The 288,358-nt window shown below is 46.4% G+C and overlaps 2 protein-coding genes across 3 annotated transcripts; one reads left to right on the forward strand and one right to left on the reverse strand.

The window, feature by feature from the left end:
* Nucleotides 1-8,466: 8,466 nt before the first annotated feature.
* Nucleotides 8,467-88,272, reverse strand: PSMG2 (proteasome assembly chaperone 2). The gene is made up of 7 exons (XM_063923424.1): nucleotides 88,164-88,272; nucleotides 87,465-87,636; nucleotides 54,654-54,712; nucleotides 48,300-48,418; nucleotides 47,889-48,062; nucleotides 11,284-11,404; nucleotides 8,467-9,608 (listed from the first exon to the last, which is right to left on the reverse strand). The coding sequence occupies exons 1-7, from the start codon at nucleotides 88,218-88,220 to the stop codon at nucleotides 9,525-9,527; spliced, it is 786 nt and encodes a 261-aa protein (XP_063779494.1). The 5' UTR covers nucleotides 88,221-88,272; the 3' UTR covers nucleotides 8,467-9,524.
* On the forward strand, nucleotides 88,264-166,508 carry CEP76 (centrosomal protein 76). Of its 2 annotated transcripts, none has more exons than XM_063923422.1 (12): nucleotides 88,264-88,754; nucleotides 89,890-90,045; nucleotides 108,143-108,224; nucleotides 111,314-111,538; nucleotides 112,825-113,010; nucleotides 125,860-125,957; nucleotides 151,764-151,892; nucleotides 159,745-159,933; nucleotides 162,568-162,734; nucleotides 163,410-163,743; nucleotides 164,522-164,739; nucleotides 166,197-166,508. In XM_063923422.1, exons 1-12 carry the CDS (start codon nucleotides 88,677-88,679, stop codon nucleotides 166,333-166,335), a joined length of 2,001 nt encoding a protein of 666 aa, XP_063779492.1. In that variant the 5' UTR covers nucleotides 88,264-88,676; the 3' UTR covers nucleotides 166,336-166,508. The 2 variants fall into 2 exon arrangements, with proteins under 2 accessions (XP_063779492.1, XP_063779493.1); XM_063923423.1 differs by having other exon boundaries at nucleotides 88,264-88,739.
* Nucleotides 166,509-288,358: the final 121,850 nt, after the last annotated feature.

Genomic DNA, 288,358 nt, shown 5'->3' on the forward strand with positions numbered 1-288,358 from the left:
ATCTGTTAGACTGAAAGGACTGAACAGACGGCCCCGGGTAGGAACGCCTAGTCGGCGAGGCCCTAGAGGGAAGAACCGTGGATTTCCCAGCAGTGACTTTGGAAATCCACGTATCCAACTCAACCCCAAAGAGCCATTCCCCAGAAAAGAGGAGAGATTCCACACTACGCTTGGATTCTGCGTCCGCTATCCTCTGACGCAACCACAAAGCCCTGGGCGCCAACACTGCCATGGAAGAAGTCCTAGCATTAATATTCCCCATCTCCTAGAGCGAGTCACACAGGACACGTGTAGTGTACTGAATGTGCTTGAGGAGAGTCATCATAGTGACCAGAGGCATAGCCCTGGAGAGGCCCTCCTGAATTTGAGTTGCCCACGTATGAAATAAAAATGAGAGATGGGGGGCTGTGTAACATCTGCCCTAGCAGCTAAGTCTGCAACAGCCTGATGTAGTAACTGAGTTTTCTGAACATTAGCAGTCAGTTATGACGACATATCAGACAGTTTTAAGAGCCCCTAGCCAGGAGGGCTCTGGACCCTCTCCCCCAGCCCCTTCACTGATTTGTGAAGATTGGCTGCATTGTTCACATGAAACAGAATCAGGAGGTAAGGGAGAGAATCTAGTGTGTCATACACTACAGAGTTTGTGTTTACCCATGTATACAGTAATCACAATGACATACACATAATGTAATACTGATCAAGCCTGCCCTTACTGTATGTGAGAGGAGACACACAGAGAAAGACCCCAGCACACCTCTATCTGCACAGCCCCAGTGAGGCTGACAGCCAACTATATCACAGTGAACATACCTCCCAACTTTCACCTGCAGCAAAGCGAGACACATGCACGACAAAGCTGCGTACGCTCCCGAAAAAAGGACGTGGCCTATGAAAAGGGGCATCGCTTCGTGGGAGGACCCGCGATCGTGAGCCACACCCTGTGTTCGTCACTGAGGAGACATGCCCAGCGCTCCATGAGCTGCTGGCATGCCCTCTCCTCCTGTCTCCACTGAATAGACACTGTGCGCATGCACACAGCGCATAGTCACCGCTGCTCTGCCTAGCAGAGCAGCGATGACTGGAGCCTCCCAACTGCCCCCCCCCCACCCCCACCGTGTGACACTGCGACCTGCGGGTGGAACAGCGGGACAGTCCCCAAAAAACGGGACTGTCCCGTGAAAATCGGGACAGTTGGGGAGGTGTGCAGTGAAACACTAGTCATTTCTGTCCTGTAGAGGACACAGATTATGTACAATAGTGGCTCGGGATCCAGTCTGAAGATCGACACTGTCTAGGTCGACAATGTTTAGGTCGACAGTCACTAGGTTGACAGGGTTGGAAGGTCGACAGGGTTTCTAGGTCGACAGGTCAAAAGGTCGACATGAGTTGTTTTTTTTAAATTTCTTTATTTGAACTTCTTCATACTTAACGATCCACGTGGACTACAATTGGAGCGAAGCGAGGCACCTTGAGGGGACACACTGCACTAATTCAGCCTCCCGGTCACTGTACGCAGAAAACACCACCAAAACAAAACCTCATGTTGACCTTTTGACCTAGAAACCCAGTCGACCTTCCGACTGTCGACCTAAATATTGTCGATCTAATGATCTACACCCTAGCGGCTCTCCCCCCTTTACCAGTATTCCAGCGTGTCTTGGGAGCAGGGAAGAGCTGTGTGTGCTGGTTGCTCCGCCAAAACCCCCTCCATCACCTTCAGGCATATGTTATGTGTGTGCGGCGTGCTGCGATTGCGACAGGCAAGGTGCAGTGCCCAGCTGAACAAACAACCTCTCAGAACAGTGGTTCTGCACCTCGCAAGGCCGGTGACCACCCCGCCCCTAACTCCCACTGTGCAGGTATGCTGTTGCCCAAACAGCATACCGAAAATAATACAAGTTTAAAAGAAATTGTAGAAAACTCTCTGGAGCTGCAGAGATGTGCATCCTCTCCTGAAGGCACTTTTTTTCCAAACTGCCTGTGGGAGGGGGAATAGAGGGGAGGAGCCAGCACACCCAGTGAAGAAACTTTAAGTGCACCGGCTCCTTTGGACCCTGTCTATACCCCATCGTACTAAGTCTCCCCAATATCCCTTATGGATGCTAGAGCAAGGTTTCTTTTTAGAAATCGTTTTTGGACTTAATCATCCTCCCTTTCACAAGTTGATGTCTAGCTTCCACATTCATTATACTGAACTAATAGAGGCAGTTTTACATATTAAGTATTTGAGATAGTATTGGTGATCTAGACAGGTATAGAGGTCAGAGACAGTTTGCAGGCAGGAATTAGGTGTATGCAATATTAGGGAGGCACATAACGCAGACACAGGTAGAACAGAATAGGGTATGCTTACATGGACATTTTCTGTCATCATAAAGAAATCCATTTTATCTGTAGTCCATCTTTTTCTTTCCTACCAGTTTATATATGTTATGTTCCAGCCAAACTGATCAATTATGCTAGTTTTTGTGATCATATCACAGTAATTAACCACTTAACTGACAATTTGTTTTCCCAAAAACTGCTCCGAAATGGATTTTTTTTAATGAGTGAATTAGGTGAAGGACATGAATTTAATCGTATCCAAAATGATTTTAATTAAAAAAAAAAGATTTTTTTTAAAAATAATATATTTCCAAACATCGAAACATTGTGACCATCGGAAATATTGCGGCTTCCATGTTAAAAGCCGGGACAGCCTCCAGGTACACAGGTGGGGCTTGGTTAATGACTCCACACTCACTAACTAAACCCAAACATATCAGTTTTCATAACACCTATGTAAAGTAAGCTGGGAAGAGTCTTTAATCCAGCTAGGTCCACACATGTACAAACATACGAATGGTTAGCATTACTGCCTCACGGCACTGAGGTCATGGGTTTGATTCCCACAAATTGTGTGGAGTTTGTATATCCTCCCCGTACTTGCGTGGGTTTCCTCCGGGTACTCCGGTTTCCTCTCACAATCCAAAAATATACTGGTAGGTTAATTGGATCCCAACAAAAAAATGTAAACCTAGCGTGAATGTGTATGCGTGTACATGTGGTAGGGAATATAGATTGTAAGCTCCATTGGGGCAGGGACTGACGTGAATGGCTAAACATTCTCTGTAAAGCGCTGCGGAATATATGGGCACTATATAATTAACTGGTAATAAATTAAATAAATAAAATAATAATACTTGAGATGAGATTCTTCTTACGATGGAAAGTCCAGATGAACATGCTGATTGATTGATTGATTGATGCATACATACTAATCTATCATGCAATATGTTATCCTCATCTTTTGAAACCATCTGCTGGAAAGGTTGTGACTGCAGCAGCAGCAGCAGAAGTATTGGACAGAATGATTTATGGTATGTATAAACTTTCACGTTTGATCCAACAAAGTACCATCGCATCTGTTGAATATGATGACGCCATAAAACCAGATCATTCAATGCCATCTGTTTTCATCAGATAAAACATGATTGTAGACGTGTGCACACACTTACAATATCTCAGGACTGGTTCAGCCAATAGAGCATCTGATGATTGTATAGGTGTGTATCAAGCTTTAGTGATATGATAGTTCCCATTCACATCTACAGATATAAGTATTAAGTAAGTACCGGGATCTGCAAATGTGCTATAGTCTTATCATAAAAGAGCAAAGTCACACCCATTTCCCAAGCAAGAAGCTACAGCGGTCTAAAGTGTTATTGCACTTTTATACGCTTATCTGGCATAGCGGGAATGAATGAGACACTGTTCCCTTGCCACCTACAGTTTCTGCTGTAAACACTGTAATTAAGACAAGAGTACAGCATTTTCATGTTATGCTGAGTTAATGTTTCCTTTCAGTTTTCAGGGTTGAAAAACACATTCTAAAAAAAAAAAGTTTGCTCAGTGATGTTCAAAGTAATCTGACTTCTTTTAAATTGAATAATGATAATCTATTACCAGCCAATAAAATATCAGCTGTGTATACAGAGTTACGTTCTATACCTGATAAAACTGATGTGTTTGAACTATGATTTTACAGAACGTAGGTATTTAATATAGTAGGGAGTACTTTTTCATCATGAATAGAATACAGATGTGTCCTCCTGCACTGTTGCTGCTGTCACTCCAAACAGCCTCTCTCGGCAGCCCAGCTTGCGTCCGGCATCTTTTTCGCTCAAAGGTGCATCTAATTTGCAATGTGACAAAACCGCTTCACGAGACTGATATGCAACACTTTCACAGCTGTGTGAGAAGGAGGCTAAATCTTCAAACAAAGTTCTACAATGTAGCAGCTTATGCAAGGAGCACTCTATCATTTTACTTTTAGGAGGCTGCCTAAAGGAGTGATAATTGCTAGAATTAAATGCATAAAGTGGAGTAATATGTATGATATCTTGGAATGATACAATTGTTTCACTTGGAATAGGGTGTGTCAATTTAATGAAACTGTATCCACTGTGCATAGCTGTGCTATTACTAATTACCGAATCTCCTGTCTGCTGCGAGATTTCAGTGTAATGACCACCAAATCAGCGAGGTACGGACCTGTATCGACCGCCCAAGTCCGTGATTTAGAGGACTGTGTGAATCTGTTCCCTGAGCAGAGGCTTTGGAAAGGTCTGGAGTCAAGACTGCCGTACTGTAGTGTCTCAAAAGACGCCACCATCTTCCCGAGAAGCCGTACTCATAGATGTAAGGACACCGTTTGGTTTCTTAATACCTGATCCACCAGCTTCCTTATGTCCTGGATCTCGTTCTCTGGTACAGACCTCCTCACTTGTAATGAGTTCAATATGAGACCTAGAGACTGAATATCCTGCGTCGGTCTCAGGTTCGATTTCTTAAAGGCGACAATCCAGCCGTGTTGAATAAGAAATTGATGAGCCATCTGAGCATCTCAGATCAGCTGTTCATGCAAAGGGGCCATGATCAGCAGATCTCCAGGTAAGGTACAAACGTAGTACCAAACGCTCTCAAACCTGCGACCATTATTTACCTTGAACTGGTAGTGATTTTTCTCCAGTGCAAAACGCAAGTAGGCTTGGTGAGGGGTCCAAATTGGAACATGAAGGTATGCATCCTTTATGTCCATAGACACCCTGAACTCTTCTTTGTTATAACCGACTGGATTGATTTCATTTTGAATCTAGAAACTGGATTAAAACTGTTAAACTGAGGATTGGTCTGACCGACCCGTCCTGCTTTGGTACGGCCAAAAGATTTGAATAAAACCTTGTTTGTCCTCGAGAAACCAGGACTGGCAGAATTACCCTTGTGTGGTATGCTTTCTCCTTCTGAGGGCACCGAGGCAACTTTGTGGTAAAGAACTGACTGTGATGACGCTTGAAAATGTATCTAACCACCTGTGCACCCACCAGGGGAACCCCAGGTGGTCTGGGAGACCGTATGCCCCTGTTCTGTCAGCCAGCTTGAGGTCTTGCATTTTGGTTTCTGGGAACAATCTCTACCTCTTGACTCGAAAGGACTGTGATCCAAATGAATTACCACTCGACCTGAGTAACCTATTCTATCCTGTGGAGAGGTACTCGTCTGTTTGGTATGTGAAATCCACTTGTCAAAGTCAGGGCCAACTAACCTTTCTCCCCCAGAGAAAAGCCTCTACAACTTTCTTGGAGTCAGAGTCCATCTGTCATTCACCGAGTTCCATAATCCTTCTATACGATAAGGCCGACATCGTTGTGTGACGCTATTTTGCTAGCATCCTTTGAAGCTTGGCGCATATATGTAGCCGACTCTCGGATATGCTCCGCTAGGTGAGCAATGTCCTTCTGGCTATTCTTCTTTCAAAAGCCTGTACAATATATCCAGTCCATGCTACTATGGCCTTGTTTACCCAAGCACTGATATTGTAGGCCCGTGATGCACCTGCCGTCCAAATTAGTTTCAAGTAATTTACCTTCCATTGGTATAGGTAAAATAGCTTATGATAGGCTTACTGAGATAGTGTAAGACCTGCACTTTACCAACTGAACTAGGCAGTCTGCCCTGGAACGTGAAAGCATTTATCGGGCTGCTTCCATGCTACCCCCATCTGAGCTGGAGGAATTGGAAAAACTGGCGACAGCAGTATCTTGTTTTTTATTTAATTTTTTTTCTAATTCGAATAAATCAAACCTCCCTTGTTCCTTCATTTCTTACTCTTTGAAATTGAGGACTTCAATTACCAAAACCTTTCCCCTCCTCCTGTAGGATGTGGAGGGGTCTCATAACCGCCTTACGGACCTTTTTTTTATAAACTGCCTGTGTAGGTGGGGTTAATTTGATCTGAAAATTCCTCCATCTTCTTGGAAAAAGATCCCACAGCTCCTTTTGAATGCTGTTTGTGGGATTCCGCCATCTGAAAATATCTGCCAGGGCATGTTCCCATAAACCAGATGGAGTACCGCTCTCGGGTTGAGCATCTTTGTCATTTACAACATGGATCACACACCCCAGAGCCTTTAACGTTCATATTACATTTTGTGCAAACGTAATCTGTTCTAGAGTTCTAGGCTGGTGCTTTAAACTGGAACAGCACGAACACTCACTGGTACTTTCACCCTTTAAATTAGGAAGAGAAAAACCGTATGGATGGTGGAAGCAAAGGTAAACTTTACCTGGCTGGGCTATCTAAATATATATATTGCTAAAAACAAAACAAAAATTTTTAACAAAAAATATAAAAGTTTACACCAGCCTTCTTACAACCCTCGCACACCCAACTGTGATTCAGTTTTGATGATCGGGGTTGATCTTCAGTCGCTTCTCTTTATTTTCTCAGGATCTTTTAAAAGTCCGTGAAAATATAAAGCATAAAATGCATAATTAAAATATTGGAGGATCCTTTGCAGCAGAGACAACTATTCACCAGAAGAGGAAGCAATTACCCGTTCTATCAGTAGAGGGAGCAAATCATCTATTTTAAATAAGATCCCTCCCTCTGTTGTGACTGGCCACAATATCATGTCCCCACTAAGAGGGGAGTGTTCTGTTCACATTTAGATTCGGCGCCTTTTATTTCTTGAAAAATGTCAGCCATTGAAAAATTTTAGAAACATCACTTAAAACTCCACCGGCGTTCTGGCCGCTGGAGCCCCCTTACTGTCCCAGCGCTCGTTGGTTAAGTTGCTCCCCGGCTGTAAACGCTGGAGCCCCCGGTCGGTGCTGCTCTGCCGTGACCTCGCAGCGCGTCCCAGTGAGACGCCTTTGCCGTGAGTCACCCCCCGCCGCAAATGTAATACTCTCCCCCGGCCTCCTGACACCAGCCTTCTTATGTTCTAATGCGCTCCTCTACTGAGCGTGGATCTGATTACCGGGGGGCTGGAGGTCTCCTGCGCCGCTGTGCTGAGCGCTCTATCACCTCGTGCGCCCTCGGAGGGAGTAGTGGATGGCTGCGGCTTGGGAGGCTAGAATCTCTATGTGCTGGCGGTGGGAGGGGGCAAGCAGGGGACACCCCCCGCTGTCTGAACGCTGCTGCCGTGTCTCTGCATAAGCTGGGAGCCGGGAGTAATAATCTTAGCACCAGTTTTTTTTTTTTTTTTTATCCCTAACCTCTTTCTGAAAGGAAGGACATCAGTGTTACGGAGGCGAGGGGCAGGACTGCAGTTATTAGAGAAATGTGCAGACTGCAGGATTTTTAAACTAGGGCCCTTTTGTACAACCAGTACTCACTCTGCCCCATTACACCATGGAACCCTGACTTGCTTTGCTGCTCCTGTAGAGAGATGCAGGTCCCATTTATTGGGGACCATTGTCTCTCCAGTCTTAAGACTTTTGTCCCCCTTTTAATTAGGTTGACTCAGTCTAATTTTTTTTTTTTAAATGGAGCAGGAGCTCCTATCTGTACTTGCACCTCCTAGGCACAATTTTTCAAACTGAGGGAGGAGGGATGTGAAGGGGGAGGAGCCGGCTGTGCAGACAATGCTAATTTTTAGATTGTGCCACACCTCCGGTTGCAAGCTTCACACCCCTACTGTATAAGACTCCAGTGTCCCCTAGTGGATGAAAGAGAAAGACTCAACGCACGTCACTGGTGTATACATACCCAGGTGTGTGGCACGTGAACTTACTGCAAGCATAACAAGCTCTTCTTTTGTCTTCCATGGGTGTTTCCTGTATCAGCACCACTGTGGACAATGTGCGTTATGGGAATGTACTTAGTAGCCACTCACAGGGGCTACCCCAAGTCACTTTAATTTAAAAAACAAAACAAAAAACCAGCATTGCAATCTCAAGGTAACCTGATAGTACGTGGGGCATATTTACAGTACAATTTTGGATAGATGTGCACTTGTATAACTACATGTTTGTCACAGCACTGGGAGTTCCGTAGTCAATGCTCTTGGCCATGACCAACTGTCAATTGTTTTTGCTGATAAAGCTCTAGTTCCTGTTCTCATGGGTCTTCACTTTGAGGAGGGTTCTGGTTACAAATTTGCATAATTGCTGTGTGATTAAAATCACTTTAACCAGGAATTGCACAATCAAAAATATTTTATTTTGCTCTCTTACCAGATGGAAGTGCGCTGACCAGACAGCACAGTATAAAATGTGCTGCTTCAGTTAGGAGTCAGGATTGAAACCACAGAAAGACAAACACAGCCATTTCTTCCTCATCCACCATCCATCCACATAGATTACGTGGTTTCATTAAATAAAAAGTTACATTCCAGGAACAAAGGCCTGTTTTCCTTCCCGCAACTCGTTTACTTAAGTCAGGAATAGTCCACTGTGACAGAAACTTCATTAATGAAGTAGAGTGGTTAAAGTTGCCCATCTTTGGTATAGGTGGCAGGGGCGCCGGAATGTGATGTGGTTGGGGAGGCGTACATAAAAATACATTTTGGTGCTCCCATCCACGCTTAAACTCAACCCCCCAGTTGGGAGCTCTTACCCCCAGATCACCTGACTTCAATATTCCGGCGCAGCAGCATGCTGCCCTGTGTCCTGTCCTAGCCAGATTTCACAGATGCATTACCTGGAGGAGGCAAGGCCATGCTGAGCCTGCTGGGACATCCCCGCCTCCTCCCTGTAATACTTATGTGAAGAGCCGGCTGGACAGGTACGCTGCAGCGCTGGAGTTTTGAAGTCAGAGTCTCTGCGATGATCTGGGAGTTAGCACTTCCCCACCCCAGCGCCTCTGACATGCTGCCCCCCCCCCCCTCCCTATTCAGAAGCCTCTGATAGGTGGCGACAGGTGCCTGAAGCTTGTTATTGGGTGTAGAAACTGAACACCTTTTATAATACATGCCTTCCAGCGACTTTCACTAAGTAGCTTGCTTCTGTAATTTTCTAGCAGTATCTGTATATCAGTCTTACATAGCTGGTTGTGGTCATTGCTGCTAAACACATTACATTACCCTACATGGCTGCTATACATTCCTTGCTGCACCTTACCACACAAGGATAAAGCTTAGTAATCAGCCAAAAAAAAAACATGACTGGAAACCAAAACCTCCTTTGGCCTTTCCTCTACGACATATGCCCATGTTTAAGTGTTTATAAAGTCCATTCAAACCACCAGCTGTGCCCCATTAGAAAAGCATAGGTGGCAGACCGCTGCCAAAGAGTAACCTCCACGAACTTGGCATCTTCCAGGGAGGGGCGATATCATCAGTCTGTAAACAAGCAATAATGAGTTGGTTAATTGGGGTTATTATGGACAAAGTCGTGTTTTTTTTCGTGCACAGCAATAATAATAATAAGCTCAATCAATTGTGATTAAACAGCAGCAGTACAGAGATAACAATATAAAACAGTCAAAAAGTAAAACAATCTATGCTGTCAATTCAATTCAGCGCGGATCGAATAGCGCTGGGAATTAGCTCCCGGTGCTATTCAATTCTGGGCACTGTCATGTTGGGGTTAGGCTGGTTCTCAGGCTAAACAGGGTGATAACGGACATATGGACAAAATTTGCAATCCTTTTGCTAGCATGCTGACCGCCGCCCCCCCCGCCCCCCTCTTCAACAAGCAGTAATTGCGATCGCATAGCAATTTCTGCTTGTTAGCATCCTCTATTTTTAGCAGAAATAGAGGACACCTCCTGCCAGCGCAAGAGGCATCCTCTATAGGCAGGATGCCATAGCTGCGCCCGCAGGAGGCTTGCCATGTTCCTGATTGCAGCAGCTGCGTGTGACGTCACGCAGCCGCCACGATCACCCCCCCGTTCGCGCCGCAATTCCGTTCCGTATCTGCCCTGGAAATGGAGCGTTGCGTTATGTCCTGACGAATGGAGTCAATTTTGGATGTGAAGTAGGTGGCAAAGTCAAGAGCAGTAAGTGAAGAGGGGAGTTGAGGTAGTGGTGGGCAGAGGAGCGAGTTGAACGTGGCAAAGAGGCGCCGGGGGTTTGAGGATTGGGAGGAGATGAGGTTTTTGAAGTAAGACTGTTTAGAGAGGGTGAGGGCAGCAAAGTAGGATGAGAGCATACATTTGTAGTGGAGGAAGTCAGCCTTAGTGCGTGATTTAATCCAGCGGTACGTGAGCATTTTTTCAGATATCTGGTGCATTTGGTGTGCCAGGGGTGAGGTGTCGATCTGCGAGGGTGAATAGTTGTTGGTGGAGCGACAGAGTCAAGAGCAGAGGTAAGGGATGCATTGTATAGGGAAGTAGCTTGTTCAGGGCAGGAAAGAATAGGAGAGAGAAGAGAGTCAAACAGGGAAGATAGGGAAGTGGTGTCAATAGCCTCAATGTTACGCTTTGTGATGGTAGTCTTAGGTGGTAAAGATGGAGAAGCAGATAGAGATAGGTTAATAAAAGTGAGCAGGTGATGGTCAGAGAGGGGGAACAGGGAGTTGGAGAAATCAGAAAGATCACAGCGGTGAGTGAAGACTAGATCCAGTAAGCTTCCACTCACATGGGAGGGGGAGGAGGTCCACTGGGAGAGACCAAGAGAAGAGGTGAGGTTAAGGCAGGCATGTCCAAACTGCGGCCCTCCAGCTGTTGAGAAACTACACATCCCAGCATGCCCTGACACAGCTTTTGCATTCTCTGACAGCAAAACTGTGTCAGGGAATGCTGGGACATGCCTGGGTTAAGGAGTTTAGAGGCAGGTGATTATATTTAAAATAAACAAGTTAGACTGAGGTATAGAGAATGCACCTTTAAATCCATATGAAATGGCTAATCAAAGCCAACAAAGACATATCAACAGAATTTATTACAGTGAAAAGACTAGCAGGAAATCTATAGCATACTGAATAAATGTGAATGTCGCTGTCATTTGAAGTTAAGATGACCAATTTGGAAAAAAAAATAATCACACACTGGCTTTAGGGTGTAAAGCTACTTACTGCGGATTCACGCAAATGAAGCCATTTGTTGAGGTGATCGAGAAGGGCAAAAGCATCAGGAATGTTGTCACCTTCTGAACAGAACTTTAAAACAACAGCCATGTGAATGTCTTCTGAGCAGCTGGGAGGAGAGGAAACATATTGCTAATAGCAAGTACCGATTTGTAGCAGTATTCATACACTGATGCTATGGGTTCCATCAGAAACACTTTCCTCATTTCTATATCAAAATGTAAAGCAGCAGGATACTAGGGGTTGCAATTAAATAAATAAGTAAATTTTCTAGACTTCCTTACTTTATATGTATTTATTTAATCACCTCTTGGCAGCTTCGTCTGTTCTATAAAGATTTATTTTGACATTGCTCAAAGGATAAAAGTAGTAGCATTTCTTAATGGTCAAATAATGTAGTTGCACTTGATTTAGCGGCAATCCCGATTTAGCAACACTTGACTAAAATGAAGGAATATGGAAGCTAGAATTTAAGTATTCCTTTTTCACATCTTGCGTATAAGTGTGTTATAACCTGGTGTCCGGTTATGTTTATATTTGTCATATATATTGTCAAAGTCGAAAAATATCGTTATTCTCATCGCCTTGTACTAACCCCAATGCTCATGCCCGCTGCGCGTACATTCAGTCTGCTGTACGTGCACATGTCCGCAAAGTGCGTACGCTCGCCCCGGCGAGTACGCGCGGTATATGCGTATTTACGGTAGAGTTTATGAGCTTGTAGCGGGCGATTCGTTTATAGTATATTTAACCCACATAGCATGTTTTGTAGGTAATATTCCCTTTAATAATATCTATAAGTATGATTCGTGTAACTGGTTCATGAACAAAGGAATTCCTCTTTGCATGATACGAAGGGTCAGACAGGGTCTGGGCGGTGGTGTTTCGTACCTAACCGAAGAGTATTTTATTAGAAACATTCCGGTGTTGGTTAGGAAGAGATCGGTCGCTCCAGCGTATAGTTATATGTAAAAGTAGTTTATGGACTTTAAAAGTATTTGCTGTTTTATTACACATGTGGTGTGAGTCCTGAGAATCCCTCCCAGCTGAGCATTTTGGAATAGTCACAACCCACCTGTTCAAACTAACCTATGACCTTTTGTTATAATGCGAAGACAGGTTTCTGTGTCCAATGAACAATAAGATTGTAGGGCCCTTAGTAGTGTACTGTACTTAGTGTATATAAGGCAGCCAGTCTGGGCCAGCTCAGTCTACTCTCCACAAAGGTTTTCATCATTGACTAACTAGAGAGCTGGTTTCCAGGACTGCGCAGCGATCATTCCCCAGTGTGTAAGTTTTTCTCTGTGACCAACTTAATCTCTGTCTGTATTTGCCATACTCTCTCTCTCACTGTTATTGTTTAGGATTAAGACGCTATTGTATATTTATGTCCAGTTATTCTGTTTAGATATTGATGTTAGTTTGTAGTGTATAAGCTGTTAACTGTATTTTCCCTTTTTACATAGCTAAATCTCGTTAGTAAAGGTGTTGGAACCTCAGCAAGGAGTCTGTGTTTCTCTAGCTAGTATAAAGGGTTTCTGAGTATACCAATCACTCAAACAGCTTGCTTAAATATCCAGGTTAACCAGTGGTATATCATTACAGTGTTACAATACTAAGGTTTACAGTGTAAGCATATTCTATTTAAAGTTTATAAAAGTACTGTCTGTGTGTGCGCTCGCTGTGTGTATTCCGTACACCCAGCGCAGTGTGTGTACGTTACTTGCGTACCACGTGTGAGGTCTTCATACGCAAATAGCGTATGAAGTGCGTAGCACGTGCACGTGGTTTAGCGGCCACTACGGCTACACGGTATTAGTATATAGCTAATGTTAAAAGGTAGATAACGGACTATATATATATATATATATATATATATATATATATATATATATATATATATATATATATATATATATACACACACACACACACATATATATAAATACACACACAGTCACCTCTCCTCTGCCTTGGTCACTGCTTCCCATGCACGAGTTCAGGATTTTGCCCGTGCTGCACCCCTTCAGTGGAACGCGCTCCCCCGCTCAATTAGACTCTCCCCGACCTTGCAAAGCTTCAAACGGGGCACTGAAAACTGTCAAAGTCAGAAAAATATCTCTGTGCACACGGCCATATTTGCACCTCATTCATGTCCGCGCTGCGCAGGCGTACGCTCTCCCGTACGTGCACATACTCACAGCCGCGGGCACCCGCAGGCGCACGGTATGCGTATTTACGGTAGAGTTTATGTAATCATAGCGTGCGACTCAATCGTTACATATTTTCATTAATAATATATTTTATAGATCATGGTCCCTTTGATAGATTCTGAAAGTTTGGTTAATATAGAATGTCCCTGAACGGAGGAATCCCTCTTTGTATTGTGCGAAGGGTCTAACAGGAGTCATACAGTGGTGTTTGGTACCCATCGGAAGAGTATTTAAATAGCAATATTCCGGTGTTGGTTTGGAGCGGATTAATCGCTCGTGCGAATAGTTATGGACATAAGAAGTTATGTCCATTTATTATTATTTGTTCTTACTTAGTCATGCACCTGAACAGTACAGGTATCAGTGGGTCTCAAATGGCTCTTTGACCTCAGAGATCCCCCAAACAATAGTTTGCATGTTGGGAGGGCCTCATATCTTTACATGCATAAGGTAAGCACCGGAATAGTAATTGAAGATCAATTGTACTCCAAATCAGTATCTTTCCCGCAGACGGAGTACAATAGCCTTTAATTACACTGAGCTTTGAGACTCAATGAGGAGGGCCAACACCTGTGTTTACAAATGGGGCTGGATTTGTATACAGGAGAATGAGGGCTGAGATGTCATTGTCTCAACTGAAAGTGGACATCATGAATATAGAACAGAACCCAGACAGGATTCTGTTTTGTATTCGCCAAACAATAGCTCTCCAGAAGACAGGAGTGTGTTAGTTATCACCCATTGTTTTGCATAACCAAGACCACATACAGCCCACCTGTATGAATCAACCTATGACCTTTGTTATAATGCGAAGCCGAATTCCTGCGTCCAATGGACAATGAGATTGTAGGGACCATTAGATTGCATTGTGTGAGTAGCATAAAAGACGGGCCTGTGGCATCCAGCTTGCACTTCTCATCAAACGGTTCTCATTGCTGATAATCGGGAAGCTGGCTGTCCAGAAAGCGCTTGCGATCGTTACCCTTGTGCGTAAGTCTCTCCGTGATCATATTGTCTTACTGTGAGCCATTTCTCTCATCTCTCATCTCTCTCTCTCTACTCTCTCTCTCGTATTTTCCCTTGATTAGATTGAGTTGTATTGTATTTATAGTGTAGTTATTTGGTTAGGAAGTCTCTGTTATATTGTAGTGTATCATTTGTACTGTGATTCCTTTTTGCAAGTATATTAGTTATAATACATATAGTAGGCTTTGGACCCTAAACAAGTATCTGTGTATTTCTTATAGTGTTAAGTGTTCACTTGAGCCTCGGTGACTCTCAAGCAGCTTTGTATTTAATCAGGTTACACCAGGTTGCACTTACACCCTGTCTCAACACTAAGGTATACTGTGTATTTCATTGTTAAAAATATAGATATAAAGGTATAGTGTTGTGAGCGTCTGCGCCGCTGGTGACCTCCTCGTGGTCTCGAGCGTCTGCTACGCCATAGCGAATCATTACGTTTGTCTATAGCCAATAGCGTGCCTGCCTGTGATCATTTACTCGTGAGTGAACGTGACGCCTGAGCGTCTCGATCACGGCTAAGCGATCGATACGCAAATAGCGTACCTTTACGGTACTTCTTACGCATTCAGCGTACAGTGTTCTTAGACCTCATAAAGGGTTGTTTATACGACAAAAGAATTTAGCATTGTCAATTGGGGGACTCGTCCTGTCCTTCACATATCTCTGCTAGGTAATATCAGCAGACATTATCCATCAGCAAAGGGCGGGATCATATTCCTTGCAGTGCTGATTGGATAAGCGTCTGTTTCGCTTAGTAAAGGGTGCTGAGGGAATCCGGGACCGGAGGTAAGAACAGTACGCTATTGTCTTTGAAAATCTGGTTTTTATTTCAATTTGGTGCCAACTACACACTCAGGCCTAGAATAACTTTAGGAGTTTTGAATGATGACTTTCTTTGTGACAAGAGGCCGCATGGTCTGTCCACCATTTTGTGTGACCCTCATGGAGGTGGAAGGGGGAGGAGCAGCGGCCATTTTGGGAAGGTCAAATTTTTTTTTTCTGAGCGGCTGGTTTTCAGTTGACTCAGGAAACAATCAGCCATCCACTGTCAAAAAGAAATCATCATTTAATGAGTTTTTTTTTTAATGCATTTATTTAATCTATATCATAGTCAATCATAGGTAATAGTGATTGGTACTTATATGTAATATCTATATGCGTGTGCTTACATCAATGTATGTTATTAGATTAAATTTAGAATTGCATTTTCATCTGTGTAAGTTTCACATCTCACCTTCCTGTTTGCCATTTGCATTGATAACGTGCTAAGAAAGATTTGTTGCTACTCGGTAGTTAAAGTGTAAAAGTAATACATTTAAGGGGTAATTTGTAAAGCACGCACACAGTCTCGCCTAAGAATACAAGGGAGATTTGGGTGGTGTATAGTGAATGATTACACTTAAAGATCATTCACATTGATAAACGTGTAGTGTGTTACTGTGAACGTACTTGGTCTGTGTACAAGTGTGCTTACAAGGACAGAGCGTACGCAATCCAAAGGCAGACGCACGCAGCGTACATTATGCAACGGAGCGTCCGGTTACGCCCACGTAGCTCAAGTCACGATAAGTTGAAATAACGCAAAGGCGATAAGTAACGCACAGCGGTAGATAACGCGACGCGGTAAATAACGCAAATCTATTTTTGGAAAATCTGAAATTTAGTTTAATAGATCCTGCTCCTAATTGGTAACACAGCTGGGCTAAAGAAAAAAATTTCTGCGCAGAAATAGATATATAAATGAAAGTGTACATGTGTTGAGTGAGTGTGTTTTTGTATACAAGTTTATACAACTTAGAGGTTGAACCAAAAGAAATCGGGTAGGACATACGTGTAAGTGACATACACGGTGGCTAGGGAGGCATCCCTGGTTAAACATAATATTTGAGCATTAGAGTATAGCGGACCAGTACAAGACCAGGAGGTCAGACCAGGAGGTCGTACAGACAAGACCAGGAGGTCATAAGGAGACAAAGAGGTCCGCTATAAAGGTAAGAGGCACAACCCCGGGGGTTGGTGCAGAACCCATATAGGCCATAAGCTCTTGCTGAAGGAATCGCGGCCGGAAACATCGATTCCACTGATCTCTCAGTACATAACAGGTAGTGCTTATGTACTGAACGATTGTACCGCACGTAATTGTGTGCAGTAGTTAGTAATCTGACCTAATACCATTAGAGTAAAGTGGTCACAAACGCTATTTGTACATTCTGACGTGATTTGTGTAATTTTTTATTTTTTAAGGGAAGTTCGCTGGTCACTCAGGAACTATCTAACAACCCCACCTTTACTGGAAAGAGTAAGTGTCCTGCGGGTAACCCTCATATGTTCCAGTAAACAGAAGGTTCTTTCTGGTAGGGCCCTGTATCGAGTACGCCAGCACCATGTCGGTGTGATCAGGTCGTATTGGTCGAGGTGGGCGAGTGAGTGGGGTACTCGGTAAACCGCCACCGCCGGCCTATTTTGAATAATTTGGTTTGCTGTAAGGGTTCGCTGAAGACCGTGATATAAAGATCAAAGGAGTAGTAAGCAACACCTGCAGATTATGGGGGCCAATTGTTCAGGTAGGGGGCGATCAACCTCGGTTCGGGTTGATTCAGAGAACCGACCAGTTGGGTCGGTAAGGTACATCATGTGTGAGAAATATGGAAGTCACACAGAGGTTTTATGTGATGAATGGGAGAGAATGACTGTACGAGACAGGGAGAAATTCCCAAGAATAGGTAGCTTCAGTCCAGAAGTGTTACAAAATTTAAGGAGGAGGATATGTCTCATAAAACCAACAAAGAGACGAAGTAAACAATAAGATTTTACTTACCGATAAATCTATTTCTCGGAGTCCGTAGTGGATGCTGGGGTTCCTGAAAGGACCATGGGGAATAGTGGCTCCGCAGGAGACAGGGCACAAAAAGTAAAGCTTTTCCAGATCAGGTGGTGTGCACTGGCACCTCCCCCTATGACCCTCCTCCAGACTCCAGTTAGGTACTGTGCCCGGACGAGCGTACACAATAAGGGAGGATTTTGAATCCCGGGTAAGACTCATACCAGCCACACCAATCACACCGTACAACTTGTGATCTAAACCCAGTTAACAGTATGATAACAGCGGAGCCTCTGAAAGATGGCTTCCTTCAACAATAACCCGAATTTGTTAACAATAACTATGTACAATTATTGCAGATAATCCGCACTTGGGATGGGCCCCCAGCATCCACTACGGACTCCGAGAAATAGATTTATCGGTAAGTAAAATCTTATTTTCTCTATCGTCCTAGTGGATGCTGGGGTTCCTGAAAGGACCATGGGGATTATACCAAAGCTCCCAAACGGGCGGGAGAGTGCGGATGACTCTGCAGCACCGAATGAGAGAACTCCAGGTCCTCCTTAGCCAGAGTATCAAATTTGTAAAATTTTACAAACGTGTTCTCCCCTGACCACGTAGCTGCTCGGCCAAGTTGTAATGCCGAGACCCCTCGGGCAGCCGCCCAAGATGAGCCCACCTTCCTTGTGGAGTGGGCCTTTACAGATTTAGGCTGTGGCAGGCCTGCCACAGAATGTGCAAGTTGGATTGTGCTACAGATCCAACGAGCAATCGTCTGCTTAGACGCAGGAGCACCCATCTTGTTGGGTGCATACAATATAAACAACGAGTCAGATTTTCTGACTCCAGCTGTCCTTGCAATATATATTTTTAATGCTCTGACAACGTCCAGTAACTTGGAGTCCTCCAAGTCACTTGTAGCCGCAGGCACTACAATAGGCTGGTTCAGATGAAATGCTGACACCACCTTAGGGAGAAAATGCGGACGAGTCCGCAGTTCTGCCCTGTCCGAATGGAAAATCAGATATGGGCTTTTGTAAGATAAAGCTGCCAGTTCTGACACTCTCCTGGCCGAAGCCAGGGCTAGAAGCATGGTCACTTTCCATGTGAGATATTTCAAATCCACCTTTTTTAGTGGTTCAAACCAATGAGATTTTAGAAAATCCAAAACCACATTGAGATCCCACGGTGCCACTGGAGGCACCACAGGAGGCTGTATATGCAGCACTCCCTTAACAAAGGTCTGGACTTCAAGGACTGAAGCCAATTCTTTTTGAAAGAAAATCGACAGGGCCGAAATTTGAACCTTAATAGATCCCAATTTGAGACCCATAGACAATCCTGATTGCAGGAAATGTAGGAATCGACCCAGTTGAAATTCCTCCGTCGGAGCACTCCGATCTTCGCACCACGCAACATATTTTCGCCAAATTCGGTGATAATGTTGCACGGTTACTTCCTTCCGTGCTTTAATCAAAGTAGGAATGACTTCTTCCGGCATGCCTTTTTCCTTTAGGATCCGGCGTTCAACCGCCATGCCGTCAAACGCAGCCGCGGTAAGTCTTGAAACAGACAGGGACCCTGCTGAAGCAAGTCCCTCCTTAGAGGTAGAGGCCACGGATCTTCCGTGATCATCTCTTGAAGTTCCGGGTACCAAGTCCTTCTTGGCCAATCCGGAACCACTAGTATCGTTCTTACGCCTCTTTGCCGTATAATTCTCAATACTTTTGGTATGAGAGGCAGAGGAGGAAACACATACACCGACTGGTACACCCAAGGCGTTACCAGCGCGTCCACAGCTATTGCCTGCGGATCTCTTGACCTGGCGCAATACCTGTCCAGTTTTTTGTTGAGGCGAGACGCCATCATGTCCACCATTGGTCTTTCCCAACGGGTTACCAGCATGTGGAAGACTTCTGGATGAAGTCCCCACTCTCCCGGGTGAAGATCGTGTCTGCTGAGGAAGTCTGCTTCCCAGTTGTCCACTCCCGGGATGAACACTGCTGACAGTGCTATCACATGATTCTCTGCCCAGCGAAGAATCCTTGCAGCTTCTGCCATTGCACTCCTGCTTCTTGTGCCGCCCTGTCTGTTCACATGGGCGACTGCCGTGATGTTGTCCGACTGGATCAACACCGGTTTTCCCTGAAGCAGAGGTTCTGCCTGGCTTAGAGCATTGTAGATTGCTCTTAGTTCCAGAATGTTTATGTGAAGAGACGTTTCCAGGCTCGTCCATACTCCCTGGAAGTTTCTTCCTTGTGTGACTGCTCCCCAGCCTCTCAGGCTGGCGTCCGTGGTCACCAGGATCCAATCCTGTATGCCGAATCTGCGGCCCTCCAATAGATGAGCACTCTGCAACCACCACAGAAGAGACACCCTTGTCCTTGGAGACAGGGTTATCCGCAGGTGCATCTGAAGATGCGACCCTGACCATTTGTCCAACAGATCCCTTTGGAAAATTCTTGCGTGGAATCTGCCGAATGGAATTGCTTCGTAAGAAGCCACCATTTTTCCCAGGACTCTTGTGCATTGATGTACAGACACCTTTCCTGGTTTTAGGAGGTTCCTGACAAGCTCGGATAACTCCTTGGCTTTTTCCTCCGGGAGAAAAACCTTTTTCTGAACCGTGTCCAGAATCATCCCTAGGAACAGCAGACGAGTTGTCGGCATTAACTGGGATTTTGGAATATTCAGAATCCACCCGTGCTGTTTTAGCACTTCTTGAGACAGTGCTAATCCCATCTCTAGCTGTTCTCTGGACCTTGCTCTTATTAGGAGATCGTCCAAGTATGGGATAATTAATATGCCTTTTCTTCGAAGAAGAATCATCATCTCGGCCATTACCTTTGTAAAGACCCGAGGTGCCGTGGACAATCCGAACGGCAGCGTCTGAAACTGATAGTGACAGTTTTGTACAACGAACCTGAGGTACCCCTGGTGTGAGGGGTAAATTGGAACGTGGAGATACGCATCCTTGATGTCCAAGGATACCATAAAATCCCCCTCTTCCAGGTTCGCTATCACTGCTCTGAGTGACTCCATTTTGAACTTGAACTTCTTTATGTACAGGTTCAAGGACTTCAGATTTAGAATAGGCCTTACCGAGCCATCCGGCTTCGGTACCACAAAAAGAGTGGAATAATACCCCTTCCCTTGTTGTAGAAGAGGTACCTTGACTATCACCTGCTGAGAGTACAGCTTGTGAATGGCTTCCAAAACCGTCTCCCTTTCGGAGGGGGACGTTGGTAAAGCAGACTTCAGGAAACGGCGAGGTGGATCTGTCTCTAATTCCAACCTGTACCCCTGAGATATTATCTGCAGGATCCAGGGATCTACTTGCGAGTGAGCCCACTGCGCGCTGTAATTTTTGAGACGACCGCCCACCGTCCCCGAGTCCGCTTGAGAAGCCCCAGCGTCATGCTGAGGCTTTTGTAGAAGCCGGGGAGGGCTTCTGTTCCTGGGAAGGAGCTGCCTGTTGCTGTCTCTTCCCTCGACCTCTGCCTCGTGGCAGATATGAATAGCCCTTTGCTCTCTTGTTTTTAAAGGAACGAAAGGGCTGCGGTTGAAAAGTCGGTGCCTTTTTCTGTTGGGGAGTGACTTGAGGTAGAAAGGTGGATTTCCCGGCTGTAGCCGTGGCCACCAAATCTGATAGACCGACTCCAAATAACTCCTCCCCTTTATACGGCAAAACTTCCATATGCCGTTTTGAATCCGCATCGCCTGTCCACTGTCGCGTCCATAAAGCTCTTCTGGCCGAAATGGACATAGCACTTACCCGTGATGCCAGTGTGCAGATATCCCTCTGTGCATCACGCATATAAAGAAATGCATCCTTTATTTGTTCTAACGACAGTAAAATATTGTCCCTGTCCAGGGTATCAATATTTTCAATCAGGGACTCTGACCAAACTATCCCAGCACTGCACATCCAGGCAGTCGCTATAGCTGGTCGTAGTATAACACCTGCATGTGTGTATATACTTTTTTGGATATTTTCCATCCTCCTATCTGATGGATCTTTAAGTGCGGCCGTCTCAGGAGAGGGTAACGCCACTTGTTTAGATAAGCGTGTTAGCGCCTTGTCCACCCTAGGAGATGTTTCCCAGCGCTCCCTAACCTCTGGCGGGAAAGGGTATAATGCCAATAATTTCTTTGAAATTATCAGCCTTTTATCAGGAGCAAGCCACGCTTCATTACACACGTCATTTAATTCTTCTGATTCAGGAAAAACTATAGGTAGTTTTTTCACACCCCACATAATACCCTGTTTAGTGGTACCTGTAGTATCAGCTAAATGTAACGCCTCCTTCATTGCCAAAATCATATAACGTGTGGCCCTACTGGAAAATACGGTTGATTCGTCACCGTCACCACTGGAGTCAGTGCCTGTGTCTGGGTCTGTGTCGACCGACTGAGGCAAAGGGCGTTTTACAGCCCCTGACGGTGTTTGAGTCGCCTGGACAGGCACTAATTGATTGTCCGGCCGTCTCATGTCGTCAAACGACTGCTTTAGCGTGTTGACACTATCCCGTAGTTCCATAAATAAAGGCATCCATTCTGGTGTCGACTCCCTAGGGAGTGACATCCTCATATTTGGCAATTGCTCCGCCTCCACACCAATATCGACCTCATACATGTCGACACACACGTACCGACACACAGCAGACACACAGGGAATGCTCCTAACGAAGACAGGACCCACTAGCCCTTTGGGGAGACAGAGGGAGAGTTTGCCAGCACACACCAAAAGCGCTATATATATAACAGGGATAGCCTTATAATAAGTGCTCCCTTATAGCTGCTTTATATATATAAAAATATCGCCATAAATTTGCCCCCCCTCTCTGTTTTACCCTGTTTCTGTAGTGCAGTGCAGGGGAGAGACCTGGGAGCCGTCCTGACCAGCGGAGCTGTGAGAGGAAATGGCGCCGTGTGCTGAGGAGATAGGCCCCGCCCCTTTTTTGGCGGGCTCGTCTCCCGCTATTTAGTGAATCCAGGCAGGGGTTAAATATCTCCATATAGCCTCTGGGGGCTATATGTGAGGTATTTTTAGCCTTTATATAGGTTACATTTGCCTCCCAGGGCGCCCCCCCCCAGCGCCCTGCACCCTCAGTGACTGCGTGTGAAGTGTGCTGAGAGGAAAATGGCGCACAGCTGCAGTGCTGTGCGCTACCTTTAGAAGACTGCAGGAGTCTTCAGCCGCCGATTTTGGACCTCTTCTGACTTCAGCATCTGCAAGGGGGCCGGCGGCGCGGCTCCGGTGACCATCCAGGCTGTACCTGTGATCGTCCCTCTGGAGCTGATGTCCAGTAGCCAAGAAGCCAATCCATCCTGCACGCAGGTGAGTTCACTTCTTCTCCCCTCAGTCCCTCGTTGCAGTGATCCTGTTGCCAGCAGGACTCACTGTAAAATAAAAAACCTAAGCTAAACTTTTTCTAAGCAGCTCTTTAGGAGAGCCACCTAGATTGCACCCTTCTCGGCCGGGCACAAAAATCTAACTGGAGTCTGGAGGAGGGTCATAGGGGGAGGAGCCAGTGCACACCACCTGATCTGGAAAAGCTTTACTTTTTGTGCCCTGTCTCCTGCGGAGCCGCTATTCCCCATGGTCCTTTCAGGAACCCCAGCATCCACTAGGACGATAGAGAAATTATGATTATTTGCAGTTAGGGCAACAGGAAGGTGAATTACAAAGAGATTCAATTGACTTTTCTGACTCTTATCTTGAGGGGAGAGACATGGCATCAGGAGAGGAGTTGATTGCGGAGAGAAAAGCACAAGGGTGAACAATAAAAACGCTCTTAGCAACTGTAGTATAGATTATAAGAATAAGTGTAATAAATGTAACAATGATTATTGTAATACTGTTGAATGTACAACTATTAACCTATGCAAGTTGCACCCCATGTCGAACTTCCCCCAGGAATACACTCATGAAAGTGAGCCCAGAACAATGTCGGCACCTCTTCCAGAAGCCATCCTACAAGACATCCAGGTGGACACGATCAAATCGGTAAAGGCAATAATCAAACCCCCTAACGGAGGGTCAGGTGAGGTCATGTCCACAGGTACGTACAAAGTTTTATATCACGCACAAACAAATGTACCCCATATTGTAAGACCAAAACAAGGTGATGTAATTGAGTTTAGTCCTGTCAGGGTGATCACAGTCCCCAATGGGAAGACTGACGATCAGGGAACCATTCCCGTCAAGGACAGTGCAATGCGCCATCCCTGGTCCCGGACAGAATTGAGATCAATCATGTCTGATTACCCAGATCCTAGGAAAGATCTAACTGTATGATCAAAGATTCACAGAAGGTATATCAACTCCCTAGACAACGACATTATCATGGTATCCAAGGAATCAGGTAGGTACAGGGAAAGCGGTTGATGGTGATGAGCATCCAAGCGTTTGAGGAGGCATCAAATCAGCCAAGACCCCAGTTCACTGACACTTGGAGAAAGCCAAGGATCTGTTACCATTGTAGAAGAGAAGGGCATTATGCTAGCAACTGTAACAGCCCACATAAAGTTAGACCCCCTAGACCAAGAAATGAGCAAAGTAAGGACACACCAAATTATAATCAGAGATCCGACAGGAAGAATTCTGGCCCACACTCATGATATGTAGTCAGGAAAGGTGAACATTAGAACTGATGGTAAGCCTGAGGTAACGGTTAATAAATTGGGAGGTCATTCACTGAAAGACACAGGAATGACCAGGTGAAAAGTTGTAAATGTATTTGTGAAAAATGTTTTTTTTTCTCTCTCTCTCTATCCCCATCTCTGACGAGTAGTGGTAAGAATTCACACATTGCCTATCCACTTGGTCCTTGCAGAAGTCTACCAAACCCCAGCATGACCTCCGCCACAATGTATTTCTGGCCAGATACAGACAGTGGAGTAATGCAGGTGCTGGTGGGGAGGGACTGCTCAAGGAGACCATTAGACACATAGATATGACAGCCTAATAAGTCTGACAATGTTTTTCTAATGCTAACAATGTTTTCTTAATGTTGACAATGTTTAAAAATGCTTTGTTTCTCTTTTCTTATTGATGGTTATTGTCGAGTTATGTAATGTATATATGCACATGAATTGTTCTCTATCTCTTTTGTTTTTTTTTGTTGTTGTTGTCTCTCTCTTCCCACTCATGTTTCCATGGTTTAAAGATGCTATGTCACCCCTCAGTTGGACCAATGGTAATGCCAGATTTTTGCTCCTTACAGAAAGATCGCCGGTTAGGAAGGAATATTGCATCACCAGAATGTTCGTTTGGAAGACTGAGAGACAGCACCTTTGAGAGGACAGCAGAACAAGAAGAACAACAAGACGAGAGAACTTATTATCGTAACAAGTTCTCTCCCCCTCAAACTGTTTTCTTATACCCCCTTTACAAATTTCTTCTTTTCTCCTCCTGTAAGATGGACTTGCCCCAAGAGACTGTGATATGGATTTTCCTGTTGACCATGATGTTGACCAGAACAGTCTGTTTCGGTGAGAGTACCAGTGAGGTCGAGAAAGGATCCAGAAAGGTCCTGATGGCTGAGACGGAGGTGTAAATTTCCAATAGCAACCCAATCACCAAGCAAAGGCGAGTACCGGGCACGATCTAACAACCATGTTATCTGTAAACATTTTCTTTGAAGGATTGTTAGCTGAAGAAAACTGTATCTGTAGGCTTTGTAACAACTTGGTTGAGGATGGGTGCATAAAGAAATGCCAATCCAGTTTTAATATCCATATGGACCGGCATCCATTGAGTGATTATCACTCCTTAGTGGGTAATGTATTAAACAAAACAGATTGTTGGGTATGCTCTCAAGTACCTCAGGGTCATAGCAAATCAGGGCTAGTACCATTTCCTTTAACGATAGGGGAGGTACTTGAGTTAAATGGTGGGAGACCGGTGGACCGGAGGTTTAATATCTCCAGCCCTCCTAGCTTGAAGCTCCACCAGTACCATGTGGATAGGTCCCTGTTATGTTTTAACATCTCCAATCCCAGAAAGCCGGGAAATTGGGAAGTGTCATGGAGTAACCACACCATGACCTTTTCACACAGAGCAGATAGAATGCCTACAGATACAGAGCTTGTACGCCACATAGCTAGTAGAGGAAAATCTTTCAGGTATAGATATACCTTAGGAAATAGGATTACTAGAGTTGGAGAAGTATCACCAGGATACTGTGCACATATCGTACAGCCTGATACGTGCATTAAGCAGATGGAAGAATTAGGGTCAGGAGATTTCACCTGGAAGGTATGTAATATGGTAATGTCCTACTCCGTCCCATATGTTCTCCCCGATGATGCTTATTTCATATGCGGGAGAAAGGCGTACAAGTGGCTTGCCCCAAACTCTGAAGGATTGTGTTATATTGGAAAAGTATTGCCTGAAGTGATGACTGTAACTCATGATAAAATGAAAGACATACACCGTGGTGCCCAAGCTCCTTATACTCACACTCATTACGAGCACCGAGTTAAAAGACAACTGTCAGAAAGGTTAGAGCATCCGGCCTCTGACCTAATCCATGAATCCACCGGGATTCAGGTTCTGGTAGCGTTAGATTTCACTCGCACCGCTAGAGGAGTGATGAATTATAGATACATTTCCGCACTCGCCAATTTGTTAGATAATATCACTGAAATGTATGATGACACGTTTAGATACACTGGAAGAGAACTCCAAGCTTATAAAACAGAACTGGTACAGCATAGAATTGTTCTTAATTACCTCACAGCAGTGACAGGCGGATATTGTGTTACATTGGCAACACAGTACGGCGTGAAGTGTTGCACGTACATCACGAATAGCACCGAGGATCCGGTAGAGGTCATAGACCAAAAAATGGACGATATTCTCCAATTAAAATGGGAATTTCGCCGAAAACACAATCTCACTCTTACTGCTGTTGGTAATGAGCTGACTGGTTGGGTGTCATGGTTGAACCCGCGAAATTGGTTCTCCGGTTTGGGAGACTGGGCTCAAGGAGTCATAATGGATGTTGGAAAGTTTCTCCTATGTATTTTAGGTGTCGTTATATCGATTGGATTGATATTTAGATGCGGGCAGGCTTTAATAAAGTGCAAACAAAGTACAAGAGTGATGAGTTTGAGGAGTGAGGAAACTGTAATTAACCTGGATTTGATTTATGACCCAATGATAGAAACCAGGATGTGATGAAAATGCGATTATACGGTCCGTTTCTTTCACCTGTTTTTCTGCTTTTCTCCAAGATAAAAAGACCCCCTTGGACGAGGAAGTTGACGAGACGCTATACAGACAACGGATGGACCAAAGAAAGAGTTTTTGACCACTTGAGAAATGGACACTTGATGAACTTTGCCATGGATCCCCAGTTTCCCTAGTATTTTTAAACTCACGCTAGCCCAACATTTTTTGTAAATCTGATGGCACTGACAAAGCTTGTTGCTCATGCCTAAGGAGCAAAACAGCGCAAAGAAGACGACTTTCAACTGATACCGAACAAAACTTCGACGACAGATGTACATTTACCTGACATAGAATATCATTGCATTTTCCATAAGTGTTCTTCATCTTCATCTCTACAACCCTCAGGTAATAACACACATAGTATAGGGAATACAGGCACAGATATCAGCAATCACATATTCCCCCATTCATGTATCATCAACTAAAATGTGCTCCCCATTTTGTTCAAAAAACCGAAAAGAGCTCGGTAAAGTTTGACAGCCCATCCACAGACCTGTACCACGGGATAAGAAGGAATTCAAATGTATACTTCGCAATACCTCGAAGCTTGATTTACAACACGTACGGCACGATGATACATGACCCCCCAAACATGGACTCATACACACACGCTTCTGCTATCTCACTAGGTCATACCCTCTTCACACCTACTCCTCTCTCCTCCCCTGCCCAACCATGGAAATGAATTAACCCCTGACCTATATTTTTCTCCTTTTGAAATGTTTTAGAAGGTGGCAGTTATTATTGACTGCCAAAGGGTAGACTGTCAAAGTCAGAAAAATATCTCTGTGCACACGGCCATATTTGCACCTCATTCATGTCCGCGCTGCGCAGGCGTACGCTCTCCCGTACGTGCACATACTCACAGCCGCGGGCACCCGCAGGCGCACGGTATGCGTATTTACGGTAGAGTTTATGTAATCATAGCGTGCGACTCAATCGTTACATATTTTCATTAATAATGTATTTTATAGATCATGGTCCCTTTGATAGATTCTGAAAGTTTGGTTAATATAGAATGTCCCTGAACGGAGGAATCCCTCTTTGTATTGTGCGAAGGGTCTAACAGGAGTCATACAGTGGTGTTTGGTACCCATCGGAAGAGTATTTAAATAGCAATATTCCGGTGTTGGTTTGGAGCGGATTAATCGCTCGTGCGAATAGTTATGGACATAAGAAGTTATGTCCATTTATTATTATTTGTTCTTACTTAGTCATGCACCTGAACAGTACAGGTATCAGTGGGTCTCAAATGGCTCTTTGACCTCAGAGATCCCCCAAACAATAGTTTGCATGTTGGGAGGGCCTCATATCTTTACATGCATAAGGTAAGCACCGGAATAGTAATTGAAGATCAATTGTACTCCAAATCAGTATCTTTCCCGCAGACGGAGTACAATAGCCTTTAATTACACTGAGCTTTGAGACTCAATGAGGAGGGCCAACACCTGTGTTTACAAATGGGGCTGGATTTGTATACAGGAGAATGAGGGCTGAGATGTCATTGTCTCAACTGAAAGTGGACATCATGAATATAGAACAGAACCCAGACAGGATTCTGTTTTGTATTCGCCAAACAATAGCTCTCCAGAAGACAGGAATGTGTTAGTTATCACCCATTGTTTTGCATAACCAAGACCACATACAGCCCACCTGTGTGAATCAACCTATGACCTTTGTTATAATGCGAAGCCGAATTCCTGCGTCCAATGGACAATGAGATTGTAGGGACCATTAGATTGCATTGTGTGAGTAGCATAAAAGACGGGCCTGTGGCATCCAGCTTGCACTTCTCATCAAACGGTTCTCATTGCTGATAATCGGGAAGCTGGCTGTCCAGAAAGCGCTTGCGATCGTTACCCTTGTGCGTAAGTCTCTCCGTGATCATATTGTCTTACTGTGAGCCATTTCTCTCATCTCTCTCTCTCTCTCTCTCTCTCTCTCTACTCTCTCTCTCGTATTTTCCCTTGATTAGATTGAGTTGTATTGTATTTATAGTGTAGTTATTTGGTTAGGAAGTCTCTGTTATATTGTAGTGTATCATTTGTACTGTGATTCCTTTTTGCAAGTATATTAGTTATAATACATATAGTAGGCTTTGGACCCTAAACAAGTATCTGTGTATTTCTTATAGTGTTAAGTGTTCACTTGAGCGTCGGTGACTCTCAAGCAGCTTTGTATTTAATCAGGTTACACCAGGTTGCACTTACACCCTGTCTCAACACTAAGGTATACTGTGTATTTCATTGTTAAAAATATAGATATAAAGGTATAGTGTTGTGAGCGTCTGCGCCGCTGGTGACCTCCTCGTGGTCTCGAGCGTCTGCTACGCCATAGCGAATCATTACGTTTGTCTATAGCCAATAGCGTGCCTGCCTGTGATCATTTACTCGTGAGTGAACGTGACGCCTGAGCGTCTCGATCACGGCTAAGCGATCGATACGCAAATAGCGTACCTTTACGGTACTTCTTACGCATTCAGCGTACAGTGTTCTTAGACCTCATAAAGGGTTGTTTATACGACAAAAGAATTTAGCATTGTCAAAACCCACCTATTTATCAAAGCGTACCCCTCCAATGCATAACCTAGTCCTTAGGCTGCTCCTCCATCCCCCTGCCACACGCCTTGAACATCTCTGCTTTGCTTGCATACTGCCATCAGGCTTCCTCCTGCTTGATTCCACCTCATGTCATCTGTCTGTCACCCATCCCCACTAGATTGTTAGCTCTTCAGAGCAGGGCCCTCTTTCCGATTGTTGTCTAAGCCCCCTTCTCGACACATTTCAGTCAGCGACCATCTTTACCTGCTTTTTCTCCTACTGGTAAAGGCTCCTCTCTATCCATGGCCGCCAGCCCCAAGTAGTACAATGATTACTCCCTTGCTACTTACATCTAAGCTGTATTATGTTTTGAGAACTGTGTTGCTCTTTGTTACCTGTACTCCATTTTTGTTATTTAATTACTGTTATGCTAAGTTTTGTCTCCCCGTACTGTCCTTTGTTCGGCGCTGCGTAACATTTGTGGCGCCCTATAAATAAAATGTAATAATAATAATAATAGCGGCAAGCATCGAAGGGACATCGACAAGATGTATTAACATCTTGTCTGCCAAAGCCTCCGGCGATGTCCCCCGATCAAATAGCCCTACAGCTCAGTGCTGAAGCGCGGTGTCTCCCTGTCCCAGCCAGCTCCTCTGTGCATATGCGAGATCCCCAGCGCAGTCAGGAGTTGGCACCCGCCACAGGCAGGGACAGCTCTGTTCCTGCTGTGGTCTATGGGCATCGCCACAAAATCGACAGACACAGGAGTCAGAATGGAGTGATGCTGACCGTTCATACACTGCCCACACATATCGGCCTGCTATCTTATAGACAGGGGCGCACCACAGCCTTCTTACATGAAGAAGTGGTATAGTGCACATAACAAGCCTAATTCAGGTTGGATCCCAGCATGCGATCCAACCGTAATTTCTGAGAAAAAGACGCGGACGCATGCGCAGCACCCTCATATTCTGCGCCAGCAGGAGGCTTCCTCTATTTCTGCTAACAAGCAGAAATTGCGATGTGATCGTAATTTCTGCTTGTTAAAGGGGGTAAGGCTCTGGTCAGCATGCCAGTTGGCCTTGCTCAGCGATGGGTGGCCCCCAGCATGCGCTCCAATTAGCAGAATTTGTTATCCTTACTGAATTAGGCCCAACGTGTGCTGATACTGCTTCTCCCCCATATCGCACCTTCATTCATTTACCCCTAAGAGTATTACAATTTAGACAGAAAGAAAAACACCTGGCGCCAATCAAGTAATCAATGCAATAAACCGATTGCCTGCTGCCTTCAGATTGAGGGAATACTCAACCCTCCACAAGGCGATATCTTTACAAACAAGAGAAAGCGCTGGTAAACAGTCTATTTCAAATATAAATTTATTCTATATATAAAGAACAATAACAGCACCACCAGCCTGTGACAATAACATTTCTAAAAATTGCCTTAAATCAATCTGCTTTGAGCCCAGATTTATGCTTTTTGAATGCTTGGAAAGCTGTACATATTTGTGAAGCTATTACCCTACAGATTCATTGAAGTATCTGTGAGCTGAATCTGGGGTCAAAGCACATTAATTCAAGGCAATTTTTAGAAATTTTGTCGTTACTGGCCGGTGTTCTAGTTATTATTGTTCTTTATATATGGAATAAATTTCTATTTGAAATAGGATTTTGGTTACCTATCGGTAAATCCTTTTCTTGTAGTCCATAGAGGATGCTGGGGTCCACATTAGTACCATGGGGTATAGACAAGTCCACCAGGAGCCATTGGCACTTTAAGAGTTTGAGAGTGTGGGCTGGCTCCTCCCTCTATGCCCCTGCCACCAGACTCCGTCTGGAAACTGTGTCCAAGGAGACGGACATCTTCGAGAGAAGGATTATACACAGATAGTGGAGAGATTCATACCAGCTCACACATACAAGGCACATCAAGCCAACTAGCTTGAAACGCAGCAACCGCTGAAACATTACGTACCGAGAACAATGCAGTACTCAACTAAAACGAAGTTGTACTGAACCAAATGACGATAGCAGGAAAACGAAGTGCTGGCCAAGCATCCTCTACGGACTACGAGAAAAGGATTTACCGGTAGGTAACCAAAATCCTATTTTCTCTTACGTCCTAGAGCAGGCATTTTCAACAACGGTCCTCAAGGCACACCAACAATGCAGGTTTTAGTGATATCCAGGCTGCAGCACAGATGGTTAAATCAAAATAACTGAGCTACTAATTAAGTCACCTGTGCTGGAGCCTGGATATCACTAAAACCTGCACTGTTGGTGTGCCTTGAGGACCGTGGTTGGGAATGCCTGTCCTAGAGGGTGCTGGGGTTCACATTAGTACCATGGGGATGTACCAAAGCTCCCAGAACGGGAGGGAGAGCGCGGAGGCTCCTGCAGAACTGATTGACCAAACTTCAGGTCCTCAGCGGCCAAAGTATCGAACTTGTAGAACTTTGCAAACGTGTTCGACCCAGACCAAGTAGCCGCTCGGCAAGGCTGTAAAGCCGAGACACCCCAGGCAGCCGCCCAGGAAGAACCCACCTTACGAGTAGTGTGGGCCTTAACAGACGTAGGACACGGCAAGCCTGCCGTAGTATACGCATGCTGGATAGTGAACCTGATCCAGCGAGAGATTGTCTGCTTAGAAGCAGGACACCCAAGTTTCTTGGGATCATACAGGACAAAGAGTCCGATTTCCTGTGACAAGAAGTCCTCTTCACATAGATATTCAGAGCCCTTACAACATCCAAGGACTTTGATGAAATTGAGGAGTCAGTAGCAACTGGCACCACAATAGGTTGGTTAATATGAAATGCCGACACAACCTTTGGAAGAAACTGATGACGTGTCCGAAGTTCAGCCCTATCTTCATGGAGATTAAGTATGGGCTTCTACAGGACAAAGCCCCCAACTCCGACACACATCTAGCAGAAGTTAAGGCCAACAAAGTGACAGCCTTCCACGTGAGAAACTTGACCTCAACCTCCTGTAGAGGCTCAAACCAGTCCGACTGAAGGAACTGCAACACCACGTTAAGATCACAGGGCACCGTAGCCGGCACAAAGGGAGGTTGGATGTGCACAACTCCCTTCAAAAAAGTCTGAACCTCAGGGAGGGCAGCCAACCGTTTCTGGAAGAAAATGGATAGGGCCGAAAATTGGACCTTTATGGATCCCAACTTGAGGCCCATATCCACACCTGCTTGCAGGAAGAGGAGAAAACTTCCCAGTTGAAACTCTACCGTAGGTAACTTCTTGGACTCACACCAAGATACATATTTTTTCCAAATACGATGGTAATGTTTAGACGTAACTCCTTTCCTAGCCTGTATCAGGGTAGGAATAACCTTGTTCGGAATGCCCTTTCCGAGCTAGTATCTGGCGTTCAACCGCTATGCCGTCAAACGCAGCTGCGGTAAGTCTTAATAGGCGAACGGCCCCTGCTGCAGCAGGTCCTCCCGAAGAGGAAGAGGCCTCGGCTCTTCTAGCAGTAGATCCAGAAGATCCGCGTACCAAGACCTTCTTGGCCAGTCTGGTGCAATGAGGATCGCTTGAACCCTTGTTCTCCTTATGAGCTTTAGCACTCTTGGAATGAGTGGGAGTGGTTAAAACACGTACACTGACTGGAAAACACACGGAGTCACCAGGGAGTCCACCGCCACTGCTTGCGGGTCCCTCGACCTGGAACAATATCGCCGAAGCTTCTTGTTGAGACTAGAGGCCAACATGTCTATTTGAGGTACACCCCAAAGATCTGTTACCTCAGTGAACACCCCCGGATGGAGTCCCCACTCTCCTGGATGGAGATCGTTTCTGCTGAGGAAGTCCACTTCCCAGTTGTCTGTCCCGGAATGAAGATTGCCGACAGCACCAACGCAAGTTTTTCTGCCCAGAGGATGATTCTTGTTACCTCTGACATAACAGCTCTGCTCTTCATTCCGCCCTGTCGTTTGATGTAAGCCACTGCCGTTACATTGTCCGACTGCACTTGAATGGCCCGATTTCTCAGAAGATGGGCCACTTGGAGAAGACCATTGTAAATGGCTCTTAGTTCTAGACTGTTTATCAGCAGGCCGGCTTCCAGACTTGACCACCTTCTTTGGAAGGTGGTGACTGCGCCCCAGCCTCGGAGACTTGCATCTTTGGTTATAAGGATCCAGTGTTGAATCCCGAACCTGCGGCCTTCCAGAAGGTGAGGCAGTTGCTACCACCAGAGGAGCGAAATCCTGGCCTTTGGTGACAGACGTATCCTCTGGTGCATATGTAGATGGCATCCGGACCACCTGTCCAGGAGATCCAGTTGGAAGGACAGAGCATGAAACCTCCCATACTCTAGAGCCTCGTAAGAGGCCACCATCTTTCCCAGAAGGCGAACGCACTGATGAACAGACACCCGTGTTGGCTTTAGGATCTCCCGGAACATTGTTTGTATCACCAACGCTTTTTACTCTGGAAGAAACACCCTCTGCACTTCCGTGTCGAGGATTATTCCCAGAAATGACATCCTCCTGGTTGCTTCCAAATTTGATTTTGGAAGATTCAGGATCCAAGCGTGTTCCCTGAGCAGGTGGGTCGTGAGAATGATGGACTGTAACATCTTCTCCTTGGACGGTGCCTTTACCAGCAGATCGTCTAGATATGGAATTATGTTCACCCCCTGTCTGCGGAGGAGAACCATCATTTCCACCATCACCTTGGTGAATACCCTCGGTGCTGTGGAGAGGCCAAATGGCAGAGCCTGGAACTGATAGTGACAGTCCCACAGTGCGAATTGGAGAGAAGCCTGATGCGGCGGCCAAATTAGAATGTGTAGGTACACATCCTTGCTATCCAGGGATACCAGGAAATCCCCCTCTTCCAGACTTGATATCACCGCCCTTAGAGACTCCATTTTGAACTTGAACTCCTTCAGAAAGGGATTTAGCGATTTTAGATTCAGAATGGGCCTTGGTTTCGGTACCACGAAAAGGAACGAACAGTAACCTTTGTTTTGCATATGAAGAGGGACCGGTACAATAACCTGTGCCTCCACCAACTTCTGGACGGCTGCCTGCAGGACAGCCCTGTCTGCCAGCAAAGCTGGCAAGCCTGATTTGAAGAATCGGTGAGGAAGGAGATCTTGAAATTCCAGTCTGTACCCCTGGGACACGATATCTTGTACCCAGGGATCCAGGCCGGATGACACCCAGACGTGACAGAAATGCCAGAGTCTCGCTCCCACCGGCCCCACCTCCGGGGCGTGCAGTCCACCGTCATGCGGAGGACTTTGGCGTACCTGAAGCAGGTTTCTGTTCCTGGCAACCCGCCGTAGCAAATTTCTTGGATTTGGGCCGGCCTCCCATAAAGAAGGTGTTGGACGGTCTGGCCTTTCAAGGCTTGGCAGCTCGAAAGGGCTGTGATGACGTTAAAGAAAAGGGTTTCTTCGTAGCAGGTGCAGCTGAGGGAAGAAAAGGCAATTTACCCACTGTAGCCGTGGAGATCCACGCATTTAAATCTTCCCCAAAGAGAGCCTGACCTGTGTAGGGTAAGGTCTTCACACTCCTCCTGGATTCCACATCGGCAGACCACTGGCGCAGCCACAGTCCTCGACGAGCTGAGACAGACATAAAAGAAATTCCTGCAGCCATGGAACCAAGGTCTTTCATGGATTTTACCAGAAATCCTGCTGAATCCTGAATATTACGCAAAAACAATTCAACATCAGATTTATCCATAGTATCCAAATCTTCAAGTAATGTGCCTGACCACTTTACTATAGCTTTGGCAATGAAAGCACTGGCAATAGTGGGACATAATATAGCCTCTGAAGCCGTGTACATGGATTTGAGAGTATTATCAATTTTACGATTAGCCGGCTCTTTCAAGGCGGTGGATCCTGGAACAGGTAAAACCACCTATTTTGAGAGTCTGGATACAGACGCATCAACAATGGGCGGGTTTTCCCATTTTTTTCTATCCTCCAAATGGCCACCAGGACCCTTTTAGGGATCTGGAATTTTTTCTCAGGGTTTTCCCATGCTTTTTCAAAAACAGCATTTAATTCTTTTGACGCAGGGAAGGTAGCGAGGCTTTCTTATTTTCAGTGAAGTAAGCCTCCTCAACCTGCACAAGTGTTGTATCAGTAATATTCAACACATCCCTAATGGCCTCTATCATCAACTGCACCCCTTTTGCAAGAGATGCTGCCCCCCTCAACACATCCCCACCACCGTCCTCAATGTCAGAATCGGTATCCGTGTCATCTTGCATAATCTGTGCAAGAGCATGTTTTTGGAAAATATACAGCGGGGGACCCTGAGGTAACAGAACTGGGCCAGACTGCCATAGAGTTCTGTAAAGCCCGAGTTGCAGACTCATTCTGTGCAACCCCAGTAGAAATCTGAGAAATCATAGATTTGATAGAGGATAACCACTCAGGCTCCCTTGCTGGTATCTGTGCTAAAACAGTGCAATCCTGTTGGAATGGGATCATCCTGAGAGGACAAATCCTCTGCAGCATATGACACAGAGTCCCTGGACATAGCTTAATGGAGACCACAGACACTCCACACACACACAGGGGAGGGCAGACAGAGTTTCACCCCAAGAATGGCAAGAGAGACGCAGAGATTGGAGCCAACCCACACACAGCACTTTTTAAGTAAAGGGAGACCCCCAACCAGCGCTGACTGTGCACCTTAATAGGTTACACAGCCTGTATACAGCCCCCCCCCCTTCTACAACCCCCTGGTACCGTGAGATAGCGCTGGAGTTGTTCTGGAGGGACTTGCTCTTCACTGACAGCGTTGTGCAGGAAGGAAAATGGCGCTGAACGCTGCTGGGTCCGCTCTGAGAAGCTCCGCCCCCAAAATGGCGCTGTCTTCCCGCTCTTCATAGGATTATACTGGCCTGAGGAAGTATGCTGGCAGAGATCCTGGGACTCCGACAGGCTGTGTGACCAGTGTAGGGTGTAGGCGCTGGCACAGGGCGTCCCTCACAGTGCCGCACTATGTACCACTGAGCCCCGGAGCGCAGTTAGTACTGTGCTCCATACCCTGTTGCCGCCATCTTCACACCGGCCCCCCGCTTGTTAGGGGGGTCGGTGACTCACTCGCACTGATCTTCTGGCTCTGTAAGGGGGTGGCGGCATGCTGCTGGGGTGAGCGATCCCCTGTGGCGGGTAACGATCGATCCCCTCAGGAGCTTAGTGTCCTGTCAGCGGAGATAGTGGCTCAGACCCCGCAGGGCGGACACTACTCTCCTCCTCCCCCCCCCCCCCCCCCCCCCCCCCTTCCCTCTTAGTCCCATGAAGCAGGGAGGCTGTTGTCAGCAGCCTCCCTGTAAGATAATAAACTCTGGAAAAAAAAAATTCTAAAAAGCTCTGTAGAGCTCCTCTAGCTGTGACCGGCTCCTCCGGGCACATTTTCTAAACTGAGTCTGGTAGGAGGGGCATAGAGGGAGGAGCCAGCCCACACTCTCAAACTCTTAAAGTGCCAATGGCTCCTGGTGGGCCAGTCTATACCCCATGGTACTAATGTGGACCTCAGCATCCTCTAGGACGTAAGAGAAAGACTGCTTGCCAGCGCTTTCTCTTGTTTTGTTTAAGATATTACAATTTAATACTTCACCTAGAAATGTACCTTTTTTTTTATTTTTTTTATTTCATTGCAGCCCCTCTTTACATTTTGATTTACAGCAGATATGACTGTATATGAGTAAAGTATTTCAGGAGCAACTGTTGCTGTTTATGAGTCATGAAAAAATGATAAAGACATTTCCACATTCAAAGTCTATCATTCTCCAACTATAAAGCCTGGTGGGAAACCCCTCTTCACTACAGACGGCTTCCTCAGTCCTGTTGTGAACCCAATTCTCAACATCTGTGCTTGTCACATTCAAACATTATTATTATATTGCTATGCAGCACTCACAGAAATTATACCTTGTTTTTTTCAGACATTGATACCATTGATCAATTTGCTCTAGAACATCAAATAAAAATTAACCAAAATAGCCAAAAGGTGCTTTCCCATTGACATTTCAAGAGAGTGACCGAAAAGACAAAGGGGTAAATTTACTAAAATGGAAGTTCTAGTTAAGATGGATGTTGCCTATAGCAACCAATCAGATTCCAAGTATTATATTCTAGAATGTGCTAGATAAATGAGAAGTAGAATCTGATTGGTTGCTATGGGCAACATCCCATCTTAAGTAAATTTACCCCAATGTGATTTATTTTATTCATATACAACACAAAAATCTTTGCGTTCCCTACTTAGGCATTAATCCATCTTTCCTCTAGATGCTGCTATGGCATTTGACTCGAGTGGGCGTTCTTGTGGGAAACAACGTGCAGTTTTGGCATTGGTCCTAATTATATGTGCAATTACTTTACTCAGCCCCTGTAGCTAGGATTTCTGTAAATGGCTATGTTTCTCAGCTGCGCCCATACTTAATTACTTACTGTATCTCTCCAGAGACCCGCATTAGCGCTGCTGCAGCAGAAGTCACCCCGAAAATGGCACAGCAACTGGTGATCTGCACATGTGCAGTAGATGTAAGCCACCAGGAACATACTGTGTGCCATGTTCCCAGAGACCTGCACATGTGCAGTAGAGCGGATGGTGCCCTCATGCGAGTGTGCACATGAGCCGCTCCTCTCTTAAACCGCCTGTGTACAGGATTTGGATAAAGTGCAATAAAAACAGTTTAGTTGTGAACCACTATTATAAAATTATTATTCACCAAAACCAAGGACTGCTAGGCACTGTAAGTTGACTGATACATTTGTATATCCTTACTGAAATATGATATATTGTATCTGAGGTCTTTGATAATAGGGCCACCATATAGCTATACGTAGGAGATATTTGCAATTGTATATTGTATGTGGGGTCTGTATGATCAGTAAATGTCATTGGAGCAGTATCATGGCTGTTGAGCATAGAATGACTCTAAAATGAAAAGAAAAGAAAAAAGAAAAAAAAAAAAAACACAAGGGCTCACAGTTTAAGTTACACTTTTCCAAATCCTGTACACTATACTTATCTGTATTTTAAGACTTCATTGTTTGGTTTTAATGTGTTTACTGTTGTATATTTATTATACTACTTCATTAGTGCACTGTAAACAGACACCCTTTTTCTCTTCTAAAATTTCAAGTCTCTCTTGTGTCTGTGGTATCACCACTTGCAAACAGATGTGATGACTCTTATAGGCCCTACACACGGGGCGATATGACTGAAAGATATGAACAATCTCGTTCATTAATGAACGAGATACCGTTCATATCTTTCAGTGTGGAGGCACAAGCGATGAACGATGCGCGTCCCCGCGCTCGTTCATCGCTGGTGCCCCGTCGCTTGTTCATGCAGGCCAATATTGACAATCTCATCCATATTTGCCTGCACTGCTATGGAGCCCCGTCACTGCTCCCCGCCGCCGTGTCACCTGTATCCACCGTCGGGCAGCTCGGCGGCGGATCGCACAGTGAGTAGGGCCCATTACATCAATCATACTGATTTAATAATTAAAGAGGTTTATACATGATTCTCATCAATCAATATGACCAATGCATTACTGCAGGTTCCTTATACCTTCAAAATTGCAACCAGCAGGATGTTATGTTTAGGTTTTACACCAAAATCTAAACATGTTGTCATTTTAAATTAGATATCTCGATTTAAAAATGTACCATGTGAAGGAATAATATAGTACCTCAACAAGGTATAACACCTACGAGGTGACCCAATTTTATTTAATACAAGTTAGGGGAGATCTGGACTTTAGATCCCCCCATATACATGGAAGAAAATATTAACTGTTTAGTGATAACCACACAATAACTTCTAAGTAATAACTATCATTTGAAAGAGGAAACTCCTGTTTTAAACAAGGGTGTCCCTACACAAGTTCATTCCAGTAAGGGGCCCCACAGAAACAGTGCAGTAATATTTCCGTAGCACAGGGTGATATTGGCCGGATTCGGATGTGGTTGGAAGGTGCATCGCTGTAGCTTACTTGCAAGCAGCAGCGATGCACAGATAACGGTAATGCAGCAGGAGGCGTCTGGTGTAAGTATACGATGGTGCATGCATTGTGATCCAGTGCATCATCGGAACACCTGCGTGACCCATGAAGTCACACAAGCCTAGTGTTCATTCTAGCACCCTGCACCTTTGAAAATCCATGCAGTTCCTCTTTCCTGCCTGGAGTGTCGCTCTCTGCTGTGGTGCTTCTCAGCACACTCTGATCTGTAATGTAGCCCATACACTTGTGAGATATGGCATACAATCCTTCGATTTCGACCGCATCTGTGAGAAAGCGAAGGATTGTATGCAAATTTAAAGGTACCATGCGGCAACGGCGTGATACGCGGGCACGCCGCTCGAATATCGCGTCTCGTGATAGGGGAGATTTTTTTTTGGGGGGGGGGGGGGGGGGGGTTTGGCTAGTTTAATTCTAGAATATGAACGTATGCGGTAGCATTACAATTTCCCTTTACGAAACTTAAGCATCCAAGCAGGAAGCTCCATCCTGGCACCAACCAAAACGAGATGTATCTGACAGACAAATTATTATTACTCATTAACAGTTTCTTATATAGCGCAGCAAATTCCATTGCGCTTTACAACTGGACAAATGGTGAGCATGAACTGTCAATACAGAGTTTCTAATGCTACCGAGTCCAATGGCTGTGAGCAGATGGTTGGCATGATATGTGTGGATTTATCTTGGAAACCCAACCCCTGAAAACAAATTTTTTCATATATATTTCTGTGTACAAATGTATCACTATTTTTAGAATACTGTTTCATTTTCAGCATTAGAAGGGGTTCTATATAGTAAAAGTGGTGCTATACAGTAAAAGTGGTTGCCGGCATGTTCCTTACCCAATGAGGTGTTTATGGCAAATTCACCAACATAATTAACCAGATAAGTTTCTTTAAAGAAATTATAACTGTACCCTTATGTTGTAGTGGACATTATGGAAGTGATTGTGTGACACTCTGAACTGGACCCCCTTAATTTGGACTACAAAGGGTATGCATTGTAGGCAACTGTTGGACTGGATAAGACATGAGTAAGGTCCCCTAATTTTCCCCTTGCTGAGCTTCGATTACTACCCATCCTGTTAATGCTGAAGGGATTAACACTCCCTGTGGAGAGTGGAGCTGCTGCTGAGGAGAAACGCTGTGAGAGCCACCAGCCTGCCCAGTACTGACAGAAACTGCGGGGAAAGGTCTCAGGTGATAGAGGGGAGTGGGTGAGGCCACTGACAGCAGGTTACCTCTGACGCACAGACACTCCAGCTAATGAAGGAAGGAAGAAAAGAAAGAAAAAGAAAGAAAAAGAAAGAAAGAAAAAGAAAGAAAGAAAAAGAAAGAAAAAGAAAGAAAGAAAAAGAAAGAAAGTAAAAGAAAGAAAGAAAAAGAAAGAAAGAAAAAATAAGAATTTACTCACTGGTAATTCTATTTCTCGTAGTCCGTAGTGGATGCTGGGAACTCCGTAAGGACCATGGGGAATAGCGGGCTCTGAAGGAGGCTGGGCACTCTAGAAAGATTTATGACTACCTGGTGTGCACTGGCTCCTCCCACTATGACCCTCCTCCAAGCCTCAGTTAGGACACTGTGCCCGGACGAGCAGACATAATAAGGAAGGATTTAGAATCCCGGGTAAGACTCTTACCAGCCACACCAATCACACCGTACAACTCGTGATACTATATCCAGTTTGACAGTATGAAAACAACTGAGCCTCTCAACAGATGGCTCAACAATAACCCTGTAGTTAACAATAACTATTTACAAGTATTGCAGACAATCCGCACTTGGGATGGGCGCCCAGCATCCACTACGGACTACGAGAAATAGAATTACCGGTGAGTAAATTCTTATTTTCTCTGACGTCCTAGTGGATGCTGGGAACTCCGTAAGGACCATGGGGATTATACCAAAGCTCCCAAACGGGCGGGAGAGTGCGGATGACTCTGTAGCACCGAATGAGAGAACTCCAGGTCCTCCTCAGCCAGGGTATCAAATTTGTAGAATTTTGCAAACGTGTTTGCCCCTGACCAAGTAGCTGCTCGGCAAAGTTGTAAAGCCAAGACCCCTAGGGCAGCCGCCCAAGATGAGCCCACCTTCCTTGTGGAATGGGCATTTACAGATTTTGGCTGTGGTATGCCTGCCACAGAATGTGCAAGCTGAACTGTACTACAAATCCAGCGAGCAATAGACTGCTTAGAAGCAGGAGCACCCAGCTTGTTGGGTGCATACAGGATAAACAGCGAGTCAGATTTTCTATCTCCAGCCGTCCTGGAAACATATTTTCAGGGCCCTGACAACGTCTAGCAACTTGGAGTCCTCCAATTCACTAGTAGCCGCAGGCACCACAATAGGCTGGTTCAGGTGAAACGCTGACACCACCTTAGGGAGAAATTGGGGACGAGTCCTCAACTCTGCCCTATCCATATGGAAAATCAGATAAGGGCTTTTACATGATAAAGCCGCCAATTCTGACACTCGCCTGGCTGAAGCCAAGGCTAATAACATGACCACTTTCCACGTGAGATATTTCAGATCCACGGTTTTTAGTGGCTCAAACCAATGTGATTTTAAGAAACTCAACATCACGTTGAGATCCCAAGGTGCCACAGGAGGCACAAACGGGGGCTGAATATGCAGCACTCCTTTCACAAATGTCTGAACTTCAGGTACTGAAGCTAGTTCTTTTTGAAAGAAAATCGACAGAGCCGAGATCTGTACTTTAATGGAGCCTAGTTTTAGGCCCATATCCACTCCTGCTTGCAGGAAATGCAGAAATCGACCTAGTTGAAATTCCTCTGTTGGGGCCTTATTGGCCTCGCACCATGCAACATATTTCCGCCATATGCGGTGATAATGCGTTGCCGTAATATCTTTCCTGGCCTTAATAAGCGTAGGAATGACTTCTTCCGGAATACCCTTTTCCTTTAGGATCCGGTGTTCAACCGCCATGCCATCAAACGCAGCCGCGGTAAGTCTTGGAACAGACAGGGCCCCTGCTGTATCAGGTCCTGTCTGAGCGGTAGAGGCCACGGGTCCTGAGAGCATCTCTTGAAGTTCCGGGTACCACGCTAGTCTTGGCCAATCCGGAACCACGAGAATTGTGTTTACTCCTCGCTTTCTTATTATTCTCAATACCTTTGGAATGAGAGGCAGAGGAGGGAACACATAAACTGACTGGTACACCCACGGTGTCACTAGAGCGTCCACAGCTATCGCCTGAGGGTCCCTTGACCTGGCGCAATATCTTTTTAACTTTTTGTTGAGACGGGACGCCATCATGTCCACCTGTGGTTTTTCCCAACGGTTTACCAGCATCTGGAAGACTTCTGGGTGAAGTCCCCACTCTCCCGGGTGGAGGTCGTGTCTGCTGAGGAAGTCTGCTTCCCAGTTGTCCACTCCCGGAATGAACACTGCTGACAGTGCTAGTACATGATTCTCCGCCCATCGGAGAATTCTTGTGGCTTCTGCCATCGCCATCCTGCTTCTTGTGCCGCCCTGTCGATTTACATGGGCGACTGCCGTGATGTTGTATGACTGGATCAGCACCGGCTGGTGTAGGAGCAGGGATCTTGCTTGACTTAGGGCATTGTAGATGGCCCTTAGTTCCAGAATATTTATGTGAAGGGAAGTCTCCTGACTCGACCATAGTCCTTGGAAGTTTCTTCCCTGTATGACTGCCCCCCAGCCTCGAAGGCTGGCATCCGTGGTCACCAGGACCCAGTCCTGTATTCCGAACCTGCGGCCCTCTAGAAGATGGGCACTCTGCAGCCACCACAGTAGAGACACCCTGGTTCTTGGAGACAGGGTTATTAAGCGATGCATCTGAAGATGCGATCCTGACCACTGGTCCAACAGGTCCCACTGAAATATTCTGGCATGGAACCTGCCGAAGGGAATTGCTTCGTAAGAAGCCACCATCTTTCCCAGGACCCGTGTGCAGCGATGCACTGATACCTGTTTTGGTTTCAGGAGGTCTCTGACTAGAGATGACAACTCCCTGGCTTTCTCCTCCGGGAGAAACACTTTCTTCTGGACTGTATCCAGAATCATACCCAGGAACAGTAGCCGTGTCGTCGGAACCAGCTGTGACTTTGGGATATTCAGAATCCAGCCGTGCTGGTGCAGCACCTCCTGAGATAGTGCTACTCCCACCAACAACTGTTCCTTGGACCTCGCTTTTATTAGGAGATCGTCCAAGTACGGGATAATTAAAACTCCCTTTCTTCGAAGGAGTATCATCATTTCCGCCATAACCTTGGTAAATACCCTCGGTGCCGTGGACAGTCCAAACGGCAGCGTCTGGAATTGGTAATGGCAATCCTGTACCACAAATCTGAGGTACTCCTGGTGAGGATGGTAAATGGGGACATGCAAGTAAGCATCCTTGATGTCCAGGGATACCATGTAATCCCCCTCGTCCAGGCTTGCAATAACCGCCCTGAGCGATTCCATCTTGAACTTGAATTTCTTTATGTACGTGTTCAAGGATTTCAAATTTAGAATGGGTTTCACCGAACCGTCCGGTTTCGGTACCACAAATAGTGTGGAATAATAACCCCGGCCTTGTTGAAGTAGGGGTACCTTGATTATCACCTGCTGGGAATACAGCTTGTGAATTGCCGCTAGCACCGCCTCCCTGTCTGAGGGAGCAATCGGCAAGGCAGATTTTAGGAACCGGTGGGGTGGGGACGCCTCGAATTCCAGCTTGTACCCCTGAGATACTATTTGCAGGATCCAGGGATCCACCTGTGAGCGAGCCCACTGATCGCTGAAATTTTTGAGGCAACCCCCCACCGTACCTGGCTCCGCCTGTGGAGCCCCACCGTCATGCGGCGGACTTGGAAGAAGAAGCGGGGGGAGGACTTTTGCTCCTGGGAACCTGCTGTTTGTTGCAGCCTTTTTCCCCTACCTCTGCCTCTGGACAGAAAGGACCCGCCTTTTCCACGCCTGTTTTTCTGGGTCCGAAAGGACTGAACCTGATAAAACGGCGCCTTCTTAGGCTGTGAGGGGACATGGGGTAAAAATGCTGACTTCCCAGACGTTGCTGTGGAAACTAGGTCCGAGAGACCATCCCCAAATAATTCCTCACCCTTATATGGCAACACTTCCATGTGCTTTTTTGAATCTGCATCTCCTGTCCACTGGCGAGTCCATAAGCCTCTCCTAGCAGAAATGGACAATGCACTTACTTTAGATGCCAGTCGGCAGATTTCCCTCTGTGCATCTCTCATATATAAGACTGAGTCTTTTATATGGTCTATGGTTAACAGAATCGTGTCTCTGTCTAATGTGTCAATATTTTCTGACAGTTTATCTGACCACGCAGCGGCAGCACTGCACATCCAAGCTGACGCAATAGCTGGCCTAAGTATAATGCCTGTGTGTGTATATACAGACTTCAGGATCGCCTCCTGCTTTCTATCAGCAGGTTCCTTGAGGGCGGCCGTATCCGGAGACGGTAGTGCCACCTTTTTAGACAAACGTGTGAGCGCTTTATCCACTCTAGGGGGTGTTTCCCAACGTGACCTATCCTCTGGCGGGAAAGGGAACGCCATTAGTACCTTCTTAGGAATTACCAATTTTTTATCAGGGAAAACCCACGCTTCTTCACACACTTCATTTAATTCATCTGATGGGGGAAAAACTACGGGTAGTTTTTTCTCTCCAAACATAATACCCTTTTTAGTGGTACCTGTAGTTATATCAGAAATGTGTAACACCTCTTTCATTGCCTCAATCATGCAGTGAATGGCCTTAGTGGGCATCAGGTTACAGTGTCGACATCTGGGTCTGCTTGAGGTAGCGGGCGTTTTAGAGCCCCTGACGACCCATGCGACGCCTGGGTAGGCACGAGCTGAGAAGTCGGCTGTCCCACATTTGGCATGTCGTCAATTTTCTTATGTAAGGAGTCTATACGTGCACTCATTACTTTCCATAAGCCCATCCACTCAGGTGTCTGCCCCGCAGGGGGTGACATCCCTTCTAAAGGCATCTGCTCCGCCTCCACATCATTATCCTCATCAAACATGTCGACACAGCCGTACCGACACACCGCACACACACAAGGAATGCTCCGAATGAGGACAGGACCCACAAAAGCCCTTTGGGGGGACAGAGTGAGAGTATGCCAGCACACACCAGAGCGCTATATAATGCAGGGACTAACTGAGTTATGTCCCCTATGGCTGCTTTTTCTATATAATATATACTGCGCCTAAATTTAGTGCCCCCCCTCTCTGTTTTTACCCTGTTCTGTAGTGTAGACTGCAGGGGAGAGCCAGGGAGCTTCCTTCCAGCGGATCTGTGAAGGAGAAATGGCGCCAGTGTGCTGTGAGAGATAGCCCCGCCCCTTTTCCGCAGACTATTCTCCCGCTTTTTTCCATATTCTGGCAGGGGTATTTTCCACATATATAGCCTCTGGGACTATATATTGTGGAGTTTTTGCCAGCCAAGGTGTTATTATTGCTTCTCAGGGCCCCCCCCCCCCCAGCGCCCTGCACCCTCAGTGACCGGAGTATGAAGTGTGTATGAGGAGCAATGGCGCACAGCTGCAGTGCTGTGCGCTACCTTGGTGAAGACTGAGGTCTTCTGCCGCCGTTTTTCCGGACCTCTTCTTGCTTCTGGCTCTGTAAGGGGGACGGCGGCGCGGCTCCGGGACCGAACACCAAGGACTGGGCCTGCGGTCGATCCCTCTGGAGCTAATGGTGTCCAGTAGCCTAAGAAGCCCAATCCGGCTGCAAGCAGGCGAGTTCGCTTTTTCTCCCCTTAGTCCCTCGCTGCAGTGAGCCTGTTGCCAGCAGGTCTCACTGAAAATAAAAAACCTAAACTATACTTTCTTTCTAAGGGCTCAGGAGAGCCCCTAGTGTGCATCCAACCTCGGCCGGGCACAAAATCTAACTGAGACTTGGAGGAGGGTCATAGTGGGAGGAGCCAGCGCACACCAGGTAGTCATAAATCTTTCTAGAGTGCCCAGCCTCCTTCGGAGCCCGCTATTCCCCATGGTCCTTACGGAGTTCCCAGCATCCACTAGGACGTCAGAGAAAGAAAGAAGGAACACACACACACACACACACACACACACTCTTCCTTTTACTGGGCAGGCACAGCTATTAAGAGTACTGGACAGTATTAAATATTGTACCTTTCAACAAAGGAGTCCATTTAATGACCAGCACGATCCTTTTTGGATATAAATTTACCTCAGGCAAGGCAGGCGCCAAGTAGCAAAAGAAACTCTAAACTGCCTTAGTGAACAGGGCGACAGGAAAGAGCGGACCCCTTGTGTATTTTAGACACTCCACAGCTTGCATCAGCCAGCTTTATTATACATTGCCTGCAATCTGTCACCCCTGCATAAGGAAAGTATGGTGCTTAAACTCATTACTGCTTCTGAACTGCTCAATTATCTACATGTCTGCATGCTTCCATCGTGCATTTACTTGCTCGCTCATGCTTAATGATCCCTGCTTGAACTTGCATGATACTGTTTACCCACTTGCTTACTTACTTGCTTTCTACGACGACAGATTACACCTAAATATCAGCTTATGCATGTTTCTCTTATTGACTGAGCACTGTCAGGAATCTGTAAGGCATGCATGTCCAAACTGCGGCCCTCCAGCTGTTGTGAAACTACATATCCCAGGATGCCCTGACACAGTTTTGCTGTCAGAGAATGCTAAAGCTGTGTCAGGGCATGCTGGGATGTGTAGTTTCTCAACAGCTGGAGGGCCGCAGTTTGGACATGCCTGCTGTAAGCCATTTTTTTTCCCCACTGAACTGCTAACCTGATAAATGTTACATTTGCTGCCTGATCTTTAGCATTACTTAACTGTGCTAAATCTTGCTATTGACTGCGATTAATCCGCCTCACCTCCTAGCTTTGAGACTTTAATTTGCAGGGTGTTCTGGTAAGAAAGAGACTTAAAGGGACTCTATGCTACTTCAGGCCAGCTACGAACTGAGTAGATGCTCGAGTAAAGCATATTTATAGTGACAACTAGGATTATCCTGTCACCGTGTGTTCATGTTCAAGAAGTACAGGTCATAAATACATTTAAAGTAAATGAGGGTATTATATTAGTACACTGTGACCTTTCATCCATATTACTACTGTGTTTATATTGGGAATACTATTGCTGGCTTCCATTGTTTTCATTATATTGTGAAGCGCATTTGCCTGTTAACCCCTTGATTCTAGAGTGGTGACAAGTTTTCCCGAATAATAAACTATATGTCACCGCCCTAACGTGTGGTGACTTTTGTGTTGGGGCTCTAGGCTTGGGGTTCCTCGTCCCTCTGCCTAGGTTTCCAACAGTGAGATCCGGTTCAAGAGGATCCCGGGCGAAGAATCCAGGTACGTCAACAGACACCTGCACTTGCACTGACCTTCCCACCTATACTTACCGGTTACAACTGTTCCAAGAAATTTACACTATTACCATTTAGCAGAAAGACTTTCCCCATGAGGCTAAATTGGCACCAGAATAGCGGAGGTTGTTAGTCTTTTTTCTAGATCAATACAATTACAGTCTATAAAAGGTTCAACTTGAAATTGCGTCTCTCACATATGTAAGAGTAAGATGAATCAATAAGGAGAAAACTGTACAAGAACATGCATGATTTGAGGAGTCATTTAGTAGAGAGTCTTGTGTAAAGAAAGGACATATTTTTAAAAGTTATAATGCAATCTTCAATTTATAAAAGAGAAAAAAGGTACATACCAGTCCTCAAACATCTGCTTTGTAAATCCTCCCCCAGGGATAGAGGTCTTTTTAGATTCATCATTTATCCCTGGATATAGAGACACCTTCTCCATTTCCTTCCATTCTAACTCCTTCATCACATCAGCCACCGATGTCTGCAAACCCGGAGTGACCAAGTAACGGAAAGGACTCCTGCAGATGGCAGATTACATCTTATCAGCAGATAGGGACATCACTTGCTAAAAAAAAAAAAAATATTCTTTCTTTCTTGACATCTCATGGCTAACTAGACATAAACTAGAGTATTTTACTTTCTGGTTATTAAAGACAGCAACATGACAATAGGAAAATGAACTAAGAAAATCATATGTATATAATAGCGGAGGAAAAATTCTATCTTCATCTGTTTGCTGCAGCCTAAACACATACCCAAAGAGCTGCTGGTCATCCCGGTGATAGGCATAGCTGCTAGATAGAAGAACCACTTTGGCAAATCCACACTTCTTAATCCAGCATGTTAAGGCTTGGCGGAAAGCTCTTGATTTTTTCTGCAGACAGATAAGACATGAGTACCATGGAAAATAAGATTTTACACTTACCGGTAAATCAATTTCTCGTAGTCCGTAGAGGATGCTGGGACTCCGTAAGGACCATGGGGAATAGACGGGCTCCGCTGGAGGCATGGTCACTTTAAGAAAGACTTTGGGTGTGCACTGGCTCCTCCCTCTATGCCCCTCCTCCAGACCCCAGTTAGAGAAACTGTGCCCAGAGGAGATGGACAGTACGAGGAAAGGATTTTTGGGTATCCCAGGGCAAGATTCATACCAGCCACACCAATCACACCGTATAACTTGTGATAACTACCCAGTTAATAGTATGAACAAACAACATAGACTCGGTCTAAACCGATGAAACAATAAAACATAACCCTTATGTAAGCAATAACTATATACAATTTTTAGGAAGAAGTCCGCACTTGGGACGGGCTCCCAGCATCCTCTACGGACTACGAGAAATAGATTTACCGGTAAGTGTAAAATCTTATTTTCTCTAACGTCCTAGAGGATGCTGGGACTCCGTAAGGACCATGGGGATTATACCAAAGCTCCCAAACGGGCGGGAGAGTGCGAATGACTCTGCAGCACCGATTGAGCAAACAGGAGGTCCTCCTCAGCCAGGGTATCAAATTTATAGAACTTTGCAAAGGTGTTTGACCCCGACCAAGTAGCTGCTCGGCACAACTGTAATGCCGAGACCCCTCGGGCAGCCGCCCAAGACGAGCCCACCTTCCTAGTGGAATGGGCCTTAACAGATTTAGGCAATCCTGCCGTAGAATGCGCCTGCTGAATCGTGTTACAGATCCAGCGAGCAATAGTCTGCTTTGAAGCAGGCGCGCCAACTTTGTTGGCTGCATACAGAACAAACAGCGCTTCAGTTTTCCTAACCCTCGCTGTTCTGGCCACATAAATCTTCAAAGCCCTGACCACATCAAGGGACTCTGAATCCTCCAAGTCCCGTGTAGCCACAGGCACGACAATAGGTTGATTCATATGAAAAGAAGAGACCACTTTAGGCAGAAATTGAGGACGAGTCCTCAATTCTGACCTATCCACGTGGAAAACCAGATAGGGGCTTTTATGTGACAAAGCCGCTAATTCCGAAACACGCCTCGCAGAAGCCAAGGCCAACAACATGACCACTTTCCAAGTGAGATATTTCAACTCCACTGTTGTGAGTGGTTCAAACCAAGGTGACTTGAGGAACTTTAATACCACATTAAGATCCCACGGCACCACCGGAGGTACAAAAGGAGGCTGAATATGCAGCACCCCCTTCACGAATGTCTGTACTTCAGGAAGAGAAGCCAATTCCTTTTGAAAGAAAATGGATAAGGCCGAAATTTGGACCTTTATGGACCCTAATTTTAGGCCCAAAGTCACTCCTGTTTGCAGGAAGTGAAGCAGACGACCCAAATGGAACTCCTCCGTAGGAGCCGTCCTGGCCTCACACCAAGAAACATATTTTCGCCATATACGGTGATAATGTTTCAATGTCACGTCCTTCCTAGCCTTGATCTGGGTAGGAATGACCTCCTCCGGAATACCTTTTTCCGCTAGGATCCGGCGTTCAACCGCCATGCCGTCAAACGCAGCCGCGTTAAGTCTTGGAACAGACAGGGCCCCTGCTGCAGCAGGTCCTGCCTTAGAGGAAGAGGCCACGGATCTTCTGTGAGCAACTCTTGCAGATCCGGATACCAAGTCCTTCGTGGCCAATCTGGAACAATGAGGATTGTTCTTACTCTTCTTGGTCTTATTATTCTCAACACCTTGGGTATGAGAGGTAGAGGAGGGAACACATAGACCGATCCGAACACCCAAGGTGTCACTAGAGCGTCCACCGCTACCGCCTGAGGGTCTCTTGACCTGGCGCAATACCGCTTTAGCGTTTTGTTGAGACGGGACGCCATCATGTCTATCTGAGGCAGTCCCCACCGACCCACGAACTGTGCGAAGACTTCTTGATGAAGTCCCCACTCTCCCGGATGCAGGTCGTGCCTGCTGAGGAAGTCCGCTTCCCAGTTGTCCACCACCAGGATGAATACAGCTGATAGGGCGCTTACATGGCCTTCCGCCCAGCAAAGAATCCTGGTCGCTTCTGCCATGGCCGCTCTGCTCCTTGTGCCGCCTTGGCGGTTTACATGAGCCACTGCTGTGGCATTGTCTGACTGAATCAGAACCGGTTTGTCCCGAAGCAATGCCTCCGCCTGGCGTAGGGCGTTGTATATGGCCCTCAACTCCAGGACGTTGATGTGGAGACAAGTCTCTAGATTCGACCAGAGACCTTGGAAATTTCTTCCCAGTGTGACTGCTCCCCAACCTCGGAGGCTTGCGTCCGTGGTCACCAGGATCCAGTCCTGAATTCCGAACCTGCGGCCTTCTAGGAGGTGAGCACTGTGCAGCCACCACAGGAGAGATACCCTGGCTCTGGGAGACAGGGTGATCCTCTGATGCATTTGTAAATGGGACCCGGACCATTTGTCCAGTAGATCCCATTGAAAGGTCCTTGCATGGAACCTTCCCGAAGGGGATGGCCTCGTACGATGCCACCATCTTCCCCAGGACACGCGTGCAGTCATGCACTGAAACCTTTTTTAGCTTTAATAGGTTCCTGACCAGGGCTATGAGCTCCTGAGCCTTTTCCATCGGAAGAAAAACCTTTTTCTGGTCTGTGTCTAGAATCAGACCCAGAAAGGTCAGGCGCGTTGTAGGGACTAGCTGGGACTTCGGTATATTGAGAATCCAGCCGTGCCCCTGCAACATCCTCACCGACAGCGACACGCTGTCCAGCAACTTCTCCCGAGATCTCGCCTTTATGAGGAGATCGTCCAAGTATGGAATAATTGTGACCCCCTGCTTGCGCAGGAGCACCATCATTTCCGCCATTACCTTGGTGAAAATTCTCGGGGCTGTGGAAAGCCCAAACGGCAACATCTGAAATTGGTAATGACAGTCCTGTACTGCAAATCTCAGGAACGCCTGGTGAGGGAAAATCGGAACATGAAGGTATGCATCCTTTATGTCCAGGGACACCATCCAATCCCCCCCCCCTCCAGGCTGGCGATGACCGCTCTGAGCGATTCCATCTTGAACTTGAACTTTTTCAAGTACAAGTTCAGGGATTTTAGATTCAAAATGGGCCTGACCGAACCGTTCGGTTTCGGGACCACAAACAGGGTTGAGTAATACCCCTTTCCTTGCTGGAGAAGAAGAACTTTGACTATCACCTGTTGAAGATACAATTTTTGAATTGCAGTCAACACTAACTCCCTCTCTGACGGGGAAGCTGGCAGAGCCGATTTGAAAAACCAGCGAGGAGGCACGTCTTCGAATTCCAGTCTGTATCCCTGAGAAACAATCTCTATAGCCCAGGGATCCACCTGTGAGTGAACCCAGACCTGGCTGAAAAATCGAAGACGTGCCACCACTTGAGCCGACTCCCCCCGAGAAGCCCCAGCGTCATGCGGTGGACTTTGCAGATGTAGGGGAGGACTTCTGCTCCTGGGAACTAGCTGCATGCAGCTTTTTTCCCTTGCCTTTTCCTCTGGCAAGGAAGGACGATCCCCGTACCTTCTTGCTTTTATTGGAACGAAAGGACTGCATTTGATAATGAGGTGCCTTTTTAGTATGCTGTGGGGGGACATAAGGTAAGAAATTCGATTTACCGGCCGTAGCAGTAGAGACAAGGTCCGAGAGACCTTCTCCAAACAACTCCTCCCCCTTGTAAGGCAACGACTCCATATGCCTCTTTGAGTCGGCATCCCCCGTCCACTGTCGGGTCCACAGGAGTCGCCTAGCAGAAATAGACATAGCATTTATTCTGGTGCCACCTTCTTGGATAAGCGTGTCAGCGCCTTGTCTACCTTCGGCGAAGATTCCCATCGTATCCTGTCCTTTTGTGGAAAGGGATACGCCATAAGAATCCTTTTGGGAACTTGTAGTCTCCTATCTGGAGATTCCCAAGCCTTTTAGCACAAGTCGCTTAGTTCAAATGAGGACGGAAAAGTGACAGGCTTTTTCCCTTTATACATGTGTACCCTCGTGTCAGGGACAGGGGGTTCCTCAGTGATATGCAAAACCTCTTTAATGGCAATAATCATGTAACGAATACCTTTCGCCACCTTTGGCTGTAATTTTGCATCCTCATAGTCGACACTAGAGTCAGTATCTGTGTCGGTATCTGTGTCAGTGATCTGGGATATGGTGCGTTTTTGAGACCCCGAAGGTCCTGGTGCCACAGGGACAGGCATGGTCTGACTACCTGACTGATCCCTAGCTTCAGCCTTGTCTAATCGTTTATGCAGTAAATTTACATTTGCATTCAAGACATTCCACATATCCACCCAGTCCGGTGTCGGCTTTGCCGACGGCGACCTGACCATCATGCACTCCCCCTCCTCCTTAGGTGACCCTTCCTCGTCAAACATGTCGACACACACGTACCGACACTTCACACACACAGGGAATCTCTTTTCTGAAGACAGGTTCCCCCTGAGGCCCCTTGGAGAAACAGAGAGAGAGAGTATGCCAGCACACACCCCAGCGCTATATAACCCTGGAGAAAAACACAGACTGTTTACCCAGTAGCGCTGCTTAATGTATAAACGGCAAAAATGTGCCCCCCCCTCTACTTTAAAACCCCCTTTCACCATGTGTCAAGCAGGGGAGAATCCGGGGAGCTTCCTCTCAGCGGTGCTGTGGAGAGAAAATGGCGCTGGTGAGTGCTGAGGGAGAAGCCCCGCCCCCTCGGCGGCGGGCTTCTGTCCCGCTCAAACTTACTAAAAAATGGCGGGGGCTCTTTTATATACATGTACAGTGCCCACCTGTACATGTATATAGACTTTTGCCATAGGAGAGGTGTTTTATTGCTGCCCAGGGCGCCCCCCCTGCGCCCTGCACCCTTACAGTGACCGGAGTGTGTGAGGTGTATGGGAGCAATGACGCACAGCTGCGGTGCTGTGCGTTACCTCAGTGAAGCACCGAAGGCTTCTGCCGCCTGAGACGTCTTCTGTTTTCGTTTCTTCTGGCTCTGTGAGAACGGCGGCGCGGCTCTGGGGTGAACGCCCAGGACGAACCTGTGTTCACTCCCTCTGGAGCTAATGGTGTCCAGTAGCCGAGGAAGCAGAGCCTATCATTTAAGTAGGTCTGCTCCTCTCTCCTCAGTCCCTCGATGCAGGGAGCCTGTTGCCAGCAGTGCTCCCTGAAAAAGAGAAAAAAATCCTAACAAAAATGCTTTCTAAGCAGGAAACTCAGGAGAGCTCCCTGCAGTGCACCCATTCTCCTCTGGGCACAGTCTAAAACTGGGGTCTGGAGGAGGGGCATAGAGGGAGGGGCATAGGGGGAGGAGCCAGTGCACACCCAGAGTCCAAAGTCTTTCTTAATGTGCCCATGCCTCCTGCGGAGCCAGTCTATTCCCCATGGTCCTTACGGAGTCCCAGCATCCTCTAGGACGTTAGAGAAAATAAATTATTGTGCACTTAGAACTGGCTGGAAATAATCACTTCTCAGACACAAACGCATTATTTAACACATGTAATCCATACTTGCCAGATCTCTCTGAATGTCAGGGAGACTCCCTGAAATCGTAGAAATCTCCCAAACTCCCTGAACAGTCTATCAATCCCCCTGATTGCACTTTACTCTCATTATGTAGCAGTTATGTACTTGGAAAAAAAAAAAAAAAAAATCGAAAAAAAAATATCAGAGTGACATACATGCAAATGGGGTCATCAGTAGCATTTCCTTGCATTGGTTATAAAGGCACAATGCCCTATGCCTACATGATTTTACAAATAGGGTTTCTCTTATCCACTTATATGGAACCACATGCGAGTAGAGCATAATACGTGAAAAAGTCCTGAAATGTATCAGTGTCTTTTTCAGTCAACGAGTCGACGTTACTGAGCAACGATGTAACACTGCTCAGGTGCAGCACTACACGTCCACTTTACCACCCCACTCATAGGTGTTGCGATCAACCTGCAATGCTTTTTGAACAGTAGGCAAATACGATGTAATAAATTACCAATATAAGTTGTAGAGCATAAATACGATAGGTTACTTTACAAAGGCTTTAGTAAATCATCTGAGGTTATTTAGAAAAAAAAAAATCATAGCTTATAAATTACGATTATTCTTTCACTGTAAATGGTGTGTTGTAAGAATTACATTTATGGTTCAGGTTAATAAATGTACACTAAACAAATACATCTGGAAATCTGTTTACCTTAATGAGCGACGATCTGATCTGAAGAACAGTAAGACCTCTGGAGGGCAATGCATACACTAGATAATAAAGATAATACATAGTTTCAAATAAATGTGTACAAACGTAAAAACGACCATGGGGTATATGCAATTGCGGTCGAATTCCCGAAAATGTCGAACGGGACATTTTCGCCAAGAAAAAAAAATAAAAAAATCGACAATGCAATTCAGTACTTTTCGTCAAAAAAACGGACTTTCCAAATTCGACTTTTGGAAATTCGACATTTCTGCAATGGTACAAATGCGGCATTTCGACAAAAGTATATTCAATTGAAGATTGTAAATTCGACAACAGTGCTTTTAAACAGTAAATTCGTCATTTTCAATCCGCCTCACTTTGCTGGCGGAATCTAATAAAAAAATTTAAAAACATGTTTTTTTTAGTGTTTTTTTTTATTGGTAATAGCATATCTATTTATATTAGAAGGGATTAGGTACTTGGTTTGTCTATTTAGGAGGCACAAGTATTTTTTATATATATTTTTTCTTTATGGAATGGGTTAAAAATCAGAAAAATAAAATACGTGGGATCCCCCCTCCTAAGCATAACCAGCCTCGGACTCTTTGAGCCGGTCCTGGTTGTAAAAATACGGGGGGGGGGGGGGGGGGGGGGATGACAGGGGATCCCCCGTATTTTTAGAACCAGCACCGGGCTCTGCGTCCGGTCCTGGTGCCAAAAATACGGGGGACAAAAAGCGTAGGGGTCCCCTGTATTTTTGGAACCAGCATCGGGCTCCACTAGCTGGGGAGATAATGCCACAGCCGGGGGACACTTTGATATCGGTCCCTGCGGCCGTGCCATTAAAACCCCAACTAGTCACCCCTGGTCGGGGTACCCTGGAGGAGTGGGGACCCCTTCAATCAAGAGGTCCTCCCTCTCCAGCCACCCAAAGGCCAGGGGTGAAGCCCGAGGCTGTCCCCCCCATCCATGGGCTGTGGATGGGAGGCTGATAGCCTTTTGTGAAATGAAAGAATATTGTTTTTTGCAGCAGAACTACAAGTCCCAGCAAGCCTCCACCGTAAGCTGGTACTTGGAGAACCACAAGTACCAGCATGAGGGGGGAAACGGGCCCAAATAAAATAAACCCAAATAAAAACAGGACACGCACACCTTGAAAGTACAACTTTATTACATACATGTCGATACACACACACATACTTACCTATGTTGACACGAAGTTCGGTCCACTTGTCCAAGTAGAATCCACGGGGTGTACCTGAAAATAAAATTATACTCACCTAAATCCAGTGTCCAGTGATATTTGTAATCCACGTACTTGGCAAAATAAAAAAACGCATTTACCCGATCCACACGGACTGAAAGGGGTCCCATGTTTACACATGGGACCCCTTTCCCCGATTGCCGAGACCCCCTGTGACTCCTGTCACAGAAGGTCCCTTCAGGCAATCAGGTAGCGCCACGTCCTGGCACTCTCCTGATTCCCTAGGCTGACCGCGGGTGACCTCACCGCTGACCGCAAAGTTCTTACCATTGAAGATAATGGAGGGGGCTGTGCGATGCGCGTCTGACAGCTCTGACGCGCATACAGCCAATCAGAAGAGTGCCACGACGTGGCGCTCCCTGACTGGCTGAAGGGACCTTCTGTGACAGCAGTCACGGGGGGGGTCTCTGCATTCGGGGAAAGGGGTCACATGTGTAAACATGGGACCCCTTTCAGTCCGTGTGGATTGGGTAAATGCGTTTTTTTGTTTTGCCAAGTACGTGGATTACAAATATCACTGGACACTGGATTTAGGTGAGTATTAAGTTTATTTTCAGGTACCCCGGATTCGTCGACATTGGAGACGTGGCAGTCGGCGTGTCAACATAGGTAAGTATGTATGTGTCGGCATGTGTGAAATAAAGTTTTATTTTCACGGTGTGCGTGTCCTGTTTTATTTGGGTATTTTTTTTGCAGAACTACAGGTACCAGCGGGTCCGTTTCCCCCCGCATTCTGGTACTTGTGGTTCTCCAAGTAAAAGCTTGCGGGGGAGGCTTGCTGGGACTTGTAGTTCTGCTACAAAAAAACAATATTCTTTCATTTTTACACATGGCTATCAGCCCCCCATCCGCAGCCCTTGGATGGGGGGGGGGCAGCCTCGGGCTTCACCCCTGGCCCTTGGGTGGCTGGGGGGGGACGACCCCTTGATTGAAGGGGTCCCCACTCCTCCAGGGTACCCCGGCCAGGGGTGACTAGTTGGGTATTTAATGCCACGGCCGCAGGGAGCGGTATAAAAGTGTCCCCCGGCTGTAACATTATCTGTCCAGCTAGTGGAGCCCGGTGCTGGTACAAAAAATACGGGGGACCCCTACTCTTTTTGTCCCCCGTATTTTTTGCACCAGGACCAGGCGCAGACCCCGATGCTGGTTGTTAAAATACGGGGGGTCCCCTGTCATTTTTTTCCCCGTATTTTGGCAACCAGGACCGGCTCAAAGAGCCCGAGGCTGGTTATGCTTAGGAGGGGGGACCCCACGTAATTTCTTTCCGTTTTTTAAAAAAAAATTTAAAAATCTAATCAAAATCCGTCAATTGGCCCGTTTTTCGACAGTGGGACTGTCGAATCCGTTTTTTATTGAATATGTCGAATTCCGGCACCCGCCGGCCGGAATTCGATGGTCGAATTGTGTCGAATTAAAAAACGGGTGAAAAATTGCCGCAATTCGCCCGGAATTGCATATACCCCATGTGTCCAAACAGAGCAATGTCTGTGTGCTTAGCACTAATGGTAAACATAATGGAAGTTAAAAAAATAAGAATTTACTCACCGGTAATTCTATTTCTCGTAGTCCGTAGTGGATGCTGGGTACTCCGTAAGGACCATGGGGAATAGACGGGCTCCGCAGGAGACTGGGCACTCTTAAAAGAAAGATTAGGTACTACATCTGGTGTGCACTGGCTCCTCCCTCTATGCCCCTCCTCCAGACCTCAGTTAGGGAAACTGTGCCCGGAAGAGCTGACATTACTAGGAAAGGATTTGGAATCCAGGGTAAGACTCATACCAGCCACACCAATCACACCGTACAACTTGTGATAACTATACCCAGTTAACAGTATGAACAACAACTGAGCCTCATTCAACAGATGGCTCAGAACAATAACCCTATAGTTAAACAATAACTATATACAAGTATTGCAGAAAGTCCGCACTTGGGACGGGCTCCCAGCATCCACTACGGACTACGAGAAATAGAATTACCGGTGAGTAAATTCTTATTTTCTCTGACGTCCTAGTGGATGCTGGGTACTCCGTAAGGACCATGGGGATTATACCAAAGCTCCCAAACGGGCGGGAAAGTGCGGATGACTCTGCAGCACCGAATGAGCAAACTCAAGGTCCTCCTCAGCCAGGGTATCAAACTTGTAGAATTTTGCAAAAGTGTTTGATCCCAACCAAGTAGCAGCTCGGCAAAGTTGTAAAGCCGAGACCCCTCGGGCAGCCGCCCAAGAAGAGCCCACCTTCCTCGTGGTATGGGCTTTTACTGATTTAGGATGCGGCAGTCCAGCCGCAGAATGTGCAAGTTGAATCGTGCTACAGATCCAGCGAGCAATAGTCTGCTTAGAAGCAGGAGCACCCAGCTTGTTGGGTTGCATGCAGGATAAACAGCGAGTCAGTTTTTCTGACTCTAGCCATCCTGGAAACATAGATTTTTAGGGCCCGGACTACGTCCAGCAACTTGGAATCCTCCAAGTCCCGAGTAGCCGCAGGCACCACAATAGGTTGGTTCAAATGAAACGCTGATACCACCTTTGGGAGAAATTGGGGACGAGTCCTCAATTCTGCCCTGTCCATATGGAAGATCAGATAAGGGCTTTTACATGACAAAGCCGCCAATTCTGACACACGCCTAGCCGAAGCCAAGACCAAAAGCATGACCACTTTCCACGTGAGATACTTCAACTCCACGGTCTGAAGTGGCTCAAACCAATGTGATTTTAGGAAATCCAACACTACGTTGAGATCCCAAGGTGCCACTGGAGGCACAAAAGGGGGCTGGATATGCAGCACTCCCTTAACAAACGTCTGAACTTCAGGCAGTGAAGCCAGTTCTTTTTGGAAAAAAAATAGACAGGGACGAAATCTGGACTTTAATGGTTCCCGATTTTAGGCCCATAGTCACTCCTGACTGTAGGAAGTGCAGAAATCGACCCAGCTGAAATTCCTCTGTTGGGGCCTTCATGGCCTCACACCAAGCAACATATTTTCGCCATATGCGGTGATAATGTTTTGCTGTCACATCCTTCCTAGCTTTTATCAGCGTAGGAATGACTTCAACCGGAATGCCCTTTTCCATTAGGATCCGGCGTTCAACCGCCATGCCGTCAAACGCAGCCGCGGTAAGTCTTGGAACAGACAGGGCCCCTGCTGTAGCAGGTCCTGTCGGAGCGGCAGAGGCCAAGGGTCCTCTGAGATCATTTCTTGTAGTTCCGGGTACCAAGTTCTTCTTGGCCAATCCGGAACGATGAGTATAGTTCTTACTCCTCTCTTTCTTATTATCCTCAGTACCTTTGGTATGAGAGGAAGAGGAGGGAACACATAAACCGACTGGTACACCCACGGTGTCACTAGAGCGTCCACAGCTATCGCCTGAGGGTCCCTTGACCTGGCGCAATATCTTTTTAGCTTTTTGTTGAGGCGGGACGCCATCATGTCCACCTGTGGCCTTTCCCAACGATTTACAATCAGCTGGAAGACTTCTGGATGAAGTCCCCACTCTCCCGGGTGGAGGTCGTGCCTGCTTCCCAGTTGTCCACTCCCGGAATGAACACCGCTGACAGTGCTATCACGTGATTCTCCGCCCATCGGAGAATCCTTGTGGCTTCTGCCATCGCCATCCTGCTTCTTGTGCCGCCCTGTCGGTTTACATGGGCGACCGCCGTGATGTTGTCTGACTGAATCAGCACCGGCTGGTTTTGAAGCAGGGGTTCTGCTTGACTTAGGGCAAATGGCCCTTAGTTCCAGAATATTTATGTGTAGGGAAGTCTCCTGACTCGACCATTGTCCTTGGAAGTTTCTTCCCTGAGTGACTGCCCCCCAACCTCGGAGGCTTGCATCCGTGGTCACCAGAACCCAGTCCTGAATGCCGAATCTGCGGCCCTCGAGAAGATGAGCACTCTGCAGCCACCACAGCAGAGACACCCTGGCCCTCGGGGACAGGGTGATCAACCGATGCATCTGAAGATGCAATCCGGACCACTTGTCTAACAGATCCCACTGAAAGATCCTTGCATGGAACCTGCCGAAGGGAATTGCTTCGTAAGAAGCTACCATCTTTCCCAGGACTCGCGTGCAGTGATGCACCGACACCTGTTTTGGTTTCAGGAGGTCTCTGACCAGAGATGACAACTCCTTGGCCTTCTCCTCCGGGAGAAACACCTTCTTCTGTTCTGTGTCCAGAATCATGCCCAAGAACAGCAGACGCGTCGTAGGAACCAGCTGCGACTTTGGGATATTCAGAATCCAGCCGTGCTGTTGTAGCACTTCCTGAGATAGTGCTACTCCGACCAACAACTGCTCCTTGGACCTTGCCTTTATCAGGAGATCGTCCAAGTACGGGATAATTATCACTCCCTTCTTTCGAAGGAGTATCATCATTTCGGCCATTACCGTGGTAAATACCCTCGGTGCCGTGGACAGACCAAACGGCAACGTCTGGAATTGGTAATGGCAGTCCTGTACCACAAACCGGAGGTACTCCTGGTGAGGTGGGTAAATGGGGACATGTAGGTAAGCATCCTTGATGTCCAGTGATACCATAAAATCCCCCTCTTCCAGGCTTGCAATAACCGCCCTGAGCGATTCCAATTTGAACTTCCTTATATAAGTGTTCAAGGATTTCAAATTTAGAATGGGTCTTACCGAACCGTCTGGTTTCGGTACCACAAACATTGTGGAATAGTAACCCCGTCCCTGTTGAAGGAGGGGAACTTTGATTATCACCTGCTGGAGGTATAGCTTGTGAATTGCCGCCAGTACTACCTCCCTTTCCTTGGGAGTAGCTGGCAAGGCTAATTTGAGGTAACGGCGAGGGGGAGACGTCTCAAACTCCAGCTTGTATCCCTGAGATACCACTTGTAGAACCCAGAGATCCACCTGTGAGCAAACCCACTGGTCGCTGAAGTTCCGGAGACGGGCCCCACCGCACCTGACTCCACCTGTGGAGCCCCAGCGTCATGCGGTGGACTTAGTGGAAGCAGGGGAGGATTTTTGTTCCTGGGAACTGGCTGTCTGGTGCAGCTTTTTCCCTCTACCCCTGCCTCTGGGCAGAAAGGACGCGCCTCTGACCCGCTTGCCTTTCTGGGGCCGAAAGGACTGTACTTGATAATACGGTGCTTTCTTAGGCTGTGAGGGAACCTGAGGTAAAAAAGTCGACTTCCCAGTTGCTGTGGATACGAGGTCCGAGAGACCGTCCCCAAACAATTCCTCACCCTTATAAGGCAAAACCTCCATGTGCCTTTTAGAATCAGCATCACCTGTCCACTGCAGAGTCCATAATACTCTCCTGGCAGAAATGGACATTGCATTAATTCTAGATGCCAGCCGGCAAATGTCCCTCTGTGCATCCCTCATATATAAGACTACTGTCGGGTCCGGGTGTTTTTGTGAATCCGTTAACCTGGAACCAACCACAGGGGTAGGTGCTGGGGTATGAAGAAAACAGGGAGGACGAAGGAAGTTCCGTTTCATATATTTATTAAAGTAACAGTTCAGTAAGGAGTTAAATGACTAGTTGTTAATCATCATTATACTGAAGTATTGCAGGAATGACAGAAATAATATGCAAGAGAAAACTCAGAAATAAATAAAAGAAATGTTCATGGAAACATATGCAAAAACAAGCTGAAGAATAAATGTTGAATTGTCCAAATAAAAACAGGCTTTGATGCTGAACTGCAGATTGTGTTTAACTGGTTAATGCAGACATGGAGAATTAACTGTAAGAATTTGCAATGGAGTTTTAAGAGTTAACTGAGAGACTGAAGAATTATCCTTGTAATGACAACATAGAAAAAGTACTGAATTGGGTTACTTGCGGGTTCCGGAGATCACTGTGAAACTGTAGTAGATGGCGAGGTGATGAATGGGTTAAATGCAGAGTTGAACAAACGAACAGCTGAGGGAATTGGAATCCTCCAGACTTTGTATGATAGGCAGACAGACAAGGTAACCTCATGCAGGACACTGGGAATCCAAGTATTTCCAATAGGTGTGCAATTGACTGATAGCACAATGGAGAGCCGGTAGATCTTTGGCAGTGAAGGCTGCAAAACGGACCTCTGGGAACGGAGGCGATATCTGGACCACGGGAATCACACAGGAATGCACGGAGAGAGTTCAGAGCTAGAGCACAGCTTTGATACAACAAAGCACTGGCCCAGAGTGACATAAACCCAGCCTACTTAAAGGCAGCACAAGCACGGGATTGGCTTACACCTGCCCACAGGTGTTTTCACAAGTGCTCAGTATTAGCTATTTGGTCTCCAACATGGCCACCTCCTATACAGCAGACACACCGCAGTGCCTTAGGCCATTTGGTCCCCGCACTCACAGTTCCCAGACTCTGCATTACCTGTGCCATTGATCACGCCGTGTCCCCACACGGGCGCACAGCACCGCGAGCAACCGCACTGGCAACGGATGAACCCCAGAACCCGCAAAGGTGAGAGACCGGTTCGTGACAACTACGTCTTTAATATGCTATATGGTTAGCAAAATAGTATCCCTGTCAAGGGAATCAATGTCATCCGACAGGGAATCAGACCATGCTGCTGCAGCACTACACATCCATGCTGAAGCAATAGCAGGTCTCAGTATAGTACCTGAGTGTGTATACACAGACTTCAGGATAGCCTCCTGCTTTCTATCTGCAGGCTCCTTTAAGGCGGCCGTATCCTGAGACGGCAGTGCCACCTTTTTTGATAAGCGTGGGAGCGCCTTGTCCACCCTAGGGGATGTTTCCCAATGCATCCTGTCCGTTGGCGGGAAAGGGTACGCCATTAGTAACCGCTTAGAAATCACTAATTTCTTATCTGGGGAACACCACGCTTCTTCACACAATTCATTTAACTCATCAGATGGGGGAAAAGTCACTGGCTGCTTTTTCTCCCCAAACATAATACCCTTTTTAGTGGTAACCGGGTTAATGTCAGAAATGTGCAACACATTTTTCATTGCCGTAATCATGCATCGGATGGCCCTTGTGGATTGTACATTTGTCTCATCCTCGTCGACACTGGAGTCAGACTCCGTGTCGACATCTGTGTCTGCCATCTGAGGTAACAGGCGTTTTTGAGCCCCTGATGGCCTCTGAGACGCTTGGGCAGGCGCGGGCTGAGATGCCGGCTGTCCCAAAGCTGTTACGTCATCGAACCTTTTATGCAAGGAGTTGACACTGTCGGTTAATACCTTCCACATATCCATCCACTCTGGTGACGGCCCCGCAGGGGGCGACATCACACTTATCGGCTCCTGCTCCGCCTCCACGTAAGCATCCTCATCAAACATGTCGACACAGCCGTACCGACACCGCACACACACACAGGGAATGCTCTGACTGAGGACAGGACCCCACAAAGTCCTTTGGGGAGACAGAGAGAGAGTATGCCAGCACACACCAGAGCGCTATATAACAGAGGGATTTACACTAATACAAAGTGAATTTTCCCCCCAATAGCTGCTTATATAACCTTTTGCGCCTAAATTTATGTGCCCCCCCTCTCTTTTTTACCCTTTCCGTAGTGTATACTGCAGGGGAGAGCCTGGGGAGCGTCCTTCCAGCGGAGCTGTGAAGAGAAAATGGCGCTGGCTGTGCTGAGGAAGATAGCCCCGCCCCTTCAGCGGTGGGCTTCTCCCGCTTTATTTAATAATATTTATGGCGGGGGATTGGGCACATATACAGTTTATAACTGTATTATGTGCATTTTGCCAACTAAGGTATACATATTGCAGCCCAGGGCGCCCCCCCCCAGCGCCCTGCACCCACCAGTGACCGGAGCGTGTGGTGTGCTGTGGGAGCAATGGCGCACAGCTGCAGTGCTGTGCGCTACCTTATTGAAGACCGGAGTCTTCAGCCGCCGATTTTCTCCTGGAATCTTCCGTCTTCTGGCTCTGCAAGAGGGACGGCGGCGCGGCTCGAGGGACGGCGGCGCGGCTCCGGGAACGGACGATCGAGGTCGGGCCCTGTGTTCGATCCCTCTGGAGCTAATGGTGTCCAGTAGCCTTAGAAGCACAAGCTAGCTGCAAGCAGGTAGGTTTGCTTCTCTCCCCTCAGTCCCTCGTAGCAGTGAGTCTGTTGCCAGCAGATCTCACTGAAAATAAAAAACCTAACAATACTTTCTTTTTTAGTGAACTCAGGAGAGCCCACTAAGTGCATCCAGCTCTGGCCGGGCACAGATTCTAACTGAGGTCTGGAGGAGGGGCATAGAGGGCGGAGCCAGTGCACACCAGATGTAGTATCTAATCTTTCTTTAAGAGTGCCCAGTCTCCCCATGGTCCTTACGGAGTACCCAGCATCCACTAGGACGTCAGAGAAAAGAAATAAACCCTTCACCATATTTCTATTAGTAACAGAACTAATTAGAACTTTGAGGAATCCGGATCCAGGATCCTTGCATGATGATTAATGTACACTGGCCCTCATTCCGAGTTGTTCGCTCGCAAGCTGCTTTTAGCAGCTTTACACACGCTAAGCCGCCGCCTACTGGGAGTGAATCTTAGCTTATCAAAATTACGAACGAAAGACTAGCAAAATTGCGAATAGACACTTCTTAGCAGTTTCTGAGTAGCTCCACACTTACTCGGCATCTGCGATCAGTGCAGTGCTTGTCGTTCCTGGTTTGACGTCACAAACACACCCAGCGTTCGCCCAGACACTCCACAGTTTCTCAAGCCATTGCGATCAGTTCAGTCAGTTTCGTTCCTGGTTTGACGTCACAAACACACCCAGCGTTCGCCCAGACACTCCCCCGTTTCTTCAGACACTCCCGCGTTTTTCCCAGAAACGGTAGCGTTTTTTTCGCACACACCCATAAAACGGCCAGTTTCCGCCCAGAAACACCCACTTCCTGTCAATCACATTACGATCACCAGAACGAAGAAAAAACCTTGTAATGCCGTGAGTAAAATACCTAACTGCATAGCAAATTTACTTGGCGCAGTCGCACTGCGGGCATTGCGCATGCACATTAGCGACTAATCGCTCCGTTGCGAGAAAAAAATACTGAGCGAACAACTCGGAATGACCCCCATTACCCATTGTAATAAAAAGAACACTCAAAACAGAAATTCAGACAAACCCTGCAATCATGGCACTCTAATCTAAGAAACCGGAAGCAGTGTGCAATTTCAATATCTCCAACTGATAGCAATTCAAGGAATGGCTCCAATACTCAACCAGTAAACAAAAGTAGGACAACCACTTCAGCAGGGGTTGCTGCACATACTGAGAAGTACCCCCTTCCTTTACATCAGGGGTGGGGAACCTTTTTTCTACCAAGGGCCATTTGGATATTTATAAAATCCCTTGAGGGATTTTAATACCTACCGGTAAATCCTTTTCTCCTAGTCCGTAGAGGATGCTGGGGACTCCAAAAGGACCATGGGGTATAGACGGGATCCGCAGGAGACATGGACACACTATAAGACTTTTACTGGGTGTGAACTGGCTCCTCCCTCTATGCCCCTCCTCCAGACCTCAGTTATAGGAACTGTACCCAGCGGAGACGGACATTTCGAGGAAAAGGATTTTTGTTAAACTAAGGGTGAGATACACACCAGCTCACACCATAAACACACTGTACAACTGGATTAGCAGGAATACCAGATAACAGTATGAACGAAAAAAACAGCAACAAGCTGAACATAACAACCGTCGTGTAACCGTCGTGTAACCGAAAAACAACAACCAACAATACAACTGCAAGTAACAGTACGCACTGGGATGGGCGCCCAGCATCCTCTACGGACTAGGAGAAAAGGATTTACCGGTAGGTATTAAAATCCTATTTTCTCTTGGAGTCCCCAGCATCCTCTAGGACATAAAAGGACCATGGGGTCTATACCAAAGCTCCAGACCGGGCGGGAGAGTGCGGACGACTCTGCAGCACCGATTGAGCAAACATGAGGTTCTCATCAGCCAGGGTATCAAACTTGTAGAACTTAGCAAAGGTGTTTGAACCCGACCACGTAGCTGCTCAGCAAAATTGAAGTGCCGAGACCCCTCGGGCAGCCGCCCAAGATGAGCCCACCTTCCTGGTAGAATGGGCCTTCACTGACTTCGGCAACGGCAACCCAGCCGAAGAATGAGCGTGCTGAATCGTATTACAAATCCAGCTTGCAATAGTCTGCTTGGAAGCAGGATTTCCAATCTTGTTGGAAGCATACAGGACAAACAGAGCCTCCGTTTTCCTAACAAGAGCCGTTCTGGCGACATAAATTTTTAAAGCTCTTACAACATCAAGAGATTTTGGCACTGCCACAGCATCCGTAGCCACAGGTACCACAATAGGTTGATTTATGTGAAACGAAGAAACCACCTTCGGCAGAAATTGTTGACGAGTCCTCAACTCCGCTCTATCCACATGAAAAATCAAATATGGGCTGTTGTGAGACAAAGCCGCCAATTCTGACACTCGTCTGGCAGACGCCAAGGCCAAAAGCATGACCACTTTCCAAGTGAGAAACTTTAACTCAACCTTTCGCAAGGTTCAAACCAGTGAGACATAAGAAAGTGTAACACCACTTCAAGATCCCACGGTGCCACGGGTGGCACAAACGGAGAATGGATATGCAGCACACCCTTCACGAAAGTCTGAACCTCAGGAAGGGCGGCCAATTCTTTTTGAAAGAAAATAGATAAAGCCGAAATCTGCACTTTGATGGAACCCAATTTCAGGCCTGCATCCACGCCTGCCTGCAAAAAATGGAGGAAACGACCCAAGTGAAACTCCTCCGCAGGAGCAGTTTTGGCTTCACACCACGACACATATTTTCTCCAAATACGGTGATAATGCTTCGCCGTGACCTCCTTTCTAGCCTTAAGGAGAGTGGGGATGACTTCCGGTTCCGGCAGCGCATGGAGTAGCCGCACTCCTCTCAAGCTCCGGTGCCCGCCGCTTCTATACCCGGCGTATTGCCTCCTTAGGCAACCCCACCGCAACCACTTACCCCCTCAAGCATCTTTGGGTTCCCCCCTCCTCTATATGGAGAGTTACCTGTCCGGCAGCATGCCTCAGAAGCAGCAGAAATCAGGAAGGGACGGGGACAGACCTGCCACATCCAAGATGGCCTCCGCAGCTGCTCCTAATCCTGGACATCCAGACACTGCTAATTCCGTGCAACTACAGGTACAAAAAAAACCCAGCAAGGTTCCTGCCATAGACACAGCACCAAGTGCCACACTAAATCCTGCCTTATCCTATGCTGATATTATGCGGGCTGTTAAGGAGAAAGTGCAACCTTTATTACAGGAGCAAGCTCAATGACAGGCAGCTGCATTACAGCAAGCAGTGCTAGATATAAAAAGCCAATATAAGCAACTCACTAAGAGGCTGGCACATGTGGAACAAACTGCAGGCTCTAATTTTCAAGATGTAACTTATTTAAAAGACACTGTGGCCAGTCTGCAGAAATCTGATACGCAGGTTTGGGCGAAATTAGATGATTTGGAGAATCGCTCGCGCAGATGTAATCTGCGCCTCATAGGCTTGCCTGAGTCCATTCGCGGCCCTGAGTTGTACAAATTCCTGCGTCACACATTACCCGAACTCCTGGATGTACAGGAAGTGTGTGCAGACTTAGTCGTAGAACGTGCTCATAGAACCGGCCCCTCCAGGCCCTCGGGCTCCGGTTCTAGACCGCGTGCGGTCCTGTTTAAGTGCCTTAACTTCCTCCATAAGGAAGCGCTGTGGTCGGCATCTCGTCGCCTCAGGGATATCTCGTGGGACGGGAATAAACTACTACTGTTCCAGGACTACTCCCCGGAATTAACACGGCTGCGGAAAGCTTTTACACCCATATGTTCATCACTGGTGTCGGCCGGTCGTAAATTTGCGATGTTGTACCCTGCACGCTTACGAATCTTTGATGGAAGCTCCTTTAAAGACTTCTCCACGCCTGCAGATGCTGAGAGTTTCCTATCGGAGGGAAATAACAGGATGGAAGAAGAAGAGAGCTAATCTATATATTCAGCTGTCATGCCCTGAATGCCTGTCGATTTAGGCTTTTGAACTGTGTGTCCGGATTCCTACTCTGATGCTGGACTTATGGCCCGGAATCTACCTTTCCCAACCCCTCCCCCCCCCACTTCCCCTCCCCTCCCCAGGTGGATGCCAAACCTGCACTTTATACTAGTGGATGGTGCAACCGATGGTTCTTATGAAGGGGCCTCCATCTCTTCCCCCCCCCCCCTCCTCCTCCTCCTCCCTCCCCTTCTGCTGCAGGCTCGAGATCATATCTATGCCCCATATGTTTCAGTTAACTAGTTCTTAAATTGGTTGCGGTATTGATTTTACACCTCTTATCTGATAAGTGGTTGAGGCTAGGAGCCTTAATACTCCCTGCTTTATCAACCTGCATTGTTCACACTGTGAAGTCCATATTGGATATCTATGACAGAGACACGTTTGGTGTTTCTGTTATATTGTTTGTTGTTTTTCTTGTTGTCTTGTGTCTCCCCCTCCCTCCCCTCCTAATGTGTCCTTGGGTTTTGATATTAGGTTACTGTTCCTGTTGGGTGTACATTGCTACTACTACTTGGTTTCCTTCTGGGAGCCTGATGGCAGGCCCTCTCTCCATTGGAGGGAAACTTATACCATTAGATTTGTGATTTAATGTCTAGTTTCAAGGTGGCTACGTGGAATGTTGGGGGTATCCACTCCCCTATAAAGAGGAAAAAAATACTCTTGTATCTTAACAAACTGCGTTTAGATCTGGTTTTCTTGCAGGAGACTCACCTCCTCTCCCCAGAAGCTCAGAAATTAGGCACGCTCGGCTGGCGTGTTGTAGCTGATGCTCCCTACTCTTCGAAGGCCAGAGGAGTTCTCGTCCTGGCTAGGCGCTCCTTGGGATTGGAGGTGGTCTCTTCTGTGGTGGACCCGGCAGGCAGGTATCTTATTTTAGAAGTGACCATTTGGGATGCTAGATATGTGCTGTGTACGGTTTATGCTCCTCATCAGTATTCAAAAGCCTTTTTCCGTTCTCTGCTTAATGCCTTATATCCTTATTCCACCTCACCCCTGATTATAGGGGGTGATTTTAATGTCATGGCTTCAAAGTATATGGATGTTCAGTGCTCCACCTCTGCCCGTAATCCCCCTAAATTTGGCATCCCTTATATGGAGCAACAGCTCCAGGTATCAGATATTTGGAGATTTTTACACCCCACGGATAGGGAATACACCTGCCTCTCCGCTGCCCATCATTCCCTGTCCAGGATCGATTACTTGATGGTCTCTGATTCCCTGGTTCTACATGCCCTTGATTCCTCTATTGAACCAATGGCGTTGTCGGACCACTCTGTTGTTTGGGCTTCCATGTCCACTAAGGTAGATGTAGGTTCCTTTAGGCGCTGGCGTTTTTCCACAGATTTCTCCTCCTCTATAGAATTTCGTAAAGACCTGGAGTCATTTTGGGATGACTATTCCACTACTAAAATGGCGCGAGATGATCCTTTGGTTTTCTGGCAGGCCTCTAAAGCGGTCATTAGGGGACGTCTCATTGAATAGGTCTCCCGAAGGAAAAAGACATTCGCTTCTACTTTTAAAGAACTCACAACAGCGACTGACTGAGGCCTATCAGAGATTCAAACAGAACCCCTCCCCCGCTATAAAAACTCAATATTTAGATGCTAAAGTGGCTTTTAACGCAGTTCTGCAGGCGTTGGGAGGTAAACACACATTTCATAAGAATCATAGATTTTACCGTTTTGGTAATAAGACAGGCAAATTGTTATCACACTTATTGAAAGGATCTACTTCTAATTCTCTCATTCATCCACTTAAAGCAGATGGCACTCTGGCTTCTAAATCTAAAGACATAGCGAAGGTCCTATCTGATTTTTACGCTACTGTTTATGAAACCTCCTCTGTTAATGAGAATGCTAAACAGTCATTTTGGGATTCTATTTCTCCACATCGGGTGGATCCTTTTTTGACAGAACGTCTCTGCTCACTCATAACAGAGTCCGAGGTTGAGAAGGCCATTAAACACCTGAAACCCTTAAAATCCCAGAGGCCGGATGGCTTCTCTGGGGAATATTACAGATTACTCTCTGCAAAATTGATCCCCCCCCATTACTTCCCTTTTTAATGTCATCCTAATATCTCATAAAATACCCTCATATTTTAATGATGCTTTTATACTTCTCTTACCTAAACCAGGCAAGGATTTACAACTCCCTGGGTCCTATAGACTGATCTCGCTCTTAAATGTAGACTATAAATTGTTTACCAAGATTCTCGCAGACAGACTGAAACCCCTCCTCCCTTCTGTAGTTCACCCCGACCAAACGGGATTTATCTCTGGGAGACATTCCACTAGTAATATTCTTAAGATACTGGCTGCGGCGCACTGGCTAGGCCACACGGGGAATGTGGACCCACATTTTCTCTTCTCGCTAGATGCCGAAAAGGCCTTTGATCTGGTGAGCTGGGATCATTTATATACCACACTAGCGAGGTTTGGGTTCCCGTCGGGCCTAGCCAGTGTGCTGCGGGCTTTGTACGCCAATTCTAGTTCTCGTATCCTATGTAATGGTTTTCTCTCGGATCCCGTGCGGTTGGGAAGGGGCACCAGACAAGGTTGCCCATTATCGCCCCTATTATTTGCGCTGGCTGTAGAACCTCTAGCTCTGGCGCTGCGAGGGCTCCCTTCATTCTCAGGTATTTAAATTTTTGACCAGGAACTTAAAATAAGCTTATTTGCAGATGATATGTTACTCTTTATATCCCGCCCTGAAGTCTCCATCCCAGCCATAATGGAAAAAATTCGAGAATTCGGCCTCTTTGCTGGTTATAAGGTGAATACTTTAAAATCTGAACTACTCCCTTTGACTCAGACAGCACTTAATATGTCCTCCCTCCCTCTACTCTCCCAATTTACTGTTAACAAAACCAAGTTGAAGTATCTTGGGATTTATTTACCAACCGATTTATCGGATCTTTACAAGATGAACTTTACACCCATACTACAGGCTATTTCTACCCAGCTCCAATCATGGTCAGCGCTCCCTCTATCTTTGCTAGGCCGCGCGGTGGTCCTCAAGAGCATTATTTTCCCAAAGATTTCTTATTCGCTCCAGTTACTGCCCCTTAAAATCTCCAGAGCGGATGCTCTTGTTTATGACAAAATGTGCACAAAATTCCTGTGGGCAAATAAAAAACCAAGAATAGCATTAGCTAAACTTAAGTTGCGGAGGGAGGAGGAGGGCCTTGCGATCCCGGATCTGCTTACTTTCTCTAGGGCGGTTGCTTTCAGATATATAAATGACTGGCTTACGGCAAAAACCACATACACGAATTATCACATTGAGCAGGCTTTAGTGTCACCTTATGACTTGAAGACCTTGTTACACACTCCGCTCGCCCTGCTCCCCTCACAAGCGAAAACAAAGCTATTATTTTGGGACGCTTATATTGCTTGGAAAATAATTAATAAAGCACTGCACAGGAATTTTGTCCGTACTGATTTTATTCCTATCTGTGGGAATCCTGGTTTTACCCCTCCCTTGGAGAATGCAAAATTCGAAGTGTGGCGAGCTAAGGGAATCAGTAGCATCAGAGATGTTTTTGATCCTGGAGGTTTGGTTTATTCTTTTTCTGGGCTGGTGGAGAGGTATGGTGTGCATCGATCGGAATTCTTCATGTATCTCCAAGTTAGACATTATGTACAATCTCTTCCTGACCCATTACCCCACCACGGTGGTTCTGACTCCCTCACCTCCTTACTCACTCGAACTGCTAAGCTATCCTATAAAACAAAATGGTTATATTGGGACCTTCTCCCTAGTGTTGTGGATAAGTTATGGAGTCAGATGTTCGAAAAATGGAAGGTAGACCTATCTATGCAAGGGTCCCTAACTGATTTTTTCCGCCCTTTACCAGGTATTTTTAAAGCTCTACACTCCTCGAACCTACAGGAGATCCATGTAAAAATTTTAAACCGAGCATATATATCCCCTAGTCAGAGGAGTCATATGGTGCCTTTGGATTCCGGACAATGTCTTAAATGCAGAGCACCCCATGCAACCCTGATGCATGGATTTTGGAGTTGCCCCAAGATACAACGATTTTGGAATAAAATTTTATGGTATTTAAACAGTAAATTTGGGTTGCATCTCCCCTTATCACCTAAGGCACTGCTGGGTTTGCATCTCCCTTATGGGGAGTTACCGGCTGAGACCCTCCCATTGCGTCCCTTCCTTTACGTGTTTCTCACACTGGCAAAGAAGGCCATTCTGACGCAATGGATTCATAGATCCCCCCCCAGACTAGAGCAACTTCTGGGTATGGTGAAGTCGACTATGTATTATGATAGACAATCTGCCTTTTACGATGTAGACAAGCATGCTCATTTGTTCTATAGGAAGTGGGGACCGTTTATTGAAGTACTGGATCCCATGCTTAGGTCTCAAAACATTACATTTTTCGACTCGCTGAAAAGAACGACCCCGAGAGAAATATGCACCCCCCCTCAACCCACTATATAAGTCCCTAGATGGATTGATATATTTTGTGATTCTTGTCAACCTTAACACCACTACAGCTCCAATTCGATGGAGCTAATGGCTATGGCGCGCTATGTCATGTGGCCGTCCTGGCGGGAAATGTGTAGCCTGATTCAATGTTTGCGTATCCCTTCCCCCCCCCCCCCCCCCCTTTGTCTTTGTCTTGTCATTTGAATGTCTTGTTTATTAAGTATTGGATATGTATACTGTATTATTTCTCCAATTCTGGGAATATTATGTGGCTGCAAATGGTAGTGCTATGGAGATTGTACCTTTTCAAACTGTGTTTATTATTGAAAAATTTGAATAAATACATTTTCAAAAAAAAAAAAAAAAAGGAGAGAGAGTGGGGATGACTTCCCCGGGAATACCTTTACGAGCTAGGATTTGGTGTTCAACCTCCATGCCGGCAAACGCAGCCGCGGTAAGTCCGGAAATACGCATGGCCACTGCAGTAACAGGTCCTCTCTGAGAGGGAGCGGCCAAGGATCTTCTATGAGCAATTCCTGAAGATCCGGATACCAGGCCCTCCGTGGCCAATCTGGAACGACGAGAATTGCCTGAACCCTTGTTCGTCTTATGATCCTCAACACCCTTGGAATGAGAGGAAGTGGAGGGAACACATACACCGACTGACACACCCATGGAGTTACCAGGGCGTCCACTGCACTGGCTTGGGGGTCCCTTGACCTGGAACAATACCTCGGAAGCTTCTTGTTGAGGCGAGACGCCATCATGTCTATTTGAGGAATTCCCCAACGCCTTGTCACTTCTGCAAATACCTCTTGATGAAGGGCCCGCTCTCCTGGATGGAGATCGTGTCTGCTGAGGAAGTCTGCTTCCCAGTTGTCCACGTCCGGAAGGAAGACTGCTGACAGAGCGCTCACGTGCTGTTCCGCCCAGCGGAGAACTCTTGTGGCCTCCGCCATTGCCGCTCTGCTCTTTGTTCCGCCCTGGCAGCCTACGTACGCCACCACTGTTATGCTGTCTGACTGAATCAGGACAGGTAGACCCCGAAGAAGGTTTTTCGCTTGCAGAAGGCCGTTGTAAATGGCTCTTAACTCCAGAACATTTATGTGGAGACAAGATTCCTGGCTTGACCATTTTCCCTGGAAACTTCTTCCTTGTGTGACTGCACCCCAGCCACGGAGACTTGCATCTGTGGTCAGCAGGACCCAATCCTGGATTCCGAACCTGCGTCCCTCTAGAAGGTGAGAACTTTGCAGCCTCCACAGGAGAGAAATTCTGGTCCTGGAAGATAGACTTATTTTCCGGTGCATGTGCAGGTGAGACCCGGACCATTTGTTCAGCAGGTCCCACTGAAACACCCGGGCATGAAACCTGCCAAACGGAATGGCTTCGTAAGCCGCAACCATGTTCCCTAGCACTCGAGTGCATTGATGAATCAACACTCTTGCCGGTTTCAGAATCTCCTTGACCATGGTCTGGATTTCCAGAGCTTTTTCCGCCGGAAGAAACACTCTCTGTAGTTCCGTGTCTAGGACCATGCCCAAGAAGGGCAGCCGAGTTGTCGGAATCAACTGAGACTTTGGCAAATTTAGAATCCAACCATGACGTTGCAGAACAGTCAGGGAGAGTTCCACATTTCTTAGCAACTGCTCTTTTGATCTCGCCTTCATCAGGAGATCGTCCAAGTACGGGATAATTGTGACCCCCTGCTTGCGTAGGAGTACCATCATTTCCGCCATCACTTTGGTGAAGACCCTCGGGGGCCGTGGAAAGCCCAAACGGCAACGTCTGAAATTGGTAATGACAATTCTGGACCGCAAATCTCAGGAAGGCCTGATGAGGAGGGTATATCGGGACGTGTAAGTAGGCATATTTTATGTCGACTGACGCCATAAAATCCCTCCCTTCTAGGCTGGAGATCACAGCTGGAAGAGATTCCATCTTGAACTTGAAAGTTTTCAAGTACGGATTGAGGGATTTTAGGTTCAGGATCGGCCTGACCGAGCCGTCCGGCTTTGGCATGACAAAGAGGCTCGAATAGAACCCTTCACCCCGTTGGGACAGGGGAACCGGGACAATGACCCTCTGTTGACACAGCTTTTGTATCGCAGCATTTACTACTTCCCTTTCTGGAATAGAAACTGGCAAGGCTGATTTGAAAAATCGTGGGGGTAGGGGGGCATCTCCTGAAACTCCAGTTTGTACCCCTGGGACACTATGTCTAAGACCCAAGGATCTAGGCCCGATTGAAACCAGACCTGACTGAAGATTCGGAGACTGGCCCCCACCGGCACGGACTCCCGTAGGGGAGCCCCAGCGTCATGCGGTGGACTTGGCAGAGGCGGGGGAGGACTTTTAATCCTGGGCGCCAGACACAGCAGGCAACCTTTTTCCCCTTCCTCTACCTTTTGAAGCGAGGAAGGACGAGCCCCTTCCTTTTTTGTATTTATTAGGCCGAAAGGACTGCATTTGATAATGGGGCGCCTTTTTCTGTTGTGCAGGAACATAAGGAAGAAAAGATGACTTACCCGCAGTAGCAGTAGACACCAGGTCAGCAAGGCCGTCACCAAACAAGACACTACCTTTAAAAGGGAGAGCTTCCATAGCTTTCTTGGAGTCGGCATCAGCATTCCATTGATGAATCCACAGCGCCCTCCTGGCCGAGACCGCCATGGCATTGGCCCTTGATCCCAAGAGGCCAATATCCCTCGCCGCATCCTTTAGGTAAGCTGCAGCATCCCTGATATAACCAAGAGTCAAAAGAATGTTATCCTTTTCAAGGGTATCCATGTCAGATGCCAAATTATCAGCCCACTTTGCAATAGCACTACTCACCCACGCCGACGCCACGGCAGGCCTGAGGAAAGCACCCGTAGTGACATAAATGGCCTTTAATGTCGTTTGCTGCTTGCGATCCGCAGGATCCTTGAGGGCAGCCGTGTCAGGAGACGGAATCGCCACTTTTTTGGACAGTCGGGACAGAGCCTTGCCCACATTGGGAGATGACTCCCACATCTCCCTGTGGTCAGAGGGGAAAGGATATGCCATAAAAATTCTCTTGGGAATCTGCCACCTTTTGTCAGGCGACTCCCAAGCCTTTTCCCTTTAAATAAACAAACCCTTGTATCTGGAACAGGAGGTTCCTCAGAAATATGTAAAACATCTTTAATAGCCACAGTCATGTACTGAAAACTCTCTACCAATTTTGGATGTAAAGTGGCCTCACTAAAGTCGACACTGGAATCAGAGTCCGTGTTGGTATCTGTATCTGCCATCTGGGTAAAGGAACATTTCTGTAACCCTGAGGGGGTCTGTACCTGAGACAAGGCGTCCTCCATGGATTTTCTCCACGTTTGTGTCTGAGAATCAGATTTATCCAGCCTCTTAGACAATAACGCCACATTTGCATTCAATGTACTCAACATATTCACCCAATCAGCAGTCGGCTGTGCCGACAGAGTCACTCCCAAATCCTTCTCTGCGCCCCCAGTAACTTCCTCCAGGGAGGAGCACTCAGCCTCAGACATGTCGACACACGGTACCGACACACACCCACTCACAATGGCCAAAGGGGACAGACCCACAGGGAAGCCTGTAGAGAGAACACAGAGGAAGTATGCCAGCTCACACCCCAGCGCCCATATACTACCGAAAAAATATATGATATCTGCACTGTATTACATAGCACCAATTTACTGTGCCCCCCCCCCCCCCGTTTTGCTCCCAGTACTTGTAAGGAGAGTGGAGGTCCGGGACAGCGTCTCTGCATGCACTATGAAGAGAGAAAATGGTGCTGGTAAGCTGTGCGGCTAAGCCCCTTCCCGGCGCGCTGTAGTCCCACTCAAATGTAAAATTTTATACTGGCGGGGGTCTCATACATAGTGCCCAGGCACCTTCAATATGCTGTTTTGCCAGTTAAAAAACCTCAGTAACATTGCTGCCCAGGGCACTCCCCCCCCCCCCCAGCACCCTGTGAGTGCCGTTGGAAGTATGTGTGGGAGCATGGAGCGCAGCGCGACCGCTGCGCTGTACCTCCGTTACTGAAGTCTTCTGCCGTCACTGAAGTCTTCTGCCTTCTGCATACTCACCAGGCTTCTTTCTTCTGGCTGCTGTGAGGGGGTTGACGGCGCGGCTCCGGGAACAAGCAGCTAGGCGAACCAAGTGATCGAACCCTCTGGAGCTAATGGTGTCCAGTAGCCTAAGAAGCAGAGCCTTTAACTCAGAAAAAAGTAGGTCTGACTTCTCTCCCCTCAGTCCCTCGACGCAGAGAGCCTGTAGCCAGCAGGTCTCCCTGAAAATAAAAAACCTAACAAAAGTCTTTTCAGAGAAACTCAGGAGAGCTCCCCTAGTGTGTGTCCAGTCTCTCCTGGGCACAGAATCTAACTGAGGTCTGGAGGAGGGGCATAGAGGGAGGAGCCAGTTCACACCCAGTAAAAGTCTTATAGTGTGCCCATGTCTCCTGCGGATCCAGTCTATACCCCATGGTCCTTTTGGAGTCCCCAGCATCCTCTAGGACGTAAGAGAAAAATTATAAACTTAAAAATTAGCCTTCCCCTCAGTAGTTATGCTCCTTAGTGGTACTGAGTGCGGAACATGCGCACAAAGAAAATGGGTGTGGCCAATTAAAATGGGCCGAGATACACATGCCACCAATAGTGCATTGCCAGATACATATATGTCAGTGCATTGCCAGGTACACATATGCCAGTGCAGTGCCAGGTACACATATGCCAGTGCAGTGCCAGGTACACATATGCCCCACCCCTGCTTTACATTATAAACTCTAATGAGTGGGGCCCTATTCCCTCCCATTCTCATTACCTATAACTCTTGCTCACCAGCTAATCTGTACACCTCCTCCTCTTCCTCCTTGGGCTCTCCGCCCCTTAACTCCACTCCTTCGTTGTCTTTGCACATCTGTCAGTGCTCTAAACCTGTTAGCTGCACCCATGCTAATGGGCACAGATATCCGCTTGTGCTGAATAATTACCCATCCAGGCTATCAATTGCTGTGTTGAGAACTGAAGTGTTACTGTATTCTGTTATACCATGTACTTTCTTGTAGTTTCCCCATCTGTACTGTGCTGCAGATCATGTGTATAAATAAAGGTTTCTAATAATAATCCATGAAAAAGCACAGCTCTGAGGGGTCTGTTTTGTACTATGTACAGTTGTATACAGGAATTACAAATAAAAACAAGCCATTTACAGAAGCAATATGATCCCTGGCTATCATTCCTTACATTTCTTACCATGGATAATTAAATAAATAAAGGTACCTACAACAGCTGCTCTCACACAGGATACAAAACGTAAATTATTACAAACATTAAAATTCTTACAGTAATGCTGGGCATACATGCTACAATTATCTGATGATCTGCCAGATAATTTCAGAATGTATGAAGGCCACCGATCTGGTAATATAAATCAGTATGCTTGTGATAACTGCAGTGTCAGATAAAATTCCTGTCAGACTGAAAGGCATCTTATCTCCCTGTGTAATGCACTCCCAGCATAAGCAAAGTGAAAAGATCATCCAATTTTCTTACTGCTTTACATGTAGTGGCATACTTAATTAGTTAGGTTGCGCGACATTTTGCTACTTAGAGAATCATGTTAATAGGCGAAAATTGCAGCTTTTAGTTCTCCTCCAGGAGGTGTGGGGGGATATATATTATAATAAGAATTTACTCACCGGTAATTCTATTTCTCATAGTCCGTAGTGGATGCTGGGGACTCCGTAAGGACCATGGGGATTAGCGGCTCCGCAGGAGACTGGGCACAACTATAAAGTAAGCTTTTAGACTACTGGTGTGCACTGGCTCCTCCCACTAAGACCCTCCTCCAGACCTCAGTTAGGATACTGTGCCCGGAAGAGCTGACACAATTAGGAAGGATTTTGAATCCCGGGTAAGACTCATACCAGCCACACCAATCACACCGTATAACTCGTGATACAATACCCAGTTAACAGCAAGATAACAACTGAGCCTCTCAACAGATAGCTCAACAATAACCCTTTAGTTAAGCAATAACTATATACAAGTAGTGCAGACAATCCGCACTTGGGATGGGCGCCCAGCATCCACTACGGACTATGAGAAATAGAATTACCGGTGAGTAAATTCTTATTTTCTCTAACGTCCTAAGTGGATGCTGGGGACTCCGTAAGGACCATGGGGATTATACCAAAGCTCCCAAACGGGCGGGAGAGTGCGGATGACTCTGCAGCACCGAATGAGAGAACTCAAGGTCCTCCTCAGCCAGGGTATCAAATTTGTAGAATTTAGCAAACGTGTTTGCCCCTGACCAAGTAGCAGCTCGGCAAAGTTGAAGAGCCAAGACCCCTCGGTAAGCCGCCCAAGAAGAGCCCACTTTCCTTGTGGAATGGGCTTTTACTGATTTAGGATGCGGCAGTCCAGCCGCAGAATGTGCAAGCTGAATCGTACTACAGATCCAGCGAGCAATAGTCTGCTTAGAAGCAGGTGCACCCAACTTGTTGGGCGCATACAGGATAAAAAGCGAGTCAGTCTTCCTGACTCCAGCTGTCCTGGAAACATAAATTTTTAGGGCCCTGACTACATCCAACAACTTGGAAGCCTCCAAGTCATTCGTAGCCGCAGGCACCACGATAGGTTGGTTCAGATGAAAAGCTGATACCACTTTGGGGAGAAACTGGGGACGAGTCCTCAATTCTGCCCTATCCATGTGGAAAATCAGATAAGGGCTTTTACATGACAAAGCCGCCAATTCTGAAACACGCCTGGCCGAAGCCAAGGCCAACAACATGACCACTTTCCACGTGAGATATTTTAAATCCACGGTTTTCAGTGGCTCAAACCAATGTGACTTTAGGAAATCCAACACCACGTTGAGATCCCAAGGTGCCACTGGAGGCACAAAAGGGGGCTGAATATGCAGCACTCCCTTAACAAACGTCTGAACTTCAGGTAGTGAAGCCAATTCTCTCTGGAAGAAAATCGATAGAGCCGAAATCTGGACCTTAATGGAACCCAATTTAAGGCCCATAGTCACCCCTGACTGTAGGAAGTGCAGGAACCGGCCCAGCTGAAATTCTTCCGTTGGGGCCTTCCTGGCCTCACACCACGCAACATATTTTCGCCATATGCGGTAATAATGGTTCGCGGTTACTTCTTTCCTAGCTTTTATCAGCGTAGGAATGACTTCCTCCGGAATGCCCTTTTCCTTTAGGATCCGGTGTTCAACCGCCATGCCGTCAAACGCAGCCGCGGTAAGTCTTGGAACAGACAGGGCCCCTGCTGCAGCAGGTCCTGTCTGAGCGGTAGAGGCCATGGGTCCTCTGACATCATTTCTTGAAGTTCCGGATACCACGCTCTTCTTGGCCAATCCGGAACAATGAGTATAGTTCTTACTCCTCTTCTCCTTATTATCCTCAGTACCTTTGGTATGAGAGAAAGAGGAGGGAACACATAAACCGATCGGTACACCCACGGTGTTACCAGAGCGTCCACAGCTATCGCCTGCGGGTCTCTTGACCTGGCGCAATATTTTTCTAGCTTTTTGTTTAGGCGGGACGCCATCACGTCCACCTGTGGTTTTTCCCACTGGTTTACAATCATTTGAAAGACTTCTGGATGAAGTCCCCACTCTCCCGGGTGGAGGTCGTGCCTGCTGAGGAAGTCTGCTTCCCAGTTGTCCACTCCCGGAATGAACACTGCTGACAGTGCTAACACGTGATTTTCCGCCCATCGGAGAATCCTTGTGGCTTCTGCCATCGCCGTCCTGCTTCTCGTGCCGCCCTGTCGATTTACATGGGCGACTGCCGTGATGTTGTCTGACTGGATCAGTACCGGCTGGTTTTGAAGCAGGGGTTTTGCCTGACTTAGGGCATTGTAAATGGCCCTTAGTTCCAGAATATTTATGTGCAGGGAAGTCTCCTGACTTGACCATAGTCCTTGGAAGTTTCTTCCCTGTGCGACTGCTCCCCAGCCTCGAAGGCTGGCATCCGTGGTCACCAGGACCCAGTCCTGTATGCCGAATCTGCGGCCCTCTTGAAGATGAGCTCTCTGCATCCACCACAGCAGAGACACCCTTGTCCTTGGAGACAGGGTTATCAGACGATGCATCTGAAGATGCGATCCGGACCACTTGTCCAACAGGTCCCACTGAAAGGTTCTTGCATGAAACCTGCCGAATGGAATCGCTTCGTAGGAAGCTACCATTTTTCCCAGGATCCGCGTGCAGTGATGCACCGACACCTGTTTTGGTTTTAGGAGGCCTCTGACTAGAGATGACAGCTCCTTGGCCTTCTCCTCCGGGAGAAACACTTTTCTCTGTTCTGTGTCCAGAACCATCCCTAGGAACAGCAGGCGTGTCGTAGGGACCAGCTGTGACTTTGGAATGTTTAGAATCCAGCCGTGCTGTTGTAGCACTTCCCGAGATAGTGCTACCCCTACCAACAACTGCTCCCTGGACCTCGCCTTTATCAGGAGATCGTCCAAGTACGGGATAATTAAAACTCCCTTCCTTCGAAGGAGTATCATCATTTCCGCCATTGCCTTGGTAAAGACCCTCGGAGCCGTGGAGAGACCGAACGGCAACGTCTGGAATTGGTAATGACAATCTTGTACCACAAACCTGAGGTACTCCTGGTGAGGATGGTAAATGGGGACATGTAGGTAAGCATCCTTGATGTCCAGCGATACCATGTAATCCCCCTCATCCAGGCTCGCAAAAACCGCCCTGAGCGATTCCATCTTGAACTTGAATTTTTTGATATATGTGTTCAAGGATTTCAAATTTAAAATGGGTCTCACCGAACCGTCCGGTTTCGGTACCACAAACATTGTGGAATAGTAACCCATTCCTTGTTGAAGTAGGGGCACCTTTACTATCACTTGTTGTGAATACAGCTTTTGAATTGCCTGTAACACTGCCTCCCTGCCTGAGGGAGTGGTTGGCAAGGCAGATTTGAGGAAACGGCGGGGAAGGGAGACGTCTCGAATTCCAGTTTGTACCCCTGAGATACTATTTGAAGGATCCAGGGATCCACCCGTGAGCGAGCCCACTGATTGCTGAAATGCTTGAGACGGGCCCCCACCATACCTGGCTCTGCCTGTGGAGCCCCAGCGTCATGCTGTGGACTTAGAGGAAGCGGGGGAGGACTTTTGCTCCTGGGAACTGGCTGTATGCTGCAGCTTTTTCCCTCTACCTCTGGGCAGAAAGGACGCGCCTTTAACCCGCTTGCCCCTATTGGGCCGAAAGGACTGTACCTGATAATACGGTGCTTTCTTTGGTTGTGAGGGAACATGGGGCAAAAATGTAGACTTCCCAGCTGTTGCTGTGGAAACGAGGTCCGAGAGACCATCCCCGAACAATTCCTCACCCTTATAAGGCAGAACTTCCATGTGTCTTTTGGAATCTGCATCACCTGTCCACTGCCGAGTCCATAACCCTCTCCTGGCAGAAATAGACATTGCACTAATTTTGGATGCCAGCCGGCAAATATCCCTCTGTGCATCCCTCATGTATAAAAGTGCGTCTTTTATATGCTCTACGTTCAGCAAAATAGTGTCCCTGTCTAGGGTATCTATATTTTCTGACATGGAATCTGACCACGCAGCAGCAGCGCTGCACATCCAGGCTGAAGCTATAGCCGGTCTCAGTATCACACCTGTGTGTGTATATATAGATTTCAGGATAGCCTCCTGCTTTCTATCAGCAGATTCCTTCAGGGCGGCCGTATCCGGTTTGACAAGCGTGTGAACGCTTTATCCACCCTAGGGGATGTTTCCCAGCGTGACCTATCCTCTGGCGGGAAAGGGTACGCCATTAGTAACCTCTTAGAAATTACCATCTTTTTATCAGGGGAAGCCCACGCTTCTTCACACACTTCATTTAACTCTTCAGATGGAGGAAAAGCTACTGGTAGTTTTTTCTCTCCAAACATTATACCCTTTTTTGTGGTACCGGGGGTAACATCAGAAATGTGCAACACATTTTTCATTGCCTCAATCATGTAACGTGTGGCCCTACTGGAAGTTACATTAGTCTCTTCGTCGTCGACACTGGAGTCAGTATCCGTGTCGACATCTGTGTCAACCATCTGAGGTAGCGGGCGTTTTAGAGCCCCTGATGGTTTTTGAGACGCCTGGGCAGGCACAGGCTGAGAAGCCGGCTGTCCCACATTAGGTATGTCGTCAAACCTTTTATGTAAGGAGTCGACACTATCACGTAATTCCTTCCACAGCACCATCCACTCAGGTGTCGACCCCGCAGGGGGTGACATCACATTTACAGGCATCTGCTCCGCCTCCACATAAGCCTCCTCATCAAACATGTCGACACAGCCGTACCGACACACCGCAAACACACAGGGAATGCTCTGACAGAGGACAGGACCCCACAAAGCCCTTTGGGGAGACAGAGAGAGAGTATGCCAGCACACACCAGAGCGCTATATAACACTGGGATCCCACTATCAATGAGTGTTTTCCCTATAGCTGCTTTTTTATATATATTACACACATATATATATATATCTATACTGCGCCTAAATTTAGTGCCCCCCCTCTCTTTTTTACCCTTCTGTAGTATTCTCAGACTGCAGGGGAGAGCCAGGGAGCTTCCTTCCAGCGGAACTGTGAGGGAAAAATGGCGCCAGTGTGCTGAGGGAGAAGCCCCGCCCCCTTTTCGGCGGACTTTCTCCCGCTTTTTCTGTGATACTGGCAGGGGTAATTTTACATCTATATAGCCTCTGGGACTATATATGATGTATATTTTGCCAGCCAAGGTGTTATTTATTGCCCTCAGGGCGCCCCCCCCCCCCCCAGTGCCCTGCACCCATCAGTGACTGAAATATGAGGTGTACATGAGGAGCAATGGCGCACAGCTGCAGTGCTGTGCGCTACCTTGGTGAAGACTGAAGTCTTCTGCCGCCGATTTTCCGGACCTTCTTCGTGCTTCTGGCTCTGTAAGGGGGACGGCGGCGCGGCTCCGGGAACGAACACCAAGGTCGGGTCCTGCGGTCGATCCCTCTGGAGCTAATGGTGTCCAGTAGCCTGAGAAGCCCAAACTACCACCTGTTAGGTAGGTTCGCTTCTTCTCCCCTTAGTCCCTCGCTGCAGTGAGTCTGTTGCCAGCAGATCTCACTGAAAATAAAAAACCTAAATATACTTTCTTTCTAGGTGCTCAGGAGAGCCCCTAGTGTGCATCCAGCTCGGCCGGGCACAAGAATCTAACTGAGGTCTGGAGGAGGGTCTTAGTGGGAGGAGCCAGTGCACACCAGTAGTCTAAAAGCTTTCTTTATAGTTGTGCCCAGTCTCCTGCGGAGCCGCTAATCCCCATGGTCCTTATGGAGTCCCCAGCATCCACTACGGACGTTAGAGAGAGAGATATGTGTATATATATATATATATATATATATATATATATATATATATATATATATATATATATATATACACACACACACACACACACACACACACTCTCTTACGTCCTACAGGATGCTGGGTACTCCAAAAGGACCATGGGGTATAGACGACAGGATCCGCAGGAGCTTGGGCACACTGAAAAGACTTTAACTGGGTGTGAACTGGCTCCTCCCTCTATGCCCCTCTTCCAGACCTCAGTTATAGGAACCGTGCCCAGGAGAGACGGACATTTCGAGGAAAGGATTTTTGTTTAAACTAAGGGCTACAAATATAACAGCCCACACAACAAACATACCGTACAACCGGAGTAACAGTAAACCAGATAACAGCATGAAATAACAACGGCAACAAGCTGAAAACAAAAAATACACAACCCGTGTATAAACTAATTTAACCAGCAAGAACACACTGTAAGTAACCGTCCGCACTGGGATGGGCGCCCAGCATCCTCTACGGATTAGGAGAAAAGGATTTACCGGTAGGTACTAAAATCCTATTTTCTCTTACGTCCTAGAGGATGCTGGGGACTCCAAAAGGACCTTGGGGTCTATACCAAAGCTCCAGAACGGGCGGGAGAGTGCGGACGACTCTGCAGCACTGATTGAGCAAACATGAGGTCCTCCTCAGCCAGGGTATCAAACTTGTAAAACTTAGCAAAGGTGTTTGAACCCGACCACATAGCTTCTCGGCAAAGCTGAAGTGCCGAGACCCCTCGGGCAGCCGCCCAAGATGAGCCCACCTTCCTGGTAGAATGGGCCTTCACTGACTTCGGCACCGGTAGCCCAGCCGAAGAATGAGCTTGCTGAATCGTACTACAAATCCAGCGTGCAATAGTCTGCTTCGAAGCAGGATGAGCAATCTTGTTGGAAGCATACAGGACAAACAGCGCCTCTGTTTTCCTGGCTTCCGCCGTTCTGGCGACGTAGATCTTCAAAGCTCTCACAACATCAAGAGACTTTGGAACTGCCACAGCATCTGTAGCCACAGGCACCACAATAGGTTGGTTAATGTGAAATGAAGAAACTTAATGTGAAATGAAGAAACCACCTTCGGCAGAAATTGTTGACGAGTCCTCAATTCCGCCCTATCCGAATGGAAGATCAAGTACGGACTCTTGTGTGACAAGGCCGCCAACTCAGACACCCGCCTGGCAGACACTAGAGCTAACAGCATGACTACCTTCCAAGTGAGAAATTTTAACTCAACCTTACGCAAAGGTTCAAACCAGGAAGACATAAGAAACTAAGACCACGTCAAGGTCCCATGGTGCCACCGGGGCCACAAACGGAGGATGGATATGCATCACTCCCTTCACAAAAGTTTGAACCTCTGGGAGAACCACCAATTCCTTCTGAAAGAAGATAGATAAAGCCGAAATCTGCACCTTGATGGAACCCAAATTCAGGCCGGCATCGACGCCTGCCTGCAAAAAATGGAGAAACCGACCCAAGTGAAATTCTTCCACAGGAGCAGCTTTAGTCTCACACCACGAAACATACTTTCTCCAAATACGGTGATAATGTTTCGCCGTAACTTCCTTCCTCACCTTAAGGAGAGTGGGAATGACCTCCCCGGGAATACCTTTCCGAGCTAAGATTTGGCGCTCAACTTCCATGCCGTCAAACGCAGCAGCGGTAAGTCTGGAAACACGCATGGTCCCTGCAGTAACAGGTCCTCCCTTAGAGGAAGTGGGCAAGGATCTTCCACAAGTAATTCCTGAAGATATGGATACCAGGCCCTTCTTGGCCAATCTAGAACTACAAGAGTTGCGAGACCCCCCGAAACGTTGATTCATGTCTTAAAGTTTTCATCTTTACAAATCTGGAAGTGCCGCCTCTCTTTTCTTCGTTGTACATATGGGAGTTAATCTCTCTGGGAAGGCACTCCAGTAAGTTTACCTTTGGGGCCGCGCTGTCCCTTATGAGTGCCGGGTTCTGCACATGGATAGATATATATATATAGATATATATATAGATATATATATATATATATATATATATATAGTGGTGACATTACTTTACCAGCAGCTTAATGATAAACTGCAGGCTGGCTCATTAATTAGACATTCCCCCAGCACACTTTAATTTAGAAACACAGGGGGTCATTCCGAGTTGATCGCTCGCTAGCAGTTTTTAGCAGCTGTGCAAACGCTATGCCGCCTCCCACTGGGAGTGTATTTTATCTTAGCAGAAGTGCGAACGAAAGGATCGTAGAGCGGCTACAAAATAATTTTGTGCAGTTTCAGAGTAGCTTCAGACCTACTCAGAGCTTGCGATCACTTCAGACTATTCAGTTCCTGTTTTGAAGTCACGAACACGGGTGGTCTTCAGTATGCCGGCGGTCGGGCTCCCAAGCCCGACACTTATTCTCCCTCGTGGGGGTCTACGACCCCCGTGGAGGGAGAATAAAATAGAGTGGCACGCAGAGTGCGCCACCGTGCCCGTAGCGTGGCGAGCGCAGCGAGCCCGCAAGGGGCTCATTTGCGCTCGCCACACTGTCAGTAAGCCGGCGGCCGGCCTCCCGGCGCCGGTATGCTGGTAGCCGGCCGCCGGCAGATCGTAGTGAACCCCACGAACACACCCTGCGTTCGCCCAGCCACGGCTGCGTTTTTCCTGACATGCCTGCGTTTTTCCGGACACTCCCTGAAAACGATCAGTTGACACCCAGAAACGCCCACTTCATGTCAATCACTCTGCGGCCAGCAGTGAGACTGAAAAGCTTCGCTAGACCTTGTGTGAAACTAAATCGTTCGTTGTAATAGTACGACGCTTGTGCGCATTGCGCGACATGCGCAGAAGTGCCGATTTTTTCCCCTGATTGCTGCACAGCGACCGAAAGCAGCTAGCGATCAACTCGGGATGACCACCACTATACACTGCAATTACTTGTAATATACCTATACAGGTGTTCAGCTTTGCATAGTGTACCAATGTTATTGCTTATAATGAAACATTGGTACGGCCTCATCTGGAATACGGTGTCCAGTTCTGGAGACCATATCTCCAGAAGGATATAAATACATTAGAGAGTGTACAAAGAAGGGCAACTAAAATGGAGCATGGCCTACATCACAAAACTTAACCGGGAAGGCTAAAAGATCTTAACATGTATAGTATGGAGGAGAGAAGGGAAAGGGGGTACATGATAAAACCTTTGGTATATTTGAATGTTTCTAACAAAGTTCAGGATGGAAATATTCTTCAAATGAAGAGAAGTATTAGAACTCGAGGACATGCACTGAAACTGGAGGGAGGCAGGATCAGGGGAAATTTAAGGAAAAATTACTTCACAGGAAGGGTAGTGGATAAGTGGAATAGCCTCCCATCAAAGGTGGTAGAGGCTAAGACTGTAGAGCAATTTAAACATGCTTGGGATAGGCATATGAATATCCTTACAAAGAATTAAGGTTCAAAAAGGGTTGAGATTACCTAAAGGATAAAAAAAAAAAAAAAGGCAGACTAGATGGGCCAAGTGGTACTTATCTGCCGTCAAATTCTATGTTTCTATGTTAAAGTACACTGTGGGCAAAATAATAATAAAAAGGTCTACAGATTAAGAAGTATAGTGTATTAAATAACCCCTGATGTGCTACCTAAACTTCATGTAACAATTTGTTTGCAACAATGCAAAAGTTTAATATTTGTAATGAGTACTTGCCTTCAGCATTTGTACATAGTTCCAATGAGTTTTCATCATTAGTGGCATAAGGATTATTACCCACCATAGGCACTAGACAGTCAGTGTAAAAATATCCAACCTTAGGCATATTCAGCGTGGACACTATCAAGTCAATGGCCAACTGTCCAACATTCCCCACAGATACTGCAGGCTAAAATGAAACAAAGTGAGTAACCACTCCACATATATATGAGAATCATGTTCATACTGGTAAAAATTGTATTTGAGGGAGCAGACAGGACAGTTCAGATGGGGGGAGCAGGCAGAATGGTGCAGAAGGTGGTGTGGGGTGATTAAACAGGACAGCGCATATGGGGGGGGGGGCAGACAGGACAAAGAAGAGGAGTGGACAGGCAGAACAGCGCAGAAGGGAGGGTGGTTGACAGGTGGGACAGCGTAGAAGGGTGGGAGGAGGGGGTTGACAGGCAGGACAGGACAAGACAGAGGGGTGGGCGGGGGACAGTGCAGAGCTGTGGGCAGGTGGGACAGTGCAAAAGTGGTGAGACAGGTAGGACAGCACAGACAGATGGAGGGGCAGAGGCAGGTCCGTGTGGAGGGAGGGGGGGGGAGTGTACTAGGCAGAATAAAGCTCTGCCCATTAGTGTGCTGGCAGAGAAATATGAGGCTGCAGTCGGGTGTGTACAGACAGCAGAGTTAGGGCATGACGTGTGACATTACCAGCAGTAGGGTTGATTCCGCAGGGAGAGAACAATCTGACGCTGCCGGTATGAACATGACTATGCTGCGGCTGATACACTCCCACTGTACACACTCTAGAAGCAGCGGCGCAAATATATGACGTTATGTGAGCGTCTTACACAGGGGTCCTTCAAACATTAAGAATGGCTGTCTATACAGATGCCTGTCAGGCAGTGTCCGGGGCACTCTCCCGCCGGCTCTCCCGCCTATCACCAGGCGCTGCACAGTAGTACACCACAGTGACAGATAGAACCTTGGAGTCACCGATTCACACACACATACCACCGTCACATCTAGAGCTCCTATAAGGGAGACCTCTGTACATGTACTCGGGGAATGGGGACTGGCAGCCGGAATAGAATGTTGAGATCCTAGCAGACGATGCGTGACTCTTGAGTACTACTATAACATAGTGACTGTATAGCCGCCAGTGTGTGTGCTGCCCCGCACCAGGTACATTATCTCCCGTATAACTCACCGGCCGCTGCCAGCATGTCTCTACCTCCGGAGAAAGCCACAGAGCTGAGGCAAATCATCCATGAGCAGCTCACCCGTGTAAGTACCGGGCAGGTAAGGTGCTGGCGGTGCTACAGGAGTCCTTCTAGTGGCTGCGTACACTGCTATTAGCTGTTTCACACACCTACAACACACAGGTATTTTGGACCCTTATGCCCTTATTTATCAATGGAGTCGATTCAATTCACCGACAGTTGAATAGCGCCGGTAATTATCTCCCGTTGCTGTTCAATTCAGCTCAAGTTAAGTCGGCAAATGCCCGTTCTCCCAGACTTAACAGGTTGTTTTGTTGGGAGAACGGGCATTCTCCGACTTAACTCCCCGCCGCGATGCTGATTCCCGACAGAATCAGCCTCGTGCCGGCAGCGCGGCAGCACTTATGTCGGATTTTCTCTCTCAACCCCCGGGGGTGAGAGAAGAGTTTCCGACAATTAGTGTATCTTGGCGCTTTATTCAATAGCGCCGGGAGCTAATTCCCGGCGCTATTCAACTGTCGGAGAATTGAATCAACCCCAATGAGGGATAAATTTCACTGAGTGATAAATTGCACCAGCCAATCAGCTAGACTGTTTGAAAAATGAAAGTTAGGAGCTGATTGGCTGGTGCAATTTATCACTCACAGTGAAATTTATCACTCATTCATAAATAAGGACATAACAGTTTCCCTGGTTCACCATTGTCCCCACTATTCTTGCTCACCTGCCTCTGTCTTTCTCATCTCTGTCCTCCCCATTCCACCGTCCTTCTCCTCTCTGTCCTCCCCGCTCCTCCTCATCCCAGTCTTCCCTCCTTCTCATCCTCCTTCTCATCCCCGTCCTCCCCCCTCATCGTTCCTTCTCATCTGGGTACCCCCCTCCTCTCAGTCTCATAAGGCCTCTCCGCTCCCCTCTTCTCTGTGTAAGGGCCCCGGAGCCCTTCTCTGTCGTAAGGCACCTCCGCTTCTCTCATCTCTGTCCACCCTCCATCGTTTGCCATCTGTCCCCCTCCTGCTCTCTCGCGCTCTCTCTCTCATGCCCCCACCCGTATCGCTTTATCTCATTTGTCTCCCCATCTGTCGCCCTAGCCACATCATTTTCTCTTCTCTGCTCCCATCCTTCCTTCAGGTCCATATATTTAGATTAGCTAGATTCATGTTGTTTGTATGATATGGAATCTCATGAGAGTCCATTTATATTTTATTACCTTGTAGATGGATGTTCATGGCAAAATACGTGAGGTCCTTGCTGAAACGTTAAAGGATGAATTAGAGGATGAAAGCCATAACTTCTCAGAAGAAGATCTGATGAAAGCTTTGAGGAGGAGAGGAATCATTGATGATGTCATGAAGGAGCTACATTTCAGTGAGGTACATTGGCAGGACAAAGAACATTTTAGTAGTCATCAATTATTAGCATCAATTATTCTAATATGTATAGTGAGGACACAATGGATGGTATCAGTTTTTCAAAGCTTTCTATGGTGCTGAAATAATGTATGATGCTGAACGACTTAGTACATGTAAGGTATTCTTTACGATATGTGATATTTTATCAGCTTTTGGGATTATTTATATATATTTTTTTCAGGATTCTGATCATCCTATTTTTGACTGGGGAAAAGTTAGGGTGGAGCACTGTTGCACTGCACAGGTGAATAGATGCTGTGCAGTGCCTTTCATGAGTGAGCCGCCAGTTCATTGTCAACTTTGTTAGCTTCTTTTTTGAGGAGATGTATTTTATATGCGTCTTAAGGGCCCTACACACTGCGCGATGCGCCACCGAGCTGCCCGACGGAGGATATGGGCGACCCAGCGGCGGTGGGGGGGAGTGAAGTTTCTTCACTCCCCCTGTCACCCGGCTCCATGGCAGTGCAGGCAAATATGGACAAGTAAAAAAACACACAGAGAAGCGCTGTCGTTGAAAGTATTGGTACAATTTATTAAAACAATTTATTAAAAAATATGTATATTTCTCTGACGTCCTAGTGGATGCTGGGACTCCGTCAGGACCATGGGGAATAGCGGCTCCGCAGGAGACAGGGCACAAAAGTAAAAGCTTTAGGATCAGGTGGTGTGCACTGGCTCCTCCCCCTATGACCCTCCTCCAAGCCTCAGTTAGGTTTTTGTGCCCGTCCGAGCAGGGTGCAATCTAGGTGGCTCTCATAAAGAGCTGCTTAGAGTAAAAGTTTTGATAGATTTCTTATTTTCAGTGAGTCCTGCTGGCAACAGGCTCACTGCAACGAGGGACCTAGGGGAGAAAAAGTGAACTCACCTGCGTGCAGGATGGATTTGCTTCTTAGGCTACTGGACACTAGCTCCAGAGGGACGATCACAGGTACAGCCTGGATGGGTCACCGGAGCCGCGCCGCCGACCCCCTTGCAGATGCCGAAGTAAGAAGAGGTCCAGAAACCGGCGGCTGAAGGCTTTTCAGTCTTCATGAGGTAGCGCACAGCACTGCAGCTGTGCGCCATTGCTCTCAGCACACTTCACACCAACGGTCACTGAGGGTGCAGGGCGCTGGGGGGGGCGCCCTGGGCAGCAATGTTAATACCTTTTCTGGCTAAAAAGAATACATCACATATAGTCCCTGAGGCTATATGGATGTATTTCACCCCTGCCAGGTCTCAGAAAAACCGGGAGAAGAGCCCGCCGGAATAGGGGGCGGGGCCTATCTCCTCAGCACACAGCGCCATTTTCCCTCACAGATCTGCTGGTGGGAAGGCTCCCAGGCTCTCCCCTGCACTGCACTACAGAAACCGGGTTAAAACAGAGAGGGGGGGCACTTATTTGGCGATATGATTATATATTAAAATGCTATAAGGGAAAACACTTATATAAAGGTTGTCCCTGTATAATTATAGCGTTTTGGTGTGTGCTGGCAAACTCTCCCTCTGTCTCCCCAAAGGGCTAGTGGGGTCCTGTCCTCTATCAGAGCATTCCCTGTGTGTGTGCTGTGTGTCGGTACGTGTGTGTCGACATGTATGAGGACGATGTTGGTGAGGAGGCGGAGCAATTGCCTGTAATGGTGATGTCACTCTCTAGGGAGTCGACACCGGAATGGATGGCTTATTTAAGGAATTACGTGATAATGTCAACACGCTTCAAGGTCGGTTGACGACATGAGACGGCCGGCAAACAAATTAGTACCTGTCCAGGCGTCTCAAACACCGTCAGGGGCTTTAAAACGCCCATTTACCTCAGTCGGTCGACATAGACACAGACACGGACACTGACTCCAGTGTCGACGGTGAAGAAACAAACGTATTTTCCTTTAGGGCCACACGTTACATGTTAAGGGCAATGAAGGAGGTGTTACATATTTCTGATACTACAAGTACCACAAAAAAAAGGGTATTATGTGGGTGTGAAAAAACTACATGTAGTTTTCCTGAATCAGATAAATTAAATGAAGTGTGTGATGATGCGTGGGTTTCCCCCGATAGAAAATTATTGGCGGTATACCCTTTCCTGCCAGAAGTTGGGGCGCGTTGGGAAACACCCCTTAGGGTGGATAAGGCGCTTACACGCTTATCAAAACAAGTGGCGTTACCGTCTCCAGATACGGCCGCCCTCAAGGAGCCAGCTGATAGGAGGCTGGAAAATATCCTAAAAAGTATATACACACATACTGGTGTTATACTGCGACCAGCTATCGCCTCAGCCTGGATGTGCAGCGCTGGGGTGGCTTGGTCAGATTCCCTGACTGAAAATATTGATACCCTTGACAGGGACAGTATTTTATTAACTATAGAGCACAGAGAGATATTTGCACTCTGGCATCAAGAGTAAGTGCGATGTCCATATCTGCCAGAAGATGTTTATGGACACGACAGTGGTCAGGTGATGCTATTCCCCATGGTCCTGACGGAGTCCCAGCATCCACTAGGGACTACGAGAAATAGAATTATCGGTAAGTAAATTCTTATTTTAACACGATATTATAAATTATCCAAATATCCTGATACTTTAAAAAGTGACTAGTGATATTACCTCTGCAATAGAAACAATAATAACTTAGATTTATGTTTGCAACAAATAAATGACACACTAAGGAGCTCCCTTAAACATTGTATCCAATTTTGCTTTTGATTATAAAGCTCTTAAAATAAGGAGGAACTCAGTGAAGCAAGCTCCACGCGTGGGCTATTGAAACATGTGTGCTCGTTAGACGTTAAGAAATTTTAAAGCCCATCCATATTGAGAGTGTAGTGAACGGTTCAATGTTGTAATGTCCACTGCGCTGTTTGCACCTTTTTATAGCTCCCAGCAATGTCATCCAGTATTTAAGAGGCTATACTAGGGTAACGTTTTTTGCACGGTTCAAAGCACTATTGATATATGGCGGTATAACGCTGTGAAACTGCCTCCAGAAGCGTAGTGCTTACCCCAGCCTCTATTGGTGTACAGGTGATCAGCGATTCTTTGGTAATCGCGGGCGCCGACTACCCGCTCCACTCGCTGTGATGACAAAGGAGCTGTGTAGGTGACGGCTGACGGGGCTCTTGATGTGCAGCGATCAAGGGAGCATGAACCCGAGCCGTTGTCCACTCGTTCCCGAGGGTACAGTGGAAGCCGCCAATGGGGTCCTAGTTGGTGTCGGTTGTCACTCTCTGATTAGTAACAGTGGAACACTGAGCGGGGTACTTGACGTGTTTCTCAGCCTTAAGTCCAGGGCTGTTTCCTCAGAAGTCGTCCATATTGGCCTGCATGCACAAGCGACGGGGCACCAGAGATGAACGAGCGCGGGGTCGCGCATCGTTCATCGCTGGTGCCTCCACACTGGAAGATATGAACGTTATCTCACTCATTAATGAACCAGATCGTTCATATCTTTTACTAATGTCGCCAGTGTGTAGGGCCTATTAGTCACAATATGTCTTAGTTGCAGTGCCACTAGGACGCACCAGGAGACTGATAAGCATCTTGTATTATTGTGTGTGACTCAGTCTGTATATGAAACACAATGGATCTTGGCATGGAAAAAAGCAGTGGCCGCTGCATCTTAGCAATTTATATACATAGTCAGACTCATTACCACACAGCTATACAAGTGTCACATATTAAATTCATCAGCACAGTCTCCTGGTGCTTCCTACCTACATTGCATGGCGCAGTCTCCTGGTGCTTCCTACCTACATTGCATGGCGCAGTCTCCTGGAGCTTCCTAGTTACATTGCATGGCGCAGGCTCCTGGTGCTTCCTAGTTACATTGCATGGCGCAGTCTCCTGGTGCTTCCTAGTTACATTGCATGGCGCAGTCTCCTGGTGCTTCCTAGTTACATTGCATGGCGCAGGCTCCTGGTGCTTCCTAGTTACATTACATGGCGCAGTCTCCTGGTGCTTCCTACTTACATTGCATGGCGCAGTCTCCTGGTGCTTCCTACTTACATTGCATGGCGCCGTCTCCTGGAGCTTCTTAGTTACATTGCATGGCGCAGTCTCATGGAGCTTCCAAGTAACATTGCATGGCGCCGTCTCCTGGAGCTTCCTAGTTACATTGCATGGCGCAGTCTCATGGAGCTTCCTAGTTACATTGCATGGCGCAGTCTCCTGGTGCTTCCTAGTTACATTGCATGGCGCCGTCTCCTGGAGCTTCCTAGTTACATTGCATTGCACAGTCTCCTGGTGCTTCCTAGTTACATTGCATGGCGCAGTCTCCTGGAGCTTCCTAGTTACATTGCATTGCACAGTCTCCTGGAGCTTCCTAGTTACATTGCATGGCGCCGTCTCCTGGAGCTTCCTAGTTACATTGCATGGCGCAGTCTCCTGGAGCTTCCTAGTTACATTGCATGGCACAGTCTCCTGGTGCTTCCTAGTTACATTGCATTGCACAGTCTCCTGGTGCTTCCTAGTTACATTGCATTGCACAGTCTCCTGGAGCTTCCTAGTTACATTGCATGGCGCAGTCTCCTGGAGCTTCCTAGTTACATTGCATTGCACAGTCTCCTGGTGCTTCCTAGTTACATTGCATGGCGCAGTCTCCTGGTGCTTCCTAGTTACATTGCATGGCGCAGTCTCCTGGTGCTTCCTAGTTACATTGTATGGCGCAGTCTCCTGGTGCTTCCTAGTTACATTGTATGGCGCAGTCTCCTGGTGCTTCCTAGTTACATTGCATTGCGCAGTCTCCTGGTGCTTCCTAGTTACATTGCATGGCGCAGTCTCCTGGTGCTTCCTAGTTACATTGCATGGCGCAGTCTCCTGGTGCTTCCTAGTTACATTGCATGGCGCAGTCTCCTGGTGCTTCCTAGTTACATTGCATGGCGCAGTCTCCTGGAGCTTCCTAGTTACATTGCATGGCACAGTCTCCTGGTGCTTCCTAGTTACATTGCATGGCGCAGTCTCCTGGTGCTTCCTAGTTACATTGCATGGCGCAGTCTCCTGGTGTTTCCTAGTTACATTGCATGGTGCAGTCTCCTGGTGCTTCCTAGTTACATTGCATGGCGCAGTCTCCTGGTGCTTCCTAGTTACATTGCATGGCGCAGTCTCCTGGTGCTTCCTAGTTACATTGCATGGCGCAGTCTCCTGGTGCTTCCTAGTTACATTGCATGGCGCAGTCTCCTGGTGCTTCCTAGTTACATTGCATGGCGCAGTCTCCTGGTGCTTCCTAGTTACATTGTATGGCGCAGTCTCCTGGTGCTTCCTACTTACATTGCATGGCGCAGTCTCCTGGTGCTTCCTAGTTACATTGCATGGCACAGTCTCCTGGTGCTTCCTAGTTACATTGCAGGGTGCAGTCTCCTGGTGTTTCCTAGTTACATTGCATGGCACAGTCTCCTGGTGCTTCCTAGGCACATCGCATTACGACTAAGATGTATTTTCAGCAAAAATGACACCTGATGCTAGCAGAGCCTCATATGACTTGGCGCGCCAGGAGTGGCTATTTGGCGCGACTACAGCATTGATATATGACGACACATCTGTTGGCAGTGAGACTATAATAAAAAGTTTGTATTGCCTGCCCTGCAGACTTTGCAGCTGATGCACTGCTAATTCAAGTTGTGGTTTAATTCTTATTTCTCTGACGTCCTAGTGGATGCTGGGAACTCCGAAAGGACCATGGAGAATAGCGGCTCCGCAGGAGACTGGGCACAACTAAAGAAAGCTTTTAGGTCACCTGGTGTGCACTGGCTCCTCCCACTATGACCCTCCTCCAAGCCTCAGTTAGATTTTGTGCCCGGCCGAGGTTGGATGCACACTAGGGGCTCTCCTGAGCTTCTAGAAAGAAAGTATATAATTAGGTTTTTTATTTTACAGTGAGACCTGCTGGCAACAGGCTCACTGCAGCGAGGGACTAAGGGGAGAAGAAGCGAACCTACCTGCTTGCAGCTAGCTTGGGCTTCTTAGGCTACTGGACACCATTAGCTCCAGAGGGATCGACCGCATGGAACTAGCCTTGGTGTTCGGTCCCGGAGCCGCGCGCCGTCCCCCTTACAGAGCCAGAAGCAAGAAGAGGTCCGGAAAATCGGCGGCAGAAGACATCAGTCTTCACCAAGGTAGCGCACAGCACTGCAGCTGTGCGCCATTGCTCCTCATGCACACTTCACACTCCGGTCACTGAGGGTGCAGGGCGCTGGGGGGGGGCGCCCTGAGCAGCAATAAAAACACCTTGGCTGGCATATATGTCACAATATATAGCCCCAGAGGCTATATATGTGATAAATACCCCTGCCAGAATCCATAAAAAAGCGGGAGAAAAGTCAGCGAAAAAGGGGCGGAGCTATCTCTCTCAGCACACTGGCGCCATTTTCTCTTCACAGTGCAACTGGAAGACAGCTCCCCAGGCTCTCCCCTGTGGTTTTCAGGCTCAAAGGGTTAAAAAGAGAGGGGGGGCACTAAATTTAGGCGCAATATTGTATATACAAGCAGCTATTGGGAAAAATTCACTCAATATAGTGTTAATCCCTAAATTATATAGCGCTCTGGTGTGTGCTGGCATACTCTCTCTCTGTCTCCCCAAAGGGCTGTGTGGGGTCCTGTCCTCAGTCAGAGCATTCCTTGTGTGTGTGCGGTGTGTCGGTACGGCTGTGTCGACACGTTTGATGAGGAGGCTTATGTGATGGCAGAGCAGATGCCGATAAATGTGATGTCGCCCCCTGTGGGGCCGACACCAGAGTGGATGGATAGGTGGAAGGTATAAACCGACAGTGTCAACTCCTTACATAAAAGGCTGGATGACGTAACAGCTATGGGACAGCCGGCTTCTCAGCCCGTGCCTGCCCAGGCGTCTCAAAGGCCATCAGGGGCTCAAAAACGCCCGCTCCCTCAGATGGCAGACACAGATGTCGACACGGAGTCTGACTCCAGTGTCGACGAGGTTGAGACATATACACAATCCACTAGGAACATCCATTACATGATCCCGGCAATAAAAAATGTGTTACACATTTCTGACATTAACCCAAGTACCACTAAAAAAGGGTTTTATGTTTGGGGAGAAAAAGCAGGCAGTGTTTTGTTCCCCCATCAAATGAGTGAATGAAGTGTGAAAAAGCGTGGGTTCCCCCGATAAGAAACTGGTAATTTCTAAAAAGTTACTGATGGCGTACCCTTTCCCGCCAGAGGATAAGTTACGCTGGGAGATATCCCCTAGGGTGGATAAGGCGCTCACACGTTTGTCAAAAAAGGTGGCACTGCCGTCTTAGGATACGGCCACTTTGAAGGTACCTGCTGATAAAAAGCAGGAGGCTATCCTGAAGTCTGTTTTTACACACTCAGGTACTAGACTGAGACCTGCAGATAGTGCTGCTGCAGCGTGGTCTGTAACCCTGTCAAACAGGGATACTATTTTGCGAACATAAGACGTCGTCTTATAGATGAGGGATGCACAGAGGGATATTTTGCCGGCTGGCATCCAGAATTAATGCAATGTCCATTCGGTCAGGAGGTTATTAGAGACCCGACACTGGACAGGTGATGCTGACTTTAAAAGGCACATAGAGCCTTATAAGGGTGAGGAATTGTTTGGGGATGGTCTCTGGGACCTCGTATCCACAGCAACAGCTGGGAAGAAAATTTTTTTACCTCAGGTTTCCTCACAGCCTCAGAAAGCACTGTATTATCAGGTACAGTCCTTTCTACTTCAGAAATGCAAGCGTGTAAAACGAGGGAAGAGGGAAAAAGCTGCACCAGTCAGCCAGTTCCCAGAATCAAAATTCTTCCCCCGCTTCCTCTGAGTCCACCGCATGACGGGGGGGCTCCACAGGCGTAGCCAGGTACGGTGGGGGGCCGCCTCAAAAATTTCAGCGATCAGTGGGCTCGCTCACAGGTGGATCCCTGGATCCTTCAAGTAGTATCTCAGGGGTACAAGCTGGAATTCGAGGCGTCTCCCCCCCGCCGTTTCCTCAAATCTGCCTTGCCGACAACTCCCTCAGGCAGGGAGACTGTGCTAGAGGCAATTCACAAGCTGTATTCCCAGCAGGTGATAGTCAAGGTGCCCCTACTTCAACAAGGACGGGGTTACTATTCCACACTGTTTGTGGTACCGAAACCGGACGGTTCGGTGAGACCCATTTTATATTTGAAATCCTTGAACACATACATAAAAAAATTCAAGTTCAAGATGGAATCGCTCAGGGCGATTATTGCAAGCCTGGAGGAGGGGGATTACATGGTATCCCTGGACATCAAGGATGCTTACCTACATGTCCCCATTTACCATCCTCATCAGGAGTACCTCAGATTTGTGGTACAGGATTGCCATTACCAATTCCAGGCGTTGCCGTTTGGTCTGTCCACGGCACCGAGGGTCTTTACCAAGGTAATGGCAGAAATGATTATACTCCTTCGAGAAAGGAAGTTTTAATTATCCCGTACTTGGACGATCTCCTTATAAAGGCGAGGTCCAAGGAGCAGTTGTTGGTCGGAGTAGCACTATCTCGGGAAGTGCTACAACAGCACGGATGGATTCTATACATTCCAAAGTCACAGCTGGTTCCTACCACACGCCTACTGTTCCTGGGGATGGCTCTGGACACAGAACAGAAAAAAGTGTTTCTCCCGCAGGAGAAAGCCAAGGAGCTGTCATCTCTAGTCAGAGACCTCCTGAAACCAAAACAGGTATCGGTGCATCACTGCACACGAGTCCTGGGAAAAATGGTAGCTTCTTACGAAGCAAAATTCCATTCGGCAGGTTCCATGCAAGAACCTTTCAGTGGGACCTCTTGGACAAGTGGTTGGGATCGCATCTTCAGATGCATCCGCTGATAACCCTGTCTCCAAGGACCAGGGTATCTCTACTGTGGTGGCTGCAGAGTGCTCATCTTCAAGAGGGCCGCAGATTCGGCATACAGGACTGGGTCCTGGTAACCACGGATGCCAGCCTTCGAGGCTGGGGGGCAGTCACACAGGGAAGAAATTTCCAAGGACTTTGGTCAAGTCAGGAGTCGTCCCTTCACATAAATATTCTGGAACTGAGGGCCATTTACAATGCCCTAAGTCTGGCAAGGCCTCTGCTTCAAAACCAGCCGGTACTGATCCAATCAGACAACATCACGGCAGTCGCCCATGTAAACCGACAGGGCGGCACAAGAAGCAGGATGGCGATGGCAGAAGCCACAAGGATTCTCCGATGGGCGGAAAATCACGTCTTAGCACTGTCAGCGGTGTTCATTCCGGGAGTGGACAGCTGGGAAGCAGACTTCCTCAGCGGACACGACCTACACCCGGGAGAGTGGGGACTTCATCCAGAAGTCTTCCAACTGTTGGTAAACCGTTGGGAAAGGCCACAGGTAGACATGATGGCGTCCCGCCTCAACAAGAAGTTGAAAAGATATTGCGCCCGGTCAAGAGACCCTCAGGCAATAGCTGTGGACGCTCTAGTGACACCGTGGGTGTACCAGTCAGTTTATGTGTTCCCTCCTCTGCCTCTCATACCAAGGGTACTGAGAATAATACGAAAACGAGGAGTAAGAACAATACTCGTGGTTCCGGATTGGCCAAGACGAGTCGTGGTACCCGGAACTTCAAGAGATGATCTCAGAGGACCCATGGCCTCTGCCGCTCAGACAGGACCTGCTGCAGCAAGGGCCCTGTCTGTTCCAAGACTTACCGCGGCTGCGTTTGACGGCATGGCGGTTGAACGCCGGATCCTGAAGGAAAAGGGCATTCCGGAGGAAGTCATTCCTACGCTGATTAAAGCCAGGAAAGATGTAACTGCAAAGCATTATCACCGCATATGGCGGATGTATGTTGCTTGGTGTGAGGCCAAAAAGGCCCCAACAGAGGAATTTCAACTGGGTCGATTTCTGCATTTCCTACAAGCAGGAGTGACTATGGGTCTGAAATTAGGCTCCATTAAGGTACAGATCTCGGCTCTGTCGATTTTCTTCCAGAAAGAACTAGCTTCACTACCTGAAGTTCAGACGTTTGTTAAGGGAGTGCTGCATATTCAGCCCCCCTTTTGTGCCTCCAGTGGCACCTTGGGATTTCAACGTGGTGTTGAGTTTCTTAAAATCACATTGGTTTGAGCCACTTAAAACCGTGGATCTAAAATATCTCACGTGGAAAGTGGTCATGTTATTGGCCTTGGCTTCGGCCAGGCGTGTGTCAGAATTGGCGGCTTTGTCATGTAAAAGCCCTTATCTGATTTTCCATATGGATAGGGCAGAATTGAGGACTCGTCCCCAGTTTCTCCCTAAGGTGGTATCAGCTTTTCACTTGAACCAACCTATTGTGGTGCCTGCGGCTACTAGGGACTTGGAGGATTCCAAGTTGCTGGACGTAGTCAGGGCCTTGAAAATTTATGTTTCCAGGACGGCTAGAGTCAGGAAAACTGACTCGCTATTTATCCTGTATGCACCCAACAAGCTGGGTGCTCCTGCTTCTAAGCAGACTATTGCTCGCTGGATTTGTAGCACAATTCAGCTGGCGCATTCTGCGGCTGGACTGCCGCATCCTAAATCAGTAAAAGCCCATTCCACAAGGAAGGTGGGCTCATCTTGGGCGGCTGCCCGAGGGGTCTCGGCTTTACAACTTTGCCGAGCTGCTACTTGGTCAGGGGCAAACACGTTTGCAAAATTCTACAAATTTGATACTCTGGCTGAGGAGGACCTTGAGTTCTCTCATTCGGTGCTGCAGAGTCATCCGCACTCTCCCGCCCGTTTGGGAGCTTTGGTATAATCCCCATGGTCCTTTCGGAGTTCCCAGCATCCACTAGGACGTCAGAGAAAATAAGAATTTACTCACCGGTAAATCTATTTCTCGTAGTCCGTAGTGGATGCTGGGCGTCCGTCCCAAGTGCGGATTGTCTGCAATACTTGTACATAGTTATTGTTAACTAAAGGGTTATTGTTATGAGCCATCTGTTGAGAGGCTCAGTTGTTTTCATACTGTTAAACTGGGTATGGTATCACGAGTTATACGGTGTGATTGGTGTGGCTGGTAAGAGTCTTACCCGGGATTCAAAATCCTTCCTTATTATGTCAGCTCGTCCGGGCACAGTGTCCTAACTGAGGCTTGGAGGAGGGTCATAGTGGGAGGAGCCAGTGCACACCAGGTGACCTAAAAGCTTTCTTTAGTTGTGCCCAGTCTCCTGCGGAGCCGCTATTCTCCATGGTCCTTTCGGAGTTCCCAGCATCCACTACGGACTACGAGAAATAGATTTACCGGTGAGTAAAATCTTATTTACCCTCATTCATAAGTACCATTGTGCTGAGAAGGGAGAGCTCTGCGTTTAAAAGGGGGTGCTAAATGTAAACTAAAGCTCTGAGGGCACATTTTTCTAAACTGAGATGTGGGAGGGGGCATAGAGGGGGAGGAGCCAGCACACCGTCACTCCAAGATTTCTTAAAGTGCACCTGCTCCAGCGGACCCATCTATACCCCATTGTAATAATCATTCCCCAGTATCCCCTATGGATGCAAGAGAAATTCATTTCAGAAAGAAAATAAGATTTTACTCACCGGTAAATCTATTTCTTGTAGTCCGTAGTGGATGCTGGGAACTCCGAAAGGACCATGGGGAATAGCGGCTCCGCAGGAGACTGGGCACAACTAAAAGAAAGCTTTTAGACTACCTGGTGTGCACTGGCTCCTCCCACTATGACCCTCCTCCAAGCCTCAGTTAGGATACTGTGCCCGGAAGAGCTGACACAATAAGGAAGGATTTTGAATCCCGGGTAAGACTCATACCAGCCACACCAATCACACCGTATAACTCGTGATACCATATCCAGTTAACAGTATGAAACATAACTGAGCCTCTCAACAGATGGCTCATAACAATAACCCTTTAGTTAACAATAACTATGTACAAGTATTGCAGACAATCCGCACTTGGGATGGGTGCCCAGCATCCACTACGGACTACGAGAAATAGATTTACCGGTGAGTAAAATCTTATTTTCTCTAACGTCCTAGTGGATGCTGGGAACTCCGAAAGGACCATGGGGATTATACCAAAGCTCCCAAACGGGCGGGAGAGTGCGGATGACTCTGCAGCACCGAATGAGAGAACTCAAGGTCCTCCTCAGCCAGGGTATCAAATTTGTAGAATTTAGCAAACGTGTTTGCCCCTGACCAAGTTGCAGCTCGGCAAAGTTGTAAAGCCGAGACCCCTCGGGCAGCCGCCCAAGATGAGCCCACTTTCCTCGTGGAATGGGTTTTTACTGATTTAGGATGCGGCAATCCAGCCGCAGAATGCTCCAGCTGAATTGTGCTACAAATTCAGCGAGCAATAGTCTGCTTAGAAGCAGGAGCACCTATTTTGTTGGGTGCCTACAGGATAAAAAGCGAGTCAGTTTTCCTGACTCCAGCCGTCCTGGAAATATAAATTTTTAAGGCCCTGACTACGTCCAGTAACTTGGAATCTTCCAAGTCCCTAGTAGCCGCAGGCACTACAATAGGTTGGTTCAAGTGAAAAGCTGATACCACCTTAGGGAAAAACTGGGGACGAGTCCTCAATTCTGCCCTATCCATATGGAAAATCAGATAAGGGCTTTTACATGACAAAGCCGCCCATTCTGACACACGCCTGGCCGAAGCCAAGGCCAATAACATGACCACTTTCCACGTGAGATATTTCAAATCCACAGTTTTAAGTGGCTCAAACCAATGTGATTTTAGGAAACTCAACACCACGTTGAGATCCCAAGGTGCCACAGGAGGCACAAAAGGGGGCTGAATATGTAGCACTCCCTTTACAAATGTCTGAACTCCAGGCAGTGAAGCCAGTTCTTTCTGGAAGAAAATCGACAGAGCGGAAATCTGGACCTTAATGGAACCCAAGTTTAGGCCCATAGTCACTCCTGACTGTAGGAAGTGCAGAAAACGACCCAGCTGAAATTCCTCTGTTGGGGCCTTCCTGGCCTCACACCATGCAACATATTTTCGCCAAATACGGTGATAATGGTTTGCGGTTACTACTTTCCTGGCTTTTATCAGCGTAGGAATGACTTCCTCCGGAATGCCCTTTTCCTTTAGGATCCGGAATTCAACTGCCATGCCGTCAAACGCAGCCGCGGTAAGTCTTGGAACAGACAGGGCCCCTGCTGTAGCAGATCCTGTCTGAGCGGTAGAGGCCATGGGTCCTCTAATATCATTTCTTGAAGTTCTGGGTACCAAGCTCTTCTTGGCCCATCCGGAACCACGAGTATCGTTCTTACTCCTCGTTTTCTTATTATTCTCAGTACCTTTGGTATGAGAGGCAGAGGAGGGAATACATAAACAGACTGGTACACCCACGGTGTCACTAGAGCGTCCACAGCTATTGCCTGAGGGTCCCTTGACCTGGCGCAATATCTAGTTTTTTGTTTAGGCGGGACGCCATCATGTCCACCTGTGGCCTTTCCCAACGGTTTACCAACAGTCGGAAGACTTCTGGATGAAGTCCCCACTCTCCCGGGTGTAGGTCGGGTCTGCTGAGGAAGTCTGCTTCCCAGTTGTCCACTCCCGGAATGAACACTGCTGACAGTGCTAAGACGTGATTTTCCGCCCATCGGAGAATCCTTGTGGCTTCTGCCATCGCCATCCTGCTTCTTGTGCCGCCCTGTCGGTTTACATGGGCGACTGCCGTGATGTTGTCTGATTGGATCAGTACCGGCTGGTTTTGAAGCAGAGGCCTTGCCAGACTTAGGGCATTGTAAATGGCCCTCAGTTCCAGAATATTTATGTGTAGGGACGACTCCTGACTTGACCAAAGTCCTTGGAAATTTCTTCCCTGTGTGACTGCCCCCCAGCCTCGAAGGCTGGCATCCGTGGTTACCAGGACCCAGTCCTGTATGCCGAATCTGCGGCCCTCTTGAAGATGAGCACTCTACAGCCACCACAGTAGAGATGCCCTGGTCCTTGGAGACAGGGTTATCAGCCGATGCATCTGAAGATGCGATCCCGACCACTTGTCCAAGAGGTCCCACTGAAAGGTTCTTGCATGGAACCTGCTGAATGGAATTTTGCTTTGTAAGAAGCTACCATTTTTCCCAGGACTCGTGTGCAGTGATGCACCGATACCTGTTTTGGTTTCAGGAGGTCTCTGACTAGAGATGACAGCTCCTTGGCTTTCTCCTGCGGGAGAAACACTTTTTTCTGTTCTGTGTCCAGAACCATCCCCAGGAACAGCAGGCGTGTGGTAGGAACCAGCTGTGACTTTGGAATGTATAGAATCCATCCGTGCTGTTGTAGCACTTCCCGAGATAGTGCTACTCCGACCAACAACTGCTCCTTGGACCTCGCCTTTATAAGGAGATCGTCCAAGTATGGGATAATTAAAACTCCCTTTTTCGAAGGACTATCATCATTTCTGCGATTACCTTGGTAAAGACCCTCGGTGCCGTGGACAGTCCAAACGGCAGTGTTTGGAATTGGTAATGGCAATCCTGTACCACAAATCTGAGGTACTCCTGGTGAGGATGGTAAATGGGGACATGTAGGTAAGCATCCTTGATGTCCAGGGATACCATGTAATCCCCCTCCTCCAGGCTTGCAATAACCGCCCTGAGCGATTCCATCTTGAACTTGAATTTTTTTATGTATGTGTTCAAGGATTTCAAATTTAAAATGGGTCTCACCGAACCGTCCGGTTTCGGTACCACAAACAGTGTGGAATAGTAACCCCGTCCTTGTTGAAGTAGGGGCACCTTGACTATAACCTGCTGGGAATACAGCTTGTGAATTGCCTCTAGCACAGCCTCCCTGCCTGAGGGAGTTGTCGGCAAGGCAGATTTGAGGAAACGGCGGGGGGGAGACGCCTCGAATTCCAGCTTGTACCCCTGAGATACTACTTGAAGGATCCAGGTATCCCCCTGTGAGCGAGCCCACTGATCGCTGAAATTTTTGAGGCGGCCCCCCACCGTACCTGGCTACGCCTGTGGAGCCCCCCCGTCATGCGGTGGACTCAGAGGAAGCGGGGGAAGAATTTTGATTCTGGGAACTGGCTGACTGGTGCAGCTTTTTCCCTCCTCCCTCGTCTCTGTGCAGAAAGGACGCGCCTTTGACCCGCTTGCTTTTCTGAAGCCGAAAGGACTGTACCTGATAATACAGTGCTTTCTTAGGCTGTGAGGAAACCTGAGGTAAAAAAATTTCTTCCCAGCTGTTGCTGTGGATACGAGGTCCCAGAGACCATCCCTAAACAATTCCTCACCCTTATAAGGCTCTATGTGCCTTTTAAAGTCAGCATCACCTGTCCAGTGTCGGGTCTCTAATACCCTCCTGACAGAATGGACATTGCATTAATTCTGGATGCCAGCCGGCAAAATATCCCTCTGTGCATCCCTCATATATAAGACGACGTCTTTAATATGCTCTTATGTTCGCAAAATAGTATCCCTGTTTGACAGGGTCACAGACCACGCTGCAGCAGCACTATCTGCAGGTCTCAGTCTAGTACCTGAGTGTGTAAATACAGACTTCAGGATAGCCTCCTGCTTTTTATCAGCAGGTACCTTCAAAGTGGCCGTATCCTAAGACGGCAGTGCCACCTTTTTTGACAAACGTGTGAGCGCCTTATCCACCCTAGGGGATATCTCCCAGCGTAACTTATCCTCTGGCGGGAAAGGGTACGCCATCAGTAACTTTTTAGAAATTACCAGTTTCTTATCGGGGGAACCCACGCTTTTTCACACTTCATTCACTCATTTGATGGGGGAACCAAACACTGCCTGCTTTTTCTCCCCAAACATAAAACCCTTTTTTTAGTGGTACTTGGGTTAATGTCAGAAATGTGTAACACATTTTTTATTGCCGGGATCATGTAACGGATGTTCCTAGTGGATTGTGTATATGTCTCAACCTCGTCGACACTGGAGTCAGACTCCGTGTCGACATCTGTGTCTGCCATCTGAGGGAGCGGGCGTTTTTGAGCCCCTGATGGCCTTTGAGACGCCTGGGCAGGCGCGGGCTGAGAAGCCGGGTGTCCCACAGCTGTTACGTCATCCAGCCTTTTATGTAAGGAGTTGACACTGTCGGTTTATACCTTCCACCTATCCATCCACTCTGGTGTCGGCCCCACAGGGGGCGACATCACATTTATCGGCATCTGCTCTGCCACCACATAAGCCTCCTCATCAAACGTGTCGACACAGCCGTACCGACACACCGCACACACACAGGGAATGATCTGACTGAGGACAGGACCCCACACAGCCCTTTGGGGAGACAGAGAGAGAGTATGCCAGCACACACCAGAGCGCTATATAATTTAGGGATTAACACTATATTGAGTGAATTTTTCCCAATAGCTGCTTGTATATACAATATTGCGCCTAAATTTAGTGGCCCCCCCCCCCTCTCTTTTTAACCCTTTGAGCCTGCAAACTACAGTGGAGAGCCTGGGGAGCTGTCTTCCAGCTGCACTGTGAAGAGAAAATGGCGCCAGTGTGCTGAGGGAGATAGCTCCGCCCCTTTTTCGCGGACTTTTCTCCCGCTTTTTTATGGATTCTGGCAGGGGTATTTATCACATATATAGCCTCTGGGGCTATATATTGTGATATATTTGCCAGCCAAGGTGTTTTTATTGCTGCTCAGGGCGCCCCCCCCCCCCCCAGCGCCCTGCACCCTCAGTGACCGGAGTGTGAGGTGTGTATGAGGAGCAATGGCGCACAGCTGCAGTGCTGTGCGCTACCTTGGTGAAGACTAATGTCTTCTGCCGCCGATTTTCCGGACCTCTTCTTGCTTCTGGCTCTGTAAGGGGGACGGCGGCTCGGCTCCGGGAACGAACACCAAGGCTAGTTCCATGCGGTCGATCCCTCTGGAGCTAATGGTGTCCAGTAGCCTAAGAAGCCCAAGCTAGCTGCAAGCAGGTAGGTTCGCTTCTTCTCCCCTTAGTCCCTCGATGCAGTGAGCCTGTTGCCAGCAGGTCTCACTGTAAAATAAAAAAACTAAAATAAACTTTCTTTCTAGGAGCTCAGGAGAGCCCCTAGTGTGCATCCAGCTCGGCCGGGCACAGAAATCTAACTGAGGCTTGGAGGAGGGTCATAGTGGGAGGAGCCAGTGCACACCAGGTAGTCTAAAAGCTTTCTTTTAGTTGTGCCCAGTCTCCTGCGGAGCCGCTATTCCCCATGGTCCTTTCGGAGTTCCCAGCATCCACTAGGACGTTAGAGAAAGTATTTTGCACATTTACAAGTTTTCTATTTCATGGACGGTTGGCCTGTTTTTCCCTTGCTGCGCAGCTAAGTGCTCACACTTCTCTAACACTTCTCTATTTCCAGCCATTTTAGTCTGGGTGAGCTAGGCTGCAGTGCCATTCACTAAGCTTACAGGCAGACAGTCTCGTAAGTAAGGAACATATCTTCTACGTAGTTTCATTATGAAACACCTTTAGTTCTGATTAGAGGAACAGTTATGATGTCAATATGTTGACCTGTGAAATCCCCACACTTTCTTTATGTTGAAATTAGGGTTAGGTTGCGTGATGGGAGGGTTAGGCACTAGGCGGAGGTTAGGTTATGGGGAAAGGAGGTTGTCTAGTGTGAGGAATTAGAGAGAGGGTAAGAATACTTACAGAAACTCCTGTTACGTCAGATGTATGTGCCGGAACCGTTGCATGCATGACCGCTAGGACCTAGAAGCACGCGCTGTTGCTGGGAGCATGTCAGTCACCGGTAAACCAGCTGAAATAGTTTGTCGACATTCTATCATGTCGACATTTCAGCAGTGTCCACAGGATGAATGTTGACCTCTATATACCACAGACCTGATTGGTTCTGGAGACATATACTGTACATGCATTTCTGATCATTGCTTTTAGCTCTTTTATATAAAGAAACTTTATTTTTGTTTTTTTCTGGCCCTATAAGGACCGCACTTTTCAAAACAAATAATGTCAGCTGCACTTTTCAAGAATCTTTTTATGCTTGGGAGTAGCCTGCTGTCTGTACAACATGTGAGTGCTTGTGAAGGTTTTTTTTACATATTTCTTGTATTTTATCATTAGTTGTAGTCCAGCAAAAAGAAATTGTTTGCTTAATAATCATTAAATAGTAATTAGATCACCTTAGAATAGGTTTCATAAATTTTTGTTTTTTTCCCTTAATAGGATGGCCATTTAAGAGAATTCACGTCTACCCCAAAACCAGCAACACATTTTATTGATAAAGAACCAAGAACACTAAAAAAAAGTAAGATCATTACCTTTATGCTAATGAGTTTTTTTCCTGTTTTGAGATACAGGGGTATATGCAATTCACGGCGAATCGCGGCAAATTATCGCCGTTTTTAAATTCGACACAATTCGACAGGTGAATTCCGGCAGGTGGCTGCCGGAATTCACCATATTCAATGAAAAACGGATTCGACAGTCCCGCGGGCGAAAAACGGCCGATTTGCCGGATTTTGCAGCGATTTTAAAAAACGGGAAAAACACGGAAAAAAAATGGCGTGGGGTCCCCCCTCCAAAGCATAACCAGCCTCGGGCTCTTCGAGCTGGTCCTGGTTCCAAAAATGCGGGGGGGAAATTGGGCAGGGATCCCCCGTATTTTTAAAACCAGCACCGGGCTCTGCGCCTGGTGCTGGTGCAAAAAATACGGGGGACAAAAAGAGTAGGGGTCCCCCGTATTTTTTACACCAGCATCGGGCTCCACTAGCTGGACAGATAATGCCACAGCCGGGGGTCACTTTTATGCAGTGCCCTGCGGCCGTGGCATTAAATATCCAACTAGTCACCCCTGGCCGGGGTACCCTGGGGGAGTGGGGACCCCTTCAATCAAGGGGTCCCCCCCCCCCAGCCACCCAAGGGCCAGGGGTGAAGCCCGAGGCTGTCCCCCCCCCCATCCAATGGCTGCGGATGGGAGGCTGATAGCCTAGAGTAAAATGACAAGAATATTGTTTTTTCCAGAAGAACTACAAGTCCCAGCAAGCCTCCCCCGCAAGCTGGTACTTGGAGAACCACAAGTACCAGCATGCGGGAGAAAAACGGGCCCGCTGGTACCTGTAGTTCTACTGGGAAAAAAATACCCAAATAAAAACAGGAGACATACACCTTGAAAGTACAACTTTATTACACACTGCCGACACACACATACTTACCTATGTTCACACGCCGACATCGGTCCTCTTCTCCATGTAGAATCCACGGATACCTGAAAAGAAAAGTTCAATATACTCACCTCAGCCAGGGTCCAGAGATAAATCCACGTACTTGGCAAAAAAAGAAAACGGACACACGGACCACCGGACTGAAAGGGGTCCCATGCTGACACATGAGACCCCTTACCCCGAATGCCGGGACACCACGTGACTCCTGTCACTGAAGTCCCTTCAGCCAATCGGGAAGCGCTACTTCCGTGGCGCTCACCTGATTGGCTGTGCGCTGTCTGTGCTGTGACAGCGCATCGCACAGCTCGGTCCATTATATTCAATGGTGGGAACTTTGCGGCTAGCGGTGAGGTCACCCGCCGGTCAGCGGCTGACCGCGGGTAACCCCACCGCTGACGGCAAAGTTCCCACCATTGAAACTAATGGACCGAGCTGTGCGATGCGCTGTCACAGCACAGACAGCGCACAGCCAATCAGGTGAGCGCCACGGAAGTAGCGCTTCCTGATTGGCTGAAGGGACTTCAGTGACAGGAGTCACGTGGTGTCCCGGCATTCGGGGTAAGGGGTCTCATGTGTCAGCATGGGACCCCTTTCAGTCCGGTGGTCCGTGTGTCCGTTTTCTTTTTTTGCCAAGTACGTGGATTTATCTCTGGACCCTGGCTGAGGTGAGTATATTGAACTTTTCTTTTCAGGTATCCGTGGATTCTGCATGGAGAAGAGGACCGATGTCGGCGTGTGAACATAGGTAAGTATGTGTGTGTCGGCAGTGTGTAATAAAGTTTTACTGTCACGGTGTCTGTGTCCTGTTTTTATTTGGGTATTTTTTTCCTAGTAGTACTACAGGTACCAGCGGGCCCGTTTTTCTCCCGCATGCTGGTACTTGTGGTTCTCCAAGTACCAGCTTGCGGGGGGGACTTGTAGTACTACTGGAAAAAACAATATTCTTGTCATTTTACTCAAGGCTATCAGCCTCCCATCCGCAGCCCTTGGATGGGGGGGACAGCCTCGGGCTTCACCCCTGGCCCTTGGGTGGCTGGGGGGGGACCCCTTGATTGAAGGGGTCCCCACTCCCCCAGGGTACCCCGGCCAGGGGTGACTAGTTGGATATTTAATGCCACGGCCGCAGGGCACTGTATAAAAGTGACCCCCGGCTGTGGCATTATCTGTCCAGCTAGTGGAGCCCAATGCTGGTGTGAAAAATACGGGGGACCCCTGCTCGTTTTGTCCCCCGTATTTTTTGCACCAGCACCAGGCGCAGAGCCCGGTGCTGGTTTTAAAAATACGGGGGATCCCTGCCCAATTTTTCCCCGCATTTTTAGAACCAGGACCAGCTCGAAGAGCCCGAGGCTGGTTATGCTTTGGAGGGGGGACCCCACGCCATTTTTTTTTAAAATTTTACCGTTCCAGCACTAAAAAAAAAAAAAAAAAAAAAATTAAAAAATATATAAATAATACTTGTGCCTCCCCAAAAAAAAAAAAAGTACCTAATCCCTTCTAATATAAATAGATATGCTATTCCCCCCAAAAAAAACGCCAAAAAAAACATGTTTAAATTTTTTTTTATTGTTTTCACCCTCCAAAGTGTGGCGGATTGAAAATGACGAATTTACTGTCTAAAAGCACTGCTGTCGAATTTCCAAACTTGAATTGAATATGCTTTTGTCGAATTGCAGCACTTGTATCATTGCAGAAAAGTCGAATTTGCAAAAAGTCGAATTTCAAAAAGTCGAATTTTGAAAGTCCGTTTTTTTGACGGAAAGCACTGAATTGCATTGACGATTTTTTTTGTGTGTGAAAATGACCCGGAATTCGACAATTTCGGGAATTCGACCGCAATTGCATATACCCCATAGTATCCTGTGTTGCGTGTTCCCCATGCTAATGTTTCACACTGCCGGGGACTGAGAGACGTGAGCCCAGACAGTGGCAATTTGTGACCCTTTATGTATGGGGAGTTTGGGGGAGAGAACCATAAAATTGCTATTTGTTGCGTCCTGTATACTATATAAAATATGCTAGTGCAGTTCATAATGAAGAGAAAAGGTACTTTATATTTAGTGGGTACAGTTGTCTTTGTATTTTTCATCTTCTGAACACTAGTGATATCTTCTATTTTTTGTCCTGGTCAAGTTTACATAATTCCCTTAATTACACATTCTCCTATTCTCCACAGCTAATATAGACCCAACTCGCCGGTATCTCCATCTCCAGATCATGGGAGGAAAAGCATTTCTGGAACATCTCCAAGAAGCTGATCCTTTGCCGGGTCAGGTGTGCTCCACATTTACTCTCGGCTTGCACTTTAGAAACCAACGCTTCCGCTCCAAACCCATCCCCTGTGCCTGCGACCCGGACTTTCAGGATGGCTTTTTGTTGGAATTACATAAAGACAGCTTAGGTCTGTTTGAAAAAAAATTAAAAAATTCCAATAACCGCTCTTCCCCAGCTTCACGCTTCATTCTTTTACTGCTCATTGTGAGACCCAGTACAATGTATTCTTCTGATTTGTATGTCCCATGAGCTTTTACTATATTTAAAAGTGGACATGTCTCAAATGGTCAACGCTCTCTCCATTTGATATGGTTTTCCTGCTAGCTGTTGTAGCACAGCCTGGTCAGATTCACATTTCACATCAAACCTAGAATGGGGGGGTGTTGAGAAAAGCATCACACAGTTGTGGAGTGCTGCAATGCCTCTGGGCTGCAGTCATTACACAGAGGGACTGATTGAAAGTTGCAAACAAAAGGAGCAAATCTGCTCTATGGCAAAACCATGTTGCAGCACGGGTGGGGTGCATATAAATTGTGCAGAAAGTTTTCTAGTTGGGAGGGGATGTAGTAGTTGAACTTTAAATTGCAGTATAAAAATAATGCTGACCAGCAATACAGACACAAAGCTGGGGGTATTTTCGCTCCTTGCATTGCAACATGGTTTGTCCAGGGCCAAAGTTGATCCTTTTATCGGGGGCGAGGAGGAGAGATTTTTCAGGTCAATTGGGTCATTTAAACATATATAAATGAAGAGATGCGATGGATCTGGTTAATCAGAATAATGCGCTGAAACATTTTTTTTTTCTTTTTAGTTACACTGTTTGTCTAGGTCAGGGATGGGGAACCTTCAGCCCTCCAGCTGTGGTTAAACTACACATCCCAGCATGCCCTGCAACAGTTTTAACATGGCCACATAGCAAAACTGTAGCAAGGCATACTGGTATGTGTAGTTCAACAACAGCTGAAGGGCCAAAGGTTCCCCACCCCTGGTCTAGGTAAACAAGATAACCCTCTCCCACTCTTTGTCACCTAAAAATGTCGAAGGCATTATTTTTATAAACTGTTTGTTGCCTGAAGAGACTATGACATAATCTCGTATTGACGGAGGCATTATACAGAAAGTTGGGTTAGCATGTGAAAAGGTGAATCTAAAATATACAGCTCTAACATATACAATCTGTAAACATGTTTACGTATGTGTTTATTCTGGTATCTGTTTAGTATGATGTACACACCTATATCTTGGTGCTCTAGCACATAAAATAAAAGCAAAGCAAATATCTGATGACTCAACAGTCTCTTTATTTAAATGGTCATTTCATACAGCACTTGTGTTTACAGATCGCTATACCTTTTTTGATTTTTCATTAAGTATTTTTTACATTAAGTATTCATATCACACTGTTTTATCTAGGTGATGGAAGCAGGATGGCTGATGCTACCACCCTATTATCAATCTGTGACCCTGTGCAGCTGGTGCTAATCAAGACGGATACAAGTGGAGAAACCACTTTAGTAGCGTCCCACTTCCTGGAGTGGCGGTCCTTACTGGGAATAGATAGGGGGGTGACCAGTCTCGCTGTGGAGCTCCATGGTGTGGGTGAGAACCAGATTGTGGCTTACCCACTGTATTATAACTAAGATACAGAAACTAGGGAAAGATGGAAGCAGATGTTCATTTTAGATTTTTACAGGCTATTGTTTAGCTATTATCCATCATTAATTGTGTGAGGTGACTGGCTCTAAAATTGCACTGACTTTATATTGCATTCACTTACAAATCTACTCTACTTCTGAATTTTATTAATTGTTATTGTTGATAACTACCGTTTTTCTGTCATTTCAGACGTACTAGTAGTTTATATGATTATAAATATAACTATGGTGGCAGGATCAATAATCCTGGTGCCTTCACGATTCAAAATGTATCAACAAATTGTAAAACTTAATGAGCAATTCAAATTTAGACACATGGTAGTAGAAGTGTATTGAAAAATGTACGGGGAGTTCCTGGGCGGAGACTTGGAAGGAATTGGGGTGTCTAATTAGACACACAGGTGTTTCATCGGGAGTGTTGCAGGCGTGTTTCGTCGATACTGGTTGCTTACAGATGCTCAAATTCACTCACATAGTAGGCCATATTTAGACAAATAATCTGCATCTGCCATTGGCTGGTGTTCCCATGGTGCGTCAAAAAATGCACCAAGTTGTATTTCAGTGTCTAACGGCACTCAGGGGGTGTCTCAGTCCTGTACACCAGAGAGAGGCTTTGTAACTCATTAGCATAAATTTGCCTGCTGACTGTGACGGTGGCAAAAGATTTAGACAGACCCGGCTCCGAATCAGGCACAGAATGTGATTTGATTTCCAATGTACTACAGTATGCTACCATATATATGTCTTCTCACATTCCCTATTACATTTCTCTGCCTTATCTTGAAATCGGGGGAGAGATATTTTTCAGAAATGTTCTTGAAGTCTGTGACTAAGGGAATAGGGTAGTGGGAAAAAGCTCTGGCTCTAGCGCTATGAATATGTATTCCTTTCCTTATTTGCAGGATCACTTGCTTTGTACTCGCATAAAAAAAAAGAGGATTTTGGTACTTACCGATAAATCCATTTCTCCGACGTCCTAAGTGGATGCTGGGACTCCGTAAGGACCATGGGGAATAGCGGCTCCGCAGGAGACTGGGCACAACTATAAAGAAAGCTTTAGGTCTAACTGGTGTGCACTGGCTCCTCCCACTATGACCCTCCTCCAGACTTCAGTTAGAATCTTGTGCCCGGCTGAGCTGGATGCACACTAGGGGCTCTCCTGAGCTCCTAGAAAGAAAGTATATTTAGGTTTTTTATTTTACAGTGAGATCTGCTGGCAACAGACTCACTGCAGCGAGGGACTAAGGGGAGAAGAAGCGAACCTACCTAACAGGTGGTAGTTTGGGCTTCTTAGGCTACTGGACACCATTAGCTCCAGAGGGATCGACCGCAGGACCCGACCTTGGTGTTCGTTCCCGGAGCCGCGCCGCCGTCCCCCTTACAGAGCCAGAAGCATGAAGAGGTCCGGAAAATCGGCGGCAGAAGACTTCGGTCTTCACCAAGGTAGCGCACAGCACTGCAGCTGTGCGCCATTGCTCCTCATGTACACCTCACACTCCGGTCACTGATGGGTGCAGGGCGCTGGGGGGGGGCGCCCTGAGGGCAGTATATGACACCTTGGCTGGCAAATCTACATCATATATAGTCCTAGAGGCTATAGAGATGTAAAAATACCCCTGCCAGTATTCCAGAAAAAGCGGGAGAAGTCTGCCGGAAAAGGGGCGGGGCCATCTCCCTCAGCACACTGGCGCCATTTTTCCCTCACAGTTCCGCTGGATGGAAGCTCCCTGGCTCTCCCCTGCAGTCTGAAACCTACAGAAGGGTAAAAAAGAGAGGGGGGGCACTAAATTTAGGCGCAGGATAATATATATATATATATATAGATATATATAGATATATAAAAAGCAGCTATAAGGGAAAACACTCATTTATAGTGGGATCCCTGTGTTATATAGCGCTCTGGTGTGTGCTGGCATACTCTCTCTCTGTCTCCCCAAAGGGCTTTGTGGGGTCCTGTCCTCTGTCAGAGCATTCCCTGTGTGTTTGCGGTGTGTCGGTACGGCTGTGTCGACATGTTTGATGAGGAGGCTTATGTGGAGGCGGAGCAGATGCCTGTAAATGTGATGTCACCCCCTGCGGGGTCGACACCTGAGTGGATGGTTCTGTGGAAGGAATTAAGCGACAGTGTCGACTCCTTGCATAAAAGGTTTGACGACATACCTAATGTGGGACAGCCGGCTTCTCAGCCTGTGCCTGCCCAGGCGTCTCAAAAGCCATCAGGGGCTCTAAAACGCCCGCTACCTCAGATGGCAGACACAGATGTCGACACGGATACTGACTCCAGTGTCGACGACGATGAGACTAATGTAACTTCCAGTAGGGCCACACGTTACATGATTGAGGCAATGAAAAATGTGTTGCACATTTCTGATGTTACCCCCGGTACCACAAAAAAGGGTATTATATTTGGAGAGAAAAAACTACCACTAGCTTTTCCTCCATCTGAGGAGTTAAATGAAGTGTGTGAAGAAGCGTGGGCTTCCCCTGATAAGAAGCTGGTAATTTCTAAGAGGTTACTAATGGCGTACCCTTTCCCGCCAGAGGATAGGTCACGTTGGGAAACATCCCCTAGAGTGGATAAAGCGCTCACACGCTTGTTAAAGAAGGTGGCACTACCGTCTCCGGATATGGCCGCCCTGAAGGAATCTGCTGATAGAAAGCAAGAGGCTATCCTGAAATCTATATATACACACACAGGTGTTATACTGAGACCAGCTATTGCTTCAGCATGGATGTGCAGTGCTGCAGCTGCATGGTCAGATTCCCTGTCAGAAAATATAGATACCCTAGACAGGGACACTATATTGCTAACCGTAGAGCATATAAAAGACGCACTTTTATACATGAGGGATGCACAGAGGGATATTTGCCGGCTGGCATCCAAAATTAGTGCAATGTCCATTTCTGCCAGGAGAGGGTTATGGACTCGGCAGTGGACAGGAGATGCAGATTCCAAAAGACACATGGAAGTTCTGCCTTATAAGGGTGAGGAGTTGTTCGGGGATGGTCTCTCGGACCTCGTTTCCACAGCAACAGCTGGGAAGTCTACATTTTTACCCCATGTTCCCCTTACAGCCAAAGAAAGCACCGTATTATCAGGTACAGTCCTTTCGGCCCAATAGGGGCAAGCGGGTTAAAGGCGCGTCCTTTCTGCCCAGAGGCAGAGGTAGAGGGAAAAAAGCTGCAGCATACAGCCAGTTCCCAGGAGCAAAAGTCCTCCCCCGCTTCCTCTAAGTCCACAGCATGACGCTGGGGCTCCACAGGCGGAGCCAGGTACAGTGGGGACCCGTCTCAAATATTTCAGCAATCAGTGGGCTCGCTCACGGGTGGATCCCTGGATTTTTCAGATAATATCTCAGGGGTACAAGCTGGAATTCGAGACGTCTCCCCCCCGCCGTTTCCTCAAATCTGCCTTGCCAACCACTCCCTCAGGCAGGGAGGCAGTGTTACAGGCAATTCACAAGCTGTATTCACAACAGGTGATAGTAAAGGTATCCCTACTTAAACAAGGACGGGGTTACTATTCCACAATGGTTGTGGTACCGAAACCGGACGGTTCGGTGAGACCCATTTTATATTTGAAATCCTTGAACACATATATAAAAAAAAAAAATTCAAGTTCAAGATGGAATCGCTCAGGGCGGTTATTGCAAGCCTGGACGAGGGGGATTACATGGTATCACTGGACATCAAGGATGCTTACCGTCCCCATTTACCATCCTCACCAGGAGTACCTCAGATTTGTGGTACAGGATTGTCATTACCAATTCCAGACGTTGCCGTTCGGTCTATCCACGGCTCCGAGGGTCTTTACCAAGATAATGGCCGAAATGATGATACTCCTTCGAAAGAAGGGAGTTTTAATTATCCCGTACTTGGACGATCTCCTGATAAAGGCGAGGTCCAGAGAGCAGTTGTTGGTCGGGGTAGCACTATCTCGGGAGGTGCTACAACAGCACGGCTGGATTCTAAACATTCCAAAGTCACAGCTAGTCCCTACGACACGTCTACTGTTCCTGGGGATGGTTCTTGACACAGAACAGAAAAAAGTGTTTCTCCCGGAGGAGAAGGCCAAGGAGCTGTCATCTCTAGTCAGAGGCCTCCTAAAACCAAAACAGGTGTCTGTGCATTACTGCACGCAGATCCTGGGAAAGATGGTAACTTCCTACGAAGCGATTCAGGTTTCATGCAAGAACCTTTCAGTGGGACCTGTTGGACAAGTGGTCCGGATCGCATCTTCAGATGCATCGGCTGATAACCCTGTCTCCAAGGACAAGGGTGTCTCTGCTGTGGTGGCTGCAGAGTGCTCATCTTCAAGAGGGCCGCAGATTCGGCATACAGGACTGGGTCCTGTTGACCACGGATGCCAGCCTTCGAGGCTGGGGGGCAGTCACACAGGGAAGAAACTTCCAAGGACTATGGTCAAGTCAGGAGACTTCCCTGCACATAAATATTCTGGAACTAAGGGCCATTTACAATGCCCTAAGTCAGGCAAAACCCCTGCTTCAAAACCAGCCGATACTGATCCAGTCAGACAACATCACGGTGGTCGCCCATGTAAACCGACAGGGCGGCACGAGAAGCAGGACGGCAATGGCAGAAGCCACAAGGATTCTCTGATGGGCGGAAAATCACGTGTTAGCACTGTCAGCAGTGTTCATTCCGGGAGTGGACAACTGGGAAGCAGACTTCCTCAGCAGGCACGACCTCCACCCGGGAGAGTCGGGACTTCATCCAGAAGTCTTTCAAATGATTGTAAACCGTTGGGAAAGGCCACAGGTGGACATGATAGCGTCCCGCCTAAACAAAAAGCTAGAAAAGTATTGCGCCAGGTCAAGAGACCCGCAGGCGATAGCTGTGGACGCTCTAGTGACACCGTAGGTGTACCGGTCGGTTTATGTGTTCCCTCCTCTTCCTCTCATACCAAAGGTACTGAGGATAATACGGAGAAGAGGAGTAAGAACTATACTCATTGTTCTGGATTGGCCAAGAAGAGCTTGGTACCCGAAACTTCAAGAAATGATCTCAGAGGACCCATGGCCTCTACCGCTCAGACAAGACCTGCTGCAGCAGGGGCCCTGTCTGTTCCAAGACTTACCGTGGCTGCGTTTGACGGCATGGCGGTTGAACACCGGATCCTGAAGGAAAAGTACATTCCGGAGGAAGTCATTCCTACGCTGATAAAAGCTAGGAAAGAAGTAACCGCAAACCATTATCACCGTATATGGCGAAAATATGTTGCGTGGTGTGAGGCCACGAAGGCCCCAACGGAGGAATTTCAGCTGGGCCGTTTCCTGCACTTCCTACAGTCAGGGGTGACTATGGGCCTTAAATTGGGTTCCATTAAGGTCCAGATTTCGGCTCTATCGATTTTCTTCCAGAGAGAACTGGCTTCACTACCTGAAGTTCAGACTTTTGTTAAGGGAGTGCTGCATATTTAGCCCCCTTTTGTGCCTCCAGTGGCACCTTGGGATCTCAACGTGGTGTTGGATTTCCTAAAGTCACATTGGTTTGAGCCACTGAAAACCGTGGATTTTAAATATCTCACGTGGAAAGTGGTCATGTTGTTGGCCTTGGCTTCGGCCAGGCGTGTATCAGAATTGGCGGCTTTGTCATGTAAAAGCCCTTATCTGATTTTCCATATGGATAGGGCAGAATTGAGGACTCGTCCCCAGTTTCTCCCTAAAGTGGTATCAGCTTTTCATCTGAACCAATCTATCGTGGTGCCTGCGGCTACAAAAGACTTGGAGGCTTCCAAGTTGTTGGACGTAGTCAGGGCCCTGAAAATATGTTTCCAGGACAGCTGGAGTCAGAAAGACTGACTCGCTATTTATCCTGTATGCGCCCAACACGTTGGGTGCACCTGCTTCAAAGCAGACTATTGCTCGCTGGATCTGTAGTACGATTCAGCTTGCACATTCTGCGGCTGGACTGCCGCATCCTAAATCAGTGAAAGCCCATTCCACGAGGAAGGTGGGCTCTTCTTGGGTGGCTGCCCGAGGGGTCTCGGCTCTTCAACTTTGCCGAGCAGCTACTTGGTCGGGGTCAAACACGTTTGCTAAATTCTACAAGTTTGACACCCTGGCTGAGGAGGACCTAGAGTTTGCCCATTCGCTGCTGCAGAGTCATCCGCACTCTCCCGCCCGTTTGGGAGCTTTGGTATAATCCCCATGGTCCTTACGGAGTCCCAGCATCCACTTAGGACGTCAGAGAAAATAAGAATTTACTCACCGGTAATTCTATTTCTTGTAGTCCGTAGTGGATGCTGGGCGCCCATCCCAAGTGCGGATTGTCTGCAATACTTGTATATAGTTATTGCTTAACTAAAGGGTTATTGTTGAGCCATCTGTTGAGAGGCTCAGTTGTTATCATACTGTTAACTGGGTATTGTATTACGAGTTATACGGTGTGATTGGTGTGGCTGGTATGAGTCTTACCCGGGATTCAAAATCCTTCCTTATTGTGTCAGCTCTTCCGGGCACAGTATCCTAACTGAAGTCTGGAGGAGGGTCATAGTGGGAGGAGCCAGTGCACACCAGTTAGACCTAAAGCTTTCTTTATAGTTGTGCCCAGTCTCCTGCGGAGCCGCTATTCCCCATGGTCCTTACGGAGTCCCAGCATCCACTACGGACTACGAGAAATAGAATTACCGGTGAGTAAATTCTTATTTTCTCTGAATCCTCTAGGGGACACTGGAGTCCTATACAGCAGGGGTGTGAAGCTTGCAACTGGAGGTGTGGCACAATCTAAAATTAGCATTGTCTGCACAGCCGGCTCCTCCCCCTTCACATCCCTCCTCCCTCAGTTTGGAAAATTTGACTGAGAATAGGACATGATACTATAGCACATGGCGAGGAACCAAACCGTACAACATATCTAACAGCATCCAAGAACCTTCTTAACCGAAAAACTAACGCTGTTTGTACGAACTGTTTGAACAAGAACTTTGAACACAGCAGGTTGACAGCACAGAGGCCTAGAGGATTCAGAGAAATGGATTTATCGGTAAGTACCAAAATCCTCTTTTCTCTTTCATCCACTAGGGGACACTGGAGTCCTATACAGTAGGGGACGTCCCAAAGTTACTCCCAAGGGTGGGAGTGCTGTCAATGGCCTGCAAAACTAAACGTCCGAACTTAGAGCAAAGGTATCAAACTTGTAAAATTTTGCAAACGTGTGGGCTGAGGACCACGTCGCCGTTCTGCAAAGTTGAGTAGTGGAAGCACCCCATGAGGCACCCACTGATCTGGTGGTATAAGCACCCGTCCGAACCGGAACCTGTTTGCCACAGGAGATATAAGCTTGCTGAGTGGCAAGTCTGATCCGTCTAGACAAAGACTGCTTAGATGCCGGCCAACCCTTCTTTGGCCCATCAAAAAGAACAAATAAATGGTTCAACTTTCTGAAGGACGACGTAACCTGTACATATACCCATAAAGCTCGGACAGCATCCAAGGGCACGTCGCCATCTGCGAATTCCTGATAAGATGGGACCACAAGTGGCTGGTTTACGTGAAACCCTGAAACAACCTTAGGAAGGAAATCTGCTCTGCCCTATCCTCATGAAAAACCAAAAAGGGACTCTTACACGATAAGGATCCCAACTCAGAAACCCTCCTGGCCGAAGCCAAAGCAAGCAGTAACTAGACCTTCCAAGAGCGACATTTCAGGTCTGTTCTTGCCAACGGCTCAAAAGTTGGTGATCTCAAAAATTCCAACACCAAATTTAAGTCCCACGGCGCAGTGGGAGGACAAAAAGGAGGTTGTATCCTCAGAACCCCCTGTAAAAAGGTTTGAACCTCTTGCAAGGATGTTAACCGCTGTTGAATTAGGATGGAGTGAGCCGAAATTTGAACCTTCAGAGAGCCCAGCCTCAGTCCTACATCGAGACCGGCCTGAAGGAAAAGTAAAAGTCTGGATAAGTGGAAGTTCGTCGAATTCCACCTATGTTCCTGACACCAGTCCATGTACTTCCTCCAATCCTGTAGTAGTGCACGGCTGTGACCGGGTTCCTAGCGGCAATCATCGCAGGAATGGCTGTTCTTGGGATCCCTCTGTTTCTTACGATCCGGATTTCAATAGCCATGCCGTTAAACCCAGCCTGTTCGGGTCTGGGTGTAGGATCCCTGAGATAGCAGGTCCTCTCTCTGAGGTCACCGCCAAGGATCTTCCGCTAGTAACCCCCGCAAGTCCGAGTACCAACTCCTGCGGGGCCAATCTGGTGCTATTAGAATTGCCCACACTCGTTCACGTTTCACCCTCTTTGTGAGAACCCTGGGTATGAGTGGAAAAATTTAAATCCTTCCGTAACACCAAGGAAGTGTCAATGCGTCCACTCCTTCTGCCGCTGGATCTCTTGTCCTGGACACATCTGGGCAGCTGATGGTTGTGCCGAGACGCCATTAGGTCCACTTGAGGTAGACCCCATCTCCTCACCACCATGTTGAAAATCCGTGGATGTACGCACCACTCTCCCGGATGCATGTCCAGGCGACTGAGATAATCTGTTTTCCACACCGGGAATGAACACTGCCGAGAGGATGTTGCTTCGACTCTCTGCCCCCAGCAAGATCTTTGTGGCTTCCTTTAACGCCATCCTGCTCTTTGTTTCACCTTGACGGTTTATGTAAGCCGTCGTCGTGACATTGTCCGACTGTATCCGTAAGTGTTGACCCATGACCGTGTCATGTTCCAAGAGAAGCGCATTGTAAACTGCTTTTAGTTCTAGAAAGTTTATGGGTAGGCTGCTTTCCTGGAACGTCCATCTGCCCTGAAATTGATGTTCACCTAGGACCGCACCCCAACCTCTGAGACTGGCGTCAGTAGTCAGGATCCACCAATTTCAAATGCAGAATCTCTTGCCTGCTGCGAGATTCCTGTGCAACGACCACCAAATCAAGGAGGTTCGTATGTGCAGTGGTAGCCGGATTCTTCGATGTAGAAGCCAGTGTGAACCTGCTCCGTGAGCATTGAGGTTCATCTGGAATGGTTGGGAATTAAGTCTGCCGTACCGGAGAGCTTCGAAAGACGCCACCATCGTCCCGAGAAGTTGCACACAGAGGTGTAGAGAAAACGTCTGTGTCATTAGTACCTGAGCCACCAACCTCTGTAGGTCCAGTATCTTGTTTTCTGATATGAATACTCTCAATTGTACCGTGTCCAAGATGAGACCGGGGAATTGAATTCGCTGAGGTGGCATGAGGCTGGATTCCTGGAAGTTCACAATCCACCCATGTTGAATGAGAAATTGATGAGATTTGTCCTTTATCAGCTGTTCCTGAGATGAGGCCTTGATAGATCGTCTAGAGAAGCTATTATCGTGTCCCCCAACAGTCTCAATCCTGCTACCATAATTGCCATGATCTTCGTAAAGATTCTTGGGGCTGATGAGAGACCGAATGGCAGGGCCCTGACGACTGGATTGATTCCATCTTGAATTTAGACCCTTAGAAACTGGTTTAAAGCTTTTAAATTGAGTATCGGTCTGACCGTCCCGTCTGGCTTTGGCATGCCAAAAAGACTGGAATAGAAAGCCGCTCCCCTTTGAGAGGCGGGCACTGGAACAATGACCTCTGACCGTAGCAATCTTTGAATTGCTGTCAGTAGTGCTTTTGCCTTTTGGGGGGACCGAGGCAATCCCGTTGTAAAAAAACTGACTGTGAGGTCTCTGTTGAAAATCCATCTTGTACCTTCTGTTTATCCAAAGGTCTGGTGAAGTTTGGGTCCAGATATCCCAAAAACCTTCCAGACGTGCACCCACCAAGGGGGACCCCCAGGTGAGCGGGGAGGCTGTCATGCCACGGTCTTGTGAGCAGGTTTATCCTGCTTTCTGGTCGGTGCCTGTGAGCGGCCTCTACCTCTGCCTCCACGTGCTTATAAACCGAAACCTCTTCCTCGGGCTCGACTAGACTGCGATCCAAATGAATTAAACATTGGTCCCGAAGAACCTCTCCTAACTTGTGGAGTGGTTCTCGTATAAGGAGTAGGTAGGAAGGCGGACTTCCCTGCTGTAGTTTGTGAAGTCCACTTGTCCAAACTCCGGACCGAAGAGCATTTCACCCACAGGGGATGGATTCCACCGCCTTCTCGGTGCCAGAGTCTCCTTGCCATTCTCTGAGCCATAAAGTCCGTCTAGCCGATATGGCCGATGCGCCATGCTATCCTGCTAATATCCTTAGAGGCTTGACACAAGCATGAAACCGATTCCCGAATGTGTTCCGCCAGTTGGGTAATTTCTTCCAGGCTATTTTCCTCCTCAATAGCCTGTACAATACGTTCAAACCATGCTCCCAAGGCCTTGTCAACGCAAGCACAGACGATCGCAGGTCTCTGTGCTGCACCTGCTGCTAAAAATTTTTTTATTTTTTTTTATTTTTTTAAAGCTGTGTCAACCTTACGATCTCCTTTAAAGTCGTCACATTAGGTATTGGTAAGATTGCCTATTGTGACAATCTTCCTAGGGAAGCATCCACTATTGGTGGAGCCTCCCACGTATCCATTACACCTTTAGGTAAAGGGTGAGTTATCTGAACCCTCTTTGAAAAGTGAAAGCGTTTATCAGGTTGCTTCCAAGTCTCCTTCATTTGAGATTGGAGAGATCTAGGAATGGGAAACACTGCTGAAACGTGGGTTATGGGATTCGAATAATTCGAAATCCTCTGGCTGCTTAACTTCTTCTACTTGAAAGTTTAGGATCTCCTTTACCGCATCATTAAGCAATCAAGACCTGGGATTTCCGTGTCCGGAGAATCGGCATCTAGGTTGGTTTCAATCAACTCGCCTTCCTCTGTATCAATAATAAGACCTTCCTCCTCCTCTCTGTACAATAGGAAGAGGTCTTTTAACTGCCTTGCGCACATTCGTCTCTGCATGTGCGGGCGGTGTCAACCTGATAAGAAATTCTTCCATCGGCTTTGAGAATCCCGCAGCCCATTCCGATTGCTGCTTGCGTGATTCCGCCATCTCCTTGGAGATTTTATCTACAAGGTTTTCCTCTTGAAACCTCTTTGGCCCATGACCTAGACGAAGCATTGCTCCCAGGTGGAGCGTCCATGTCGAAGCAGGAGTCGCACACCCCGGAGCTGCCATTACAAACATAATAGGTCTTGGTTGGTGCTTTAGACATTCTGTCTAAAAGCCCCTACCAGGGTACCACGCAACGCTTTCACCCTTTAAACTAGGAAGAGAAAGCCTGCGATAGATGACGGAAGCAAAGGTATTTTTATGAGTCGGCTGGGATTACTTTTCCCTTCTTTATCTAGAAAAAAAGAACGGGACAAAAATAATAATAATAAAAAAAAAAAAATAATAATTAAAACACCAGCTGACTTGCAACTCTCCTACTCCAAATGTAAATCAGCTACGATGGTAGAGTTGGTATCCGCTTGCTTCCTTGTATTTTCCTCAGAATCTTTGTAATAGAATTCCTTTGAAAATATAAATATTTTATTCAGGAGATCCTCATAGTACTTATTTAAATATATATTGAGTGTATTTCTGGATTTCACCAGCAGAGGGAGCTGTTGCTATAGTAACCCTTTCTCTTACAAGGGGAGGGTTGATCCTTGCCTCTTAGAATGGTGCCAGTGAGGATTAATTAAAATGGCTGCCACTGAAGAAGTTTGGGTACTGCATAACCTATATTTACAGGTATATTTACTTATACTGTACATAACCAGCACTTGTATAAGTAGGCGCGCTGCTATGTACTGGTTTGTCTCCTCACGCGGCTGAAGGATCTCCTCAGCCGCACAGTATCTCTGCAGCATCTCTGCGCGCTCCGGGACCGCTCTTACTAAGTCCCGTAGCGGCTCTGGATAAGGTCTCCTCTCAAGCGGCTAAATGTCTCCCTCTGCCCCCTGGCGTGCACGCTTCCCGTAGCGGCGCCTGTCAGCGGCTTTTCCAGCAAACACATCGTCGATATAGCCACTGCCTGTGAACAGCTCAGCAATCACATAAAGATTGGGTCTGACTTACCGGGCTGCGGCCAGCAATTTCTACAGATACAAAGTGCTGTGATACTGTTGTACATATAGGTGAGCACATGTCACAGACAGACTGCTAGTTTCCTTGGGCGGGCTGATTACTATCCCTCGGCGCGCTCCTCCAGCCCCGCGCTACCCACTGGTGAACGCTGGCCGTCCCGCTTCCTGAGTAAAAAATGTTGACAGGGAATAAAACATAAAAGTAAAAAAACCTAACATGGGCCCCTATGATAAAAAAAATAATAAAATTACTCACCGAGTCAGAGGATCTCCTTGTGGAGAGATGCAGTTCCCTTCAAAAGGGATCTTGGTCTCTCCAATGATATGTAGCTTTGTCCCCCTTTTCATTAGGTTGACGCAGCCATTGGTTATTAATCATTCTTTAGATTTTAGTCAGGAGCTCTGTGCTCCCACGTGCTGTACCTCCAGCACAATTTTTCAAACTGAGGGAGGAGGGATGTGAAGGGGGAGGAGCCGGCTGTGCAGACAATGCTAATTTTAGATTGTGCCACACCTCCGGTTGCAAGCTTCACACCCCTGCTGTATAGGACTTTAGTGTCCCCTAGTGGATGAAAGAAATTCTTGAAACTTTCTTTGAATTTGAATTTAACTTGTTGATTACTTTTGTGACCCTTTTCATCTAAATACTTGGACAGCTCTGCCCTGTGGTTTATTAGTGCCCAAAGTAGTGTGCTTTTATTATGCTGTTGTTGTTTTTTTTTTTTTTATAAGACTTAATTTTAGTCCGTTTTGTTTGTTTTGTTATTTCATAATCAATATATGTATTACTGTTAGTATTTGTACCTTAGGTGCAGAGTGCAAAATCCCAGTTGGAATTTTGAATGTGAAACTTGAAATGTATCCTCCTCTGAACCAAACCCTGTCTCCAGAGATTGTCAGCACTCAGGTAACGGAGTTAGTAAATGCTGCAGTGATCCCATTTACACTGCACTCCAGAAAATTACTTCAGTTTAAAGGCATTTTCCATTATTAAAAATTTGCTTTCCTCCATCCACTTATTAGCCCCTTTCTCACAATGGTGGTGGATGTTATCGTAGAAGAATAAAAGTAAGCTTGAGGGAATTGTGTACTGTGGTGGGAAGTTAAGAGAATTGAGTGCTTGAAGGTTTGCAGGCTAGAAAGAACGCTTGGTGTGTGATGGCGGGTGTATCAGCAGACAGCACTTTGGGCAGTGCTGGGGGGCGAGGAGATACTTAGGAGCAGCAGTGCTTGGGGGTAAGGGTAGATAGCAGCTGGGGGCAAGGAATGGGTTCGAGGCAGACTTTTGTGTACAACAGAAAATTATTTGCTAAGGCAGCACAAGAGAAACTTTAGGTGACAAGACTCCTGGCCCAGGATTTTGGAAAAGGAGCTAGCCTGTGAAGGAGGGTGTGGGTGTCGCCAGCTCCTGCTCCACATATGGCTGTGGCCTGCCATCTCACTAATACTGAAGCCAGAAAATTGTAAAACAATGAGAATGCGCTTATTCAATCTGTTGTAGATTTTAATATACAAATAAAGAATCCACATACAGCATAGGTCTGCAAACTCTGTCCTCATTACCCCACACAGTGCATGTTTTGCAGGTAACCCAGCAGGTGTATTAATTACTCAGACACTTGTGATTCTGTGAGGAGACCTGCAAAACATGCACTGTGTGGGGTAATGAGGACCGGGTTTGCAGACCTATGGCATACAGTGTTGATACCGGCCAGTATCACATAAAATACATTAAAAGACACACATTGAAATAAAATAAAAGCTCCTCTTATATCCTTTAAAAAGATGGAACTCTATCCATGCATTTATTTAACTACATGAACAGTTGCTATGTATTCAGCTGTTTTGATTATTAATCAGGTGAATCATACAATGCTAAAGTCCTTAAATTATCTACGTATCTCAATATAAGGTTAGTAGCAATAACAAAGCCTTATCTTGCAATATATTTAGTAGCCTTTTTCACAACTTTTGTTAGTATCCAAGCAGATCATGCATTAATATGTTGTTATAATGTAGCAGTCCGTGCCTTCCCGCACATACAAATATTTAGTTAGCATTCAAGCAATTCATGCATCATTGTAACTTTCCTTATATGGAGCAGTCCATAACTCCCTGCACCGTGTAACTGGTAATGATGGATTTTTCTCTAACGTCCTAAGTGGATGCTGGGGACTCCGTAAGGACCATGGGGATTAGCGGCTCCGCAGGAGACTGGGCACAACTATAAAGAAAGCTTTTAGACTACTGGTGTGCACTGGCTCCTCCCACTAAGACCCTCCTCCAGACTTCAGTTAGATTCTTGTGCCCGGCTGAGCTGGATGCACACTAGGGGCTCTCCTGAGCACCTAGAAAGAAAGTATATTTAGGTTTTTTATTTTACAGTGAGATCTGCTGGCAACAGACTCACTGCAGCGAGGGACTAAGGGGAGAAGAAGCGAACCTACCTAACAGGTGGTAGTTTGGGCTTCTTAGGCTACTGGACACCATTAGCTCCAGAGGGATCGACCGCAGGACCCGACCTTGGTGTTCGTTCCCGGAGCTGCGCCGCCGTCCCCCTTACAGAGCCAGAAGCAACGAAGAGGTCCGGAAAATCGGCGGCAGAAGACTTCGGTCTTCACCAAGGTAGCGCACAGCACTGCAGCTGTGCGCCATTGCTCCTCATGTACACCTCACACTCCGGTCACTGATGGGTGCAGGGCGCTGGGGGGGGGGGCGCACTGAGGGCAATATATGACACCTTGGCTGGCAAATATACATCATATATATAGTCCTAGAGGCTATATAGATGTAAAATTACCCCTGCCAGTATTCCAGAAAAAGCGGGAGAAAGTCAGCCGAAAAGGGGGCGGGGCTTCTCCCTCAGCACACTGGCGCCATTTTTCCCTCACAGTTCCGCTGGAAGGAAGCTCCCTGGCTCTCCCCTGCAGTCTGAACACTACAGAAGGGTAAAAAAGAGAGGGGGGGCACTAAATTTAGGCGCAGTATAGATAATATATATATATGATATATATAAAAAAGCAGCTATAAGGGAAAACACTCATTGATAGTGGGATCCCTGTGTTATATAGCGCTCTGGTGTGTGCTGGCATACTCTCTCTCTCTGTCTCCCCAAAGGGCTTTGTGGGGTCCTGTCCTCTGTCAGAGCATTCCCTGTGTGTTTGCGGTGTGTCGGTACGGCTGTGTCGACATGTTTGATGAGGAGGCTTATGTGGAGGCGGAGCAAATGCCTGTAAACGTGATGTCACCCCCTGCGTGGTCGACACCTGAGTGGATGGTGCTGTGGAAGGACTTACGCGACAGTGTCGACTCCTTGCATAAAAGGTTTGACGACATACCTATTGTGGGACAGCCGGCTTCTCAGCCTGTGCCTGCCCAGGCGTCTCAAAAGCCATCAGGGGCTCTAAAACGCCCGCTACCTCAGATGGCGGACACAGATGTCGACACGGATACTGACTCCAGTGTCGACGACGATGAGACTAACGTAACTTCCAGTAGGGCCACACGTTACATGATTGAGGCAATGAAAAATGTGTTGCACATTTCTGATGTTACCCCCGGTACCACAAAAAAGGGTATAATGTTTGGAGAGAAAAAACTACCAGTAGCTTTTCCTCCATCTGAAGAGTTAAATGAAGTGTGTGAAGTGTGTGAAGAAGCGTGGGCGTGGGTAATTTCTAAGAGGTTACTAATGGCGTACCCTTTCCCGCCAGAGGATAGGTCACGCTGGGAAACATCCCCTAGGGTGGATAAAGCGCTCACACGCTTGTCAAAGAAGGTGGCACTACCGTCTCCGGATACGGCCACCCTGAAGGAATCTGCTGATAGAAAGTAGGAGGCTATCCTGAAATCTATATATACACACACAGGTGTTATACTGAGACCGGCTATTACTTCAGCCTGGATGTGCAGTGCTGCTGCTGCGTGGTCAGATTCCCTGTCAGAAAATATAGATACCCTAGACAGGGACACTATATTGCTAAACGTAGAGCATATAAAAGACGCACTTTTATACATGAGGGATGCACAGAGGGATATTTGCCGGCTGGCATCCATAATTAGTGCAATGTCCATTTCTGCCAGGAGAGGGTTATGGACTCGGCAGTGGACAGGAGATGCAGATTCCAAACGACACATGGAAGTTCTGCCTTATAAGGGTGAGGAGTTGTTCGGGGATGGTCTCTCGGACCTCGTTTCCACAGCAACAGCTGGAAAGTCTACATTTTTACCCCATGTTCCCTCACAACCGTAGAAAGCACCGTATTATCAGGTACAGTCCTTTCGGCCCAATAGGGGCAAGCGGGTTAAAGGCGCGTCCTTTCTGCCCAGAGGCAGAGGTAGGGGAAAGAAACTGCAGCATACAGCCAGTTCCCAGGAGCAAAAGTCCTCCCCCGCTTCCTCTAAGTCCACAGCATGACGCTGGGGCTTCACAGGCGGAGCCAGGTACGGTGGGGGCCCGTCTCAAAAACTTCAGCAATCAGTGGACTCGCTCACGGGTGGATCCCTGGATCCTTCAAGTAGTATCTCAGGGGTACAAGCTGGAATTCGAGACGTCTTCCCCCCCCCCCCCCCCCGCCGTTTCCTCAAATCTGCCTTGCCAACCACTCCCTCAGGCAGGGAGGCAGTGTTACAGGCAATTCACAAGCTGTATTCACAACAAGTGATAGTAAAGGTACCCCTACTTCAACAAGGAAGGGGTTACTATTCCACAATGTTTGTGGTACCGAAACCGGACGGTTCGGTGAGACCCATTTTAAATTTGAAATCCTTGAACACATATATAAAAAAATTCAAGTTCAAGATGGAATCGCTCAGGGCGGTTATTGCAAGCCTGGACGAGGGGGATTACATGGTATCACTGGACATCAAGGATGCTTACCTACATGTCCCCATTTACCATCCTCACCAGGAGTACCTCAGATTTGTGGTACAAGATTGTCATTACCAATTCCAGACGTTGCCGTTCGGTCTATCCACGGCTCCGAGGGTCTTTACCAAGGTAATGGCCGAAATGATGATACTCCTTCGAAAGAAGGGAGTTTTAATTATCCCGTACTTGGACGATCTCCTGATAAAGGCGAGGTCCTGAGAGCAGTTGTTAGTAGGGGTAGCACTATCTCGGGAAGTGCTACAACAGCACGGCTGGATTCTAAACATTCCAAAGTCACAGCTGGTCCCTACGACACGTCTGCTGTTCCTAGGGATGGTTCTGGACACAGAACAGAGAAAAGTGTTTCTCCCGGAGGAGAAGGCCAAGGAGCTGTCATCTCTAGTCAGAGGCCTCCTAAAGCCAAAACAGGTGTCGGTGCATCACTGCACGTGGATCCTGGGAAAAATGGTAGCTTACTACGAAGTGATTCCATTCGGCAGGTTTCATGCAAGAACCTTTCAGTGGGACCTGTTGGACAAGTGGTCCGGATCGCATTTTCAGATGCATCGTCTGATAACCCTGTCTCCGAGGACAAGGGTGTCTCTGCTGTGGTGGCTGCAGAGTGCTCATCTTCAAGAGGGCCGCAGATTCGGCATACAGGACTGGGTCCTGGTGACCACGGATGCCAGCCTTCGAGGCTGGGGAGCAGTCACACAGGGAAGAAACTTCCAAGGACTATGGTCAGGTCAGGAGACTTCCCTGCACATAAATATTCTGGAACTGAGGGCCATTTACAATGCCCTAAGTCAGGCAAAACCCCTGCTTCAAAACCAGCCGGTACTGATCCAGTCAGACAACATCACGGCGGTCGCCCATGTAAATCGACAGGGCGGCACGAGAAGCAGGACTGCAATGGCAGAAGCCACAAGGATTCTCCGATGGGCGGAAAATCACGTGTTAGCACTGTCAGCAGTGTTCATTCCGGGAGTGGACAACTGGGAAGCAGACTTCCTCAGCAGGCACGACCTCCACCCGGGAGAGTGGGGACTTCATCCAGAAGTCTTTCAAATGATTGTAAACCGGTGGAAAAAGCCACAGGTGGACATGATGGCGTCCCGCCTAAACAAAAAGCTAGAAAAATATTGCGCCAGGTCGAGAGACCCGCAGGCGATAGCTGTGGACGCTCTAGTAACACCGTGGGTGTACCGATCGGTTTATGTGTTCCCTCCTCTTCCTCTCATACCAAAGGTACTGAGGATAATAAGGAGAAGAGGAGTAAGAACTATACTCATTGTTCCGGATTGGCCAAGAAGAGCTTGGTACCCGGAACTTCAAGAAATGATGTCAGAGGACCCATGGCCTCTACCGCTCAGACAAGACCTGCTGCAGCAGGGGCCCTGTCTGTTCCAAGACTTACCGCGGCTGCGTTTGACAGCATGGCGGTTGAGCACCGGATCCTGAAGGAAAAGTACATTCCGGAGGAAGTCATTCCTACGCTGATTAAAGCTAGGAAAGAAGTAACCGCAAACCATTATCACCGCATATGGCGAAAATATGTTGCGTGGTGTGAGGCCAGGAAGGCCCCAACGGAGGAATTTCAGCTGGGCCGTTTCCTGCACTTCCTACAGTCAGGGGGGTGACTATGGGCCTTAAATTGGGTTCCATTAAGGTCCAGATTTCGGCTCTATCGATTTTCTTCCAGAGAGAACTGGCTTCACTACCTGAAGTTCAGACTTTTGTTAAGGGAGTGCTGCATATTCAGCCCCCTTTTGTGCCTCCAGTGGCACCTTGGGATCTCAACGTGGTGTTGGATTTCCTAAAGTCACATTGGTTTGAGCCACTGAAAACCGTGGATTTGAAATATCTCACGTGGAAAGTGGTCATGTTGTTGGCCTTGGCTTCGGCCAGGCGTGTATCAGAATTGGCGGCATTGTCATGTAAAAGCCCTTATCTGATTATCCATATGGATAGGGCAGAATTGAGGACTCGTCCCCAGTTTCTCCCCAAAGTGGTATCAGCTTTTCATCTGAACCAACCTATCGTGGTGCCTGCGGCTACAAATGACTTGGAGGCTTCCAAGTTGTTGGATGTAGTCAGGGCCCTAAAAATCTATGTTTCCAGGACAGCTGGAGTCAGAAAGACTGACTCGCTCTTTATCCTGTATGCGCCCAACAAGTTGGGTGCACCTGCTTCAAAGCAGACTATTGCTCGCTGGATCTGTAGTACGATTCAGCTTGCACATTCTGCGGCTGGACTGCCGCATCCTAAATCAGTAAAAGCCCATTCCACGAGGAAGGTGAGCTCTTCTTGGGCGGCTGCCCGAGGGGTCTCGGCTCTTCAACTTTGCCGAGCAGCTACTTGGTCGGGGTCAAACACGTTTGCTAAATTCTACAAGTTTGACACCCTGGCTGAGGAGGACCTTGAGTTTGCTCATTCGGTGCTGCAGAGTCATCCGCACTCTCCCGCCCGTTTGGGAGCTTTGGTATAATCCCCATGGTCCTTACGGAGTCCCCAGCATCCACTTAGGACGTTAGAGAAAATAAGAATTTACTCACCGGTAATTCTATTTCTCATAGTCCGTAGTGGATGCTGGGCACCCATCCCAAGTGCGGATTGTCTGCAATACTTGTATATAGTTATTGCTTAACTAAAGGGTTATTGTTAAGCCATCTGTTGAGAGGCTCAGTTGTTATCATACTGTTAACTGGGTATTGTATCACGAGTTATACGGTGTGATTGGTGTGGCTGGTATGAGTCTTACCCGGGATTCAAAATCCTTCCTTATTGTGTCAGCTCTTCCGGGCACAGTATCCTAACTGAAGTCTGGAGGAGGGTCTTAGTGGGAGGAGCCAGTGCACACCAGTAGTCTAAAAGCTTTCTTTATAGTTGTGCCCAGTCTCCTGCGGAGCCGCTAATCCCCATGGTCCTTACGGAGTCCCCAGCATCCACTACGGACTATGAGAAATAGAATTACCGGTGAGTAAATTCTTATTTTAATTACCATATACCGTTCCTCAATTGGATTAGATTGCGTTCAGGCTGCTTTGCGTTCCCCCTCCTGGCTGACTCTCTCACCCTCAGCCTTATCCTTTGTTTGTTTGTGCGATGTGCTCAACCAATTCCTTTTAGCACTAGGGTTTCAAGTTATCAGACCGGCCGGCTGACAAGCAGAATAAGCTGTGTACCAAGCTGTTATCCGTCTGTGGAGATACTGACAGTGTAATACTGTGTGGCCGTCTGGCCACAGGCGCAGCTCATCTCACCCCCTGCCCGGAGCTTTGCTGGTGCAGCAGGGCAGTGGAGCATTGGTAAAGAAAGACTGACACCGTGGTGGCTGTAGGGGGGATGACCACCTTTTCGCCCTCCCTGGATCCGCCACTGGGTAGGAGGTGAGAGACTCCACTTTTGCTGAATAAGGGTGGGAGGTGAGTTATGGCATGCCGAAGCCACCAAGGTGAAGGGTGGAACACGGGAACCCTGCAGCTGCAGACAGAAGTGTAGAGGAAGGGCCCATGACAGGAGTTGTGTGGGGGAAGAGAACTCCTACAGAGATTCTAGGCTAAGGAAGAAGGTTGTAAAGATGAAGTGCAAGCCCCGTATCCTGGGGGTACTCCAGGAAGAGTTGCATACATGAGGTGCACGGGGTACAAGTGGACAGCGCAGTTCCAGGTTTGTAGTACCACAAGTCCCAGGCACATATGTAAGGAGAGGCAGCACCAGCACGGAGTGAAAGTATTCCCCCCCTTCCCCCGGGCAAGTAGCGGGAGCAGCAGCACGGAGTGAAATCATTCTCCCCCGAGACCCCCCCCCAGGCAAGTAGCGGGAGAAACATCAGGCGGCAGGGTTAGACAACCAGTCAGATGGCAGGTCAGCCTGACTGTGTCCTAAAGGAGTCACAGGTGAGGGGGTCCCCAGCTGGCTGCATGGAGTGGAGGAGGGGGGAGCTAGCGGAATGCAGGGTTCCCAGTGTGGGGAGCAGGTCCCTCTCTGTGGAAAAGGGGGCGTGGTCAACACCTTTCACCCAGCCAATCACACCGGGCTTTGTCAGGGTTGTGAGAATGGTGCCTGCTGCTGCCCTGAGCTGTCTTTCAGTATCAGACACTGAGGGTTGCTATTGGCTGAGGCGCACCTGGTCAGTGAGAGACCGCACGTCCTGTGGGACCTGCTCATTTTTCAAAATGGGGTCCATCCCTGCCTGTAGCACATAAAAACATGTGCTATATCGCGTATTTTGCAATCACTGGTCTTGTAAGGAAAATTCCTATTCTCCTTCTATACGTCCTCTTTAGGGGAGCTCATTAGCTCTTTTGACCTCCAATATCTTCTCTCTGCTGGTTATGCCCAAATCTATATTTCTCTAACGTCCTAGTGGATGCTGGGGACTCCGTCAGGACCATGGGGAATAGCGGCTCCACAGGAGACTGGGCACAAAAGCAAGCTTTTAGGATCACATGGTGTGTACTGGCTCCTCCCCCTATGACCCTCCTCCAAGCCTCAGTTAGGTTTTTGTGCCCGTCCGAGAGGGTGCAATCTAGGTGGCTCTCCTAAAGAGCTGTTTAGAAAAGTTTTTTTTTTAGGTTTCAATCTCAGTGATTCCTGCTGGCAACAGGATCACTGCATCGAGGGACTTAGGGGAGAGATTTCCAACTCACCTGCGTGCAGGATGGATTGGAGTCTTAGGCTACTGGACACTTAGCTCCAGAGGGAGTCGGAACACAGGTCAGCCTGGGGTTCGTCCCGGAGCCGCGCCGCCGATCCCCCTTACAGACGCTGAAGAGACGGCAGAACGGAGGTCCGGAAAACAGGCGGCAGAAGACTCCACAGTCTTCATGAAGGTAGCGCACAGCACTGCAGCTGTGCGCCATTGTTGTCACACGGCTCACTGACTCAGTCACGGAGGGTGCAGGGCGCTGCTGGGGGCGCCCTGGGCAGCAATATAATTACCTTTAGTGGCAAAATAAATACATCACATATAGCCATTAAGGCTATATGTATGTATTTTAACCCAGGCCAGTTTATTAAAAACCGGGAGAAGAAGCCCGCCGGAAAAGGGGCGGAGCTTATTCTCCTCAGCACTCAGCGCCATTTTCCTGCTCAGCTCCGCTGGTGAGGAAGGCTCCCAGGACTCTCCCCTGCACTGCACTACAGAAACAGGGTAACAAAGAGAAGGGGGGCATAAATTGGCGATATTTATATATTAAGAGCGCATATATAGTAAACAACACCTTCTAGGGTTGTTTATATACATTTATAGCGCTTTTGGTGTGTGCTGGCAAACTCTCCCTCTGTCTCCCCAAAGGGCTAGTGGGTCCTGTCCTCTATCAGAGCATTCCCTATGTGTGTGCTGTATGTCGGTACGTGTGTGTCGACATGTATGAGGAAAATATTGGTGAGGAGGCGGAGCAAATTGCCTGTAATGGTGATGTCACTCTCTAGGGAGTCGACACCGGAATGGATGGCTTATTTATGGAAATTACGTGACAATGTCAACACGCTGCAAGCCGGTTGACGACATGAGAGGGCCGGCGAACAAATTAGTATCTGTCCAGGCGTCTCAAACACCGTCAGGGGCTGTAAAATGCCCATTTACCTCAGTCGGTCGACACAGACCCAGACACGGACACTGATTTCAGTGTCGACGGTGAAGAAACAAACGTATTTTCTTTTAGGGCCACACGTTAAGGGCAATGAAGGAGGTGTTACATATTTCTGATACTCCAAGTACCACAAAAAAGGGTATTATGTGTGAGGTGAAAAAACTACCTGTAGTTTTTCCTGAATCAGATAAATTAAATGAAGTGTGTGATGATGCGTGGGTTTCCCCCGATAGAAAATTATTGGCGGTATACCCTTTCCCGCCAGAAGTTAAGGCGCGGTGGGAAACACCCCTCAGGGTGGATAAGGCGCTCACACGCTTATCAGAACAAGTGGCGGTACCATCTACGGATAGGGCCGTACTTAAGGAGCCAGCTGATAGGAGGCTGAAAAATATCCTAAAAAGTATACACACACATGCTGGTGTTATACTGCGACCAGCGATCGCCTCAGCCTGGATGTGCAGAGCTGAGGTGGCTTGGTCGGATTCCCTGACTAAAAATATTGATACCTTTGACAGGGACAGTATTTTATTGACTATAGAGCATTTAAAGGATGCAGTTCTATATATGCGAGATGCGCAGAGGGATATTTGCACTCTGGCATCAAGAGTAAATGCGATGTCCATATCTGCAAGAAGATGTTTATGGACACGACAGTGGTCAGGTGATGCAGATTCCAAACGGCACAAAGATGTATTGCCGTATAAAGGGGAGGAGTTATTTGGGGTCGGTCCATGGGACCTGGTGGCCAGGGCAACTGCTGGAAAATCCACCGTTTTTTACCCTAAGTCACATCTCTGCAGAAAAAGACACCGTCTTTTCAGCCTCAGTCCTTTCGTCCCTATAAGAGTCATATCTGCCCAGGGATAGAGGAAAGGGAGGAAGACTGCAGCAGGCAGCCCATTCCCAGGAACAGAAGCCCTCCACCGCTTCTACCAAGTTCTCAGCATGACGCTGGGACCGTACAGGACCCCTGGATCCTACAAGTAGTATCCAAGGGGTACAGATTGGAATGTCGAGAGGTTTCCCCCCTCGCAGGTTCCTGTAGTCTGCTGTACCAATGTCTCCCTCCGACAGGGAGGCAGTATTGAAAACAATTCACAAGCTGTATTCCCAGCAGGTGATAATAAAATTACCCCTCCGACAACAAGGAAAGGGGTATTACTCCACACTATATGGTGGTACTGAAGGCTAGGTGAGACCTATTCTAAATCTGAAAAATTTGAACACTTACAAGGGTTCAAATCCAGATAGAGTCACTCAGAGCAGTGATAGCAAAGAACAAGGGGACTATATGGTGTCCCGGGACATCAGGGATGCTTACCTCCATGTCCCAAAATTTGCCTTTTCTCACCAAGGGTACCTCAAGTTCGTGGTACAGAACTGTCACTATCAGTTTCAAGACGATGCCGTTGGATTGTCCAAGGCACCCCGGGGTCCTTACCAAGGTAATGACCGAAAGGAGGATTCGTCTTCAAAGAAAATGGACGACCTCCTGATAAGAACAAGGTCCAGAGAACAGTTGGAGGTCGGAGTAGCACTATCTCAAGTAGTTCTACGACAGCACGGGTGGATTCTAAATATTCCAAAACCGCAGTTGTTCCGACGACACGTCTGCTGGTCCTAGGGATGATTTTGGACACAGTCCAGGAAAAGGTGTTTCTCCCAGAGGAGAAAGCCAGGGAGTTATCCGAGCTAATCGGGATCCTCCTAAAACCAGGAAAAGTGTCAGTGCATCATTGCACAAGAGTCCTGGTAAAAAATGGTGGCTTATTACGAAGCGCTTCCATTCGGCAGATTTCACGCAAGAACTCTTCAGTGGGATCTGCTGGACAAATGGTCCGGATCGCATCTTCAGATGCATCAGCGGATAACCCTATATCCAAGGACAAGGGTGTCTCTCCTGTGGTGATTACAGAGTGCTCATCTTCTAGAGGGCCGCAGATTCGGCATTCAGGATTGGATGCTCGTGACCACGGAGGCCAGCCTGAGAGGCTGGGGAGCAGTCACACAAGGAGTGTGATCAAGTCTGGAGAATTCTCTCCACATAAATATACTGGAGCTAAGAGCAAATTTATAATGCTCTAAGCTTAGCAAGACCTCTGCTTCAAGGTCAGCCGGTATTGATCCAGTGGGATAACATCACGGCAGTCGCCCACGTAAACAGAAAGGGCGGCACAAGAAGCAGGAGGGCAGTGGCAAAACTGCAAGGATTTTTTGCTAGGCGGAAAATCATGTGATAGCACTGTCAGCAGTGTTCATTCCGGGAGTGGACGACTGGGAAGCAGACTTCCTCAGCAGGCACGACCTCCACCCGGGAGACTGGGAACTTCATCGGGAAGTTTTCCGCATGATTGGGAACCGTTGGGAAAGACCAAAGGTGGACATGATGGCGTCCCGCCCGAACAAAAAATGGGACAGGTATTGCGCCAGGTCACGAGACCTTCAGGCGATAGCTGTGGACGTCCTGGTAACACCGTGGGTGTAACAGTCGGTGTATGTGTTCCCTCCTCTGCTTCTCATAACCAAGGTATTGAGAATTAAAAGACATAGAGGAGTAAGAACTATACTCGTGGCTCCGGATTGGCCAAGAGGGACTTGGTAACCGGAACTTCAAGAGATGCTCACAGAGGACTAATGGCCTCGGGAGCTAAGAAGGGATTTGCTTTCAGCAAGTACCATGTCTGTTCCAAGAGGAACCGTGGCATCGGCCTTTAAGAAAGGACCTGCTCCAGCAGGGACCTTGTCTGTTCCAAGACTTACCGCTACTGCGTTTGACGGCATGGCGGTTTGAACGCCGGATCCTAAGGGAAAAGGCATTCCGGAAGAGGTCATACCTACCCTGGTCAAAGCCAGGAAGGAGGTGACCGCACAACGTTATCACCACATGTGGTAAAAATATGTTGCGTGGGTGAGGCCAGGAAGGCCCCACGAAAAAATTTCAACTAGGTCGATTTCTGCACTTCCTGCAAACAGGAGTGTCTATGAGCCTCAAATTGGGGTCCATTAAGGTTCAAGTTTCGGCCCTATAGATTTTCTTCCAAAAAGAATTGGCTTCAGTTCCTGAAGTCCAGACGTTTGTCAAGGGAGTATTGCATATACAGCCCTTGTGTGCCTCCAGTAGCACCGTGGGATCTCAACGTAGTGTTGGGATTCCTCAAATCATATTGGTTTGAACCACTCAAATCTGTGGATTTGAAATATCTCACATGGAAAGTGACCATGCTGTTGGTCCTGGCCTCGGCCAGGCGATTGTCAAAATTGGCGGCTTTGTCTTACAAAAGCCCATATTTGATTTTCCATTCGGACAGGGCAGAACTGCGGACTCGTCCCCAGTTTCTTCCTAAGGTGGTGTCAGCGTTTCACCTGAAACAACCTATTGTGGTGCCTGCGGCTACTAGGGACTTGGAGGACTCCAAGTTGCTAGACGTTGTCAGGGCCCTGAAAATATATATATATATATATATATATAATTCCAGGACGGCTGGAGTCAGAAAGTCTGACTTGCTGTTTATATTGTAGGCACCCAAAAAGCTGGGTGCTCCTGCTTCTAAGCAGACTATTGCTCGTTGGATTTGTAGTACAATTCAGCTTGCACATTCTGTGGCAGGCCTGCCACAGCCAAAATATGTAAATGCCCATTCCACAAGGAAGGTGGGCTCATCTTGGGCGGCTGCCCGAGGGGTCTCGGCTTTACAACTTTGCCGAGCAGCTACTTGGTCAGGGGCAAACACGTTTGCTAAATTCTACAAATTTGATACCCTGGCTGAGGAGGACCTGGAGTTCTCTCATTCGGTGCTGCAGAGTCATCCGCACTCTCCCGCCCGTTTGGGAGCTTTGGTATAATCCCCATGGTCCTGACGGAGTCCCCAGCATCCACTAGGACGTTAGAGAAAATAAGATTTTACTTACCGATAAATCTATTTCTCATAGTCCGTAGTGGATGCTGGGCGCCCATCCCAAGTGCGGATTGTCTGCATTACTTGTACATAGTTATTGTTACAAAAAAAAATCGGGTTATTATTGTTGTGAGCCATCTTTTTTAGAGGCTACTTCATTGTTATCATACTGTTAACTGGGTTCAAATCACAAGTTGTACGGTGTGATTGGTGTGGCTGGTATGAGTCTTACCCGGGATTCAAGATCCTTCCTTATTGTGTACGCTCGTCCGGGCACAGTACCTAACTGAGGCTTGGAGGAGGGTCATAGGGGGAGGAGCCAGTACACACCATGTGATCCTAAAAGCTTGCTTTTGTGCCCTGTCTCCTGCGGAGCCGCTATTCCCCATGGTCCTGACGGAGTCCCCAGCATCCACTACGGACTATGAGAAATAGATTTATCGGTAAGTAAAATCTTATTTTTCCTCTCCTGACCTCTTTCCCTCTGCTGATCATCTTCACACCATTCCGCATGACCTCACCTCCCACAATTTTTAATTATTTATTGATGGCACAACTATCTCCTCTAGCCCCCAAGTACGTTGACTTTTCCCTCTACTACATACCATACATTCACTACCTTCCACAGTCATGCCTTTTTTCGTGTCAAAAAGATTTCCAGGATTAAACCCTTTCTCACCCTGGATGCTACTTTAGCCCCTCATCCACTCTCTGGTCTTCTCCATATTGGGCTACTGTAACTGTCTATCTGGCCTCTCTCCACTCCCCTCTCTTACAAGCCCTACATTGGCCCCCCTTCATAACCCAATTTAGGCTTCTCACACTCCCAAAGCCATCACCCATTTCTCTCCCATCTACATCTCTGACATTATCTCCATTTACACACCCACCCTCTTCGTCAATAAATGCATGCTGCTTCTCCTGCCAACGGGATTACTTCCTCTGACTTCTGCCTCCCAAGATTTTTCACATGCTTCTTCCTATCAGACTCTCCACCTCTCTACAAAACTTCAAGCAGGCTTTCAAGACCCTCTTCTTCATCAAACCCAGCCGTCTCTCATCCTAACTCTCTAATCCTTGGTCACTATCTATCCCATATGTGTTATCCTAGTTGTCTGCTTCTCACATTTAGAATGTAAGCTCTCTCCCCTCATGTGCTTTTCCTTCTCTTAATTAGGCTATATCATCCATACACCTTACAACTGCACCTATCTGTTACCCTGATGCTTATTTCAATGTTATGACCACTGAAGCAGCAATGTTTATATACAATGTACTTGTTCTACAATGTCTTGTACTGTAAGTCACTTTTCTTGTATTGCTCCTTTCTGCTGCGGGGTACACTGGGCTCCACAAGGAATCACATCGGGGTGTAGAGTAGGATCTTGATCCGAGGCACCAACAGGCTCAAAGATTTTGACTGTTCCCAAGATGCTCAGCGCCGCCTCCTCTATAACCCCGCCTCCATGCACAGGGAGCTCAGTTTGTAAGTTGGTGCCAAGAAGTATGCAGGCACTTTACAGGGGGCTGACTCAGGCAGCCTATTCAGGGCTTCATTTTAGAAGAAAAACAGATGATTCTTGCCAGAATACTACAGGGCTACAGCAGGACTAGTCTCACAGCCTTCCCTGCGTGCAGCTCCGTCACCCCCAGCGGCGCTGTATACTCCCGCGCCCTGGTTGCCGGGTCACTGCAGCAGAGGCTCTGGTTTCTTCTAACAAGTCAGTCACACGCCGACCTCCCGGATTGTGGGGACACTGACAAGGGGGAGGTAAGGGGCTTCTGTGCCCGCACTTTACCGGAGGCGGACCGCGCGCGCTGACGTGGACACTGATTACCGGGCAGCCGCTCCACTAGCCACCAGGGACGTTCATGGGCACAGGTCAGGGTTTTTTTTCTCTATATTATCCCCGCTTTCAGCCCGCAGTACCCGGTGGGGATGCCAGCAGGGGGAGCAGGTCGGACCTGAGGCCCCTCCCCCCAGCCCCAGTGCGCCATTTCAGCAATGTTCCCGCCCTGGAGCTGCATATCTCTCCCTCACTCCTGACCAGCGGCCATCATAGCTTGAGCTGAGCTGTTTCTAGGACTGCTGGGGCAAATCCTCCTCTGTAGAACCGCCTGATTGCCAGTGCTGTGCTTCTTACTGGACATTTAAGTATTCTACCTGTCACTGGGACAGTGTTAGTTAAGAAAGAGTGCATACCTTCAGGGTTGTGTGGTACAAAAACCCTGTGATATACATCCAGTGTTTACTGTGCTTTGATATATCTATTGTAATCACATGAGTATTACTTTGTATTGCTAGTCCAGTGCAGTTTTATGGTACATGATTTCTGCATGGTAAGCTTGTGACTATCTGTGTGTGTGCATGTAGCTGCTGCGTGGTTGCCTTATTAAAGGGTATTTCACTCAGTGGGCTATTCCTATATTGCTATACCTGAGGGGGCCAAGTGTTTCAGGTTTTCTTTCTGTTTAATATAGGATTGTATCACAAGATATACTGACGGTGTATTTTTACTTGTGATTTCTGGTCACCATATAGTCTATATCTCTTTAACTCCCGGTCTGTGCTATCATAAGCACATTTTACTGAGAGTTCTTGATCGGTATGGTGCGGCCACACTTTGTACCAGGTTGCCCAATATTGTGCACATAGTCATGTCTGCTACACATGGCAACGATGCTGGGGCTTCTCCCACACTGCGTGGTAGTGAGGCCGCGGACGTAACGGAGGATAATATGGCAGCTGAAAGTTCGGGTTCAGGGGGTTCCTTACCTCCCAGTGGGTCGGTAGCACCCGGGGCATCACAAGACCCACCTTAGGCTACATTTTCCACATTGCTAAACACGCTTGTAACTAAATTGACGCCCCCTGTGGGACCACCTGTACCAGTGCAACAGTTTATGGTCCCTGCTGTTAACCCGCCATGGGCGGATCAGCTTTTCCAGTCAGTTACAGTATTTGAACCGATCTATGACTAAGTGTCACTCTCGCCCGCCTAAGACTAAGTCGTCTTCTAAACGTGCCATTACCTCCTCCCAATCCACTGCTATCTGACGAGGACGGCGCATATACTGACCCAACAGACACTGACACTGATGTTTCTGATGGGGAAGGGAAGTCATTGGTGGATGTCCTGGATTTGATTGAGGCAATCAGGCTCATTCTTCAGGTGTCTTGATGATCCTGAGGCTGTCTCCAAGAAACTGGATAGGTTTAAACGTAAGAAGGTGTTAAACAAGTTTTCTCTAACGTCCTAGTGGATGCTGGGGACTCCGTAAGGATCATGGGGAATAGACGGGCTCCGCAGGAGACATGGGCACTTTAAGAAATAATTTGTATTCTGGTGTGCTCTGGCTCCTCCCTCTATGTCCCTCCTCCAGACCTCAGTTTGAATCTGTGCCCGGACGAGCTGGGTGCTGTTTAGTGAGCTCTCCTGAGCTTGCTATAAGAAAGTATTATGTTAGGTTTTTTTTTCATTTTCAGGGAGCTCTGCTGGCAACAAACTCCCTGCATCGTGGGACTGAGGGGAGAGTAGCAGCCCTACTCTCTGAAGATAGGTCCTGCTTCTTAGGCTACTGGACACCATTAGCTCCAGAGGGATCGTACACAGGATCTCACCCTTTGTCGTCCGATCACGGAGCCGCCCCGCCGTCCCCCTCGCAGAGCTGGAAGACAGAAGCCGGTGAAAAAAGCAAGAAGACTTCGAAATCGGCGGCAGAAGACTCCAGTCTTCACTGAGGTAGCGCACAGCACTGCAGCTGTGCGCCATTGCTCCCACACTACACCCACATGCTCCGGTCACTGTAGGGTGCAGGGCGCAGGGGGGGGCGCCCTGGGCAGCAATTAGGACCTCTTGGCAAAAAGTAGACATATATACAGTTGGGCACTATATATATGTATGAGCCCCCGCCATAATATTGTATAAAAACGCGGGACAGAAGCCCGCCGCTGAGGGGGCGGGGCTTCTTCCTCAGCACTCACCAGCGCCATTTTTTTCTCCACAGCTCCGCTGAGAGGAAGCTCCCCAGGCTCTCCCCTGCAGATACACGGTAGAAGAGGGTGAAAAAGAGAGGGGGGCACATAATTAGGCGCAAAAATCATTATTACAGCGGCTACTGGGTTAACACTAAGTTACTGTGTGATTCCTGGGTTTTATGGCGCTGGGGTGTGTGCTGGCATACTCTCTCTCTGTCTCTCCAAAGGGCCTTGTGGGGGAACTGTCTTCAAAAAAGAGCATCCCCTGTGTGTGTGGTGTGTCGGTACGCTTGTGTCGACATGTTTGACGAGGAAGGCTATGTGGAAACAGCGGGAGCAAATGAATGAGGTGTCTCCGCCGACGGCGCCGACATCTGATTGGATGGATATGTGTAAGGTTTTAAATGATAATGTTAATTCCTTACATAAAAGGTTAGACAAAGCAGAAGCCTCAGGACAGTCAGGGTCTCAACCCGTGCCTGATCCTGTGTCGCAGAGGCCGTCAGGGTCTCGGAAGCGCCCACTATCCAAAATTGTTGACACAGATACCGACATGGATTCTGACTCCAGTGTCGATTACGATGATGCAAAGTTACAGCCTAAATTGGATAAAGCCATCCGTTATATGATTATAGCAATTAAGGATGAGTTGTACATCACAGAGGAAACCCCAGTCCCTGACAAGAGGGTTCATATGTACGGGGAAAAAAGGCAAGTGGTGACCTTTCCCCCCCCTTCACATGAGCTAAATGAGTTATGTGAAAAGGCTTGGGAATCTCCAGATAAAATTCTGCAGATTTCCAAACGGATGCTTATGGCGTATCCTTTCCCGCCAACAGACAGGTTACGCTGGGAATCCGTCCCTAGGGTGGACAAAGCTTTAACACGCTTATCCAAGAGGGTAGCCCTACCGTTACAGGATACGGCCACCCTCAAAGATGCTGCGGATAGAAAGCAGGAGGGTACCCTGAAGTCCATTTATACACATTCAGGTACCTTACTCAGGCCAGCGATAGCATCGGCCTGGGTATGTAGTGCTGTAGCAGCATGGACTGACACCTTGTCTGAGGAACTGGATACCTTAGACAAGGATACTATATTAATGACCCTGGGGCATATAAAAGACGCTGTCCTATATATGAGAGATGCTCAAAGAGACATTAGCCTACTGGGCTCTAGAATAAATGCAATGTCGATTTCTGCCAGAAGGGTCCTGTGGACTCTGCAATGGACAGGTGATGCCGACTCAAAAAGGCACATGGAGGTTTTACCCTACAAGGGTGAGGAATTGTTTGGGGAGGGTCTCTCGGACCTGGTCTCCACAGCTACTGCAGGAAAGTCAAATTTTTTGCCATATGTTTCCTCACAGCCTAAGAAAGCACCGTATTACCAAATGCAGTCCTTTCCATCACAAAGAGGCAAGAAAGTCCGAGGTGCGTCCTTTCTTGCCAGGGGCAGAGGAAGAAAACTGCACAACGCAGCTAGTTCCCAAGAACAGAAGTCCTCCCCGGCTTCCACTAAATCCACCGCATGACGCTGGGGCTCCACAGGCGGAGCTAGGCCCGGTGGGGGCGCGTCTCCGAAACTTCAGCCACAAGTGGGTTCACTCCCAGTTGGATCCCTGGGCAATAGAAATTGTGTCTCAGGGATACAAGCTGGAATTCGAAGAGATGCCCCCTCACCGTTACCTCAAATCGGCCCTGCCAGCTTCCCCCTTAGAGAGGGAAATAGTGTTAGCTGCAATTCACAAATTGTATCTTCAGCAGGTGGTGGTCAAGGTTCCCCTCCTTCAACAAGGAAAGGGTTATTAATCGACCATGTTTGTAGTACCGAAACCGGACGGTTCGGTCAGACCCATATTGAATTTAAAATCCCTGAACATATACCTGAAAAGGTTCAAGTTCAAGATGGAATCGCTCAGAGCGGTCATTGCAAGCCTGGAAGAAGGGGATTTTATGGTGTCTCTGGACATAAAGGATGCATACCTTCATGTCCCCATTTATCCGCCTCATCAGGCGTACCTCAGATTTGTGGTACAGGATTGTCATTACCAATTTCAGACGTTGCCGTTTGGTCTCTCCACGGCACCGAGAATATTTACCAAGGTAATGGCAGAAATGATGGTACTCCTGCGGAAGCAAGGGGTCACAATTATCCCATACTTGGACGATCTCCTCATAAAAGCGAGGTCAAGAGAGCAGTTACTGATCAGCGTAGCACGCTCTCTGGAGGTGTTAGGACAGCACGGCTGGATTCTAAATATCCCAAAGTCGCAGTTGATTCCTACGACTCGTCTCCCTTTCCTGGGCATGATTCGGGACACAGACCAGAGGAAGGTTTATCTCCCGAGGGAGAAGTCTCAGGAACTCATGACCTGTTAAAACCAAAAAAGGTGTCGGTGCATCACTGCACACGAGTCCTGGGAAAGATGGTGGCATCATACAAGGCCATTCCATTTGGCAGGTTCCATGCGAGGACCTTTCAGTGGGATCTCCTGGACAAATGGTCCGGATCACATCTTCAGATGCATCGGTTAATCACCCTATCCCCCAGGGCCAGGGTGTCTCTCCTGTGGTGGCTGCAGAGTGCTCACCTTCTAGAGGGCCGCAGATTCGGCATTCAGGACTGGGTACTGGTGACCACGGATGCAAGCCTCCGGGGGTGGGGGGCAGTCACACAGGGAAGAAACTTCCAAGGCCTGTGGTCAAGTCAGGAGACTTGCCTTCACATCAACATCCTGGAACTAAGGGCCATATACAACGCCCTACGTCAGGCATGTCCAAACTGCGGCCCTCCAGCTGTTGTGAAACTACATATCCCAGCATGCCCTGACACAGTTTTGCTGTCAAAGAATGCTAAAGCTGTGTCAGGGCATGCTGGGATGTGTAGTTTCTCAACAGCTGGAGGGCCGCAATTTGGACATGCCTGCCCTACGTCAAGCGGAGTCCCTACTTCGCGACCAACCGGTTCTGATTCAGTCAGACAACATAACCGCAGTGGCTTATGTAAACCGCCAAGGCGGCACAAGGAGCAGAGTAGCGATGGCGGAAGCCACCAGGATTCTTCGCTGGGCGGAGACTCGCGTAAGCGCACTGTCAGCAGTGTTCATCCCGGGTGTGGACAACTGGGAAGCAGACTTCCTCAGCAGACACAACCTACACCCGGGAGAGTGGGGACTTCATGAAGAAGTCTTCACACAGATTACAAGTCGGTGGGAACTGCCACAGATAGACATGATGGCGTCACGCCTCAACAAAAAGCTACAGAGCTATTGCGCCAGGTCAAGGGACCCTCAGGCGGTAGCTGTGGACACCTTGGTGACACCGTGGGTGTTCCAGTCGGTCTATGTATTTCCTCCTCTTCCTCTCATACCCAAGGTACTGAGGATAATAAGAAAAAGAGTAGTAAGAACAATTCTCATTGTTCCAGATTGGCCACGAAGGACTTGGTATCCAGATCTGCAAGAATTGCTCTCAGAAGATCCGTGGCCTCTTCCTCTAAGACAGGACCTGTTGCAACAGGGACCCTGTCTCTTCCAGGACTTACCGCGGCTGCGTTTGACGGCATGGCGGTTGAACGCCGGATCCTAGCAGAAAGGGGTATTCCGGAGGAGGTCATTCCTACGCTGATAAAGGCTAGGAAGGACGTAACAGCTAAGCATTATCACCGGATATGGCGAAAATATGTGGCTTGGTGTGAGGCCAGCAATGCTCCTACGGAGGAGTTTCAGCTGGGCCGGTTCCTTCACTTCCTTCAGTCGGGAGTGGATTTGGGCCTGAAGTTAGGCTCAATTAAGGTCCAGATTTCGGCCCTTTCCATTTTCTTTCAAAAGGAGTTGGCTTCTCTGCCAGAAGTTCAGACGTTTGTGAAGGGAGTGCTGCATATTTAGCCTCCTTTTGTGCCACCAGTGGCACCTTGGGATCTTAACGTGGTGTTAAGTTTCCTGAAATCGCACTGGTTTGAACCACTTAAAACAGTGGAGTTGAAATATCTCACGTGGAAGGTGGTCATGCTATTAGCCTTGGCTTCGGCTAAGCGCGTGTCAGAATTAGCGGCTTTGTCTCATAAAAGCCCAATTCTGGTTTTCCATATGGATAGAGCGGAATTGAGGACATGTCCACAATTTCTGCCAAAAGTGGTCTCATCCTTTGATATGAACCAACCTATTGTGGTGCCTGTGGCTACTCGTGATTTGGAGTATTCCGAGTTACTAGATGTAGTCAGGGCTTTGAAAATTTATGTAGCCAGAACGGCTAGAGTCAGGAAAACTGAGTCACTGTTTATCCTGTATGCATCTAACAAGCTTGGTGCTCCTGCTTCAAAGCAGACTATTGCTCGCTGGATCTGTAACACGATCCAGCAGGCTCATTCTGTGGCTGGATTGCCGCAGCCAAAATCAGTGAAAGCCCATTCCACTAGGAAGGTGGGCTCTTCTTGGGCGGCTGCCCGAGGGGTCTCGGCATTACAACTATTCCGAGCTGCTACTTGGTCAGGTTCAAACACGTTTACAAGGTTCTACAAGTTTGATACCATGGCTGAGGAGGACCTATCGTTTGCTCAATCGGTGCTGCAGAGTCATCCGCAGTCTCCCGCCCGTTTGGGAGCTTTGGTATAATCCCCATGGTCCTTACGGAGTCCCCAGCATCCATTAGGACGTTAGAGAAAATAAGATTTTACTTACCGGTAAATCTATTTCTCGTAGTCCGTAGTGGATGCTGGGCGCCCGTCCCAAGTGCGGACTTCTTCTGCAATACTTGTATATAGTTATTGCTTAAATAAGGGTTATGCTATAGTTGCATCAGGGTTTATCTGATGCTCTGTTATTGTTCATACTGTTAACTGGGTAAAGTTATCACAGGTTATACGGTGTGATTGGTGTGGCTGGTATGAGTCTTACCCTGGATTCCCAAAATCCTTTCCTTGTCCTGTCAGCTCTTCCGGGCACAGTTTCTTTAACTGAGGTCTGGAGGAGGGACATAGAGGGAGGAGCTAGAGCACACCAGAATACAAATTATTTCTTAAAGTGCCCATGTCTCCTGCGGAGCCCGTCTATTCCCCATGGTCCTTACGGAGTCCCCAGCATCCACTACGGACTACGAGAAATAGATTTACCGGTAAGTAAAATCTTATTTTACCTCATTCTGAACACCTGGTTGACATACGTCCGGAATCCTGGGAAAATCCGGGGACAAAATTCACACCGAAGAAGAGGCTGTTGGCTCGCTATCCTCTCTCTGCGGAGATCTGTAAAAATTGGGAAACCCCTCCGCCTGTAGATTCTCATGTGGCGCGAATGGTTGTTTCCTCTGCTCTGCCAGTAACTATCGTCACATCTCTGAAGGAACCGACGGATCAACATGTGGAGGAATGACCATCAGTGTTTAATGCGTTGACAATGGCCCAGCATCTAATACAGAACAGACCTGTTCAAGTACAGTCGGACAACGCCACCACAGTGGCGTACATAAATCATCAAGGCGGCACTCGAAGCAGATAGGCAATGAGGGAAGTGTCACGGATTCTTCAGTGGCCATCTGCCGGCCATATCAGCAGTCTTCATTCCGGGTGTCCTGAACTGGGAAGCGGACTATCTCAGTTGTCAGGTCGTACACGCAGGAGAGTGGAGCCTCCATCTGGAGGTGTTTCAACTTCTCGTGGGGCCTTCCAGATGTGGATCTGATGGCGTCTGGACACAATCACAAGGTTCCGGTCTTCGGAGCAAGGACAAGGGATTCTCAAGCTGCGTTTGTGGACGCTCTGGCAATTCCATGGAACTTTCAGCTACCGTACGTGTTCCCTCCGGTGTCACTCCTGCCCAGAGTAATACGGAAGTTCAAGCAAGAAGGAGAAAACCTGCTTCTGGTTGCTCCAGCGTGGCCCAGATGGCACTGGTTCTCCGATCTCCTGGGTCTCTCGTGGTATCGTCCCCTTCTACTTCCACAACGACCAGACCTCCTCGATCAGGGCCCTTGTGTTTACCAGGATTTGACCTGTCTAGCTTTGACGGCATGGCCCTTGAGGCTTCCGTCCTGAGGGCCAAGGGTATTTCTGAGGCAGTCGTTCAAACTATGTTGAAGGCCCGTAAACCTGCTTCTGCTCGGATCTACAATAGGGTCTGAAATGCTTACTTTACTTGGTGTGCGTCTCACAATCATGACATCTTCAAGTTTAGTACGGCCAAACTGTTGGCCTTTCTACAACAGGGCCTTGCTTTAGGCCTGCGTCTAGCCTCCCTCAAGGTTCACATCTCTGCATTGTCGGTTTGGTTTCAGAGAAAAATTGCTACCCTACCTGATGTCCATACATTCACTCAGGGTGTGTTACGGATTCAGCCACCTGTGGCCCCTTGGGACTTGTCGGTGGTTTTGGAGGCCTTGCAAGAGTCTCCGTTTGAGCCTCTTGTCTCTGCTGAACTTAAGTGGCTTTCCCTTAAGGTCCTTTTCTTGCTGGCGATTGCTTCAGCTAGAAGGGTTTCGGACTTGGGTGCCTTATGCTGTAAGTCTGCCTATTTGATTTTTCACTGTTACCGGGCGGTTCTTAGAACGCAGCCAGGTTATTTACCTAAGGTGGTGTCTTCCTTCCACCTTAACCAGGAGATTGTGGTTTCGGCCTTTAATTCTCCTGAGTTGTCTTCCAAAGAGCGGTCTTTGGATGTGGTACAGGCTCTCCGTCTCTATGTGAAAAGAACTACCTCCGTTAGGAAATCGGATTCTCTTTTTGTATTGTTTGGTTTTCACTAACGTGGCTGGCCTGCTTCCAAGCAGACCCTGGCCAGATGGATTAGAATGGTGATTGCACATGCTTATGTACAGGCTGGTCATCCGGTTCCTGCTATCATCAAATCCCATTCTACTCGGTCGGTTGGACCTTCTTGGGCGGCCCATCGTGGGGCGACCCTTGAACAATTGTGCAAAGCGGCAACGTGGTCCTCAGGGAACACGTTCATTTTCTATGCCTTTGATACCGCCGCTTCCTTTGGACGCCGGGTTCTTGTGCCCACTACAGTGCATCCCCTCCCATAAGGAACTGCTTTAGGACATCCCCGATATGATTCCTTGTGGAGCCCAGTTACCCCGCAGCAGAAAACAAGATTTAAGGTAAGAACTTACCGTTGTTAAATCTTTCTGCGAGGTACACTGGGCTCCATAAGGCGCCCACCCTGACGCACTTTGCTTCTTTGGGTTGGTATTGGCATAACCACTGACACCCTCTCCTGTGGTGTATTTGGCTACGAGCGGTTGTCGTCTCTGGTACCTGCTACTGCATTGGTCTGATTAACAAAACTGAGCACCCTGTGCATGGAGGCGGGGTTATAGAGGAGGCGGCACTGAGCATCTTGGGAACAGTCAAAAGCTTTGAGCCTGTTGGTGCCTCGGATCAAGATTCTACTCTACACCCCCGATGTGATTCCTTGTGGAGCCCAGTGTACCTCGCAGAAAGAGATTTAACAACGGTTAGTTCTCACCATAAATCTCGTTTTGTTTATGTACTTTGATGGGCACTGCGGAACACTTGTAGCACCGTATAAAAAAAGATAATAATCAAAGCTTATTGTATGGATGAAACTCTGACTAGTGGAAAACCCATATGGATTATTCAGAGGAGATGGGTTCAGAGAAACGAACACTAAAGGAGCTGTTGTGTAAAATAGTTTTCTCTGTCGAAAAAATGGCTGATTATTTTTGTTAGAAAACATCATATTATGCTTTGGTTATTACAGGAAGTTTAGTCTTTATTCTTTCCACATATAGGGCCTCATTCAGATCTGACCACAGCAACAGATTTGTTAGCTAATAGGCAAAACCATGTGCACTGCAGGGGGGGCAGATATAACATGTGCAGAGAGAGTTAGATTTGGGTGGGTTATATTGTTTCTGTGCAGGGTAAACACTGGCTGCTTTATTTTTACACTGCAATTTAGATTTGTCTGCCCCCCCCCCCCCCCCCCCACCCCACCCTGCAGTGAACATGGTGTTGTCCATTAGCTAACAAATTTGCTGCTGTGATCAGATCTGAATTATGCCCATAGGGCAGTATCCTATTAGCTGCAGTGAGTTACCTCAGCGAAAGGATTCCCCAAGGGCTATCCAATTAGCCCGTAAGCTGCCACTTACCAAGCCCAGGAGACCTGTTATCGATCGGTAACACATGGGTCGGCGATCTTATCACGGATCCCATGTGTTATCGAATGATAACAGGTGTTTTATCGAACGGTAAAAACGTGCTGTTATTGGACAGCACGATAGCATTATCGGGCTAAAAGGCATGTTATTACCGTGCGGTAAATCGCCACATCTTATGTAGGATGCCACCCATAATAGTTATTACTATGTTATCTTCTATGTATTAAATGTCGTTCATTTTTCAGCTTACTTTAGAACGACAGAAGGCTGCTGAGAAAGAACGTTTGTTTTTGGTGTATGCAAAGCACTGGTGGAGGGAATACCTACAGATACGACCATCCCATAGTACGAGACTTGTCAAGATCTTTGCACAGGTTTGTAGTAGCAATAATAATTATTTTGTAGCCACAGACGTCTCCTTATGTCTATGTAGCTACTTCGTCTTAATCAGTGACTAGTGCAGTGGTTCCCAAACTGGGTGCCGTGGCACCCTGGGGTACCTCAAGGCACTTGAAGTGGTGCCCTTGGCTGGTGGTCCAGGACCAATTAAAGTTATTAATGGTCAATGTAATGGGCAAAACCAGTGCTGGTAGCTGCCAGTCATAAAATATGTGAGCAAACAGGAGTGAATGCTGTCCATCACCACATAACTGAACCTTAGGATGACCTATAAACGCAATTCATTTAGTATGTTTTTCTAAATTTCACAATAAAAAACTTTCTCTTACATCCTAGGGGATACTGGGAATCCATTTAGTACCACGGGTTATAGATGGGTCCACTAGGAGCCATAAGCACTATAGAAGTTTGATTAGGTGGGCTGGCTCCTCCCTCTATGCCCCTCCTACCAGACTCAGTTTAGAAAATGTGCCCGGAGGAGCCGGTCACGTCTCTGGAAGCTCCTGAAGAGTTTTCTGCATTTATTTTCTAAGTTTGTTAATTTCAGGCAGGCCTGGATGGCACCAGCCTGCCTGCTTCGTGGGACTTAAGGGGAAGAACGGCCCAACCTCTCTCAGGGTTAATGGTGCCGTTCCCCGCTGACAGGACGCTGGCTCCTGAGAGAACTATTCGCAAGCCCCACCGCGGCGTACATTCCCGCAGCACGCCACCACCCCCAACAGAGCCAGAAGAATGAAGAGTGGTGAGTACTAAGCCGGCGTCCTGGCAAGTGGGTCGCCGACCATTATGGCGGCATGAGGGTAGACGCATGGCTTCTAAATGGGGCGGACTGCGTCTCCCAACTGCGTACGGACACAGACGCTGAATAGCGGACACAGTACCTAGACTGGCAACAAAGCCATAAAAGGAGTCTGTCTCCATTTTATGCAGACATCTGGGAGAAAAAAAGTAGACTCTTTGTGTGGGTGCACTCTTATTGAATCGGTAAATATCGTGTAACATATGTAGAAGATAAAACATCACATTTAATAGTCAAACTTAAAATGTTTTATATGGCTCACAGAAAACAGCTAGGAGCCTTACCTAAATTACGTACACACACACACACACACACACACACACGAGAACAACAACACAATACAGATTCGGTCCTCATTGAGATAGACATCAATCCGAGAACTACCTCTACCAATTAAAATATAGAGAATTTTTAAAAAATTGGTATGTTCTGGTCAATGTCAGTGTTTGAATGGGTTGGGGTTATGCAGCCATAAGTTTTTGCTACATCCTTCCACCCTAACCAGTACAGATAAAACTGTATTGATAAGACCACTATGGGCCCAGGCACTCAAGAGAGCCTCACCTTTATTAGAGTGGTACCGTATGACTACCTGTACCATCTGATTGATATTTAGGCAGATTTCGCACAAATTAGAGATTCTGACAGTAAAGATGTAGAAAGAAGATAGATGTGCTTCTGCTGTTAGTGTTGTATGAATATCTGCATCCTAATGGTTCAGTATTGCTCTACAACACTCTGTTTTCCTTGGAGGTCTCCCTTCCAAGTACTGACCAAGCCCAAACCGCTCTGCTTCCAAGATCAGACGAGATCGGGCTTATTAGGTCTGGTATGGTAGTAGAGCCACCAAACTCGGTTCATATTCACTGATGAGAGTGCACCAGAAAAATAGGGATTTTTGTTTACTTACCGTAAAATCTCTTTCTCTGATTCCATCTGGGGGACGCTGCGTACTTACTGATGGGTTAGAGGTGTGTGGTTGTGGAGTTTGGCACAGAACTATTAAAACTTGACTCCTCCCCCCTCTAACCCCTCCCATCTCCTTCCTGCCTAGCCAGCACCTCAGTTAACGTTTAGCCAAGCCAAAGGAGATAGACCGAAAAAAATAACTGGTTAAACCAGACAAACATATGGGAGGGATCACAGCGTCCCCCAGATGGAATCAGAGAAAGAGATTTTACGGTAAGTAAACAAAAATCCCTATTTTTCTTTCATCCATCTGGGGGACGCTGCATACTTTACTGATGGGACTTCCCAAAGCAAGCTAAGTAGAGGAGGGAGACTCAGACGGCATAGCCGTCTGCAAAATTTGATGCCCAACAGAGGCAGTCTCCAAACTAAAAGCATGAAAACGGTAGAACTTCGTGAAGGTATGTACGGATGACCCGGTCGCCGCTCTACACAGCTGCTCACAGATACACCACCGCGAACAGCCTAAGAGACTCCCAACAGCTCGAGGCAATGAGCGCTCAATGAGTCAGGAACAGGTAATGTCGAAGAAACATAAGCCGGCCGAATAGCGCCAGTAACCCAGCGCGTCACCGTGTCCTTAGAAGCCGGTCAGCCATGCTTGGCGCATCAATCAAAAACCAACAAGGTATCCGTACTACGAATAGACTCTGTACGGGACAAATAAATGCAGAAGGCTCTAACAACATCCAATAGCGCTAAGTGACAATCTCTTCCCGAAGACTCTGGGACAAACGCTGGAAGTACTATGTCCTGATTCATATGGAAAGCCGACACAACCTTTGTCAAGAAGGAAGGCTTCGTACGGAAGACCACTCGATTGTCGTGAAAAACCAACAATGGTGGTCTGCAAGAAAACGTCTGGCTGAAGCAATGGGCGAGAGAAAAAAACAAAAACCACTTTCAGAGTAAGAAAGCGTAACTCAACAGATTCTAGTGGTTCAAACGAAGGCTTCTGGAGAGCCTGAAGAACCAGATTTAAATCCCAGGGTGGAACCGGAGGAACAAAAGGACGTTGATTCCTGATAACACTTTAAAGGAACGCTTGGACCTCCGGAATGAAAGCCAATCTTCTTTTATTTTATTTTTTATTTTTTTAAAGTACCGATAATGCCGAAACTTGTCCCATAAGGGAAGACAACTAAGTCCTTTAATCAGACCATCCTGAAAGAAAAACAACCGACGAGACAAACAAAAGAGGTGCGGTGACAACCCACGCCTTTCACACCAAGCAATGCAGATACACCATACTCTGTTATAAATACGAGAGGTGACTGTGTTGGATTCAAGAACCAAGCCATCAAAGCCAGATGATTTAAATTGTGGTGTGACAAAGACCATGTAGAAGTAGATCGGACCGCAGAGGTAGACAGAAACGAGTCCTTGGTCACCCTGCTGCGGAGAAGAGTACCACTGATGACGAGGTCAGTATTGTGTTACAAGAAGGACCAGGAGACCCGGAGTAAACGCGGTATCAAGGGAAATGGCAGAAACACATATCCCAGTCGAAATTGCCACGGAGCTGGCAAGGCATCGATTAGCGTTGCTTGAGGATCCTGAGTTTGGGAGCCGTACCAAAGCTTACGGTTGAGACGAAATGCCATGAGGTCGACGTCAGGAGTTCCCCACAGAGATACTAGGGCCAGAAAGACTTCTTGATGAAGTTCCCATGCTCCCAGATGTATCGTGTTACTGCTTAAGAACTCTGCTTCCCAGTTGTCCAATCCTGGAATGTGAAGTGCGGAGATGGTTAAAGTCCACCTTTTCGCCCACTGGATAATATGGGCGACCTTCTTCATGTCTCTCCACCTGCGAGTTCCACCCTGTTTGTTTATGTAAGCCATCGGCCTGGCGTGGTCTGATTGAATGCGTCTCCGGATGACCCTGGACGCTGGTTAGTACCTGAATTAGAGCATACCGAAGTGTTCTCAACTCGAGAATGTTGATCAGTAAGTTCGATTCTTGACCTTTTCAGAGTCCCTGGAAGTGCTGAGTTTGAAATCACGCCCCACCCAACCTATGAGGCTGGCGTCCCTGGCGATCGTCATCCAAGACCAAACAGTGAACGGTGCCCACTTTGATTAGAGTGCGACTGTGAAGCCACCAATGGAGAGACTGTCGAGTCTGAACAGACAGCCGGCATAATTTCAAGTCCAGATGTGGACCCATTTGATTCCAAGAACCCAGAATCTGAGTCTGAAGGGGCCCAAGCATGGAATCTGGCATATAATACTGCTTCGAAGGTCGCCACTATCTTGCCCAACACATGCATACATCTGAGAACCGAGAACCTCGGCAACAGCAACAGGGAGCGGACTGTGGGTGCAGATTCCTGAGTTGTCCTGAGGTAGAAAAATTCTCTGACTTTTTGTGTCGAACAGGAAACCTAGAAAAACTGTCCCCTGAGAGGAGATGAAGGAAGATTTCCGGAAATTCACAATCCATCCAAAGGATTGTAGAGTGTCCCTGGTGTGTTGGAGGTGTTGTTGAAGAAGTTCCTGTGACGGAACTTTTGGGAACAAATCATCCAGGTAAGGAATAATGTTGACCCCCTGACATCCGAGGATCGCCACTACGTGACCCAATATTTTGTAAATACTTGAGGGGCCGTGGAAGGACCGAAAGGAAGAGCTCTAGTGCGAACCTCAACAGATGTTGAGGACCCGACCAAATTGGAACATGGAGGTACGCGTCGATAGATAAGAAACACTCCTCCAGGTCCAGGCGGCAAAGAGTGAACGCATCGATTCCATCTTGAATTTCTGGACGGAGAGATTCAGGCATTTTAGATTTAATGGGTCAAAACGAACCACTCGGTTGTTTACGAGAAAAAGACTATTCTTCAAGAGAAACTGACTGTTTATCCAATTTCTGTGGTTTGAAGCACATACAAACTCCACACTGGGATGAAATCAATGTTTTTTTGATGTGATTTGAAGCACATATAAACTTCACACAGTGACAAAATTTAAGCATGATCAATGTGCTGTATCATCTCTCTGCTTCCATATAAGGGTATACTGATTGGTATGAAATTTGTATTGAAATCAATGATATATGATACTTTCCAATCCCATATCTTAACTGATCATAAATTATATTATGCATAGGAATTTTTGAATGATGTTTTGAGGCACGTATTAATTCTACACAAACAACAAAGTGTGCATCATCCTGTTGGAGCTGTGTCCCCCAAAATGGAGACCTACAGTCCTATGCATATGCAATTGGGTTTGGAAATATACAGATTCCTGTTTATTTATCTACATTTATGATATGGCATACATATGAATTATAGATGGAAACTTTTGGGGTTTTTGATATCTGATGGTTAGAAGCCGCACACAGGGGAAGTCCACTCTCCTTGCTACTGTGATAATTGGTTACATACCAGAGGAGAGTTTATAATCTGATTTTGGTGCTCGATAAGTTCATGCGGTAAACCAGCCCACTTACATATGATATCATTGATATCTGGCCTAATAAATATATTTTTTCCGCATGATTATTTAGAGTACTATTACTGAACAATATTTTCGCTCGTGGAAGTTAAAGGTCTGCCCCACTAAAATATATTTATCTTTGATTATACCTTTATGAATGGTCCCATGACCTTATCTTGAATAATGGTCTGTTGACCTTATATCTTTGCATGTACTAAATTGGTCCCATGACCTTATCCTGAATAATGGTCTGTTGACCTTATATCTTTGCATGTACTAAATTGTCTACTATACCTAGTGTTTGTTGTGTAATTCACAGTTTTATCAAGTGATAATAAAAGTTAAATTTTAAATTATAGATAATAAAAGTGTGCCCCGGGTCAGGCTTTTTAGTCTTTTTTTGCCCTGCTCTCTTGTAGGTCGATCCTTTTTCTTAGTTTATTGAACTAATTTTCCGGGAGCACCACCAACCCAGTGCCATAGGTATTTCACCAAGAGCCTCTATGTTGGTTTAGACACCATCAAACAACTCCTAGTGAGTTGAAATTGTCTGTGGTCACTTTCCACAGGTCTAGTGCGGTTTCACACTTTCTTTGTTTACTTACCTAAAGTGGTGTCTTCTTTCCACCTTAACCAAGAGATTGTGGTTCCGGCCTTTAATCTTCTGACTTGTCCGCCAAAGAGCGATCTTTGGATGTGGTAAGGGCTCTCTGTATATATGTGGAGAGAACAGCCTCTATCAGGAGGTCCGATACCCTGTTTGTACTATTTGGTTTCCACAAAAGTAGCTGGCCTGCGAATAAGCAAACCTTGGTCAGATGGATTAGAATGGTGATTGCACAAGCTTATGCGCAGGCTGGACTCCCAGCTCCTGCTGCTATTAAAACCCGTTCTACTCTGTCTGTTGGACCTCCTTGGGCGTCCTGCCATGGCGTGTCCACAGAACAATTGTGCAAGGCAGCTACCTGGTCCTCTGTGAACACGTTCATCAGGTTCTATGCCTTTGCTACTTCCGCCTCCCAGGATGCTTCCTTTGGACGCCGGGTTCTTATACCCACTAAGGCGCCTCCCTTCCCTTGAGGAACTGCTTTAGGACATCACCCGATGTTTTCCTGTGGAACCCCGCTGCAGAAAAGGAGAGTTATGCTAGACCTACCATTGTTAAGTCTCTTTCTGCGAGGTACACTGGGTTCCACAGGGCGCCCACCCTGACGCCATACAAATCCATAGAAGTTAGGTGCATTAGCCGCTGGTCCCTTCTCCTGTCGTGAGAATTTGGTTCTATGTGACTAACATCTGCCTTCTCTCTTACCTGCTCCTACATTGGACTGGTTAACGAAATTGAGCTCACAGTGCCTGGAGGCGGGGTTATAGAGGAGTCCCCACAATGCATCCTGGGACAGCCTAAAGCTTTAGCCTGTTGGTGCCTCTCTGTATCAAGATCCATTCTACACCCAATGTTTTCCTTGTGGAACCCAGTGTACCTCGCAGAGAGTTAACAATGGTAAGTCTACCATAACACTCTCCTTATTTCAGGCTTCCTGACTTAAACATACCTGTTTCATTTTGTTATGACTATGGGCCTGATTCTTTGGAAGCAAAGCAAAAAAGCAAATTACTTTGTATTTGGAACAAACCATGTTGCAATGCAAGAGCAGCACGTACATTTATATTAGTCTGTAATGGCTGCTTTTGCATGTAGCCACATATGTTAGCAAGCTTTATTTTTACACTGCAATTTAGACTTCAGTTTGGATACACCCCACACAAATCTAAATCTTCTGCACATGTTATATCTGCCCCACCTGCAGTCCTGGTAACCATTTACCACTACTCCGTACCACTAGCAGGAGAGGTAGAGCGCATACATAGAGTAGCAGGAAGATTACAGCTGGTGCTGGATACGGCATAGGCCAGGAGAAAGAATTAGTCATGTGCAGGGGAGCCTTAGGTGCCGGATTCAATAAGCCGCGTGAGGAAAAGTGCTTTTATCCTGGGATGGTATGCCGGAGCTATTAAATTACAATTTCCTCATGCTGTAAATCCGTGGCTTAAGAGTGTTTAAACCAATGGTTCCCAAACTTTCTTTAATCACGGCACCCTATAAAGTCAGCATTTCTTTCTTCGGCACCCCTAGGCCCAAAGTTTCTTTATAGGAAAATTTAGCAAAAATTATTGAATTAAGTAAATTGTAATTGTGCTTACCTGTCATCCATAGGGTCAGTTATGTGGTGGTGGAGGACAGGGTTGTGATTCAGTCTCCACACATTTTATGATTGACAGCCACCAGCACTGACCATAAATGATTTGTTTTGGTCCTGGACCACTAACCCGTGTCACCCCTGCAAGTGGCCTGTGGCACCCTAGATGCAGTATGTCCAGGATCTATGTCTTCACGACCTGCGGATGTCTTCACGACCTGCGGATATCTTCACTAAAATGTTAGGTTTTTCTCAGCGTGCTGTTTGATAGCATTTTAAACAATTTTTCTTTTCACTTTTGTGTGGTAGTAAATGTTAGACGATCTTGCACAGGAGGGTTTGTAATTTTGATTACTTTTTGTTCTTCAAAAGAAAATTGGGTAATAGTTATTTTCTTTTATCTGTCCATGTGTAGGATGAAAACTGGGTAAATCGGCCCGTTTGTTGTTACGTAAGTCCCCTTAGAGCAGGGCGTCTATTGGACACTCCCCGGCAAGCGGCTCGCTTTGTAAATGTGTTGGGCTATGAAAAGGCCCCAGTTGTTGGCGGTGGTGGTAAGCAGGAGCAGTGGAGCACCATGCTGGCTTTTCTCTGTAGAAATAAGGTATGCTTTCAATGTTCTTTTATTATTCTTCACTATTTTTATTATGCATGATTATTACTTGGGTTTATGACTACTTGTTTTGGTTTGGTTTCTTTCAAAGACATTGTTGTTTAGCTTCAGGTTATGTTTATATATAAATTTTAACAATAAATTCTTCTTGTTTCATAGTATTTCTGGAATGTTGAACATTAGCAGCAGAAACAAAGCCTCTTTTCTAAAGCATCCATAAGGGATATTGAGGGAAACTAGTACGATGGGGTATAGACAGGATCCAAAGAAGCCGGTGCACTTTAAATCTTCGTCACTGGGCGTGCTGGCTCCTCCCCTCTATGCCTCCTTCTACAGGCAGTTTAGAAAAAAGTGCCCTCAGGAGAGGATGCACACTCTGCAAGCTCCAGAGTTTTCTTCAATTTCATTTCAGTCTTTTATTTTTTTCGGTATGCTGTCTGGGCAACAGCATACCTGCGCCGTGGGAGTTAGGGAGGGGCGGTCCCCGGCCTTGTGAGGTGCAGAGCCGCTTCTCCGCTGCAGGACCACCGTTTTGAGGGGCTGTTTGTTCAGCGGGCCCTGCGCCTTGGCTGCCGCAGCACGCCGCACACCCCTAACGCTGCCTGAAGGTGACACCGGTGGTGAGTACACACCGGGGGCCCCGCTAGGCTGTTCACGGGCGCGATGTACGGTACCCTCCCTGGGGGGTCCCGCCAGTGTAAATATGTGTATGGCTCCGGCGCCATTGGAGTGGGTGGAGCTTCCTCAGAGCGGGACCAGCAGCGTTTGGCGCCTTCCTCTGCTTACAGAAGCCATCAGCAGCAAACACTCAGCACCTCTTGCCTCACAGAGCTGCTGTTGTACACTATTCTCAGCCTATTCAGGACTGTATTTATTAGTGTTATTGTGATACAGAGCTGACAGTCTCACTGGGGCTGTGCAGCTCCGGGTGTGCTGGTATATTTCTCTCTCTCTCTCTCTCTCTCTCTCTCTCTCTCTCTCTCATATCCTCTCACATTCAGTAGGAAAAGCAGGCTTGCATTATTACTGTCTGTGTGTAAGTGTATGTATTTGTATTTACTGTGTATATGGGTAAGCACAAGCTGTGCAGTATCGCTCACACCAGATTCTCTCCATTGTCTAATAATTCTGTTTCCTGTGAGCAATGTAATCAATCTACAAATTAGTGAAGAGGTTGGAGGAGAGGGTCCAGAGCCCCACTGGTTAGGGTCTCTTAAAACTATGATGTCAGATATGTCATCCCAGCTCACTGCTAATGTGCAGAAAACTCAGCAACTACAACAAGCTGTGGCAGATTTAGCTGCTAGGGCTGATGCACAGCCCCCCCCCCCCCCCTCTCTCATGTAGGTCCCCAGAAGCGTGGTTTACCTGCTCTGCTTTCTGATACAGTTGATGATGTCCAGGATGATAGGGATGACATAGATCCAGTTAGTGGGGGATTCCGGTTCTACTCAGAGTATTTAACCCCTCATTTTGGCTATAAGGGATGTGTTGCAGCTCCCTCTAGAGCAGACTAGTGCCGCGACCAGTTGCAAGGTGTGCCGTGGAGCCAGAGCAGCTTCCTGCACCTTCAGAGTGAACTGTTGGCCCGGGCTCTTCTTAGAGGATCAGTCATGCTCTGGCCATGACCTATGCCTTGGTGACGCGGCGGTGTGATATCATAGGTCATGGCCACCACGTCTCACCACTCAGCCAGCCCACCCGCCTGCATACACAACTTCCAGTTCCTGCCTGCATCCACAGCTTTCCTTGCCCACCCACATCCACACCTGCCCGCTGCTCAGTATTCGCAGCACTCCACTATGAACAACCCCTGCCACTGAGGGACAGGGAGGAGGACAGCTGACCGGTATAGGCTAATATATGTTATGTTATTTCTCCTGTGGGGAGCAATAGGATTTATGGGGGGAACAATGTGAATAATTCATGTGGGAAGCAATAGGATTTATGTAGGGAGCAACCTGATTTATTTGGAGAACAATGTGATTGGCCTACACAGAAAAAAACAATGTATGTGTGGATTTGTTTTTTACTGTGAGGGCCAATGTGTGTTTGTTTTTGTTTTTTTTTCTGTGGGTGAACTGATGGTGTGCCTTGGCAATTTTAAAATATTGTTCGGTGTGCCGCAAGTAAAAAAAGGTTGAAAATTACTGCTCTAGAGGATGCTTCTTCACAGCAGTCGTTTCCCTGAATCTCCAGAGTTAGGTGACTTATTCAAACAGGAAAATAGAGACTAACCTAAAATCTATATATAGTACAGCCGGCCTTTCCCAAAGACCGGTCATTGCGGTTTGCTGGATGAACCATGCCATTCATTCTTGGGCCATGCAAATTCAGGGGGGCCTCTCGGGGAATATGCCCTTAGTTAGCATGGTTAAAACACATTCAGGACACTACTCGTGTCCTCTGTGATAACATCAATGCTCGGACATCGACCATGGCAGTGTCAGCGCGCAGGTGAGAATTTAATGTTTGTTCCACTTATAGTTATTGCAGTTTGACAGAGAGCAGTGAAAGTCTGTGTCAGTGAATCATGGCAAGCCAGGGAAGTGAAGGTCGAGTTTCTCAGTATCTCGAGTATCTTTTTTGTGCTTTATATATTATTGTTTTTTTTTCTACATGAAGGGTGATTGTGAAGACCATTGCAACCTTCTGTGCAGCCTTCTTCTTGGCTTTGGACTGGATGCCTATGTGTGCGTTGGTACAAAAGGAAGGGGAGTGGCTCACACATGGGTAATGACTTGTGGAACTGATGGAGCAGTTACCTTCTGGGAGAGTTTGACCGGACAGAGGTGAATATCAGACACATCCTGGGTGGTTATACATGGAAGTGTCCAATATAATCAATATCTTGTGACATTCCCAAATATTTGTGTATAAATCTTTCACCATGGCAGGATGGTATGAGTGCTAGATTTGGCTGCGCTCTGGTGGAAGAGTGGGCAATCCGGTGTCTTGTGATCAGTGGTTTGAGGATCCATAGTGTTCACTTCTACTTTATTAGCCTTACAGTGAAACAGATGTGCAGATCACAATTTATCATACAGAACGTGACCAAAAAGAAAATGCTTACTGTAGATTCTTGTGGATGTGTATTGAAGTAACTGTTACTGTGCCTGTGCAGCCTGTATATGCCGCCTGTGCAGCCCGATGAGCATTCATGATAGATTCTGAGAGGCTTCTGCAGCCTTTTGAGTTGCTGTGGAACTGCTGTGTAGCAAAGGGGAGATGTATCAAACATTCTAAAGAGGAGAATTCACCCATAGGGACTAATCAGCTTCTGGCTAGTTATCACAGACGTTCTAGAAAATAAGTGAAATCTGATTCCTGTGGACCATTTCTCCACTTTTCCACTTTAGATGGTTTGACACATTTCCGCCCCCCAAAGTTCTGTACCTATTATGACTGCATGCATTGTATCTGCCATGTGGTATTGGTTCTTATGTCTCAATGTTCTAATTATACAGATATATCCATAAACCTATCAACCCAGATGACCCTCCGATGGTGGAACAGCACAAGCCCCTCTATCCGTACAGAACCATAGGCTGCATCTTTAACCATCAGCGGTTCTTGGCCAATTGCCAGCCTTCAGATTCGGTTGATTTGTGCGTGTTTGATCTGAATAATGAATCCAGGTGGAAGCCAATGAGTGAGGAAGCCATTAAATCCATCTGCTCGCCAGGAGCTACCACCTCCCTCCCTCCGTTCCCTCCACTCTGCAGCTCACTGGTTGATGCAGCCACAGAAAGTAATGACATTGAACTACAGCTGCGAGTTCTTGTGTCTGAGCACAGAAAGGTATTACCCAGTATAGATTTACTACTACTTTGGGATTAGGTTTATGGAGATGGTAGTGTTTAAGGGGTGGTCTTCAGTTTGCCGGCTGTCTGGGTCCCGTCGCACAGTATACTGGCGCCGGAATCACGACAGCCAGCATACCGACAGCTTTTCTCCCTCTTGGGGGTCCACGACCCCCCTGGAGGGAGAATAGATGGCGTAGCGAGCCCACAAGGGGCTCATTTGCGCTCACCCAGATGTCGGTATGCCGGCGGTCGGGATTCTGGTGCTGGTATGCGGGTCCCCCAGGAGCCCGGCCGCCGGCATACCCTACTACACCCGTATTTAAGATATGGGGGTCTATTCATGAAGCAGTGAAAACTGTGGAGAAGTGAGTCAGTGGAGAAGACCCAATCAGCATTGAAGTAACATTTATAATTTGCATACTATAAAATTGCACAGAGCAGCTGATTGGTTGCCATGGGCAACTTCTCCACTGACTCACTTCTCCACACTTTTCACTGCTTCATGAATAGACCCCATGGTCTGCTGAAGTTGATAGGATAGTTATGGTGACTGCAGGGACATACAATAAACATAACTGGTAGTGTAAATAAACTTTAAAGTATAGTGTCTACGTGAAAGTACATAAAATATGCACATGCACCATTAAGTTGTCAAAAAAAAAAAAAAAAGACTTTAGTAACTGTGCTTATTACAGCCAGTAATTTTTATTTTATTGTGCCTGTCCCTTTTTTTTATTATTATTATTTTTCTTCCCCACACTCTTAATTCTCAGGATCTAGGCCTCAGCACAGTTTGGGATGATCAGCTATGTTATCTTTTGTCACCTGCTCTGGCAGCATATGAGATTGAGCGAGCAACCGGTATCTCGGCAGGCAATGAGGAATTTCAAGATTCCATAAGGAGAGCTGTGCCTGATGGTCATACATTCAAAGGGTTCCCTATTCACTTTGTGCATCGGAATGCAAGAAGGGCTTTTGCTACATGTCTGCGGTAATCTTGCTATTAATTATAACTAAGATCTCCCTAGATAAGAATTTGCAGCATTTGTGTTGTCAAAGAAGATTGCTTAAAGCATATGTCAATTTGATATTTTTTTTTTTTTTTTAAATGATCTAAGGGCTGTACAATCAGTTACCCATCCTGGCTGCCTATATATTCAAGCTCTAACTACTGGCTGTGTTGCTTTACTTTCATATTGTCCACTGTGTGCCAGAGGAAACCTAATCCGTGAACGAGCCATATAGGAATACCTTTTAAAATTGTCATGTTTCCCACACCTACCTTAGTCAGTAGGGAGATTATAAGTATAGTAGTCGTCTTGTGAAAGTCTGTTATGACAGTACCAGCATTTTAACCTAAAAATCCTTATTTGGGTGGAGATAGTTTTAGTAATAAATAAGAAAATATTACTCGGATAATTGTAGCCCTTTTAAATACATGTGACCACGATCTACTTTGGCCAGACACCCAGTGTTTACCTAATCATTTAACCGACAATTTTGTTTACCAAATGGCCCTCAAGAATTTACATTTTTATTATGAATATTATTAATTTTATTTAAATTAAACCTATTTTGAAAAATTAAATTAAAATATTTTATTGAAAAATATATTTATATATATATATATATATATATATATATATATATATATATTATACACACACGCACACACACCTAGGGGTGTGTGCGGAGGCAACACCCTTACTTCGTGTATAATAACCTCCCATATCCATTGGCCATAGACTCTCCCCGACCCTCCCCTCCCACCAGTGGCATTTGCTTTTTCCATTAGCATTATGCCTCCTACCACTGTAGTGTTAATAGATCCCCAGTTCTGTAATAGGTCACTGTTTTTGCACAATCCCTCCCCATTGACCAGTGTCAATTTTTTTAACCAATGTATAATTCCTCCATTACACCCCCACCCCAAGGCAAATGGTCTTCTCCAACCCCCTTGTGGAAATTACCCCCCCCCCTCCCCACACACACACACACACACACACACACACACACACACACACACACACACACACACACACACACACACACCGAGAATGTGTCAGGGGTGACTGGTGATCATTTTTCTCTGCTGCAGGTGATCTCTGCACTTGAGATCAGCCAAATAGTTCTTCCTGCACTTTTGTCCTTGGCGTATGCACTCCAGCATTGTTGGCTGTCACAGGCTGCTACATAACTGCCTTGTGGGCCACGGAGGAAATCAGTGCAGAACGGAACCCCTGTTCAAAAGTTGTGGATACAGCAGGATGGTATGGTCTCAAGACATGCAACTGTGTCAGCTAAATCCCAGCTACGTGGGTAAACTTTCTAAAGGATCTCCAATTGTTTGACTGAAACGCATTTTCTTATAGGTACTTAATATGTTTTTTTCCTTTTTTTTTCTTTTTTTTCTTGTTTGTTTGTCTCTCTGCATATATTGCACCACAGTTCTCCATTCTGTGACGAGATTGTTGGCTGTCGGGGAGATCAGATGCGGCTGGCGGTACGAGTGCGAGTTTTTACGTACCCTGAATCAGCATGTGCCGTGTGGATTATGTTTGCATGTAAATATCGCTCTGTGTTATGAAATAAACTTTTTCGCTCCATCTTCTACCAACCTAGGAAAACCTTGTTTATAAGAATTTTTAATACATACTGTATATTCTAATATATGTAACAATTTATTTATTTTTTTAATGTTATAATGAAAGATTGCTTCATATAATAAAATATTTTTGTTAATTTTTTTTCTCAATGAAATTACTTTGTTTTTATTATTCTGAAGCAGTGTGAACAAAGAATCAAACTGTACAATGTCATAATAAAAGTAATAAAGGTCCTGCAGGAATATGAAACAGATAATACAGTACATGCAAAAACAAAGAATACATACATTGGTCACAAAGACAGATAAGAAATAAAGGTCACCAAAGAAAGTTCAAAAACATAAATTGAGAAAAATACCAGTGGCGTGCTGACTAGGAGTTTCCCCACAGGGCTGTGAGAGGGTCATTATCATCCAGTCACAGTAATAGAGATACCCATGCACTCAGGGATGGGTCCAAAATACTAGTTGGGGTGTGTGTATCACAGTTTTGCCAAACAGCCCCTCTTGGCATGCCAGCTTGCGTGAGAATCTTCTGGCATCTGGTGTCTTTTTTTTCTTTTCTGAAAATTTGTCTTAAGGTGCATACACACGGAGCGATATAACTGAGCGATTTTGACTATATAGTCAAAATCGCTCAGAAAGTTAGTGCAGATCGCTCCGTGTGTACACAGCCAGCGATAGCGATGCGCGTCCCCGCTAGGTCGCTATCGTTTGGAAAAATAGTCAGTGCAGGCAAGTCAATTTTGGCTATGTCGCTGCAAAAGTTAGTCAAAATCGCTAACACTTTAAGAGGCCAGCGATTTTTCCCAGCGATAGCGATGTGCAGGCGGCGGCGGGTTGTGGCGGCGGTGCGGGCGGCGGCGGGTTGCGGTGGCGGTGTGGGCGACGGCGGGTTGCGGCGGCGGTGGGTTGCGGTGGCGGTGCGGCGGGTTGCGGCAGCGGTGCGGGCGGGGGAAATTTACCTTTCTATTGCAGAGTTTGGCAGCGGAGCGGTACCAGTTTCAAAAATAGCGCCTCAGCGTCATTTTTGAAATTCAAGATGGCCGCCGCGAGCCAATCACGGCTCGCCGCGTCATCGCCCCGCCCCCTCCCGCTGACTTATATAAGTCAGCGCGAGGCAGCGGCTGTCAGTCCGACGGCGGAGGAGGAGCGGAGAAGAGCTCCTGAAGACGCCGTGGAAGTCCTGGATGGGCGGCGGCTATGCAAAAGAGCTTAGCAGCCGCCGCCCACCAGGTGAAGATGCTGGAAGTCCTGGGAAGGCGGCGGCCATGCAAAAGAGCTTAAAGGCCGCCGCCTCCCAGGTGAAGACGTCGTGGAAGTCCTGGATGGGCGGCGGCTATGCAAAAGAGCTTAGCAGCCGCCGCCCACCAGGTGAAGACGCCGGAGCAAGACCCCAGAAGCCCTGGGGAGGTGGCGCCCCCCCAGGTGAAGACGCCGGAAGCCCTGGGAAGGCGGCGGCCATGCAAAAGAGCTTAAAGGCCGCCGCCCCCAGGTGAAGACCCAGTTTAATAAAGGATTTTTAAAAGAATGTGTTGTGTTTTTTTTTTTATATTTTCTTTACAGGTGGACTACAGGTGCCAGCGGGCCCTTTATGTCCGGGCATGCTGGCACTTGTGGTTCTCCAAGTGCCAACATGCTGGGGCAGGCTTGCTGGGACCTGTAGGCCTCCTGTAAAGAACAATATTACTATTGAAAGGCTATCAGCCTCCCATCCACCGGGCCACGGATGGGGGGGACAGCCTCGGGCTTCACCCCTGGCCCTTGGGTGGCTGGAGGGGGGGACTCCTTGATTTAAGGGGTCCTCACTCCTCCAGTGTACCCCGGCCAGGGGTGACTAGTTGGGGGGGTAATGGCACGGCCGCAGGGACCAATATAAAAGTGTCCCCCGGCTGTGGCATTATCTCCCTGGCTAGTGGAGCCCGGTGCTGGTTTGGAAAATACGGGGGACCCCTATGTCTTTTGTCCCCCGTATTTTTTAAACCAGGACCGGACGCAGAGCCCGGTGCTGGTTGTCTAAATATGGGGGAACCCTACTCATTTTTTCCTCTGTATTTTAACAACCAGGACTGGCTCAAAGAGCCCGAGGCTGGTTTTACATAGGAGGGGGGACCCCACGCAAATTTTTTTTTTAACTTTCAGCTATTTAAATACCAGCCACCCTGTAAAATCGTCCTATATATGACACTCATCCCCTTATTTAAATGAGATAGTCAAAATCTCCCATAGCCAAAATCTCTTGCATAGTTAGACAAAATCTCTGGTAAAGTTAGTCAAAATCTCCTACTGCCAGTTCAAGGGAAAAGTTAGTCAAAATCTCTCATAGCCAAAATCTCTCCGTGTGTATGCACCTTTAGTCGCAACACTACGTGACTAGGACGCACAAGGAGACTGTATTGACTAATTTGATATGACACCTGTATATCTGTGTGGCTGAGTCTCTGAATCTGTATATGAAACTGTAGGAGCCTAAGCCTTTTTTTCAATACAAGTTCTGTTCTGCTCCATATACACGCTGTCACACACAATATACAAGGGTCCTATCAAATGAATCAGTTGTCTTTGTGCATCCTAGTCACATTTTCAGAAAAAAGACACCCAATGTTAGAGTTGCTCGGGGATGTGGCAGCTCACTTACTCCAGGCATCTTGCTGTATGGCATATTGAGGCTAGATGTATGAAGTCACATCTGTATGGTGGCACTCAGGAAATGAAGAAAAAATGCTGTGGCTGAAAGTAAATAATGTTTCAATTTGCAGTTGACATTTTTATCAGGGTGCTGAAATGTCAACTGCATGTTGAAATGTGGGTTACTTTCAGCCACAGCATTTTGGGCCTTATTCAGAGTTGGCCGCCTGCGCGGTCATTCACACTGCAAGCGCATCTCAGAAGGATGTGTCCGCAAGATGATTGACCGCAGCGGGCATTGGGTCAGTCGCGTGACGTCACACGTAGCCCCTCCAAGAAATAAAATGGTGCCAGACTGCCTGCCAGAGCAGCCAGGTTGCGCAGGCAGGTGTCGACCTTAAATAAATGGGTTCGCAATTAAATTGCGGATGCATCGCGGAGTGGCGCCACCCATATGCTGGGTGGCCTTGCCCGGTGCTGGGCGGCCCCCAGCATTGAAGTAACTGGACGCATATCTTACTGCGGATGCAAGATGTGCGTCCATCTCTGAATAACCCCCTTTGTCGTCTTTTTCTGAGTACCACTATTAACTATATTGTTCAGAAGTGTTATCCAGTGTGGACAGGTGAGGGCACTGCACTGTTTATTTAGGAGCATGCAACGGATTTGTGTGTGTATGTGGTACCCCACTAAAGCTACAGATATTATAAGTGTATAGAAATATGTAAACATACAGTATATCATCAATGTATGTAAATTACATATGCTGATAAAGTGTAACCCCACTCCCGGCCTAATACTGGATCATGAGATTACGGCAGGAATTCTCCCATCTCTGACAGAATGGGGGTTCTGCTTGCGTTGTGTGTGGACAGGGGCAGCTGCCAGTTACAGCAGCGCATGCAGTCAGTGGGAAACGGACAGTCACATGACTGCAGTGTATAAATAGGAGCCCAACACTGACAGTTGGGATACGCTTCAGGTAACTTTCAGAGAGGGAAGAGCTGCACTAGTGGAGACTCCTGAGGCGGCAGATGGGGAGAGCAAAGCCACGTTTGCCAGGCCTCTTGACAGGAACCGCCACTGCAGAGGTCCGACTGGAGCTGGAGCCCAGGATTTCCTTGTGTCTGCGGGGAAGCTGTATCAGAGGAGCTTCCTCCAAATATCCTTTCCCCCCCCCCCCCCCCCCTTCCATCATGAGTGACAGCAGCACAGAGAGGTGGAGAGGGATCGCTGTATCTTTCCCTGGTCGTGCTGAATTGAATATGCTTGGTGTAAAGGATCATGTCTGGCAGCTTGCTTCACAGCACATAAATCTGCTATTTCAGTCAGGCACAATCTTACCAAACTCAGAAGCAACTAGCTTTTCTCCTAAGTGTGAGACTAATAACGCACAGCCAGGATTGTTGGCAGGAGAAGCTCCCAAAGCTTAATAAAAAGATGCTGACCTTTATTCATTTACTGAGCAGCTCCCTCATGAAATATAGTGACTAACTTTGCTGTCAGCCACATCCAATCTGAGGTAATTGAACTGGTCAGTAGCTAGGTTATGCCAGGAAAGACACACTTAGGGTGCATAATACACACTGCAATATCGCATACGATCAGGCTGATATCGGCCAGTTCGTTGCGATATTGTATAGTGTGTACGCTTGAAACATGGTATGTTGCATACTCCCACGGGTTGTATGCTGCATCGCATGTCGGAACTGCATGCAGGTCTGACGCGCGATATTGCTTACGAGGACCATGCTGCCAAATGACCACCACCCCCCACACTCTAAAACAGTTGTGTACTGACAATGAACTGTTAACCATATTTAGTCCTATTGTACAAAAAAAGAAGACATTCCTGTACAATAACATTTTCTCCTTGTTTAAAGTATGTATTATCTAGAGGTGGAAACAATTGTCACTGTTATTGTTTGCTATTGTGTTGCAAAGGAGAGCTATTTCTGGAAAGTATACACTTCCTTCTAGAGAATTTATATGCTGTTAAATAAAAAAAAAAATACATTTGAAGTCAAATTAATTTTCTGTGTGTGGAAAAATGTTATCCCTTCACCTCTCTCCCACAAAAGAGGAACCTGTGCTATCCAGCAAATATCTCTCTCCTCGGTGATTGTGACATATGCGATGGGTATGTGTGACCAGCAGTTAGGAGAGCGCCGCTCACAATATTGACGCCTGGATCCCAGCAGTTAGATGGGGGGGGGGGGGGCAAGTGTAACGAAGACCCTTGCGGGCTTGCTGCGCTCGGTATAGGTTCTATTCCCACTGTATGGGTGTTGTGGACTCCCACGAGTGGGAATAGTCCCTGTTGGTCGGCATGCTGACCAGCAGGATTGTCAGATACCGGTATCCCGGCGTCGGTATTCTGACCGGCGGTCACATAAACGTATCACTGACATATTTAAGTGCATTATTGGTTATGACAGCATATGGGTGCAGTGCTCAGTCACCTTGGACACTGTTTATTAACAATATAACATACAATTTTTCTCTGACGTCCTAGTGGATGCTGGGAACTCCGTAAGGACCATGGGGATTAGCAGCTCCGCAGGAGACTGGGCACAACTAAAGAAAGCTTTAGGACTACCTGGTGTGCACTGGCTCCTCCCACTATGACCCTCCTCCAGACCTCAGTTAGAATTTTGTGCCCGGCTGAGCTGGATGCACACTAGGGGCTCTCCTGAGCTCCTAGAAAAAGAAAGTATATTTAGGTTTTTTATTTTCAGTGAGATCTGCTGGCAACAGACTCACTGCTACGAGGGACTTAGGGGAGAGAAGCGAACCTACCTGCTTGCAGCTAGCTTGGGCTTCTTAGGCTACTGGACACCATTAGTTCCAGAGGGATCAAACACTGGGCCCGTCCATGATCGTCCGGAGCCGCGCCGCCGTGCCCCTTGCAGAGCCAGAAGCAAAAAGATCTTCCTCAAAATCGGCGGCTGAAGACTCCTGTCTTCATTAAGGTAGCGCACAGCACTGCAGCTGTGCGCCATTGCTCCCTGTGCACACCACACACTCCGGTCACTATGGGTGCAGGGCGCTGGGGGGGGGGGCGCCCTGGGCAGCAATTTGAGTGCCTTACAGGTGGCAAACACACATAATATAGCTTACTAGGCTATATATGTGTAAAATACCCCTGCCACATTAATTTAATAAAAGCGGGAGAAGTCCGCCGAAAAAGGGGCGGGGCTATCTCCCTCAGCACACTGGCGCCATTTCCTCTCACAGCTCCGCTGGAAGGATCGCTCCCAGGCTCTCCTCTGCAGTTTCAGACTACATAAGGGTAAAAAAGAGAGGGGGGCACTAAATTTAGGCGCAATTCTGTGTAATAAGCAGCTATAAGGGAAATCACTGTGAGTAGTGTAAATCCCGGCATTATATAGCGCTCTGGTGTGTGCTGGCATACTCTCTCTCTGTCTCCCCAAAGGGCTTTGTGGGGTCCTGTCCTCAGTCAGAGCATTCCCTGTGTGTGTGCGGTGTGTCGGTACGGCTGTGTCGACATGTTTGATGAGGAGGCTTATGTGGAGGCGGAGCAGGGGCCGATAAATGTGATGTCACCCCCTGCGGGGTCGACACCTGAGTGGATGGATATGTGGAAGGAAGTACGTGACAGTGTCAACTCCTTACACAAAAGGTTTGACGACATGACAGATGTGGGACAGCCGGCTTCTCAGCCCGTGCCTGCCCACGCGTCTCAAAAGCCATCGGGGGCCCTAAAACGCCCGCTAAAAGCCCTCTCCCGCTTCCTCTAAGTCCACCGCATGACGCTGGGGCTCCACAGGCGGAGCCAGGTGCGGTGGGGGCCCGTCTCCGGAACTTCAGCGACCAGTGGGCTCGCTCACAGGTAGATCCCTGGATTCTACAAGTGGTATCTCAGGGTTACAAGCTGGAATTCGAGACGTCTCCCCCTCGCCGTTTCCTCAAATCAGCTTTGCCAACAACTCCCTTAGACAGGGAGGCAGTGCTGGAGGCAATTCACAAGCTGTACTCTCAGCAGGTGATAATCAAGGTACCCCTCCTGCAACAGGGAAGGGGTTATTATTCCACGTTGTTTGTGGTACCGAAACCGGACGGTTCGGTGAGACCCATTTTAAATCTAAAATCACTGAACACTTACATAAGAAGGTTCAAGTTCAAAATGGAATCGCTCAGAGCGGTTATTGCGAGCCTGGACGAGGGGGATTACATGGTATCACTGGACATCAAGGATGCTTACCTGCATGTCCCCATTTACCCTCCTCACCAGGAGTACCTCAGATTTGTGGTACAGGACTGTCATTACCAATTCCAGACGTTGCCGTTTGGTCTATCCACGGCTCCGAGGGTATTTACCAAGGTAATGGCAGAAATGATGATACTCCTTCGAAAAAAGGGAGTCATAATTATCCCGTACTTGGACGATCTCCTTATAAAGGCGAGGTCCAGGGAACAGTTGTTGATCGGAGTAGCACTAGCTCAGACAGTGCTACAACAGCACGGCTGGATCCTGAATATCCCGAAGTCGCAGCTGGTTCCTACAACGCGTCTACTGTTCCTGGGGATGGTTCTGGACACAGAACAGAAAAAAGTGTTTCTCCCGGAGGAGAAGGCCAGGGAGTTGTCATCTCTTGTAAGAGACCTCCTAAAACCAAAACAGGTGTCGGTGCATCACTGCACGCGAGTCCTGGGAAAAGATGGTAGCTTCTTACGAAGCAATTCCATTCGGCAGGTTCCATGCAAGAATCTTTCAGTGGGATCTGCTGGACAAGTGGTCCGGATCGCATTTTCAGATGCATCGGCTGATAACCTTGTCCCCAAGGGCCAGGGTGTCTCTACTGTGGTGGCTACAGAGTGCTCATCTTCTAGAGGGCCGCAGATTCGGCATACAGGACTGGGTCCTAGTGACCACGGATGCCAGCCTTCGAGGCTGGGGAGCAGTCACTCAGGGAAGAAATTTCCAACGACTATGGTCAAGTCAGGAGACTGCCCTACACATAAATATTCTGGAACTAGGGGCCATTTACAATGCCCTAAGTCAGGCAAGGCCCCTGCTTCAACACCAGCCGGTACTGATTCAGTCAGACAACATCACGGCGGTCGCCCATGTAAACCGACAGGGCGGCACAAGAAGCAGGATGGCGATGGCAGAAGCCACAAGGATTCTCCGTTGGGCGGAGAATCACGTGTTAGCACTGTCAGCAGTGTTCATTCCGGGAGTGGACAACTGGGAAGCAGACTTCCTCAGCAGGCACGACCTCCACCCGGGAGAGTGGGGACTTCATCCAGAAGTCTTCCAAATGATTGTACACCAGTGGGAAAGGCCACAGGTGGACATGATGGCGTCCCGCCTCAACAAAAAGCTAAAAAGATATTGCGCCAGGTCAAGGGACCCTCAGGCGATAGCTGTGGACGCTCTGGTAACACCGTGGGCGTACCAGTCGGTGTATGTGTTCCCTCCTCTGCCTCTCATACCCAAGGTACTGAGAATAATAAGAAAGAGAGGAGTCTGAGAGCCCCTTGGATTGGGGAATGCGTATCTGCTCCTTACACCAATAAAACCAGAGGTGTTGCCATCCTCTTTCATAGAAATCTTCAATTCTCCATCCTTAAAAAATATATCGACCCCGAGGGCAGATTTATCCTTCTAGATGTCTCTATTGACAATGTGATGTATACCTTTTTGAATTTATATGCACCTACTGGATCTAACAATCTCTTTTTTGCAGATATCCTTCAGAGAGTTCTGTCCTGGGGCGGCCAAAACTTAATCCTAGGGGGAGATTTCAACACGGTCGTCGATCCATCCATGGATAGGTCGGGGGTGAGTACCAAAAGACCCGGGCCCTCTTCTACTCTGCTTTCCTCTCTTTGTTCTCAACTTACCCTACTAGACCCCTGGCGTATACATCATCCCCTTCAACGAGATTATTCTTTTATTCACACCCACACTCTACTCACTCTCGCATTGACTATCTATTTTTATCTAAACACCTTTTTTTTAAAGTCACCCACACCTCAATTAAGGACATCATTATTTCGGACCACGCCCCCATTACCTTGTCCCTACATTTGTCCCTACCCCAGAACATATCTAAATGTTGGAGATTCCCAGCATATCTCATACACTCAGAGGATTTCTTATTACATCTTAAACACACCTGGCATAATTATACTACTGACAACCTGGATCAAGAATCTAACACTCCACTTTTTGGGGGGGCCTCTAAGGCAGTCCTTCGTGGCCATATTATCTCCTATGTTAATTCTAAGCGTAAGAAATTCAACACAAAATTGCAGGAACTTAGTGCGGCTCTCACACTTGCATATCGCACCTACAAACAAAGCGATAGCCCTACTCATAGAGAAACGTACCTCATGGCAAAACAAATTTATGATACCCTTCTCACCGAACAGGCCCAGATCAGCTACGACTACGGCAGAAACAGGTTTCATAGGTGGGGGAATAAGTCCGGTAAGCTCCTGGCCAACTTGGTTAGGGGGCCCCGAAACAAAACATGGGTTGACTCGTTGCACAGCTCTGGAGATGTTCTTTCTGATCCCACTGATATCTGCTCGGCTTTTATGCTTTTCTATAAGTCCTTATATACTGCCGACATTGATAACACAACTGATGGTCAATTATTCCTAGATGAGGCGCAGTTACCGAGGCTGGAGTTAGAGGAAAGGGACTCGTTGGATGCTCCCATAACTGATGATGAAGTGCGGGCCACCATTAAGTCCCTCCCCAAGGAAAGAGCCCTGGCCCTGACGGCTTCAGTGCCGAATTCTATAAGATGCTAGATGCCGATATACTCCCTATATTAACACGATTATATAATCATATCTTAACAACAGGGGAGACTCCCCTTCGTTTTAACGAAGCCAAGCTTATAGTGCTCGCAAAACCTGTTAAAGATCCTACCCAGGTAGGGTCATACCGCCCCATTTCACTCCTCAATCAGGACTTTAAAATCTTGACTAAAATAGCTAATAGGTTGCAAGCCTACCTACCCCGTCTTATCTCACCCGCGCAGATGGGATTTGTCAAGGGTAGACAATCCACACGGGGAGTGCGGGCGGCCCTAACTGCGATATCTTACACCCGCCTTAGCCAGGCCAAAAATAACATAATTATAAATTTAGACGCAGAGAAGGCATTTGATAAAATTGCTTGGCCTCACCTATCTCGAGTACTCGCCCACCAGGGATTTGGCGCAGCGTTTTGCAACTTGATACAGACCTTATATACTAACCCAGTGGCGCAGGTCTTAGTCAACAATGTGACATCTCCATCCTTCGCGTTGGAAAGAGGCACTAGGCAAGGATGCCCTTTATCTCCCCTCCTTTTTGATTTAGCACTGGAACCCCTTATACGCCATATTCTGTTACACAAGAACTATAAGGGCATTGCTGTGGGTACACAGGAATTAAGAGTGGTGGCATTCGCAGATGACCTCCTCCTTTTTATGTCAGACCCTCACCGTACGATTCCGCAGCTAATTGCCATGATTGATCGTTTCTCCTCTTTCGCAGGATTTTCCATTAATTATAGTAAGTCAGAGGCGTTAGCCATATATGGATGGGCGAGACTGGGTTGGGGGACCACCTTTCCCTTTAAATGGGCGAATACACATATTATCTATCTAGGCGTGGCACTCCCTGCTCATCCCTGCCACCTATATAGGCTTAATATCACTCCGGTCCTACATAGGATTAGAACCGAACTTGGCCTTTGGCAATCCCTCCCCCTTAATATGCTAGGGAGATGCAACCTATTTAAGATGGCCAGCTTCCCAAAGCTCCTTTATGTTTTACAGATGACCCCCCTATTATTATCTAAGTCGGATTTATCTTCTCTGAATACCTCTATCTCCAGATACATCTGGGCTGGTAAACGCCCAAGGATTAGCATGAAAAAATTATCCCAGACGGTACCTAGAGGGGGAATCAACCTACCTGATATTAAGCAGTACAATCTTGCGTGCCTCCTACGCATTGCTATGGACTGGCTTGGAGACAATAATTATTACACAGATTCCAGCCTAGATTCTCAACTTTGCGCCCCCTTGTCCCTCAGCTATCTTCTCCATGCCAAGCCCTTCAAGTTGACCTTACATATTACCACTAATTTGTTACTACTCCCCATCATACAGGCGTGGAAAATGGCGAGGAAATCTCTCAAACTTCAATATCTATACTGATAAAGCTAACTATTTATCTTATAACATTCACTATAAATGGGTAAGAGACTCAGTACGCAATTGGCGTGTGGGGTACCGTAAGGGTACGCACTTAGCGTAGCATACGCTCGGCCGTGACCGAGACGCACATGCGACACGCTCGCTCACAGCTTAATGCGTGGTGTTGAGCACGCTATAGGCAGCCGACTACCGTAATGCTACGCTACCAGCGTAGCGGACGCTCGAGTCCACGAGGAGAACACGAGCGGCGCAGACGCTCACGGGATGACAATCAGTAAACCTTGAATGTAACACACAGAAAGGATACTCTTATACTGTAAACCTTGTACTAAAATACTGTAGCGATGTAACGCTGCTTAACCTTGTTAATGCTAAAGCTGCTTGAGCGTTTGAGACGCTCCTATTACCCTCTGCAATATAATAAACACACGATACCTTGCTAAGGTTCCAACACCTTTACTAACAAGCTTTTAGTTATATCGAAAAGGGGAAACAGTTTACAAGTCATACACTACAAGCTAACATATCATTCTAACAGAATATCTAGACAGAAATATACAATAGCGTCACAATCCTATACGATAACAGAGAGAGAGAGAGAGTATGGCCAATACAAACAGAGAACAAGTTGGTTACATAGAATTACTTACACACACTGGGGAATGATCGCTGCGCAGCTCTGGTGCCAGCTCCGAGTTAGTCAAGATGAAAACCGTTTGTGGAGAGTGAGAGCTGCCCAGGCTGGCTGATCTTATATACACTGCGTACAGTACACTACAAAGGGACCTATAATCTCATTGTTCATTGGACACAGGAATGTCTCCTCGCATCATAACAAAAGGTCATAGGTTAGTTTGAACAGGTGGCCTGTGACTATATCAAACTGCTCAGGTGGGAGGGAATCTGAAGATTCCCGCCGCATGGGTAATGAATCGCAAATATAGTAAATGTCCAGAAAATACTAATGGCCATAACTATACGCAGGAGCGATTAATCTTTACCTAACCAGCACCGGATTGTTTCTAATAAAATGTTCTTTAGTTAGGTACCAGACACAGCTGCTCAAACCCTGTCTGACCCTTCGTACCATGCAAAGAGGAATTCCTCTGTCCAGCGACCCTTTACATTAAACAAACTTACAGTCATTATTAAGGGGAACATTATCTATAAAACATACTATTTGGTTTTATTATTTAACGATTGAGTCGCCCGCTAGACGCACACGAACTCTACCGTAAATGCACATACCAAGCGCTCGAGCGCATGGCCGAGGAGGCGCCATCACGCAGCTGCGAGTATCCGTACGCACGGGAGAGAATGTGCACGTGCAGCAGGCACGCGCATGAGGTGAATATATGGCAACGTGTAGCATGATATTTTTTCGACTTTGACAGTCCACCCTTTGGCAGTCATCAATAACTGCCACTTCCTAAAACAGTTCAAAAAAGAAAAATATATGTCATAATGTAAATACCATTTTATGATTGGGTAAAGGGAGGAGAGGAGCAGGTGGGAAAAAGGTATGACCTAGTGAGATAGTAGAAGCATGTGTGTATGAATCCATGTTTGAGGGGTCATGTATCATCGTGCCGTACGTGTTTTAAATCAAGCTTCGAGGTATTGCGAAGTATACATTTGAATTCCTTCTTATCCCGTATTACGGGTCTGTGGATGGGCTGTCAAACTTTACCGAGCTCTCTTCGGCTTTTGGTTACAACAAATGGGGGAGCACATTTAGTTGATGATACATGAATGGGGGGATATGTGAGTGCTGATATCTGTATCTATATTCCCTATCGACTATGTGTGTCATTACCTGAAGGTTGTAGAGGTGAAGATAAGAAGCAATTATTATAAATGCAGTCGTAAACTATGTGAGTTTAATATGCATTCGCCGATTGAGGTCTTGTCTTGTCTCGATGTACATGTTGACTGTAGTCTCCTGATGCTTTTGCTATAAATGACGGCAAAAGTTTTTTCATTGTCCAGAAAGTTAGTCACTAAAATATTTGGGCTATCGTAAAATTTAAAGTCACTAGGGAAAATGGGGCTTGTAGCATAGTTCATCAATGGTCTGTATAAAAGAGGTTGTCAAATTCTTCTTCCAAGCGGATGTCTTTGTACCTTGGAGGAAAACAAAGGAGAAACGGGTGAAAGAAACGGACCGTGGAATCACATTTTCATCACAACATTGTCTCTATCGTTGGGTCATACATCAAATTAGTTGTTGTTAGTACAGTGTCTTCGCTCCTTAGACTCATCACCCTGGTATTACTTTTACGCTTCGCTAAAACCCGAACGCATCTAAATATCAGGCCAACCAATATGACGACTCCCAGAATACACAAAAGAAATTTCCCTACATCCATAATAATACCTTGGGCCCATTCTCCTAAGCCCGAGAACCAATTTCGTGGGTTCAACCATGACACCCAACTGGTCAGCTCATTACCCACAGCAGCGAGTGTGAGATTGTGTTTCCTTCGAAACTCCCACTTTAATTGTAAAATGTCATCCATCTTTTGGTCTATGACCTCGGCTGGGTCCTCCGTGCTGTTTGTAATGTACGTGCAGCACTTTATTCCATATTGAGTTGCTAGGGTAACACAATACCCGCCTGTCACAGCTGTGAGGTAATTGAGAATCATCCTATGCTGAACCAGTTCTGTTTTGTAGGCCTGTAACTCTTTCCCAGTGTACCTGAATGTGTCGTCATACATTTCGGTAATATTGTCTAATAAATTTGCAAGCGCAGATATATATTTGTAATTTATCACTCCTCTGGCGGTACGAGTGATATCTAACGCGAGTAGGAATTGAATCCCGGTGGATTCATGGATCAGATCAGAGGCTGAATGCTCTGTCCTCTCTATCAGGTGCCGTTTAACGACGTGCTCGTAATGAGTGTGAGTATAAGGAGCTTGGGCACTGCGGTGAATATCTTTCATTTTGTTATGGGTTACAGTCATTACTTCAGGCAGTACTTTTCCAATATAGCACAATCCCTCTGAGTTTGGGGCAAGCCACTTATACGCCTTCCTCCCGCATATGAAATATGCATCATCGGGGAGAACATATGGGACGGAGTATGACATTATCATGTTACAAATTTTCCATGTGAAATCTCCTAACCCTAATTCTCCCATCTCTTTAGTACACGTATCGGTTTGTACGATCTGTGCACAGTATCCTGGTGATACTTCTCCAACTCGCATGGTCCTACTTCCTAAGGTGTACCTATACCGGAAAAATTTCCTATGGTCGGCTATCTGGCGTATAAGTTCTGTGTCTATGGGCATTCTGTCGGGTCTGTATGAAAAGGTCATGGTTTGATTACTCCATGACACTTCCCAATTTCCCGGCTTTCGGGGATTGGAAATGTTAAAGCATACTAAGGACCTATCCACATGATATTGGTGGAGCTTCAAACTAGGAGGACTAGAGATATTAAACCTCTTGTCCACCGGCCTCCCACCCCTTAGCTCAAGTACCTCTCTTACAGTTAAAGGGAATGGTACTAGTCCTGATTTGCTATGGCCTTGAGGTACTTGAGAGCATACCCAACAGTCTGTCTGATTTAACACTTTACCCACTAAGGAGTGATAGTCACTCAATGGATGCCGGTCCATGTGGACATTAAAACTGGACTGACATTTCTTTATGCACCCATCCTCAACTATATTGTCACAATGCCTACAGATACAGTTCTCTTCAGCTAACAATCCTTCACAATTCCTTCTATTGTCAATGCTACCAGATCGTTTTCTGATACTCGCCTTTACTCAGTGATTATGTTGTTCTTGGAAATCTACGCCTGCATCCTGGTCATCAGAACCCATTCCCGATCCTTTCTCGACCTCCATGGTACTCTCACCGAAACAGACTGCTCTGGTCAACATCATGGTCAACAGGAAAAGCCGGATCACAGTCTCTTGGGGCAAGTCCATCTTAGAGGAGTAAAAGGAGAAAAATAAGAAGGGGGAAAGGAAATAGGAGGGAGGTGGGAACTGGAGAAAATAACAAATGGGAAAAAGAAATCTGGCTCGACAAGCTTCCGGTCTTATTCTCAGCGCTCAGGTGTCGTCTCAATCCTCCCTGAACAGACACTCTAGTGATACAACCTCTACCGTCTGTTCTTTATCACGGGACCTCTCTGGGTCAGTGACCTTTTTACAATGAGACGAATGAACCCAAGTCTCTCTCTCGGCAACCTTCAAAGCAGTTGTGCTGGTCAATAAGACTTGATATGGTCCTTCCCATCTGTCAATAAAGCAACCTGAGCGTAGAAAATTCCGTATCATTACATAATCCCCAGGTTCAATGTCATGACAATTACTGTCTGGCAAATCAGGAATCACCAACTTTAGATTATCATTCTGATTCCTCAATTGCTTACTCATCTTAACCAAGTACTTTACAGTTACTTCATTGTTACATTTCAAATCATCCTGGGGGTTAATCATAACATGGGGTTGTCGACCAAACAGAATTTTAAAAGGAGACAGATTAAGAGGGGACCTGGGGGTGGTTCTGATGCTGTATAATACGATTGGCAAAGCTTCAGGCCATAACAGTCCTGTTTCAGTCATTACCTTGCTCAATTTATTTTTAATAGTGCTGTTAACTCTTTCCACCTTCGCACTCGCCTGGGGGCGGTACAGAGTGTGCAGCTTACTATTAATTCCCATTAACTTACACATTGTTTGAAAGACTTCACCTGTGAAATGGGTACCCCTATCACTTTCAATTATTCTAGGGATACCGTACCTACACACACATTCCTGCACAATTTTCTTTGCAGTAAACACAGCGGTATTTGTGGCCGCGGGAAATGCTTCGACCCAATTTGAGAATACATCAATACAGACCAAAACATACTTTAAATTTCTACAAGGTGGTAATTGTATGAAATCAATCTGTATTACCTGGAAAGGGCCATCTGTCGGAGGGATATGGGATGGCTCTGTCGGTATTGCCTTTCTGATATTCTTCCTCAAGCAGGTGAGACATGTCATTGCTCTTTTACCCGCATGGGAGGAAAATCCTGGGGCGCACCAATAAGCTCTTACTAGCTTACACATTCCTTCTTTGCCTAGATGAGTCAGCCCATGTGCCGCTTCCGCTAGACTTGGAAGGTATGTTCTGGGTGCCACTGGCTTACCATGTCCTTCTGTCCAGAGTCCTGAGGACTCCTGGCCATATCCTTTTGACCTCCAGGCTGCCTTTTCCTGTGGGGAACACAAATTTTGCATTTCACACAATTTCTGTGTGTTTACAGTATTAAATACCATCAGTCGTGTACTATCTATTTGTATGGGGTTACCGGCTGCTGATTTAGCAGCTTCGTCTGCTCGGCTGTTACCAAGTGATACCGGGTCTTGGCTATATGTGTGAGCTTTACACTTGATAACAGCCACTCTGTCGGGTTCCTGTATCGCTGTCAGAAGTCTTTTGATGTGGGCTGCATGCGCTACGGGTGTGCCAGCTGCCGTCATGAAATTTCTGAGGCGCCATAGGGCCCCGAAATCATGGACTACTCCGAAGGCGTACCTAGAATCTGTGTAAATGTTGGCTGATTTGCCCTTAGCCAATTCACATGCTCTGGTTAGGGCAACCAGTTCAGCAACTTGTGCTGAGTGTGGTGGGCCTAGCGGTTCTGCTTCTATGGTATCTTGGTCATCTACGACTGCGTATCCAGTACACAAGTCTCCCGAGTCCGTCTGTCTGTGACAACTACCGTCAGTGTAGAAGGTAAAATCTACATCTTCCAGTGGGTTGTCACTGATGTCAGGCCTTGCCGTGAAATTTTGGGTCAAATATTCCATACAATCATGCGTGTCATCCCCTGTATTAAATCCTCCTTCACCATCACTCTCATCCTCCACCCTTTGTGCCTGTCCAGGCACACCTGGGAGATACGTTGCAGGATTTAATGCGCTGCATCTCCTTATGGTGATGTTTACGGGGGCCATCAATGCCAATTCCCATCTTGTAAACCGCGCTGATGAGACGTGTCTGGTTTGGGCAGAATTCAGTAAGGCTGACACTGCATGTGGTGTATGAATTGTGAGGTTGTGTCCTAGCACTACATCTTCGCTTTTTGTGACTAGCAATGCTATTGCTGCAACGCTTCGCAAGCATGTGGGGAGGGATCGCGCTACCGTATCTAGCTGAGCGCTATAGTAGGCTTCCGGCCTGCTGGCATCACCATGCTTCTGGGTTAAGACTAGTGATGAGCGAGGTTCGGTTTTACTCGGTTTTACTCGGTTCTCAAAACGGCATCTTATTGGCTATCCAAAACACGTGACATCCGTGAGCCAATAAGATGCCGTTTTGAGAACCGAGTAAAACCGAGTAAAACCGAATCCGCTCATCACTAGTTAAGACACCTGCTGCGCACCCAGCACTCTCTGTTCCGTACAGCTCAAAGGGTTTCCCATAGTCAGGCATACCTAATGCTGGTGCCTGCGTTAGGCACTGTTTAAGTCTCTCAAATGCCATCTCAGATTCGTCTGTGTGCGAAATCCGATCAGGTTTGTTTGAGGAGACCATCTCCTGCAAAGGTAGGGCTAGTATGGAAAAACCTGGGATCCAGTTACGGCAATACCCACACATTCCTAAAAACGTTCTAATCTGTTGTTGGGTTTGTGGCAGGGTCATGTCACGAATTGCTTGAATTCTATCAGCGGTAAGGTGTCTCAGTCCTTGTGTTAGACAGTGTCCCAAATACTTCACACGGGTCTGGCATAATTGTAACTTGTCCTTGGAAACCTTGTGTCCTGTGTCTGAAAGATGAAACAGGAGTTGTTTCGTATCTCTCAGGGACGCTTCCAGTGAATCTGAGCACAGCAGTAAATCATCCACATACTGTATCAATATTGATCCACTCTCTGGTTGGAAAGACTGTAAACAATCATGCAGGGCCTGTGAGAAAATACTTGGACTGTCTATGAAACCTTGTGGTAATCGAGTCCAAGTGTACTGAACTCCTCTGTATGTGAATGCGAATAAGTATTGACTGTCAGGGTGCAGAGGTACCGAGAAGAAGGCGGAGCAGAGGTCAATCACAGTGAAAAATTTTGCAGTGGGAGGGATTTGCATAAGGATGACAGCTGGATTTGGCACTACGGGGAATTGACTCTCAACTATTTTGTTGATCCCTCTTAGATCCTGCACTAATCTGTAACCCCTCCCCCCACTCTTTTTAACAGGGAAGATGGGACTATTGGCAGTGCTGGACGTTCTTACCAGAATGCCCTGTTGTAGCAAGCGCTCTATTACAGGGAAAACTCCTAACTCCACCTCTGGCTTCAGAGGATATTGTGGGATTTTTGGAGCTATCCTACCATCTTTTACTTGCACAACTACTGGGGCTACGTTTGCCATCAATCCAGTGTCTTGTCCATCCTTGGTCCAAAGTGATTCCGGTATCTGGGAAATCATTTCCTCTACCTTGGACGGACACCTATTTACAACAACAGTGTGTGACATTAATCTTGTTGGGGAGTCTAGCATATCCTGCGCTTCCTGAGCGTGGTTTTCGGGTATGTCCAAGAACACACCTTCAGGAGTACAGTATATGACGCATCCCATTTTGCACAGTAAATCTCTCTCTAGGAGATTAGTCGGAGCCGATGCAGCCAGCAGAAAAGAATGCTTGGTATGCAAAGGCCCTATCGTAATCTCTGCAGGTTTGCTTAAAGGGTAGTGCTGTACTACTCCTGTTACTCCCATGGCTGGAATTGTTTTACCAGTGGTTCTCATGCCCACGGTCGAATTTATCACTGACTTGGCCGCCCCCGTATCTACAAGGAAATTTAGAGATTTGCCAGCTACATCAATTGTGACCTCAGGTTCACTTCCAAGGCTCGCAAATAATTTCACTGGCAGCAGATTACAGGTGTGGCCTCGCCCCTACGGTGCGTGGTGGCCTCCCTGCATTGCGCTGGCAGCTATTACCTGTGAAGGGGGTAAATGGGAACTATCAGTGACTTGCCAGTCTCTTTTTGGGGGATACCTTTTTGTTTCCCCTGCGTGTGGCTCATAACTCCGTCTCTGCGGTCCTTGATCCCAATTTCGTGTGTCATGTCGTTGTCTAGGGGGTTGATATGATTTTTGTGCATTCTTTGATCTACAGTCTCGTGCAAAATGTCCCTCTTTATGACAGTAATAACAAGTTACCACACTTGACTTACCCACAGGGGTCGGAGATTTATACAGAGGTGGCCTTGTGGTCAGGGCCTGTATACTTACGGCCATTAATTTATCACTTTGTGACTCCCTGTGTCTGGTGATATTCCGATCATGATCAATAGCGGCCTCTCTCAAAGTAGCCACCGACAGACCTCGCCAACATGGTTGGGTGGTCTGTACCCTCGTCCTCAATACTTCCTTTAAACCATCCATTAACACAGATACTGCTACTTCTCTATGATTCACATTTGTCTTAATGTCTTCTATGCCTGTATACTTAGCCATTTCCTGTAGTGCCCGATGAAAATAATCAGCAGCTGTTTCTCCCTCTTTTTGTTTGATGGAGAAAATTTTGTTCCATTTGACAACAGCTGGAAAATACTCTTTTAACTGTAAATTTATTCTTTTTACATTATCTTGGTTGTACACATCCGTAAGGGGTACCTCTTCATCTAATTTACAGTCAGCTAAAAATCTCGCTGAGTCGACATTGGAGGGTAAACATGCCCTCAGCAATATCTGCCAGTCTTCGTTATTGGGCTCCACAGTATTTCCTAGCTCTCTAATGTATTTCTGGCTTGCAACTAGATCTTTCCTAGGATCAGGGAATTCAGACACCATTGATCTTTATTCCATTCGGGAAAAGGGGCAGTGCATGGCGATGTGTCTGAGAGGAGTGACTCCTGAAGTGTCAGTTTTCCCATTTGGCACTGCAATTACCCTAGCGAGATTAAGTTCAATAACATCATCCTGAGTAGATTCTACAGCATGTGGTGAAATGGTTTCAGCATATTGTATGGTGCCGTACTTACCAGTTGATACGACCTCACCTGTCCCTCCACTAGGGGCCTTTGATACTGCTCTTACTGGTTGGGACGTGCCCACTGTTGTTTCTGCTATGGTGGCTGCTAGAGAGAGTGCCGATATTGTTGTTGGCTCATCCTCTTGGTCACAATCCTGGGGAAAGTTTAAAACAGGGTACAGCTTGCACGGGTTAATATTAGCATCAACAATCTTGGTTACATTAGTCTTAACATTTATACAGTTACTAAGTGCATGTTTATCATTCACCAGTGTGCCATTCTCTGTAACCACCTTCTCTCCCGTTATGTATGGTGGTGGTGGCGCGGTGGCTATCAGTTTTTCTGATAGAGTTAGATCCACCCGCTTGAGCCAATCCTCTTTGTATTTCACCTTCCTGTTGCCATAACTGTAAATAATCATAATGTTTGATCCGTCTCTTTGCAGATTTAATGAGACATATCCTTCTCCTTAGATTCTGTAACACCTCAGGACTAAAACTGCCTACCCGTGGGAACTTTTCCCCATCATGCACAGTCATTCTTTCCCATTCATCGCACAAAACCTCTGTGTGTGAACCGTATTTCTCACACATTACATACCTTGCCGACCCGATTGGTCGGTTTATTAAGTCAACCCGAACCGAGGTTGATCGCCCCCTACCTGAACAACTGGCCCCCATCTTTGCAGGTGTTGCTTTCACTACCTCTGACCTTCAAATCAGGGTCTTCAGCGAACCCTTACAAAAACCAAGATGTCCGGGGTAGGCCGGCGGCGGAAGTTTACCGAGTACCTCCACTCACTCCTTGCCCACGTTGGCCAGTACTGCAATCACTGACTCAGAGCTGCTGTACCCAACCTAGGGCCCCTATGAACCTTTATTTACTGGGGCGTGTTGGACCTACCAGTCCCCAGCAAGTATCGGTTGTTAGAGAATTCCCGAGTGACCAGCGTACCTCCCTTAAAATAAAAAAAATTACACAAATCACGTTAGAATGTACAAATAGCGTTTATGACCCCTCTAGCGTACGCAAATGGTACTGGGTCAAGTTACTAACTAATGCACACAATTACGTGCGGTACAATCGTTCTGCACATAAGCAACTAATCTTATGTGCGGAGCGACCAGTGGAATCGAAAATTGTGGCTGCGAATTCCTTCAGCCTGAGCTTAATGGCCTATATGGGTACCGCACCAACCCTTCCTGGTGTTGTGCTCCTTTCTTTATCTATAGCGGACTTCCTAGTCTGCTGTACCTAGACCTCCTGGTCTGTTTCTGGACCTCCTGGTCCGTGACCTCCTGGTCTGTGCTACAGTGGACCTCCTAATCTGCTATACTATAATGCTCTTATTTCAATGTTTAACAAGGGATGCCTCCCAAGCCACCACGCACCGTCACTTTCACGGGTGTTCCTCATGAGAACTCGATGATTTCCTGTGGTTCAACCCCAAAAATTAGAAACTTATATATATATATATACACACTCTTTCACCTCATATACTCTTTACTTTCGTTTCTGCGCAGAAATCCCTTTCATTCAGTATCGCAGGCTAATCCCGAGGAGTTGCAGCTAGAGAAGGATCTATTAGCTTAAAATTTTGGACACTGAGATCGATTTGCGCTATTATCGCGTTGCCTCCTTATCGCCTAACTAAAACAATACTATCGTGTGATTTGTATTATGTGGGCGTACCCAGACGCTCCGTTGCATAATATACGCTCCGTGCATCTGCCCTTGCGTCGCGTACGCTAGTCCCGCCCTTTGTTAGAGACACGTGTACGCAAGCCAGGTATATCCACAGAAATACAATTAACACGTTTATATCAATGTAGATGATCTTTAACTGTAATCATCTACCGAACACCACACCGAACTTCCTTGTATCTTAGGCAAGCCGTGCGCGTGTTTTACAAATTACTCCTTAACGTATTAATATTACTTTTAACTACCAATAGCAACACATCTTTCTCAGCACGTTATCAATTGTGAAATGGCAAACAGGAAAGTGATATGTGAAAATACACAAATGAAAAGAAATACAGGTGTGTGCGTGCGTGTGTACGCAAAACAGAAATAAACAGTTTTAAAAGACAATAGCGTATTGTTCTTACCTCCGGTTCCGGATTCCACCAGCACTCCTTCAACGTAGCGAAACAGACGCTTATCTAGCCAGCACTACTGTATCCCGATACGAAGGGATACTGCCTTCCCGCCCTTGCTGACAGATAAAGTCTGTGTTCGCTAGTGCGGATATGTGGATCCCGGACGAGCCCCCAATTGATAAAGCTAACTATTTATCTTATAACATTCACTATAAATGGGTAAGAGACTCAGTACGCAATTGGCGTGTGGGGTACCGTAAGGGTACGCACTTAGCGTAGCATACGCTCGGCCGTGACCGAGACGCACATGCGACACGCTCGCTCACAGCTTAATGCGTGGTGTCGAGCACGCTATAGGCGGCCGACTACCGTAATGCTACGCTACCAGCGTAGCGGACACTCGAGTCCACGAGGAGAACACGAGCGGCGCAGACGCTCACGGGATGACAATCAGTAAACCTTGAATGTAACACAGAAAGGATACTCTTATACTGTAAACCTTGTACTAAAATACTGTAGCGATGTAACGCTGCTTAACCTTGTTAATGCTAAAGCTGCTTGAGCGTTTGAGACGCTCCTATTACCCTCTGCAATATAATAAACACACGATACCTTGCTAAGGTTCCAACACCTTTACTAACAAGCTTTTATTTATATCGAAAAGGGGAAACAGTTTACAAGTCATACACTACAAGCTAACATATCATTCTAACAGAATATCTAGACAGAAATATACAATAGCGTCACAATCCTATACGATAACAGAGAGAGAGAGAGTATGGCCAATACAAACAGAGAACAAGTTGGTTACATAGAATTACTTACACACACTGGGGAATGATCGCTGCGCAGCTCTGGTACCAGCTCCGAGTTAGTCAAGATGAAAACCGTTTGTGGAGAGTGAGAGCTGCCCAGGCTGGCTGATCTTATATACACTGCGTACAGTACACTACAAAGGGACCTATAATCTCATTGTTCATTGGACACAGGAATGTCTCCTTGCATCATAACAAAAGGTCATAGGTTAGTTTGAACAGGTGGGCTGTGACTATATCAAACTGCTCAGGTGGGAGGGAATCTGAAGATTACCGCCGCATGGGTAATGAATCGCAAGTATAGTAAATGTCCAGAAAATACTAATGGCCATAACTATACGCAGGAGCGATTAATCTTTACCTAACCAGCACCGGATTGTTTCTAATAAAGTGTTCTTTAGTTAGGTACCAGACACAGCTGCTCAAACCCTGTCTGACCCTTCGTACCATGCAAAGAGGAATTCCTCTGTCCAGCGACCCTTTACATTAAACAAACTTACAGTCATTATTAAGGGGAACATTATCTATAAAACATACTATTTGGTTTTATTATTTAACGATTGAGTCGCCCGCTAGACGCACACGAACTCTACCGTAAATGCACATACCACGCGCTCGAGCGCATGGCCGAGGAGGCGCCATCACGCAGCTGCGAGTATCCGTTCGCACGGGAGAGAATGTGCACGTGCAGCAGGCACGCGCATGAGGTGAATATATGGCAACGTGTAGCATGATATTTTTCCGACTTTGACAATACTCACTCTCACTGCCCCTTATCGGTAACCTGGATTTTCAGGAGGGGGGTGCTCTACAGCCCTTCACTGCCTGGCATTCCCTTGGTATCCGCAACCTGCGCAGCTTGCTTAACTCCTCTCGCGTCCCGCTGTCTTTCGCAGAGGCACGGGAGAAATACGGCCTGCCTCCTCACCACGAGTTTGCCTATTTCCAGGCAATGCACTATCTTAAAACTGTACTATCTAAATTGACAGGGATCGACTTTCTTAACTCTCTAGACACACTACTCCAATCAACTTACTACTCTATATCAACCATTTATACACGTATTCGTCTTGAACTCATCCCAGACACGGACCTTCCAGAGCTGTCGTAATGGTCCTCCCACATCCCAACGGTCACCCCTGACTCCCTCTTAAGTCACTTTCAACTGACCCTTAAGCTTATTCCTGCAAACTCCTACCAAGAAATGGCCTATAAAATGCTCCATAGGGCATACATCTCACCTAAACGCCGATCTTTGATGGGCATCTCAGAAGACAGTAAATGCACTAAATGCCTACTGGAGGGGGCCGACCTCTTCCATTGCTTCTGGGACTGCGCTCTGGTGTCACAGTTTTGGCATGAGGTACATCATTATGGAACTACGTCCTTAGGCATATCCTTTAGTTGCACTGTTTCCTGGGCATTGTTCGGATGTTTGACTGACCAGCCAGACGTCCCTAGGTCTAACAAAAAACTGCTTATGATATTATCAGCGGCTGGCAGGAAGGCAATCCTACAACAGTGGATCCACAACATACAACAGTGGATCCACAACATACCTCCTAATCTTTCGATGGTGACCTCTAGACTATTTTTTTTATTCACCATGGACTGGCTGGAGGCCTCTATCCATAAAGGAGAGGCTCACCCCTGCTCTGTTCCAATGTTAGGACACCTACATTTTGACACTCCCCTTACATACTAAACAAGCCATTGACAAATGCTTCCAATCTACCTCATGGTACCTCCTCCACACCATAGACCACCCTAACCCCTTGAACATCTGACTTACCCTCTCTCTCTTTCTCTGGACCCCTCCTCCACTCCCTTCTATATTCAATTGTTTACCGGGTTGATTGGAAATATGGACCCCCGATTTGGGAAGATTGTGCTGTGGATGGATCGACGGCTCGTGTCCCATAGTAGGCATTACCTGTTAGTTTATTTTCTTATGTTTTAGGTATTATGTATATGTTTAGGGATTTTTAAGATAATTAGTCTTTGCTGGTGGAGAACCGATATTTGATCCATCTATTTTCATATATAGTTTGCTCCGCTTTGGTAATTAAAACACATTATAAATTCCCTGATATCACTAGTTATACACACGTTCCCTTTCTTGGAAGGGTATAAAGGTTTTATGTGAAGAAAAGTTTGAAAATATGTTTTGATCTCTACCTGGTATTATATGAGACTGAATAATCTGTGACTCCCCGTCTTTTGTCAGGGGGATTATGTATAATGTATATTATGTTATACAATGCTAACTATATATTCTATTCTATGTCTCATAATGCTGTATATTTACTCTGTACGGTGTGAGATTATAATAAAAATAGTTTGAAAAAAAAAAAGAAAGAGAGGAGTACGAACTATACTCGTGGTTCCGGATTGGCCAAGAAGATCTTGGTACCCAGAACTTCAAGAAATGATCTCAGAGGACCCATGGCCTCTGCCGCTCAGACAGGACCTGCTGCAGCAGGGACCCTGTCTGTTCCAAGACTTACCACGGCTGCATTTGACGGCATGGCGGTTGAACACCGGATCCTAAAGGAAAAAGGCATTCCGGAGGAAGTCATTCCTACGCTGATTAAGGCGAGGAAAGATGTGACCGTAACACATTATCACCGTATTTGTCGAAAATATGTTGCTTGGTGTGAGGCCAGAAAGGCCCCAACGGAGGAATTTCAACTGGGTCGTTTTCTGCACTTCCTACAGTCAGGAGTGTCTATGGGCCTAAAATTGGGTTCCATTAAGGTCCAGATTTCGGCTCTGTCCATTTTCTTCCAAAAAGAACTGGCTTCACTGCCTGAAGTTCAGACTTTTGTTAAGGGAGTGCTGCATATTCAGCCCCCGTTTGTGCCTCCAGTGGCACCGTGGGATCTCAACGTGGTGTTGGATTTCCTGAAGTCGCATTGGTTTGAGCCACTTAAACCGTGGAGCTAAAATACCTCACTTGGAAAGTGGTCATGCTGTTGGCCTTGGCGTCGGCCAGGCGTGTATCAGAATTGGCGGCTTTGTCATGCAAAAGCCCTTATCTGATTTTTCATGTGGATAGGGCGGAATTGAGGACGCGTTCCCAATTCCTTCCTAAGGTGGTATCAGCTTTTCATGTGAACCAACCTATTGTGGTGCCTGCGGCTACTCGGGACTTGGAGGACTCCAAGTTGCTGGACGTAGTCAGGGCCCTGAAAATATATGTTTCCAGGACGGCTGGAGTCAGGAAAACTGACTCGCTATTTATCCTGTATGCGCCCAACAAGCTGGGTGCTCCTGCTTCAAAGCAGTCTATTGCTCGCTGGATCTGTAGTACGATTCAACTTGCACATTCTGCGGCTGGACTGCCGCATTCTAAATCTGTAAAAGCCCATTCCACGCGGAAAGTGGGCTCTTCTTGGGCGGCTGCCCGAGGGGTCTCGGCTTTACAACTTTGCCGAGCTGCTACTTGGTCGGGTTCAAACACATTTGCTAAATTCTACAAGTTTGATACCCTGGCTGAGGAGGACCTTGAGTTTGCTCATTCGGTGCTGCAGAGTCATCCGCACTCTCCCGCCCGTTTGGGAGCTTTGGTATAATCCCCATGGTCCTTACGGAGTTCTCAGCATCCACTAGGACGTCAGAGAAAATAAGATTTTACTCACCGGTAAATCTATTTCTCATAGTCCGTAGTGGATGCTGGGCGCCCATCCCAAGTGCGGATTGTCTGCAAAACTTGTATATAGTTATTGCTTAACTAAAGGGTTATTGTTATGAGCCATCTGTTGGTGAGGCTCAGTTGTTATTCATACTGTTAACTGGGTATAGCATCACAAGTTATACGGTGTGATTGGTGTGGCTGGTATGAGTTTTACCCGGGATTCAAAATCCTTTCTTATTGTGTCAGCTCTTCCGGGCACAGTATCCTAACTGAGGTCTGGAGGAGGGTCATAGTGGGAGGAGCCAGTGCCCACCAGGTAGTCCTAAAGCTTTCTTTAGTTGTGCCCAGTCTCCTGCGGAGCCGCTATTCCCCATGGTCCTTACGGAGTTCCCAGCATCCACTACGGACTACGAGAAATAGATTTACCGGTGAGTAAAATCTTATTTTTTCCCCACAAAACCATTTAGAAATTTAATTTTTTTTATATTACTTAATAAAGTCAAAAAAGTATTATATATTTAAATATTTCATTCATTAAAAAAAAAAAATCAAGGGGTTGTTTTGCACCTCCACCATCCTCCCCCCACCCCCTCCATGTCCATAGGCTCCCATTATAAAACAACTTTCCACCCCTCCCCCCCCCCCCGTGTTCTTAAATTCTCATACCACTAACCCCACACCTCTTAGTAATAAACAAATGTCCATGTTTTATTTAACAATCTCCCCCATGTAAAAGCCCCTTTTTCGTGCCCCCATCCCTGTTACCAATGTTTTTTTATTTATTATTTTACCACCCAACAACCATCCATCAGCATTATTTATCTTTATTTTACTTCTCCACCCCCACTAGTTATAAATCCCCCCAGTGGGGAGGCACTTGCAGAGATCAGACGACTTGTGCTAGAGGAGGAGCTAAGGGGGTAATTCAGACTGGATCACTGCAGTGATCGCAGTCTGAATCCTTTTTTTTGGAGTGCGCACACGCAGCGGCCGCACTGCTTGCGCACCCCGGGAGCCCAGTGAGATGCTATCAGCATCTCTGGGCTGCGATTGTCTTTGCCTGATTGACAGGCAGGGGCGGGAGGGGGTGTGCCAATGGCGTTAGAACTGCGTTGGCGGGGCGCGGTCTGGACAATGAAGGCATGCCTGGACCTTTGGGAGGTCAGGCCGCAGCGGCTGCGTGACGTCACACGCATCCGCTGCGACCCAGGATGCAGCGAGAAGCTCCCTGCCAGTGCGCAGGAGCTGCGTTGGTAGGGAGCTACTCGTCATGTACAAAAGCATCGCACGGCGGGGCAGAGCCAGACATGCGGGGCGGACTAGCCCTGTGCTGCGCGTCCCCCTGCATGTCTATGAAAGTGATCGTAGATGTGCTAAACTTAGCACATCTATGATCCACTCTGAATTACCCCTGAGTTCCCCTCCCTGCACTTTGATCCCAGTCACATGCACTGCAGAACGTCAGCCACACAGCATTCTGGGGGTCAATGAGGTCGGCAGTCAGAGACCGCCGCATCACTGCAGTGCATCTGGGAAGCCAGAGGAGATCTATTCTGTATTTGTGCAGAACGGAGCTTTTAATCTACAAGACAGAGGACGCAGCGGGGCTGTGCATCGCATGTGATGCAACCTGGCCAGGTAACATACTAATGGTTCTGGTCGCATCACATGTGACTATGCCAGGCAAGTGGTTAATGCTCAGGGATGTCCTTGGGCCCACTTATTGGAAGATGGACTTGACCAATTTACTTTTGTGACCTGAAAAATAATAGGCTCAAAATAAAAAATGTTCTCTTACGTCCTAGAGGATGCTGGGGTCCACATTAGTACCATGGGGTATAGACGGGTCCACCAGAAGCCATTGGCACTTTAAGAGTTTGCGAGTGTGGGCTGGCTCCTCCCTCTATGCCCCTCCTACCAGACTCAGTTTAGAAAATGTGCCCGGAGGAGCCGGTCACAGCTAGGGGAGCTCTACAGAGCTTTTCTAGTAAAAAGTTATTTTAGAGTTTTTTTATTTTACAGAGAGGCTGCTGGCAACAGCCTCCCTTCAGCGTGGGACTAAGGGGGGGGGGGGAGTAGTGTCCGCGCTGCGGGGTCTGAGCCACTGTCTCCGCTGACAGGACACTGAGCTACTGAGGGGATAGATCGCTCCTCGCCACAGGGGATCGCTCACCCCAGCAGCATTCCGCCACCCCCTTACAGAGCTGAAGATTGTGGCGAGTAAGACACCGCCCCCCCTTGCAAGCGGGGGGCCAGTGTGAAGATGGCGGCAGCAGGGTAGTTGCGCAGTATTAACTGCGCTCCGGGATGGCTCAGCTGTACATAGTGCATACACTGGTCACAAAGCCTGTCGGGGTCCCAGGATCTCAGCCAGCATCAATCCTCCGGCCAGTATAATCAGATGAAAAGCGGGAAGTCAGCGCCATTTTGGGGGCTTCGCCATTTTCCTGCCTGCACAGTGCTGATCAGGAGAAAGAAGGTCCCTCCACAGCAACTCCAGCTATCTCTCACGGTACCAGGGGGTTGTAGAAGAAGGCTGCAATACGACTGTGTATCCTATTAAGGTGCACAGTCATCGCTGACAAGGGGTCTCCCTTTGGTTAAAAGCGCCGTGTGTGGGTTGGCTCCAATCTCTGTGTCTCTCTTGCCATTCTTGGGGGTGAAACTCTGTCTGCCTTCCCCTGTGTGTGTGTGTGGGGTGTTTTGTGGTCTCCTTTAGCTATGTCCAGGGACACTGTGTCATGCTGCGGAGGATATGTCCTCCCAGGATGATAACATTCCATGTAATCAGGATAGCACTGGTTTAGCACAGATACCAGCAAGGGAGCCTGAGTGGTTTTCCTCTATCGAATCTTGGATTTCTAAGATTTCAGATAGGGTTGCAAGTAATGAATCTGCAACCCAGGTATTACAGAACTCTATGGCAGTATGGCCCGATTCTGGTACCTCAGGACGCTCCACTATATACCCCCACAAACGTGCGCTTGTTCATGTCATGCAAAATGACACGGATACCGATTCTGATACCACAGACAGTACTGGGGATGTGTTGCGGGGTCTGCTTCTCTTGCAAAGGTGGTGCAATTGATGATAGAGGCTATCAGGGATGTATTAAATATTAATGATACAACACCTGAGCAGGTTGAGGAGGCTTTTTTCACTGAAAAATTCCAGATACCTAAAAGGGACCAGGTGGCATTTCCTTTCCCTGAGGAGGATAGGAAAAAATGGAAAAGCCCGCAAATTGTTAACGCATCTGTGTCCAGACTCTCCAAAAAGGTTGTTTTTCCTGTTCCGGGATCTACTGCCTTAAAGTAGCCGGCTGATTGAAAAATTGATTATACACTTAAATCACACCGCTTCGGTGGCCATATTACGTCCCACTATTGCTGGTGCATGGATTGCAAAAGCTATAGTAAAATGGTCAGGCACCTTACTTGAGGATTTGGATACAATGGATAAGGATGATATTGAATTGTTTTTGCGTAACATTCACGATTCAGCAGGTTTTATGGTAGAATCCATGTAAGACCTGGGTTCCATGGCTGCGGGGATCGCTTCCATGTCTGTTTCAGCTCGTCGGGGACTGTGGCTGCGCCAGTGTGGAGTCCCTACCCTACACAGGTCAGGCTTTCTTTAGGGAAGCTTTGGATGCGCGGATATCCACGGCTACAGCGGGTAAGTCTCCGTTCCTTCCCTCAGCTGCACCTGCTCCGAAGAATTCCTTCTCTTCATCAGCATCACAGTCCTTTCGGTCTAACAAGTTTAGATCTTGGATAAAGCTTCTGTAAAAGGAGCAAAACGCGTCAGTAGTGTGGATTTTGGACCCATATATTCTCTTTTGAACCTACCAATACTGCTGTTCATCGCCATCAACATCAGCCCATCAGCAATTGAGAGGAGAGAGACCGGGACCTGGGTGCTTGCAAGCGGCACCAAAACGGTGCGGTGTCGTTGATCCCTGTGGCTGGATATCCTCGTCATCAGCGGGCGTCATTGCAGACGCTTGTTCCCCTGAAACCGGGACCGCGACACAGACCTTTGGGGCTTCAGTTTGCGATACACAGCACGGACGGTTACTACACGTAAGGCTCTGTCCAGGAGCGCATTGTCATGCTTTATTTCTATCTTTGCTGACGAGCAGTCGAATATGGAACATTGTTTACCTTTAAAAAGCATCTAAGGAACTTATACCCCTATATGGGTTACAGAAACAAATGAATGTGCATTCTAATAAGTTTATTATGCGGACTGAAATATAGTTAATACAATTTGTCCATAACTGGGCATAGAGTAGCTTGGCTACACCTCCTTGTGTTAAGTCTATAGTATTTTTTAATACTGATTGTTATTATTTTACATTGTTCATGATATTTTAGACCGGTCTAATTTTTTATGTGTATTAAAACATGAAATACAGTAAAATTTTGTAGTTTGATCATTTGAATATCAGCCATACCATAATAAATAGCGCAGAGAGCTAATTGGTAAAGTCTAGAAAGGCCAATACCTTCTTTAGGGGAGGTCGAGTTAAATCCAAGAAACCTGCTGCGGCAGGTTCCCAGGAAACTAAGCCTGCTTCCAGTACGCCGAAGTCCCCCGCATGACAGTGGACCGCGCAGCCTGGAAGTGGGGCCAGTGGGAGCGAGACTCAGACAGTTCAGTCACATCTGGGTATCATCCGGCCTGGATCCCTGGGTGACAGATATTGTGTCCCAGGGATACAGGTTGGAATTTCAAAATCTCTCTCCTCATCGATTTTTCAAATCAGGCTTGACAGTTCTGCTGGCGGACAGGACTGTCAAGAAGCAGCAGTCCAGAAGTTGGTGGGGGCACAGGTCATTGTGCCGGTACCTCCTCATTTGCAAGCCACGGGTTACTATTCGATCCTGTTCGTGGTACCGAAACCGGATGGTTCGGTCAGGCCCATTCTGAACCTAAAATCACTGAACCCTTTTCTGAAGGAGTTCAAGTTCAAAATGGAGTCTCTCAGGGCGGTGATATCATGTCTGGAAGAGGGGGAATTCCTATTATCCCTGGATATCAAGGATGCGTACCTCCACATTCCGGTTTGGCTACTGCATCAGGCTTGTCCCCGTTTTGCATTACTGGACTGTCATTTCCAGTTCCAGGCCCTGCCATTCGGCCTCTCTACAGCACCAAGGATGTTCACCAAGGTGATGGCGGAGATGATGGTTCTACTCCGAAAACGGGGTAAACATCATTCTGTATCTGGACGATCTACTGATAAAGGCATCATCCAAGGAGGAGCTGTTGCAGTCCATTGTACTCACAACCCGCCTACTCAGAGTCCACGGTTGGATTCTGAACCTTCCAAAATCTCATTTGGAACCAACCCGGAGGTTGTCTTTTCTGGCGATGATCTTCGACACGGAAGTGCAGAGGGTGTTTCTTCCGCAGGAAAAGGCGTTGTGATACAAACAATGGTCCGAGATATCCTGAAGCCAGCCCCGGTGTCGGTTCATCAATGCTTTCACCTTTTGTGCAAGATGCTGGGCTCCTACGAGACTCTCCAGTACGGGAGGTTCCATGCTTGGGCCTTCCAACTGAATCTCCTGGACAAGTGGTCAGGATCTCATCTACACATACACCAGAGAATTCGTCTGTCGCCAAAGGCCAGGATTTTACTCCACTGGAAGCTCCAATTGCCTCACCTTCTGGAGGGCCGCAGGTTCGGGATTCAGGACTGGGTCCTTCTAACCACGGATGCGAGCCTCCGGGACTGGGGCGCAGTCACTCAAGGGCAAACCTTCCAAGGAAGGTGATCAAGTCTGGAAGCCGGCCTGCCGATCAACATCCTGGAACTAAGAGCCGTCTACAACGGTCTTCAGGCGGCCCATCTTCTAAGAAATTGGGCCATTCAATGTAACGACGGTGGCTTACATAAACTGACAGGGCGGAATGAAAAGCAGAGGTGACAAGAATCATCCTCTGGGCAGAAAAACACGCGTTGGCGCTCTCTGCAATCTTCATTCTGGGAGTGGACAACTGGGAAGTAGACTACTTCAGCAGACGCGATCTCCATCCGGGGGAGTGGGGTCTCCATCCGGAGGTGTTCATGGAAATAACAGAACTTTGGGGGTTACCCCAAATAGACATGATGGCCTCTCGTCTCAACAAGACATATCAACGCTATTGTTCCAGGTCGAGGGACCCACAAGCAGTGGCAGTGGACGCCCTGGTGTCTCCGTGGGTGTTCCAGTCGGTGTACGTGTTACCACCACTCCCACTCATTCCAAGAGTTCTAAAGCTCGTAAGGAGAACAAGAGTTCAAGCAATCCTCATTGATCCAGACTGGCCAAGGCGGGCTTGGTACGCGGACCTTATGAATCTCTTGCAGGAAGAGCCAAGGCCTCTTCCTCATCTGGAGGATCTGCTGCAGCAGGGGCCGTTCGCCTATCAAGACTTACCATGGCTACGTTTGATGACATAGAGGTTGAGCGCCTGATTCTATCTCGGAAGGGCATTCCGAAGAAGGTCATTCCTACCCTGATACAGGCTAGGAAAGGGGTAACATCTAAACATTACCATCATATTTGGAAGAAATATGTCTCTTGGTGTGAGTCCAAGAAGTTTCCTGCGGTGGAGTTTCAACTGGGACGTTTTCTCCTCTTCCTGCAAGCAGGTGTGGACCTGAGGTTGGGATCTGTGAAGGTCCAGATTTCAGCCCTATCCATTTTCTTCCAGAAACAATTGGCTGCCCTCCCTGAGGTTCAGACCTTTTTGAAGGGAGTTCTGCACATCCAACCTCCCTTTGTACCGCCTACGGCGCCTTGGGACCTTAACGTGGTGTTGCAGTTTCTCCAGTCGGACTGGTTTGAGCCTCTGCAGGAGGTTGAGGTCAAATTTCTTACATGGAAGGCTGTCACATTGTTGGCCTTAGCTTCTGCTAGATGTGTGTCAGAATTGGGGGCTTTGTCCTGTAAAAGCCCTTACTTGATATTCCACGAAGATAGAGCTGAGCTCCGGACACGTCAGCAGTTTCTTCCAAAGGTTGTGTCGGCATTTCATATCAACCAACCTATTGTGGTGCCAGTGGCTACTGACTCCTCAATTTCGCCAAAGTCCTTGGATGTTGTGAGGGCTTTGAGAATCTATGTGAAGAGGACTGCTCGTCACAGGAAATCAGACTCTTTGTCCTGTGTGATCCCAAGAAAATTGGGTGTCCTGCTTTAAAGCAGACTATATCTTGCTGGATTAGGTTCACTATCCAGCATGCTTATTCTACGGCAGGATTGGCGTGTCCAAAATCTATAAAGGCCCATTCTACTCGTATGGTGGGGTCTTCCTGGGTGGCTGCCCGGGGTGTCTCGGCGTTACAACTTTGCCGAGCGGCAACTTGGTCTGGGTCGAACACGTTTGCTAAGTTCTACAAGTTCGATACTTTGGCCTCTGATGATCTGAAGTTCAGTCAATCAGTTCTGCATGAGCCTCCGCGCTCTCCCTCCAGTTCTGGGAGCTTTGGTACATCCCCATGGTACTAATGTGGACCCCAGCATCCTCTAGGACGTAAGAGAAAATAGGATTTTGGTTACCTACCGGTAAATCCTGTTCTCAAAGTCCGTAGAGGATGCTGGGCGCCCGACCAGCGCTTCGTTTTCCTGCAACCATTATCTGGTTCAGTACAACTTTGTTTAGTTATGTACTGCATTGTTACTTGGTAAGTAATGTTTCAGCAGTTGCTGAGTTTTTCAAGCTAGTTAGCTTGATGTGCCTTGTATGTGTGAGCTGGTATGAATCTCACCACTATCTGTGTTAAATCCTTCTCTCGAAGATGTCCGTCTCCTCGGGCACAGTTTCTAGACTGAGTCTGGTAGGAGGGACATAGAGGGAGGAGCCAGTCCACACTCTCAAACTCTTAAAGTGCCAATGGCTCCTGGTGGACCCGTCTATACCCCATGGTACTAATGTGAACCCCAGCATCCTCTACGGACTACGAGAAAAGGATTTACCGGTAGGTAACCAAAATCCTATTATTGTCTCTATGTATAACTGCATCAGACCAAATTTCTATTGGGTAGACTAAGAAATGAAAAGGCTATTCTCAGCCTTAAAATCATGAGCAACGTTAAGGTACAAATCTCCAGTCAAACAGCGACCAGTCATTGTGTTTGTTCTGTATTTTCAGAGCGGAGTTTAACTGTTTAATTGGTTAATGTCCTGCAGCTGGCTGAAAACACTATTAAAGTTACCCTTGATATGTGCAGAAAGAAACAAATTAAGCTGAGTAGATATCTGTAACAATGGGAGCGTTGACAATTTTGAACAAGTTGTGTTTTATTTGGCTTCAGTGAATTCCTTCCTTACAATGGACAGAAGCTCCTGGAAGGATGATAGGTCTAAGGGTAAGAGATGGCTTTTGCAAGGTGTCACTTCTTGGTGGGTTAACCCTGAAATTTAAAACGTCAAATATCAAAAGCAAAATGTGCCAGAATATATTGACTTAACAAGAATAACCAAAATATGATGGGGGGAAAGAGGCAAATCGGGTCAGACATCTGCAATAATTCCGACAGACTCCATCCGGTCCTCTATATATACAGTATTATCAAACCGAAAGTATCTAAATTATATTTTTGGTGAAATATGTACCTGTAACCTAAATAATGTAAAGACGTAATTTTTGTGCTTGTTGGACTGATAATCTAAGAAAGGGACCATTACCTCCCAAGTCACATGAAGGCATTTATACTCATCAGATGTTTTCCTGGCCATAGGCCTCATGTAGTATTACATTCCATATGGGTATTTCTGTTATTTGAAGCATGTTCTCCATCTCTCATAACCTTCTTAACTGCTTTTGACAACTTCCCCACTGTGTGTGCACATTTGTTTCCAGTTACGTGTGGTGAAGTGCTTTGCTGTATGAAAGAGGTATGGTGCAGCTATTTGATATTTACCCCCACTAGCTGAATTTTGATATACAGGATCACCTGATCTTTTACTTCGTATTGTCAAGGGTCCACCCCCCACCCCCCTCTTCTTCCTTCTTCCTTCTTCCTTATCCTCTTTTCGTCTCCTATCCCTTTCCCCTCTTTTTTTCTCACTCTTTGCCTTTTCTTATGTTTAACACTTTCTTAAATAATCTCACCATTCAGGAGTTTCTTTTCTTTTCTCTTCTTTTTAAAAAAAAAGGATAAAATGGATCACGTACAGAAATGTATTAGTACAATGATACTCAAGTTTTTACATGTGCTTTTATTGTACTGGATTGTGAATGTTGGGATTTGCATTATTGATGGATTGTGATCTTCTAAAAAATAAATCTTAAAAAAAAAGAAAGAAAGAGGTATGGTGCAATGGGTCCTTTATAGATTGTCTCAGTATTAATGGTTAAACACAACAGGATAGTCCAAGTGTCATGTGGAAATAGTAAGACAATACTTAAACATTTCTTTGCTAAGTTGAATCACCTGCAAACAAAACGCATGCTCTTGGAGACAAAGCCAGTTGCGAGGTTTGTCATCACAGAGGCCAGCAGGAGATACACACGGGATGAAGGGAGGCTGTAATACAGTACTAACATCCAAATAATTTAAATTTGCTTTCTGGGATTTTAGTACTTACATTTGCTTATACACACACGCACGATTTTTAAGTTCAAAAGAAAGCAACATTGTATATGTCTGTCATATAGAAACTTTTGCAACCATAACTACTGGAACAGAAATTCTTCCACAGACAAAAGTTTATTAATTATGCCAGAATCCTGCAGCCACCAAACTCTTAAGGCCCATATAGACGGGCCGATGCGGGAGAGATGTGTGCCGAGCGAACCGCTCAGCACACATCTCTCCCGCCGCCCAGCACAGCGCGCCAATCTAGCGGGTGAAATGAGAGACCCGCTAGATTGGCTTGCACGGCAGGCCAATCTAGCGATAGCGATGCGCGGGGCTGCGCATCGCTATTGCTGTAGGGGGTACACACGGAGCGATAATGCTCAAATTCTAAGCAATCTAGTCAGATTGCTTAGAATATCGCTCCGTGAGTACCCCCCTTTACTGAAGTGACTCCAGAAAATGTTTGCTGATACCTCCAATAAGTGCTTGTTTAGTTGTGCCTTCTGCCATTATTTAGTATAAGATATTACATCTAAATCCATAACTGATGAAAAGGAATAGCTGTCAGCATTACCTTTTATGTTATCAGGTTATGGTATTCCAGAATTTCCACTTTAATCAGCAGTATGCTGAGACTGAGATCCACAGGTTACCTTAAAGCAGGCATTCCCAACCTCAGTCCTCAAGGTACACTGAGAGTGCAGGTTTTAGTGATATCCAGGCTTCAGCCGGAATGTTAAATAAAAATAACTGAGGTACTAATGAAGTCACCTGTGCTCAAGCATGGCTATGGTTTAAACAGGGAACGTTACTTACGGTGGGCGGGGCATCCAGCATGACCGCATTTTAACTGAGCTCCCTACAGTGTCCTGAATAATCGGTGCCCATCTTGCTTATATCTCCTTTAAATTAATATGGGGATTACTTTGATGCCATTTTTCACCGGTGTCTGGCCCCCGTCACTGATGGCCCTCATGGCGGCCTGAGACGTTGTGCGCTGCTGCTCCCTCCTCCATTCTCCATGGATTTGCTAGCCAGCTTCCCTGCCTACTTCTGGGTACACTGAATTCTGCGGGACGGTGGTGGCAGCAGTGTGATGTTTACCGGACCCCCCTAACATCCTTACTTCAGTCTGGGTGGTACCCGGTGGCAACGAAAGAGAGAGAGAATTGTGCGACCCAGGCCGCAGTGTTTGCGGAGAGCCCCGGTCTGACAACCTCGACATCCAGTGATACTGCGCTCCCCATCGTAGTCATGCAGCGCGGAGGAGTGGGAGATAGGAGGGCTGCTACTGTGGATGTGGAGACATGGGGGTCTATTCATGAAGCAGTGAAAATTGTGGAGAAGTGAGCCAGTGGAGAAGTTGCCCATGGCAACCAATCAATGTTGACGTAACATTTATAAAATGCATTCTATGAATTATACGAAGCATCTGATTGGTTGTCATGGGCAACTTCTCCACGGGCTCACTTCTCCACACTTTTCACTGCTCCATGAATAGACCCCCTGGCATCTTACAGACTTCCTGCACTTCTTACCATGACTCCGGCGCAGCATGATAGACTGGTCTGGACATGAGGCGCTAGGACACCCTGGGGGTGTTTGGCTGCTAAGAATCTTGGACAGACCAGACACAAAACCGCCTGCACTTATCCCTCCCCCCTCAGGTACTAACATTTCCTTTTAATAACAACCCCCTTCTCCTCTCTCAACCACTCCGATTCTTTATACCTTCCCACCTCTTGTGTTACTTTCACCCCCCCCCCCCCCCCCGCCACCACCTTATTCCTACCCTTGCATTTCCATTTTTGCCTCCCTTATTTTTCCCCTTTATTCATCCTTACCATATCTGCTGGGATCACAGACTGCCTGGAATCTGTTTAATACAGCTTATTAATACCCACGGACAATAACTATATACATCCTACATTGCAGTGGGAATTTTCTTTGTACTGTGAACTTTTATTTGGAGAATAACTGTAAAACGACAAGACGGTGTACTTCCTAACTACTAGGAGTGCTCTCATCTCCACTCACAGGGACATTTCTTTTTGTGAGATGCTGGATTGTGCTCTCTGTATTCGGTAACGTATGGCCCACCCTCATTTTTCACTCTGATGTCATACTAATTATCAGTATATTCTGTTTTATCTTCCATAGTTCCATTCTTTGGTTGATACCTGTACTGATATTTCATAAATTTTTGCAAGTACAATTACTGACTCACTGATACCATCTGGTGGCTGTTTCTTGAAACGCTGATTGTTTTGTTAATATAGCAGTAGTCCGTTCTGATGCACTTACCTTATGTGAAGCAACAAACTGTATATTTCACAGCTTATATACCTTTTGCAGTTTCCTAATTGACATGTTACTTGTATGGAACATCTCTTTTGGGATATGAAAAGATTATTTTGTTGTCAGATGACGATATAACTGAACGACCCTGCACATTTTTTTCTAAGTACAATACCTTACCTTTTCCGAGCCATATCGGTGTATGTTAAGGTATAGGCAATACCCTGTTGAATTTGTGTTTTGCTTTTGCAATAATTCTCTGAATCTGTGCATTATTTTCAGGGTGTTTCAATTTGTAAATATGTGATAATTATGTTTTATGGATGTCTGCTTTTGTAGGGGTGCTGCCCAGAAGGACTATGGGGTAATTCAGACCTGATCGCTCGCTAGCTGTTTTTTTGCAGTCATGCGTTCGCTGTGCAAGTGTGCGATCGCATGTGCAGCTGAGCGGTACAAAAAAACTTTGTGCAGTTCCGGAGTTGCCCAGGACTTACTCAGCCGTTGCGATCACTTCAGCCTGTCCAGGGCCAGAATTGACGTCAGACACCCACCCTGCAAATGCTTGGACACGCCTAAGTTTTTCCAACCACTCCCTGAAAATGGTCAGTTGACACCCACAAACGCCTTCTTCCTGTCACTCTCCTTGAGATCGGCTGTGCGAATGGATTCTTCGTAAAACCCATCGCACAGCAACGATCTGCTTTGTACCCGTGCGACATGCCTGCGCATTGCGGTGCATATGCATGTGCAGTTCTGACCTGATCGCTGCGCTGCAAAAAATGCTAGTGAGTGATCAGGTCTGAATTACCCCCTATGTCCTTACTGTTAAAGTTTAATAGCACACTACCACCCGAGTATTATTAACTCTTTCTGTAACATCATTGGTGACTGTTGATTATTCAACTTAGGAGGCACCATTCACTATATTCCATATCTCCTAGGGTATGGAAAAATACCTAGTTAAAAACTTGCCTCCAAAACAATCAAACCTCTCCAATAAAGTGGGGAAATGGAAAGAGGCGCCACATAAGTCGGGCCCGCCCTCCCCTGTTAGTCCTGAGGCAGAATCATCAGACCCACCTGGTGGTAAGACTCCTCCATTGACAGCCAAGGAAATTTCAGATTTCCTGATGCCTCTGATGGACAAACAATTTGATGATCTTCAGACCAGCTTAGATGCAGGGCTAGTTCGTATCGATTCACATGCAGCATGTATCACAACACTAGAAACAAGAGTGAGTGATGCTGAGCACCATGTCCACTCATACCAAGAGGAGGTGACCACCCAGTGCAGACTAATACAACAGTTATAGGAAGAATTAGAGGACCTGGAAAATAGGTCCATCAGAAACAACCTTAGATTTGTGGGTATACCGGAAACCTTGATGGTGCCGGCCCTTACCTCCTTTCTCAGCACGGACCTCCCCATGTCATTGGGAATCTTAGATGACATTGAGGTCCCGCATATAGAAAGAGCTCATAGACTAAGGGCTATGCGGGTAGGGGCACAAAGACGCTCTCGCCCAGTCATTGCCAGGTATTTAGATTATAGGGCTAAGGAATAAATTCTGATTGCATACCGTAAAGCCAGAGATTTAAGGGTCAAGGGCCACAAAATCTTAATATTTCAAGATTTCTCATACGTCCTAGAGGATTCTGGGGATGCTTCAAGAACCATGGGGTATAGACGGGATCCGCAGGAGACATGGGCACTTTAAGACTTTAAAAGGGGTGTGAACTGGCTCCCCCCTCTGTCCTTCCTCCAGACTCCAGTTAGATTCTGTGCCCAGTGAGACTGGCTGTACTCCAGGGGAGCTCTACTGAGTTTCTCTGAAAAAGACTTTATGTTAGGTTTATTATTTTCAGGGAGCACTGCTGGCAACAGGTTCCCTGCATCGAAGGACTGAGGGGAGAGAAGCAGACCTACTTCTCTGAGTTCAAAGGCTCTGCTTCTTAGGCTACTGGACACCATTAGCTCCAGAGGGTCCAATCACTTGGTCCGCCTAGCTGCTCGTTCCCGGAGCTGCGCCGTCTCCCCCCTTGCAGAGCCAGAAGAAAGGAGCCGGGTGAGTAAAAGAAGAAACGAAGACTTCAGTGACGGCAGAAGACTTCAGTGTTAAGGTACCGCGCAGCGGTCACGCTGTGCACCATGCTCCCACACGCACACAACGGCACTTGCAGGGTGCAGGGCACAGGGGGGGCACCCTGGGCAGCATGAATACTGAAGTTTTAAAACTGGCAAATACATGTATTATAAGTGCCTAGGCACTAAATATAGATCCCCCGCCAGTATAAATATATGGATTTGAGCGGGACTGAAGCGCGACGGTGAGGGGGCGTGGCTTAGCCCTCACAGCTCTAACCTGCGCCATTTTCTCTTCACAGAAGCTGCAGAGACGCTGGCCCTGACCGCCACAGTGCTGTACAAGTAACAGGGTGCAAAAGGGGGGGGGGGGGGGCACAGTTGATTTGGTGCTATTATCTTTATTATAAAAGCGCTAGCAGGTCTGAGGCATTGTATGTAAAGTCTCAGTACCGGGTTGGGCGCTGGGTTGTGAGCTGGCAAACTCCTTCTGTGTCTTTCTAACAGGCTTTGCTGTGGGTCTTTCCCCTGTAGCCCAGTGTGCTTGTAAGTGTCGGTACGTGTGTGTCAACATGTCTGAGGCTGAGTGCTCTTCCCAGGAGGAGACCGGAGTGGGGACAGAAAAGACTGTGGGAGTTACCGTGTCAGCACCGCCGACATCTGAGTGGGTAAATATGTTGAGTGTTTTGAATGCAAATGTGGCTTGGTTGACTAAGAGATTAGATAAATCAGAGTCTAAGAACCAGACATGGAGGAAATCCATGGAAGATGCATTGTCACAAGCTCAGACCCCTTCGGGGTCACAGAAACGTGCATTTACCCAGATAGCAGATACAGATACCGACACGGACTCTGATTCCAGTGTCGACTATAGTGATGCCAGATTAAATCCTAAACTGGCCAAGAGTATTCAGTACATGATTGTGGCGATAAAAGACGTATTACATATCACGGAGGACCCTACTGTTCCTGATACTGGGGTCTGTATATTTAAAGGAAAGAATCCTGAGGTAACGTTTCCTCCCTCTCATGAACTGAACACTCTTTTTGAACAGGCTTGGGAAAATCCTGACAGGTAGGTACAGGTTCCCAAAAGAATTCCGGTGGCATATCCGTTCCCCTCGGGGGACAGGGAAAAGTGGGAGTCAACCCCCACAGTGGACAAAGCTCTATCGCGTCTGTCCAAGAAGGTGGCGCTTCCGTCTCCGGACACGGCAGCCTTAAAGGATCCTGCGGATCGTAAGCAGGAAAATACACTAAAATCCATTTATGTCACTACAGGTTTGCTACTCAGGCCTGCCGTTGCTTCGGCATGGGTGAGTAGCGCTATTGAAAAATGGGCAGATAACTTGTCATCTGAGATAAATACCCTAGACAGGGATAGCGTGCTTTTGACTCTGGGTCATATAAGGGACGCTGCAGCATATTTAAAAGAAGCTGCAAGGGATACTGGCCTTTTGGGATCAAGGGCCAATGCCATGGCTGTCTCGGCTAGAAGGGCATTATGGATTCATCAATGGAATGCTGATGCTGACTCGAAGAAAGCTATGGAGTCTCTACCGTTTAACGGTAGTGTCTTGTTTGGTGACGGCCTCACTGACCTGGTATCTACGGCTACTGCGGGTAAGTCGTCATTTTTACCTTATGTTCCTGCACAACAAAAGAAAACGCCCCACTATCAGATGCAGTCCTTTCGGCCCAATAAATTAAAAAAAGGACGAGGGTCCTCCTTCCTTGCTGCGAGAGGCAGAGGACAGGGAAAGAGGTCACAGGCTGTGGCAAGTTCCCAAGAGCAGAAGTCCTCTCCGGCTTCTACCAAATCCACCGCATGACGCTGGGGCTCCTCTGCGGGAGTCCACACCGGTGGGGGCACGTCTCAAACTCTTCAGTCAGGTCTGGGTGCGCTCGGACCTAGATCCTTGGATACTACAAATAGTAACCCAAGGGTACAAATTAGTTTCAGGACTTGTCCCCTCACCGATTTTTCAAATCGGCTTTGCCAGCTTCTCATCTAGAAAGGGAAGTGGTATGCGCAGCGATACTAAAGCTGTGTCAAAATTAAGTCATTGTCACAATACCCCCGTCACAACGGGGTGTGGATTTTTATTCGAGTCTGTTCATGGTCCCGAAACCGGATGGCTCAGTCAGACCGATTCTGAACCTAAAATCCCTAAATTTCATTCTGAAAAAGTTCAAATTCAAAATGGAATCTTTCCGAGCAGTGATCTCCAGTATGGAGGAGGGGGATTTTATGGTGTCGGTCGACATAAAGGATGCTTACTTACATGTTCCCATATATCCTCCACATCAAGCATACCTAAGGTTTGCTGTTCAGGATTGTCATTACCAATTTCAGACGTTGCCGTTTGGTCTGTCTACGGCGCCACGGATTTTCACCAAGGTTATGGCAGAAATGATGGTTCTCCTGCGCAAGCAGGGAATCACAATTATCCCGTACTTGGACGATCTCCTCATAAAGGCGAGATCCAAGGAGCAATTGCTGAAGAATGTTGCGCTCTCACTGATGATTCTGCAACAACATGGTTGGCTCCTAAACTTGCCAAAATCACAGTTGGTTCCGACGACATGCCTGTCGTTCCTGGGTATGATTCTGGATACAGAATTACAGAGAGTTTTTCTTCCAGTGGAAAAGGCTCTGGAAATACAGAACATGGTAAAACAGATTCTGAAACTAGCAAAAGTGTCAGTTCTTCAATGCACTCGGCTGCTGGGCAAGATAGTGGCGGCATACGAGGCCATTCGGTATGGCAGGTTCCATGCCAGGGTTTTTCAGTGGGACCTGTTGGACAAGTGGTCCGGGTCTCACCTGGACATGCACCGGAAAATAATCCTATCTTCCAGGACCAGGATCTCCCTTCTGTGGTGGCTGCACAGTTCTCACCTTCTGGAGGGACGCAGGTTCGGGATTCAGGATTGGATCCTGGTGACCACAGATGCAAGTCTCCGAGGCTGGGGAGCAGTCACACAAGGGAGGAACTTTCAGGGAAAATGGTCAAGCCAGGAAGCTTGTCTGCACATAAACATTCTGGAATTAAGGGCCATTTACAACGGCATTCTGCAAGCGGAACATCTTCTTCGCGATCTGCCAATTTTGATTCAGTCAGACAACAGAACAGCAGTGGCGTACATAAACCGCCTGGGCGGAACAAAGAGCAGAGCGGCGATGGCCGAGGCCACGAAAGTTCTTCGCTGGGCGGAAAGACATGCAAGCGCGCTGTCAGCAGTCTTCATTCCAGGAGTGGACAACTGGGAAGCAGACTTCCTCAGCAGACACGATCTCCATCCAGGAGAGTGGGGTCTTCATCAAGAGGTTTTTGCAGAAGTGACAAGTCGTTGGGGAATTCCTCAAATAGATATGATGCCGTCCCGCCTCAACCAGAAACTTCAGAGATATTGTTCCAGGTCGAGGGACCCTCAAGCAATAGTGGTGGACACCCTAGTGACACCGTGGGTGTTACCGTCGGTCTATGTGTTCCCTCCACTTCCACTCATTCCAAAGGTGATAAAGATTATAAGAAGAACAAGGGTTCAGGAGGTACTCATTGTTCCAGACTGGCCAAGGAGGGCCTTATATCCAGATCTTCAGGAGTTGCTCATAGAAGATCCCTGGCCGCTTCCTCTACGGGAGGACCTGTTACAACAAGGTCCGTGCGTGTATCAGGACTTACCGCGGCTGCGTTTGACGGCATGGCTGTTGAACACCAGATACCAGATCCTAGCCAAAAAGGGTATTCCCAGTGAAGTCATTCCCACTCTGCTTCAGGCTAGAAAGGAAGTAACGGCAAAGCATTACCACCTACGGAAGAATTTCAGCTGGGCGTTTGCTCCAGTTTTTGCAAGCAGGTGTGGATGCGGGCCTAAAATTGGGCTCTATTAAAGTACAAATTTCGGCCTTATCTATTTTCTTTCAAAAAGAATTGGCCTCCCTTCCAGAAATTCAGACCTTCGTGAAAGGTGTGCTACACATCCAACCTCCATTTGTGCCCCCAGTGGCACCGTGGGATCTTAATGTGGTATTGCAGTTCCTGCAATCTCATTGGTTTGAACCTTTACGTAAGGTTGAGTTAAAATTCCTTACTTGGAAAGTAGTCAAGTTGTTGGCCTTGGCATCCGCAAGGCGGGTATCTGAATTGGCGGCTTTGTCTCACAAAAGCCCCTATTTAATCTTCCATGCTGATAGAGCGAAGTTGAGAACTCGTCAGCAATTTCTGCCAAAAGTGGTTTCATCATTTCATGTAAACCAGCCAATTGTGGTGCCAGTGGCTACTGACACCTTGGCGGAGTCAAAGTCTCTCAATGTGGTCAGAGCTTTGAAGATCTATGTCGCCAGGATGGCGCAGCTTAGGAAAACAGAGGCTCTGTTTGTCCTGTGGGCCCCCAACAAGATTGGGGCTCCTGCTTCTAAGCAGACTATTGCTCGCTGGATCTGTAATATGATTCAGCAAGCTTGCCGTTACCGAAATCGGTAAAAGCCCATTCTACCAGAAAGGTGGGCTCATCCTGGGCGGCTGCCCAAGGGGTCTCAGCATTACAGCTTTGCCGAGCTGCTACTTGGTCGGGATCAAACACCTTTGCGAAGTTTTACAAGTTTGACACCCTGGCTGAGGAGGACCTCTTGTTTGGTCAATCGGTGCTGCAGAGTCATCCGCACTCTCCCACCCGTTCTAGAGCTTTGGTATAAACCCCATGGTTCTTGAAGCATCCCCAGCATCCTCTAGGACGTATGAGAAAATAGGATTTTAATACCTACCGGTAAATCCTTTTCTGTTAGTCCGTAGAGGATGCTGGGCGCCCGTCCCAGTGCGGGCTGTATCTGCAGTTTGGTTATGGTTATACTCCTGTTAAGTTCAGTCAGGCTGTGGCTGATGTTGTTCATACCGTTGCATGCGTTGTTGTTGAATGCCATGTTATACGGCGTGTTTGAGGTGTGAGCTGGTATGTATTTCACCTTAGTTTAAAAATTAAATAAATCCTTTTCCTTGAAATGTCCGTCTCCCTGGCCACAGTTACTATAACTGGAGTCTGGAGGAGGGGCTGTCAAAGTCGAAAAATATTGTAATGCATATGCCTTGTACTAACCCCATGCACATGCCTGCTGCTCGTGCACTCAGTCCTCCGTGCGTGCACATATCCGCAATTTGCGTAGGATCGCTCCGGCGATCATGCGCGTGATATGGGTATTTATGGCGGAGTTTGTGAGAGCGTAGAGGGTTATTAGAACATTACATATTTAACCCAAATAGTGCATTTTGTACCCATAGTTCCCCTACACCACATCAGCGAGTATCAATAGTTTAAACAGTTCCAGGACTAAGAGATTCGCCTTTGCATGATAGGAAGGGTCAGATAAAGGTTGGAAGGTGATGTCTAGTATCCAGCTGTAGGGTATTTTGAGGGTAACATTCCGGTGTTGGTTAGAGAAAGATCGCATGTTCCTGCGTATAGTTATGTGCAAAAGTAGAATATAGATATTCACTGTATTTACTGTATATTATGTATGCGGCGGGAATCCAGAGGATACCACCCACAAGAGCAGTTGGGGAAAGACATCGCCCACCTTTTCAAATCAACCTATGACCTCTTCTGTAATGTAAAGACACATCCCGGTGTCCAATGGACAATGAGATTACAGTGACCATTGTATTGTGTATGCATGATGTGTATAAAAAGCCCATTGTTGCCTGGCCGGTCAGAAGACTCTGAACGCTTTCTATCTGACTAGCGGAGGACCGGCCGGGTTGCGCTTGCGAACATTCTCACGTATGTACATTCTCTGTAGCCATTATTCTGTTTAGATTTATCTTGTTAGCCTGTAGTGTATGATTTGAAACTGTTTTACCTTTTGGAATAATCCACGGTGGCCTTAGAACCCTGTGGTTTCAACTACAAATCGGTGTTGTGTCTTCACTTTCCTGCAAGGGCTTTAAAGTATATTTATCTGTATAAGGTGTATAAGTATTGATAAGGTGTACGCACTGCGGGTACTTTGTACCGTCAGCGCTACTTACGGTTTAAGGTATAACATTGTTGCAGTACTTTGCTGCTAAGGGTTTAAAGTGTAATCATATCATTGCATTGTATCATTAACAAGGTTTAAAGGTTATCAATTGTGTGTGCGCACGCTGTGTGTACTCTGTACGCTCAGCGTGGCGTGTGTACGCCAAGTACGTAGCACGTGCGGGACTCTGTACGCAAATAGTGAACAAAGTGCGTAGCATGTGTGTTCAGTCTGGCGGCCATAGTGGCTCCACGGTAATAGTGTATCTAGAGGTATAGCTTTGCGGTCTAAGATAATATCGGCATTATCAATTGGGGGCTCGTCCGGTTCTTCCTCATACCCGCAGCCTAGCAGGTTTTCGCAGACTTTATCTATCAGCAAAGGGCGGAAAGGTATCCCCTGTAAGCCTTCTCTTGGTCGGTGGATACACTAGTGCTGATTAGATAAGCGTCTGCCCTGCATGGTTTGAAGGGATGCTGGAGGGATCCGTAAGGTAAGAACGCAAAAGCTATTTTTAAAATCTGCAAATTTCTGTTTTGGCGCCAAATGCGCACGCAACACACGCATACACCTGTATTTTGTACTTTGCATATCTGCTCGCATTATTGCCGTAAGCATTGATTACTAGACTCATTTTGACCTGTACTGAGAAAATTTGTTGCTATTTAGTTAAAATATAGAGTTAATAGTTAAGGAAGTAAGTGTAAGACGCACATGCAGCCTGGCCTAGTTGTAAAGGTTTATACAGTAGAAACTGTGTGTTGTGTTAAGTGAGCGATTATAGTTAAATATCGCTTACATTTATAGAAGTGTGGGATTTGTAGTACTGCGGACGTACGGCCTTTGTACACATGTCTCGGACAGCGTACGGGACTGCGTATGCAACGTAAAGACGTACGCACGTGGCGTGTTCACGCAACGTGCGTAAAGGGTACGACCGCTAAGTACAAATCACACAATAGCATTGTTTTAGTTTAGGCGCGAGACGGTAGCCACGCGATAGTAACACAAATTTGTTCAGTTTCCAATATTTAGTTTAAAAACCTTTTTTACTGTAGTACCTCTGGGGAAAGCTATCAGTTAACAGGAAAATATATTTTTCTGATCAGAAAACTATAGAATGCTAGTGTGGGCTGAATAAGGTGTGAATATATTGAACCCCACTTGGTGATCTTGGTGAAGCACGGTCTAGGTGAAGACGTGGTGAGCACGGTCTAGGTGAATACGTGCAACGGAGTGTGATAAAGTTTTCGTGGTATTACACTCCAGCTGTTTTGGAGCACAGGGTGGAGACTCCAGTGATCCTACCACTTATAGATAGCAAGTGTCTATGAGCGGTATGATTGGACCGCGCGGTTGTATGGGCAATACGTGACGCAACGTGATACGAAGTTTTGCATATTTGTGCGTAAATCTCGTCATCATAAGCGTTATGTGAAGCACATGCAAGCGTGATTTGTGTAAAGTAAAGGTTTAGGGAGTTTTCGTTGGTCCCTCCAGAGGCAGATATTCACTGGGTACCTAAAGGCCCAGGGGATATAGGCCGAAGTAGGGCCTGCAACGGCTACACGTGTCTGCTAAAAAAGGTGGATCCGTGATACTCGGAGCAGAAGAAGTTAGTGGAAGATCTTTGAGGACTTCCACCGGTAGACTACTGTGTTTGGTGCATTTTAGGAAGTTTTCCCGTGTTAAAAAGGTCCACAATGGAAGCCAAGTGCACAACACAGGGACGTTCAGCAGTCGGGGTTCAGACAGCAGATATCAGACCCAGGGGGTCAGCTCGGTAGGTAATGTGGGGGAAGTATGGTCCCCACACTGAGACCTTTTGTGATGAATGGACACGAATGACTGTGGGGGATAAAGCACCATTTCCTGGGATAGGTAGTTTTGACTCAGAGGTATTGCATAATCTAAGGCTTAGGATCTGTCTGATAAAATCTCAAAAACAAAGGATTAGACACACAAACTGTTTAAATTTATGGCAACAAGAGGGTGATATGCAGAGGGAACTAGCTTACACAGCCGGTTCCAACCCTAGCAGGAAACTGATGGCAACCGCACCACCACCACAGTATATTACAAGGGAGAAAGTGGCTACAGACAATGACATACTGATATATGCTAAGAGTAAAATTGTTAAATGTAGTAATGATGATAAGAATGAACTTAATAAATGTATTAATGCTAACCCGTGCAAGTTGTATCCCATCTTAAACTTCCCTCAGGAATACGAGCAAGAAGATGAACCCAGCACGATATCGGCACTTTCTCCAGCAGCCACCATACAGGACACACAGGTGGGCACGGCCCAACCGGTAAGAGCAGTAGTAAAGCCCCCTAGCGGAGGAATAAGTGAGTTCGTGTCCACAGGTAAGTACGGTACAGTACATTATACAGAGACAAGAGCACCTCAGATTGTAGAGTCAACACAAAATGATGTAATTGAACTAAATCCTGTCAGGGTAATCGCAGTCCCCAATGGGAGGACTGACGCTCAGGGAATCACTCCCGTCAGGAACATTGCTATGCATTGTCCTTGGTCCCGGGCAGAATTGAGGACAATTATGTCTGAATTTCCTGATCCCAGAAAAGATCTAGTCGCATGCCAGAGGTTTATTAAAGAATTAGGTAATGCCACGAACCCACAAACAAAGATTGGTGAACAGTGCTACAAGTATGTCTACCTTCCAATATTGACCCTGCGAAATTTATTACTGATTGTAAATTAGACGCAGAAGTACCTCTCACTGAGGAGTACACTCAGGAGAATGTACGACAAATCAATCTGCAATTAGGAGTATATTTCCCTACTGTTGTCAAATGGAACAGAATCTTTTCCATAAGACAAAAAGAAGGTGAAACGGCATCTGAATATTTCCACCGAGCACTGCAGGAAATGTCTAGATACACTGGGATCGAGGACATTAAGGAAAATATACATCATAGAAAGATAGCTGTGTCCATATTAATGGACGGGTTAAAAGACACACTAAGAACCAGGGTACAAACCTCTCTACCTAACTGGAGAGGTATCTCGGTGGTTGCATTAAGAGAATCCGCTATCAAGCATGACCGTAATATCCAAAGAACCAGGGAGGCACAGGGAGAGCGGTTGATGGTGATGAGCATCCAAGCACTGGAAGCATCAACTCGACCAAAACCCCAGGCCCCTGGCACATGGAGGAAGCCAAGAGTTTGTTATCTGTGTAAAAGGGAAGGGCATTATGCCAGCAACTGTAACAGCACACATAAATTCAGACCCCCTAGACAAGAACACGAGCAAAGTTATGATACACGTAATTGGGATCAGGGATCACATAGGAAAAATTTTGGGCCACACCTGTAGTCTGCAGCCAGTGACGTTGATTGCTAGCCTTGGTAGTAAACCTGAGGTCACAGTTGATGTAGCTGGTAGATCATTCCTTGTAGATACAGGGGCGGCCAGGTAAACTCTGTGATTTATCTTTAAAGTTTCCTCTTCATCTCTGACGTTCACCGACAGATTTACAGCTCAAACGTCACATATCTACTCGGTCTTTTCAGAGGTCTGCCCAACCCCAGTATATCTCACCAGCATCATTGTGCCTGGCCATGCACAGAGGGTGGAGAGTGGAAATACTGGTGAAGGGAGACTGTGCAGAGATACCGATAGACATGATGGTGTGACAGCCTGATGAACGCAAATCTGACAAATTTTTATTTTGTTATTCTCTCTCTCTTTCTCTCCTTTTCATCTTCCACGGATGGTTTACTTCACACAACAGTGAAACACATTGTAATGCTAGATTTATGTTCCCTACAGAAAGGTCGCTGACTCGGAGAGAACATTGTATCACTGGAGTGCCTGTTCCGGGAAGGTTGAAAGGCAGGACTGTTGTCACGGCACCTGAGCACAGAGAACTACAAGACTAGAGGCGGTTGTCGCACAAAATGTCTTTTTCTTTTTTATTATTTTCTCCATCTCCCATTACCCTCCTTTCCCCCTTCCTTGCTCCTTTTTCTCTCCCCTTAACAAGATGGACTTACCCCAAGAGACTGCATTCCGGGTTTTCCTGTTGACCCTGTTGTTGACCAGAGCAGTCTGTTTCGGTGAGAGTACCAGAGAGGTCGAGAAAGGATCTGGAATGGGTTCTGATGACAAGGACGGATTGATAGAATTCCAAGAGCAACACATCCACCGAGCAAAGGCGAGTATCAGAAAACGATCTGGTAGTCAAGAAACTAGGAGGCACTGTGAAGGGTTATTGGCTGAGGAAAATTGTATTTGTAGAAACTGGGAAAACATAGTTGAGGACGGGTGCATCCAGAGATGTCAGTCCAGCCTTAAGATCAACATGGACCATCATCCATTGAGTGATTATCACTCATTAGTGGGTAAGGTTTTAAACCAAACAGAATGCTGGGTGTGCTCACAAGTACCTCAAGGTCAGAGCAAGTCAGGACTAGTACCGTATCCTTTAACAATAGATGAGGTACTTGAATTAAGGGGTGGGAGACCGGTGGACAAGAAATTTAATATTTCTAGGCCCCCTAGTTTGAAGCTCCACCAATATCATGTGGATAGATCCTTAGTATGTTTCAACATTTCCAATTCCCAAAAGCCGGGAAATTGGGAAGTGACATGGAATAACCAAACCATGGCATTTTCACACAGAGCCGACAGAATGCCCGTAGACACTGAACTTATACGCCAAATAGCCGACGGTGGAAGGTATTTTCGGTACAGGTATACTCTAAGAAGTAGGACCATGCGGGTTGGAGAAGTATCACCAGGGTACTGTGCGCATATCATACAGCCTGATATGTGTACTGAACAGATGAGAGAGTTAGGGATAGGATTTTTCACTTGGAAGGTTTGCAATATGGTAATGTCATATTCTGTCCCATATGTTCTCCCCGATGATGCATATTTCATATGCGGGAGGAAGGCGTATAAGTGGCTTGCCCCAAACTCAGAGGGATTGTGTTACATTGGAAGAGTGTTGCCAGAAGTTATGACCATAACCCATAATAAGATGAAAGACGTTCACCGCAATGTTCAAGCTCCTCACACTCACTATGAACACATCGTTAAGAGACACCTTATAGATAGGACAGAGCACGCAGCCTCTGATTTGATCCACGAATCCACCGGGATTCAATTCCTACTCGCGTTAGATATCACCCGTACCGCCAGAGGAATTATAAATTATAGGTATATTCATGCGCTAGCGAACCTGATAGATAATATCACCGAGATGTATGATGGCACCTTCAGGTATACAGGGAGGGAGTTGCAAGCTTACAAAACGGAACTGATCCAGCACAGGATGGTTTTAAATTATATCACAGCGGTGACAGGCGGGTACTGTGTCACCTTGGCAACTCAGTATGGTGTAAAGTGCTGCACGTACATCACAAACAACACTGATGACCCAACCGAGGTCATAGATCAAAAGATGGACGATATCTTGCAATTGAAGTGGGAGTTCCGGAGGAGACACAACCTTACCCTTACTGCTGTGAGTAATGAACTGACCGGCTGGGTCTCATGGTTGAACCCACGCAATTGGTTCTCAGGTTTAGGAGAATGGGCTCAAAATGTTATCGTGAGTGTAGGAAAGTTTCTCCTTTGTATCCTGGGAGTTGTCATAATGATTGGTTTGATATTTAGGTGTGTTCGAATTTTAACGCGGCGCAAGTGCGGTACCAAAGTGATGAGTTTGAGGAGCGGGGGCATTGTTACAACAACTGATTTAATTTATGACCCATCAATAGAGACAATGTTGTGATAAGACGTGATTCCACGGTCCGTTTCTTTCACCCGTTTTTTTCCTCTGTTTTTCTCTCGGTTTGTGGGAAAATACAGAACAGGACAGATGTCCCTAACTGTTTATCTTCCGGCGCTGGTAGCAATGGTTAAATAATTAATAGTGCATCAAAAGCAGCTGAGTATGACAACTAGCAAGGTTGCCAACTGTATAGAAAAAGAAAAAAATGTATACTCTGCGCTTAATGTACACTGTATCTAATTAAATAAAACTATAGTGTGCAGTCTGTCATGTAAATTAATTGACTCAGTGAAACTTCAAAGATACGTATAAATCAGTTTGTATTCAATAATCTTTAAAAATGACACAATTTAAACAAACAAGCAGCATATGGTATGCAACAAATAACTATTGGGTATTAACCACAATCAATATGGCACACAATGTATTAAAGTTAATATGTTATATTTACTGCATAAAATTAACATACACTGGCGTCCCAGTGTTTAATAAAATGTCCCGCAAGGAATAACTCAGCCTTGTAATGAAAAAGCTTCTATAGATTCTCGTGTGTATTAACCCATGTGCTGGTTCCTGAGATGTTAAGTAGACAGGGTCCGTTTATATAATTGTGCACATATATGGGTATAAGCTTCTTAGAACTAATTACAGCTGGTTTAAAAATTGCCGTATAATTACCAAGGCTCTGTTCCGAGCAATTGGTGATCTTTAATAACCTGTACGTAGAACTCCAAAGGACTCTCTCCTCGTCACGGGTGTTAGACCTCACTGCGGAGGCCAGCAGCAGTCACTCAGTGCGGGCAAACGGAGTCCTGGACATCAGCGGTATGGTACAGGAATCGAAAGCAGTGCTCCAGCTGAATGCCGCCGGCTGAAGCGCCCGGCGTGTATCAGGCCGTGGTAAATCGAAGCTGTGGAGAGCCGTGTGCAGGCTCAATTAGCGGGTCAATTCCAAACAACTGAACCTGGAAAGTGGGCGTCAACGCGTTTTCGTCTCCTTGGCAACCGGAGACTTCCTCAAGATCCGTCTTGAGGAAGTCTCCGGGTGCCAAGGAGACGAAACGCGTTGACGCCCACTTTCCAGGTTCAGTTGTTTGGAATTGACCCGCTAATTGAGCCCGCACACGGCTCTCCACAGCTTCGATTTACCACGGCCTGATACACGCCGGGCACTTCAGCCGGCGGCTTTCAGCTTGAGCACTGCTTTCGATTCCTGTACCATACCGCTGACGTCCAGGACTCCGTTTGCCCGCACTGAGTGACTGCTGCTGGCCTCCGCAGTGAGGTCTAACACCCGTGACGAGGAGAGAGTCCTTTGGAGTTCTACGTACAGGTTATTAAAGATCACCAATTGCTCGGAACAGAGCCGTGGTAATTATACGGCAATTTCTAAACCAGCTGTAATTAGTTCTAAGAAGCTTATACCCATATATGTGCACAATTATATAAACGGACCCTGTCTACTTAACATCTCAGGAACCAGCACATGGGTTAATACACACCAGAATCTATAGAAGCTTTTTCATTACAAGGCTGAGTTATTCCTTGCGGGACATTTTATTAAACACTTGGACGCCAGTGTATGTTAATTTTATGCAGTAAATATAACATATTAACTTTAATACATTGTGTGCCATATTGATTGTGGTTAATACCCAATAGTTATTTGTTGCATACCATATGCTGCTTGTTTGTTTAAATTGTGTCATTTTTAAAGATTATTGAATACAAACTGATTTATACGTATCTTTGAAGTTTCACTGAGTCAATTAATTTACATGACAGACTGCACACTATAGTTTTAATTAATTAGATACAGTGTACATTAAGCGCAGAGTATACATTTTTTTCTCTGTTTTTCTCTCAGCAAAAATGCACCCATCCAGAAAAGACTTAGATGAACACTCTCAGCAAAAATACACCCATCCAGAAAAGACTTTGATGAACACTCTCAGCAAAAATACACCCATCCGGACAAGACTTCAATCAACACCCAAGAATGATTACGAAAATATTATGTGAATGTATTGTACATATGTGTCTTATCTTCATCTCTACAACCTTCAGGTAGTGACACACATAGTCAACAGGTGATATCCACATATTAGCATTCACATGTGTTTCCCCGTCCATGTATCATCAACTAAATGTGCACCCCATTTGTTGGAACAAGAAGCCGAAAAGAGCTCGGTAGTGTTTGTTGGCCCACTTACAGACCCTTAATACGGGATGAGAAGGATTTAATGTATACTTCACAATACCTCGAAGCTTATCTAGAACATATACGGCACGATGATACATGCCCCTCAGACATGGATTTCATACATACATGCTTTTACTATCCCACTAGGTCATACATTTCCAGCCTACACCTCTCCTCCTACCATCCAATTATCTATGGATAATGTATTGTATATTTTTATCCAACCATCTGTAGATATTGTATTGTATATTTTTCTGTTCAATGTTTAGATAGTGGCAGTTATTGTTGACTGCCAAAGGGTGGACTGTCAAAGTCGAAAAATATTGTAATGCATATGCCTTGTACTAACCCCATGCACATGCCCGCTGCTCGTGCACTCAGTCCTCCGTGCGTGCACATATCCGCAATTTGCGTAGGATCGCTCCGGCGATCATGCGCGTGATATGGGTATTTACGGCGGAGTTTGTGAGCGCGTAGAGGGTTATTAGAACATTACATATTTAACCCAAATAGTGCATTTTGTACCCATAGTTCCCCTACACCACATCAGCGAGTATCAATAGTTTAAACAGTTCCAGGACAAAGAGATTCGCCTTTGCATGATAGGAAGGGTCAGATAAAGGTTGGAAGGTGATGTCTAGTATCCAGCTGTAGGGTATTTTGAAGGTAACATTCCGGTGTTGGTTAGAGAAAGATCGCATGTTCCTGCATATAGTTATGTGCAAAAGTAGAATATAGATATTCACTGTATTTACTGTATATTATGTATGCGGCGGGAATCCAGAGGATACCACCCACAGAGCAGTTGGGGAAAGACATCGCCCACCTTTTCAAATCAACCTATGACCTCTTCTGTAATGTAAAGACACATCCCGGTGTCCAATGGACAATGAGATTACAGTGACCATTGTATTGTGTATGCATGTTGTGTATAAAAAGCCCATTGTTGCCTGGCCGGTCAGAAGACTCTGAACGCTTTCTATCTGACTAGCGGAGGACCGGCCGGGTTGCGCTTGCGAACATTCTCACGTATGTACATTCTCTGTAGCCATTATTCTGTTTAGATTTATCTTGTTAGCCTGTAGTGTATGATTTGTACTGTTTTACCTTTTGGAATAATCCACGGTGGCCTTAGAACCCTGTGGTTTCAACTACAAATCGGTGTTGTGTCTTCACTTTCCTGCAAGGGCTTTAAAGTATATTTATCTGTATACGGTGTATAAGTATTGATAAGGTGTACGCACTGCGCGTACTTTGTACCGTCAGCACTACTTAAGGTTTAAGGTATAACATCGTTGCAGTACTTTGCTGCTAAGGGTTTAAAGTGTAATCATATCATTGCATTGTATCATTAACAAGGTTTAAAGGTTATCAATTGTGTGTGCGCACGCTGTGTGTACTCTGTACGCTCAGCGCGGCGTGTGTACGCCAAGTATGTACCACGTGCGGGACTCTGTACGCAAATAGTGTACAAAGTGCGTAGTACGTGTGTTCAGTCTGGCGGCCATAGCGGCTCCACGGTAATAGTGTATCTAGAGGTATAGCTTTGCGGTCTAAGATAATATCGGCATTATCAGGGCATAGAGGGAGGAGCCAGTTCACACCCCTTTTAAAGTCTTAAAGTGCCCATGTCTCCTGCAGATCCCGTCTATACCCCATGGTTCTTGAAGCATCCCCAGCATCCTCTACGGACTAAGAGAAAAGGATTTAACGGTAGGTATTAAAATCCTATTTTTTCAGCTGCTGTTGCCCAAAAGAGAAAGGAGTTCTCTGAAGTTTGTTCTTATTTGCATAATAAAAATATTCGATTTGCCTTGCTATATACAGCAAAACTGCGGATATTGGAAAACGGCAACCAAGTCTTCTTTACAGACCCTGAGGCAGTGAAATCACAATTTATGACAAATAGGGCACAGCAATGGTCACCTAACAGATAGGATATTGCTTGAATGCATACCATGGTTTAGGCAAATCTAGAATTATCATCTCGGGTGGATGAAGGTTTTTTTTTTTTTCGTTTAACAGGAACATTTCTGGGTATGGCATCCCTAATTAATGGTTCTATAGTTACATTTTATAGTGTTCAGTGTGCGCACCACTAGGCCTAGTTGTTGCCCACCACGGTTATGGTTAAAAGGAAAATATTAGAAAATGGAGTTATGAGTCATTGTGGATTTTTGCTAATGTGTGACACAGTATTGTTATGTTTTGTATCCTTTGTCACTGTATTGTTTACTATTTCCGATGTTTTTTCAAAAGTGAAGCCTTGGGTTTTGGAGGGAGCTGACAATCTCTATCAAAAGTGTTGGATGACTACCAGGCAATACATCACTCCTTCGGGGAATGAGTAGCCATGCTGCCCTCAATTCCATCTTCCTCTGATATTTTGCCCCCAAAACCCCTGCAAATCATTTTCTGGAATGTTGGTGGTCTAAACACCCCCATCAAACGGCGACATGTAGCCACACACCTCAAACGTTTCCATCCAGATATGATATTCCTGCAGGAAACGCACTGGATGGCGTTCGAGGAAAATATATTAAAAGCTCCTTGGATTGGATCATGTATCTCTGCCCCTTTTCTTAGAAAAACTAGAGGGGTAGCCATACTTTTCCGAAAAGACCTTCCAGTAACTGTTTTAACGGAAGTCATTGATCCCGAAGGTAGATACATAATCTTAGAAATCGAACTCTTCCATACTAGATTTACTTTAGTTAATTTATATGCCCCAAACATTAATACACACATGTTTATTCAGGACCTTGGTCACATTCTTCAAAGTAGAACAAACTATCCCCTGATGGGATCCGGTCTGAAGATCGACAGTGTCTAGGTCGACAATGTTTAGGTCGACCACTATAGGTCGACAGTCACTAGGTCGACATGGATGCAATGTCGACAGGGTTTCTAGGTCGACATGTGCTAGGTCGACAGGTCTAAAGGTCGACATGAGTTTTTCACATTTTTTTCTTTTTTTGATTTTTTTCATACTTAACGATCCACGTGGACTACGATTAGAACGGTAAAGTGTGCCTGTCAACCTAGCACATGTCGACCTAGAAACCCTGTCGACCTTTCATCCATGTCAACCTAGTGACTGTCGACCTATAGTGGTCGACCTAAACATTGTCGACCTAGACACTGTCGATTTGGTGAAACCCCCCCCCGATAGTAGGAGGAATTATAACTTGGTGGAAGATCCTGCAGTTGATAGGTCACCGACCACATCGAGAACTACTGACTTTCAAAGTATATTCTTTTTTTTTTCCTTTTCTTTTTTTTAAGTATCTTTATTGGGAAATTTTTTCAGAACAACAAGAAAAACAAAGAAAGGACAAAACACAAGAACCATGACATAAATGCCTGTGAGTCCAGATAATATAAGGAAGCATCCAATACACAAAAATGAAACCTATAAACATAGCATGTCATCAGCACATTGGAGGCATGGACATCCTGGCACGCAGGCCAGGGAAACATAGGAGAACAGGAACACCCGAACCACAAGGCATACAGAGCATGCTTTACATACAGTCAAAAATACACACAATTTCGATAAGAAACCAAATATAAAGGAGACAAAGACTGGGATATGAAAAATAGGATGGGGGGGGGGGGTCGGAATATATGAGAGAGAACGTACCCAATGAGCAACGTTGTCTTAACAAAACCGTATAATTAGCAAATAAGGTATGTTGAAAATAGAGATGTGTGGCAGGCACTTTTTGTGTTTTGTGTTTCGGTTCTAATTCCCCGCTTGTGTTTTGGTTTTGGATTGGTTTTGCCAAAACCACCCTTTCGTGTTTTGGTTTTGGTTTTGGATCTGGATGATTTAAAAAAAAAACCCATAAAAACAGCTAAAATCACAGAATTTGGGGGTAATTTTGAACCTACAGTATTATTGACCTCAATAACATTCATTTCCACTAATTTCCAGTGTATTCTGAACACCTCACACCTCACAATATTGTTTTAGGCCAAAAGGTTGCACCAAGGTGGCTGTATGACTAAGCTAAGCGACACAAATGTGCGGCACAACACCTGGCCCATCTAGTAGTGGCACTACAGTGTCAGACAGGATGGCAGATTTAAAAAATAGGCACCAAACAGCACATCATGCACAGAAGAAAAAGAGGTGCAATGAGGTAACTGGATGGCTAAGCTGAGCGACACAAGTGTGAGACACAAACAATTGGCCCAACTAGGAGTGGCACTGCAGTGTCAGACAGGATGGCACTTTAAAAAACTAGTCCCCAAACAGCACATGATGCAAAGAAGAAAAAGAAGTGCACCGAGGTTGCTGTATACAGTAACTAAGCTAAGCGACACAAGTGTGCGGCACAAACACCTGGCACATCTAGGAGTGGCACTGCACTGGCAGACAGGATGGCAAATATAAAAAAAGGCCCCAAACAGCACATCATGCAAAGATGTAAAAGAGGTGCAATGAGGTAGCTGTATGAGTATGACTAAGCTAAGCGACACAAACAATTGGCCCATCTAGGAGTGGCACTGCAGTGTCAGACAGGAGGGCAGATATAAAATAAGGCACCAAATAGCACATCATGCAAAGATAAAAAAGAGGTGCAATGAGGTAGCTGTATGACTAAGCTAAGCAACACAAACAATTGGCCCATCTTGGAGTGGCATTGCAGTGTCAGACAGGATTTTTAAATTGTTACATATATTTACTGTTTGTCTTATGTGTCTTTGTTAAATATTAACTTTCTGATAAAATATTTTCTTTTCAAAAAGTCTAGCTTCATTGAGTCAATCATTCTCCCTGATAGACTGCATTTAATTGATCAATTAATCAATCTTAAGTGATTTCTGGAGCACAGAGCATTTTTCTTTGAGTGTCAGACAGGATGGCACTAAAAAAAAAATAGTACCCAAGCAGCATATCATGCCAAGAAGTAAAAGAGGGCAATGAGGTAGCTGTATGACTAAGCTAAGCGGCACAAACACCTGGCCCATCTAGAGTTGGCACTGCAGTCCCACTGCACTAATGGTGGATACCGGACATACATCTAACACCAGCATAGTTGTTATAGCCTCAGTAATCCGCTTTGCAACAGGGTATATATATATATATATATATATATATATCTAGAAAAACAAATGAGAGAGGCGCCCCTAGTGCAATACAGACAATGTAAAATAAACCTCCACCAATAGCACCCTAAAATTAGAGGTGTACCGTGTGGGGTGGTCTCATACCACTGTTATTCAACGTTTCTCAGAATAAATAAATGTCGTTCCCCGCTTCTGATGATGGACGTTTTGGTGTACCGGTCACCTCTGCACTTGTGGTCTCACAGTGTACAATGTAAAGGATAAAGTAGAGTACAACATAGTGTGATACCGTTTAAAAAATTTATTTATCATTTAATACATAAAAACAAGTTGCCCGTACCATGAGTTAAACATAAAACAGCTTATCTGTAAATAGGTGTATCCGTCTGTCACTCAACGCGTTTCGTCCGTTGCTGTGCTGCTGGACTTCCTCAGGAGTGCATAACATAATGGCTCATATGTGCCTGTATTTATACCCCTTTACTAAATGGGTAATGAGCTTCAATTAGGCCGTTACCGGAAGTGATGTCACTTCCGGTTTCGAGTGAAAGTAAATATTAAACAAACCAACTTTAATCTTAGGAATAATAGTATGATGATTCCTGTGTTTAATCCCCGTTTATGCACTGTGCAGAATGGTTTCCCCAGTGTATAGATATGAGCGGCGTATCCGCTCCCGGAGCCCGTGACCGCCGGAAGTCACGAGCGCGCCGGGCAGCGCTTCCGCCCTCAGATGTTTCAGCCTCAGATGCATTGTTTGAGCATGCGCGGGACTCAGACGGTCACAGCGCCGTCCGTCCCCGCTGCTCGCGTATGCATCTGATAGCAGTTCTACACTTGCAGTGGGATCCCAGAAAACACTATGCCGTAGCTGGGGAAAAACAGCAGTGATGCATATATAATATGAAGCTCTGTACTACGCTTCCTAGTCAATTACACTTTTGTGGGCAAAGTATTAACCCAGTAGTTGATAAAATATAGATGAAGGATTTGAACATTTCATTTAGAAGATTATAATAAAAAATTATATATAAAAATTTTTTATATATGAAAAAATTTGTCATTATTCAAAAATATGGATAATTAGAAGTCATACAGGGGGATTGGTAATGAAGATCATTTAAAACACAATTCATTAAAAAATACATATAAAATAACCTTTAAAATATATATAAGAAAAAATAAATGCATATTTTAAATATAATCAGGACTAAAAAATCATATATATGTATAAAAAATATATACACATAAAAATTATATATATAAAAAAATATATATATACATATAAAATATCTCGAGGATTAATAAATTAAAACAGGAATGCCCATAACGTAATGTCATGTTTTCAAAGAAAAGGGGCAATCTCATAATTATCGTTGAGGCCTCTTGGGGCCAATGTTTTAAGTTCATAAATCCAATACATCTCCCTTTGGGAAAGTTTTTTCTCCCTATCTCCACCTCTGGGACCCAATTTGACATTTTCTAGGGTTCTCACAGTCAATTCTTTTGTTTCAGATCCATGGAAATTTTTAAAATGTCTCGGGATGATGTGGTGTTCCTGTTTATTCCTTATACTTCGGATGTGTTCCTGAATCCTGATTTTGAGTGGACGTTTCGTTTTCCCTATATATTTTAATTTACAGGGACATTCTAACATGTAAATGACCCATGATGTATTGCAAGTTGTGCGGTCTCTTGTTGTGTAGGATTTTGATCCTTCTGAGTTTGTAAAGGAGTTAGATCGGGGGTGTACAAATTGACAAACGTTGCAATGTTGGCACTTAAAAAGGCCTTTCATGTCCCATTGTGTTTTTATCTTTGGTTTCAATGAGGTAATCATGCTTGGTGCAAGGTGGTCTTTTAAATTTCTTGCCTTCTTAAAAACCACCATTGGTTTTTCTGGTAGAATGGTATTCAAAATGGTGTCCATCTTTAAAATCCCCCAATGTTTATTTAAGATGGCACGTATCTGTTTTTCCTGACAATTGAACCTTGTGATAAAGTTAAAACCTTGTTCTTTTGGGGTTCTGTTTTTATATGTTAAAAGGGTATCTCTTTCTGTAGCGTGTGTTTTATTTATTGCCTCATCCACTAGATCCTTCGGATAGCCTCTTTCTAGGAATCTTTCTCCGTACAATACGATTTGTTCTTCACAATCCTTTACCTTACTGCAATTTCTTTTGACTCGGCAGAATTGCGAGTATGGTATATTTGTTTTCCATTTTGTTGCATGATTACTTTTGAAATGTACATAGGAATTGCTGTCCACTTTTTTCACGAAGTTTTTTGTGACAATTTTGTCCCCTTCTGCCATTAGTATCAAGTCCAAATATTCAATTTCAAGGTCATCTGTTTTGTGGGTGAAGGACAGGTTAAAATCATTATTCTCAATATGTGCCATAAAATCATAAAATGTATCCACTGTACCGTTCCAGATTAAAAGTATATCATCGATATATCTTTTGTATAAAATGATGTTTTCTAAAAAAGGATTATTAGCATAGATGTATTTCTGCTCCCAGCTTCCCATTTGAAGATTTGAGAAACTGGGTGCGAAAACCGTACCCATTGCGGTTCCGCATGTTTGTAAATAAAAATCCTCTAAAGTAATTAGTTTCTATTTCATAAATTTATGGACCCGATTTTTGGTGCCACGATTGTAGGACTCCCAAAGACATCTAGTTGCCTCTTCCTTTTAAGTTCTCCTTTATGTATTATTCCTTCTAATTGAATAGAAGCAATGTTAATGATGATTGATTCACTCTATATGTTATAAATTAAAATTGAGGTCATAAATGATTGATGAGATTGATCTCTGTTATAAAATCCATCATTTTCTGACTTTTTTCCCTCTCCCTCTTGGAATATATATATAGATATAATGTATATTGATGATTATAACGGTAATGTTTCAGACACCATATCATCTGAAAAGAACATGTGATTGGATGTAACATTAAGAATTTAATCCTGTCCTAACCAGTGGTAAATCATTTTTTCACAAAAACGGGTATGTATGTCCATCCCTACTTGATTGTATTAGAGTACCCGTTATGAGAGAAAAAAAGAGTTTATTATTCAACAAGTTAATCTTGAAGATTATGTGATTTACTTATTTCCCTCTGTAGCTATCTAGATTGTAAACCCCTGATGAAGTCCTAACGGACGAAACGCGTTGGGTTTCGCATTATTGAGTTAATAAAGCCACCACCACAAGCATCTGGTTGGATACACGTCCTTTTCAAGTTCCGATTGTGATCACCTGACTGTAAATTCCTCATATCAACTAAAAATGTCTATGTATAAGATTGTGAAATCGTTTTATTGAATTTTTAGATAATTGTACCAATGACGAATTTTTAGGTTACAAATACCTTTTATTTGTGTATGAATAAAAACTTTTAAATATTGTTAATTTAAAGGCTGATTGGCTCCCATGAGAACTTTTTCACTCCATATCTATCTTTGATACCTTATCTGACAGAGGGTATTTCTTATTGGTTTGAGACTAGTGGTATAGCGCAAAAAAAGGGTTACCTCTTGTTTTGTGATATATATATGTATATATATATATATATATATATATATACATATACACACAGCAGTATCACTGGAATTATATGGCAGTACCACTGGACATATACGTCAGGATCACTGGAATAATACGTCCGGATCACTGGATTTATACGGCAGTACCGCTGGATATAAACGGCAGTACCGTTGGACATATACGGCAGTATTACTGGACTTATACGCCAGTACCACTGAAATCATAAGGCAGGATCACTGGAATTATACGGCAGGATCACTGGATTTATACGCCAGTACCACTGGATTATATGGCAGGATCACTGGACTGGACTTATACCCCAGTACCACTGGATTTGTACAGCAGGATCACTGGAATTATGCGGCAGGATCACTGGATTTATACGGTAGGATCACTGGACTTATACGGTAGGATCACTGGACATATACGGCAGTATCAATGGACATATACGGCAGTATCAATGGACATATACGGCAGTATCACTGGACATATACGGCAGTATCACTGGACTGGACTTATACGCCAGTACCACTGGAAAAATACGGCAGGATCACTGGATTTATACGCCAGTACCACTGGAATTATATGGCAGGATCACTGGAATTATACGGCAGGATCACTAGATTTATACTGCAGTACCGCTGGACATATACGGCAGTATCAATGGACATATACAGCAGTATCACTGGACTGGATTTATATGCCAGTACCACTGGAATTATACGGCAGGATCACTGGATTTATACGCTAGTACCACTGGAATTATACGGCAGGATCATTGGATTTATACGGCAGTACCGCTGGACATATACGGCAGTATCACTGGACATATACGGCAGTATCGCTGGACTGGATTTATACGCCAGTACCACTGGAATTATACAGCAGGATCACTGGAATTATACGGCAGGATCACTAGATTTATACTGCAGTACCGCTGGACATATTCGGCAGTATCACTGGACTGGATTTATATGCCAGTACCACTGGAATTATACGGCAGGATCACTGGAATTATGCGGCAGGATCACTGGATTTATACGGCAGTACCGCTGGACATATACGGCAGTATTAATGGACATATACAGCAGCACAGGGACACCACCACTGGGCTGATGCAGGACAACACAGCACCACTGCAATGTACTGGACTTATACAGCAGCACTAGACATATGGCAGCAGAGGACATCACCACTGTGACTGGACTGATGCAGCACAACACAGCACCACTGGACTGGACCTATACAGCAGCACTGGACATATGGCAGCAGAGGACACCACCACTGTGACTGGACTCAGGGCCGAAACTAGGATTATCGTCATCCAGGGCAAGGCAATAATTTGCGCCCCCCCCCCCCCCCCCCCCAAGAAAAAAGAAAACACACAACAACAACAAAAAACAAGCAAACAAACCCTGTCAGACTAAAATAGTCAGATTATCAAAAATTTAGAAAATACTATTGGACAAAATTCCCCTATGTGCCCCAAATGCCCTAAGCATCACATGTCCCCCCAGCAGTGTGTACCACTAGATGCCCCCCTGTGTGTCCCCATGCATTGCACTATATCACTGCACTATATGATAACACTTCATCACTGCACTACATTCACCTATCCACTGCACTACATCACTATTCTACATCTCCTACACGCTGAACTACATCAATACACTACATACCCCTATACACTGCACTACATACCCTATATGCTCCACTACATCACTACACTACATCCCCCTATATGCTACACCACATCAGTGCACTACATGCCCCTATATAATGTGATACATTACTACACTAAATACCCTATATGGTACACTACATCACTACACTACATCCCCTTATATGCTACACCACATCAGTGCACTATATGCCCTTATATACTGCAATACATTACTACACTACACTACATACCCTATATGGTACACTACATCACTACACTACATCCCCACATCAGTGCACTACGTGCCCCTATATACTGCAATACATTACTACACTACATACACCTACAGTATAAGATACAACAAATCTCGCCATCTGGGAGGCAAAGCGGAGGTTGATGCTGCTAACTGAGAGCACAGTGCCGATAATAAAGTCTGTCTTTAAACTCACCACAAAGCTGCTGTAGTGATACTCTGTGAGAGTTGGAGGTTGTCCAGGCTCTTCATTTCCACTGTCAAGTGGATAGCTAGCATAGCGAGCCTTTGATTTCTGTAACAACGGTGACTGCACCTGTTAACATGCAAAATCCTGAGGCAGCGTGTCCTCTCAATGGTGTGTAGCCGGCAGCTTGTTATTGATTGGTGCTGGGCAGGCAGCCGGGAACATAGCCTGCTGAAAAACACAGCACCAACAGCTTGCTTCTACAGAATGCATGGTGCACCGCATGCCAGTCGCAGCACTGCATTGCTAAGAGGAGAGTTTAAGACAGTAGCCAGCAGAGGAGTGATCCAAGGTACTGGAGATCATCTGCACAGTATTGGTGCCAGCTGCGGGCAGACAGGTGGGTCAGAGACACTGCCCCAAGAGCCGACTGCTGTCTTACTGGAGCAGCACAGCACTGCCGGTTAAAAAAAACAACCCTGCTTCTCTTTAACTCCTCGGCACACTCTGAAATTCTGCACCCGGGGCGCATGCCCCCTTAGGCCCCCCCCCCCCCCCCTAGTTGCAGGCCTGCTGGCCTGATGCAGCACAATACACCACCACTGGCCTGATGCAGCACAACACAGCACCACTGGACTGGACCTATACAGCAGCTCTGGACATATGGCAGCAGAGGACACCACCACTGTGACTGGACGGATGCAGCACAAGACACCACCACTGGACTGATGCAGCACAACACAGCACCACTGGACTGGACTTATACAGCAGCATTGGACATATGGATTCAGAGGACACAACCACTGTGACTGGACAGATGCAGCACAAGACACTACCACTGAGGACACTGAGGACAGAGAAACGTCCTCGGTCTACACTCTCCAATGCCGGAGTGAAAATGGCAGGGACGCGCGGCTCCTTATATGGAATCCAACTCCTGCGAGAATCCGACAACGGGATGATGACGTTTTGCCTCGTTCTGATTTCCGAGTCAGGCGGGAAAACCCGAGCCTGACTCGGATCCGGGCTCGTGACGTGAAGTCCAGGGGGGTTCAGGTCTCTGAGAACCGAACCCAGTGACGTGCGGTGAGCTAAATAGCTCAGGAGGCACTGACTAGCACCAGAGCCAGATTTACATGCAATATATGAACCAAAGTGTACATCTGGGCATTATACACAGGTGCAGCAGTATAAACTCCTGGAAATTTGGTGATTATTGATCAGAGATGTGCAGAAAAGTTAGCCAGGTGAGGCACTGCCTCACCTGCCATAGACTTTTAATTCCAGAGTTTTGGCTATAAAATCTATTAGAATAATGCAAAGCAGATATTTCAAACATATTCTTTGTATTTTTCATATACTTTATACAGTCAAAACTCTGGCACAAACGTTAGTATGACAGGAAAGGCTCTGCCTCACCCCACCGCACGTCACTGACTGAACCTGCTCATCTCTAATTGAAATGCGGTTCAGGATGCGCACAAATAGAGGATAGGGAATATGTCCTTGCTGTTTAACTTAGTGGGCAAATTTTCCTGTAGGATTCCCAACTAAGAGAATCAAACAATTGTAGAACATGTTGTTGTTGGGTAGGGCTCAATGACTCAATATAAGGGCCCCATTTCTTATAAAAACGAAGAGCATTATGATCTAGATCAGGAAGAGTAGATTGACGTTCCAAATATAATGTGTTGGTAAGCAAGGATTTGAGGTTCTCAAGTCTAGGGGTGATTCGGAGAATCCAGTGGTTAAGAATGAGTTTTATCCCCAGGGTAAGTAATACATAGAAAAAGGGGCTGAGAGGTATCAGGGATAGGGGTAAATTCCATCTGGAGGTACGTAGACCTAAAACAGCGATCGGATCCATAGGGAGATGTACACTGAAGGTGGAGGCAAGATATCATAAAACTTTGTGCCAACATTTATTGACCTTGGGACAATGCCAGAAGTTATGCGTTAGGAGAGCATTGGGTGATTCACATTTAGGGCAGTGTCCGGATTCAGTGGGAACAGCATACGCATGGTGTAGAAATCTAATATGGATTTCTTGGAGTTGTGACGAATGCAGGGCTTTAAGAATTTGCGGTAAGGGGGATAAAATGTCTTTTGGATTCGGGCCCATGCCCAGTCAGAAGACTACTTATATATTGCCGCAGGCCAGAGGACATCAGGTTTACTTGGCAACAGGTCCCAATACAACCACTGAGTTTAGTAGGAGAAATGTTTTAATCTCAGTAAGAGAGATAACAAAGGTTCACTGCTCTGCTCATGCACAGAAGGAAAGGGGAGAGATTGCACATAGTGACGTAATTGAAGATACATATAGAAATCAGACGAGAGTACACTATGTCTATCCATTAAATCCTGAAATGACAGCAAAATCCCCACAGGGTCAAAAACGTCTTCAATAATAGACATCCCCTTTGCTTTCCAATGAAAGTACTTTGCATTATCAAGAGACGAGGTGGAACATGGATTACCACAGAAAGGTATGAACGGGGAACACTCAGGGTTCCTGCCCACTGCCTTGCATATAGCCCACTATGATACATAAGAGTCCAAGAATAATATATTATAATGGAGGGGAGAGGGGAGCCAGGATTTAGGGGAATGGAGCAACGCCCTGAGGTCATAAGGATGGACTAAAGCTTGTTCCAAATCATAATTGACATAGGAAGAAGCAGTTAATAGCTAATCAGAGATATATTGGAAGGACATAGCCCTAAAGAAGGCTAGGAGATCGGGAACAGCTAAGCCACCATCTTTACGGGGCAGCCTAATCTTGGCTAAGGAGATTATAGGTTTTTTTAAATTCCACAGGAATTTTGTAAAAAGGCTATCACATAGGGTCAGGTCAGACTTGGAATGTTTCAGAGGCAACATTTGGAGAAGATAGGAGATCTTGGAGAAAATAATATTCTTCAAAACTGCAACCCTGCCTAACAATGAGAGGGAAAGCGAGGACCAAGTTGTGAGGAGCTTGGCAACATTAGACAGGACCGGTGTGTAAACAACAGTATACAAGCCAGAGAGATGAACTGGGATATACACTCCCAGGCAGGGGTTAAAGTGAGCTGGAACGGGGCGGAACTGCGTTCCGTCAGTTCCACTTGGAGACGGAATACAGTTCCGCCTCCTCCGGCTCACTGAACCCGATGTGTGCCCGGCGCCGCAGGTAGATGCCGGGCGCCCGCTGAGATTGTGTTAACAGTGGGCGCCCGTCTCTCTCTCCACAGCAGAAGCAGACGGCAGGAGCTCACTACTGAGCTTCGGCTCTGTCAGTGTGCGCTATGGGAGAGACGTCATGACGGACTTGAGGACTTCAGCGGCGGATGCAGGGGCGGGACTTGGTGAGTATTGTGGGGGTGTTTTCCATATGTTTCTACTGTGGGCAAACTACAGGGAGGCAAGCTACAAGGGGGCTAACTACTGGGGGGCATTACTACTGGGGGGGAAACTACAATGGGGCATTACTACTGGGGGGCATTACTACTGGGGGCAAACTACAAGGGGGCTAACTACTGGGGGGCATTACTACTGGGAGGCATTACTACTGGGGGCAAACTACAGGGGGAACTACAAAAAGACATTACTACTGGGGGCAAACTACAAGGGGGCTAACTACTGGGGGCATTACTACTGGGGGAATTACTACTGGGGGCTAACTACTGGGGGGGCTAAACTACAGGGGGCAAACTACAAGGGGGCTAACTACTGGGGGGCATTACTACTGGGGGCAAACTACAGGGGGGAACTACAAGGGGGCATTACTACTGAGGGCAAACTACAAGGGGGCTTACTACTGGGGGCATTACTACTGGGGGCTAACTACAGGGGGGCATTACTACTGGGGGCAAACTACAAGGGGGCTAACTACTGGGGGCAAACTACAGGGTGGCTAGCTACAGGGGGCAAACTACTGGGGCATTACTACTGGGGGGCATTACTACAGGGAGGCTAACTACATGGGTGCATTACTACAGGGGATAAACTACTGGGGGCATTACTACAGGGGGGCTAAACTACATGAGGGCTAAACTGCTTGGAGGTTAAACTACTGGGGGGCATAACTGCAGGGGCTATAACTACAGGGGCTAAACTACAGGGGGAATTACCACTGGGGGCTAAACTACAGGGAGGCTAAACTACTGGGGGCATAACTACAGGGGCTAAACTACTGGGGGCATAACTACAGGGGCTAAACTATTGGGGGCATTACCACTGGGGGGCTAAACTAAAGGGGGGTAAACTACAGGGGTCATAACCGCAGGGGCATTACCACTGGGCGTTTAACTACTGGTGGCATAACTACTGGGGGGCATTACTACTGGATGGCATTACTACTGGGGGCGAACTACAAGGGGGCTAACTACTGGAGGCATTACTACTGGGAGCATTACTAATGGGGGGCTAAACTACAGGGGGCAAACTACAAGGGGGCTAACTACTGGGGGGCATTACATCTGGGGGCAAACTACAAGGGGGCATTACTACTGGGGGCATTACTACTGGGGGCATTACTACTGGGGGCAAACTACAAGGGGGCTAACTACTGGGGGCATTACTACTGGGGGGCATTACTACTGGGGGCTAACTACAGGGGGGCTAAACTACTGGTGACAAACTACAGGTATTTCAATTTGGTAGTATTCAATTGGAACTGTGAAAGGGTAGGGGAGGACGAGGGGGAGAAAGCCGCCGAAGTAAGTGGAAACAGTTCAGATTTGGATGTATTCACCCGGTAGCCTGCAAAAGTACCAAAATCGTGTATTTCCTGCTTTATGATAGGGATGAAAGCCTCGGGGTTAGAAACAAAAAGTAACATGTCATCCGCAAATAGACTAACTTTCAATTCATTATCCCATATCTTCAAAGTAAATGCTTACTAGTTTTTTCAAAATTCTTTAGACCTCTCTGATCCATGGAGACTGTTAAATCTTAGTGACAGAACACATTCTTACTTATCAATGGCCCATGGGACATTGTCCTGTATCGACAAATTTTTGATAGCCAATGAATTGATATCTAATACCAGTCAGGTGGATATACACGATATATTAATTTCCAAACATGCACCTATTTCATTGGCTCTTACACACTCACACATGCACTCGACGGATCGCATATGGCGTTTCTCACAATATCTGGGTAGTTCAGAGGACTTTAGGTCATATCTTATACGGGATCCAGTCTCTAGGTCGACAGTAACTAGGTTGACAGAGTCTAGGTTGACCACTATTGGTCGACAGGGTCTCTAGGTTGACATGTTCTAAGTCGACAGGTCAAAAGGACGACATGAGTTTTTCAAATTTTTTTCTGTTTTTGAACTTTTTCATACTTAACGATCCACGTGGACTACAATTGGGAATAGTAACCTGGTTCCTGGTCACTGTACGGAGAAAACGACACCAAAAAAACATCAAAACCTCATGACGACCTTTTGACCTGTCGACCTAGACCATGTTGACCTAGAGGCACTGTTGACCTAGCATCCCTGTCGACCTAGTTACTATCGACCAATAGTGGTCGACATAGACACCGTCAACCTAGTTACTGTCGACCTTCCATACCACACCCTCTTATATACCACTGGACGAATTATATTGACAAAAACATAGAATATTGGGATCGACCTGAAATCTTTTGGAATGCCTCTTAGGCAGTGATGAGAGGACACATAATCAGCTATGTCGCTCGGAAAAAAGGGAGGCTAGAGTGGAATATACTGCATTAAAAACAGCAATGTTGACCACTTTCCAAACCTATACTTCCACCCCAACAGATGAAACTTGAAACGCTTTAAACAAGCGCGACAGTTGCTTGAAACATACTGAGCAACTCAGATGAAACACTCCTTAGATTACACCAAGACCAACATTTATAGATGGGGTAATAAAGCAGGCAGGTTGCTAGCGGTCATTTCCCGACCTCCTAAAAAAAGACATACAATTACTGCATTAAAACACCCTGGGGTAAATTTACTAAGGTGGGAGATTTTTAGAACTGGTGATGTTGCCCATGGCAACCAATCAGATTCTACTTACCATTTATCTAGCTGCTTCTAGCAGATAATAGATATAATCTGATTGGTTGCTATGGGCAACATCACCAGTTCTAAAAATCTCCCACCTTAGTAAATTTACCCCCCTGTATCAGGAAATAATATCACTAAATCTCAGGAAATAGCAATGCAATTTCATGACTATTTTCAGACCTTATTTAGTTCTTCACTGGTGAATACTGATATACAAACACCATTGCTCAAAGATAATGTACTACCCCCGCTGACTCCAGGCCAGAGGGAAGCCCTTGTGGGCAGGATCACGGTGGAGGAAATTAATTCTGCTATCTCTAAATAACTCATGGTAAATCTCCGGGTCCAGATGGCCTTTCAGGAGATTATTATCACATACTACAAACGGGTGTTCTTCAGTATGCCGAATGTCGGGATCCCGGCGCACAGTATACCGGCGCCGGAATCCCGACACCCGGCATACCGACATATATTCTCCCTCGTGGGGGTCCACGACCCCCCTGGAGGGAGAATAAAATAGCGTGGCGCATAGCGCGCCACCGTGCCCGCAGCGTGGTGAGTGCAGCAAGCCCGCAAGGGGCTCATTTGTGCTCGCCATACTGTCAGTATGCCAGCGGTCGGGCTCCCGGCGCCGGTATGCTGGTCGCCGGGAGCCCGGCCGCAGGCATACCATACTACACCCACTACAAACATATATTGCTCCTATTTTGTTAAAGTTGTTCCAGGCCATACACGAAAAAAGTTGTCCATCTCCCGTTTTCATTGAAGCATTTAAAACTCTTTTACCTAAACCAGATAGGGACACGAGCCTACTCTCCTCTTATAGACCTATCAGTCTACTGAATGTCGACTATAAATTACTGGCCAAAATAATGGCGACAACGGCTTCAATCCATACTCCCAGATCTCCTCACCACAACACAAATGGGATTTGTACTTGGCCGGCACGCAGTTAAGGCAATTCGTACGGCATTGGCTGCTGTGGTGGCGTGTCAGACTCCATGTACAGATTCGAACATGCTCTTAAGCCTTGACACTAATATGGCCTTTGATGGTCCTGTGGCTACATTTGTTTACAGTATTAGAAAAAAGAAGTTTCTGCTGCGGGGTACACTGGGCTCCACAAGGATTGGACAATGGGGTGTAGAGTAGGATCTTGATCCGAGGCACCAACAGGCTCAAAGCTTTGACTTTTCCCAGAATGCACAGCGCCGCCTCCTATATCACCCCGCCTCCCAGCACAGGAGCTCAGTTTTGTAAGTTGGTGCTGCAGTAAGCAGGCACTGAACAGAGGGGCTGTTCCAAGCAGCCCTAAGAAAAGCTTTTTATGAGGTAAAAAGTGAAGACTTCAAGGGCAGCAGCGGTGGTAAATGTCTTGTGACATTCACTGCTGCAGCTCCAGCTCTCCCCAGCGGCGCTGTACACTCCCGAGCCCTGGTTGCCGGGTACCTACAGCGGAGGCTCCGGTTTTCTTCACGTTAGACACACACGGCTGGGGCTCTCCAGGATCGCGTGACCGCGCTTCGGGAGGTGGTAATTGGGTCCCGCTTGCGGGACTCGGTCTTTATTGCGATCCGGCACGGTCAGTGGGCGGCGGGCCGCGCGCGCTGGCGGTGGACACTGTGGCAGTACAGGCGATCCCACTAGATCACCAGGGCATGGACGCAGGTCAGGTTTTCTCTCTAAACCAATTCTTATATTGCCCACAGTACCCGGGGGTTTTGCCAGCAGAGGGGATAAGGCTTAGACCTGAAGCCCCTCCCCCAGCCCCAGGGCGCCATTTCTAGCAAGTGTTCCCGCTCTGGAGCTGCATATCTGTCTTTTCCTCACTCCCTGTCAGTGTCTGCGGCGCCATTATCCCTCAGCTCACTGTTCCTGGGACTGCTTGGGCAAATCCTCCTATGTAAAGCCGCCTGGTTGTCAGCCCTGTGCTTTTACATGACACTTAAGTATTCTACCTGCCTTTTTAGACAATGATAGTTAAGAAAGAGTGCACTTAGTCAGGGTTTTATAGTACAATTACCCTGTGATATACATCCAGTTCTTACTGTGTACTGTTATATCTATTGTTATTTAGCTGTGTAAGCTAGTCCAGTGCAGTATTATTGTGGGTAAAAACCTCTGCATTGTACAAACTGTGACTTTCTGTGTGTGCATTTGATAGCTGGGTGGTGTCCATTTCGTGTCTTTCACTCAACCTGCTATCCCTATATTCCATAACCTGAGGGGGCTTGGTGCGTCAGGTGTTATCTGCTCAATTAAAGAAGTTGAACCAGTCCTTGACTACTAAAAAGTCTGACCAACGCTCGCCTAAGTCCAAGAGGTCCTCTAAGCGAGCGCTTATCTCCTCACAATCCACTGCTGTCACTGACACCTCGTCTGATGAAGACGGCACATATATTGACCCCTCAGGTTCTGACTCAGATACGGCTGATGGGGAGGGTAGTTCACATGTGGATGTTCCTGATCTTTTGGAGAAATAAGATATACAGCCATCGAGGGTAATAGTGGGCTTGGGACAGTGTTTTACTATTATCTAAACTCTGGGTTATTGGTGCTAGGGATAGAGCTAGTGGACGCACCCTCCAGCAGTGGAGCTGGAGGCAATCCCATCTAGTGTGAAAGGGTTACTGCTGCCAAGAGATTTGTGTCTCTGAGCGCAGGATACATTGGAATGCAAAGGGGGGAGGCGAGAGGGATCTCTCTGCAGCCTCGCTTCTGTGCTGTTGGGAACTGACATTTTTTCTTAAATCTCCATATAGAAAAGGTAATTACTGCCTTCCCGTAGGAATGGGTCCTGTCCTGCTTTCTCTGTCCATCCCGCTAAATTATCCACCCATGGGTTAACTAAATAATACTCTGAGGTAGAGTTACGGGCAACATACATCTTGCATGTCTCACCAGGGAGGGGCGGGGGATATGCAGTTCTTTACTCTGACTAGAGCCCATTGTCAGACAGTAATATAAATCAACAGTACAACTTTTAAAAGAAAATTATCTAAAATATACAACACTCTACTTATACATGCATCAGCTTAACCAGTTAATTAGTCATTGACAATATCACAATATTATCTGTATAGTGAGAACATGAAATCTTTTGACGGGTACGCTTACCTTCGTACAAGATGTCAGAAAAATACAGCGTTTTAAACAGGAAGCAAGAAAAGTGTTTGAGTGAAGATATCTGGCAGACGAAAACTTACCAGCCGTCTGGACCAAATATAAGAACTTATCTCACTACAACATACAAAAATATATAGGCGATCAAATCGGGGTATTCTCTACGTTACGTATAGACTCCCAGGTCTATTTTTAAGTATCCCAGATACTAACGTCTTTGGAGAAGTGCGCTTGGACCCCTGGTCCCTTCTCAGACGAATCTTTAAGTCCCAGACATTAAAGATTCTATGGTATCCCTGATACCTGTTTTATGCTTTTACATAAAACTTCGTAATATTAAGTCCCGGACTTAAATATTACCTTGTCACGTGTTCCCGGAACACTGACACGGATTCAGCTTCAGTGTATGACCGCAATCCTGTATGGCAAAGACAGACAATAAATTCTCTATTTTTACCATCCAGGGACGATCACTGAATCGCGGACGTAGCCCCCAGCTGAAAGGATTTGCCCTTATATTCTTAACCCTCGATGTGATGGCCTCTTAGACGTCTGGAGTGTGAACTTTTAGCCACAAGGTACATGCACACACAAGCAGTAGAAATTCACACTGTTTTATTGAATGTTTAACATTGGTATAACAAGAGAACACATAAGGGTGTAACTGATAAGTGTAAAAGGGCTCATTGGCTTAGGGGTAGGTGCCTGGGTGGGGTATGTAGGGGTGGTTAATACTTGACATAACATAATTGGATATAGCAGTTGCTAGGCAGATGTTATATACGTTGCATCAGACGGAACTTAACAAAGGATCTTTTAGTAACACACAGAAGTAGAGAAAGCAGGTTTCATCTAGTATAGAGCTGACCTTGGATGCCAGACCCACACAAGCCTGGTATCTGTATGAGAGACAAAGGCATCTAACACAGGGCAGCACGCATCCATTGCAAACACATAAGAGTTCATAAAGCATGTTTTAACCCTTCACTAGGGAAATAGAAATATTCACTTTTACACTGTAACTATTATAAGGAAATTGATCATATAAAAAGTAATATGTACAAAGACAGAAGAGGTAACCCTTCAGCTATTAAATTAATTCTGCAGATTACGGATGATCCTGAGCCATCCGTCCCTCCTAAGAAACCAGATAGGTTCAAGCGTCAGAAGGTGGTTAAGCAAGTTTTACCTCACTCTGACCACCTAGTGGATATATGTCAGGAACCCTGGGAAAACCCGGGTACGAAGTTTGTGCCTCAAAAGAAGATGCTGGCTCGCTATCCCCTCGTGCCAGAGCTGTCTACAAATTGGGAAACGCCTCCTCCAGTGGACTCACATGTGGATAGGATGGTGGTTTCCTCAGCTCTACCTGTCACTACCGTCACGTCTCTAAAAGAGCCTATGGATAAACGTGTGGAGGGTTGTCTGAAAGCGATTGACACCCTCACGGGTGCTGCACAAAGGCCCACTATTGCAGCTACATGGGCTGCAGAGGCTATTGAAGCATGGGCCTTGGAGTTAGAAGCTGAAATCTCTTCTGACCATGCTAGACAATGCTTGTCATATATTGTCACAGCTTCTCGCTATATTAAAGAGGCGGCTTCTGATACCGGTATCCTAGCAGCCAAGGCCTCTACTACGTCAGTCCTGGCTCGCCGAATATTGTGGCTGAGATCCTGGTCTGTGGATCTGGACTCTAGAAAAACCCTGGAGGTACTCCATTTCAAGGGAGATATTCTGTTTGGGGAGGACTTAAATAAGATTGTGGCTGACTTGGCTACTGCCAAAACTGCCTGTCTGCCTAATACCGCTCCTTCTGTGTCGAAGGCTAAAGGTACGTCCTTTCGACCCTTTCGTCCTTCAGGTAAAGCAAAAGGTCAGGCGTACCATAAGCAGGCCCGCACTTCCAAACCTGGTAAGCCGAAGCCCAAAAAAGCCTGGGCTGCCCGTCAGCCAGCTGCCAAGACCGATAAGCCTGCCGCATGACGGGGCAGGCCTCCCTCTGGGGGATCCCAGGGTGGGGGGCCGGCTTCTAGGGTATACCCAGGAATGGTTGAAGACCACTTCAGATGCCTGGGTATGGGAAGTCATCACTCGAGGTTATGCCATAGCCTTCAAATACCGACCCCCTCATCGATTTTGCCAGACAGACGTCCCTTTGGACCATACAAAGGCACAAATTCTACACTCGATGGTACAGACCCTCCTGGATACAGGAGTCGTCGTACAGGTGCCTCTTGCTCAGAGGGGCCGGGAGTACTATTCTCCTCTGTTTCTAGTACCAAAACCGAATGGGTCCTCCCTGCCCATTTTCAACCTCAAGGCATTGAACAGGTTTGTGAAGGTTTCCAAGTTCCGTATGGAAACCCTTCGCTCTATAGTTCTGGCCTTGGAATCTGGGGACTACATGGTCTCCCTGGACATACAGGATGCTTACCTGCATATTCCTATAGCAGTGTCACATCAACAATACCTGAGGTTCGCTATTGGCAACCTACATTACCAGTTTCTGGCGTTACCTTTTGGTTTAACAACGGCTCCGCGAGTCTTCACCAAAGTTATGGCGGTGATGACGGTGGTACTCCGCCGTCAAGGGGTCAGGATACTGCCATATCTGGACGATTTGTTAATCCTGGCAAATTCCCCAGATCTTCTCCTGCGTCATCTGGATATGACGGTCCGGTTTCTACAAGCCCACGGGTGGCTCATCAACTGGAAGAAATCCTCCCTGGTCCCTGCTCAGAGCATGGTGCACCTGGGAGCGTTGTTGGACACTCACAACCAGAGGTTGTTCTTGTCTCAGTAGAAAGTCCTGAAGATTCAGGACAGGATTCATTGCTTCCCTTCTCGTCCGCAAGTGTCGATACATTCGGCAATGCAGGTGCTGGGCCTAACGGTATCAGCATTGGACATGGTGGAGTATGCTCAATCCATTCTCGCCCCCTCCAGAGGCTGATTCTAGCCAAGTGGGATGGCCTGCCTCACCGGATCAGATCTCTGATGATCTTCTTGACTCCGGAGGTCCGTCTGTCGCTACACTGGTGGCTCCGGTACCAACAATTGTGCAGGGGCCGTCCCTTCTGGATATCCGACTGGGTCCTGTTGACGACAGATGCCAGTCTAAGAGGTTGGGGCGTGGTGCTGGAGCAACACTCCCTCCAGGGTCGGTGGACCAAGGAGGAATCTCTCCTCTTGATCAACATTCTGGAATTGCGGGCGGTCTTCAATGCGTTGAACCTGGCCCAGCATTTAATTCAGAACCGTCCTGTTCAAGTACAGTCGGACAACGCCACCACAGTGGCTTACATAAATCATCAAGGCGGCACTCGAAGCCGTTTGGCAATGAAGGAAGTCTCACGGATTCTACGTTGGGCGGAACGCCCTCTACCGGCCATATCGGCAATATTAATTCCGGTAGTCCTGAATTGGGAAGTGGACTTTCTCAGTCGTCAGGACGTGCATGCCAGCGAGTGGGGCCTCCATCCAGAAGTGTTTCAACTCCTCGTGGAAAAGTGGGGTCTTCCAGACGTGGATCTGATGGCGTCTCGACACAATCACAAAGTTCCGGTCTTCGGAGCAAGGACAAGGGATCCTCAAGCAGCATTCGTGGATGCGCTGGCGGTGCCGTGGAGGTTTCGGCTGCCGTATGTGTTCCCTCCAGTGTCACTCCTGCCCAGGGTAATTTGGAAGTTCAAGCAAGAAAAAGGAAATCTGCTTCTCATAGCTCCAGCGTGGCCCAGACGGCACTGGTTCTCAGACCTGCAGGGCCTATCGTCAGAGCGTCCAATTCTACTTCCACAATGCCCAGACCTCCTCGTTCAGGGCCCCTGTGTCTACCAGGACCTAGCCCGGTTGTCTTTGACGGCGTGGCTCTTGAAGCTTCCGTCTTGAGGGCTAAGGGTTTTTCTGAAGAGGTCATTAAAACTATGTTGCGGGCCCGGAAACCGGCTTCTGCTCGGATTTACCATAGGGTCTGGCATTCCTACTTTGTTTGGTGCGCATCTAACAATTATGACGCTTCCAAGTTTAGTACAGCCAAGTTGTTGGCTTTTCTGCAGCAAGGCCTAGAGTTGGGCCTGCGTCTGGCCTCCCTAAAGGTTCATATTTCTGCCTTGTCGGTGTGGTTTCAGAGAAAAATTGCGACTTTGACTGATGTTCATACTTTCACTCAGGGTGTGTTGCGTATCCATCCTCCCTATGTCCGGCCTGTGGCTCCTTGGGACTTGTCGGTGGTTTTGGAGGCGTCGCAGGAGCCTCCGTTTGAACCCCTTGGTTCAGCTGACCTTAAGTGGCTTTCCCTTAAGGTGGTGTTCTTGCTGGCTATTGCCTCTGCTAGAAGAGTGTCGGATCTGGGTGCCTTGTCTTGTAGGTCCCCATATCTGATTTTTCACCGTGATCGGGCGGTTCTTCGGACTCGTCCAGGATATTTACCTAAGGTGGTTTCTTCGTTTCACCTTAATCAGGAGATTGTGGTTCCGGCCTTTGTCTCTCCTGATTTGTCTCCCAAAGAGCGGTCTTTGGATGTGGTATGGGCTCTCCGTATCTATGTGAAGAGAACTGCTTCTATCCAAAAATCTGATTCTCTCTTTGTTTTGTTTGGATTTCACAAACGTGGCTGCCTGCTCACAAGCAGACCCTGGCTAGATGGATTAGAATGGTGATTGCACATGCTTATGTGAAGGCTGGTCTCTCTGCTCCTGTTCACATTAAGGCCCATTCTACTCGGTCTGTTGGACCTTCTTGGGCGGCCCAACGTGGTGCGACCCTTGAACAATTGTGCAAGGCAGCTACGTGGTCTTCCGGGAACACGTTCATAAGGTTCTATGCCTTCGATACTACCGCTTCCCAGGATGTTTCCTTTGGACGCCGGGTTCTTGTGCCCGCTACAGTGCGTCCCCTCCCATAAGGAACTGCTTTAGGACATCCCCATTGTCCAATCCTTGTGGAGCCCAGTGTACCCCGCAGCAGAAAACGAGTTTTATGGTAAGAACTTACCTTTGTTAAAACTCTTTCTGCGAGGTACACTGGGCTCCACAAGGCGCCCACCCTGACGCACTTAACTTCTTTGGGTTGGTAAGGCATTAGCCGCTGACACTTCTTTTGTTGTGAGAGTGTGGCATATGTGGCTACTAACTGTTGTCGTCTCTTTTCCTGCTACTGCATTGGGCTGGTTAACTAAAAACTGAGCTCCTGTGCTGGGAGGCGGGGTGATATAGGAGGCGGCGCTGTGCATTCTGGGAACAGTCAAAGCTTTGAGCCTGTTGGTGCCTCGGATCAAGATCCTACTCTACACCCCATTGTCCAATCCTTGTGGAGCCCAGTGTACCTCGCAGAAAGAGTTTTAACAAAGGTAAGTTCTTACCATAAAACTCGTTTTTGAATCTGAATTCATTATTTACATACATTATATCTACCATGAACCCTCTGCCTCTCTTTTAATAAATGGGGTCAGAGGACCACAATTCTATTTGGAGATGGGTGCCCCCTATCGCTACTATTATTTAATCTAACTCTCGATCCATTACTTTGAACACTACAAGATTGGTCGGCCTTTCAGGGAATAAAAGTGGGCAGACAAGAAATTCAATTATCAGTGTTTGCCGACGATATCCTTCTCTATATATCCGATCCTGAAAATTCTCTCCAATATATACCGGAAAAGATTCACGTTTGGAATGTATCTCAGGCTTTAGCATTAACATGGACAAATCTAAAGCAATATTGCTATATGGTACTAATATCTGTCCGCACTGGACCACACACTTCCCGTTACAATGGGTATTTACACATATTTCATATTTAGGAATTATGGTATCGGATTTGTACAGGCTCAATGTGAGCAGAGCAATAAATACCCTAACTAACAATGTGAGGTGATGGCAACACTTACCACTATCCTACCTAGGTAGAGCCAATCTACTTAAAATGGTAGCTATTCCACGCCTACTCTATCCATTACAAACGCTCCCTGTCTTATTGACAAAAGCAGATACACAATGAATTAATAAACTCCTTAAAAATTTTATTTGGAAAGGGGGCGTGCCCATATAGCAATGCGTAAGCTTGGCCAGCCCAAATCAAATGGAGGGATCAATTTCCCTGATTTCGAGGTTTACAACCAGGCTCTTTTACGGCATTTGAAAGATTGGTTACAAAAAAATCTCAATTAACACAAACACACCTCTGGAACAAGATTTCATGGTGGACATAGACTTAACGTGTTTCCTTCACCAACATGACCAGGAAATCCCAGACCATATTAAATCAAACCCGCTCCTGTGGACCACCAGGAGAATATGGCACATTTTGTGCCACAATGCGAAACTGAACCAATATCATTCCCTACATTTACCCTTAATCCAAAATCCCGAATTTCTAGGGGGTATGGCTACTCCCCCCTTTACCACGTGGCGGTTGGCAGGGATAAATATGATTTGATCGTTGGTCTCCATAGACGACCGCTGCATGTTAACCTTTTTGAGGCATCTGCAAAATATGCCATGGTTAATCCGTATCCCTTGCCATTTATGCAAACAGGATTCTATGTACGACATGTCCTTACACATTTCATGGAAGGGGATTGAAACAATTCGCTGGCAGCCTCCTGTCATACCCAATAGCTATTCATAAAGCCATATCTAATCTATACATTACACATTCCTAAGGACAATATTGGATCATGCTACAATAACAGGCGGCATGTCCAAATGGCTCTAGACTAACTATACCCATACTAGAAAAAGCCCTACTGTATTCACGCAAGTATGTACACAGAATTGTTTTTAAATGCGTATCACAATACTTATTTATCCGCACTGCAGCATTTCCAAATAGGAACATCAGAGACCCATTTGTGCCCAAAATGTCATCAGAGTGAGGCAGATACATATCACTGCTTATGGGCATGTCCCATTATACAGTACTTTTGGCATCTCATCAGACGTTATGCTGAGGCTAAACTAATAACTTTGTACAATTTACCCCTGAATGGCCAGTTTTAGGTATCATTGACCCAAATCTTCGGATGCCATCTGAGTGTAATAAACTGCTGGTAGCCCTTAGCGTGGCGGGGGGAAAAAAACGATACTTCAAGGTTGAATAGATAACACCCCCCCACAGATACCATTATTTTTTACTAAATTACATCACCTGTTTCGGATGGATTGGGTGGAGGCAATTGTGGATAAGGGTAAACAAGTGGATAATTTTTTCACGCTATGGGATTCATATATCTCTAGTTTCCCCCTCACCACATGACAACAACTTCACCACAGTCTGAGGAACACCACATGGTACTTAACTAGGTTGGCAGCACAAGATCCACTTGCATCTTTGGTTTGAGAGCTGGGAGGGAAATTGGTGGCTCCCTTCAAGGTTAGTGCATTAATTGAAAAGAAATAGAGGAATATAATGAATGAATATATACTGTGTTTTACTAAATGTTTTTTTTCTTCTTTATTATAATACTACAAGAACTTGCCATGCACTGTTCAGATATAGGGCCAAATGTAATAGAGTGAGAGTTTGAGAAAGTGAGAGATTTGGAAAGGTTTTTCTATTTTTTTTTTTTTTTTTTAAAGTGGCAATCATTTCTACTGCAAAACCAGGTTGATCTTGCTGTGTAAATGATTGCCGCTTTAAAATAAAAACTGCAAAACCTTACTAAATCTCTCACTTTCTGAAACTCTCACTCTATTACATTTGGCCCCATGGTCTCTTTATTCACAAATGTAATAATGACCAAAGTGCTTCATATGTACTATCCATGATGTCTCAATAAAAATTTTCTAAAAAAAACAACCCAAAAAAAAAAACAGCAACCAGGAAACGTTATTGTGTTCCTCGAGGACCAAGGTTTGAAATGCCTGCCTTAAAGGATATAACATTATTCGTCTTTAGTAAACTGAAGTATGGCCAGCCCAAGAGCATTGTGCTTTATAATATTTAATATGTTCTATCAGAGTAAAGCCAAGTAAAGAGAAGATTTCTACATTACTTTTTTTCTGTCAGGTCTATTTTATTTAATAGTGGCAAAATGAACGACTTACCATATGCTTTTGTGAGAGTCGGCAGTCATGACTGACAGGGTATAGCTGCAGTCAGGGAAGCCAAACCAAACACCTGGCCTAATTAGCTTTACATAGGAAAGAAGGGAGAAATATACTGTATATATTTAATACCAGTCAATTATACCCCTTTCACATCGCACAAATAACCCAGTATTGACATGGCATATTGCCGTGTCGACACGGGTCGGTGTGCGATGTGAAAGCACTTTCGGCGAATTAGCGGGTCGCCTGACCCGGTAATTCAACCCGGTATAAAAGAAGGATTATACCCGGGTTGAATACCGGGTCAGGCGTAGTGTGAATGGGAGCCGCGTCGATGCAACACGGTTCCCATTCACAGCATAGGGAGAGGCGGCGCAGGAGATGAGCTCATCTCCCAGCGCCGCCTCCACCCCCGCCCCTGCTGCTGCTGCGCCCCCCGCTGCTATGGCAACCGACCCGGTATATTGCCGGGTCTGAAAGCCATCAAAGGAGACCAAATGCCGGATACCACCCGGTAAGGACACGTTTCTCTTACAGGGTGGGATCCGGCATTTGCGATGTGAAAGCGGTATAAGTAAGGATATGGGGTACAGCTCAGATTTTCAAATGGTGTTGGTTCTTGTGGGTGGGGATTCCAGGGATTCAGTATGATTTGTCAGTGCACGGGATGCCGGCAGTCAGAATACCGACGCCAGAATCCTGATAGTTGAAATCCTGACAGGAGGGAGGTAAGACTCTCACCCCCTCTCCCCTACCCCCTAACCCTCACCTTCACCAGCCTGATCTTAACCTCACCATTAGAGCCTGACCTTAATCTCCCCCCAGTGGTGCCTAAACCTAAACCCTTCCCTGACCTCCAGCCTAACCCTAACCCTCCCCCTTAGTGTCTAATCATATCACCCCCCGGTGGTGTCTAACCCTAATCCCCCCTCTCTGCAGCCCTTCCCTAACCTCTCCCCCCCTCTTCCGCCCCGCAGCCTAACCCCAACCCCCCCCCCCCCAGGAGGCACCTAAACCAAATACCCTCCCTCACCGACCCTAACCCGCCCACTATAATTACGATCGGAATTCTGGTGTCCATTTCCCAGGGATCACATGACCATCCCCAGCGTTAAACTCGAGCTGCAGTTCTGGTAAGTAAATTGTAAAGTATTTGTCACACACTGCCTGTTACCCTCTCCCTGGCATCAGCCACTGATTCTTCCCGTCACCATTTCCCCCTCACCCACGACCTGTCACCCTCTCCTTGGTGTCACCCACTGCCGTACACCCTTTCCCTCTCACCCACTACTTGTCTCTGTCACCCTCTTTCTGTCACCCACTGCCTCTTCCTAGTGTCACCCACTACCTCTCTCCATCACCCTCTCCCTTTCACCCTCTGCGTGGCATCACCCACTACTTGTCTCTATCACCCTCTCCCTATCACCCACTACTTTTCTTCATAACATTATCCCTGTCACTCTCTGTCACCCTCTCCCTGTCACCCTATCCCTGTCATCCACTACTTGTCTGCATCACTCTCTCCCTGCCACCTTCTCCCTGTCATCTACTGTCCTCTCTATCACTATCTCCCTGTCACCATCTCCCTGGAATCACCCACAACCTTTGTCACCCTCTCCCTGGCGTCACCCACTACTTGTCTTCACCCTCTCCAAATCACCCACTACTTGTCTCTGTCACCTTCTCCCTGACACCAACTGCCTCTCCCTGTCAACCTCTCTTTCTCACACTGTTACCCATTGCCGTCATCCTCTCTCTGGCATCACCCACTACCTCTCGCTGTCACCCACCACCTCTCCACTGTCTCTTTCTGTCACCCACTGCCTCTCTCTGTCGCCATCCGCTTTGTGGCATGTTATAAATTTGAGGTCGGATGGGGGTAGGGGGTGCAAAGCATATTTTTACACCTGAGCCCACCACTCACAACTTCTGTAACGGAAACATACCCCCCAATTATCACATTTTTCGCGGGACAGTCACGTTTTTCTTGGACTGTCCCACCCATGGACTGCATTGTCCTGTGGTGGTGGGGGCAGTTGGGAGACCCTCTCACTTGCTGCTCTGCTTAGCAGGACAGTGGTGAATATATGCTGTGCCATGCACACAGCATCTATTCACTGGGAGAGAGGGACAGGGGGCATGGGCAGCAGCTCCCAGAGCACTGGTCTTGCCCCCACAGTGATAAAACCTGGGGAGAAATGGTTCGCGATCGCGGCATTCTCATGAACCATGCCCCCTTTTTGGGTGCAAGTTCCTCTTTATGGGGACAAGGTGTTGGAAGGTATGCTGAACTGAACCAATGTTAGAAATATACTGGCTTTTATGACCTACCTATAACATAGCTAGTTCTATCAACACAGACTCATTCAGTTTCCATTTTCATGTTAATTCTCTAGATTCAGTGAGACAAGAAAAAAAATTAAACAAGTACCCTGAATTAAATAAGCATTGTTAATACTTAAAAAAAATTAAAAATATATATGGTCCATTCTTAAAATAATCATTGGCAAATGTGTACCTGACATCGAAAAATATGTCTGTAAGGATAGAGAACTTACTTATGTGTACTTTTTTTTTTAATATGATCAAAATTAGTTGGGAAACGTGAAAACCCTCAAAGTGTGCAAGTATAAAATTCCCCTACTTTTTTATACAAGTTTAGCATTTTTGTAAGAGTAAACAGATTTTATAAAACATGCAGTTCAACTTGTTTAAGTCTCACCACGGTTATCTGCAGAACCAGTTTGTTCAATAAGCTATGTGGCCTGAGGCTTGGCGGGGACTTTTTCATGAGTTTTTATGTTATTTTTAGCTGTTTTTTTTAAAAACTATGGAGGTAATTCTGAGTTGATCGCAGCAGGAAATCTTTTAGCAGTTGGGCAAAACCATGTGCACTGCAGGGGAGGCAGATATAACATCTGTAAAGAGATAGATTTGGGTGTGGTGAGTTAAATCTGCAATCTAAATTGCAGTGTAAAAATAAAGCAGCCAGTATTTACCCTGCACAGAAACAAAATAACCCACCCAAATCTAACTCTCTCTGCAAATGTTATATCTGCCCCCCTCCCCTGCAGTGCACATGGTTTTGCCCAACTGCTAAAAAATTTCCTGCTGCGATCAACTTGGAATTACCCCCTATGACTTTTCCAGTTATAATGGCCTGCTGATTGGAAAGTAGGCTTAAGCTACCGTAGGTAAACACTCTACAATTAACTGGCAGATAATCTGCCAGATCTGGCTGGTTGTATTGAAAATCTGGTAATGGATGAGAGCAAATGACGATCGACCATTTGCTCCCAACACTAGAAAACAAACGAAACCTGTCGTTCAGACAAATTGATTAAACGCAAATTTAACCAACTTGTATGAACAACTGTTTTTGTCCGTTTTGCAGTGTTTGGGAGCAAATGGTCTACTGTCAGTTGCTCTCATCCATTACCAGATTTATTTTCCAACCAGCTAAATCTGGCAGTAATCTGCCAGATAATTGTATAGTGTGTACCTAGCTTTATAGTTACCCCATATCTGTATGGGAAATCCCATCTACTCTGGTCTGTGGGGGTTATTCAGAGATGAATGCAGATGGCTGCATATGCAGCCAGATCTGCGTTCATCTCCGTACATGCTGGGGGCCCGCCCAGCATAGGGCAAGGCCACCCTCCAATGCGTCCGCAATTAGATTGAGGAGGCATCGGATCTAAGGTTGACCCCTGGCAGCGCATGTCAGGTGGTCGGCGGCCATCTTTTTTCTCGGAGCAGCTGCGTGTGATGTCACTCAGCCATCCCGAAAAACGCTTCCAACACGCCCCCGTTTGGTACGTCCGCCCCTAACACCATTATGACGCCCCTACGACGGCCGCCGCTGTCAATCACACTGTGGCCACATTCTTCCTAGATGTGAGCCAACTGCGAGCGACCGTGCGGCTGCGTCCATCCCTGAATTAGGCCCTATGTCCCATTCCAAGTCTGTGATTATAATGCTACACCTATGCAAATTTTCGAACATAATGAGCTTCTGAGTGTGTAGTACGGTAATCTATCATTTGCATCAGGGCTTTATTGGCAATGCTGTTGCTTGGTCATTGAGAATTGACGTTCTCACATATTTCCTCTTCAAAACTTATTTGGATGCAACTACTGTAAGTAGGGCTTCTTGCTTCAGATCTGTTTGTTGCATTGCAGCAATACCATGAGAGAACTGTTGCTTTAGTGCATAGTGTGACTAATTTGGCCATACAGATCTACACTTTGATCTGCATCAGATATAGATGACAGTTACTTGATATAATCACTGGGACTGATTTCAGATACCATAGCTTCTTAGAGCTTGTGGACTGATCCCAGGGAAGGCTGCACTGGTAAATGAGAGGAGGAAGGGGAGATTTATTATATTCAGAGATTTCTCTTGCTACTGTTGAGTTCTGGCCTTTTCCTCATTACCATGTTGAAAGTAAGAAATTCTTTTGGAATTGTAATTGAGGGTTTAGCCAACAACTGTCTGCTTTGTTCCATGATCAAGTTTTACGTAATGACTGGTAAGTTTCCATGACTTCATGAGCACACCACTTTTTATGTTTTGTAGATGCATTGTTTTTTTGGAAAATAACTGTTCTGCTTTTCACTATATCTAATCATTCCTTATATATTCATGGATGGACATACAGTAGATTTTTATTGAATATGCTAACAAATGAATGTACTTTAAAAAAAAATACATATATATATATATATATATATATATATATATATAATATACTGCTCAAAAAAATAAAAAATAAAAACACTAAAATAACACATCCTAGATCTGAATGAATGAAATATTCTTATTAAATACTTTGTTCTTTTCATAGTTGAATGTGCTGACAACAAAATCACACAAAAATTATCAATGGAAATCAAATTTATTAACCCATGGAGGTCTGGATTTGGAGTCACACTCAAAAAACACACTACAGGCTGATCCAACTTTGATGTAATGTCCTTAAAACAAGTCAAAATGAGGCTCAGTAGTGTGTGTGGCCTCCACGTGCCTGTATGACCTCCCTACAACACCTAGGCATGCTCCGGATGAGGTGGCGGATGGTCTCCTGAGGGATCTCCTCCCAGACCTGGACTAAAGCATCCGCCAACTCCTGGACAGTCTGTGGTGCAACGTGGCGTTGGTGGATGGAGCGAGACATGATGTCCCAGATGTGCTCAATTGGATTCAGGTCTGGGGAACGGGCGGGCCAGTCCATAGCATCAATGCCTTCGTCTTGCAGGAACTGCTGACACACTCCAGCCACATGAGGTCTAGCATTGTCTTGCATTAGGAGGAACCCAGGGCCAACCGCACCAGCATATGGTCTCACAAGGGGTCTGAGGATCTCATCTCGGTACCTAATGGCAGTCAGGCTACCTCTGGCGAGCACATGGAGGGCTGTGCGGCCCCCCAAAGAAATGCCACCCCACACCATTTCTGACCCACTGCCAAACCGGTCATGCTGGAGGATGTTGCAGGCGGCAGAACATTCTCCTTGGCGTCTCCAGACTCTGTCACGTCTGTCACATGTGCTCAGTGAGAACCTGCTTTCATCTGTGAAGAGCACAGGGCGCCAGTGGCGAATTTGCCAATCTTGGTGTTCTCTGGCAAATGCCAAACGTATTGCACGGTGCTGGGCTGTAAGCATAACCCCCACCTGTGGACGTCGGGCCCTCATACCACCCTCATGGAGTCTGTTTCTGATCGTTTGAGTAGACACATGCACATTTGTGGCTTGCTGGAGGTCATTTTGCAGGGCTCTGGCAGTGGTCCTCCTGTTCCTCCTTGCACAAAGGCGGAGGTAGCGGTACTGCTGCTGGGTTGTTGCCCTCCTACGGCCTCCTCCACATCTCCTGATGTACTGGCCTGTCTCCTGGTAGCGCCTCCATGCTCTGGACACTACGCTGACAGACACAGCAAACCTTCTTGCCACAGCTCGCATTGATGAGCTGCACTACCTTGTGTGGGTTGTAGACTCCGTCCTATGCTACCACTAGAGTGAAAGCACCGCCAGCTTTCAAAAGTGACCAAAACATCAGCCAGAAAGCATAGGAGCTGAGAAGTGGTCTGTGGTCACCACCTGCAGAACAACTCCTTTATTGGGGGTGTCTTGCTAATTGCCTATAATTTCCACCTGTTGTCTATTCCATTTGCACAACAGCATGTGAAATTGATTGTCAATCAGTGCTGCTTCCTAAGTGGACAGTTTGATTTTGCAGAAGTGTGATTGACTTGGCGTTACATTGTGTTAAGTGTTCCCTTTATTTTTTTGAGCAGTGTATATATATATATATATATATATATATATATATATATATATATATATATCAATAGATATTTATATGAAAGATAGAGTCAAAATCCTGCACAGAGCCTATGTCACCCCCAAGCTACGATATCTTATAGGAGCCGCCCCTTCGTCTCACTGCTTCAAGTGCACTGCACCGGAAGCAGATCTTGTACACTGTCTGTGGTCTTGCCCTAAGGTACAAGCACTCTGGCAGGCACTTCAATCGTACATTGTGACAGATCTACAGTTACAATTCACAATTACTAAGACATGGGCATTTTGGGGTATATTCCCGAAACCCACGACCAACAGATTATCCAAAGGGCAACGCATTTTATTAATTAAACTGGCAGCCGCCACTAAGAAGACGATCCTCTCCCAATGGATCTCCACTGACCCCATCCCATTTCACTACTACACCCTAGGATCTCACACCTCTTTCACCTAAACTGGACCAATACTGCTTTACAGAAGAATAAGTTGATTGAAAAATACTTCCAAATTTGGCTACCCTATGTTCAAATACTTTCCCCGGTTATAAAAGAGGCCCTACGGAAATGTTTTAAAGACACTAAATGGTACATATTAGAGACCCTTGACACTGTGGCCCCCTTTTGATTACAAGATTCCTTGCTGTTTATATACCCCAATTTGTTCTTTTATTGCTACAATGTTTGTTTATTTCCTCTAATGTTCAGCTTTGATATTGCTTAGGGCTTACTTGGAGTTCCCATACTATTACTGTATGTATTTACTGACTTTTGTACACAATGCATGTCGTTCTTATTTTGACTTGTCATTATTCCACTTGTCAATAAAAAACTTTTGAAAAAAAAAAAAAAAGGATAGAGTCATGATTGGCTCATCCGAAATTGCGATATCAGATTTTGTTTTGTAGGTTCGGGCTAACATGCATCTTCTGGTACTGCAGGAGTATAAAATGTTATACTATACAAAATGCATCAGGGACACAGGGAATGGATGACAGGGAAGGAAGAATAAGTAGTCACCATTTTATAGGCCTAATAGTATTTATTTAATCATTTTAGGGTACACGTTAATTGAGGGGCCAGATCCATTCCCAATCTGAATCTCGGCAGCAGTAGATCACTGATAATAGAGTTTTCATACTTGCTGAAATTCCAGCTACGAGCAGAACACTATTATCAGTTATCTATCGATGTAGAGCTATAAGGAAGCGTTGTATTCAATTTTCCTTACTCTGGCATGGCTGCCCCAATCTGAAGGACATCCGAGTGACATCACTATGACATCTTGGGATGTAGCTAACTGTTAGAGATTGCTCTTTAGATCAACTCTGCTTCATTCGGGTGTGGTATTGAAAGTCGACAGTAACTAGGTCGACAATGTCTAGGTCGACCACTATTGGTCGACAGTAACTAGGTCGACAGGGTGTCTAGGTCGACAGGGTATTTAGGTCGACATGTTCTAGGTCGACAGGTCAAAAGGTCGACATGAGTTTTTAATGTTATTTTGGTGTCGTTTCCTTCGTAGAGTGACCGGGAACCCCAATTAGTGCACCGCGTCCCCTCGCATGGCTCGCTTCGCTCGCCATGCTTCGGGCATGGTGCCTTCGCTTCGCTCGGCACAGATTATCGTTCCAATCGTAGTCCACATGGATCATTAAGTATGAAAAGGTTCAAAAAAAGAAAAAAATTGTGAAAAACTCATGTCGACCTTTTGACCTGTCGACCTAGAACATGTCGACCTAAAGACCGTGTCAACCTAGACACCCTGTCGACCTAGTTACTGTCGACCAATAGTGGTAGACCTAGACATTGTCGACCTAGTTACTGTCGACTTTCAGTCCGGATCCCGTTTCATTCACACTATGTAAAACAGGTAAGAAGTGAAGGCAGTAAGAAATTACAGTGTTGCTGAGGAGTGTCATCAGACCAAGGATAGGGTTGTATACATCTACTGAAATACTGAGAAGACAGTTTTGCAGAGCTGTGGGGTAATCATCTGAGTGCCCCTGCACGCTGAGGAATCGGGTTCTGTTTAGATAAATGATGAAGGACAATCTTGTTCATCAACAGCAGACTGACCATAGATTTTTACAATGACTAGTTAACCTGTCACGTCTCTCCCCTTACACTGTGTCCGATTCGATTCCATCAACACCAGCACAGTAGCTGCACAAACATACCAATCACCAGAGGCAGCTCTAATATTGGTGCTGACAGTCCTTCTCCTCACCAGCAGCTAAAATTGTCATTACACATATACTGTAACTTATGCACAAAGAAACTAGAAAAGCAAAGTGTCCCTGTGTAATTGGTTTTAAATAGTCCAGGTAAATACGTTTTCTGGAATTAAATATGCATTGCATTGTATTAGATTAATGTTTAAAAAGTATATAACGTATTATATAAAACGTTTAAAAAAACAACAACAAATAACTAGTGATGAGCGGGTTCGGTTCCTCGGAATCCGAACCCCCCCGAACTTCACCCTTTTTACACGGGTCCGAGGCTGACTCGGATCCTCCCGCCTTGCTCGGTTAACCCGAGCGCGCCCGAACGTCATCATCCCGCTGTCGGATTCTCACGAGATTCAGATTCTATATAAGGAGCCGCGCGTCGCCGCCATTTTTCACTCGTGTATTGGAAATGATAGTGAGAGGACGTGGCTGGCGTCCTCTCACTTTGTTTCAGGGGGCTGCAGTGCAAATATCTTTATTCTGGGGATCAGCAGTATTATAGGAGGAGTACAGTGCAGAGTTTTGCTGACCAGTGACCACCAGTATTATACGTTGTCTGCCTGAAAAACGCTCCATATCTGTGCTCAGTGTGCTGCATATATCTGTGCTCACACTGCTTTATTGTGGGGACTGGGGATCAGCAGTATTATATAGGAGCAGTACAGTGCAGAGTTTTGCTGACCAGTGACCACCAGTATACGTTGTCTGCCTGAAAAATGCTCCATATCTGTGCTCAGTGTGCTGCATATATCTGTGCTCACACTGCTTTATTGTGGGGACTGGGGACCAGCAGTATTATATAGGAGGAGTACAGTGCAGAGTTTTGCTGACCAGTGACCACCAGTATTATACGTTCTCTGCCTGAAAAACGCTCCATATCTGTGCTCAGTGTGCTGCATATATCTGTGCTCACACTGCTTTATTGTGGGGACTGGGGACCAGCAGTATTATATAGGAGGAGTACAGTGCAGAGTTTTGATGACCAGTGACCACCAGTATTATACGTTCTCTGCCTGCAAAACGCTCCATATCTGTGCTCAGTGTGCTGCATATATCTGTGCTCACACTGCTTTATTGTGGGGACTGGGGACCAGCAGTATTATATAGGAGCAGTACAGTGCAGAGTTTTGCTGACCAGTGACCACCAGTATACGTTGTCTGCCTGAAAAATGCTCCATATCTGTGTTCAGTGTGCTGCATATATCTGTGCTCACACTGCTTTATTGTGGGGACTGGGGACCAGCAGTATTATATAGGAGGAGTACAGTGCAGAGTTTTGCTGACCAGTGACCACCAGTATTATACGTTCTCTGCCTGAAAAACGCTCCATATCTGTGCTCAGTGTGCTGCATATATCTGTGCTCACACTGCTTTATTGTGGGGACTGGGGACCAGCAGTATTATATAGGAGGAGTACAGTGCAGAGTTTTGCTGACCAGTGACCACCAGTATTATACGTTCTCTGCCTGAAAAACGCTCCATATCTGTGCTGCATTGTAGTATATAGTAGGAGTACAGTGCATAATTTTTCTGACCACCAGTATATAATATATAGGAGTACGGTACAGTAGGCCACTGCTCTACCTACCTCTGTGTCGTCAAGTATACTATCCATCCATACCTGTGGTGCATTTCAGTTTTGCACAGTTTGCTGACCACCAGTATATAATATATAGCAGTACGGTACAGTAGGCCACTGCTCTACCTACCTCTGTGTCGTCACGTATACTATCCATCCATACCTGTGGTGCATTTCAGTTTTGCACAGTTTGCTGACTACCAGTATATAATATATAGCAGTACGGTACAGAAGGCCACTGCTCTACCTACCTCTGTGTCGTCAAGTATACTATCCATCCATACCTGTGGTGCATTTCAGTTTTGCACAGTTTGCTGACCACCAGTATATAATATATAGCAGTACGGTACAGTAGGCCACTGCTCTACCTACCTCTGTGTCGTCAAGTATACTATCCATCCATACCTGTGGTGCATTTCAGTTTTGCACAGTTTGCTGACCACCAGTATATAATATATAGCAGTACGGTACAGTAGGCCACTGCTCTACCTAGCTCTGTGTCGTCAAGTATACTATCCATCCATACCTGCGGTGCATTTCAGTTTTGCACAGTTTGCTGACCACCAGTATATATTATATAGCAGTACGGTACAGTAGGCCACTGCTCTACCTACCTCTGTGTCGTCAAGTATACTATCCATCCATACCTGTGGTGCATTTCAGTTTTGCACAGTTTGCTGACCACCAGTATATAATATATAGCACTACGGTACAGTAGGCCACTGCTCTACCTACCTCTGTGTCGTCAAGTATACTATCCATCCATACCTGTGGTGCATTTCAGTTTTGCACAGTTTGCTGACCACCAGTATATAATATATAGCAGTACGGTACAGTAGGCCACTGCTCTACCTACCTCTGTGTCGTCAAGTATACTATCCATCCATACCTGTGGTGCATTTCAGTTGTGCGCAGTATATATAGTAGGAGGCCATTGCTATTGATACTGGCATATAATTCCACACATTAAAAAATGGAGAACAAAAATGTGGAGGGTAAAATAGGGAAAGATCAAGATCCACTTCCACCTCGTGCTGAAGCTGCTGCCACTAGTCATGGCCGAGACGATGAAATGCCATCAACGTCGTCTGCCAAGGCCGATGCCCAATGTCATAGTAGAGAGCATGTAAAATCCAAAAAACAAAAGTTCAGTAAAATGACCCAAAAATCAAAATTAAAAGCGTCTGAGGAGAAGCGTAAACTTGCCAATATGCCATTTACGACACGGAGTGGCAAGGAACGGCTGAGGCCCTGGCCTATGTTCATGGCTAATGGTTCAGCTTCACATGAGGATGGAAGCACTCATCCTCTCGCTAGAAAAATGAAAAGACTTAAGCTGGCAAAAGCACAGCAAAGAACTGTGCGTTCTTCTAAATCACAAATCCCCAAGGAGAGTCCAATTGTGTCGGCTGCGATGCCTGACCTTCCCAACACTGGACGGGAAGAGGTGGCGCCTTCCACCATTTGCACGCCCCCTGCAAGTGCTGGAAGGAGTACCGGCAGTCCAGTTCCTGATAGTCAAATTGAAGATGTCACTGTTGAAGTACACCAGGATGAGGATATGGGTGTTGCTGGCGCTGAGGAGGAAATTGACAAGGAGGATTCTGATGGTGAGGTGGTTTGTTTAAGTCAGGCACCCGGGGAGACACCTGTTGTCCGTGGGACGAATATGGCCATTGACATGCCTGGTCAAATTACAAAAAAAATCACCTCTTCGGTGTGGAATTATTTTAACACAAATGCGGAAAACAGGTGTCTGTCACAACTGAGGGTTTAGGCTGACGGGAGGAAGCCTCAGTTGTAGGGGCTGAGATGAAATTAAACCTGGGAGGTTTAATCAGACCCCTGGACATGTAAGTGCAGAATGATTACCCAAAGGTGTGACCATGACAACCAGTTTAAAATTCAAAATAAAAGTTTATTAACAGACTCCGTGTGATAACAAGCAGTATATAAGGTTTAGCAAAGACAGTGGCAAATAACACAGTTCCTGGAACACATAACCATAGAAGGTTTCTCAGAGCTCTGGTAGGTTTAGAACAGATGTAAAAGTCCTTTGATGGAATCACCTTACCAGGCCCGGTTGTAGTAGTAGAAATAGCCGAGGAACATGCCAGTAGTTGTAGCAGGTGAATCTGTAACTTGAGTATGCTGCTGTATCAGCTGGATGGAACCAGCCAGGTGGTAAGACACGGAGTGGATGCTGAGTGGAATCAGCCAGGTGATGAAACACAGGGTGGATGCTGAATGGAATCAGCCAGGTACTAAAGTCACGGAATGGATGCTGGATGGAACCAGCCAGGTGATGAACACAGAGTGAATGATGTGAGATGCTAGTGAGCGTAGAAACAGAATAGCTGATAGATGATTACCGGTGGTAGTGGATACTGCTGGTAAGATAGGATCCGCTGGATCAGCACCGGTGTTTGGTAGAAGCTGGAATCAGTTGAAAGCTGGCTGCTTGGAAGCAGATAGTAGATAGCTGGAAACTGGACAGCCACGGAAGGCTGTAGAGTCAGGCTGCACCTGCAGGATGGAAAGCAGGTGCGGGTCTCTTTGTGGATGCTGGAGACAGGAACTGGAACCTGGAGAAACAAGCCACAGGAGAGAGAGACTGGAACAAGGTATGACATTCAAAGCACTGACATCTATCTGGCCCAGACACAGGATACTTATACCTGCTGCTATGCAGGCATTGGCTGGGCAATTATGCAGATTCCAGAGACGGTGGATTGGAGGAATTGGAGCATGTGATCAAATCCAACATGGCTGCGCCCATGCTGGAACCTGGAGGGAAAACTGGTTTGAAATGAAATGTGCAAACATAATGATAATGGCGGCGCCGGCCGCGGAGGACAGGAGACGCCAGATGACAGTTATATGCTGAGACACTTGGAGGGCAGCAGAGGCCGCGGCAGGCATGATACACGATTCTGAGAACCTGCAACAATAACACAGTAACGGCGGCGGAGGTCGCGGAGGACGGGAGATGCCATGTTGGATTCAAACATGGCGCCGCTGTGGTAGTGTCTCAGAATGACAGGAGGGATGTGCAGAGTGTTGACACAGATGAGATCCGGACTTGGAACGCTGGGCCAGTCTCAGAAGACACCTAAACGGCAGGTAATGGCGTCCAGATACCCGGATCGTGACAGTGTCAAGCCGTGTGTTGCCTTTGTCAAGCTGTAATAAGTAGGGTTAAGGACGTTAACCACCTCGGAACATCCTCCCTTATACGTCACCTGCAGCGCATTCATCATAAGTCAGTGACAAGTTCAAAAACTTTGGATGACAGCGGAAGCAGTCCACTGACCACTAAATCCCTTCCTCTTGTAACCAAGGTCCTGCAAACCACACCACCAACTCCCTCAGTGTCAATTTCCTCCTTACACAGGAAAGCCAATAGTCCTGCAGGCCATGTCACTGGCAAGTCTGATGAGTCCTCTCCTGCCTGGGATTCCTCCGATGCATCCTTAAGTGTAACGCCTACTGCTGCTGGCGCTGCTGTTGTTGCTGCTGGGAGTCGATCGTCATCCCAGAGGGGAAGTCGGAAGACCACTTGTACTACTTCCACTAAGCAATTGACTGTCCAACAGTCCTTTGCGAGGAAGATGAAATATCACAGCAGTCATCCTGCTGCAAAGCGGATAACTCAGGCCTTGGCAGCCTGGGCGGTGAGAAACGTGTTTCCGTTATCCACCGTTAATTCACAGGCAACTACAGACTTGATTGAGGTACTGTGTCCCCGGTACCAAATACCATCTAGGTTCCATTTCTCTAGGCAGGCGATACCGAAAATGTACACAGACCTCAGAAAAAGAGTCACCAGTGTCCTAAAAAATGCAGTTGTACCCAATGTCCACTTAACCACGGACATGTGGACAAGTGGAGCAGGGCAGACTCAGGACTATATGACTGTGACAGCCCACTGGGTAGATGTATTGCCTCCCGCAGCAAGAATAGCAGCGGCGGCACCAGTAGCAGCATCTCGCAAATGCCAACTCGTTCCTAGGCAGGCTACGCTTTGTATCACCGCTTTCCATAATAGGCACACAGCTGACAACCTCTTACGGAAACTGAGGAACATCATCGCAGGTTCTGCAACCCTTTGAACTTGCCACACGTGAAGTCAGTTCAGACACTGCCAGCCTGAGTCAGGTCATTCCCCTCATCAGGCTTTTGCAGAAGAAGCTGGAGACATTGAAGGAGGAGCTAAAACAGAGCGATTCCGCTAGGCATGTGGGACTTGTGGATGGAGCCCTTAATTCGCTTAACCAGGATTCACGGATGGTCAATCTGTTGAAATCAGAGAGCACTACATTTTGGCCACCGTGCTCGATCCTAGATTTAAAACCTACGTTGTATCTCTCTTTCCGGCAGACACAAGTCTGCAGAGGTTCAAAGACCTGCTGGTGAGAAAATTGTCAAGTCAAGCGGAACGTGACCCATCAACAGCTGCTCCTTCACATTCTCCCGCAACTGGGGGTGCGAGGAAAAGGCTAAGAATTCTGAGCCCACCCGCTGGTGGTGATGCAGGGCAGTCTGAAGCGAGTGCTGACATCTGGTCCGGACTGAAGGACCTGCCAACGATTACTGACATGTCGTCTACTGTCACTGCATATGATTCTCTCACCATTGAAAGAATGGTGGAGGATTATATGAGTGACCGAATCCAAGTAGGCACGTCAGACAGTCCGTACGTATACTGGCAGGAAAAAGAGGCAATTTGGAGGCCCTTGCAGAAACTGGTTTTATTTTACCTAAGTTGCCCCTCCTCCAGTGTGTACTCCGAAAGAGTGTTTAGTGCAGCCGCTCACCTTGTCAGCAATCGGCGTACGAGGTTACTTCCAGAAAATGTGGAGAAGATGATGTTTATCAAAATGAATTATAATCAATTCCTCCGTGGAGACATTCACCAGCAATTGCCTCCAGAAAGTACACAGGGACCTGAGATGGTGGATTCCAGTGGGGACGAATTAATAATCTGCGAGGAGGGGGATGTACACAGTGAAAGGGGTGAGGAATCGGACGATGAGGAGGAGGTGGACATCTTGCCTCTGTAGAGCCAGTTTGTGCAAGGAGAGATTGATTGCTTCTTTTTTGGTGGGGGCCCAAACCAACCAGTCATTTCAGTCACAGTAGTGTGGCAGACCCTGTCGCTGAAATGATGGGTTTGTTAAAGTGTGCATGTCCTGTTTATACAACATAAAGGTGGGTGGGAGGGCCCAAGGACAATTCCATCTTGCACCTCTTTTTTCTTTCATTTTTCTTTGCATCATGTGCTGTTTGGGGACTATTTTTTTGAAGTGCCATCCTGCCTGACACTGCAGTGCCACTCCTAGATGGGCCAGGTGTTTGTGTCGGCCACTTGTGTCGCTTAGCTTAGCCATCCAGCGACCACAGTGCACCTCTTTTTTTCTTTGCATCATGTGCTGTTTGGGGACTATTTTTTAAATCGACCATCCTGTCTGACACTGCAGTGCCACTCCTAGATGGGCCAGGTGTTTGTGTCGGCCACTTGGGTCGCTTAGCTTAGTCATCCAACAACCTCTGTGCAAATTTTAGGACTAAAAATAATATTGTGAGGTGTGAGGTGTTCAGAATAGACTGGAAATGAGTGGAAAGTATGGTTATTGAGGTTAATAATACTATGGGATCAAAATGACCCCCAAATTCTATGATTTAAGCTGTTTTTTAGGGTTTTTTGTAAAAAACACCTGAATCCAAAACACACTCGAATCCGACAAAAAAATTTCAGGGAGGTTTTGCCAAAACGCGTCCGAATCCAAAACACGGCCGCGGAACCGAATCCAAAACCAAAACACAAAACCCGAAAAATGTCCGGTGCACATCACTACAAATAACAGTAAGAAACAATTTTCAATAGATGGCAGTAATAAGAAAAATGCTATTTGTCTTAGATGGCATTAGGGAAGCAAATACCAGAATCCTGGGATTTAACCTTAGAAAGTCCAGGATTTTATTGGAGACAGCAATCCCAAGATTTCAGGATTAGGTAAAACCACAGCATTTTCGGCAGCTGCACAGCCAGTCACTGCTAGCTTGTTCTGGCCCGGCAGCGCTGGGCTCTTCCGACGACTCAGATCCAGCCGAGGCCGTGACCTATCAATGGCAATGCGGCAGTGATACATAGCCACCAGGGATGAGCGGGGGACCGAACCCACCCGAACATTGTGATCTGAGGTAGGATCTGAGTTTGGCTCGGGACTTCCCGACATACTCTGATCCTAAAACGAGGCAAAACATCATCATCCCGCTGTCGGATTCTTGCAGGTTTTGGATTCTATATAAGTCCCTGGTGATCGGCGTCATCTTCACTCCAGCATTGGAGAGTGTACTGGACGGATGTGTCCATCTGCAGTACTGGATGGCGTGGCGAGGTGTGGGGCGGGTGCTGTCTGCTGTGAACTGGATGAAAACAATATTGTGAGCTGTGAGGTGTTCAAAATAGACTGGAAATGAGTGGAAATTAATGTTATTGAGGTTAATTATACTTCAGGAACAAAAACACCCCCAAATTCTGTGATTTTAGCTGTTTTTAAGATTGTTGCTGTGTTGTCCTGCACCAGACCAGTGGTAGTGTCCTGTGCATCAGCCATCAATCATTCCAGTGACCAGGCAGTCACAGTGGTATACTCTGCTGCCATATGTCCACTGCTGCCATATAATAATAATAATAATAACAACAACAACAACAACAAGTCCCTTACAGTGTTGCTGTGTTGTCCTGCATCAGACCAGTGGTAGTGTCCTGTGCATCAGCCAGCAGTCATTCCAGTGACCAGGCAGTCACAGTGGTATACTCAGCTGCCATACGTCCAGTGCTGCTGTATAATAATAACAAGTCCCTTACAGTGTTGCTGTGTTGTCCTGCATCAGACCAGTGGTAGTGTCCTGTGTATCAGTCAGTCCAGTGACCATTCACAGTGGCGGTGTCCTCTGCTGCCTATGTACAGTGCTGCTGTATAAATCCAGTCCATTGCAGTGGTGCTGTGTTGTCCTGCATTAGTCCAGTGGTGCTGTCATATAAGTTCAGTGGTGCTGTATATTATTTATTTCAAATAAAGGGGTTATTAATATTTAATCCAAATAATTTTTACAGAGTTTGCCCTGTGAGGTGTAGGGATACGCTCTCCTGTGCCGCATATTGTGTTATATAACTCCAGAAAAATAATGAACAACAAACATTTGGAGGATAAAATAGGGAAAGATCAAGAACTGCTTTGTCCTAGTGCTGAAGCTGCTGCCACTAGTCATGACACAGACAATGAAATGCCATCAACATCATCTGCCAAGGCCGATGCCCAATGTGATAGTAGAGGGCATGTAAAATCCAAAAAGCTAAAGTTCAGTAAAAAGACTCAAAAAAATAAATCTAAATGGTCTGTGGAGAAACGTAAACTTGCCAATATGCCATTTACGTCACGGAGTGGCAAGGAACGGCTAAGGCCCTGGCCTATGTTCATGACTTGTGGTTCAGCTTCATATGACGATGGAAGCCCTCAACCTCCATTTTACCATTTAATTCCAGTGATTTGGATGTATAATTCCAGTGAGTTTACCATTTTATTCCAGTGATTTGGACGTATAATTCCAGTGATTTTGCCATTTAATTCCAGTGATTTGGACATATAATTCCAGTGATTTGGACGTATAATTCCAGTGATTTTGCATTTAATTCCAATGATTTAGACATATAATTCCAGTGATTTGGACATATAATTCCAGTGTTTTTGCCATTTAATTCCAGTGGTTTTGACGTAAAATTCCAGTGATTTTGCAGTATAATTCCAGTGATTTTGTTATTTAATTCCAGTGATATTGCCATTTAATTCCAGTGATTTGGATGTATAATTCCAGTGATTTTGCCATTTAATTCCAGTGATTTGTATGTATAATTCCAGTGATTTGTATGTATAATTCCAGTGGGAATTGTTTGTGTCGCTTGGCTTAGTCATACAGCTACCTCATTGCACCTCTTCGACATCTTTGCATGAGGTGCTGTTTGGGGTCTAGTTTTTGAAAAGTGCCATCCTGTCTGACACTACCTTATGAGTCATGGGGTACTGCTGTATTAGTCCTGGGGTACTGCAGTATAAGTCCACCAATTGCAGAATTTTTGAAAAAATGACAGTGTCGTGCAGGAGATGCTGTCAGTGGACAGTTGCGTCCCACTTTCGACATTCAGCCACTGCATGACACTACTAGATGGGCCAGGTGGTTGTGTCGCTTGGCTTAGTCATACAGCAACCTCGGTGCACCTCTTTTTCTTCTTTGCACCATGTGCTGTTTGGGGCCTTTTTTTGGATATCTGCCCTCCTGTCTGCCACTGCAGTGCCACTCCTAGATGGGCCAATTGTTTGTGTCACTTGGCTTAGTCATACAACTACCTCATTGCACCTCTTCTACATCTTTGCATGAGGTGCTGTTTGGGGCCTAGTTTTTGAAAAGTGCCATCCTGTCTGACACTGCAGTGCCACTCCAAGATGAGCCAATTGTTTGTGTCGCTTGGCTTAGTCATACAGCTACCTCATTGCACCTCCTCTTCTACATTTTTGAATGAGGTGCTGTTTGGGGCCTTTTTTTATATCTGCCCTTCTGTCTGCCACTGCAGTGCCACTCCTAGATGGGCCAATTGTTTGTGTCACTTGGCTTAGTCATGCAGCTACCTCATTGCACCTCTTCTACATCTTTGCATGAGGTGCTGTTTGGGGCCTAGTTTTTATATCTGCCCTCCTATCTGACACTGCAGTGCCACTTCTAGATGGGCCAGGTGTTTGTGTTGTCCACTTGTGTCACTTAGCTTAGTCATCCAGCAACCTCGGTGCAACTTTTTGGCCTAAAAACAATATTGTGAGGTGTTCAGAATAGACTGGAAATGAGTGAAAATGAATGTTATTAAGGTTAATAATACTGTAGGATCAAAATTACCCCCAAATTCTGTGATTTTAGCCGTTTTTATGTTTTTTTCAAAAATCATCCAGATCCAAAACCAAAACACGAAAGGGTGGTTTTGGCAAAACCGAGCAAAAACCAGAACACAAAAGGGTGGTTTTGGCAAAACCAAGCCAAAAACAAAACACGAAAGTGGAATTAGAACCAAAACCAAAACAGAAAACATGAAAAGTGCCAAACGCACATCTCTAGTGGAAACTATGTTTGAAAAAGAGAAACCAGCTGGGCCGTTCTTTGATGCCTGGGAAAGTTACTGTCATGACTGTGGTTTATGTGAACCCGGTGTTAATGAAGTCTGTGCGGGCGACTGGAGGACTGTGAATATTAGGCTGGTCTGTAGGAATCAGTGAGAAGAAGGAGCAATCCCTGACCGGAGATCGAACCCGGGCCTCGGCAGAGGAAGCCGTATCCTGACCACTGGATCACCAGGGACTTTGATAGCAGGATGATGAATGTATAGGTGAGATTGAACTGGATATAGTGTCACAGGAGTAGGTGCATATATACTCGAGGTTACTGGCGAGATAGTAAGATGGACAAGTTACTGGTGAGACTGAGAACTGGGCTGGTTACCGGTGAGACAGGGACGCAACTGTAATCTGGGCTGGTACCGGATATAACTGGAAATGCAACTGAAAGTAGAACAATGACTCTGGCTGTGACTTTAGGACGAGGCTGAAGAACACTGCGGCTGTGACTTTAAGATGAGACGGTAGAATACTGCAGCTGTGGTTTTAAGATGAAACTGTGGAATACTGCAACCGTGACTTTAAGATGAAACTGTAGAATACTGCAGCTATGGCTTTAAGTTGAGACTGTGGAATACTGCAACTGTGACTTTAAGATGAAACTGAAAAAACTGCAGCTGCGGCTTTAAGTTGAGACTGTGAAATACTGCGACTGTGACTTTAAGATGAAACTGTAGAATACTGCAGCTGCGGCTTTAAGTTGAGACTGTGGAATACTGCGACTGTGACTTTAAGATAAAACTGTAGAAATACTGGATATCAATGGTAACACAACTGTGATCCAGACTGGGTAGCAAAGGAGCAGAGTTATACAGGAACCGAAGTACAAGTGTTACCTTTAGGGAGCTCAGCTTCTAAGCTCACACAGAGCTGTGTGTGACACGAGGAACTGGCACAGTTTCCAACTCAAGTCTCCTGACTTATACTTTCTGATCCTTGGTGATTGGTGAGCAGTGTCAGGTGATTCAGAGAGTCTCAGGCTGGCACAGGATTGGACAGCTCTGGGTCAGGTGAACAGTCACTGTCATGTGAGTACTCTAGACTAGGCTGTGATGTGGAGTGAGGCCTAGCAGGCTGAAAGTACACTGAAGCCTGAACTTCTGCAAACAAACAGAGGATGCTGGCTTTTAGGCCTAAACTTCAGATTGCTGAATTCAGACTCATACAGAAGATTAAACACCACAGGTGGAGCTCGTTATCTCTTACCTTCCAGGCAGAGAACTCAGGACTCAGAAAACTCATGGTACTGACAAGCTGTTTATCTCAGTGAGCAAAAAGACACAGAATCCAGGACAGATGGCAGGGGTAAGTCACCAAATATGAGCACTACAGTCAGGATTGTGACAGTTACATTGCAACACAATCAATCTCAGTACGCAAGGGAATCCATAATAGCCTACTCTTGCCTTCGTGGTATCGGCTAGGAATATTAGAAGGGGATCCTCCCATTGCTCTTGAATAATCTGTTTTCTCTGACTATAGCTGGAAGTGGGGAGTGAGGGTCGCACACCATATTAGATTTAAATTGAACTTGTGTTCCCTATATTTTCAGATTGTCACACAATCACTTCACTTTCTTTGCCATCTATTGATAACCAATGAAGGACGTCACACTGTTGTACGAGTAATGTTAATACTGTATTGTATTCACTATCTATATTTTTGTTCAATGTATGATGCATCTTTATTCATGCTTCAATACAAAAACGTTAAAAAAATAAATAAATAAAAATGATTGCTGGCACCTGTTTTGAACAGGTTAATGGATAAGACCGGTGTTACAGCACAGGTGATGGTAATCATAAATTAAGAGGGAAGTCCAGGAGCAAAGCATTTTGTTCCTTCTGGAGAGGGTCATGTTGGGAGGTATGGCACTGTCTGTACTCTGCATAGACTCTAGTGAAATGACTGAAGTGGCTGAGGTGGGCGATGGATGGACTGGGAGTTGAAGTGGTTGAACCTGAGACACAGTGAGTCTCAGATGAAGGGTCATTCTTCAGTTGGTAGGCTGGGGCAATGAATGTGGTGTTTTTTTAAATAAAGTTTTTATTGAAACACCAAGGAAATGAACTTTACAATATTAATTTACAGTAAACATAGACATTGCGAATTGAACCATGAGTTTACAATGTTGTATATAATAGACAATTGGGGGATGGCACTTATGGCGCTACTGCACAGAGCTGCTAGAAACACCCCTCCTGGTTTCACCCAATAACCGATATGTGAAATGCAAGAGGGATGTGGTGAGAAGGTTTAAGGCGCTAGTGTTTCTGAGGTAAGGAAGTGTGAAAAACACAAAGATGAATAAAAGTACTTTGCTTCATATATGGTGGTCTGTGATTATTCATAGATTTTCTCCTCTGATGGTATTCATATAATCATGGTGAATGGTATCCACATGTAATGTATCAAATTCGCAACAGGAAGCGAAGAAAAGAAAAAAATCAAAAGGTGCCCATACAGTGATGCGGTTATGTGACCGGTGGTCACCATAACGATGCCAGAATCCCGAGCGGGGGGAAGCCCGACAGTTGTCATGCTGACTAATAGGGACTATGACCACTTCTTGGTGTCCGCAACACCCATAGAGTGGGACTAGAACCTGTGGTGAGCGCAACAAGCCACCGAGCCTGCTGCGTGGCGCAGCGAGCCCGCAAGTGGCTTAGTTTCGTTCGCCACCCCCGCTTCTCCTGCTGGCATTCTGGAGACTGGGATCCTGGGGTCGGTACAGTGACCTCCAGGATCCCAAACGTCGGTCTCACAATACCTACCTGCCCACACACTAGAATGACTTGCAAAAGATATGAGTCCTTTAACAATTTCCTGTGAACTCCCCCACGTCCTGGGCAAATGATTTTGTGCATACACATAAAATATATCTTAAGATCTGAGAAGTGGCCACATCCAGGAGCATGCTGTCACTTAATGAAAGCTTCACATCTTCCCTGCCGTAGAGAAGATCTAAAGATACATCAAACGACCCACGGGACTGCACATCGGCTCATTATCGTTAATGAAAGGTACACGATTGACACTTTTACTAACGGTATATTAATCTGATGTGTCAAAATCTTTGCATCATCCCTAGAATCTTTCTAGTGTGTGGGCACCTTCAGAATCAATATGGATCAGTGGATCACCTGATATCTTACGAATACAGTATCACTGGGTTTGCTTCATAGTCTCATGAATCCTATGCCGTTGATTCAGTCAAGTTTGTAATGTAGCTCTCCCAGGTTTCAATTTTTTTTTATAAATGTCTGTCTCCTTCTCCATCGTGGCCTTGATCCAATCCATGTCAAAGACATGGGCAATCTTCTCTTGAAATAACCGCAACATACGGGGTGTAGCATCAATCAATGTCTGCAATAAAGCCTTACGGGCCACAGCACTTATGATTAGCATAAAAACTTTAAAACCTTTCGCCATTCGCTGACCTTCTGGCAGAATTCCAAATATTGTCCAAACATCTGTGAATGGTATGTAGTTTACCAAGTGTTCTAGGGCATATTTCCTAACCTGCAACCAGAATACCTGAAGGAGAAAGCAGTTCGAAAAGTAATGGTATAAATCTACCTCAGTGGGTTGACAGCAGGGCCGAAACTAGGATTTTCGTCACCCGGGGCAAGGCAGTAATTTGACACCCCATTCCCCCGTCACATTAAAATAATCAAAATAGATACTATTGGACAATATTGCCCTGTGTGCCCCAAATGCCCTAAGCATCTCTGTCACATGTCCCCCAGAAACATGTTCCACTACATTCCCCCCTGTGAGTCCCCAAACATTGCACTACATCACTGCACTACATCATTACACTACATTTCCCTATACACTGCACTACATCCCCCTACAAGCCAAACTACATCACTACACTACATGCCCCTATACACTGCACTGCATACCCTACATGCTGCACTACATCACTACACTAGATTTCCCCTATATGCTACACTAAATCTTCCTACACACTGCACTAAATCCTCATATATGCTACACTACATCTCCCAATCTGGGAGGCAAAGCGAAGGTTGATACTGCTACCTGGGGGTACAGTGCCAAGCATAAAGTCTGTCTTTAAACTCACCACAAAGCTGCTATAGTGATACTCGGTGAGAGTTGGAGGTTGTCCAGGCTCTAAGTTTCCACAGCCAGGTGGATGGCTGGCAAAGTGAGCCTTTGATTTCTGTAACATTGGTGACTGCACCTGTTAACAAGTGGATGTCTGGAGCAGCATGTCCTCTCAATGGTGTGTAGCCGGCAGCTTGTTATCAGTGGGTGCTGGGCAGGCAGCCGGGATCTTAGGCCGCTGGAAGACACAGTGCCTACAGCCTGCTTCTATAGCTTGCACGGTACACCGCACACTAGTCGTGGCACTGTATGCCAAAGAAGAGTCTAAGAAAGTAGTCGGCATAGGAGAGTTCCCAGGCACTGAAGCTCACCCGCATAGCATCGGAGCCAGTTGCAGGCAGACAGGTGGGTCAGAGGCACTGTTCCGGGGGCCGTCTGCTGTCTCACTGGAGGAGCGCAGCACTGCCGGTATCTTCCCCCTGTTCTTCTGTAACCTCGGCACCCCCTCAAATCCTGCACCTGGGGTGCATGCTGCCTTAGACCCCCTAGTTGCGGCCCTGCTGACAGTGAGGACAAAAAGACATTCCCAACAGAAATTGTCGATGGGGAAAATAGTATGCTTTATGAAAGACATTTCTTGATAATGAAACGCTGGAGCATTTTTCTAGAAAGTTGGAGTTTTTTCAACCGAACATCACTGATAATAATGGAATAGCCTGCATCTAAATTATTTGCTCAACCCAGAGTGCACCTCCTCATGTGAAATCTGTTCAGAAATTAATAATGCACTATGTGAGGAGATCAGGATAGGGGTGCCCTCTCCTGGGGTAGATGGGCACCTCCAAACACACAGCACCAAGGAAAACAGCACTCCAGTCCAGGGTTTTCGTGCAATCTAGCCGTGGCTAGTTTTATTGTGCAGTACATAAAACAAAATATAAAACTAAATCCTAGCCCATCTGGGCACTAAATGTTATGTTCAATGTACTCGGAACCCGAGAGACAGGGTGGCAATAGACGAGCTCCGGGTACAGAAACGTGATGCTGCAATTTGAGCTGATATTAGCAGCAACCCCTAACGGAAAAACCCTGACTCCGTTGTCTCTCCCTAGTGGTGGGTCAACGCCTGTGAGACTATGGTTTCTTGGGCCCACGGCAACCGCGTTTGAACGGGCGGATTAGGGCTGCCCAAACTCCGATGCCCCCCGGTCTTAGTTGGAGACAAGACGTTAACCGAGACAGAGAGAGAACAAGGGGAAAACTAACTAAGACAGACAAAAAGAGATAGGGGAAACCACTGAAAAAAACAATAAACTAATTTATGTGCGGCGCGGCCGCCAAGGAGAACCGTCACCAAAATAACGCTGCCCAAATAACAAACACGAATCCGTTGTAGTTCTGCAAAGACAATAGTGCGGAACCTCCGCAGAAAACACTAAAGCAAAGATAACAAAAATATGGCCAAAGCCGTAAGGTACACCGGAAAGGTGTACGTAGAAGGAACAGGACCCCAAAGCTGAAGATACAGGATCTCTGGACTGAAGGCTGGAGCAGATTCCCAGGACCAGGCTCCGGAAACTGGGGCACAGGATACAGAAACGGACTGGCTGCAAGCAGGAACACTTCAGAGGCAGGATACAAGCCCCACAGGAAGCTATCACTGGCATCTGAGTCAAGCACTGGAAGGGAATATAACAGGAATCTCACCCAATCCCTGCAGAGAACCTAATTAGTGATATTGTGCAGCTGCCCTGCTGCACTTCCCAGAACTGCCAGCTGGATCCTAATTTCACAGGAACGGGGAACGCAGTCTGCCTCTGGTGTCCCTGTTGCTAAGGATCCGGCGGCTCTCAGTGCCCGGCGTCAGCCTGTTGCCAGTGTTGAAGTCAAAAATATTACATAGAAAGAACATACAGACTCCACACATATACGTCGCTATGCTTGCAAATATGCGCAGTGAGCACAGCAATATATGGTAACACACACATTTACACGGACATGCCACAGAGATGGATTCGACACTTATTTCATACAGCACATAATTATAATAATATCAAGCGCCAGACATCATAATGATTTAAAATTATATAATGGAGTAATGTCATGTATGTGTATTATTGGAACGAAGCAAGATAGACCTGTCATATTTGGTATTAAAGCAACCAGATTAATGTGTAGATTCATTTGATACTTGTTATTAAGTTGTAGGACATTGCAACAAGGAGTTATGATTAAATGTATGAAAGCTAAAGTCACTGTTTTTAGGACAATAGACATTCCAAACAGGTGGTGGACAGGAAACTCAGGCCAGCCATTTGGATGTCTTCAAGGCTGAACCTGTTTAGCATACGAACAGACCAGTGACTCATCATGAATGAGAAAGTTCCCTCCCTTAAACTAGATAACACATTACAGAGACACACAGTTGTTAGTTGCTGTTTTGTCCCAGACGATGATAGAGGTGCTTCTAGACCAGTTCCTGTATTTATTTACAGAGAGAGAGAGAGTGATATGGAGGGAAGACTTTTAAACAAGAAAGATATGGTGATGTATTTGAACTGTAACTGTATGTATTAACTGCTTACTGTATAAATTGTAGCCATGTAACTATATGTATACTGTACATTGTGATATATTGAATACATATCCTTTTAATAACAAATATATACATCAATGAGCTTTGGAACTCAGATAATGTGTGGGTGTATTGTTTTCTCTTATGGGATGCAGTGTTTTGCGATGTATAGCGCACATTCATGGCACATGGTAATAAGATGTGCAGGCGTCTACAATACATATTAGAGCAGGCATTTTAAATATTTGTTAGAAAGCAATTTGGTATTTACAGATGGGTGCTCGTCCGCGACATCATGGTCTTAATGATGCACTGTACATTACAAACGCGACGCTGTGGTCGATCAGCTTGTGGTGGACGCATCGTGACGCTGAGAAAATCATATCCGTGTGTTCTGTTGTGTTATCAGTAAGCCGATGATATGAAAATTCAAGGGACAATGTGTTTCTCATAATATTTAAGATGCTAAAGCGTATTTTTATTGTTGCAAAACAAAGTTCAAATAAGTCATATTGTGTTTGATTCAGATTGGATTGTTTATCTGTTAAGTGGATTTAAAAGTACATTTAAAAGTTGCTGCATAGCCTTGATATAGTTTTTTTTTTAAACTCAGGCCAAAAGCACTTTAACTTCTGGTGCTTGTATAATTTGTGATTTCTTTGTGACAAAGTAAGCCGCATGGTCTGTCCTCCATTTTGGACTAACCACATGGCCTGTCCACCATCTTGTGTAAACCTCATAGATGTGGAAGGGGGAGGAGCAGTGGCCATTTTAGGAAGGTCACTTTCTAAATAGCTGATTTTCAGTCTGCTCAGAACAATCAGTTTCCTTTGTCACATTCATAGCACCATTTATGAGTTACAAATGCATTTATTTAACCCATGCCATAGTCAATTACAAATAGTTTCAGTTGGGCCTAGTGAGAGTAAATGGTGAGATAAATGCTTGGCTTGGTGTAAGAAATTGCACACAGAAAAAAAAAATTCTTCTTTCCCAGGATTTAGTTAACTCTCTGTTTGCTATAAGATAGGCATTGAAATGTTAATTAACTGGTTCAACCACTAGTACAGGCAGGCAAAACATCTTTGATATGCAAATTAGAAGCACTGAATGGGTGAATGAGTCTCATAGGAGGCCAGTAAATGATATATATATATATATATATATATATATATATCATTTACTGGCCTCCTATGAGACTCATTCACCCATTCATTATATATATATATAATATTGTTGAAATTATGTGTATATTTATATCAGTGTATGTTCTGCAAGATAGCTATCCAATCTGAATCATATCATTTAAATGATAGATTATTGCAGTCATTATAGATCTGTGTGAAATCGGATACATTTGTTGCTATATAGGTAAATTTGAAATAACAGTATTTAAGGGAGTAATTATAGACATGAAACGCAGTTCTGGCCTGGTTGTTAAGAAAAAAACTGGGTGTTGTGTTAAGTGAGCGATTATAGTTAGTATTGCTCACATTTCTAGAGTTGTGTGATTTGTTTTATTGCGTACGCACATTGATACACGTGGTACGGAACGTGAGGACAGAGTACAAAAACGTGCACATGGCGCAAGGCCGCACACGTGGCATAGAGGTACGCACAGTTGCGTAATTACTCAAGCTTGCGTAGGGTTGTGTGCGCATAATAAAACCACACGATAGTTTGTTCAGTTAAAAGGTGGGACAGTAGCTATGCTACAATAGCACATAACTATCCGGTTTCTAAAGCAGATTAGTATAAAACTTTTGTTTTAACTGTATTGCCTCTGGGGGTAAAGCTGCCGATCAGAACGAGTGAAAAATTTTCTGTACAGAAAAACAAAGTGTATTTGAGTGAGTGAAAGCGGAGTGAGTGGAGCTGAACCCGGGAAACTAGGTGGTCTAGGTAATCTGAAGTGGTCTGGAGTGGTAACACTGGGTTAGTAGAGGCCCGGTGGCATAGGGTTCGCTACCTTGCATGATTAGAACTAGGTGGTATAGGTGATCTGAAGTGGTCTAGGTGTCCCATACAACTAGGTGATCTGAAGTGGTCGAGGCCAGGTGGTCTACAGCAATCCTAGGGCATATAGATAACTAGTATCTATAGGCTGTGCGATTGCATCGCATGTCCGTTTGTTCTACACAGCACAACGTGATACCATTGTGTCATATGCGCTGTGGAAAAGCATACGCAAACATGATTGTTTAGACAAAGGTGTTTTTCTTTGATAACGTCGGGAAATCTCCCTGGTGGGCTTCCACTGGAAAGGGTGAAGAATAGTTATCTAATTTCTCTGTTTTTCACCCTACAAAAAATACCAGTAGGAAGATACCGAAAAGTAATTTTTCGCTGCCTCTCTCAGGAAAATATTCCAACAGAACCTCCACCGAGAGAAATCGCGGTGCTGTAAGGTCTGATAGGAGCCCTAAGTTGGGTACATCGCCTTCGCTATCGACAGTGTATGGTAGTATCGGCCAACGTGGGCGGGAGTGGGTGAAAGCGCTCTAAAGAACTTTCACCGTCGCCTTATATTGAGTATTTTGGTATTTGTGGGAATAGCCGAGAAGGCAAGGCCACAAATTATGGGAGCCAGTTGCTCAACCAAGGGACGTATGGTAGCCAGGGTTCAGGCAGAAGAGTTGGGACCGAGAAGGTCAGACTCGGGACCGAGAAGGTCAGAATTGCGGCCGAGAGGGTCAGCAAGGTTTATCATGTGTGAAAAATATGGTTCACACCCGGAAGTTTTATTGTGATGAATGGGTACGTATGACTGACAACGATAGGGTATCATTCCCTAGGGTGGGCAGCTTTAAACCATAGGTATTGCAGAATGTAGGTATTAAAATATGTCTGATAAAATCCAGAAAACAAAGGGTCAGACATACATATTGTTTAAACCTGTGGCAGCAAGAGGGGTTGGTGAGTTTGATCCTAAGGTATTGCAGGTGGTATGTCTAACCAAAGTCATATAAGACAAGAATGGAAATATAAGAACTGTTTGAACTTGTAGCAACAATAAACAAGTAGGAAGAAAAAAGAGAATGCAAGTACACCGCCATATGTAGATAAGGAAGCAGTTACGGCCAGCATACAAACTATAGAAAATAATAAAAATATGAAAAATATGACTGTAACCTATATATGTACTAATGAATGTTGAAGTTTTATTTAGGAGGAGAAGGTGACCTGATTGTTTTCAGCCATTTCTCATGAACTCCGAGGAGTGTCCAACTGGTAAAAGAAGAGCAGTAGCCTGCGGTGGAAGTGGCTGAGACCAGTGGAACTGGTAAGTATGGTATCATTCGTGTACATATATAGTAAACCCAAAAATAACAATAAAAATCAAGAAAGTAACGTCAGAAACTGAGAAAAAAAACCTGTCCGCACATTAGTATTTGCCAGTAGGAAAGCGGACAGAGACAAGGTAACCCCCGGGTATTTCTTTCAGTTACCATATAAGAAGTATTCATTCCTAGTAATGCCCCTAGTCAAGATGAGCTCGGAAATGTTTGTTGGACCATGTACAGACCCTTAATACGGGATGAGAAGGATTGAATGAATACTTCGCATGACCTAGAAGCTTGTTAAACTTTTTTTTTGTTTTTCTTTTGCAGTAATAGAAAACTCTCCATCTGGATAAGATTACTGGTAAACACTAATTCGGCAAATGGGAGGTGTCTGTCTCTGTGCTAATGGATGGGCTCAATAAGGCATTGAGGGCAGGGTGCAGACTTCTTTGCAAAATTGGAAAGGGGTCACAGTAGCTAATCTTAGAGAGTGGGCTATTGAACATCACAAGAATAGTGCTAGGCGCAGAGAACAACAGGTGGAGAGGTTGAGGACGGTAATACTGGCACATACAGGAAAGACCCATCGGTCCAAACCCCAGATCCCTAAAGGTCAATAATATGTTACACTTGTAGGAAGGAAGGGCATTTTGCCAGAGATTGTAGGAGTAGTAGAACACATAGTCAATATAGACCCCCTAGACAGAAAACACAAGCCACATTATGAAACACATAGATGGGACCAAGGGACATATAGTAAGGAATCATAAGCCATATAGAAAACACAGATTCGGCTAATGGGAAGAACAAAATAAATGCAACATTACCCTTTGACAAAACTTGCTGGGGTTAAGATGGGGCCTCTAAACTTTTGCTTCTTTTTCCTAGCAGAAATGGCCCCTGATTAACTTAACAGGAGCTTTGTTAGATATGATCAGAGCCGGATTAAGGGGGGGCCCGGGGGGTATGTACCCCGGGCCCCCCTTCCTAAAAGGGCCCCCCGCCACAGATCGGAGCACTTACCGATCTGCGGCGCTGCGCTGCATTCCCGGCTCCCGTTTGGTTGCCCTGGCAACCTAACATCTGAGCCGTGGCGCCGGCGCCGCCTATCAGTACAGGACAGCTGAGCGACGGCTCAGCTGTCCAATAGTGTGTAATGTAACAGCCTGCGGCTCAGTCACCGTCTGAGCGCGCAGGCTGTAGTGTAGGGAATGGCAGCTGGTGTTTTTTGGAGAAGGAGAAGGAGAGGAATGAACACTCACTCTCCTGTCTCCTATGCTACAGCAGCCTGCCAGTAAAAGTAAGGCTGGCTGGCTGTATTATTATGGCTCACATCACGTTTGTGTCTATCTATACATATGTCATAAATGTTTGTTAGTATATATATATATATATCTGTATATCTGTATATATCTGTATCTGTGTATATATCTGTGTGTGCATATACAGTATATGTAAACATACTGTATATGCATGTGTATATATGTATTTGCATTTATATGTGTATGTATGTATAGTATACGTGTGTGTGTGTGTGTGTGTGTGTGTGTGTTTATATTTATATATATATATATCATATATATATATATATATATATATATATATGGGTAAAAAAAAGTCAGTGCGCAAGTCTATTTTCCAGTCCGTGGAACCACAAATCCCAACTTCAAAAATACAATTCCAAGACCAACCAGGTGTGTTCTATGGTATGAATAAGGTCTACGTAGCACTTTGGATCCTTGAGATCGGCGTCTCCTTTAAACCAGTATCCACTACCAGCAAACAGTAATTTCTAGAATGAGAATAAGAAAGGGCGCCTCATAGTGCATAAACCAATTTCAAGCAAGGTTTATTTCCATTTCTTTGCACACAATCGGTTTAAAAGTGACGTACCAGATGCGGCGGTCTCAACCACCGTAGGTATAATCATATAGCAACAGGTATTTAGTGGATATACCACAAGCAGTAACGACCAGCAGGCTCACCACCGCCGTCTGCTCCTTCACGCCAGGCCACACCCCTACGCGTTTCGTCACGATGGACTTCGTCAGAGGGTTGGCCCGGCGTAGCACAACCTTCCAATAAATCGTAACATTTCCACCAATCAAATAGTGGCATTGTTACCAGATTATAATCATACCTAAGACAAACTCAGCATGAATATAAAACAATTTTGCTCTTACTTAAATATACATCTAAATACATACAATTAATTTAATACCAACCATAGTTGTTTTAAAAAAAATCACCCCTCAAAAATGGGGTGATTTCGAAACCCTCATTTAAGCCTGCTGGATGTAATGTATTGAGGAAGAAGAAAACTATAGGTTTTTATAATTGTGGTAATTGTAAGATGTGTACACATGGGTTAACAGGTAAACAAACATTTTTAGACAGTGGGGGAAAAAGGGAATATCAGATAAAGCAATTTATTAATTGTAATACCACATTTGTGGTTTATATGCTGATATGTGGTTGCGGTAAAAAATACGTGGGCAAAACAAAAAGAGTTTTAAAACTACGTATTTTAGAGCACTATCGGAATATTAAAAATAATCTCGAAAATCACAGCGTCCCCAGACATTTTAAAAAGTGTCAGAAAAGTAACCCAAGTACAATGAGATTTGTAGGGTTAGAAAACGTTAAATTGGATAAACGAGGAGGAGATAGGCTCAAATTGTTAGCCAGAAGAGAGACCTTTTGGATAATGACCCTCAATACATTACATCCAGCAGGCTTAAATGAGGGTTTCGAAATCACCCCATTTTTGAGCTGAAAATTTGGGTGAGTTTTTCCCTCTTATAACCAATTATCCACTCTAAAACATTATTGCCTTTGTAGAGAGGTTTATAGATTTTTGGAACTATAAGGGTGGTTTATTGTAATGACCCACAGGTGGTTATAACAGGTTTTAAGTTTCGTTTAATTTATTCATTTTTAATTTTTTAAAACAACTATGGTTGGTATTAAATTAATTGTATGTATTTAGATGTATATTTAAGTAAGAGCAAAATTGTTTTATATTCATGCTGAGTTTGTCTTAGGTATGATTATAATCTGGTAACAATGCCACTATTTGATTGGTGGAAATGTTACGATTTATTGGAAGGTTGTGCTACGCTGGGCCAACCCTCTGACGAAGTCCATCGTGATGAAACGCGTAGGGGTGTGGCCTGGCGTGAAGGAGCAGACGACGATGGTGAGCCTGCTGGTCGTTACTGCTTGTGGTATATCCACTAAATATCTGTTGCTATATGATTATACCTACGGTGGTTGAGACCGCCGCATCTGGTACGTCACTTTTAAACCGATTGTGTGCAAAGAAATGGAAATAAACCTTGCTTGAAATTGGTTTATGCACCATGAGGCGCCCTTTCTTATTCTCATTCTAGAAAATAAATAAATATATATATATATATATATATCAGCTGCCTGCCTTTTAATTAGGGGCCTCGCTCTCTGAAGTGCCCCGGGCCCCCCAGAGCCTTAATCCGGCTCTGGATATGATATACATATAATGTGCTCCCACTCAGGAAGTACAAAGTATGTTAGACACCCACGAAGACTAATGTTACATTTCACTGTTCTAGATGCATGTCCATCACAGGTAGAGGAAATTATCTCCCAGATACCGGGTTCCCTATGAACTTAGGATGGACAGGACACTGGATTGATGGCTGGGATAGTCCCAATAGCGATACGACAAACACAGAATTTTTTTAAGGGGAGTAGACCAAGTAGAGAATCACTTCCCTGTAGTGCCCAATCCAGTTGTCAAATTTTTATAAAATCTTCTCATCTCTACAAACTCATCTGTCACCAACCTCTATTCTGTTTCTCTACAGTTTCCTCTTCATCTTTTGGTTCACATAGGGTGGTGCAATACATGGACTCAATTACAGTTCAAACTCCATATGCCTAATTGGTCCTTCAGAGTTCTGCCCGAACCCAGTATATCCCAACAGCATGATAATACCAGTATTACTGCAGTGTGCTTTGTCATGCACAAAGGGTGGAGGAAGCATGAGAATACTGGTGAAGGGAAATTTTGTATAGACACTGATATGCCTGTTGGTGAATGGCAAACCTGACATTTTCTTTTTACTTTTTCATTTTCTTCTTATTTCTCTCCTCTAGAGATGTTTCTTTTTTCTTTTTTTCTTTTTTGAGTTATGCTCATGGTACTCTACACTGCAAACACACAATGACTTCGTACAGTTAACACCCTTTAGGAATTATTGCTATGTATTGGTGTGCACTGATGTTTTCTCAAACTGGGTAGAGGCATTTCCTGCCGCCACGGATGCTGCTGTGTTTACAGCAAAGAAAATAATTGCGCAGACATTTGTGTGTAGATAATGGTACCCTTAGAAGTAGGAGCAAAGCTTGAAATTGTACTATTGTGATCATAGATACTGCCACTAGTATTATGTAGCATCGGAACCACTCCCAGATCTTCACTTAACGAATCACCCTTTTCTAAATTTGTTTTGGTTTTGGTATTTGTGTCTTTTTGTTGTTTTTGGAAGACAACCTCATGTCATGATTGATCCGCACAATGATCAGAAATACACCAATGAGGTGACAGTACAGTACTTTATCGAGATAAGCCAGCATTTGAGAACTTGACAAAATAACTTGAAACTGTTGATTGCTGGTATGCCAAATACTAACTGTCTTGATTGTGAACCAAGAGACTGTGTGATTGTTCTTACGCTCAGGTTGCGTAATAGACAGGTGGGTAGGACCATACCAAGTTTTGTTGACAGCACTATCCCAGTGAAAGTAGCCGAGAGAGAGACTTGGGTCCACGATTCCCATTGCAGGAAAGTCGGTAGTCCGGAAGGAACTCGTAAATTGAGTGAGATCGCAAAAGTATCACCAGAGACTCTGTTCCGTGAAGACTGAGAGGCGGCACTGTTGAACACTACCTGAGCGTATTAAAGGATTGCAGAAAGACCAGTCATTGTAATTGATTTGTTATGAACAAGAGTTGTTTTGTTCTATTTCTCTTTTCTCTCTTTCCCACTGACAAACATTTTTTTTTCAGGATATTCTATTTTTGCGAGGTTTTTTTATGAGGAGTCAAGTGTGGGACTGGAACTGGTTCTGGAGGAAGGAGTGATTTCCTTATAGGATCCCAGGATTAGCCGATCAGTTTGTTAAAGCCAGAGAAAAATCAAAGGTCTAGTAGTTATGGAGTTCGGAGGTAATCAGGAACAATCAGACAATGGCTATTCACACATTGCAGATAAAGAGCTCATTAATATATGTGGAAGAAAGGTTTATGAGTGGCTCTCCCCGAATTCCGAAGGTTTATGTTATTTAGGAAGGACACTACATATAACCCTTGTTCAATGATTAAACAGACCTTGCATACGTTCCAGAAATGGAAACAATGTTCAGAAAAGGATAGGAATATGTAGATCATGAAAATTTTATATGTCACTTTCACGATTTGTTTGTGTCTTCTCAGTGGCGTAACTAGAAATTTTTCTCCCCCAAGCCAAAAAATTCTTCGGCGCCCCCCACCCCCCCCTTCATGCTCCATAATTGGGAGCAAGAAAGGGATAAATATGCGCGCGCCAAAGGCGCGCGTAGCAAAAAAGGGGCATGGTTTCGTTGGAATGGGCGTGGTTTCACATAAAGGGGCGTGACATTGCAGGAAAAGACTACCTTATACCCCAGTTTTGCAACCTGCACGCCCATACGTTGGCCACCACAGGAAAGAAAAATAATCCTGATTCATGCCCCTTACATTATTTGTCATTTTTCCTCCTTATAGTAATGCCCAGTATACATTATGCCACATACTGCAATGGCCCTTAGACATTATGCCGCACACAATAATGCACATGACACAATATGCACACACTGTAATGCCCCCGACACATTATGCCACACACCGTAATGCCTGTGACACATTATGCCACACACCGTAATGCCTGTGACACATTATGACAGGAATCGCAAGGCCCGTTATACATTATGCTACACACTGCAATGCCCCTGATACATTATAGCACATACAATGTCTGTGACACATTATGACACACACCGCAATGTCCGTGATACATTATGCCACACACTGCAATGCCCGATACATTATAGCACATACAATGCCTGTGACACATTATGCCACACACTGCAATGACCTTGAGACATTATACCACAATGCCCGTGATATAGTATACCATACACCGTAATGCCTGTGACACATACCGCAATGCCCTGCCCGTTATACCCTGTGCCACACACCGCAATGCCCGTTATGTATTATGCCACACTGCAATGACCCTGAGACATTATACCACATACCACAATGCCCGTGATATAGTATACCACACACCGTAATGCCTGACACATTATGACACACACCGCAATGTCCGTGATACATTATGCCACACACTGCAATGACCCTGAGACATTATACCACATATCACAATGCCCGTGATATAGTATACCACACACCGTAATGCCTGACACATTATGACACACACCGCAATGTCCGTGATACATTATGCCACACACTGCAATGACCCTGAGACATTATACCACATATCACAATGCCCGCGATATAGTATACCATACACCGTAATGCCTGTGACACATTATGACACACACCGCAATGTCCGTGATACATTATGCCACACACCGTAATGCCCATTACACATTAAGTCCTACAGTAAGGCTTCTAATTACTTTTCAATTACCTGCTCGTTGTCAGGGGTTTCATGCACTGGGTGTCATGCTCGTTGCCAGGGGTTTCATGCTCTTGGTTCCATGCACGGTGCAAGGGGTTTTCATGCTCAGGGTGTCATGCTCGTTGCCAGGGGTTTCATGCACTGGGTGTCATGCTCGTTGCCAGGTGTTTTATGCACTGGGTGTCATGCTCGTAAATCAGTGGCGCCCCCGCAGCCCCTCGCCCCCAAGCCACCGCGAGGGCTGCGGGGGCAGTAGTTACGCCACTGTGTCTTCTTCATCTACCCAGCAGAACCTCAATCGAATCCAAACATCAGTGTACAAAGACGTAGGTACATGTATGTGTGAAATGTTTGTCGCAAATCAGACATTATAGGCCAAAGCACTGTCCCCGCATACTCTATAGGTTGAATGTTGTCCCACACCCAAGCAGTGGTCCCATGACCGCCGAGTGTATATAGAGGATGTCTCGTCCTCCTCCCTGTCTTCCCCAAATATAGTCAAGTGTCTGATTTGCAAAATGAATACATACTTGTGTCTAGGTCACCGATTATTGTCTGAAATATTTATTTTCTTATGTTAATAATTGATGGCAGTTATTGTTTACTGCCAAAGGGTGGACTGTCGAAGTAAAAAAATATTACATAGAAAGAACATGCAGACTCCACACATATAAGTCGCTATGCTTGCAAATATGCGCAGCGAGCACAGCAATATATGGTTACATACGCATTTACACGGACATGCCACAGAGATGGATTCGACACTTATTTCATACAGCACATAATTATAATAATATCAAGCGCCAGACATCATAATGATTTAAAATTATATAATGGAGTAATGTCATGTATGTGTATTGGGGGTCATTCCGAGTTGTTCGCTCTTTGCCGATTTTTGCTATACTGTGATTAGTCGCTTACTGCGCATGCGCAAGGTTCGCAGAGCGCATGCGCTTAGTTATTTTACACAAAAGTTAGGTATTTTACTCACGGCATAACGAAGCTTTTTCATCGCTGTGCTGATCGTAGTGTGATTGACGGGAAGTGGGTGTTTCTGGGCGGAAACTGGCCGTTTTATGGGAGTGTGCAGAAAAATGCAGGCGTTCGAGTTGCAAAACGCAGGAGTGGCTGGAGAAACGGGGGAGTGGTTGGGCAAACTCTGGGTGTGTTTGTGATGTCAAACCAGGAACGAAAAGGACTGAGCTGGTCGCAATAGCTGAGTAAGTCTGGAGCTACTCAGAAACTGCTAAGAAATTTCTATTCGCAATTCTGCTAATCTAAGATACACTCCCAGAGGGCGGCGGCTTAGCGTGTGCAATGCTGCTAAAAGCAGCTAGCGAGCAAACAACTCGGAATCACCCCCATTATTGGAACGAAGCAAGATAGACCTGTCATATTTGGTATTAAAGCAACCAGATTAATGTGTAGATTCATTTGATACTTGTTATTAAGTTGTAGGACATTGCAACAAGGAGTTATGATTAAATGTATGAAAGCTAAAGTCACTGTTATTAGGACAATAGACATTCCAAACAGGTGGTGGACAGGAAACTCAAGCCAGCCCTTTGGATGTCTTCAAGCCTGAACCTGTTTAGCATACGAACAGACCAGTGACTCATTATGAATGAGAAAGTTCCCTCCCTTAAACTAGATAACACATTACAGAGACACACAGTTGTTAGTTGCTGTTTTGTCCCAGATGATGATGGAGGTGCTTCTAGACCAGTTCCTGTATTTATTTACAGAGAGAGAGAGAGTGATATGGAGGGAAGACTTTTATACGAGAAAGATATGGTGATGTATTTGCTGAACTGTAACTGTAACTGTATGTATTAACTGCTTACTGTATAAATTGTAGCCATGTAACTATATGTATACTGTACATTGTGATATATTGAATACATATCCTTTTAATAACAAATATATACATCAATGAGCTTTGGAACTCAGATAATGTGTGGGTGTATTGTTTTCTCTTATGGGATGCAGTGTTTTGCGATGTATAGCGCACATTCATGGCACATGGTAATAAGATGTGCAGGCATCTACAATATATATTAGAGCGGGCATGTTTAATATTTGTTAGAAAGCAATTTGGTATTTCCACCAGGCACCGGGCGGGGACCAGCGGAAGGTGTGGCGGAAGTGACTCGCCGGCCGCGTTACCTAGCAATGGGCGGGCGCCGGCGCGACCCGCCGCCGCTGACACTAACTAAACATAAAAGATCCCCTCTTGAAGTGATAGGACCTAATGCCTCTGACACAAATACAGGCATATGCACAGTATTTGCAGTCAGTAAATAACAGTGTCTCATTACAGGTCTGCTGTGTCATGACTAAGGTTTTGTGAACCCGGTGCTAGCGAAGTCTGCGCGGGCGACTGGAGGACTACACGAATACCACCACTGACCTGGTTTGGAAGTGTTGTGGACTCGGGGTCTCTTCCGGTGACTGGGAAGAGGAACCGCGGCAGAGATGGCCGAATCCAGGTTCTCCTCATGCAGGATGAGGTCGGCAGACAGGAAGCACGTGTGGGCGCTGAAGGTCTCCTGAAAGACAGAACTGGAAAGGCGCTGATGAATCAGTGAAGAATAACAGGTACAACTGTGCTAAAGGGCACGGGGTGCTTGGGGACACTGAGATGCTTGGAGAAACTGAGGTGCTTGGAGACACTGAGGTGCTTGGAGACACTGAGGTGCTTGGAGACACTGAGATGCTTGGAGACACTGAGATGCTTGGAGACACTGAGGTGCTTGGAGACACTGAGGTGCTTGGAGACACTGAGGTGCTTGGAGACACTGAGGTGCGTAGAGGCACTGAGGTGCGTGGAGGCACTGAGGTGCGTGGAGGCACTGAGGTGCGTAGAGACACTGGGGTGCGTAGAGACACTGAGGTGCGTGGAGGCACTGAGGTGATTGGAGACACTGGGGTGCGTAGAGACACTGGGGTGCGTAGAGACACTGGGGTGCTGAGGCACGGAGGTGCTGGAAGCACGGAGATGCTGAGGCACGGAGGTGCTGGAAGCACGGAGATGCTGAGGCACGGAGGTGCTGGAAGCACGGAGGTACTGAGGCACGGAGGTGCTGAAAGCACGGAGATGCTGAGGCACGGAGGTGCTGGAAGAACGGAGGTGCTGAGGCACGGAGGTGCTGGAAGCACGGAGGTGCTGAGGCACGGAGGTGCTGGAAGCACGGAGGTACTGAGGCACGGAGGTGCTGAAGCACGGAGGCACGGAGGTGCTGGAAGCACGGAGGTGCTGAGGCACGGAGGTGCAGAGGCACGGAGGCACGGAGGTGCTGGAAGCACGGAGGTGCTGAGGCATGGAGGTGCAGAGGCACGGAGGCACGGAGGTGCTGGAAGCACGGAGGTACTGAGGCACGGAGGTGCTGAAAGCACGGAGATGCTGAGGCACGGAGGTGCTGAGATACTGAGGCACGGAGGTGCTGGAAGCACGGAGGTACTGAGGCACGGAGGTACTGAGGTACTGAGGCACGGAGGTACTGAGGTACGGTGGTACTGGGATACAGGAGCTCTGGAGATCACAACCTTAGGGAGCTCAGCTAGAATGCTCACACATAGCTGTGTGTGACACAAGGAACTGGCCCAGTTTCTAACTCAGCCTCCTGATTTATACTTCCTGGTCCTTGGTGATTGGTGAGCAGGATTAGGTGATGCAGAGATTCTCAGGCTGGCAGAGGATTGAACAACTCTGGGTCAGGTGAACAGTCACTGTCATGTGACTACTCTAGCCAAGGCTGTGATGTAGAATGA

The sequence above is a fragment of the Pseudophryne corroboree genome, chromosome 5, assembly GCF_028390025.1.
Source record: "Pseudophryne corroboree isolate aPseCor3 chromosome 5, aPseCor3.hap2, whole genome shotgun sequence".
NCBI classification, from domain to species: Eukaryota; Metazoa; Chordata; class Amphibia; order Anura; family Myobatrachidae; genus Pseudophryne; species Pseudophryne corroboree.

What these genes read in the sequence shown, in the direction of transcription:
- PSMG2 (XM_063923424.1), bottom strand. Translation starts at nt 88,220, where the DNA reads ATGTTCATACCGGCAGCGTCAGATTGTTCTCTCCCTGCGGAATCAACC. An exon ending in CGGAATCAACCCTACTGCTG is followed by an intron (nt 87,637 to 88,163) that starts GTAATGTCACAC and finishes GTTTCATTTTAG; the next exon opens with CCTGCAGTATCTGTGGGGAA. An exon ending in TTCATTTGCGTGAATCCGCA is followed by an intron (nt 9,609 to 11,283) that starts GTAAGTAGCTTT and finishes GCTTGTTTACAG; the next exon opens with ACTGATGATATCGCCCCTCC.
- CEP76 (XM_063923422.1), top strand. Translation starts at nt 88,677, where the DNA reads ATGTCTCTACCTCCGGAGAAAGCCACAGAGCTGAGGCAAATCATCCAT. An exon ending in CAGAGATTGTCAGCACTCAG is followed by an intron (nt 125,958 to 151,763) that starts GTAACGGAGTTA and finishes TTCATTTTTCAG; the next exon opens with CTTACTTTAGAACGACAGAA. An exon ending in TTGTCAAGATCTTTGCACAG is followed by an intron (nt 151,893 to 159,744) that starts GTTTGTAGTAGC and finishes GTCCATGTGTAG; the next exon opens with GATGAAAACTGGGTAAATCG.